Here is a 245,160-nt window from a genome sequence, read left to right as displayed (position 1 = left end):
CCCTGTGGGCCGGTCTGTTTTTTTGGCCGCGAGGGCCGTTGTTGTCATGGCACTGGGTTGAAATATGGATGCTGTCCCTAGGCTGCCTGCACTCACAGCAGCCCCACTTTATTTATTATTTTACCGCAGTCCCACTCTTTTTATTTATTATTTTACCGCAGCCCCACTCTTTTTATTTATTATTTTACCGCAGTCCCACTCTTTTTTATTTAATATTTTCTCGCAGAGTGCAGCCTGCAGGTTAATGATGACGTGATTATCTTTTGACTCCCTGGCCCCACCCCCAACACAGCACCTTGCAAGTTGCTCAAAATAAAAAAAGTCAGATAAAAATGGATAACAGGAAGCGCAAAGGCGGCGCTGAAAGCTTTGGAAACTGACGCGGCCAAATGTTCTAAGCTGAGCACATTTTTCCTCAAAAAAAAAAATGAACGAGGCCGGTAAGTAAGCTAACGTTAAGGTAGTTAGGAGCAGTGCAAGATGCTAGCGACCGTGCAAAACAACATTGTCTGCAAACCACCGTTCATGTATCAAACTTTTTCTTGTAGCTCTTCAGCAGCTTCTAGTCCAGTTTGCTGCTAACAGTGAAGAGCAAGGCCCAGTAACGTTACCAAGCTCCAGTCATGAGCCCAACACACCAGAATGGGCAGGTAGGATTGTCATTCAGAAGAACTAATAGTAATGAAGAGCCCTGCTCAATGAAAAATGCCCTGAGATAATTAATGATACCTGATGATTCAGCAATACATTAATCAAACTGACTTGACTTGATTTGAAAGCTTTGTAAAAAGGGGATATTTGTGGTGAGAAATAAATGTAAAAAATTTCATCTAGTGTCAGAAACAGAGCCAGGACCCAGTTGTGAAGAGACTAATGCTCTCACTGTGAGAAAATGTAGGCTACTGTTTTTGCACTGAATTGGAAATGATGATATTTTTCAAAAATACAATGAATTACAAGGCTGTAGAGAACAGTGCGCCTATTGCAGACTTATATTCTGAGGTTTTAATTACATTATTTTAATATAGTCAGTCGTGAACTAAAGTGGGCCGGTCTAAGGCATGAAACTCCAGGGCTGAAAATGAGTCCCAATCCGGCCCTGCCTTCAGCTCAGCTAGATACGCTATGCTAGCAAGATCCAAAGTCAATAACATTGTGTACAGTTGGCATTATGTACAAAAAAAAGTACAATATGTTTAACATCAGGACAAGCTAGCTATCCAGCCATGTCATTGTCCCCAAACTTTTCCGAACAGTTTTATCCGCGATGTGTAACGTTACTGTCGGCCGCAGCCTGAAGTAGCGACAGTGAACAGTGAACGGGATGTGAGATAACGTTTAGAACAGTAAACAGTCCGTTTCACCGAAACTCCTTTAGTAGGTGTCCTACATCACTTTTTTATGGACACCCTGCAGCCAATCAGAATCGAGTATTCACCCAGACCATGATATTAACAACATTATCATAAAGACTAAGCAAAGTGTGTGCTAATAATATCAACTAGGCCAATGGGACCGGTGTAATGCAAAGATGCAGGTGAAATTTGCAGATAGAATATTTGGGTGTGTATGTTCTTCTAAATCTTTATTGTTACTCCACCGGGTGTTTCAAATGTCAAATCGTTCCTCATTTCCCAACCTAGAAACTTTATTCAGCTAAAGAAAAAAGGCTAATACTTTTTATCATTCCTACCTTTCATACTCTCAGAAACATTCCACATTTTCTGGGAAAATCTTAAAATTTATATGAATGGACGGAATGCTCAGAATTAAAACATTCCCACACCTTTTCATGCATTTACTCATTCATACTTTCAGCTAGAAACTTTATTCAAACCTTACAATGTTCCGCATCATTCATACATTATGGTTATTATTCAACTTTTAAAGCTAGCAATCCAGTTTAGCGTCAGCTTTTCAACAAACAGTAAAATATTCCACATCTTGCATACATTATGGGCATTATTCAACTTTTGAAGCCTTTAAAGCCAGCATTAACTCATTGACATTTCTTCAGAAATCGCCTTCTCTCTAGTTACAGTTGTAGATTGATTGTTAAGGCAGAATGAATCTATTTAAGCATATTTTGGGAAAATATGCGTATTTTCTCTCCTGCTATGAGTTAGATGCTGACCTCTCTCTGTCTGTAGGATAAGTATGAAGCTTGGATGTGCTGGTTGATGAAACAGTCTTCTGTCTGTCAAATTCTGTCATGTCACAACACTGCTCTATTTTGTTTGTTTGCCATAAGAAATGTTTATGTATATTAATGCCATGGCCCAATAACAAGGCAATCAGTATTTCTACAAGGACAGGGCACATTGATCAACACTCTAACTGCAAAAGGTTATATTTCAACTGCTGTCCAGTTGAAATATAACAGGTGCAGATGTTAAACTGAAGCGATCATACAGTATAGGCTAATGTTATCAACAGGATTTTTTTTCTATAGAGTCAAAACTGCTTTGTTGCAGCTAAAATATTAAATCGTAGTAATTATATAAATGTTGGATAGGGTAATGCACATCTCATGAGAGAGCAACTTCCAGTGAATAGCTGAAGACTGAGCCAATTATTATAGAATATCTCAGTATGTGATGTTTTTTTAACTGCATCTTAAATTATTTCAAACATAAGTTGAGTGAGAGGCTTCACTGCAGGATAGTTACACTCTCACAGTTTAATGTGGAATACTTCAGCACTTCAACATACACTTATTTGTTTTCTTTCTGTAAGTGAGATGTCACGTACAGAGATGGATTCAAGATGTGTGTAGCTTGTCTTAGACTACATAAGGACTGGAAGCAGCTTCTAACTCAATCACAACCTCTGTGAGCCAATCATCTCGCTGCTTTTAAAGTTTTCTCTCCTGCTGTCAGCTGTCATTTCAGTGTTAGATCCCCACCCCGTTCACCTCCGGTCTCCATCACAACCATTATTCTCAGTTAGTTCCACTGAGGACAGAATTCATCCTCCAAATCTCATCCATCCAGATCTTTACCTATTCACCACCACCACCACCACCACCAGTGTATAGACGCCATCAGGGGAGTATTCCTGTAAGCTCAGCATCACGACACCCTCAAAATATGATGTCATAATGGGGTCTGATCGTCAAAGACTTTTATTGTTTCTTTTTCAGTGAGACCGGTTTGATATTATAGCACCAAACCTGTGTAAAGCATCTTAGTTCTGGTGGTAATCTCCTTTTTTTTTCTTTCTTCCAAATAGTCATCTAATACATAGTCTAGATCAACGGAAGTACATTTCCAGGATACTTGCCTGACTTCCCGCGCATGGCTCACGCCCTGGATGTCCCTCACCTTCCACACTCTGTGTTGCTGTTCTCTAACTTCGTTCTCTTCTGAAAACAACAACAAACTTTGAGCTAGCTGGCTACACGCTGAAAATAGAAAGTTTTGAAGAAAATTTGGATCGTTCAACAATGCAGGGCATGAACCATCAGAACTTTTAAATCAAGATTGGGTATGTTGTATCAGATATAGTTTTAAAGGAAATTCTCATTTTCTTGCTTCGTCCTCTAAGCACAACAGCAAACAATGCCACACACAGATGCAACGCTGTCTTGTTTAACAATTTATTTCAGCATATAAATGTGTGTAGTATGTATGACTGAATCATATGCAGTTTGACCAAATCAAGCAAGTGCAGAAGTGAAAGTAGCACAGGATCATGGTCAGAAAATGATCGGGTTTGCTACATCCTACTCAATGAAGGATATGGTGATCATACAGTATTACAGGAGTCTGGTTATGGACAAAGCACGCTGTACAGAATACACTGGTATTAATAAAAGCTAAGTTTCTCCATTTTCTTGCCCATTTAAAACCCTTTTCACAACTTGGGATGTTAAACGATACATGTAACAGTGAATAATCCGGTGTTATTGTGAAAAGAGCATACATCCATAAATCCATCTTTAAATTTGCTTATTCATTAAAAGGAATACCAACCAGTATTCCTGCAATGTAGTTTATGATCTGATCTCCATAAATTCTAAAAATTCTTTAATATACATAATAGACATGGACATTCAGCAGGACCAAAGCCAAAAGAGACTGCTAAAAGCCTCCACAGGGAGGCCCTTCTTAGAGTCATAACTCAGAATAATAATGGGAATAAACATCCATGAATCTGCTTAGAAATCATAGAAAAAAGGCGCTTCAGAACTTGTAGTTGAAGTTCCTTCAGTATCAAAGTAATCCAGTGATAGTTGTATGTACATCCATTGCAAAAAGTAACCTCTAATAGCTAATTTGCCATTCTTTTAATGCTGCCAATTGGCCAAAATACTGTATGAACAAATATTGGCAAGAAAACTAGGGCTCAAAAGAGAATAGCAGTACCTGTACATTTCATTGTGTATAGGCTCTTGCTCTCCTGATGGCTTTCTTTCTCTCTGTCATCGATATGCCATGTGTTTGTGTTATCATGCTTCCATCTATCAGGTCAGTTTTGACTTTGATTTCACACAAAAGTCAAATTTCACTCTGAGCAGCTCTTCACGCATACAAAATTGGGAAGTGGGGATTTAAATTACAAAAGGACCAGCGAGTTCACTGAAAAACTGCAGGTAAATGTTGCTGTAAATATCACCGAGGTGGGGGTTAAAAATACCCACATACACTCTCCAGAGTTACCTGGATGTGATTAAAATCACCATATGGCAATTGTTTTTTAGTCCAATAAGGAATCACTAAACCATTACTGGAGATGCAGATCCTCTGGTAATCCTCAGTGCTTACAATGTTTAATATTCACTATCTAATTAGACATTATGGTAGGTCTATGAACACTGTGTTGGCTGTGAGGCCTGTAATGAGGTAAAGGCACCTGCAAAAACTGTTTAGTGATATGATCTCCCAAGTTAAGTTAAATTGTTCCTTTTGCAGCAAATAGAAATATTCACAGTCGATTACAGCAGTCCGCAAAAATTATGCTCTTAAATGGAAAAATACAAGTTTCTTTGATTCCCTGACGTTTGTACTCAGTATATAATACAAACATTACAAACGATAAGTATAATCTGAAGCATTAGAATACAGCGACAATACAACCATCTTTTCAAATCCACAGCCTGATCATCACAACCCGGGAATCACCACGCTGCTCCTAGCAAAACGTAATGCTACGTATGTCACATGCTGACCCTTTGGAGTGGTTTACAGACAGCAGCCCTTCAGGAAAACATGCTCTCTCTTTGTTGGCTCAGTTGCTACACTCTTCACTCTTCCCAAAACGGTCATCACAGGAGGCTCTGCAGGCTAGTCCACCTCTTTAGATGTCTGCGGGGCGACGACCTGCTTTTCCTCGAAGCAGAGCTTGAAGAAGGTGAGCACTGAATGCAGCATGTAGTGTTGGCTTTTGGTGGCGGCCATATTGTGTCCTTCATCTGGGAAAATCTAGGCAGCAGGAAAGAGAACGAGTGTCATTAATTATTCAGATATGTTTGCATTCTAAATGTCACATCAGTAACACCACACAGCAGTATCACAAGTACTTTTTAAAACCTTCATTTTGGGAAATATGTGTATTCACTTTCTTGCCGCGAGTTAGAAGAATGTTATCACTCTTGCGTCTCTATGCTATATATGTAGCTGGAGCCAGCAGCCGATTAGCTTAGCTTAGCACAATGACTGGAAACAGTCGGCCTGGCTCTGTCCAATGGTAACAAAATCTGTCTACTAGCACACCTAAAGCTCACCAATTAACATGTTATGAAGAAAAACATACAACAGTATGAAAACAAATATATTTTTGTTCCCGCCGTTTCGTTCCCAACTATTTCTTGGCCACAAGCTGTTGGCAGGCAACCAGCGGAGACTCCAGGAAGTTACTGGTCCCGGTTTATGTTACATTTGTACAGAGCCAGGCTAGCTGGTTCCTGTTTCCGGTTTTTATGCTAAGCTAAGCTAACTGGCCGCTGGCTCCAGCTACATATTTACTGTACAGACATGAGAGTGCTATTGATCTTCACATCTAACTCAGACTCAAGAGGTCAGGATTAGTGCGAGGTATCTTTCAAAATGTTTTTTATTTATTTTATTTTTTTTAATTGCGACAATGCAATACTTAATCTTTGTTAAAAAACATGATTTTATTGCCTACTTTGAGAAACTACACAAATCGTTTAAAACCCAAATATATCTAATGTTAAGTGTTGTCTCTACAAGAACTTAAATTTCCAAGTCCTGATTAAAATCACGAACTATCTGATCCAACACTGAGATAGCAAAATCACAAATCCGACATTCTCTGTGTGTTTTCATATCACACATTTCAGCTGAAAAAGTATTGTTGGAAGATGGAAGTAATATTGTTACCCAGCCCTAGACAGGAAGCTTTCACCTTTTAGTTCCTCTTTAAACCATAAGACTAGCAGGTGGCTTGTTTGACCCATAAACATAACATCAAGCTCTCTTCTTGTTATGAAATGAAAAGCACTCAGAGAAGAAATGGCAGCAGTTACCTGTAGAGTGTAGTTAACATTCAATGCAGACAGCAGTTTGACCAGCTCAGCAGAATGCTGGAAATGAACAGTGGCTGAAAAAGAACAGATAACTCAAATGAAAATTCATCCCAGCCTGACACAACAGCTACTCAGTCCATTACACTTCCACAGCTGGGAGTTTCATGTAAAATTAATTGTGCCCAGCAGATAATATTTTGCAACAATGTAACGGAATGGAATGTTAGATTTTGTATGTAGTGGGACCACATAGTTGAGACCAGGTAGAGTTAACAACAAGTCAAGTATGGGATTGCCATTTCAACCAACTAAAAGACCGAAATCACCGTGACGTTGCGCTAACTCAACAATAACTTCCGGGTAGACAAATGGCCATTGATTTGAATTGCAGAGATATGGGAAATTGGCAAACTTGTTTACTTCTGTTGTCATTTTCAGCTGTAACTGTAACTGTAACATTTAAAGATAAATAGTTAAACATAGAGGTCCCATCTCTCTGTGGTCTCTGCTGTGTATTTTCTGTCCTGTGTTGCTCTGCTAACATCTTTGATAAACCAAATCTAGTGTTAGGAACAGCAACATGTCACTGCCTGTCGGACTGGCTGCTAGTTTGGGTGGTGTAATTTTCTTTAGTCTGTGGCACAACATGTAAATTCAAATTACATCAAAGTGTTGACATATGAAAGCATCAAACATGCATTTTAGATGAATGAGATGAGAGTATATCTAGTTGTTCCTCGTCCCCGTTTGCTCTGCGCCGTTAAATGTACGGGATGCAGGAGGTCTCTATCAAGAAGTTATTGTACTGTAAACTAACATTGTGATTGCATGTTACATGTTTCTGCATGTAAAATCCCTCCCTACACATTGTTACGAGTGATGCAAATGGAAAAATTGCAAAAATAGTGTACACAACAACATAGCACATTGTATTTATAGTATTTTTTTTTTTTTATTCGCTGTAAAGAGGCAGGCCAATTTTTTATACAGTGGCTAGAAAAAAATATTTTTAAATGCTGTAGGACACACATTAAATGTCATAAAATAACTCCAGACCAAGAGTTTTTTTTATGGTTATCAGTAAACCCTACTATCCATCCACACATCTGCTTCATTTTCTGTACCTGCCCATACTCACCATCTGCGGTGCCGTGGATAATGTGAAAGTTCAGAGGACTCGGTGATGTGATGTTACTGAGCAGACTGGAAATCTGCCAGAGACAGTGAACAGTAAAATGAGCCTCCACAGACAGCCACAACAGTTGTAACATCATCTAAACAACTTATTCAAAGCTAAGCAACAATACATAACGTTAACTTCAGGAATGTGTGCTCTTATAGTAGGTTAAAGTAAAAAAAAAAAAAATAACAATGACCATTACAGTAAACCATTACAGGCCAAGTAGTCCATTCTGATAGATATGTCCAACCTGACAGAATGAACTACCATAACTTTAACTACATTTATAGGAGGTAGTAGTCCATTCTGATAATCCCTACAAGAGGAAAATACCATTGCAGGCAGACATCTATGAACCACATCTGTTTCTGCTGCCGTGTTACTCAGCTTGTATTTTGATAATTCGTTTAACAAATGAAGAAAAGTACAAATTAAATACTGCACTATAAATTCCCATTTCCTATTTTATTTAAGATAACAATCCAGTAGTATTCAGGATAATGTAACAATTCTAAAAGTTTACGTTCTTATTTAAAATGTCAAATCATCTGTTTTCTTCCAGTTTGGTGTAGCAGATGGCTCCGAATACTATGAGCCTCAGACGCTGTTGCCATCAAGAAGAAGTGAGGTGCACATTCAAAATGTATTGTCATTGCAATGGACCTTTTTCACTGCAGATATATGGACGTGTAATAGCAGACAGGTGTAATAAATCACATCAACAATGTCTCCGGTCCATTAATGCCAGTGAACCAGCATGTGCACAACCCGGGCCCTGAAGCTGGCACAACTACATGGAATGCAGCCATGATTAATGTTATTAGTTACACCTGTCGTTTTGTTCTCTTGTGTGAAATGAAAATGTGAGGACTAACTCAAAAACCACATCAGTTTCCAAATTCATCTGATGGCCCAGAATCTGGAAGCTGAACTGAGTTTATTAATCCCTTTAGTTAAGCTGCTGTATTACATCAATTCCAATATGCTATGACTGACATAAGCTTGGACTGATGCAGTATATTATACTTTTTCCGCATTTAAATGTCTAAAAACAACTAGACCCATGTTATATATTTTGTTAAGTTGTGTACTTACATTATCCAAAATGTTTCCAACAATGTTCAAAGCCAAACTCATTTTTTTTTTTTTTTTTTTAAGATCAATTTTTGGGCATTTTTAGGCTTTTATTGACTGGACAGTTTAAGAAATGAAAGGGGAGAGAGAGAGGGGAATGACATGCAGCAAAGGGACGCAGGTCGGAGTCGAACCCAGGCCGCTGCGTCGAGGAGTAAACCTCTATATATGGGCGCCCGCTCTACCAACTGAGCTCTCCGGGCGCCCACAAAAGTCATTTTAATCAAGGACACGGTCTGTGTCATTTGGTCAATCTGGTCAAATCCCCTTTGCGCATGTGTCAGCGTTGTGGTCTGCCAGAAGCTGTCAGAATTTTTTTTGCCACAGTTTTTACGATACACTTTTGGAAATCTAGGTGTTTTTTTAACTACATATTAACTCTTAACAATATATTTTTACTGGATGAAGGATATTAGTCATCAGACGTTTGCACCTTAAGTTATAAGATAAAAACAAGCTCAGCTAGCACCAGCTCAACATCAGCGCCTCCACCTATGTACCAAACACCTTCAGAGAAACACAAATTTTTAAAGTGAAACTGTTTTCTCTAGTGTTTTTACCGGTTTTAATCAGGTCTGTTTGTTTTGGAGAGGATGAGCTCTCTGCGGATAATTTGGCTCATGATAAAAGCCTCCTGAATGATGAACACTGAAGGAATCCTAACCGGGAGAATTGACTACAGTGACAGCATTGCCCCGTCTTTTCTTATCGTTTTGATTGCGAGACCCCAGTTTCTATTGCTTATCTTATAATATTGCAGGCTGGTCTCATGAACCATTCGTAAATATAAATACGAAAAGTGATGTACTGTAATTCATGTGTATTCCATCTGTTCATTGCTGTTTGCACCACAGTGACTGCTGCTGTTATAGTCCACGTAGGGAGGATGGGTGGCTCCTAAAACACAGGGCTTTTAAGCGAGGGAGCAGAGTGCCCAGGGAAAACAGAAGATTTTGGGCTCCTGCACACTGCCTGTGTGGCGTGAGCGTGTCAGCTGCGTGGCGTGTCCGTTTTTATTTCCGCTCCCATGATAACAGGTTAGAGCTTGCACACTGCCTGCGTGACACGCACGTCTCAGACGCAGCTCGAGCCGTGCCGAAAACACGTGCACGCTAGAAATAGGACCGACGCCTATTTTTCACGACTGGAAACGAAACGCCATGCTCACGCCACGCAGGCAGTGTGCAGCAGCCCTTACACCCAGAAAACACGTGTTTGTGTCCCGGGAGAACTACTTAAGGGGACCAGTGTTTAAACTCAAACCACAATCTTTTTTCTAATCTTAACTAGTCGTTTTGGTGTCCAAACTTAACTGGCATGGCCGCATGACGGTCACCTTTGTCGGCTGAACTCAACTGCAAGAGGTACCCAGCTCCCAGTCACCTTTTGTAGGCTAAATTCAACTCCAAAGACCGCTAAACGTATCTGTCATGTGACCGGTCGCCACATGACCAGCCGGCGGTTGCCGCAATTTCATAGGATATCATATAAATTGGTGTGCATAAGTTTTCTTACAATATCATACGGAGCTGTTCATGGGAATGCGTTAAATATTGTTAATGTATAATTGTTTCATGTTATCATACAGCAGTGAGCGACCATGTGCAACCGTTATTATGTATTCTGATCACTGTGTTGCAAAATAAAGCCTGCAATTTTGGGGAAATGATTGGACTTTCAATCCTAACAACAACAAAAGACAGCATCTTTCTTTAGCTGCAGATACGTGTTCACAACTTGCCACTCTATGCGGTCCAGACCATAATAACCTGTTATTGTCTTCTCTGCAGTTGAGACATATTTGGCACTTTCAGAGAAATGATAAAAGAAATGTGACTGACTGTGAGGACAACGATCACCACTCTGTCCAATTCTGGATTCCACTTCCCCCAGCCTCTCTGCACAATGCCCCTCAATGAATGAAAATAACAGGTGTGGTTGGAAACTTCCTCTAAAGACCTCCCGATTCGTGCTGGTTGCACAAATAAATTGGCTCCTGTGTCTCATTAACATGTTGAATGCCATGATAAAATTGTTTATTAAACGGTCTAGTTTGCCTTCAGGAGTGGGAAAACATTGTTAATGATACTCTGTCAGCCAAGGAGTTCTAAGCACTTCCAATTTAAACAGAGAGAATATTGAGCATGTATTCTAGCAGTTTCCTCTACCTAATCAACTATTGTTGTTATGGCATGTTCCTACTTGGTATTTGTGATCTTCTTTTGCTGCGGAGCCAAAGTATTTCTCAGCTTGGGCCGACCCTTTATAAAAAGGAAACAGAGATATTGTGAGTCTTGGCAGTTTTAATTCACTCCCTATTCATTTACGATACCACTTTCAATGCCTTTCAAATATACTTCTTCACTTAACATTGGACGTTGTGACAAATAGAATATGCCATTGATGATTTGAACCACTCTATTTATTAGCCTTCTTAGGTTTTTTTGACTCTCTGGATCGGTGGATCAGTTGGTTGGTGTTGTTTTGTGAATCAGATCGCATCACCATGACTATTCCAGACGTATAGCTTACATCTGATGCATAGGCGCCGATAATGGTGAGCACCCACGTGTGCCAGACTGCCAGTAGGCTACATTCATTTCAAATTAAACATCGCAGTTGGTGCTAAGTGGAGCGTCTGTCATACTGTGATTGGTTATGTCGGTGGCATTGATTCTTAATTTCCCACGAAGCTGATCGCGGGTACGTGTCAGTTAAACTTTTCATCTCCAATCCTATCTGTATTTGTGAGAAGTGGCGCTGTCCTGACTTGAAAGATAACCTACTTTACGGCTTTATTATTGAGTTAATAAGCGTGTGTGTTCGTGTCGGCCGCTGTCCATTTCCTAAGGTTCTGAAATGCAAACAATTATATTTAGTTTTTTAAAGGGCGTGTGCCCGTGAATACCCATGGAGGAAAACATAAATCGGCGCCTATGATCTGATGCATGCCAGAGTCAGGGGTTTATGTATTAATGAAGGCAAAACATCTGGATCTCCTCATCTTCATGTTAGCGAATGGGACATGGGCCAACCCAAAAACATCTAAGTACATGCCAAATACATTTTTCACAAAGATGGTTTTTGTCATTTAAGGTAGCTCTTATCACACTGATGTTTGTTCATTTTTCTGACACATTTGGTTTTAATTAGTAATTTGATGCTATAAAAACAGGGTAAAAGGTCATGATTGACAGCTGTGATCAACACCCGATTGGTTGGGCGGGTTTATGGGCGGGACTTTTTATATCGTGCCTCCACCAACCAATCACTACTGCTCAGACTGTGGCTCCAAAATTACAAGATGGTGGCACCCATATCCGGGATATTTTTACTTCACTTTTGTACAGTGAGAGGAAGAGGAGATGCATCGTCCATCTGTGTTTACAGTCTTTGGTCAACATTGATTACCAAATATGGAACACTTGGGTTCCGGAACGCATTTGGCATAAGCCACAACTTCAGATCAATCAATCAATTTTATTTGTCACATTAAATCGCACGGGTTACAATTCCAGTGAAATGCTATCCCATCAGCTCCTTCAACTTGTGCATGCTTCAACATGCAGCAAAATCATTGTAATACTGTATGTATGTATGATATTCCATCACTGTATGATACCATAGAGTCCCCAGTTTGTTATGGGAGCGACAGCGATGCCACACTGGAACATGGAGCTGTGGGAAAGGAGCAGGAGAGAGGCAAGAAATCCTCCATATGCCTGGAACACAGAGAGCATGGCTGCTTTAAAAGAGTGCTGGGTAAGAAACAGTTTTCATTTCATGTGGGTTATTTATTTATTATATACAGAGGCTATGTTACCTTTCCATACACTCCAACTCTGTTGCCATCAATATAGGGTAGCCTGACCAGGTGCCTGGAAATGTAAAAGTAAGTTAACCGTCTGAGGTCTAATTCAGTTTTTCCATAACAATAATAATAATAATAATAATAATAATAATAATAATAATAATAATAATAATAATAATGTATTAATCCCGCAAGGGAAATTACAATGTTTTCACTCTGTTGTTATTATTATAGACATTACACACAGGCATGAATTACACACACATGCTCAGTACCTATACATGCACTAATGGAGAGATGTCAGAGTGAGGGGGCTGCCCATGGAGAGGCGCCCCGAGCAGTTGGGGGTTCGGTGTCTTGCTCAAGAGCACCTTGGCAGTGCCCAGGAGGTGAACTGGCACCTCTCCAGCTACCAGTCCACCACCATACTTTGGTCCGCATGGGGACTTGAACCAGCAATCCTCCGGTTCCCAACCCAACTCCCTACTGCCACCCACATGCTTGTATAACCTCAAACCAGTAATGCACATTTAACTTATAGACATCAATCTTTTCAGGAGAACCTGGGCTATCAGGATGTGTACGCTGAAGGGATGTCACATGAATGTATGTCGGTCTTTTTGCTTTTGAAAATTGTTGTCTCAAGTCTTGGCAATCAGAGGAACCAAAAACAAACTCTGTAACTAACACAAATATAAAACTGTTTTGAGTTTTTCCCATAAAAGTTTTTATCCAAAAAGTTAGGTGTGCCATCTCCAATGCCTTTCCTGTCTGCTATGAGACATCAGGAGGCCAAGTCATTTACACATCCAGGGCTTCCTGAATGACCAGAAACAGACACACACACACACACACACACACACACACACACACACACACACACACACACATACAAGGCCCTCCTGCTTGTATCAGAGCAGAAGAAAATAGTCAGAAAGACGGCCTCTGATTGGCCAATACACTCAGCCCACTGAATACAGGAAGTGAAGATGGCAGGTGCTAACATTAAATCGATATCATACAAACTAATGACCGTTCAGTTGAGGATTTAACGTTCTAGAATTATTGTAAGTCTCCAACAATTCACTGAAGTTCTAGATCGGATTACAGAGGTTCTGGAAGACCTAGGATCACACAGAAGCCGTGGTTAGAAAGGCCCTGATGTTAGCCTTCATGCTAAACAAACAGAACGACGCTAGCTTGAAGCGATGCGGAGGTGTCGGACACTACGCGACGTGATTTACGGATTCATCATTATGGATTTATTGAACAAATGACACTGTTATTCCAGGCTGGATGAAGAAGCCATGGAAGACCTCGTTGAAAAGGCGTGTTTCTTCTAATCAAATAAACCAAGTCTCTAATATTATTGTTACCATATAGGCTATTTATCTGGAGACATTGAATGTGACATACTGTAACACGTGTTTGTTTCATCTAACTAAATAGCAAAAAATGAAGTGAGCCCTTCCTGATTAGAGTAACGTTAAAGTTACACATTTTAGCTTTAGCAGTCTGAGTTAGCCAAATTGAAGTGGGTATGTTCCAAATGTATAGTATTAGAATCCCTCTTTGTGTTCTATGGACAGTGGTTCCTAGTCTGTTTGGGCAGAGGGATACATGAAGGTGACTGTCAGGACAAACTCTAAAGCCTGACACTATCATTTGTCATGGTGGAGTTAAACTAGAAAGGGATAACTGCAGTCAGTATGGACAAGAAGAATACCACGACCTACAGAGGAGCCAGGGGAAGCTGTCTCCTCTTAGTAAGACATGAGATCCCCTGAAAACAGGATTTGTGAGTTTTTTGGAGGCCTCTAAAATATTGAGAATATGCTATTTTTGCCATGCATTTCTATTTTTTTTCCTGTACCTTCATTATCATGAAGCAGTCCAAAAGTTTCTTCCTCACACTGAGCCAGCTCACAAGTCTCCACAAAGAAATTAGTGCAGAGATTTAACCCTTGTGTTGTCTTCCCGACGACCATGCAACTTTTGTATTTTCTGGGTCAAAATTTTAAATTAAAACTTGTTTTTCTTTTGTCGCTATTCCCAATGTTTTTGTCACTTTTTCGGTTGTTTTGGTTGATTTTTGCTGTGCTTCTTTCATAATTATTTTTTCAAATGGTATCAAATTGAATAAAACACCCAAATTCAATGAAAGTAGTGAACTGATCATATATTTTGCATATGAAGAGGGTTTTATGGAACCATCCACGTTATTTATTTTGACAATTTGGTTGAAAGGAACCCACATTTCTGGTATAAAAACTTTTTGAAAATGGGTCAAATTTGACCCGAGGACAAGAGGAGGGTTAAATACATGCAGTGTGAAAACAAACAATTGAGTTCATAAATGATTAAACTCTTTAAAATGGATCAGTTTTGCACTAAACACTACTTCCCTTCCAAATAACTTATAAGACTTCGTACAAATTGGAGTTTGAGCCATATTTCAGTCTGCTAAATACAGTACATCAGGACAGTGTTAGCCCTCTTTTCAAATATTTGATCACTTGCACAATTTTGACATATGATACGATCATGATCGTAATATCTTTCTTGCTCTACAGTTTTTATTTGCCACTTTTTTATTCCTTTTTTAGTTTTATATGCCTCTTATTATTCATTCTTTTCTTGCCCAATGTATCTTTATTTATGTGCTTGCGCTGCTGCAACAAACTATTACTATAACTATTTATCCGCTGGGGATAAAAAAAAGGCTTAAAATATACACTATCAACACATTAAACAGACTATCAGCAAATAAGCAATCATTTCAGCTTCATTTGGAGATTCCCATGCTATACTGTATACAGTTTGTTAACCCCGTCTAGTAGAATCAATTAGACAATTAAAACTACATTTTAAAAAAACGTACTCCAAAGCGTCGACCTGATCCTGAACATCAACAGTCCCCAGTCTCTGGTGAACGTCGTGCAGGATCCTCTGACCCTGGAAGCCGCTGCCCCGGCCGTCCAGACGAGCCACGATGACGCTGTCTGAGCTGACCAGCACAGAGTCCCAGCTCAGAGAGAAGAGGTCAGACACAGCCTGGCCACCAGGGGCGCTGTCACTGTGAAAGGACAGTATGTGTTATTGGAGAGAGTCATAAAGGAACACGCCGACTTATTGAGACTTTAGCTTATTCACCGTATCCCCCAGAGTTAGACAAGTCCATACATACCCTTCTCATCTCTGTGCGTGTCGTAACTCTGTCTGACGCACCCACCGCTAGCCTAGCCTAGCTTAGCCCAGATCCTGGAGGTAACCGGGTCCATCTAGCCTACTGCTCCCAATAAGTGACAAAATAACGCCAATATTTTCCTATTTACATGTTGTGATTTGTATAGTCACAGCGTGTATAAATAACAAGGTCACATGAGACACAGCCATCTTCTAACAGTATACATACTGGGAACTATATTCTCAGAAAGGTGAAGCACTGCTACTTCTGCTCCTTGGGCGGAGTGATTATTGCTCCAACTCTGAGCGAACTCCAGGCAATCTCTCTGCTCCTCACCACGGGGCTTCTCAGGTGCTGCGAGCATATCACTCTGCCCAAATAGCAGAAGTAGCAGTGCTTCACCTTCTGAGAATATAGTTCCCAGTATGTGTATGGTTAGAAGATGGCTGTGTCTCATGTAACCTTGTTATTTGTACACACTGTGGCTATACAAATCACAACATGTAAATAGGAAAATGTTGGTGTTATTTTGTCACTTATTGGGAGCAGTAGGCTAGATGGAGCAGGTTACCTCCAGGATATGTGCTAAGCTAGGCTAGCGGTGGGGGCGTCAGACAGAGTTACAACACGCACGGAGATGAGAAGGGTATGTATGGACTTATCTAACTCTGGGGGATACGGTGAATAAGCTAAAATCCCAATAAGTCACCGTGTTCCTTTAAGTTCCCTTAAGTAGCCCCAGGATTCCATGAATATTCTTCAACACCCCAGAATAAACCCAGAATAAATATCCTAAGGTTCATATGAAAAACACAAATGAGGTTTAGTGGTTCCCAACCCCTTAGAACAAAGCTATGGCTACTTGCAGCCCCTCGCCATTGGTTGCATGTATTCACCAGTAGGCTCAGGCTGGTGAAAAGATTTTTAAACTGGATTAATATCAAGCCAAGCACTGGACCGGTACACAGAATTGTACCACTAGGTGTCGCACTTGACTCCAGAAAGGAAAATAAAGGGTGATTTATACTTCTGCGTTAAATCAATGGCATGGGTACGTATGTAGGTACGTGGAGACACAGACCCTATGCCGACCCTACGCCGTAGCCTGAAGTGCACCTCCTCGAAAAATTTAACTATACGTCGCCGCGCAAGTCACTCGAGGGTTAACTTTTCCTGCTACAGATTTCCCACCGTGGTCAGAAAGCACAGGGGAGACACTTTGTTTCTCTCACTATGATTCTAGAGTTGGTACTCACTCTGAAGCCGTCACTCTCTCACTCGCTCTACACACACTCCCCAGCATACACACATGCTGGCCCTGCTATTCTCTTAAAGAGATTCGCGCACACACCAGCGCACAAGTATAAACTTCAGGCAACTTACGTAGGCTACAGGGAAAGCTCTGCGTTGAGCCTCCACAGAACCATAAATCAGCCTTGAGAGAGTCAATGAATGAGAGTGTAGCGACTCCAATCCACTTGGTGGCGGTGATACACCTGAATGCCATAACTTTTTTCCTGCAGCGTTTACAGTTTGCCTCATCTTTTAAAAAAAACCTCTTTCTTCGGCTGGAAATCAACCCAACTATATCTACCAGCTGTAAGCCAGCTCAACCATTGGCTGATTGTTTTCCTTGTGTCTTTTGACTATTTAAGGAGTCCTTAAGAAGTAGTTTGCAGGAACAGAAGTACAGATTAGAGGGAAGACTGAAGAAATACGGATGTTTATTGTAATCACATAGACCTTCAAATTGATCTTGCAACCCCTTGTGGGGTCCCAACCCTAAGTTTGGAATCTCTGATTTAAGTCACAAATTTGCAGCTTGATTTCCAAGCATTTACTTCTCAGCTTCTTCATTTTATACATTATTGAATGACATTATTCTGGCTTGTTTACAAATTGTTTAAAAATACAATTACATACAGAATGAGTAAAAGTGGGTGCTCCTTTGTTTCATCCAAAGATATTGGGACGAGTAACTCCAGACGAAGTGCTGCAAAACAGAATTTTCGAATTTTAATATTTTGTCATTCATACTCATATACATATAGGCCTACATACAGTATTTAATACATTTCCTGTTACTCATGTTTATTAGGTCGCTTTCTCATCTGTAGTTTGGTAAACTCTGCGATTTGGCGGTGAAGTTGCAACACTGTTGCATTTTTCTTTTGGTTCGGTTTGCATTCACACTGCGCTTTATCAAAGGCACCAAACATTCTAAACAAATGTCACGCGGTGGAGATGGTCGCTGGTCTATTGGACAGAAAATCCAAGTGAAACTGGCCGACAGTTTTGCTCTTAGAAATAATGGAGCGACACCAAATGTATAACGTCTTGGGTTTTCTATGAGCAGCTGACAGACGGCGAGTGAAATAGAAGGCTGCCCTGATGAGAGAGAGATTATGTGTTGTCACACAGGTGACGAGCAGTGTACGGTTATATTAAGTTATGGATTTGAAAGTTATAAATTGTATAACGTAAATTGTGTGCAAGGTTGAAATTACAGGCTAGTAAATGCACAGTTTTTTGGTTCACTTCCTATATTTGGCTCGTATTGCATTCTCACCTAAAGTGAACCGAATTCTCGTCCACTTGGAAGTAATCCGAGACCCCCATTTTCAGGCGGACCAGAATTTGGTTGTTTGGTGCGCACCAGAGTTTGAATAAGCTTTCAAACCGCCCCAAACAAACCAGACTATCCGACAAAACGCTTCAGAGTACGTTTAAAATGGACCAAACTGCTCAGGTGTGAAAGCAACCTAATTCACAGCTTAACATTCAGTCCACAGTGCATTGTTATGATGAAGATGAATCACAATGGGAATTTTTGTTATGCACTGCATGTACAGGTATCATTCTGACAACTTCAAAGCTCAACACACTGCATGGTCAGGTCAACAGAATAGCTACACGCAATTCTCTTTTTTGCTTTCCTGGCGAGTAATCTCCCCCTGGCATTCGTCACGGTGCCAATAGGTGTAAGAGGGTGAAATGCGGAGGTATGTCCCTCTTTGGCTAATGTATTTTAAAGATGGAGGCGCAACATGGCGGCCGTCATTCAAGCGACTCGCTCGTATACTCTGAATGATTCTGAATGGCAGATTCTACGCTTACGGGAATACTTTGATTAGTTGGTGGAAGTAATTACACATGAATGAGCACATTTTTGTGAAAAAACAAAGGGGCTTTTGCTAAGAATCAACTCAAAAAATTACACAATGTAGGTTTAAGCTTTAACATACATTTTTTGAGAGTTTGTGTCTCGGGAAGAAAACAAGACTTTCATCCAGGAAACGCATGTTTGTGTCTTCAGGAGTACTTAACCTGACTCACCTTTTGTCTGCTTAATTTACTGTAAAGATCGCTAAACTGTACTGTCATGTCACCGGTCGTCACGTAACCGGCTGGTAGTCACCTATTTCGAAAAATATCATACGGTTCATGAGAATGCGCTGCCTGAATGACTAAGAATCAACAGCTTCTATGAAAATCATTAAACACCCAAAATAACCTAGTTCATGTGGAAAATAATCCTTGTTTGCATTTAACTTTTGATCACAGGGCTCCCATCTGACTGTTTCTACTCCAAAGGCCTTTAATATGTTTCACATCGTCTCTAATAGTGAACACAGACTAGAGAAAGGAAGCAATATGGTGAGCTGTCCTTTCTAACTGAAACAATATATGGCTGCATTTCTGATTCCATGGCTGTTTCCTGATCAGCTCAAAAAGCTCTGCACCTGTTGGCTCAGTTGTGTTTAACCTGAATTTACATACTGTATCTCGCATACATATGTGAGTGAGCCTGACTGCCCAGTTGATGGACATGTATATGCTGGAAACTATCACTACTGTCACCAGCAGTGCATCACCATGTTATTAACTAAACAGCTTACAGCTGCAGTAACCATTTCGTTCAATTAATGTTAACAAGAAACAGTTTTCCTGATCTGAGTAGAGGAGGAAACCTGATTTCCCCAGCTGGATTTCTCCTGGAGAACATTGATTTCTTGGCCCTGTATACACATTACTGGGTTTCTAATAGGTTTCTTGACATGTTAGCATGTGGCTATGGATGTCAGTGAAGGTTATAGTTATCTAAGAAAGGGTTAAAATCAAGGGCAACTGGACTTAAGTTGCCCTCGATTTTAACCCTTTCTTGGATACCTTGGTGAAAACAAAGACATCAGACAGGGAAAGTATCACCGTGACAACAGATGGCTGTTGGCTCAATCCAAAGTGAACTGTATTCCCCATGCTTGACTTTTTCATGTTGTTCAGCCATGAAGACATGAGTAGGCGAATTGAGGGGGGAGGAGGTGGGATGCTATCCTCCTTGTTAGCAAAATGGCCAAAATGCATGCCTCCCATCCCTTGTTAACCTGCCACCCCCCCCTCTCTATCCCCTAGAAGCAGAGAGCGTGCAGGGGCAGATGGGTTGTTTATTTGAGTATGTTAGTCTTGCCTGCCTGACTCATTGATTCTTTGTGTGACTGAGATTTGTGCAAGTTAGAATCTATGGGCCCAGCCATGGCTCTGTAATATCAGTAGCCTAACCCTCTACTGCACGGTGTTGCCACCTGGCAACAATTCATTTATCTCAATTTTACTGAAAGACAGTTAATATAAAATCCCTTTTTTACTCTTAAGTTGTTAGTTAATGTGACAAAGGCAGAGGCAATTTGACTTCCACAAAGGGTGAAATTGGGTGAAAAAGGGTGTTTATGATGACTAAAGGAATGATATTGATTGGAAATCATTAATTAAAATACTATTAAATGGAATTAAATAAAATGGGATATTATGGGACTTTCCATCATTGTGCTTTGTTGCCATATGTTTCCAAATACCCCACAACCCCTATTAAAATATTTTTTTATTTTGTTTTCAAATTTTTTTTAGGCAATTTTAAGCAATAAAGATGTAGGTGGAAAGATAAGTCCACTGCGCTGTCCATGGTGGTGAAGGGCTAACTGTATAATAGGTCCATGGCGCTGTCCATGGTGGTGAAGGGCTAACTGTATAATAGGTCCATGGCGCTGTCCATGGTGCTGAAGGGCTAACTGTATAATAGGTCCATGGCGCTGTCCATGGTGGTGAAGGGCTAACTGTATAATAGGTCCATGGCGCTGTCCATGGTGCTGAAGGGCTAACTGTATAATAGGTCCATGGCGCTGTCCATGGTGCTGAAGTAGCAGACTGATTTGTTATTGTATTGTTTCTCTCAGTCCGGCCCTTCTGTCATTTTTGTGTATGCATTATGACATTCTCTTTACTACAGTATATAGCTAGTATTAGTATTTAAGTAATAGAATCACATTAAAAGATTTGTATCATGTTTCAGTAATAATTCATGCAATAGAGTGCACTGTGTAACGATAACAAAGTGCTAACTGTGTAATAAGTGCTGAAGGGCTAACTGCGTAAGAGAGCTGACACACCAGCCCGATAATCAGCCGTCGGACCGTCTGGCGAGGTCGGTGACTCGAGTCTGTTCCATGTGTCCCGTGCCGTCGGCCGTCCGAGGAGCCGTCGGCCTTCATTTGGGCCGACCCGACATGTTCAGTCTAGAGACAGGGCAGTCGGGACTCACCCAGGAATGGCAAGTGGATGAGCCTCTCAAAATCTGACGAAAATCTTTTAAACTGACCTTTGTTATCTGAAATGAAGACAGATTCAGCAACTGCACGGCCTATTTCTCGCTTAAAATGTTTTCAGAAACATGTTCCGGTGAACTATTTTAGTACAATATGAGATCGTATTCTGAACAAGCCGCCATGACAGTCTGGCTGTGAATTTCCGGAGAAAAAAGAACCACGTGATGCGTTCGTCCAATCAGCTGCCGGTTTTAATTTTCTGGGAAATAATCATACTGTTAATGGAAACAATACAGAGCAGCGCCGCCTGCTGCTATGGAGACGTATTACGTTTCGCGCACGCGCAGATGGTAAGCTCAAATGGTGATGGTGTTGAAGGGCTTAGTATGTAATTATAAGTCAATGGCACTATCCATGGTGCTGAAGTAGCAGACTGATTTGTAATTGTGACTGTTTCTCTCAGTCCGGCCCTTCTGTCATTTTTGCGCATGCATTATGAGATTCTCTTAACTAAACTTAGCACAAAAAGTAAGGAAATTTGTGTTTGTTAGATTATTTCTCTGTGGTAACAATGCTTTTTGCAATAAATCTTATACCATTGGAAAGCCTGTTTATTTCTTTTTCAAATGGTGTCCCATTTGTAAGGAACATGCATTTGTGGGATGAGCAGCAGCACTGAGTATGTGGGTTGCACCCATGAAAATTTTTCCAAATCTTCTCTGCCAATGCCAAACAGCTTATTCTGCCATTGACTCGTTTGGTGTTTGCAGGTGTTGCATGTTCCTTACAAATGGGGCACACAGGCTTTCCAACGGTATAATATTCATTGCCAAAAAGCATTGTTACCACAGAGAAATAATCTACCAAACACAAATTTCCTTACTTTTTGTGCTAAGTCTATATAGCTAGTATTAAAAAATACTGAAATACTGACTGAGAGTCTAGTCACAATTGATGAGACAAACATGGTCTCCCTCTATAGGTAAAAACATTTTTTGTGTTTTGTTCCGTGTTTTGGGAATCGTAAACGCACTGTTTTGTAGGCTACTATAGCTACATGTCCTTGCTGCATTCATTAAGATAACACAATACACAATGACCTGTTTGAAAAGTTTCAGTCTGGTTTTCGCCCTGGCCATAGCACAGAAACAGCATTGGTCAGGGTTACCAACGACCTCCTGATGGCAGCAGATACTGGTTCCCCATCTCTACTCATCCTCCTGGACCTAACAGCTGCATTTGATACAGTAGACCACAACATCCTCCTCCACCGCTTGCAAAACACCATTGGACTCTCAGAAAATGTTCACAACTGGTTCATTTCATACCTGACTGGCAGAACCGAGCAAGTCGCCCTGGGCAAAGCCAAATCACACATCCACAATGTCACCTGCAGTGTCCCTCAGGGCTCTGTGCTGGGCCCCACCCTTTTCTCCATCTACATGCTCCCCCTTGGCAAAGTAATTAGCAGACATGGTATATCATGCCACTGTTATGCTGATGACACACAGCTTTACCTCAGGACAACCCCCACTTTCTCTGCTCCCCTGCCAACATCCACACTGACTACCTGCCTGGAGGAGATAGAGGCGTGGATGAAGCTCAACTATCTTCAGCTAAATAGTTCCAAAACAGAAGCCATCTTAGTTGGCACACCACATCAGCTCCACCTTTCCACCATCAACAGTATCACTTTCTCTGGCCAAAACATCTCCCTTTCCACATCTGTCACCAACTTGGGTGTTAAAATGGACCCTCAATTCACCTTTGACACCCACATCAAACACCTCTGTAAGACATCATTCTACCACCTTAAGAACATTGCCAAACTGCGTCCAACACTCACCCTGGCAGATGCAGAGAAGCTTGTCCATGCCTTTGTCTCCTCCAGGCTGGACTACTGTAATGCACTCCTCATTGGGATCTCTGGCAAAAGCATCCAGAGGTTACAATACATCCAGAACAGTGCTGCCAGGATCCTGATGAGGGTGCGCAAGCACGATCACATCACCCCCATCCTGAAATCTCTTCACTGGCTCCCTATCCCACTCAGAATAGAATATAAGGTCTCCCTCCTCACCCACCAGTGCCTTCATGGACATGCCCCCCTTTACCTACAGGAACTCCTCACCCGCCAGACCTCCTCACGCACCCTCCGATCTGCATCCACAAACACCCTCCAAGCCCCCAGAACCAAGCTCTGCAGCATGGGTGATAGGGCCTTTTCATCTGCTGCTCCGAGGCTGTGGAACACCCTCCCTGAAATCCTAAGGGCCCCACAATCTACAGATGTTTTTAAACGAATCCTCAAAACATATCTTTTCAAGAAAGCTTTTTACTAAATGGATTTTATAGGTTTTCCTCTTAACTATTTTTAATAACCTTGATATTTATATATATATTTTTGTTTTTATTAAATTGCATTATTTATGCTCTGTAGCACTTTGAGATTGCTGAAATGTAAAGTGCAATACAAATAAAATGTATTATTATTATTATTTGTAATTGTGATGGTTTCTCTCATTCTGGCCCTTCTGTCAGTTGTGTGTTGCATTCATAACATTAACCTTACTACACAGCTAGCATTAAAAAATACAGAACCAAAAGAGTCTAGTTGCAGGTGAATGAGACCAACACGCTCCGTCCCCCCTGTTAAAAATGAACAAATTGCCTACTTGTTGCCATCATGTTTTATAGTGTACATGTGTGTATGCATACCCCCAACTGTAGTGTGTATAGACGCAAGTCTGCAGCTGTAAACGTGTGTGCTGAAGTTTGTCTACCAACATGCTTGTGGGGCTATGAAGCTGTACTTTGAGCTAAATGCTAATGTCATCATGATGAGTAATGACAATACTAACATGCTGATGTTTAGCAGGTCCAAGGTTTATGTTTACCATCTTACTTTAGTATCCCAATATTTTCTAATTAGCAATAAACAGATAAAAGTAAAGTAGAGCTAAACAGATAAAAGTAAAGTACAGCATGGGGCTGATGGGAATTAGTTCTGCTGGTATTTGGTAAAATAGAGTGGGCAGTAAGGGAAAACAAATCTGCACATGTATTTACAGTAAGCAGGTTACTGTACTGTTTCTCTGAGTGACCCAGTTCCTTGTGTGCATTTTAATCATAAGTTGGTCCTTCAACTACTTGAGAATGACTCTTTAACCGTGCAAGGAGAGGAGAAGTGGAAGTCGGGGGTGAAGGTAACAGGGTTTGTTGCAAACATGGTTATTGTGGTGATAATGATGATAATATAGGGCAAGTTAGAGACCAACAAATCATTATCGTAAACGTTAAAGTCTGGCACATAGTTAAAGATGATAGTAATTTCATACCAAAGTTGTTGATTTGTACAGTTCTTCTTTCCCACTTGGGTATTGTCCTGTTCATCAGTGCATGTCTTAATACTGTGTTCATTGCCACAGGCTTGTGCTCTGTTAGATGAGGACAAGAACAAGAATTACTTTAGTTAGATGAAAAGTCATACCAACAAATCAACAAATCCTGAATAACTCATCGTACAAGTACGTTATCAAACACACAATTAAAGCCACACGAGTAAAAAAAAAAAAAACGTTGTACAACATGTAACTAAAGATGTGATACAATAGGAGTGGAATAATCAACATCCGTCAATCGTTGAGCCTGTAGGAGTGGAGGAAGATGATCGTTTATCTACTGCAGAATCCCCAGACGTTGCTCTGAGTGCCGCTGATGCACACTCAACATTTCATGCACTTAAAGCCTTCACCTCAATGGCATCCTCACATCCTGTTTTTTGCAGTCATAAGTAAGCAAGGTTCAATGTTACCCTTTTTTTTGTTTGTTTTTTTTTTTACTTGCCCAGCCGGTCAATTAAAAAAGAATTCTACATGCCCAAAGCCAAATTTTACTTGCCCCTATACATATACTTTTTTTGTTTGTTTTTCTAGCTGTAATTTGTTTGACCGCATACATTTATCACCAATTTCCACTATGTCAAAGAGTTTGAGTTGTATTTGTTTTGTTTCTAAACCTACAATAATTGCAAATTAGACATGTTTTATGCAAACACTTTAACAGCACTTAAAAAAAAGAAGAAGCATTGTTAACGTAGGATTGTTTACCTGGAAATCATTGTGGAACTGTAAGCAGGTTCCAACCTAGTACAACGTGATTTATGATACAATGATGTTAGAAAAAAATGATTAAATCTCTTTTCTTTTCCCCGAATATTTACTTGCCCAACGTGACGTTTTAGTTACCCCACCGGACCATCGGGCAACCTTTATTGTTATTGTTTAGTGACTTAATCTCCAAATAATTAATCGTTTAACTTTTCAGACATCTGCTTCTCCCTGATGCAGATGAGAGAAGAAGTCTAAATAGTAAATTGGTTCAGTCAGTGTCGGTGCCAGAGTACTTACTGTTCATATCACTTAGACTGTGAAGAGTAGTTTGGGGTATTCCAGGACCTGGGGGGGGGGGGGGTAGTTTAGGTCAGGAAATGCATTTTTACATTGTATTAAAGTGTTACATTAACACATTAAACCAAGCTTAAGACACTAAAAAGAAGAAAAAAGAAAATAAATATCAACCATCATATTATAAATTGATGTGGTGATAGGCTGACAAGTAACTAAGTTTTTATGTAATGATCCAGTTCTGTTGGTCCTGAGAGCTCTTTCCTATGTGAGGTGCATACAGTAAACTCTTGTACTGAAAGTGGCCCTACTTTGTTCAAATAACTATTTTAGTGTGTAGTAGCCCTTGTTTTTAATGTTTCAGCTTGTGCTGTTAATACATACATATGATACTGTTTGACTCGGCATGGGAGATTAAGGTTGGAAACTCTCAAACTGAGCATAATTAAGATACAACGTTCATTTAATAATAGTGTAACCTTTCTGACAGCATTGACAAGCCACATGATTGTGTGAAAGTGCAAAATGTGAACCAAGTATAAGGGCTGTGAGTTAGCTGTTAGATTTGCGCTCAGTTGTGCTGTTGTGGTTATGAGGTGCTACCTCTGCAGTTGAGAAGAACATGTTGATAGTTTGGACTGAGGATGGTATCGTAGTAGGTGCACTTTGATTTGAAGAGGGAGCAGGTGAGACAATCTTTACGAAATGGATCCACAGTGGATACTCTGTTTGAGGAAAAAGCGTGTGAGCGTAAAATTAATTGATTCGAGACGATTCACAACTTCTGAGAAACAATCGGTGTGTTCTAGTCTGCAGGCAAAAGACAAATCAAATAGGAATGTGGCAAAATAAAATGTAGTAATTAATACATCTTAACACTGTAGTTTAACTAGTTTATTGTGTTTCTGTCCCCGTTTTTATTCATATTTCTAATATACTCTTTAAGAAAAAAAGGTTCATCTCTGTAGGGACTTCTTCCATAATGTCGTCAGACACTTAGAACAATAATCTGAGTCTGTCAGCGGCAAAAACAGCACTCTTAGTGGACGGAAATTGACGGTGAACAATTGCCCAATAGGGTTACATAGCAGCCTGGTTTTGCAGCGTTCTCGGTCAATACTGGACCAATTTCAATGCATGGGAAAATAGGGTCCAGGTTAAAAAAAATACCAAAATGACCCTTTAATGAATGAATTTCTCTCCCTCCATATGAAGTCAAATAAATAAGGTACCTGTACAACTGCCGTTGCATTGAGCCTTCCTCTGTACTTAGAAAATAACTGAAAAACATACAATCAACCTGTTATCCAAGAGTTCATATTGTACCATATATCACATTGCATGGTGTTCAGACTGTATGGTACAGCATATCAACAAGGCATGCTTACAGTGAGTTTGTGCTCTCATCATAGGCCAGGATTGTAGAGACTTCCCAGCTTCCTGAGGTCAGGTGGCGGAGGTTGACCTCTTGACCGTCAGACTGTGAGAGAAGCACCAGAAAGAATACAAGCCAACCGAGCAGACAAAGCATGTTAACATGACCTCACATACCCTACATGCTCTCACAGGGATGCACTTGTGTTGAGGTTTATATTTTTTTACCTAGCCCTGACTTTTGATCAAAAACTTTTGTTCCACTTATTATCTCTACAGAAACTGAACTAATCTGGCAACAAACCCAATGCCTCTAGATATACCGTACAACACTCGCTTTAATTTATTCTTTATTCTACTGAAGGTATTCTTAATTCTCTGGTGTTTCAGGAAATGTAGGTGGAATGTAATTTAAAATGATGATACTTCAAAATGGGATCATAGGAGCAGTATGAATAATTGGAAAGCCCCTAGGACAGATAAGAGGAAATCCACGAAGGCAAGAAGTTTCGTTTAAACAGTGAAATCACCTTACTAAATGTATTCATTTCATTAAAAGTTTGTAATAGTTTTACTTGGTTAGAGATCATGGTGATATGGTTGAATGCCCCGCGACCACCGTGTTTTAAGGGCATAGTGATGAAGAATGCTGTGCAATCCTCTGAAAATACTGGCTCCTCATTCTAAGAAAAGAGACAAACGGCAAACGTAGACACTGACATTAATAGTTACAAGTGGTTAGTAGTCATGTAGAACACCAGGCCAGAAGGACATTTAATACAGTTATGTGCATTGAATGTATTGGCAATGTTACAAAAAAATTCAATGTTTTTATTTTTTTTTATTGTAGTGTTGTAATTGATGTTTTCTTTAAAAAGCAAGATGAAGTAGTAAAAGGCACATTGTCACTATTTCATTTATGCAATGATGAAAGACATTTGGTAAAATAAATGGGAAATAAATGGGAAAAAAAAGCGCAAAAAAACGGCGTTCGGTTTTTCAGCCAAGTTTTTTATTTCGATGCGTCCCTGATTGGTAGGGTAAATAAAACATGGATCATTGGCTGTTCTCTTGCAAAACATATAGCAGGAGATTGGTTATGAGATGACAATGTTGTTGAACTGAATTAGTGCAGTGGGAATAAATCTGATGCTAAATTTAACCTATGGACCGTTAGAGTGCAAGTGATTCCATCCTCTTTCAATATGTTTTTGCCTGCCCTTAACTAGTAATTTGCCGGTCTTTGTTCATTATTTGACATTTACTATTAGGGCTGGGTACCGAATTCTATACTTTTTAGGCACCGACCGAATTGCTGATCCGATCAAAAATTCCTTGTCATTCAATACCCAATTTCAATACCTAAGGAGTTGATCTCATCAGCGTCAGTGAGCCAATCAGCATGCAGCGTGCTTCTACCAAGATCTAACAATGTTTGTGATTGGCTGTCTAACGTTACACGTCGTAGAGACACGCAGGAAACACTCTACGTTACACGGAGACGGGGCTGACGTAGTAGGAGCTGAAAAATTAATTAAAATATTTGTGCCGTTTTTTTTTTTGTTTCATAAAATTGATATAGAAAATAGTATTGTTTAGGAACCGGTATCAAAGTCACGGTATTGGTATCGGTACGGGTGTCGAATATTTTTGAACGATACCCAGCCCTATTTACTATTATATATTTCATAGTGTTCCTTAAACAATAGGCTTATAAATATCCTCATCAAAGATCATGAAGGCCATCTGGACTGACACACTCACCTGACGATCAAGCCACTTCTCTGATGTCATCACGTGTTTCTGAGTTGGAAAGATCAAGTCAGGGCACAACACTTCCATACATTCATTGTAGAAAGACTAAAGAATAATAATAATAATCATACATTTGATTTATAGTGCTTTTCAAAATACTCTAAAACCATTACATTAAGCACAATAATTAACCCTAACATTAGGTCTGTGAGGTAGGAAGGAGCCTGGTTATGGAGGGCTTTGTGGGTGAGGAGGAGGACTTTAAACTGGATGCGTTGGGCGACAGGGAGCCAGTGGAGATTCTGGAGGACGGGGTGATGTGGTCACAGGAGTGGGTATGGGTGAGGAGGCGGGCAGCCGAGTTTGGAATGTATTGAAATGTATTTAGGGCTTTTGGCAGAAGAACCATAGAGGATGCTGTTGCAGTAGTCAATTCTGGATGTGATGAATACATTTTTAATAATAACTTACCTTGGTGCAGTCACCTGTTGTGACGTCACACAGTGAAAGTATGGACATGTTTTGAGCTCGATTCACCCAGCGCACACTCAGCCTGTGCTGTGTCACCCATTTCACCATGGTGATGTAGTACTCACTAGGGAGAACAATTAGTAACAGTAAGTAGTAAGCAAATAGTTAGAATCATTAGGGATGTAACGATACACTCAACTCGCGATTCGCCGCTGTTCGCGATTTTAAGTTCACGATACGAAGTTTTTGTTAACAGAATGAACAGCAGACAAATGATTGAAACAGTGCTTTTTTTTCAAAAGTGCAACTGAAAGGGTTTTCTCTTTTTTAAAAACAAATTCCACATCAAAATAACTAAGTAAATAGGAAAAATAATAAGAAGTAGCAGTGACGTCTAAAGTCATAAAAACAAAATCAAAGGTCTATTATGCCATAGCCGTTCACGTTTCATTTTCAATCTCAACCGATTGTAATCTTTACACATTTATATCGATTTTTAACCAACTCGTTACATCCCCAAAGTGCCGTCCACACCAAGAACGGTAACCATAACAATACATATATAGCTTTAAAAACCGTTCTAACTCAAGTGAATGGTGGAGTCCACACCACAACTATAAGGACAACGACAGTGGCGAAAGGTATCTTTGGTATCACTTTCAGAGCGATTTGATAGAACGATAGAAACCCTGACAGCCAATCAAAATCCATCCGAATTTACAACATGTCACGGCGGAGAGAGACACTGCGGAGAGATTTGTTTCACACAGTGGCTCAGTGGCATGACATGACTTTTCCACTTGGCTACGATCCTTTAGTTCTGTGTATTTCTCATGTCACAGAAACCACTGAGAGTGAATCTTTGTGTTTTGGATGTTATTATCATACTGTCGCTGATGTGTAGGTGTTTTTGTTCCCGTGCTCTGCACAGAGCTGACAGCCCCCCACCTGCTCTTATCTTAGCTGCTGTTGCCTGGAAAAGGCAGCGGTATCTGCAGCCTATGTTCATGAAATGTACCCGAATTCACGAATATGTAGGATATTAATACTAGAGATAGACTGATTATTGTCCATGGCTGTTTTTTGGTAGTTTACATTTTATCTTTATCAGCTTTCTATTTGCCTGATAACCAATGAAGTTAATGAGTTAAAAAGTGCGCTACGTTGGCTCCACTACAGCTCTGTGTCTGTCCCTCTGCTCCGGTATCATGCACTCACCACTGAGTCTGACTTGATGTCCCGCCCACAACACTATCTGACTATCTATTACTGTGTAGTATGTTAAAAGTTTCTAATTTAAGAAATAGTTGCTCAAAGCATTTAAACAACGTTTTGTGTTGGAGTTTGTAACATTCCAAAATCTTAATTTTGACTTAAAAGATTTTCATTTTCACTATAAATGCATATTGGTTCCAAATATCGGTTATCGGTTCCATTAACTACTAATAAGCGGTATTGATATCGGCCTTGAAAAACCAGTATCAGTTGATCCCTAATTAATACAGACATTCCTGTCATCTTATGTTGCAACCTCAGCAGTATTAGTGTATTGTTATCAGCTGGAGCGTTGAGCGCGTGCGTGACTGTTTACAGAACGTTATCGTTCAGCTGTGTGAATGCTCACATCGTTATAGTTATGGTTATAGTTATCGTTCTTGGTGTGGACGAGCCTTTAGAATCATTATCATTTAAAATGTGTTTAAATCATACCTCTTTTCAAAACTGTCAGGTGGTCTCAGTTCAGTTGTTAGGGAGCTGCCATCCAGAGAGACGACATAGAGTCTGACGGTGGGATTGAGCTGGCCCATCTACAGTAAAACCAGTACAAATATCCATGATGCACTGCATGCACTGCGATAAACTGAGCAACACGCTGCTTGTTTTCTATTTTTATATGCTGCCATACTGAACAGTAGGACGGTAACGAGATAAAGAGAATACAATGGGAATATGAAGCGAGTAGAGAACAAACTGTGTTGCTGTATACTGCGCAGGCCCTGGGGCAAGTCAGTCGTTTCCCTTCGCTGAGCCCCTCAAACATAGAGCTCATTAGTCTACATGATAAATAAAATCTCCAATCACGATGATGACAGTGTTTGTTCGGCACTTCTTTATTTGTTATTATTCCCATATACTCCATATTTCACTGTTAGGTCTTTTGGAAGTATAATCATCTATTATATTCTGCTGGTGCCATGTGCTGCATATTCCATGGCAGGTAAGCCATCTTAAACCTGCTAATGCTAAATTGGAGGAAGTAAATAATGTTCCTGCTTTCTAATACATATTGCATTGGCAATATCGGCAGGTCAGTTATTTGGTTGGTCAATCGGTGGTCAGCTGACATCAAACGTTTGATAGATTACTATGGCAATTGGTACAGATCAAAGAAATAAAGTGGATTTTATTTCTATGCTACAAATATTCATGTCCCCCTCAGAATGAATTAGAATAAGAAAACGAGATATATATATATATATATATATATATATATATATATATATATATGTACAAGGAATTTGCCTTAGTGGATGGTGCACACATAAACATATTAAAAGGAAATAAACAATGAATGGAACGGTAGTACAATTCCAACAGTTTTAAAAATATGAATAGAAGGAATTGCAATAACTTTGGTCTCCTGAACCTGTCATCTACTGTAGGTCAAAATGATTCTGACAATATTCTGGTTTATGACCAAATCCCAGCAGTAATAATGAAATTTCCATCAGCCTCAGCTGTATGTTTAGCACTAAGTAGCAGATCTAACAGCAAAAACTAAGCTGTTGAACATGATAAACATTCTTTTTTAAACAGTAGCCTGTTAGCATTGTCATTGTGATCCTGTTACCATGTGGGCATTAGCATTTAGCCCAAAGCACCGCTGTGTCCAAGTACATCCGCACAGAGCTGCTAGCATGACTTTAGACTCTTATCTTGTTATTTTCAAATACTGAAATATGTATTGGTATTGGCCTCAACAATCCATCATGAGCCAGGCTGTAAGTGTATTACTGTTATCCTGGATACTACTGTGATTCTAACAGTAATGCGCTATTTCTTGAGGTTCAGACACATGATACCCATGAAGAATACTCCCTAGGGTATTACGTTGACTGTGTGTATTGACTCACTGTGACACACCCACTCAAATGTATTCCCCAGTGACTGAAGCAGAAGTATGACTGCCATACAGCATATGTGTTCTCTTAGAGTAAAGGAATGAAAAAGCAATTAAATATGTGGTTCATGTAGTCCTACAGCAATATAACGCTGACCCCACTCAAGGATGTAAGCAACAGACTCACTGTGTGTGTGTGTGTGTGTGTGTGTGTGTGTGTGTGTGTGTGTACAATTTTTACAAATTGTGTGGGCAAGGCTAAGATCAAGTGCAGTGCTTCCTTAATTAGATGCCTTCCTATCCTCCCCCCCCCCCACACCCACCCCCCCATCTATGGATCTGAACCGACAAATGAGGGTGGCCTTAACCTTATGGCCCTCATTCCACCAGTTTTCTACAACCCATCTCCCAATCTAAGAGGCATATGATACGCTAAACATCCACATCGAAGGATGGGAGGTGTTTTAAAGTGCTGTACTAAAGCATATCACAATCCTATCCGTCCCAGTGCCACAGATCTCTCCAGCCATCTCTCTTCAAAGGAAGCAAGCCACTGTAACATGAATTAAACAACAAAAGGATTCACTACCCGTAATGGATAAAGCACAGAGCCTGCAGTTTTATTGTTAACAATGCTGATTTGATGCAATGGAGTTGTAGGTTATGGTAGACTCGGGGCTAGATTTATCAAGCCGTTTGTGCCTGTTTCCAGGTGTTCTTTGTTCGCAAAGACTGACTTAATTTGGTAATTAATTTTTAAATTGGCTATTTACAGATTGCATCTCAGATTGCCTGCCACATGAGCGAGAAGAGACAAGTTGCGCTTTCAAAATGCGTTCATGGGAGGGTCATGGGGAAAGTGCGAGTTCAACCCAAAAAGGTATTTACAAAAACTGCCAGTAATAGCGCGCCTCTATTCTGGGGGGGGGGGGATTCTCTATGGGATTATTTTTGTGTCTTTAATTCCAAGCAAAACTTCTCAAGTATCAAACAAAAACACTAACTCAAGCAAAAAAAAGTCTCACCTCAAAGGTAAAACTTAAAACTTGCAAACAAAACATTTGTGTAGTCGTAAACTATTGGTCTTTTATTTGTTTGATATTGTGTCCTTTTGTTTCCAGTTCCCTCTGCTTCTTTCTCAATGATCAGTCTTTTGATCTCTCCATCACGTTTGCAGTTCTGCTCCCAGCTTTCTCGTTTGCGCTTCCAGAGTCTTTGTTTGCGATTCTGACACAAAGCTCTCGCGTGGGCGGGTCTTACAGGGGTGCGTCCCCATTGGCTAATGAGTGTTAAGGGAAAGTTTGAGTGACAGCTCAGCCTCAGGTAAACTAACGTTAGAGACTCTGAGTCTGGTCTGGAGGACACACAAGCCACTCCACAGCGGATTACTGCAAGATTAATAAAGTGTAAGTATTGATCATATAATATATATTGTCTGTGATCTACGTTGCAAGCATGGTTACTGGACGTTTGTTGTTTCGTTGTGTTAAGTTACTAGCTAGCTAGTAAAGCTGTTTAAGTTAGCATTTAACGTTAGCTAACTGCTAACGTTATCTAAAAGTTGTAGCCAGCGGCTACGTTACTGAGCTAATTTGCCATGGGAATCATGTATTCTTCGTGAGGCCTTACTCAATGGAGCAGTATTAATTATTGTCTTCTCTCTGTAGAGACCTGCAGGACCCGAGCAGAGCTACGATGCTCTCCCAGGTAACGTTAGGTTAGTAACGTACAGTGATGCCGGGTAACGCGCTACTTGTAACAAGATAACGGACGTATTTTTTGTATATTTTAGCGCTGTAAATGTCAACAATATTTAGATTTAATGCATATTGTTAGTTTAACTAACACACCAGGCCCTTGACAAATACTTTGCTTAGTGATCCTTATGGTTTGATGTGATGTGCATGTGTCCTGGTGGCTGGCTAAATTCAACATGAAGCCATATCTTACTTTACACATGTAGTCAACGTGGAGGTAGGGATCTAGAAAGTGTGATCAATAATATTCCAGAAATAAGTGTTCCAGTAGTGTTCAGGAAAGCTAGAAAAATGTTTCTAGAGTGCAGGCTTTATTACAATTATTTATTATTGAGCTAATTTCAAAGACCTTTTTTTAATCAACCAATAAGGTACTTCAAGCTTTACAATAAGAAGTTAAGGACTACAGCCACATCCCAGCCCTTCAGAGAACTGTCCTGCAGAAAAGGCTGTTGTCCAGACTGGAGCAGTGGGCCATCAGTGAGCTCAGGAGACCAGATGATACCAGGCGTCTAGGAGTTGTGTGTGATATTCCTGCACCACCCTCAGAAGTGTTGTTGCAGACACAATTCAGCAGAGAGCAACTGAATATGTATACATAACCCAATTACTCAGTATGTTTGTGTATTGTTGGTGATGAAAAACTGATCCTGACCTGTGATGTACTGCAAATAATGAGTTCCAGCTTCTTCTACCACCGGGGCCCCAGCAAAATACGTTCAAATATCCATTATGTATGTGAAGTTTTATATTGGACTAAAAATAAAGCATTATAATAGTCTCAACCTTATTTCCTGTATTATATACTGAAACAAACAGACAAGGGTAAATGTAAAAAAGTGTTTTAATATATTATGTGCATTTTAAAATATAATTACAGTAAGACAATGTAAACGCAAATTAAATTACAGGACAGTGTACTGTAGTAGGATATATTGACATACAATGGACTTAGAAACTACAAGTACACCAATGAAAACTTAAGAAAAAGCTTATTGTAAGTGTTTATTGAATATCTGAGCAAAATATGATCAATACATACTCGATTGGTCTATACCCTGGCTGTTTGAAGCCTTAGCACACATAGTGTTTTCTCCACAGAGAGACTGAAGGCTCCTCTCCCTCTGCTGCTACCACGTCCTCCTGGTTGGACTGCCTGCTGCCTGATGTCAGCTGTGATAGAAAATTATAACAAAGTTCCTTACACAAATCAAATGGTAACAAAGTTCTTACTGATAACTGAGGCTTCCAAGGTTGGGTGATTTACAATTAAAATAACTTGCTTTTAAGTAGCCATTAGCAAATGTTTAGGCTTCAAAAACACTATGAACATTTTCCTTATACTGACCTGCTTGCAAATGCAACAGAAGACATGTAATTAGAGTTAGGATAGCCAGTCTTTGTCATAACTAGGAAAGTACAGATGAGCACAAAACTATACAGATGAACCAGTTAAGCAGTGCTAACACTGCTTAGCTGTATGTAATGTACTTAATGTACTGTATGTGTCGACCTCTAGATATAATACATTATATTCATAGCTTCTACATTGTACAACTTAACCAATATTAGTATTGTGTATTATCAGGCCAATAGCAACCACAATAATTTGTAGTTAGCTGGATAATCATTTTTCCTAATAGACCATAATATAACTACGTTACTAACCTAACGTTACCTGGGAGAGCATCGTAGCTCTGCTCGGGTCCTGCAGGTCTCTACAGAGAGAAGACAATAATTAATACTGCTCCATTGAGTAAGGCCTCACGAAGAATACATGATTCCCATGGCAAATTAGCTCAGTAACGTAGCCGCTGGCTACAAGTTTTACATAACGTTAAATGCTAACTTAAACAGCTTTACTAGCTAGCTGGTAACTTAACACAACGAAACAACAAACGTCCAGTAACCATGCTTGCAACGTAGATCACAGACAATATATATTATATGATCAATACTTACACTTTATTAATCTTGCAGTAATCCGCTGTGGAGTGGCTTGTGTGTCCTCCAGACCAGACTCAGAGTCTCTAACGTTAGTTTACCTGAGGCTGAGCTGTCACTCAAACTTTCCCTTAACACTCATTAGCCAATGGGGACGCACCCCTGTAAGACCCGCCCACGCGAGAGCTTTGTGTCAGAATCGCAAACAAAGACTCTGGAAGCGCAAACGAGAAAGCTGGGAGCAGAACTGCAAACGTGATGGAGAGAGCAAAAGACTGATCATTGAGAAAGAAGCAGAGGGAACTGGAAACAAAAGGACACAATATCAAACAAATAAAAGACCAATAGTTTACAACTACACAAATGTTTTGTTTGCAAGTTTTAAGTTTTACCTTTGAGGTGAGACTTTTTTTTGCTTGAGTTAGTGTTTTTGTTTGATACTTGAGAAGTTTTGCTTGGAATTAAAGACACAAAAATAATCCCATAGAGAATCCCCCCCCCCCATAGAGAATCCCCCCCCTGCTTGCACTTTCTTTTTCCCGTAGGAAGATCCATGATAGATACATGCGGGCCCATTCTTTGCTCTTTTAGAGGCGCGCTAATTACGCTAGAGGGCAGAGTATGCGCTGATTGCCGGATGGGTGTCAGGTTTGATAAATACTACGCAAAATGAGGAAGCATAGCATGCGCTATTACCAAACTCGTATAAACAGACGCAGCGTAAACTGCGCTAGTGTTAGTAAATCTACCTCTCAGGTTGTAAGGGCTGTTGTACTGTATGAAGTAGCCTAAGCTAAAGGATGTTCTACTAATGCTCTACTGATACAGTTAACTGGAATAATCTGCGTCAAAAATGTTATAACACACTTTAACTGAAAGTTAATTACAATTCTGGAAATAAACTGTAGTAGCATCGAGCAGCAGCAAAGTGTTGCCTGTGGCGACTTGCCATGTTAGGTCTATGGAAAGCTGCTGTGGCCGCTCCGAGATCAGCGCGCTGTGGCTGTTGGATTCTGCCGCGAAGTGCATCCAAACTAAAAGTTGGCTTTAGCTTTTGGGGAAAGAGAATACCCACAGCTAATCAGTAAACAGAGTCCTGTGACATGGTGATCTATGTTAGAAAGAGTTTCTTCCCGCCTAAAATGAAAGGACAAGTGTGAGCCGCACTTCGCCACTGCTAGGTGTGTTTTTGGCGTAATGTCGCATTTCCACTGCATGGTAATCTACTTGACTTGCTCTTTTTTTTGGTTTTCCATTAGCAAAAGTTTTGGATAGCACTGGGTACTTTTTTTAATACCGGTTGAGGTTCTAAGCGAGCTGAGCCATTGCTAGAAGGTGAAGTTAACAAGCAGACCACTGATTGGTCAGCAAGAATCATCTCTAGGACATCCTGCACAATCCCTCCACTTTTATAATAGCTGTCGATAGCTACCGCAATTTTACACGTACACTACACCGTACACAATGCATACTACAGCGTATTGACAAAGTGCAGATGTTCCTCTGTTTGGTTGCCGATAAAATGATGATGAAAATGTTGTCATGAAGTGGAAATGAGGCATTAGTTTTACCTTTGAATAAGGGTACTCCTTCCCTCGGGGGTACAGAGAGCCTGTGAATCGGGGTAGGAGCATGTTGGGAACCAATGAATCGTTGATGGTGAGGTAGGCCAGTCTGGAGCTCTCAGGTGCCCACCAGTGGGCCACCTGTGTGTGCAACACCTCCTCTAAAAAACCAAGAGAAGACAAATAAGTCGGGCTCAGGACTCCTGTATATTAATTGTAAAACCGAATTCCCTTTCCTGTTTATGCTTTTTCTTTTAATCTAAGGCTATTCAATTTGTGTTGACTTATTGGGACTTTGTCTTATTCACCGTATCCCCCAGAGTTAGATAAGTCCATACATACCCTTCTCATCTCCGTGCGTGTTGTAACTCTGCACCCACCGCTAGCCTAGCTTAGCCCAGATCCTGGAGGTAACCGGTTCCAACTAGCCTACTGCTCCCAATAAGTGACAAAATAACGCCAATATTTTCCTATTACATGTTGTGATTTGTATAGTCACAGCATGTACAAATAACAAGGTCACATGAGACACAGCCATCTTCTAACCATATACAAACTGGGAACTATATTCTCAGAAGGTGAAGCACTGCTACTTCTGCTACTTTGGCGGAGTTATTTGCTCGCAGCACCTGAGAAGCCCCGTGGTGAGGAGCAGAGAGTAGTAGTGCTTCACCTTTCTGAGAATATAGTTCCCAGTATGTGTATGGTTAGAAGATGGCTGTGTCTCATGTGACCTTGTTATTTGTACATGCTGTGACTATACAAATCACAACATGTAAATAGGAAAATGTTGGCGTTATTTTGCAACACAGTCTCACGGCAGTTCGTGTAAATGTCATGTTATTCTTAATCAATTGATACGCGTTCACGGAGACGTTTTTCTCGTTTTTTTACGTGTAAATGTCACGTTATTTTCTCGGGAAAGGATGCCGGGAGACGGCCGAAAAGGATGCTCCATAAGCTGGGAGGCGGCCCACTGGGAGGCGGCCCGCTGGGGACGCGCCACAATAACGGGGTGGCGGAGGTTGGGTTTAGGAAAAACCTTACGGGGAAAGGGCGCCTTACACGCCGGGAGACGGCCACGGGGGACAGGGGACGCGCCACAGTAACACGCGGGACAAAACGCCACATGCGGGGACGCCATCCCCGGGAAACAAAGCGCCACTATCCCCAGGTAACAAAGCGCCACACGCGGGACGCAATCCCCGCTCGCCCAGGTGAAAGTCTTGTGTTGTTTGACCCATCCACCACCCCGACCAACCTCCCTATGCGGATTTTCGGCTTTTCATTCTACTCCCTACCATTTTCGTGCTGTGGCCACGAAATATGCTTCCCATTGAAATACATTACTTCACATTTTCGTGCTGGCCACCACGTAAACACCGACAAAAACGTCTCCGTAAACACGTATCAATAGATTACAATAACGTCACATTTACACAAACTGCCATGAGACCGGGCTGTATTTTGTCACTTATTGGGAGCAGTAGGCTAGTTGGAGCCGGTTACCTCCAAAATAAGTGCTAAGCTAGGCTAGCGGTGGGGGCGTCAGACAGAGTTACAACACACACGGAGATGAGAAGGGTATGTATGGACTTATCTAACTCTGGGGATATGGTGAATAAGCTAAAATCCCAATAAGTCGGCGTGTTCCTTTAACGTAACACACGTCAGTCTTTACATAAGGTACTTTGTAATGCTAAATTAAACAAGCTAAAACTGCATCCTATTTTTCCTATTTGTTGAAATTATATGAGTTTATTTTTTTACAGTAACACAAATTCCAAATAAACAAGACTCACATATAAGATGTCAGATTTATTATCCTTGTGTTTTTACCAGTACACTGTGACTAGACAATCCCATACAAGCATTGCAAAATTATTCTAAATCATTCTAATAAATGCGGTTTGATTAGGTTTGTGCACTAAAACTAGAAGATTGGGGACAGATTGTGGTGAATAAATTGCTCATAGGAAACCGGATGTGACCAGTGACTATGAAATATTTTTCTGAGCCCACTAGATGGCGCTCTTGGTTTAAAGAAAAAGCTCAAGGAATGGCAACTCAGTGTGCTTTCAACCCTTTGTTGAACAGAGAGCGCCATCTAGTGGGCTCAGAAAATAAAGGAAATGGTTCACAAAGCCTCATGAAGCTTTATTTGGCCATCACTAAGAAACACCTATTTGACTCCATCCATCCATCCAACCCAACCCAACCCTATAAGGGTTTTACAGCAGCAATGACAATATCACATTAGGTATGTCTGCCTTTGTTCCTGACAGACAAAAGTCATAATTAATAGGCTACCGGAGAACCCTGTCAAGTAAATATAAATGTAGGTTAAACTAGACATTTGTCATGTGTCACATAAAATGGTATACATATTCAGAGACATTCTTTTCCTGTGCCACAGTTCTCACAAGGTCCAGTCTTACACAGTGAAAATAATAAGAATCCTTACACACACACACACACACACACACACACACACACACACACACACACACACACACACACACACAAACACTTCAGATAGAGGAATGCCAGATTCTCAATTCTTCTATCTCTCTGAACAAAATCCATTGTGCCAGGTTTTATGAGTCAGTACACTCTCTCTTACCCTCATAAAGCCAGTCTGTGATGCCGTTGAAAATGATCCCCTCCTGTCCAGAGGACGTGAGCCTCCACGAGCTGCTCTGAACATCCGTTTGGTAGTAAATGTTGTTTTCAAATATATATATCTGTCGGATGGAGAGCAACACATTTGTTGTAATTAACAAAAAACACCCAAATGGCGATAAGTACTGTATTATAATGTATGAAAACAAATCCATGTACACCCAGCATAGTGAAGTACAAAACGCTCACACCTTTTCGTACATAATTGTAATTGTAAATGTAAATGCTATGCAGATGTAACCTGCTGGAGCGATACAGATAGAGAACTTCCTGTTCCTGTGTCACATGGGTTTCGCCACGCCTCTTTAGGAGAGCAGATTGTTTGGTAACACTTTACTTGAAGATTTCTACATAAGAGTGACATGACACTGTCATGACACAGTCATGACACATGAACCCTAACCCTAACTACCCTAACCATAACTTGTCATGACAAAATCCGAATGACACTTACTAAAAGAAGTGTTATGTCAATAATGTTTATGACACGTTCATGACAGGCTCATGTCACTCTTATGTAGATATCGTCAAGTAAAGTGTAACCAAGTGTTTTGATTCCAATGGGAGAAGTGAATGTGAGCACACATTGTGACCGATTATTTTGCGTCATTGTCACCAAAGTAAACATTGGACCCATTCATTACAAGCCACATATCTCCTGAACATTCTGACACTAAGATGGCATTTTTCAGACCGCCAAATCAGGAGAAAAACAACTTTGTTCGAGACCTGTTTCTGGAACAAACTTTGTAGATCTGGCAACACAGATAAGCTATGTCAACTAACGTTCAAGGACGCCGTAACACAACTCATTTTCGTAATGTTAACTATGGCAATGTAAAATAATAATAAAGTATGTAAATATAACTTTTTATCGATCCACACAACGTTTACCACACTTTAAAACGAGCCAACCCACATTTAGGAGACAGGAAGTGTGTACAGTTTCATACCATTGGCGCAGTGGCTAACGCACTATCATTAGTTATAAAGAATCTTTGATTTAATCCAGAGCACATTAAAAGATGTTACACAAATATGCATTCCTGCCACCTTTTATGCATTCATCTTAAAGTTACAGCACCATGACTGAGACGATACACCATCTCTGCTTGAACCTGGTCAACTGATCTCAACATGCTTATTGATAAAAATGCATTCAGTCAGTGTCTCATCTTATCTGATACCACAGATAAATATGCACAGTGAGCTCGTGCGTATTGAATGCTACGTTGTCAGTAGCGGTGTGGCACACGGCTGCAGGGTTTCCTTGAAAAAAGGTTCCACTGAGGACAGGCAGAAATACTGAGGAAACAAGATAAATATGCTATCAAATGGTTAATTACTTTCCTTGTCTGCGCTGGGGAAAATAATGGACTTATTATTCCGTGCATAATACTCTGCACTCTGCACGGTGGAGGCATTACTCACACAGAGAGCTTTGGTCGCCCAACAAGATGTCTTCCAGCAACAGCTCGATTAGTATAACTGTTGCTGGCTTCTCTTCAGAATAATTGTTTAGTTTAAAGGGAGTTTATGTTTCCTCTCAAGTCAAAAACAGCGTTTGATAAGGCTTTACGTCATTCTACGAATGCAATAAATTATATATCACACATTATTACAAACCACATCACATTAAACATTGATTTTCACCTGTCTGTTAATTGTCTGGTCTAAAAAAAAAAATAGGTAAATCAATTGAAAAATCAACATTGCAATTTACCACAACCCAAGTTGACATTTTAAATGTATCCTCATACAACGGTTTGTACGGTATCTTACAAAAAAGCAATAGACACACATTTCAATGCAAAGAAAAGCTATCAGTTCACATTTTGTAATCTTAGCATTTTTCCTGGATAGTTTGTGCATTTTCTCACATTGAATCTGTAGCCATATTATTTATGCATGCTTTCTGTTATCCAGAGGTAGGATTTTGTGAGTGACTTGTATGAATATTAGGCTACAGAGGAAACCTCTAATACGTGTTGAGGCGCAGAAAATGAGGGGCCAGAATGTGCTCGCGTCTGATGTGGAGGAGACGCACATTTGTAATTTGGATTTCCTCGGTGGAAATAAAATAGAACTCAGTAGGCGTTAAGTTGTCTTCAGGTTATTATGTTGTTGACTCTCTTGGGTAATCAGGGAAAAAATGTTTCAATAAAAATATGTAAATGATATAAACTATCTTTTGCTCCAGCATTAAATTACCCATGGCTGTCATTGAGTGAACAATGGAGGATTCACCCTGGTGCTTCATTGTTTTTACACTGAGTTGCCATTATGTTTGGCCCTGTAAACTACTCACCAGCTGCTGACCGTGAACTCCCCACGAGGCAAACTGGAGGACTGAATCTGACACCTCTGGAGGATTCAGCTCCCGCACCTCTCTGATGCAAGGACAATTAAAAAAACGATTACACACAAAGCATTAAACACCAGACCAGCACACACTTACATCTGTTTTAAAATCCCGGAACAGATACAATCACTGCAAATTTACAGTTTGCAATAGGTCAAATTATGTTATGAAGTGAATAATGTGTATCATCTGCAGTGACTTTAACCATGATCATGATGGGAACTCTTCAAATGTCCCAGTTCTCTTATAGCTATAGTGTGCAACTATTTTATATTAGTGAATGTCCTTTTTATTCAAGCCATTGCCAAATGAGTTGATACAAAGCCAAATAAGCAGCTCCACAAAACTCTCTCTGTATTTCTCAGTATGGCTATGTTTAAAAGACGGTGTTGTCCGGCGACTTTTGCGCGTAGCAGCTCGAGTGATGCGTTTTATGTCACCTCTGAGAAAGGAAACCGCAGTGTTCAGCTTTGGAGACAAAGAGGACATACAAATGACAAAATATTTACCTCTTCTGAAGAGTCCATGTTTGTTTAATCCCCCTGTGTCCTCCCTGATTGGACGGGATAAACGCTACTAGCAACTGCATGTCTACCTTTCACAATAAAAGCCCAGTTTAAATTCACTCAGAGCAGTTCTCTAAGAGGGAACTCAATACAATGGCTTACACTACGTGAAAGGCATTTTTTGCTGGTACTAGATATCAAACAATGCATCATATTAGGTTGCTGTGAGCTGAAAATTCACCACTTCTAAGCAGAAGGCAGAAGCTACTGTCATCTCGGAGTGTGACCGGGCAACACTGAAAACATTGACGCCGGCAAAATACCTCCGTTAATTAAATCCATACTTTAAAGTTACTTTTTCACTCTCAAGCCACTGAAGCCACTAAGCCTGTTTGTCTCTCACAATTTGGGTTCAACTAAAAGTGTTTTGTCCTACTGTAGGTAGTATGTCACTGATCTTATTGCCGTACATATGACCATAAAATAAAAAGGAAGTAATTTGGTAATTAGGTTTAATTCTATGTTAACTCACCTTGTATACAGGTTGTAGATCAGGTACGAAGCCAAGAAAGAGTGCTGGTAGACCTAAAACCCAATTACAAGAACAACTATGTCAGTGTTATTATGAACAGACCTTTGTTCTCTCCCCATTAATGATGATTAGGACCTCAACAGCCAAGAAAAACAGGAAACACCTAAGTTAATCATGACTAATAAAGTAGATTACACAAAAGATGAATCATCACAACCGATGTTCTAAAAAATACAGTGCAAAACACTGAGAGCATTTTGTGATTGTGTTTTGTGATGTTTTTGGCGCAGCAGCTTTATTCTTTTACTTCAGTTATTTCCTGCTTTTCCCAGTTTGTCTTTCTATACTTGTGCAGAATGAGTTTCTCTGTATTTAATTGGTCAATTATAGTAATATCACAGCATGGTTTTACCGTTTCAGAGGGAGTGAGAGTGAAGTGGGAACAACTGTGCTCAGTTGTTCAAACGACATAAAAGCTTAACAGTGAGCGTGCTTTACTTCACACAGCGCAACTGACAAGAACAAAAGCTGTGGTCGGATTGCATTATGATGAATCCTTGTGCATTGAATCTGGCACTAAAACCTGACATTTGCCATAAAATAATCAATCTTTATCATAGCTTTAGTGCCCATACTTGCCCAAAGATCTGAAGAAATTAGAAAGACATTATTAATAAAAACTTTATAAACGTTTGTTCAGTTTTCACTACCTTAAATTACATGCTAATGGTGTGGTCTCAGGTGTGCATGCATTGGGATAACATAGGTTAATAAAGGCTACTAAGAACAGTCATCATATGGCATGTGAGTGGTATAGTGAGTGGAAGTACATGTATATAGCTATGTCGTTTTTATGAAAGAAACATGAAATTGCCTGGCATTTTGCCTGTACATCCAAAGGTCAACACACATATCTGCAGATCAAATGAGAGAGGCAAATGTCAGTGTTCCAGAGATATAAGAACCATGATATGACATGTCTTTGCTTTCATTCTGTCAAAAATGTGATGGGACAAAAAAGGAAACTTTACTGAATTGTGTCACTCATTGTTAGGGCTGGTTATCATTCAAAAATCTTCGTTACCGGTACTGATACCAATACGTGACTTGGATACTTAACGATAAGCTCCTACTACGTGAGCCCTGTCTCTGTGTAACGTAGAGTTGTTCCTGTATGCCTCTACAATGTGTAACGTTAGGCAGCCAATCACAAACATAATTAGAACTTGGTAGAAACAAGCTGCATGCTTATTGGCTCACTGACGCTGATGAGATTTACTCCTTGGGTATTGAAATTGGGTATTGAATGATGAGGCATTTTTTGATACTTTAGAGGAAATTAGGTCAGTTCCTAAAAAGGAATAAATTCGTTACCCAGCCCTACTCGTTGTTTACTTTATTTTTCTTATTTACTTTTGAGATCCACATTTTTTTATGATTTATATTTAGTATAAGTGCAATTTCTTTTCCAATTGGGTGCTAAGGATTAAGTTCAGTGTTACAGACATTTCATCTGCCCACCATTGTGGACCTGTTGTGAAACATATTTGTCCTTCTTTGGTAGATGTTAGCTTTTCCAGCAGCTTCTAGAACTTTGCGCTACGCTAGGCAAATAAATTCCTAATTTAGCCTACAGCAGAGATAAAATAGATATTGTGAGACAGTGAGCAATCGTAAAAAGTTCAAATTTGCACATTGTATGTGTGTGACATGGGTAGAAAAAGGAAACTGTGGTTTAATGAACAGTACATATTGGAGCTAATTGAGCAACACTATCCCGGTGAGCATTATCTTACAAGTCCCGTTCTCACAGTGATGTCACTTGCTTCACACACACACACACACACACATCTTGGTTTTATTGGTTGCTACCGTGATAGTTAACAAGATAGAACATGTACGGTAAGGAAGACCATTTTGGAGCTGTTGTGACACATATTTGTCCTTATTTGGCATAGGCTAATGTTAGATTTTTCCTCCCCCTTACAGTCTCTGTGCCAAGCTATGCTAGTAACATCCTGGGCCAATCTTTCTAACTTACTGAATGCATAGAGAGTGTACAAATAGTGTAAAAAGCTTGGACCTCCTTCAGTATGACAGTAATGGCAGTTTGGATGTACATAAATACATACATACATAAAATTACATTTATTAAATAAAAAAAAATGTGCCAGAAGCAAATTCATCGAATGACACATAGTTGAAGAAACAAAGCCCAAAGTGTGACCTCCCCCCCTATATTTATTTAAAAGTTTAACTGATAATTTACAACCATTAAGTAAACCTTGCAGAAAATAAAAGTGGAGCTGGAAAGAACCGGATAAGCACTTTGTTTGAATTTGTTTAATGTGTATAATTTAATATATAATCCTAGGTGATTTATTTACATCTACCTGCAAATAAGTGCATTTAAGTATGACTTGTTATTAATATAAATTTTATTCTCCAGTGCCACCTATTTACACAACCACTTTGAGCTTCCACTAAGTTGCTCTGCATGTGCGATGAAATGACCACTCTAAGCTTTTGTTTTAGGATTCATTGAGATAATGGTTCAATACCTGGGTGTCTCTGCGTGTTAATCATGTGGAGCATTAGCATAACAATTTAATAGTAAGCTCTCCCCAGAGCGATATGATAAATACTGTAGAGCCACTCCATTTCCCTCAGCCGAAGATCAATCGTGCACAGAATGGAGTCAACTTGGCTGATCTACTTGCCACCCAGCCTTCACTCCTAATTTGGACTTCCCTCTTCACTGCACAAAAGGGAGTTCTCCCAGAAGGAAAAATGAAATTGTATTGTAACTTGACTGCTCTTTTTCTCCTCCTTCAAAAAAGATGTCAACATCATTCAGCAGACACTCTCATAGGTGACAGCACTGGGATGACTCCTTGATAAGGCTGTCAGCGAGGGGGGGCACATGAGAGTGGCGTACGTTTGGAGATGTGGAGAGAGTAACAGACAGCAGTGGTGTGTTTGATTGTGTTGTGTGTGGCTGTGTTCTGTGCACACTGGGGTTACACGCCACTTGCAAATTCCTAGTATTTGTTTTGCACATCTTGGAATAGCACATAAGTGTTTGCCACGTTTAAATTTAAATGCCACAACCTGACACTTAATTGGGGCTTTTCTCACATCTGAGTCTTCCTCATGCTGTTGACATTGCCTGTCTGGTACTGCTTGACTGTTAAAACAAACACTGAGAATCTGTAATTGAAACGGAAGCTTAACAGTGTTGGAAGGTTGAGGTGGTGGACATGGGTAAAACATTTGAATATGTGAGTGGAAAGAAAAATGTGCATGAACCATAGACTGTAAAAAAAATAATGCATCAGTGACATCATCCATTGGTTGGAGTTTGCATTTTGGCTGTTGCCATCTTGGTTTTTTTAGAGCCAGAAGTGACCATATTTGTACAAAAGGGCGGAGCTAGGGAGGATGACGCGGCTAACCCAGTGTTGTTTATGGTTCCAATGGCGCTGAGCTAAGCTAAACAGCGACCTCTGGGTACTGGCAGTGTTCGTCAGCATACAGTACATACTGCAGTGCACACAACTGACGGTATACTTTCACTTAAGTTACCCACTAACACTAGCACTAGCTAGCTAGTTTGGTTGGCATAAAGCCGCACAAGACATTTTTAGGCGACCAAAATTCCAATTAACTTTGAAGTGAAAACACACAGGGAGACAGTCAGAGTTTAAGATGAAAATGTGGACAACAACCCAAAACAAGTTCATGTATATTTTAATGTACAGAGAGCCATGGTTAGCATTGCTAGTGAAGTCACTAATCAACACAACTCAGGTAGGTTTTTTACGGAGTGATTTACAGACTAACAAAGGATACACATGCAACACCGACAAACACAATTCCGTTTTTAAACTGTGATCCGTTTGTAAGTAGTTCTCAGGTGTATCGAGACATTTTTATTCATTTGAAAGTAAGAATTCTGGCTAAATCATCAGTTGGTGTTTACTCTCAACTCTCCTGAATGTCCTACAGCTGCTGATGGGGTTAAATAGTGGTATTTGCTTATTTCCACACTACAACTTCATAAACATGCATTTCCTAATGAATAAAAACGGATCCTCTGATACTCTTTATAATCTGCACACAAGGTTGCTGACCATAAAAAAAAGCAGAATAATTTCTATGGAAACCTTTGAGGCTGCAGTATAGTACAGCAAAGAGCTAGCATTATTATGATGAATTTATAAGACAAATGACAGTGGTGCAGTGGCAGGCCATTACTCTCCATAGATTTCGGCTGTCACTTTGATGATGAGCACACCTGCTCCATCCATCTCAGGAGGAGATTGCGCATCTAAAACTCTGCTGTTTCAATCCTATAGAGCATGCAGAGGTCATTATCAAGCCTGCTTAGTTCACCGACACTGAGATGTTCACCCTCGGATTATAGAGTGAAACGGCGGGGAAGACACGTAGTGTGATTTGCAACAAGCAATTTCACTGGTATTAAACAATGCGTTTCTGGTGCGATAAATAAAATGTGTTACATTTCCTGTTCTAACTACTTCCGTGGAACATAAAAGTCTCAGTTTCTTCAGAATAAAAAAAGCCACAGCTGTCTGTCTATTTTCTAACAGAAACTAAGGGGAAGTGTAAAGAAAATGGTTTGTGGAGTCCATTTAAACCCTGTGACCAACACTGCACTCTATCTTAATCACAAAATGTTCCTCTTTTTCTTTAATTTACAGTATTATACACTTTTACTAACAGTATGCAGTCAGCATAGAACTGTAGTCCTCCATATAGGCAGATGGAAGTGAGGGAACTCCATCAGGGTGAATTAATGGATTTATACACTGAGTATTTTTACATTTACGCTAATATTCCACTATTTTTCCGAATATGAAAATATAGGGAATTATTCCGTTTGGATATTCCAAATAAGGCCTTTTTCCGAATTTAGCATTTTTAGATTAAGACGTGGGGTATGCCGGTATTATTCAGGTTTTAGAAGCATTCTTAGGACATGTATACAGAGCATTTAGAATATGCATCTTGCCTGTTTACGGCTTACGGTTAGCTCTGTGCGTTGCTATGGTTGTTTAACTATAAACCAGCCAGCCAATAGTTTGCAGGGCTGGGGTAGAGATGCATGCCCACAGGAAAAGACCACATCTCTGGTCGGAAGCAGAAACACAGCTATTTTTACTCATTATGAAAGACTTGGATATCAACAGGATTTTGGAAATGCACAAACATTGCAATCACAACCTTTTCAAGAAGCTGGTTGAAGGAATGAAAGAGGGAGACTGTGTTCGCACGGTCCAACAAGTCCACCACTGGTGGAAAACTTTGAAAACTTGTTTTGCACAACTGCATGTGAACGGGAATATTAGTAGAATATTCACTTTTATTAGCCGTGTAAACAGCTTAGTCAGAATATTGTCTTTTTCAGAATAAGGGCAAACACTGCAATAATAATGTAAACATAATCAATGAGCTGAGGATGCAAACATTAAAGGTGCAGTAGGTAAGACTTATAAAACTAACTTTGTGTCATACAGTATTTGCTGAAACTGACCCTATGTTCGAGTAGAACTACATGAATCAGGTAATAAAAAAAATATAAAAAAATCTGGCTACTCTGGTACCAGCTACAGCCTGTAGTGTGATATGCAAAAATCCACCGCTCCCTGTTCAGATGCACCAATCAGGGCCGGGGGGGAGTGTCTAACTGCGTGCCAATCACTGCTCATTCATTGTCCCTTGTGGGGGGAGGAGCTTAGGAGACCATTTGGAGCTCAAGCAGAAAGGGGGGGAGAGACTGAGAAGTTGTCGATGTTCAAATTGTTTGGCTAAGTCCTGGATCTTCACAATCCTAACTACAGCACCTTTAATCGTAAAGTAGAAAAAGCCATTTTAACATTAATTTCAAACTGATAATTCCCTTTGTAAACTCCATAATGCTTTAATCTGCATTCATTGGACGAGGAATAAAGATGATTATTACATAATGTACTTTTATGTATCATTATTATCATAAATTACCGATTTATAATCACTGCACTGCTTTAATGTATGTATATGATATGTACAGTATGTAAGCTAATGTTTCTGTGGCTCATCTCTGCATGCCTCAGAAGGGAGTCAGAGAGCTGTGATTACAGTCAAATAAGTGAATGATTAATTAGGTCTGCAGTATATGTCATCACCACAAATGCACCCTGGGACTGTGCAGAATATATCAGTTAAAGCTGATTCAGAACTCTACTGATCCAAGAAGTACTGCAATTACCAAGGTGCCGCTGGCTGAGTTTACAGGAATGTTGTTAACCTGATTATTCAAGTGACCCAGATGTCGGCTTTTACTTAGAATGATGTAGCAACAAGGGAAGCTAATCCAGGGGCATAAAATTAGACAGTGCAGGCAGTGGGGTTGCACTGAGGCCCGTGGGGTTGGGGGGGAGGGGCATAGACAGAGTGGACTCTCCAACAGCATATTGGGCACAGAGTGAGAGTGACTTGCAAGTGATTCAGATTGCCATCTCAGAAATATGCCGGTTTCTATATGCCCTCGAGAAGGCATACCCACCTCTGTCATGGTTTTAATTTTGTTTTTAATAATTCAGTAGCAATCTATAAAAATATGCTTATTCTATATAAACTACATAAACTACAAAAAAAAAAAATAGTTGATGTTGTCCAATGTCAAGTCTCTGTTTGATCATGTGATGCAAAGCATGGAAGTAACAAAAGTGACAAAGCATAAAAGCGTCAAGTTCCTTATAAGATTGGATTGGTCAAACATAGGCCTTTCACCCAAGAGCCCGGGTTTCGTGTCCCATTTAAAAATAAAAGTAAACCATGAGTAGTTTTTTTTAGTTCACATGCATAACCAGAAGTGAAGTAACGTCTAATTTTTGCCTAAACATAACCATGGCATAACATGGCTGTTTCACAACGTTAATGGCCTGTTTTAAACCGCGTCTGTGATGTTATATTCTCTAGTTTAGATATGAGGAAGGAAAACACTCCTGTGGGCTGTTTAAAGCCCCTGAAACACTAACCTGACGGCCGACCGTTGACAGAAAAGGCAGTTGAACTGATCAGTCGGCTCCCCGAGTTCCAAAAAGTGCCTCAGAACACATCGAAGCGACGCTGACTTGAGCGTGTAATACGTCTCCATAACGCTTATCTGTATTGTCGCCCAAAAAATGAAAACCGGCAGCTGATTGGACGAACACGTTACGTGGGTCTGGTTTTTTTCGGAAATTCAAAGCCAGACTGTCATGGCTGCTTGTTCAGAATACGGTCTCATATTTTACTAAAATAGTTCACCGAAATGTGTTTCTGAAAACATTTTAAGCGAGAAATAGGCCATGCAGTTGCTGAATCTGTCTTCATTTCAGATTGACAAAGGTCAGTTTAAAAGATTTTCGTCAGATTTTGAGAGACTTAGTCATGCTCATCCCGCTCGTCATTTCCGGGTTAGTGCGCCACCAATCAGATTGGTCATGGAAGAATCAACGACCTATATAGTCGTATGGTTTGGAGCACTTGTTAATCACTTCCAGCGAGGCTCAAAACACCCTACACAAGCTGAGGCGAAACCTTGCTGCACTATATTTAGGTGCAATGACTGACAATTATTAAGTCATGTTCATGCAAAGTAGCTCCTAATTAGCACCTATCACAACCATTTAAGAATTCCCCAGTGCTTCAATTACACTCAGATTGAGGGTCCATTTATATGATTTTAAACAAGTCTTTCAGCTGTTTCTCTGTAATCACAACTCACTTTGAGAGATCTGATACAGAGCCCCTTTCCCTTGCAGATGGTAGCTAACAAATGCCCTCTACATGCTGCAATGTTAATTAGTTTTTCAGGATTGTGTGCACATTGTGTGTTTCTATCTTTAGATCCACACCTTAGAGGCCACAGTCTCTTATCTGTCCTGCATGCTTGGATCACACATCTCAACTACAATGAGCTTAAAGGACTGTTAAAGGACACAAAGAGTTACTGATAGACATGATGTCAGATTTTAGAATGGTGATTATTTCATAAATATGTTGGTGATGATGATGCATTTTATGCACTCAAAGACACTTTACAAAGTATAAGGAAATACACATACTACGAAAATTCTCACACTAAAATGCACATATTATTAAACAATAAAAAGCAGCTCTAAAAAGGTGAGTTTTGACATGTTATTTGAACATTGACAGATTGGTGCAGTCGCAGATGTGTTTGGGGAGAGAGTTCAGTGGGAGGGGGGCAGCTATAGCGAAGGCTCTGTCGCCCCGCTCCGGCGCTTGGTCATGATTGGTGGCAACAGGAGGTTGGCATCAGAGGAGCGGAGGCTGCAGGAAGGAGTGTGGTGGTGCAGGGTTTTTCTTATTGCAATATTTTCTGTGTGGTCTTGTTTGAGAATGTGTCGTGGCTTCATTACATCAATTAGAAGCTGTGTTATGCACATTTATGGAGTCAATCAACTCAAGTATATACAACGATTCATTTTAAATTACAATCAGAGCTTTATTTTTTTCTACTTTTTTACATTTTTCTTTTCTCTTTAGAATTTTCATATAACGTTTGTATGACAGACTATTTTCATTACTAACAGCTGGCACACTATTCAAGCAGCAACAATGGAGTTAAGCTTGATTTATGGTTGTGCGGAGGCTCCACGCAGAGCTTTCGGCGTAGCCAACGTAAGTGACCTGATGTTTATACTTGTGTGTTGGTGTTTGGGTCGAGCATGTGTGTGTGTGGGAAGTGTGTGATAGAGTGAGGGAGAAGTGAGAGAGTGACGGTGATTAGCTTCGGAGCGAGTAGTGACACTAGAGTCGTTCTTTTTGACCACGGTGGGAAATCTGTAGCAGGAAAAGTTAACCCTCTCCTTGATTTCATGTTGTTTATGGAGAAGGAGAACCAGGAAATGAGTCGGGGGAAATGCAACGCTAACAAGCCCCAGCCGAGCGACGTATGTTCGCCATGTAGTTATATTTTTCAAGAGGTGCACGTCAGGCTACAGTGCTACCGGCGTAGATTTGTGTCTCCACGTACCTATGTACGTAGCAACGGAATAGATTTACGCAGAAGTATAAATCAAGCTTTAATAATAGAACAAAGCAAAGATACTTAAAGGTCTAGTAATATATTTACTGTAATAAATCCAAAAATGACCCCAATGCGTCATCAGATATTAGAAAGGAAACATGCTAAGTTGAAATACTATCTTTTCTGACATCATTGCTAATGCCAGTATTTTCTCCTTTTGAAATTTTCGTTTCGTGACCGAATGTCTGTTTGTGTTTTGGCCTGGATGTTGTTATCAACTGCCCAGTTTGACAGCCAGGCCGGGTTGCTACAGCTGTAACGTTAGTACAGTGATGAAAGCAGCAAACACACAAACAGGATCAACAGAGATAGATTCAACATGACATTAAAAAAAACAGCATGCTTCTAGCAGTTGCCAGTGACCAGAGACGTAACAAACCCTGGGTAAATATTGGAGATGTATTTTAAAGATGGAGACAGCTTAGAGCCCAAAAGGACACAGAGTTGGCTAATTTCCTCCTGAACAGGTAAGCATTAGCTTCAGGCTAATTTATCCAACCCAGTCTCACAGCTACAAGGGACGGGCATTTTATGTCATTTCAACATTTGTGTACTCACATTGAATTATATTATAGTACCCGAGTTGGTTACTCGCAAAAACAATTGAGACACAGCCAGTAAAGTGATCCCGACTGGTCCTAGCTAACGCCGCTATGCTAACCCTGCTAATTGCTAATGTAATAACATTACTGGAGGACCAGGCAAGCGGGCCACAGCTGTTTACAACGTGTAGCCTGTTCAGCGGCCGTAGCCAACAATGGTGAGTTATTTTAAGCCAAGAAAGGAGGGCTGTAAGTCAGTAAGGACCGTGAGTTTGCAGTGTGTTTAGCGATTGTTGCCGTAATTCTAAGCCAATAAAGTGTGTTTTTCAGTCGGGTGGAAAAGGAAGGCAAGGTAGTGGTATTTTTAGCAGTTCTCACCGTAATTCCGTAATTCCGAGGAAGTGTGTCTGTCCGTCGGGTGGAGAGGACAGCGAGGTAGTTGTGTTTTTAGCGGTTTGCTACCGTAATTCTGAGCCGAAAAAGTGAGTCTGTCAGTTGGGTACAGAGCTCCGCATAAGCACAGGCTTTTATGACTGTCAATATAGCCAGCCTCTAACGTTTGCTACTCCGCTGTGCTGTGAAGTAATGTCTGGCTATGTGAGACAAGCATCTAGCAACATTGTTGAGTAACATTTACACACTTTGTTATACTACTGCTCTAAAGCTACTGCTTTATTATAATCAGTAGCTATTAGAGCTCCCACGATTAGTCGCCTTATCGATTAGTCGATCGGCAGAAAAATAATCGGCAACCATTTTGATAATCAGTTATTTGTTAAAGTAATTTTATATGCAAAAATGACAGAAAATAATGTTTCCCGCCTGTCAAATATGGAGATTTCCTGCTTTTCTCTGTTTTATATCATAAGAACATCATTTAAAGACATCACTTTGGACTTTGAGAAACTGGGATGGACATTATTTACTATTTCCTGGCATTTTATAGACCAAACTTTTAATTCATTCTAGAAAATAATCGTCAGATTAATCGATAATAAAGTAATTGTTAGTTGCAGCCCTAGGAGCTAGACTAGTAGCAATATTAATAGTTTGTATTGTACATTTCAAATTTTTAAATTGGAATTGGCTCCCATTAAAAAATTGCATTTTTTTTGCACTTTAAAATGCATGATCTGCATGAGAAACATACAAAGAAGGAAACTATTCCACCACTGTACCGGGATGTGCTCACAATGGAAAAAGCTGAAATCGTGAAAATGTAAAGTGCTGTGGATCAGTATTCGAGCACCAGCCTGTATAGAGCTGATCGTTCTGATAATCCTTCCCTTCTGATAGCGCATTCCCTCAGCACACACAAACAACCCTCCAACCAGTCGTCAGCACTCTGTAAACACTATGTTAAATGGTGAAGCAAAGGCCTCAGAGCTCAGTGTTTGTTTTGTGGTCTTGCCTCTTCAGAATAAGACATGCTGTGGGTTTAGAGAGCTGATCCTTATAGAGGCCACCATTAAGGTCTGAGTTATTTATCCTTTTTGTTTTGCCAACCAACAAATCCCAAAAAAGGGAAAAGCATTAATGTCTATTTTATGTGAACCTTTCCCCTCAGCATCACAGAGGGGCATATCAAACTTGCTATGGCTGCTATGAATATGGGGCAATCCTGTTGCATGCTTATATCAATCATGAAACATTAAGACTACAGACTGATCTCATGAAGTGGCGTGTGTATGACACGGCAATTCGTATGCCATTAATGGCGTGTTATCAAGACGCATACTTGCTTTTTAGTATTTTTATCAACGTTTGGCCTCCATTGACTTACATTACCTTGCGATTGCGTGTCAATTTACGCCGTAGTGAGTAGTATCAAAGGGCGAAAATCCGCGAATCCCGGGATCATGTCCCGCGTGTCACGTTTCCTTCATGTCCCGCGTGTCACGTTTCCTTCGTGTCCCGCGTGTCACGTTTCCTAAAGTCAACTGTCGCTTTCTTCTTTTACTAAACCTAACCCCGTTCTTCTTTTCCTAAACCCAACCAGTTCTTATTTTCCTAAACCCAACCCTGTTGGGTTTAGGAAAATGGTGGGCGGGCTCAAACACCTCCCACATCGTCACGTGACAGCAAGCTACCATGACGTATGTCCTCATTGTCAATAGGGCGTAGACATACACGCGGATAGCTCAAAAATGCGTACAGATAAAGCCAAGTGGCGTGTATGTTTACGCGAAGTCATGATGTCATGTTGAACATTAATATACTCTTGTAACACAAATTATCGTAGCCACTGACAGTCTTTGAACCAGGCGGCCTTGCAGGAGCAAGTGAAGCTATTCCAGGTAAACTTAGCTGGCTCAGAGGGAGGTTTTGAAAACAAATTAAATATCAGCTTTTGTTATCTTTGCCTTGATCCGCTCAATGTGTGCACACATCAAAAGTTACAACCTGCAAAGATTGCTCTTTATGTAGGCCGATACGTCTATACGTGACTACATCAGACTGCATATAAGGAGAAAGGCTTATAATTTATGACACTCACATCACTAGGCTATGAACGCATGTATACTTTTTTTTAAAGATTATTTTTTGGGCTTTTTCCGCCTTTATTTGATAGGACAGCTAGGTGAGAAAAGGGAGAGAGAGGGGGAAGACATGCAGGAAATTGTCACAGATCGGATTCGAACCCTGGCCTCAAAGGCATAAACCTCTCAGTATATGTGCGCCTGCTCTACCACTGAGCCAACCCATCAACCAAAGCATATATACTTTATGTTGTAAGGAAATATGAAAGACAGAAATGAAAGTCAGACAAATTTTGCGAGAATCCAGCTGCTGTGCAAGGTAAAAGAGAAACCTGATTCAGTTAATTTCTGTGTTCCATTTTGAGTCCTAAATCTTTCACCAATATCATTATAAACTGCATAATTGATGTGCTTGACTCCGAAACAAAATACTGAGGGGTTTATTGTTTTGACTGGTTTAGACTTTTTCCTGTTTCGACCAGGGACACTGGAAGTCAGTCAGAGTTGGGGGTGCTGAGAGAAAGTAAAATGACTACATATTAAATGCTGTGCGACATTCATGGCTTTTGCATTAATTTGAATTGGCCAGGATCATTTGTATTTAATAGTTACCATCGTACACTAATTTTAAAATATTTTACACTGCAACAGACAGAAAATGTGAACACCAATATACTGTCGAAGTAGCAACTGCAAGCCATTCACACTCCCGACTTGTCAAATACTGACGCTTGGTCAGTGGCCCTCAGCGTCAGATATCCTTACCATAGTATGAAGGGCGACAACGGTAGGGACTAGTATTAAAGGCCAAAACTCGGAGTAAGGAGGAAGGTGGTGGATTGGTCAAATAACACAGGACTTTCTCCCACGAGACCGGGGTTCTTGTCTCCTTCTTGTCCCGCGTGTCTTAAACGTTCGTCTTTTAACCCCAGCCACGATCTTTTCATAACCCTTACTAAGTGGTTTTACCCTGCACGTTATATAACATATTGCCAATGGATTCTGACCCAGAGCGTTAAAAAGTGATGCCAAAGGCCTGACCAATGTGTTGCAAGCCAGAGCAATTACACAGTCAGCAACACGGAAACTAATGCACAACAACTGCAAGGAGAGGAAGAGGGAGTGAGGCAGTGCATGGATGTGACCCATACCAGGTTATTATAGTTGATAATGCAGAACAGTGAGGATACAGCCATTTCATGCAGGACATGAGCGTTGATCTACCGATGCACATTCACCCCGCGGAGGTTCATATGAGACAGCTGTTAACAGAGACTCCAGTCTACAGTGTAGTTGATACACTTCACTGATGACCTGAAACTTATACAGAGTTCCAATCATACTATATGTTGTACTTGTACCCCATTGAACCAAACAGACAGAATCTGATTTTCGCTTAAGAACCAAAACGATTACATACTGTAATTGCATAATGCACACCAAAAGACGTAATACATGGAAACTGTGAAACTCGGCTTGGCTTAGATAGGAAGAGAGAGCAGATGGAGTGTCAGACTACAACAACCTGGTTTGATGCAAGTGACAGATACAGCATCTGCCGGCACATACCCAAATATTTTATCAATATATATATATATATATATATATATTTAATTTCCACTGCAGTTAAACAAAAGGCCTACAGAAAAAGCAGGGGGAGCTGCAGGACCCTCTGAATCCCACTTCCCATGCCTATGGTTTCAGCCTTTTCTACCTGTGCAAAAGTAGACATTTTTTGATTGTTTTGTTTGATTGCAAGTTTGGCTTGGAGTTTGTGTTATGATTGCATTCATAGAGCTCTCGTTTACTGAGATTTGTAAAAGAGCTCAAAAACACCAGAGCAGACATACTTTAAGTTGTGATACAATGTACTGTATAAAACCCCTTGTAATTGGTTTGAAGTGACACATGAATCATGCTAATGTACAGTGTTTCTGGTGATGGAATGAAGCCTTGTGAACAATTTTCTCTATTTTCTGAGTCCACTATGTGGCGCTCTTGGTTTGAAGACAAAGCCTCAAGGAATGGAAATTCAGTGTGCTTTCAACCCTTTGTTGAACAGAGAGCGCCATCTAGTGAGCTCAGAAAATAAAGGAAATGTTTCCCATCACTAGATATACTTTAGAATAGATTTCTGTTGTCATTCTTTTCAACAACGAAATACAGTTTAGCACCTCTCTATATGACAGTTAAATCACGGACAAACAGAATTATAAAATTTAAATAGTAAAATAGAAAATAACAACAAAAATAGAAAATTTAGATAAATATATCAAGATAAATAAACACGATGAGGTGGCACTACATACATACTGTTATTAAGTTGTGATGTAATATACTGTATAAAACCCCTTGTAATTGGTGTGAAATGACACATGGTTGATGGTGTATTGGTCAACATCTTGCCAAATTACAACCATTGGGGGAAAAAAAAGTTTTGGGGCAAAAAGCTCTCTGATCTAATTAGTTTTTTGTGCCAAGAGGGGTTTATCAGTTTGATCGCTGTGTGTCAGGCATGTTATACAGTTAAGAGTAATTGCTAATGCATTCGACCAATGTTCATCCGAATCAATCTGGTGTTAGCCTGTTTCTGTCATAATCTGGAGGTGACAAGCGATGCTTCTCTCAGCATTAGGCACAATATGAATTACAATGTCATTGTGTGTAATTGGTTCGGACATTCAATCAGACTGTATCACTGTATAAACAAATAAAGCACGTTAATATAAAAATACATTCACAGTTACGACTCCATATTAAGGTCGCTGATATCCACACCCTAGAACAGAGAACTGTATGTCATTCTGTGCCTAATGAAAATATAAAAAGGACGTAAACAAATGTTGACAAAATTGTCATAATGTTGGTTGTTTTGTTGGATTGCATTGCACAGGTGTTATGGGGTTCATCCCCAGTGCCATCTGTCATTGTGCTGTCATTGTGAAACATCCCATTCCCTCCAATGACGGAGAGATTCTCAGGGATCTACATTTTTGTGAGGTTTGTTTTGCGTTGAAGGTCCAAAAAAAGTGGAGCATTTTCTCTTTTTCTGGTGATCTCACTAATAGTTTTGGCAATCAAGCATGATTTTGGAGACTGTCTCTGCCCTAACCGATTGGATTAGACAGAGAATGAATTTGACTGGTCCGACGCGGGTCATGGGTCAGGTTCCTCAGGACCTAGTGGACCTAATTTGGACAGATGGTACTGTGGCTGTGGCACGGACACCTGTAGTTATGAGCAGTGAGCTTTCCTGTTCCCTCTACACTGATGTCACTTAATACAGTGATATATACATATATATAGATACTTTGACTGTCTCAAAGCTTTGTCAACATCATGCAAACATTGGTGACAGTTGTAGAGGATTACTCCATTTCTTAAAATGGAAGTGTATCTGTTCTGTGAGACGGGCGAGGGGCAGACGTCAGAAACACTTTTGGTTTAGATTACCAAATCTGTTCCTGTTTCATTCTTATAAATGAAACATGTCTTCTCATATTTCTAAAGCTTTTAGCTTCGTGCTGGATCAATACTGTCTTTAAATCCCTGACTCTGAATAGATAAATAAGTTATCTGCAAACTGGTCACATATCCATTTTAGTTTACGAATTGTAAACCTCCAGTATTAACAGCCCCAAGCCAAACACCAGTGTCTGAATATATGCAACCAGAATAGTAAGATGTTCTCACCTGCTTGACATCATATCCCAGAAGAACAAAGTTCAGATCTGGAGAAACTGCAAACTTTGAGGCCTTGAAAGTTGCCTGTGGGAAGAAAAGGAGATGGATGTTTTTACAACAAAACAATTTATTTTGTATTTCTCAAACTAAGAATACTTTAGAGATGCACTTGCTAATTAACCATTGTCTTAATGCAACCCAAAAAACATTTTCACAAACTGGGATCTGTTTAAAAAGTTACAGTAAAACTTGAGCCAAACTTGGCAGGGTCAGAATACATGCCAAGGGCAAAGCGGGTCGCCATAGTAACAATGAGACATCCGAAAGCAGGAAAAATTAAAAATGTTCATACAATAATAAATGTGACATGATTTTCATGCAGTGGCCTATTGTTTAAATTGATTTTTCTTAAATCTAGTGTAATTTAGTTGTTACTGGCTTGTTGATTTTGACTTTATACAGCTTTATGAATCCCAGAGGAACAAGAAATAAAAATCAATTCTCAGTGCACTGGAAACATTTCCCAGGTTTTAAAAAAGACAGTAGCTAGCACTTACAAATGTGGTGTTTTTCAGCAGGAGTTCTGTCTCGTTGATGTGTATGTTGACTTTCATAACGTCTCCATCCCAGCTTCGAAAGATGATTTCCTCATCTAAGAGATAAACAGGCAAGCTCAAAGTACTGCATCTAAATGAATAACATTTTTGAATGTTTCTAAAGGATTTGAGTAATTAAATCAGCTAACTTGAACCAAGAGACAGTTGATTAGAGGTAGAGAGCATTCTAAATGTGAGATTCCATTAATATGTGATTATTGTTTCTGTTAGAAAACACTGTGAAATGTAAAAGCTTTAGAGACTAGATTTCAGATCCCACTAAATGAGTAAAAAGCCATGTTTTTGGATGTCAAAGCATGTTGGATTTTATGAACAGGCTTGTCTTTTTCCCTCTTAGCAATGTCTAAACCAAAGAACCATAATCCAGGTCACTGTAAAACAGAGATTTATTGACAGTAGAAGTCATATTAAGGCTGTCTCTACAGATGACAAGCAGTCCACTGCAGTCACCTCGGTTTATTTTAAGCTATGCATTTGTTTTGCCTTCAGCTAACGCCGTGATCGTGACGTCGGCACTAACAGGGCCTGTGGCGCATGTGTTACCGTGGCAACCTCAGCCATGTGGATTTGCTGTCATGTGATGTTTACAGTTTGCATTATTAACAGGGCCATTTGATTTAATTGGCATATCATTGCAAAGCCCCTACCATTGTGAGCATCTGGACCTCCATGTGAGACAGACTATGATGTGTTTTAACTTTACAGCTGATGTTTGATGTCAATTTAATACATCACATGTATATGTATAGATTTAAGAGTACGCTATAGGCTGATTGTGGTTTTGAATGTTCAGCAGTGAGCCGTGTTCAAATTCAAATATTGTTAACTCCGAGTGCAGCAGCAGGATTGCTCCCACTGTAGCACTGGTCTCATCTAACCCCATCACCATTACATTTTATCCAGAGCGACTTACAATTGCTATATATGTCAGAGGCCACACGCCTCTGGAGCCACTAGGGGTTAAGTGTCTTGCTCAGGGACACATTGGTTGATGTATCGCAGTGGGAATTGAACCCCCACACCAAAGGCATGTGTTATATCCACTGCTCCATCACCACCCACCAGACACAAAGCTGATGTAGGACGTTTCTTAAACACTCTGGATTGTGTTCAACGACACCATCGTGTGTTCAAATGTTAACACACTAACACACTGCTAAACATCAATATGCTAACATTGGTATTGTGAGCATGTTAGCATGCTGAAACTAGTGTTTAGCTTACAGCCCTGTTTTGCCTCAAATCTGCCTCATGGAGCTGCTATGAAACAAGACAAAAAGTCTGGGTCAGTCACAATTGTGGTCATGGCAAACTTTGGTTAAGACAAAAACAAAGGAGACCAAGCAATTCAGATTAGTGAAATATCAGTTTAAAAAAAAAAAAAACTATATTAATTGTCAGTTTTTGACAGAATGCAAACTCTGCTGCTCAACCAACTTCTATAACGCTACTTTCTGAGACACTACACAAAGCATAACACTACTTTCTGCGCTGACGCTCTGTTTGCATGTAAATCTTAAAATAATCACCAACATTTAACATCATTCTTAGGGATATGGGGCACCACTGGTCCCTCTGTAGGAAAACAATGGCTCAAGTGAAAACAACACGCAAGAAAATGATTACAATGATAGACGCCAGCGGTGCCCCTGAGAAGAGTGTTTGACAAAAGAGACAAAAACAACAACAATACAGACTCATTTAGGAGGATATGTCTTAAACAACTCGGCTCAATGAGATTACACTTCAACTTTCAACAGTGAAAATAATGACAGCAGTGCCTGCAATAACTCCAGTCTAATCCCAAAACCAACACTACAAAGTCCAGGGAGGCCTGAATTCCATTAATTCATTTGACAAGTCTAAATCATTTCAAGGTCCCCATCTCATGTAAATGTCAATGAATAAGCTCTGAGGAATCAATCTAAGACAAGACGGCTATAGACTAGCAAACACTCAAAACACGTTGGAGTATAATGACAGGAAAATAAATAAGAAAGACAGATGGATCACTAGTGTTCAACAGGCGATAAAAATCATCAAAAGGGCTCTTGTCATTAAGAAACTTCCACAGTGAAACAAACCACAGTCTGCCTATTTTATATGCAGTACATGTCTCAAATCAATGGTTATATAAAACATTTTACAGCAAAAGTAATTGGAAAATGAGGCTAGTGTCCTCCTGAGTTGACACCCGTTCCATCTATAAAGCCTCCGAGAATAAAAGTGACATGCAATCTCAGCTGTGATTAAAAGTATCCCAGCCACCAATGACTTGCCACTGTTTTGTAAGGCCAAGAATGAAAGGAAATCCCCCGTTATGCCACTGTTGATGCTGTTACCTAAATGATTGATCACACATCTCTAGCCCTGGAATTTTTTTTTTTTAACTTTTAAAACTATATTGTGGTGTGAAGAAAATGGCCAAGTTTTACCGTGTAGTATCAGTGTAAGCAACCGACATGGTTCTCAATTGACATTGACATTGTTTATTCAGGGTATATCAGGAATGTAAAGGTTAAGGCATTGAATCAGGGGACATTTTACCCTTCATTAGTCATTATTTTACACATGCGGTTCAAGATTTACCGTAGGAAACACTACTCAGCCTGTGAAAACAGTATACTGTGCAGTGTTTCCTATACATTTAGCAGCGGTGCACCGCCTCTACTAAATTGTATCAGAATTGTATGAAATGTCATGAAGTCGAGCAGAGCCGTCTGCTCCACTTAACTCAAGCTAACAGTCAAACGCTCTCTCCTCTTTGAGGGTGAGCAACTGGAACAGTGATAGGATGTCATCACTCGCAAAGTCATGACAAGTAAATAAACAACAGCGCAAGTACAGCAGTTGCTCCTCAGGCAGAGTAGTCTCGCATTGCCAGACCTTCCTCCATAGTGCTGCGGAGGAGGGTCTGGCTAGTGCACACAAAATTCCGGGATGGTGCTCTGGTTTATTGAGATTTCTTTAAACCAATCACAATCATCTTTGGCGGTGCTAAGCGCCAGATGGAGCAATGGTACCTCTGCAAAATAGCCTCAGGAAGGAACTCTTTTTGGTGAAATGTGTACATTCCAAGGTTGTTTTAGTCGTGCAACAGAAAACTCAGATTGGACAGATAGTCTAGCTAGCTGTCTGGATTCACCCTGCAGAGATCTGAGGAGCAGTTAACCATAGTCCTCAGAAATCCACCGGAGTTTAAAATGCCAACACAAAGAAAGAGGAAGGTAACGGACATCCGGCCGAAATGAGGTACATCCGGTGGAATTTCCAGTGGCACCTGAACAATACAGGAAATGAAACATCGTCGATATAGACCACAGGCAGAGTGACAAACAGGACGAAAGCCTCAATGGCTACTTTACCATGAAAACCAAGCTCACGCGGGTCCCTTGATATATGATGGCTACAGTAGCTTGGAAAATAGCATTATGGGCACTAAATTTGATGAATATACTCTTTATCAGACCAAAAATGAGACAAGAAGCTAACGTTAGCACACCCTGCGGTCCGTGTGCCTTACCCCCGCTGCATGAGATGTTATAACATTGGGGTTATCTCAGTTAAGGTTTGGTGACAACACATCTTTAACATACCGGGGCCATGGATTTTGAAAGACATGGGCATTTCCCAAGCAGGGAGACACCATAAAATGCTACTGAGTTGCATTGTGGGAATTGTATGATCCAGTGTTTTTGGAGCCTTATACTGAAGTGGCAAAGCCCTTTAGAGGCCGTAAGCAGAGGAGGAAGTCAGTTGATGTTACTGGTTAACAGAACATGTGACTTTGTCATTTTTGTGCCAAGTGGCGGACTGAATGAATGAGTTGTGAGATCTTTCCCATGGACTAAAAGTAGCACGTACCTACCTCACAATCACCTTTTGTGTCTAAACTTAACTGTCACATGACCTGTTGCCGGTCACAAATTGTAGTGCATACGTACGATACCATTTGAATCCACTCATGAGAATGTGTTGTGTACAGTCTGCTGCTGAGACTACAAATGACATTGCAGGCCAGAAAACCAAAACAATAATCCAAAATAGACTAAAATGCTCTATGGAGCTGAAGGGAACTGCAAAGTTGGCTGTTTTCTCTGTGGGTCCATCACCATGTGTGACACCTTTCACAGTCCTGTGATTGAAACATAAACAATACTAATTAGTGCAGCTTCAAGTGAAATAAAAATTTTGAAAAATAAGTGAGCGCTTGTAATTAATTACGTTCTAAAGTGGATGCACCTCTTTCACCATGCATGTTCCTGTGATTATTGTAGCTGATAGTGGCAGTCATTCACTCTTATCGCTATCTGCCATAGGCAGGCTGTGGAAAAATACCAGTTGGTTGGAGGCATGTGTTCAAAAACTGACTACTGTAAGGTTTGGAGGCCAAGAATCGCAGCACCTGGCCAAGTACTGCTGAGTCATCATATTGAACAATGGCCCTGTCAACACACTGCAGATAAAATCTGATTATTTTGTGCTTTGGGCCAATGCAAGTTTGACTTGTTGCACTTTTGGGATCCCAACAGACCTAGAAATGAGTGAGCAGGTGCTCAAAGGGCAGCCAGACTCGAGCCCTTGGCCAAGTGCTGATGGTGTGCTGAACATGTGAGGTTACTGAAAACAGACCCTGATTGTCAGACTGTCACTGGCAGTTTTTAGGACTGAAACAACTAAAAGTATTGCTGTTAATAAATATAAAGTTAATATATAGCTTTGCACCTGCATTTTTGTTGGACATTACATTTTCACCCTTTGTCTCTGCTTTCATTTGTTTTTATTTGTCTTGATTTATTTAGTGTATGTTTGAAGAAAATATATTATGTTGTAATTGTAACAAGGCCTCCAAACCATACGCCCATAGCATAGCGGTAGTATAGGAATATTTGCATAGGAGACACAAAACAATAACACAGTGGATTGACACATTCCTAAATGACTCACTTGTACTACAGCTATTGTTTATAAGACATTTGCAGTCTTATAGTTTCAGCTGGTTTGTCATCAAGCTATTACACAGGTGAATTATAATTGTCATCATAGCAGCTTTTTACATGTGTATTCTTCCTGTCATTTATAATAGCTGCACGGAGTGCTCCATTTGTCCATCACTGAAATGGTGCTAAGTGCAATCAGAGAAGCTTAATGCATGAGCATAAAGAAGAAGTGTACAAATAATACAAGGAAATATTACACTTTAGTATGGTGTACTTAGGTTTAAGTAATTTGCAAGGCTTTAGTACATTGAGTTTTCCTGCATTAATCAATATTTTTTAGGGCTGTCAAAATTCAGTGATAATAACAAGTCAACATAAATTGCTTTTAACGGCACTCATTTTTTTTGACGTGCCATTAATGCACGTGCTTTCTGTGATTTGGGCCTCGGGCCGCTCCGAAGTTTGGGAAGCAGCAGCAACGTTGTGTATGGCTAACAGAAACAAACCTGGTAGACGCACTGTTTTTTCATATATAGATGTGCCTAAAAGGTAGGTAGCTGTGATCGTTGATTGGATAATTATCTGCTGCCTATCTAATACCTTATTATTAATTTACAAGATGAAAATTTAATTGATTTACACTATTATCTACTAAAATCTACAACTATTCTCAAACCAATTACAATGACGACGGAATCACAGCAACCTTTCACCAAGGCAGTGACTGTATTCTCTGTTGTTCTGAAGGAGTCATTGAGAGTTTTCATTGCCATTCCTTCCTTTTTCAAGAACGACTTCACAACAAAGAAGATGTTTTGCTGTCGCCAACCTTCATGGGAGAAGTATCATACAAAAACATGAAGAAAACTTATCTAAGGTTACATGAGGAACTGTGTTCATGTGAGACAGGCAGCATTTGAGAGGAGTAGGTATTGCAAGATCAGGCTTTCAGAAGTGGAAAACTGAGTGTGACTGAGCCGACAGCAGTCTAACAGCCGGATTTCAGCCAAACTCATCCTCGCAAAAATGTGGGAGAAACCTTATCTCAACCTTTCCTGCTTTATAGTCCAAACTTAACCAACATGTCAACTAAATTCTGAGACATCTGTAATGGAAGTTTTTCTTGTTAGCAGCAGGAGTGCGTATTAAAAACACCAGATGAAACAAATAAGGACGATTTGAGGATTAAACCAAAGTTTGGTCTTTGAGTATTTATTTACATTTACAAATGCAGGAAGCACACGGTTCACAAAAGACACGCAGCTCTGGTGTGAAAGGTCTCTTCAACGAATAACAAAAAGCACAGTATATATGCATCTCCAGTGAGATAAAAAAGAGCATGCCCCTCTTTCTAAACATGACTCACACATTTCTTACAATCAAACATAGTCAGACATTCAGGAGCCACCTCACTTCTTCCCCTCTGTACCACTTTTTACCCCAAGGTTAGACATCCCGTTTATCTCAACTATGTGAGAAGTCTCGACTATCCAGGCAGAAATAACAGATAGTTTAGGGTGACCTTGTAGTCCCTATCTGTTCAGCGTACATATTACGTTCCCAGACTTGGTGGCTCTTACTTTCAATATGTGAGAATAAGAGAAGAAAAAAACCTTCATCATTGTGAGACAAATTAAAACAGAAATAAGACAAAAATATAAAGAATCATGCTTAAACATAATTTTTTCCACTACACATCCTAGCCTGGATGTCAGCTGAACTTAGCCCCGCCCACAACATTTGAGGTCGGGAAGTTCGGTCTGGACTTGATCCGTTGTGGAGCAACTATGCTCCAACCAGACCTGTTCGGACCAATCAAATTGTCAGAGCGGGCTTTATACGATGATGGACCGATGATCAACAGTAACCGAATCAACCACGTCACCAAAGAGCGCTTGGGTTGAATTCTGAAAATTGAGATGTGTAGATTCCGCCATTGCGTCTGTTATAGAAGATATCGACAGCGCATTCATTTTAAAATCCTCAACCGGCCCGTCTCAGCTCGACTCAAACCAGCTGATGGTATCGCTGCGACTCAGCTGTTCAAGTCCGCCCGAAAGCACAGTAACGTTATATGGTCGTGCGAGATAGAGAGTGACTGAAGAGAGAGAGTGCCCAGCGGCGTTAGAACAAAGCCGTGAATCAGAGAAATAAAACATGTTTTCGCAGATTCATCACTAGAAAGGCAACTGTAGCAAGCATCTCACTATCACTAACATTATCCACATTCATATTTACACGAAACAAATGATATATCCAGCTACAAAAAAAGTCTAAAAGTTGGAAGTTAGGACGTGCAAAGAGAGGTTGCTATGGAGACAATGCACCGTCTTGTCTCGTCTCATTGGTGTTGAGTGGTTGAGTTCTGTTGACAGTTGAGTTGAGTTCCGTTGCTCTGATTGGTTGTAGGTCTATCCAATTGAGTGCAGAGGCATTTTCTTTCCTGGTTGGGTTGAAACATGCCCCATAATCACAGCCCAATGGAGCAGTATCAGACTCATATTCTGACTAGAATCTGAGTATGACCACGTCATGCTCGAGACATCCCGTATTGGAACGATTTTAAACTTTTTTATGCCCATGAGTTCATAGTTTTTGTAAGTGCAGCGGATGGGCAGATATTATAGAAATAAATAGAAAAAAGAAGTAGTGTGATAGAATGTAAGCTGCGATATTGCTGAATAAACCACATGTGACAACCTTTCCTATACTACCTTAAGAACTATTTACAGTGTTTGTTCCATACTTACCACTGATCCACTTTGCATCAGGATCATGTATTTGGAAGTTTCTTTGAAAGAGGTCATCCAGTGTCAAATGTGAACCAAAGGGTTTACCACCATCATCTACAGAATAAAAGAAAACAATATACCGTCAACAATTTATCAACTGTCAATACAATTACAATCAAGTCTTAAAATTCAGCTACAAATCGTTTGAGAAAAATCAGAGGGTAAATCAAAAGCACAGATATATGTTATCACATGATCTGCTCATACATACAACACACACAGCAGGACAAAGGAATATGACGTAGGAACAGGTGGATAAGGGAATATTACATAATAGCTCTTTTGCATCGGGACAAAGCTGCATTAACATGTTTCCATTCATTTTCCACAAACTGTGTGCCTGTGATGATCTAATGTATCTGCAGGGAGCCTCACCTTTTGACAGCAGAACAATGGACAGACCAATGAGAGACAGCACCGCCACAATAACCAGCAGGGAGATGCCAATGCCCTTCCAGTTTTTATCTCCCCCAATAGGCCCTATGTCCTACACAAGAAGAGAAAACAAAGCATGTCAATAACAATCAATCATGTTAATAAAAACTAAATATCAACACCCAGGAAAGAAAAGAAAAAAAAAAGAAAAAAAAAAAAAAGAAATATATATATATATTAAGTAAGCAAATGCTGTTGCGGTTTTGAGCAGCTTCCCCCAGTACAGCTAGCTGCTGAAGACTGAGGAATTAAGCCTTTCATGCAGGGGTTGACTGAGCCTGTTCATAAATCCGAGGGGACACGGAGGGCAAAACTTCCCCCTTTGGGCATTAATAAAGTAGGCTATATATAAGACTGAAAGCACCCGCTGTGCTCTGTAAACACGTGGAGTTTAAGTTGCTAAAGCAATGTTTGTCCCTGGGATCCCTAAACTCCTCTGAACAAAGGAAAAAGTTCTATATGCACATTTAAAGAATGTAAAGTCTAAGTGTAATCATATTTAAGTCTGTCCATAGTAGGGATGTTAATAATCAACTGTTTAACCATTGACCGACAATAAGAATTTTGACCGATTAATACTATAAGTTGCTAACAGTTTAAAACAATATGATTAAAACCTTTTTTTGCATGATAAAGGATATATAGGCTCTACAATGTATTTACTAACTGCTAGGTAACTTGCTAGTGCTAATTATGCAGCTCTTTTTTTTTTTTTACCTGTCCGTGGCTCTCTGCTGGACGGCGCTCACAGCTGAGAGCTACGTGACACATGAAACTATATCAATGAGGACTGGCGGGATAAATCAGCTGTCCTACACACAGAGTATAACAGGCAGACACACAGCTGCCAACCTCGCAGGTGACTGCGGTGGAGACGGGCTCGGACATACACACCACGGGCCGCTGGGGACTTGTGTCGGTCACGCAAACGGTTCCACGAAAGTGGCTATATGTTTCCACCACAATGCACGGAACATTGTGGCTGTGCGATCGGTACACGTCCGCCATTGTCTGCGTAATGTGGAAAGTATATGTCCGAGTCTCCCGGACTGGTGAACTGGGTCTCGGTTAACGGTTAATGATCAGTTAACGAGGGTCGGCTATCAGTCAGGAAATAAACTCTAAATTAGCATCCCTAATCCATATAGGACCATTAAGACCACAGCTAATATTGGTACAAATCAGAGCTGCTATTGTTTGATGGTATCACACAGTGTAAAAACTGAGCAGCAACTGAAGAATCTACCAAACAAGTTGAACTTCTTTACAATTCCCACTGTCTTCTCATAATACCTGAATTCTGTCAAGTGCTGCAGGGACAGTGTTAGGAAGAAACTGAAAAGGACCCCCAAGGTATTCTATCCTATTTAGAAACCCTGCGAACTTGGTTGTTGACTTGAGGATAGCTTGGGGTATCAATACCCAAATGCACTGCTCACTGGTCTCCAATAAAAAGCACAAATTCAGGATAAAAAGCTGAAAACATCATGTTTCTTACAGAGCTGAGCAGATGGTGGATGATGAATTGCTGGAGAGTTGTGACTGAAACTGAGTCAGCCCAAACCAGAGTACTGGATTTCAAATCATCCAATTCAGATTTCTTTTTTTTTTTTTTTTCATTATAGTGACTTTACTTAATCAGAGTATCTAGAGAGGTATTTCGTATATCTAAAAATGGACAAACATAGTTTGCCTATTGCATATTTGATGGAGGTGATACAATATGGAAAATCCCATAAAGTATTGTTACAGCCTAAGTAATGAAAGGTTTCTCTTTTAATATGTTATATGGCTTTGCATGAACAAATATTCCTTTTGTTTTCCAAAAGGTAATTCAGTGACAGGTGATGTTAACTTGGAAAGTAAAACCTGAAGCCTTCTCAAATCTGGTACTTGAAAACCAAAAAAAAAAAAAACAGAACTCTACTTGTTCTTGCTTTGCTTAGTGTTTTCCTTGTAAATGAGTAGACCTGCTTCTTGGAACAAACCCAGAGGCTTGTGGAGTCGTCACTGTTCCTACTGCAGAACTTGACGAAAGCTTCTCAGTGTAAACAGGGCAGAACAATTCTCTGAAGACCAGGCCCATTTTTGGACATATCTCAAACTTTTTATCTTCTATCTGACATAAATTATGCAGAGCAGTGTTCTAAATAAATCTTGCTCGTTTACAGAGCCCCAAGCTACTGAAAACCTGTCTGTGTATTTATGGATCTATTTGCTTTTCATTATTTTCATTGGGAGGATGATTCACAGATAAATATCCTGGAGCCTTGCCAACTCTACTCCCGGTAGTATTTTCAAATGACCGTGCTTCCCTCCCTCATGTCCCTCTGAGACTAGATTTCTCTGTATTGTGGGTCTGGAAAAAAGCCTCTGATGACGCAAAAATTGTCATTTAGCGTCATCTGAGGCATTTTTGCCCACAGTCTGTGGACTACTGCCAGCTAGTTCCGCATGTTTTCAACCCACCCATAGGGGGTTGGACTGTCGTCTTTCCCCGAAGCGAGTCGAGTGTCAGCCATCTTGGAGCTAAGCTACAGCTCTCTCTTTTCAGCAGCAAACTTTTACAACAATTATGTGCATTCAAACTACCGCACATGTGTACCACCGGGATACATTGGTACAGATCAGAGAATATGCAGGAAACTTTATTACAGACAGAATACTCGACACACTACGCGAGCTTCGCCTGCTACGGAGACCAGCACCTCAGCCTGTGTCTATGCCGCTAGCCGGGTAAGGGGACATCCAAAGCGGTGAAACGCGGAACGAGGGCAGGAGTATGAAGTAGGTGGAAAGCTAACGCTAGCCGGCCACCTGACTCATCCATCCTGCTTGCAAGTGTCCGCTCATTAGACAACAAACTGGACTACATCCAACTTCAACGAAACTCCCAACGCGTGTTCAGAGACTGCTGTGTTTTTGTTTTTGTGGAAACATGGCTGAACAACAGTGTACCGGACTCCGCTATCCAGCTACCAGGCCTGCTAGCACCAACTTCACACACCACATTTCTACTACATAAATGAACCAGTTTAATACATATTCATCTTTCCAGCGGTGAAATATCCCTTTAACATTGTGCATCGCTCACAAGAGAAAAATAATTTTCCTCCATTTTAGATTTAACATAATTTTGTTTGTGTTGTCTTTGTTTTCTGTTTTGTTTGGCCTCATTAACTAGAGCAATCCTCATTACACATCAGGAACACTATTTGCCATTGTGATTTCTTCATCAGATCATTATTCATAGACCTCCAGTGATACACTTAGCTGACAGGTCGTTATGTTCCTGATAGTGTACATTTTCATGTGCTGGAATTCACTGAGTCTTGTCAGCCCCTGCTGTGAAAATGTGCCATAAAGAGTTGTTCAAATGCTGCTATATTTCCATTTTGAAAACCATTTAAATGGCCACTGAAGAGATCCATTAAATATCTCCATCTACAATTTAGAGGAGCCAATTCTGAATATCCAGCTCCCAACCAAAGACAAACCAAATTCACTTTAGTTCACTTGAATTGAATTAGATCCCAGTAAGCAATCAATAGTAATCAATAAGCAACAATGGCTAACATATGTGCACCATAGACCTCAACAGTCCCGCCCCTCCTCCGAGAGAGCTTAGTTTTCGGAAGTAAGTTTCCCATTCATTTCTCCAATCGACGTCTGGAAAAATCCGTACATAAAGAGTTTTAGACCATGCCTTAGGCTAACCAGCTACGACGTGACTCATAAGCATACAACATATCATTTTGAGTGTAAAACCGAACAGAAAATCCAAAAAAAGTCAAAGGTACAAGACAGGTACATATTTTCATTTCCGAGCGAAAGAACTACTCATCCCATAAACCACCGCGCACCACTCAATAATATAGTCAAAGACACAATCGCGAAAGAGCCTCTTGAACAACTTCCAATCTGACGACAGCCTCGCACACTTTTTCCTCCAAAACATAGTGATTTTTATATAGTGAATGTACAGTTAATAGCAGGTCTTTCAGTAGTAATCGTGTAAATAATAAAATGATTGATTTGACTCATACAGTATGAAGGCTACAGTAGCCTAGCTAAAGTAAACGGATAATGTAAACTAATGTTACCAACCTCCCTGCAAAACTCACCACAACTTTGTAGGTCTTGTCCCTCATGCTGGCCCTTACAAAACCCATAAGCTGACCCTCGGATACACTACATTCAATAACATGACCCGATTTAAAGTGGTTTTCACCCCTTTGGACACTCTTGTTCTCATCCTTGAAAAAAGCCATCATGGTAGCCAAGGAGATCATGATTGCACTGATAAGTCTACCGTGCAGAAACACAACACAGGTTTTTTTTTCTTCTTTTTATTAAAGATTGTACAGTAGACAGTAACGTTACAGTAGCCTACACAGTACAGCAGCAAAGACGCACAGACTTTCGCGGGGTTTAGGGTTTAACCAAACAGTTACATGAGTTCCACCAATCAGAGGCATCACTGTGGGGTTGTGGGATTGTTCAGGATTGTGAGTAATGAAGTACTTATCCAAGACATCGCGAATAAAAGACATTTATCTCAAAACAAGGTTGGTGCCCCATGAACCTTTGGCGTCTATATGAGCATATACAATCACTCAGTCCTGTCATAGCTAGTTTTAAGTCTACCATCGACGGTTATGATTTTATGGCTTATGCTCCAATTGTCAATGGAGAAATTGTATTGTATTCTTACTTTCGGAATCGGCTCTCGGCTGGACTTTTGAGGTCTATTTTGACCACAAACTGCCATGGCATTCATTTATTTGAACTTTTACTGACCTGACCAATCGGTAGTAAATATAATCCAACTGTCCCACCCGTGTTGTTTTCAGTTGCGACAGAGGCTACTGTAGCAGTTAGGAGGATTTGAAAACTGAAATAATACAGTTTTGACCACAATGAAACTAAATTGTACCACCTTCTTCTGGTGAGTTTTATTTACAATATCCAATTGTCCATACTACTACCCAAACCCAGATCCTTCGCGGGCCTCTCAGTCCACTTCTCTAGGTTGACTGTTCTGTACACCTGTGCTGCTCCCATTCATGCTTGTCGCCATTTTCATGACCATTATTATTTTTTTATGGTTGTAGCCAGGTATCTAGGTATGTATCCAGATTCGTAATCCCACCTACAAGGCTCTGATTGGTTGATGGATTGTTCTACTAATACCATCACTACTTACTATTAAGCCAGTTTGCACTTGTCTTTGAAACAAATGGTGCATCAGACAAAAATATTTTTTAAAGATGCCAATTCAAGGTCTTACTGTTTGTCAGCACCATGCTAGAAGGCTTGTTGGTTGCAAAGCAACACTATCTAAAAGATACCAAATTATACTGTATCTCAGCTGCTCACCTGTCAGGAGAGGCAAAACTTTCCCTCTGACGTCCAAGAAACTGAAGTGCACATGCTATTTCTGATTCTTTCTATTTACTATCTTTGTGACAGCAAAATGTGATTTTACTTCTAGTGAAATGCACTCAACTACTATGACTTTGAGTTCATGAAAAGCGCTATATAAATTCAATTTATTATTTTATTTGTTTTCGGCAGTGGCAGGACCTTCATCAGCTCCCGTGGCTGATGATAGTGGTGGTGGTGTCGGTGTCAGCGGCAGTGGCATGCACAGTGAGGAGGAGACTCAGGAGGAGAGAGACAGAGATGAGGGAGTGAGGGTAGAACCTGCGGTAAGCACAACTCCCCTTAAAACACTTTGCCCCTTGATAAAACTGAGCCAAAAACAAGTGGTGGACAAACTGTTGATGATAACACTGAGGAGTATACCATTTTATTGTATTAATAAATGGCTTTTTGAAGTATTTAATGTGTCAACTCTCACTGATTCTTGCTTACTCATTACATGGCGTTAGTAGTTTTAAGGAGTAGGAGTTGCTATACATATTCAGGGGAGCGCAAGGACGGGTGGTATTTCTAATCTTATGTGGTGGGCCGGTCTGGGCTAAAATGCCAAGGCCGATTTTTGAGTTTTCTTAGTTTGAAGATACACAGTTGCAGAAGTTAAACTGCACAGAAAACGAGCCATAAAGTGCACTATGTTATAGAGCTGCTAATCTCTATAGCTGAAGTCTCCATCCCCACTGTGTCTATCCTGACAGTCAAATGATTTGTCTAATCACAGGATTAGTTGGCAGATCAATACTATTCAGCAGGAACATGCATAGAGTATGCTTTGGATAACACAGGTCACAGGAACACGTGAAGAGCCAAACCAACTGGCAGACAAACACTAAAACAGAATAAACTTGAAAAAGAAAGCACGTTCGTGTAACTTCACTCTGTGACATAAAAGCAGCATACATCAGATACATGAAACAGCAGCTGATATTTATCACGCTGTGGTTTCCTGTAAGTCCTTCACGCTGAGAGCATGAAAGCTGCTGGTGTCCAAGGCTCCAGCTCTGTTTCTACCAGAGATAGTGTTCTCTGTGGTTGAGAATCAATCAGAAGCACAATTCACATTCAACGTGCAATTCACAAAGAGATTTCTCTCCATATAAAGATTGAAAATAAGTTGAAATGATCTTTTCTTTTCTCATGTTATTCATATTCATTACATTATCTGGTCATATTTTAGTCAAACAGCAATTGCTCTTAAAAGTAATCCACCATATATTTGAGCGGGGACTGCCCATTGATCTGACGTTTCATAATTTTGAAGCCCCAATAAGTCCAAAAATGTCTTGTGAACCGAAAGCCCATTTGTCCAACAACCCATTGTCCCTAAGGCGTATTGCTCCGAAGGGCCGCTTCTCAGAAGTTATTCTACACACTAATTATTATGCACATATTTCCTGAGAAACGGTTCTTTGTTTTTGGGATAACAGACAAATGGCCTTCTGGTCCAATGGGACATTTTTATTGTCCCTATAAGGACTTCAAAATGATGAGCCTTCGGAACAATGGCTTCACACCATTTGAGCAACCCTGTGTGAAAAAAATTACTTTCCAATTAAACTGCATTTTCAATTACGTTTTCAAGGGAAACTTATTTTCCTCCGTACCAGTGACAGGCGTGCATTGTGAAACGGTTGCAGTTTTAAACATGTTAACTTTCTCAATTGAACTACCTGGCTAGGTTGAAGCTACACAACTATGTGGTTGGGTTATGGAAAATATGGTTTGGGTTCAAATAAGTATGTTTGTTACGTAACTTAATAATTCACGTGGAATGCAGTTTAACTGTATTGGAATGTTATTTTTAGGGGACAGGACTGATTTGAGATTTTTTTTTTAAACACAATGCAACCAAACTGAAATTCTATGCAACGGTAAGTTTACTTATCAAGGCAACTTGGTTTTAGAAAAGCAAAGGTAAAATGTGTTGTTTTAAATGTCAAATTGTGACAGTCCTTGTATAAAACATTGTTTGGTTTAACAAAAATCACCTTAAGATTTGGGAACATCCTGGATACAAAACGCTACATATACATTTCCTAATATTCAGTTCTATTAACAGAGTGCTACAGAAGGTGGAAAGTGCCTTAAACGATTGATGGCTTAAAAGCCACGACATGAGGTAAATACCCCTGTGACTCCTTTTCGGTGAGCTTCAAAATATGTTGTATTTGGCCTGTAAGTCAGCCTGAGGTGGTCTCTACATTCTTCACTATTGCTTATGGCAGGGCCGAGCCAACCAATCAGAGGGTGTAAGGTCTGCAATTAACAAGTGTATACTGAGGAGGATAATTTTCCAATTTATCTCAATGTATGGGTTTCAAAAGTCTGAGTTCACTGGATTCAAATGAGTCCAGTGAAAGCTTGTATCATGTGGACGCGCCGACAGTTTTGTTGTTATTTCTTAGAATTCCTCATGGGGGAGACATAAACTACACACTATAGCTTTAAGCAACAATTACGACTGATATTTACCTTTTATAGTGTCAGCGCCCTCTAGTGGACGTTATCATTTACACGGGAGCAAAGCAGGAACTAAGGTAGCAATGTATAAGAGCGCCAAATTCTGCATAAGGTGCAGGTTGGGGTTGTGTATGGGTCAGACAAACACAGACACACTTTTTCTCAGGAGACCCGGTGATTGAGTCCCAATTGAAAATAAAAGTAAATGGCGATTTTATTTTTTGACTTTACAGAACAAACAGAAATTAGTCACGTTCGGGGTTACATGTGTAACTGGAAGTGACGTAACATAACAAATGTCCATGACTTTAACCTACACCATGATCTTTCCCTATACTTGAAGTAGTTTGGTTGCCTGAACCTAACCATGTAGTACTGCAGTTGCCTTTGACTTCAGGATTCTTCCTTGTGTCAGGGTATGTTGCAGAAATACAGAATACAGAAAGCACTGCCAAGTGTTATTTTGTATAAGTATATAAGCTTGTCACTCTGGACATAGAGTATATACAATACAATGTATTTCCCCCTATTTACTACTCATTCAATGATGTTGTAAATTAAAATGAGTGTCATATATCCTGCCAAAATCTGACCTGGGACTAACTCAGCTTAATTTCCAGTCTTACGTGGTCCTGGAAGCTTGTTTTAGAGTGGTTTTGGCCTCATGGATATTATACCTATCTATCCAGACTGACTTTAGCACTCATCTGTTGACAATGACAAGCTAAAGAAATGGAGTGCATCCTGTGCCTCAATTCAATATTTTACTGAGCACTTTGGCGGACGGGAACAACATTTACATGATGAATTGGCAGAGCGAAATATTCATATAAATATCCCAGAGGCTGAATTTGAGAGATAATATATCACCTTGCTTTGAGTGTGGAGCTGGGACCACTTGACATTTCTGTCATATAAAAGCAGGGAGGAATGCTGTGCTTCAGCGGTTATCCAGGACACTGAATATTAAGAGAAAGTATGAGTGGGAGATGTCCTTTGGGTGTATTAAAAGGCTTGCGAGGTTTTTCTATGAACATTGTAATCTTTGCAAACAAGATTTTGTGGCGACAGTAGCTTGGTCGCTATAAGGACATTGCTTGGGGAACGGAGGGTGGCAAGGGGATGCCAGTTCACCTCCTGGTCACTGCCGAGGTGCACTTGAGCAATGCACAGAAATAGAGCTGGGCGATATGGAGAAAATCAAATATCACGATAGTTTTGACCAGATACATTGATGTTGATATTGCGACGATATTGTAAGGTTGACTATTGGAGCTTTCACAAAATAATAACACAATATGAGTTTTGATAAATAATCACTAGTAATGTGGATACAATGACTAAGTGGGTAAAGGCAAATAATAAAACAGCTAAAACAGTCAGTTCAGAAAATCACCACTTTACTGTAATGCAGCCTTTAAAACCAGGAAAAGACAACACTTGTGTCATATCACTATATTATTGTTATGATGATAAATACCACATATATCGATGTTGATATAATATCGATATATTGCCCAGCCCTTCACAGAACCCTCAACTGCTCGGGGTGCCTGAATATCTCTCTCGGGAAAAAAAATAATGCATGTCTATGGGTCCTGTGTGTGCTTGTGTGTATTTCAGGCCTATGTGTGTGTGTGTGCGTGTGTGTGTGTGTAACTGAATCTGAATTTCCCCAAGAGGGATAGAAAAATGATATCTTCTACTTCTAAACCTAGGGAGATAAAGCAGTTTGGTGCAGATGGTGCAACAATGGATTCATTACTCATCTCAGACAGAAACAGGGTCATCTTCTGCATACAGGTACAGATAAAGTTACCAAGATAAAGTTCTAAGTCTGAAGCTGTCGTATTATTAATTGCACACATCCAAATACACTGTATGATGTGCTGTATAGCATAATATATATTAGAATCAGAATCAGTAAAGGTTCTGTTGCCACAATAAGTACACTTAGGTGAAATTTGCCTTGGTGATCGGTGCACACATACATAAACAAACAAACCTATTAAACGTTAATATAAAATAAACAATAAATACAGAAAACCCAAACAAATATGTACATACAAAGTAACTGCTGCATAAGAAAAAAGGCTAAAAAAATATGCCAATGTTCCTTCATTACCATGAACACACACAATGTAGTTTATTTAGACTCAATCCCACACACACTGTCCTGCTGCTGGAAATACTCACTAGTGCGGCATGTTTATTAATCCACCAAATCATTTTTTTCTGTTGTTTTTGCACATCTTTGCACATACCCACACATCTCCCTCATAACTCTCGCATATACTCAACACACTTAGAGAACGCACTTTCACACTTACAAAAGAACATAGGTATATGAATACATCCTCCCCTATTAATAATTCCCATAACCCAATTAACTCTAGATCAACTACTGTATAACAAATCCAAATCATAACTTCTTTGCTGTTTTGTCAATCATTTTGTTTGTTTTGTCCTGTTGTGTGTTCATTTTGTTGAACATATGTCTGTCTAATCTACTCTGCCATCTTGTTGTGTTCTGTCAAACAGGACTAAAAAAGTTACTTTACCCCTGCTAAAAACTGCAGTGCCCGGCTTTCAAGAAATGTTCTTAGTGTCTGTGTCTAAGTGATGAACTGAAAGATGTCGTGGACAAAGTCTACATGTGATCAGCTTTGTCAGTTATTATCTTTCTGAAACTTTAATGGACCCAATCACAATGTTGGTTTCCTAAACTTTGGAAAACTCCTGCGTCCCATACATAATATTATAATATTTAACGGTGCTGAGCAAACAGGGACGAGAAACAATTGGATAAACTCTCATCTCCATCTAAAATGTATGTTTATGGCTTTCATATGTCAACACTTTGACTAACGTTAGCTTGGAGAGCTAATTTAGCTGTTGGGCCACAGACTGAATAAAATGACACCATCCAAACTAGCAGTCAGTCCGACCGGCAGTGACATGTTGCTAACACTAGATTTGGCTTATCAAAGATGCTAGCAGAGCAAAACAGTACAGTAAATAAGCACAGCTGTGACGACAGAAAACCCTAAAAGACTTGGGATTTTTAACAAAACTTTCAGGACTGAAGCCCCAGAACCCAGGGATTTCTGTGACGTCACGGTGACTTGGTCTATACATTACCTTCCAGAGAGCAAGTTATGAACTGCAGCTGACCACCTTTGCATTCTGAAAAATAAGGACTTCATGGCGCATGTTGCATTGTTGCCCAAAACATTTGGTCACTTGAATTATCTTAAAGTGCCCATATAATGAAAAAATCACTTTTTCTGGGATTTGGGGTGTTCTTTTGTGTCTCTGGTGCTTCCACACACATACAAACTTTAAAAAAAATCCATCCATGCTGTTTAGAGTGAGATATGGTTTCTGAATGTGTCCTGCCTTCAGTCTCTGGGCGAGCTGTTCTAAATCGGCACGGCTTGTGACGTCACAAGCCGAAACGAGCAGGCTAACCGCAACCATTAGCTCGTAGCGTTAGCGTTAGCTAATGCTAACGCTAGCATGCTAACGCTAGCATGCTACCTCGTTCTCAATAGCAAAGCACTGCTACAACACACACAAGTTCACCATAATCTTCAAAAGAACTACTTACATGTGCACCCTCATTTAGAAGTCTCCCAGCTAATCCTGCCTTGTAACTGACCGAAGTTGTAGAAACAGCCTTTCTTTTACTGTCTATGGAGCTAGCTAGCTGACATGATCTACATCTGAGCTACTGGGCATGTGCAGTGCAATCAAAGATAGTACAGAAGAAGAAGAAGAAAAGAGGTCTCACTCTGTAGCTAAAACAGAGACCAGCTGAAAAGAGGATCTGCAGCAGTGAGAGAGAGCACTGCAGTACAACAAAAATATGGTGTTTTTTGAAAATTAAACCATGTAAACCTATTCTGGTACAACCTTAAAATACAATTATGAACCTGAAAATGAGCATAATATGGCTGCTTTAATCTTCAACTGCAAGGAAGAGAAGCAATGGTGTAGAGGGTGGAGCAACCGGAGGCCTTTCATGAGGACTGTGGAAGGCACCTCCAATTCAGTACACTGAGAAAAAGGCAAGCATGTAAACCGGGTCGTGCGACGTGATGTGACAGAAGTAATGGGAACTTTCATCAAGCAGTTGATGGACAATTTTTCGAGTATCTAAATCCACAGTATTGTATCTGATAGAAGATGTCATTTTCACATTAGTAAGTTAGGCCCAACAGAGCTATTGGAACACTTTGTGGAAAAAAGACTAATGATCTGTGTTGTACTAAGAGACTGGAGATTTACTGTAATTGGCCCGAACAGTGGCCTGTTTCATTCACACTAGAGTGTTTGAGTGATTGCTGAGTGTCTGTCACCAATTTGTGATAAAGAAATCCTTTGGTTTAATAGACCAAAGTTGTTGTATTTAAACTGTTTGAATTCAAAAGATGCTTGCTTTATTTCAGTAAAGTTGATTATATCAAGTATCTGAGTAAATCACGTGGTATATTTAATAGACGTAATTTCAGCCCCAGGCACTGTCCATAGGAACTTACAATCTAAAAAGGCTGGCTCAGAATGAGGTGGAGTGATTTTGGTTTGCATGCCTCTCTTCACACAGATTCATCAGTCAGTCATGTTAGAAAAGAAACAAAACCTGTATTTATATAGTTATCTACAGCAGATTTAAAAAACGGAGTGTCTATTTGCACCCCCGGTACGAATAGCCTCGGCCACACAGCTGAGCTATTCACACCCTGTGACGTAACAACAAAAACACGTTGCTCGCGTGCACCGAAATCATGGCGGACGTTCATCTTCCATGACTGCAGAAACTGGCATATTAGGAAAGTTTTGTCTCTAAAGTTTATAACAATTGAATTTCTAGCGGAAAATGGATACTACAGTTGCGCTTTCTGTCTTCAGTGAAAGCATACAACCGTCAGTTTGTTAGTTAGTACCTATTTTTTATATACAATATGGTTACCTAGCAACCAAGACTTCATGTAAGAACTGCTAAGTGAGTGGTTAGAACACTGAGCTTGGGTCTGGGAGTCTGGAGTTTGATTCCCCTGTGAGGCGATCTTATTTTTTTCATTTTGGATTGGATCATTTGCATGCAATTGCGCAAGGTATATTAATACTGTAAAAAAAGAAGCTTCAACTTCAGATGTGACATTTTCACCTCTCTTGAATTATCCAAAACAAGTAACGGTGTGATCCAAGTTTTTATTACTGAGTCTAGATAACAAGTGAAAAGTCCCAGGGGTGTTCTTCAGTAGGGTAGAGTATATCTGAGCCATTTCAACCCAGAGTGGAGCCCCGGAAGCAGGAGATACAGGAGGAATGCACCACATTAGCACTGAATGCTCCGAGCATGGTTGAAGTGATGCTCGCTCTCCATGTTCTGAGAGCGTTATCGAGCTGGCACAGCCTGTTTCATAAAGTAGTGGGTGGTGTGTGTGTGTGTGTGTGTGTGTGTGTGTGTGTGTGTGTGTGTGTGTCTGTGTGTGTCTGTGTGTGTCTGTGTGTGTGTGTGCGCGTGTGTGTGCCAGTTTTTTTCGCTCTTCATTTCATTGTCCTTCTTTCCTGGTATGGTGATGGTTGTTTTATGTATTCCAGTCAATCTCAATACATGCAAATTTACAATTAAGATGCTGCAGAGATGTGACTCAGACTCATAAAAGTCATAAATCTGTTGAATTTAGAATCAACTTGACAAAAAAGACTTACAACTCTTTACAACTTTGGGCCCTATTTTAACGATCTAAGTGCACGACGTGAAGCGCATGGCGCAGTTGCGTTTAGGGCGTGTCCAAATTCCCTTTAAAAGCCAGGCGTGTTTGTACCTTGGCGCATTGCTATTATGATAGCGGATTTCCTAAGCAGGAAGGAGAGAAGAAACTGATCTGCTCGTGCGTGTGTGAAGTGAAAGCGTGCGAGCAGATCATATCTTAATACTAGTGCTGTCAAACGATTAAAATATTTAATTAATTAATGTCATAGTTAACTCGCAATTAATCGCAATTAATCACACATTTTTCTCTATTCTAAATTGATTTCTTTTTGCACCATTATTTTTAAACGATACTTAACCATACTTTTAAAATGGTGCCTGAACCGAAAGATATATATATATATATATATATATACACTTGTTGTTTTCACATATACGAAAACAACCACTGGATGGGAAAAGGGTATTTTAAAATAACTTTGAATGCACCGCAAGGCTGGCGAGGCTGAGTCTGTATTTTTCAGACAATGGCAGCTACAGTCTGGTGTTAGAATCCTCTCCAGTGAAATACAGTCACACTTTACTCTGTTTAGCTGTCAGCATTTTAACCGTGTTTACTCCAGCTGCTAGCTAACAGTAGGCTAACGTTAGCTGCTGCTAAGTATAGTGTTGACTAGCGTCCCGTGCAGCGATGTCTCAGTTCCCTCTAACGTCCATTTTTGGAGCATCAGTGGCACCTAAATAAGGCACCGAAATCCGCGTTGCTATTCGGTCCGGTAGATAACGGTCGTTGAGCACCAGTGCCGTATTAGCATCGGGTCTCGGATCCCCCCCCCCAAAATAAAAACTCTTCGGATCTATACGATTCATGTGAATTACATTTTCCCATTCAAAAACGGCGATTTTCGCCGAAAGCGACTAGTTTGCAGGTATGTACTACTCTTTGGCCAGCTCGCAAGCCCAAACAAGTGTTGTTGTTTTGTTTCCGGTCTAGCGCTAGTCTCGCGATAAAAAAATTGACGCCGTTAACGCCGTTAATAACGCATTTAACTGACAGCACTACTTAATACTATTTCACATTGTAATACTTGTAATACAAATACATGTTTGTGTGCTGCTGTGCGTCCCTGTGTGTGTAACAAGCATAGTGTGTGCGCTATAAACAAATGAAAATAAAATAACAATGCTGTGTTATTGACTTAAGACCAGGTTTTTATTGGTCAATGGCGCGATCACTTTCCGCTGCCTCAAGATAGCAATACGCCAAGAATGCACCTGAACACACCTCCCTGTAAGACCAGCCATGGGCGCACAGATGGGCGCAGGTGAATTTGCTATTTAAACGACGTGGGCACTGGACGGGAAACTGACAACTGTTTCGGTCTGAAATTAGCAAAGCCACTTGCGTCGGACTTTGCGCTGCGCCGGGTGCAAGATAGGGCACAAAGGCTTTAACACCAATGACATGGGACTTCTCTTCGACTTAAGACTTTTGACTAGGATTGACTTGATATCCTCCCCAAGCCCAGAATTTAAAATTACTGGACTTGGGACTTGACCTGCCTTAACTAAAGACCTCACTTGACTGACTAACCCAAGAAAAAATGACTTGCTTGAGACTTGGACCATATGTCCATGTCTGAAAGGCACCCATTTTGCTTTAAACTGTTATACAATTTACCAAGAGTGGTAAATACACATTTTTAATCTGTGACTTTATTTAAACATTTAAAATGGCATTGGATTTGGTAAAAAATAAAACTAGAACTTGAAACACAAAGACTTAATGGCCAAAATTAAGACTTACTTGTGACCAATGGTGGAATTTAACTAAATACCTTAAGAACAGTATTTTCATACATTCTGGGAAAGGAAAAAAAAACGCTCTGGGTTGTTTGCATTTCTTTAAACCAACCACAATCGTCTTGGGCGGCGCTAAGCTCCGGACGCAGCAACAGTGGCTCTGCAAAATAGTCTCGGGAAGGAACGGGAAGGAGCTCTGGTGGAACATTTGCACCCCGCAAAAGAAAACATCACATACAATATTAAATGGAGCTAACTGTTGACACAATACAGTAACATGAGCTATTTAAATTAGCTGGATACATGGTTAAACCTCATTTGCTCTTACCAGTGTATCTCCATGTATACTTCATCCACAGCAATCCCACCAATCTGTCCCAAAACGTCCCAGTTAGAGAGGAAATGCCGTTAACATATTCTTTGTAAATCTTTACAATCATTCTCCAAAAGAACCAAGCAGGCCTGCCTTATTGCAAAATCCAAATTTCCTTAAAAACCTGCCATATTCAGTGTGTAGCTTGTTAGCTCGAAAGTTGTTGTTTCCCGAAGAGAACTGAGACAGTGGCAACACACAGAGAGTGAGGGACATCTGGCATGTCAGGAAATTATCCTGGAAATGTACTTCCGTTGATCCAGACTACTAGTTACTTTACCAATATTTTTCATACAAAATATATAGTGAAAATTTAATTCACATGTTACCTGGTCAATTTTTCTGTATTGAGTCCTTTAACCTTAAGTAGTACCACATTTGTCGATACATACAGGTACATACTATTACGTTATTTTAGTTCAGTAACATTTTTATTGCAGGATTTTTACTTGTAATGGAGTATTTTTACAGTGTGGTGTTGTTACTTTTACTTAAGTAAGTATGGATAATTCTTCCACCACTGCTTGTGACTTGCCAAACAATGATTGTGTCCTACCTTTGCCATGCAGTAGTACTAATAATAGCTGCCATGGGCCGTGTCCAATAGTCCTCACTTACCACTGTGCTTCACCGTGAACCATCCAGAACATTAAGGAAAGAAAACTCTCAGCCAGATTTAATGAATTAATCTGACGGGTTATTACAATGTGAGTTTTTATGCAGAGACAGGTTCTCCAGACTCATTTGCAGAGGTGAGTGGAGCCAAATTGAGGTCAGAGAAAAGGTAGTGATGTTATCAGCCAATTCGCCTCCTTTCAATGAGCTTTTAATTAAAAGAAAGAAAAGTCAGTTAAAGGTAGTCTTCCCATCTTGGATACTTGCTGAAACAGGAAAGGACTGCCATTTCACTGAAAGGCAATTAATTGATTTATCTGCAGTATTACAATTAGTACAATTTGCCTTGTGAAAATAAGGTTAGACAGACATTTTATCAGTAGGGATTTTGACAGGCGGTTGGATGAATATAGTTTCCTTTTCCTGGTTCTGTATAGGCCAGGTGCAGTGTGGTACATTAGTGTAAGAATTTTTCAGCCTGCCGTATAACGAGTCTTATTATCCAGCAAAGTCCAAAAGAAGTGGGTTGTTTTATTTATTACTTGTTCCAAATCTTTGAAAGTTCCCTGTGAGTTATGGTTACATTTGTATTTCTTACCAAGATTGATGAAATCCGTGAAAGTTTGTGAATTTGAGTGAAAATCTGTTGTGTGTCACATAACAATCACGGCAAACATTCAACCTTTGGCTGATCATCTTAACCCTTAATTGTCGTATATCATGAGATATACACTGTCCACATACTGTACAACTGAATAATAAGCAGTGACTATACACCAGCTACTCTCATGTCCCCCCACCTTTTCCGACAACCATGCTGTGGTGTATGTTTACTATGAGAACATACTCTAGCTTTGGAATAATGTGTCAGGTTAATATCCTTGCTTCAGATGTTGGAGAGAATCATTTTTACCTCAGAGACGTTCAGGTCTCTCTGACTTTGAAAATGTCACCTAGGGCAGACACACAATTTATCAGCTTACCAACAACAGAATAGTCATTTCAACCTTCAGCAATGACCACAGTACAGCATACAACATTTTAGTCTTTGAAATAATGTTCATATATTGTTTAACCCTCTTCTTTGGTGGTGGTTGAGTCAGTTCATTTAAAGATAATAGAAAGAAATGTTGGGACTAAACCAAGTATCTAGTGGGATCCCACAATGCAAACTAAATCAAATCAAATGTATGGGTACCTGGCTGTAGCAAAGGATTATTTTCACTGTAATCTGCTACTATTTAACTTGATTAATCATTTCACATCACGGTTGGGTTTAGGAAAAGAAGAACGGACAGTTAAAAGGAAAGCGAAGATTGGGTTTAGGAAACGTGACACGCGGAACACGATCCCTGGTCTCCTGGATGAAAGTCCTTTCATACTACTCGCTACCGTAGTCGCTCTTAGTGCTATGTCATCTTCAAACCCCATGTAGCTGCTGCTCTCCCGGGTGCGTTCTACAAACACGCTGAAGGGCGCTTTTTTCGTCACTTCAGACGCTGTCCAAATGTCGTTTGTAAAAGTCATTGCTGGAAATGATTTTTCCAGGAGAAACATTAATAAGGTTCCCATGTCCTCCCTAAATAACACTGAACTAACTAACAAACAGAGACTGTCCTCCCAGGAAAAATGCCACTACAAGTCATTTGTTCATTTAGCAACTTCGACGCAAATTCATGTTTATAGTGGCGGCGTCCTCTAGTGGCCAAAGTAATGGTGGTGGATGGCTCAAACAAACACAGGACTTTAACCAAGGAGACCGGGGTTTGAGACCCGTTTGAAAATAAAAGTAAATGGCTGGGTTTTTGTTACTTTACAGAACAAACGGAACTATGTCACATGCTGCATCACATGTTTAACCAGTGAAGTAATGTTACATTTGTATGGATTTTAACCCAAACATGATCTTTTTCTAAACTTAACTAAGTAGTTTTTGTGCCTAAACCTAACCAAACTGCGAACATTTCTCAACATTAACGTGTTTAAAACCGCAACCACTACATTCTCTGGTTGAGTTATGAGGGTGGAAAACGCTCCTGTGGGATGTATTTCCTGCCACCTGTAGTTTATCTGTGGGTCGTAATAGAGGGTAGGAATATACAACCTTTATTGTTGTATGGTTTGGAGAACTTGTTGAGCAAACGCCTTCTTTTTGTTGTATGATGGCAATGAAACTCTGTCAGAACCAATCTAGCATTCCACAAACACAATGAGGTTGTAACAATATTGTCCGCTGGTGTGTTAGCTGGCATATATCCTGTCTCTCCTCACCACCTTCTGTCATGAGAGGCATAATATTATACAAGGTAGGATACTGTATCTGACAGGGAGGAAAAGGATGCACCGCCACCTCGCCATGCGGCACATCTCATTACCGTGGCCACCCTGTCAACATCGGGATTATAATTAATCTTCTTTGAGGCAGTGGGCTGTCTGGCTGACAGGCTAAATGATTGGGGCGGTAGGGAGGGTGGATAACAATGTCATGCAATGTGGCGTTAAAGTGGGATTCAATGGAGTTTAATAGCACGCTGAGGAAATAGTGACTGTTGACTCTTAAAGGAGATAAAGAGCAGAGCAACAACAAGGGACGCAGTGGTTTGAGTCCAAAGGGCATTCCATGAGTTTGAAAGTATTAACCATTCTGCAATGGCACATAGTACATCAACATCTTGGTTATATATAAGGGATGGTGTGTGTGTGTGTGTGTGTGTGTGTGTGTGTGTGTGTTTGTGTGTGAGAGAGAGAGAGAGAGAGGGAGAAAGAGAGAGAGATAGGGTGGTAGATATTAAGCAGTAAGGTTGTAGCTGTGAACGTAGCAGTGCAGTGTCTGTACAGTTTAGGCTATTTGTCAGTGAATAAATGCTAAAACTTAAGTTCCAACTGCTGCCTTCAGTGAAGGGGGTTAACCCCAATGTTAGCAGAAAGCTAAAGCGGTCCAGGCTCACTAAAGACAGGTGGGCTGACCTTGAAGGTGGACCAGATATTCTCATTTTAGTGACAAGCTGCTCTTCCCAGGTTTCCTAAGGACCATCTTAAGCTGTTGTGAAAACAAGATAAAACTAATTTTATATTGCTTATGGTTGTTAGACCAGGCATTTGTAGCAATTACTCCTCCCTCATTATAAATGCAGGAAACTCAGGAGACAATTTAACTCATTTTGGCAAAAAAGTATCGGTATTGATAACGAATATTAGTATCAATATCGATAAAACGATTCCCACCCCTCACCATGGTTAAGCAATTTAATTTAATGTAAAGCAAGTTTAAATCTGCCTCCAGTGTCTCACCACTGTTGAGGTGTTGAGAGGTTTTCAATCTTTAAAAAAAAGTGTTGTCATGGCAACCCACTCATTTGATTTAAATATTAAATAAAACCAGCTTCAGTCTCCCCAGACAAAAAGATTCAGGGATTGGTCTACACCCTGGCAGTAGCCAGAGGTTGATCAATTCACCAAATCGATTGTAACTCTTTTTGAGCTCATCAGTTTATTGTATTGCAAAACAGCCTGAAGAAAAACAATTTATTCCACCAGTAATGGCATGCATGCATGCGTATAATGTGATTTATTCTGCATAACTCATATCCACTGATGCTTTCAGGCTGTTTGACAGACCTTCAAAACAGGCTGTTGAATGAAATGTTTGAACTACAGTGCAGTCTCCTTTAAAGAGCCACATGCATGAAAGTCTGTCTAGACTAAAACTTTGTCTAGGCAACAAACAGAAATATTCGGTCCTTACCTCGTAAATAAACACTGTGTATGGCGTTCAAACATTGTTCCACTTTATGGATTTCAGACATTGTACACAAGCCTAATGTGCACGCCCACAGTAAGTCAGTTAATGGGGTTGTTATTATGTCTAATTCATTCCTACAGTGAATGAACATTTTTCTTCAGCTTGTAAGTCCATTTTGAGTGGGCTGTCTCCATTTGTGGAACAGTATGTAGAACAAAAATGATCTAGGATCAAACATTGACTTATTATCCAAGTGCATCTCAATTTGAACTGAAACGACTACTCTAAGCATGAAAGCACAGTGGGGAGGACTTACACAGAGCAGAACAGCTATCAGTGAGGAGAAAAGAAACAGGAAGGTGCAGCAGGTTCGGTGGGCCACTGTGGGGACCAATGGGTGGATGATAAGAATCCCACTACGACTCAAGACCAGAACAGATACTGCCAACCTAGTCTTGCATTGCTAGACTTTCCTCCAAAGCGCTACGGAGGGGGGTCTGGCTAGTCCACACAGCATTCCGGGATAGGAGAAAACGTGCTCTGGTTTATTGGCATTTCTTTAAACCGATCACAATCGTCTTGGGCGGCGCTAAGCGCCGGATGGAGCAACGGTGCCTCTGCGAATTAGCCTCGGAAAGGAACTTGTTTTGGTGGAACATGTGAACGTTCAAAAGTTGTTTTAGTCGTGCAACAGAAAACTCAGATTGGACAGATAGATTCAAGATTTACTTTATTGTCATTTTCATGTGTACTTCCATACATACAAAAAATGAAATATTGTTCCCCATGCTTGTGTCAGTATAAAACAAGGAAATAAATAGAATTAAAACAAATAAAATACAGCATATAGACATATAGGAGGAGCTTGGGCACAGAGTATTAAAGTGCAGTAGAGAGTAGCAGCTTGTGCAGAATAGTAGCACAGTATATAAAGTGCAAGTGCAATGCAGCCATGTGTTTAGTCCAAACAGAGTGCAGTTCAGGCAGGTAGCTGCAGAGTAGGGAAGCATTGCAGTGGGAGGGGGCACAGTCCATTTAAAATCCTAACAACCTGTGGAAAGTAGCTGTTCAGCACCCTGCTGGATCTGGAGCGCAGGCTCCTGTATCTTTTCCCAAATGGAAGGAGGGAGAAAAGGCCGTGGGAAGGGTCTTTTATGATGTTGATGGCCCTGTGAGCACACCGCTGGTTGTATATCTCCGGCAGGGAGGGGAGAGAGGCACTGATGATCTTGCTGGCTGTCTTTACAATCCTGTTCAGTTGGTGTTTCTCCAGGGCCTTACAGCTGCCAAACCAGGAGGTGAGGCCATATGTTATGACAGATTCAACAGTGCCTCCGTAGAAGGTGGTAAAGTGGATGGTGGGTAGACCTGCCTTTTTCAGTCACCAGAGGGAGTGGAGCCGCTGGTGGGCTTTCTTGACAATGGCTGTGGTGTTGGTGGAGAAGGTTGGAACTTGATGCTGTTGACTATCTCCACAGCGGCGCCACCAATGGTCAGTGGCGTGTGATGGTGTGTTAACGCCCTCCTGAAGTCAATGACCATCTCCCTTGTTTTGTCGACATTTAGGTGGCGGTTGTGTAAGCCGCACCATGATGTTAACTCCTCTACCTCCCTCCTGTATGCAGACACATCATCATTGCTGATCAAAACCACCACTGTCATGTCATCAGTAATATGATTGGTGTTAAAACGGGCACAGCAGTCATGGATGAGCAGGCTGAACAGCAGGAGGCTCAAGACACAGTCTTGAGGTGACCCTGTGCTCACCAAGATGGTTTTCGAAGTGCGTCTGTCCACCCTGACTCTCTGCTCTCTCTGCGACAGGAAGTTAAGAGTCCACCCCCAGACACCTCAGCTTTTCCACTAACTGTTGTGGAATGATAGTGTTAAATGCTGAGCTGAAGTCAATGAAGAGGAGCCTGGCCTAGGTGTTTTTTCCCTCCAGGTGTGACAAGGTGAGATGGAGTGCAGTGGAGATGGCGTCTTCGCCAAGCAGTTAGCTCTATATGCAAACTGCAGTGGGTCTAAATCTACAGGGAGATGGTCCTTGATGTGCTGCAGGACAAGCCGCTCAAAACATTGCATGGCTATAGGTGTAAGAGCCACGGGGCGGAAGTCATTTAAGCAGATCGGGTTTGGCCTTTTAGGCACAGGAATGATGGTGGCGCTTGTAAGGCAGGTGGGCACCACACCTTGAATGAGCGAGATGTTGAAGATATCTGCAAAGATATCTTTGAGTTGCTCAGCACACCACATGTCCAGGCATGTTGTCAGGCCCAGCAGCCTTCCGTGGTTTGACACTGGCAAAGACTTTTTTTATCTGGGTGGCTGTCACCTGGAGTACCTGCTCATTGGCTGATGATGAGGGTACCTGTGCCTTGTTGCTGCTATTCACCACCGTGCATAAAAGTCATTAAGTCTGTCAGGAAGTGTGGGGTTCTTATGACTGCCCTGTGGGGGGGAGGGGTTATAGTCCGTGATTGTGTTAAAACCTTGCCACAGACGCCGTGAGTCTTTATTATCCATGAAGTGGCTGTTAAGCTTCTGCCCATACAGCCTCTTTGCTTCCCTGATGCCCCGGGACAGATTTTGTCTTGCCTGTCTGTATGCTGTCATGTCCCCAGATTTGAAGGTAGCGTTCCGGGCCTTCAACAGGGAGCGGACCTCTCCAGTCAGCCAGGGTTTTTCATCTGCGTGCTTCCTGATGGTTGTAATAACAGTCACATCATCTATACATTTGTTTATGTAGCCGATTACAGACTCAGTGTATTCTTGTAGATCAGTTGTGCCATCTTTCATTGCTGCCTCCCTAAAAATCTCCCACTGTGTGTTCTCAAAGCAGTCTTGCGCTCAATGGTGTTTTTTTCCCCCAACAGCTTCTTCCAGGCAGCGCTGCGACCGCTGCCTCCAGGGCACCTAACCCTAACCATAACCATAACCATTGCCTAATTGACTTCAAGGCAGTGCTGCGACTGTTGACTTCAAGGCACCTAACCCTAAACCTGACTTCTCCTACAGTTGGTTTGTTTTGTTTCACTCTAGGTCTGTATGCAGGAGTGAGCATGAGAGCCAGGTGATCAGAGTTGCCAATGTGGGGGAGGGGTACTGCTTTGTAACAGTTCTTAATGTTTGTGTACAGTTTATCTAGTGTGTTGTTGCCCCTTCGGTAACACAGATTTGAGACTTGCCTGATTAAAGTCGCCGGCGGAAGTGAAGAAGAAATCAGGGTAAGCCATCTGTAGCTGGCTGATGTTGTGGTACAGTTCACTCATAGCCTCCTTTACGTTGGATGCTTGGTGGAACATAAACTGCTACAATGATGACTGCCGCCAGCGTGCACGGCAGGTAAAAGGGTCGACATTTCACCACCATGTACTCAATGTTCGGTGAGCAGTGAGTGGAGACCACTTTAGTGTCCTGACACCACAGGTTGTTCATGAACACCGCCAGTCCTCCCCCCTTCAATTTACCTGAGGCAGCAGTCCTGTCCGCCCGGTGGAGAGTTAGCCCATCCAGCTGAATTAGGAGTGTTATCATTCACCCAAGTCTCGGTAACTACTGAGACACAGCAGTCTCTCACGCTACCCTGGGAAGCTCTCCAGAGTCTGATATAGTCCATTTTGAAATTGAGGGAGCGTACATTAGCCAGTATGATTGTGGGGACCTCCGGCCTGTGTGGATTGGCAGTCAGCCTAGCATATATTCCCCCTATCTTACCCCGCTTCCGCGTCCTCTCACAACTCTTCCGTAGTCTTTTCCTAGCCTTTAACAAGGCCATAGGTGTTTGGTCTGCGCTACGTTGTAGTCCTAGCTCGCTTAGCACACACAGCCAGTGGTTCTTCTCAGAGTGAAAGTCTTTTTTGCGAATGTCCAGGAGAAATTGACAGTCATAGGCATATGTCCTCTTAGCTTCCCTCAAAGACACAGACATAGACGCAGACATACACACAGGTACCGCACTGCTGCTGGGAGAGGCCGCCGCAGGCATCGGCTGCGCCGCCATCCAACCGTTGTATTAACTGCCGCACGGTGGCGGTTTTATGTCACCACGATCATGTGACCATTCTAATGTAATGTTTAATGTAAGGGGGCAGTTTTAAACATGCAGTAAACGTTAAACGGAACTAGTTATCTAGCTGTCTGGATTTACCCTGCAGCTGTCTGGATTTACCCTCAGATACCCTCGGCCCCTGGTTTGCCTCTAGAGGAACTCATGGTAACCTTATCTCTGTTTAACAAAAGGTGATTCACAGACTGACTTGGTCTTTTTCTTTAGGTTGGATTCAATGCATGGCAGTGATGTTATCTAGAAGCCTTTGATGCAGCAGTTACAATATGCAGCTTTGTATTCTGGGAGAACAAAAATTTGCCCAGCAGGTGCTCAAAAGATGCCAATCTATAAGGATGACAAAACACACATTGCTTTGAAGAAGTGAAAAATCTGATCCTGAAGTTTTGGCACGTTCCCACAAATGCTGTCCTGCATCTAAATTATTTCAACTACTAAGACGAAGAAGCTTAAAAAGCTGTAAAATAATCCTCTTAAAAGAAAAGCATACTGCATTCATAAAATCCAGATGGCTCAAGGTATAGCTTTGTATAACACTGCCAGTAATCGTCATCTTATTCAGGGTCCCTAACATGTAAAATCAAATATTCCATCTGCATTTTTTCTGTGTTCAGCAGGCATGTGGACAAATATGTAGGTAATTTCAATACTCTGTGTAGTATAAATAAAGAGCCTTGAAAGAGAATTCAGCGAAAATCTTCAGTCAGTAAAAAAAAAAAGTTTGTTTTCAAACTGTGAACCCCTGCATATTTGTAATATGTTACACAGGGTGAGGTGCATATTCAGTTCAAATTAAGCACAATGCCCTTGTTAATTTATCCAATGAATGGAAGTTATGTCTCTGTAAATATGTGTAGTGTCAGTCAGACATCATTAAGCTCAAACACAAACATTTCTCTCCAGAAAATGACTCAACCTATTAATTTGTCACTCCAACAACATCTTTCTGCCTCTTTGTCTCTCTGTCAAGCTAAATGGTGAAAAACAATCCTCTACCAGTGCTTTCTCCTTTTTAATCAGTGCTTACTCAGGCAGCTCAATCAACAATCACAACACATCCTCATACCTAAACGACATTATAGGTTGATTTCCAAAGACTCCCAAGACGACCCATACGACCGTTGTATTAACTGCCGCACGGTGGCGGTTTTATGTCACCACAATCATGTGACCATTATATTTAAACATGGTCATGGTCAAACAATGTTGTCAATGCTTTTGTTAGATGTAGAGCCCCTGGTGATACTTTGAGCAAAGTTTCATGTTGTGTCGAGCCTTCTTAGTGTTTTCAAAATAACTATTTTGAGGCTAGCATAAAAGTGCCCCTAGCACTCCCATTGAAAAGGCCATTTGACCGAAAAACGAAAATATGGTAAATCTTAAAAGTGGCAATTCCGTCCTAAATATGCTTTTAAACGAAAGTTTGACTCGGGTACATTCAGGTGTACAAACCTTTTGAAAATGTACATAAAAAAGTGGATGAAAACAAACCTATAGATAAGTACGCAGCCATCTTTATGCTCAAGGTTTGGTTAAGTTTAGGCAACTAAAACTACTTGGTGAGGATTTTCTCATTCACTATTCGTACTTACACGTACGAAAGTAATGCACTATTTAATTTGTGTAATGTTGTAATCATGAGCGAGGACTTTCAGGGCTGCCTCTAAGGAGGTGAGGTAGTATAAAGAGCAACAAAGTCTACGAACACACTTTCACCCAGGAGACCGCTGTTTCGTGTTGTGTCCCACGTCACGGCACGTGAAAGCAAAGTAAATGTTGACTTATTTTACCTTACTTTTGTTACGTAACTTTCATAACGAACATAGTTATTTTAACCTTAGTCTGGATCAACAACAGTTCATTTCCAGGATAATCATCGAAACATCTGCCGCCGCCCGTCCCGGCGGATGACCGATTGGCGAGGAGACTCTGTGCTCTAGCATGCCACTCTCTAGCTTTATTTAATTCATTTATTTATAAGGACAACACTTCACTTTCCCAATGCAAGCAGTCACCTCTACAGTCATGTGTCAGTCAAAAATGTCCCTTACAGTACTGCCAGCATCATAAACTCCCCAATTAATATTCCAAGAATTTCCATTACAGAAGTATTTTACCACTGGAGAGAGGGCCTTTTCATAAAACTGGGCTATCTTTGCAGTAGAATGGAGCAAACATTTTTTTTTAAATTGGTGCTACATGACCAGGGAAAACAGAAAAGAAGCTGTGATATTCCCTTTTGCTCCAAAGGTAGAAAACCTACAACTACACGAATGCACTGTGCCGCACCAGAACAATAAACGCTCACGCTGGTGGCTGACTTAATGCGAGCTCGTCGATCTTCGTTCGTATTGACACAGAATGCCGGCTGGCTGTTAACAAAAGATCTGGTATTATAGTAAGGTTAAGTTAAAATGTGTTTCTGAAAACATTTTAGGCAAGAAAACAGTAACAGAATCCTGGTTCATATTTGATCAGTATTACAATTTAATCTGAGTTCATCTGAGTTTGAGAAAGAGAGAGGGGCGGCTGTCTCTCGCTTAGCATCTATACTCTCTGTGTTCTTATGTGGAACTACAGTCTAGTTCACGCAACAGGCCCTAGGGCCAGCAGCAAACCTCCAAGTGGAGGTTGGAGGTTTTTCTGCTGGCCTGTGAGTAGGGAGATCTGGGCCCTGGTACAATAGAGGGACGTTTAACATAGTTTATTTACACATACTACCAACATTATGATGATACAATGTTGGTTACATTTTGGCAACGTATCTCTTTAACACCATTGCTCATAGAGCAACTGGGAGCAGCTCCATTTCCTTTTAGGCCATTAAAGTCTTCATGCATGTGCTGCAATCTCTTGTGTTGACGTTGGCTCTATAGGGCAACATTTTCATGGTTTCTACTGCGATTTGCCTTGATGAATTCCTCATCATATACTATTTCATTCCTAGCCTGGTCCTACCAGACTCTGGTACATTTCATTTGTACAGAGAGTCTGGCCTCTCTCCATTGACAAGTGTTAACTTCCTTGAAGGCGGGTACTCTGTTGAAGTTTAAAACTATTGCATCTGCCCAGAGCCACTCTGGATCTGCCATAACCAATCGCTAACGTTTGGTCGTGACGTATGCCATGTGCATGTGCAACAAGAGGGGAGACCGTCAAGGCTATTAACATTAGCACCGATAGCGATAGCTTTAGCCAACTCCTTCACCACTAACGGAGCGAGCTGGAAAATCAAACTTTTCCTGAACCCCGTGGGGAGGAGGGCCACAACATCATGGCCACCAACACAACTCAGCAAAGATTGTTCTTGCTCGGGCTTTAACTTCTGGATATTCGGCAGCGTTGCTGCCACAACAGACCGAATGGCTTCGCTCGCATCTTTCTAGTGCACGTCCTCAACGTCATCGTTCTCAACCACACCCTCTGTTCGCTGATTGGACCTACAAATATTTGGCCGGAGAAAACCCAAGAATATACCACAAACCCAGACGGAGTACTGAAGGGAAATGAAAATTGAGCAGAAGTAAGTCGGAGGGCGGAGCCAGGCTATTTCATTCCTTCATTGCTGTATAAGTCTACAAAGTACAAATGTATACTAATATAGGCTAATGCAAAGGGAAAATGCACCAACACCATGTGAGCTTAGTCACCAGCAGGTTAACCAAAAATATTTAAAGCTACATTGATCAGTGCTTTAATATTAAAGAGTTCACTCATTGTGACAAAGCAACAGAGAATCATCACCTGACTCACTCAGCTTTATGGAGTGTTTTAGAGCTTTTTTTTTTAATTCAGTCTCACTATTCTCATCAACCCTGTTTCCAGCAGCAACAGGCACCTGGTTCAGTTTAATTTAGTTCATTTGTTTCTCAGAACATACACATTCACATAAAAAACAAATTACATTGAAGAAATACAAAAGTACATGTGTGGATGTGGTAATAAACCTGTAGCAGCTTATATAAAAAACACAACCAAAGTACATACGCAAATGTAGACGTACAAAATCAAAAATACATGTTAAGTGTTAGTGTGCAAAAAATTCATGAAGATGTAATAAAAATAAATAAGATAAGATAGAAAGCTCTGATAAACTCACTGTAAGGTACCGATCCAACACCAAACAGTAGAAAGACAAAGTTACCATCTAGTTAACAGCTGATTGTCAAAATGACTGACTAATTAGCAATGAATAAATGCATGTAGAAATTAAAGAGCTAGAATTTTTTTATCTGGAGTTGCCGGAGACCAAAACAGAAATGCTATGGAGAATGTTGGAATTAGGGTGCATGCAAACATCCCTCCACCTCCCAAAATTTGTTTTCAAGTCAAAAGATAAAAGGTTGACTCATTAAAAATTGATGCATCCATCACCATGTGTGAAAAGTCATTGTGAGGACTGAGTCAAGTCACTGACCACTGTTGATTGATGCTCCATGCGGGATGTCCTGAGGAGATTCCCCACCGAGACATGACCCCCTCAGACACAGCCACAGGAAGTTGTGAGGGCGGTGTTTTACTGTTGTATTACACGTTTTACAGTGACATTTACGTAAAAATTACAACAGCCCATTCCATAACTTGGAATGTCTTGCAATGGCATTCAACAGGATAGTAAAATCCTTCTTTACTTCTTCAGTTGTCTCAAAGAACTGAAGCTGCACAAAGCTGATGGAACTCAATGCCAAGAAATATCGCTATGTATGCGCACAATCCAAGAAATACCCTTTTAAAATGCAAAGCTTCTCTCTGGACGGGACTTAAATTATGGAGGGACAAGCAAAAATCACTGACCATGCAATATTAAATTCATTTGATCTCCCCGGGAGAAATAAAACCCACCCAAATGGGGCTTTAGAGTGGAATAAAACGGCAAGAAATCACAGCCAAAATGGAAAACTTATATTACCATGGACTTGTATTTTAATTAGCCAGTTGATGATTAAGTATGATCATCTTTTAATTGTCACTGCTGTGTGTGACTTGTAACTCTTGGTTTTTTAGGTTTTTAGGTTTTTATTCAAGTCTGTCAAGAGCCTCTAATTCAGATTTAACGACTACAGAATTTATGCTAGCTGTTGAAAGTTTGGAGCTGAATGATATAGTTCTGCAACTCAATATTCCATCAGCTGTACATGGAATTTTAAATCATTAGAATCCTCAAAGTGGCAAAGGTAAGGAGAAATTCTCTCTGGGCTGTAACTTGTGAAAGAATACAATCAGGGCCGGATTTAGTCATTTTGGGGCCCAAGGCAAACACAGACATGGGGCCCTCTACATCTCTTGTTTCCCCCCTTTTGTCAATCCTTATTTTTCTAAGAAAGTCCTACTTGTAACTTCTCTTCAGCAGTCTTCACACAGCAATGATGTCTAGACTTCGGGGGTCCGTTTCAGGTAGAAGGTTTAACAAACTCTGAGTCTAACCCTGATGTCTGAGTTGATTTACCCTGAGATGGGAAGAGTTTTCGGTTCCAGAACAGCTGATATGAGTTGGTTCAATCAACTCAGAGTAGGTTCACGCGCGTGCACCACCACAATAAAAAGGCAGCATGAATGGAGCCATGATTCTACGATTCACCATGGTAACAACCACAAACAGACTGGTCGGCGGAAATACTCATGCGCACAAACAGCGAGTTTGAACATGTATTTCGTTAAAAAAGTAAGACGGCGGCTGCTGCTGCAAAAGAGAGAGAATTGGTGTGGGAGAAAATTGCTGCTCGAGTCAATGCGTAAGCATTAAAAGTGTATTCATTTCATATTTAATCACAGTTAACTTATAATATTAGCCTACTAGTGAAAACTGGAATTGTATTACACCTATAATTTCATTTGCCTACTATATCCCATTCTGAGGCTGCAGCACCATGATCATTAACAGAACTATAATTTATAATCATTTATTTCTTTTTTATGTCTCTCACTGGTTTATGTCCAGGGAACAATACAAAAAACTTTTAAAAAACGTTTCAGAGCGGGTCACACTTTTCTGACTTTCTCACTTTTTCTGGCTTTACTATTAGCCTACAGTATGATCTGCATCACCAATAAAGAAAACTGCCGTTTGCAAAAAACGTAATGCGACACAAAGAATCTGCTGGGATGTTAAAGCATGTCCACGATGGTGGATGTTAGTGATATGAGGACGGATAAGGTATCATTATCTACATATCTGATGGACTGTGAAAAAAAATACCTCTCAAATCGGTTATGTGGAAATGAAAATACATTTAGTCGGAACTCAATATCATCTCCCGACGTAAACTCTCTGTGAAGTAATTCAATTCAGCTTTTTCATCAACTGGATCGTCGACAAAAGGACATGACATGTTTGAGAAAAAAAACGTTTTATAATCTGCCCAACAATAAGTTTTATTTATTAAGTTTTTATTCATGCAGATAACAAACTGCATTAAAATGCACCTGATACAGACTGAATGAATGAATGAGGAAATGAGAGAGAAGAAACCTCGAGTTTCTCTCAGTCTCCTCCCTCTGACACAGTGTCAGAGGGAGGAGACTGAGTGTGTGTGTGTGTGTGTGTGTGTGTGTGTGTGTGTGTGTGTGTGTGTGTGTGTGTGTGTGTGTGTGTGTCTGTGTGAGAGTGTCTGTGTGTGAGTGAGTGTGTGAGTGAGTGCGTGTCTGTGTGTGAGTGAGTGTGTCTGTGAGTGAGTGTGAGTGAGTGAGTGAGTGTCTGTGTGTGAGTGAGTGTATCTGTGTGAGAGTGTCTGTGTGTGAGTGTGTGTGTGAGTGAGTGTGTCTGTGTGAGTGTGTCTGTGTGAGAGTGTCTGTGTGAGTGAGTGAGTGAGTGAGTGAGTGGGTGAGTGTTTATGTGTGAGTGAGTGTCTGTGTGTGAGTGAGTGAGTGAGTGAGCGAGTGTATCTGTGTGTGAGTGTCTGTGTGTGAGTGAGTGTGTGAGTGTCTGTGTGTGTGTGAGTGAGTGAGTGTCTGTATTGTCATGTCTAAAGCGCTATAATCTGACCTTGCGAGCTTTGGCCTCAGCAAATCTTGCTATCACTGATTCCATATCCATAACGTTAGCAGCAATATCACTTGAGCAGCCTGGGCTGGCACTGTCGGCAGCAACAGGTAGCTCCTCCTCGCCAGCAGCAGTGCTAACGGTCGTGATGGTGGTTGTAGCATGGGTTGTAGTGTTGTTGTCATTGTCAGCGGCGGGCATCACAAAAAACTTTGTTAACTTTGGCAATTTTTTTAAAAACGTTTTGCTTTCCTCCTTTTTTCAGCACCACTTGGGTAGTTTGGCTTCATTGTTACTCTACTCTGTACACTGTCTGTTACTCTACACACGCACCCTGTCTGTCTGTCACTTTTTTTTCTCCGTATTTTGGCGCATTACAGCCTTGTCACTTTCACAGATGCGCAGTAAGTGAGATAATGGAATAGTCCAATCATGTAGTGAGGTGGGGGGGCCCCCTCCGGTCTGCAAAACTAATGATTTGATGCCATTTTTCGCAAATGGAGTTTTAGAAATATATAATTTGCGAAAAGTAAAAAAAAAAAAAAAAACCTTAAGCATAAGTTAATGGGGCATTTTGGGGGCCCCTAGGTAGCTTGGGGCCCAAGGCAATTGCTGACCTTTGCTTAATGGTAAAGTCCGCCTCTGAATACAATTAGATCTGCTGTAATTGACTCTGCAGACCAGCTCTCAATCTGCGAGGCGTTTTTATACCCACACAGTGCAGCTCGTAGAATAGTAAATCATGAAGAGGTTGACCTCACTTCCAAAAATACTAGGATCTTGTGACATGTTATGTTATTTATGAGTAGACATTGCAGATACTGTTTATTTTTGAGCATGAAAAATCCATTCAGTTTACCTCAACCAAAAGCAACTTGTGATATGCAGCATGTCTGAGCAGTAAGAGGCATTAATCTCTTTACTCAAAAGAATCCCTTTCATGGTGGCTTACGATAGTAAGGATGATAATGTCTGAATGAAATGCTTTTTGTTAACTGAAGCAGTATTTCAATTCAATTGTCAAGCAGATTTTTAGGTGCACGTTTAAAATGTCGCAAAAAAACGAAATGTGACTCAGGCAGTTTCCCTCAACTGGTTTGGAGTAAATAAACTAGGCTACAGTTTAGTTTGGTCAGAAGTTAGCGCTATAGGCTAAGCACGGCTGTAGAATAAAGAGCGACAAAGTCTGCGCAGGGAGAAGGTCAACCATGCCTCTTACTGAGTATACTGTAAGAAGTAGAGATTGCTCACCGGAAACAACAAGTCACCTTGAATTTCAGCATTCACACGCGTTTTCTGCAGGAAATGCATTTTCTAGTTACATATGTTACTCGTACCACAACAGCAAAGGAGAAGAAATACATTCATTTCATAAGTTGCCTACTTATTCCAGAAAATGGCTGATCGTGTAGCTTATTTCTGTGAATATTGGCTTGATGTCTTACTCTGTATTATGTTATCAACTGCAAATTTTGTCACAGAATTCATCATCATCCCTGTGTTTTCTGAAACTAGTGTCACATGTTTTATTTAAAAAAAAGTCCATTAGAACTGATAGGCTGCTGAGCAACACTACAATGCTCAGTGGACACACATTTGCTTTGTTTTGCATCTGCGTTTTAAACTGACTGAATTAGTTTGGGACGGCAATTTCTACGATATACTGTTTACTTGCAAAACATAATGTGTTAGATGATGTGAACAAGGAAAACAATCATTCGACTACATACAGCAGTGTGTTCACATGCCATTTGCAGAGCTGCATACTGGGAAATAAACTGTTTTCGCTGATGTCACAGGAAGCTGTTAAAACCCTCAGGAGGTTTAGTGATAAGGCTATAAAATCAGTAAATATTGGGCATAGTTGTGTTTGCTGGGTGCGTTTGCTGCCTTAATAGCATGAACAAGCTTGTTATGTTCCTAAGTGTTATACTTTGCTGTGTTATCCTGGTAGAACAGCATGGGAGCAATGAACGAGGTGCTTGGAACTGCATTACATTTCATGGCTTTATTTATCTCTTGGGATAGCGCTTAGGTCTATCTCAGGCTTGGTGATACAGTTAAGTGTGTGGGTGCTAGTGTTTGGAGCACAGATTAGTTATGAAACCTCCTTGTTAATTTTTTGAGACATTATTATACCCCATAATTACCAGGAGAGTGTCTGAACAAAACTTAAAAGGAGGCAAGGCAGGGGGCACACAGGTAAAGGCTGGTGATTAGGGCCAGATATTGCCTTAAAATGTTGTTATGGCTAACGTGCCGTTTAATGTTAACACATCCAGTAGACATGGAGCAACATTAGCATTCATGTAGAGTCATATAATATGTCCAGCTGTTCAATATTCACTCTCCTTTTAATTGTTCTTTCATGTCAGCTGTAGTGTTGGCAATGTTTCATGCTGTCAGCAGACAAAGACACGTTACGGCAACTACAGTGTTATGAGTGTTAGCTCCTAGCAAGTACGCCGGAAATGGCTGGCCCGGAGTGCATTTCCATCGATCAACTGATCAACGCATTCTCATCATCACGTTCGTATGATCTCATATGAAAACATATGCACAAATGAACAATTTGAATGTTATTTACGAAATTGGTCAATGTTAGGCCAACGTGACAGTTAAGTATAGCCGAAAAAAGGTGACTGTGAAACAGCTACCGGTCACTGTGAGGTGACGGTTGTGACAGCGGCCATGACAGTTTAGTTTAGCTGACAAAAGGTGACTGTGAAAGGCGTATGTGATGTTGTGTTTGGACAAAAGTCCGACACCAAGGGCCAGGTTGATGGCTCGGATCTTCCACACAACTTTTCCCCCATCACACACTTTCTGCTGTATCTTCATGAAGTATCATAAAGTCCCAAAAAGTCTGAGGAAAATCCACAGGAGTCAGGCAGAGTCAGATGTAAAAATAGCTTAATGTGCTTAAAAGCAACAGCTTAACAGCTTAAACCTGAGCCACTTGTCTCCCTGTTTATATGTTCTTGGTGGGGCGCCCTCCTCAGGGGAAACTCTCCACCTATTTTTAATATTCTTCCAATCAATGATTTTGTATGACCTGTTGCTAAGGTGATCCTCATTGGATGCCGGTTACTTCTTAGTACTTCCCATTTTACCTTTTTTGACAAACCAATTTCTGCTGACACCCTTTGTACTTTTTCTGCAACATCTGCAGTTTTTTCTTACTCTGATCTGTTCCTGTGAGGATGCTCGCATGACAGCAATTTGACCCTCACTCGAATACACACATGTAGAACACCGTCGGCCCCCTCTCATGGCCTCCTGCAGGCCTCCTCACGCATTCACATAGACACACACGCAAAACGACTTCAGTCTCTTCAGCTGACCTCTGGTGGTCCACATGTACACACACACACACACACACACACACACACACACACACACACACACACACACCTGCGGCCACGGCTTCAGTGCTCCTCTGGTACTCGGCTTGTCGCCTCTGTATGAATGACCTTGATATTCTGATGTCAGTGCTGAGCAGTTCAGAAGGAAATCTAAACAGAGAGAGACTTCTTCCACAAAAAACTTTCTCATAAACTTTGAGAGTTTATATAATATAGTACCATAATGTTATTTTACCAGATTTACTCATGACAGTGAAGTCTTGTCTTCCCCCCCCCTGCTGGAAAGTCCTGTGTTTTGGGAATCATTCATAACCCTGACCTCCTCCGCAGATTTTAATGATCTTATACTAGGTGCTCCGGTTATATTTACTACGGAGTGTAGAGGATGCTGCCTTACAGCAAATGTCAAAGTGGTGCATCCAGTAATAAATATGTGGAATACATTCAAATTACAGTGCTTTCCTTATTGTAGCTATATGTACGAATGGTTCATTAGCCTAAACTGAGCAGCACTCTACCAGGCCCCAAAGAGTCATCAAGCCTCCATACTTCACAGTGAATTTATAATCTGTTTGTTGAAGCAGCAAAATACGAGGTTTATATACGAGCTTTATATACGTTTAGAGTGGTGGTGCCCTCTAGTGGCCTTAGTAATTATGACAAACAAAAACAGAAACATTGGACATTTATTATTGAATTTGGCATGAATGATGCCTCTCCATCTCAGAAAAGAAAAAAGCACCCTTCACCCCTCTTCATCTAAACTACAGTAATGACTTGGCAATTCTATGCTGCCCTCTGTTGGACATTACTCAAATGCAGAACTGAATGTCAAAATGAAAAACTATTCACTCACTTATTCAAAACAGCTAGCAGATAACTCGGTAGCTGTTGAGTGTAAATGAACAGCTGGTATTGTACTATTACCACCATGAAAAGCTTTGACTCGGGACCTTCAGGATTTAGAGCTGTGAAGCAGCTTGTCCTTTTAGTGTTGACGAACTGACCGAAGAGCCAATTAATTAACCCGAGTCATGTCACTGAACCAGGAGAATCGAGTGCCATATGTCAATGAACCGACTCACTCCTGTTTTTTTGCCTCATTCGTCCACTCAACGTTTTGCTCAAGCTGAGTGCGATCGGTGTATGCTCCGTTGTGAATAGCTGGTCTTCTTCTGCTACTGTGTGTGTAGTAATCTAGCTCATTAGCGCCTCCACTGGAGTGGTGGTAGAATCAATCAGGAAATGGACTACCTCGAGCAGCACGATTGGACCGAAAGAGTTGTTTAAGAGTTGTAGATGAACGGTGGCGTTGAGAGCTACTCGGTATGACTGTTCTCCATGACTGTTGACTCAATTACTGAATGCTGTACTACTAACGTTGAGAGCCAATCCCATGAGCCATTGTCATGTATTAGTGCATTGAATACTCTGCGAATAAAAGGATGTGATATAATTGTGCTAATTAATGTAGCCTATGTTTGTGTTTACAAATCACCACTTTGCAGTATTTTGTGCATGACAACTGTTTAATAATGCAGTGCACAGTATGTAAATGTCACGAGGTGACCAGTCCTGCACTACAACGAGTTGAGAAGTTAACAAACTCTTGCCGAATGAGAATGAAAGGCACGGTAGGTAGGCTACGGTTTACCAATTCACAACTCCCATTAGGCTAGGCTACAGGCTACTGAACGAGACCGTAACCGTGCCTAATGCATGAGTCTATGTAATCAAACGGGTGTCTAGGTTCTCGGAAAGTTGGAGTTATCAACCGATCCCAGAAGCCTTTATGTCTCGTGCATCTTAGAATTGTGTTCATGGAAATTCATAGGCTACATTACCAAGGGGAAAGTATTATATCACATACAAATACACGTAATGCTATCTTGGTAGTTATGTTAAGTTAAATGTTAGAAGTGAATGTTGCTACATGGTAGGTAGGCTGTCACGAGGAGACTGAGCAACAGGCTACCGAATGTAACCCCCACCCCCAAACAGTTACAGTACTACAATATTGCTGTCAGAGGAGCACCTGTGAGATGCATGAACAGATGGGCTCAACTACATCGTTAGGACCCACAATCCACAGGGACGTCTGTGGCATCATCAGTTTCTGATTCAGCTCGGATCATGAATATTCATGATTTGTCTTTTCTCCCAGACAATGCGATGAAAGCCGAGGCCAAAGTTCCATTGACCATATGTGGTTGGATATGGATCAAATTATCACTCTCGCCCTCATTTATCACAGGATATTTTTGGACACATGACTCCGAGGGTGTGACGCATGGTAATTTGCAAGGTGACCATCCCTTGTGAAAATATGATGCAGATTCAAATGTTTTGTGTGAATATAATTTTTTTTTTTTCCCCACACAATATTTCATTCTCAGATGCTTTCACTGTCTGGGGGACTATTTCTACCAGCTAACCTGGAACTTATTAGCCAGGAGAATAGGACAAAGAGGGGATGGACTAATCTATTAACTTGTCTCTCATTATCTCTTGACCCATCCTCCCAAACAGAGGACAACATGGTGCCTCCACTGCTTTGGTAGTCTGCACCTTCCTTATTTTGTTTGCTGTTGCACATTTTAATCTGCTCCACTAATTGCTTTTCACCTGCATTGGCTGACAGCCCTATAGAGCCTAATCACAGGGCCAGAGTTTTATGTCACTGCTGCCCAAACATAACCGACTGGACAGATCATGCTAATCTGCTCACATGCGAAGAGCAGTGTAAGCCTTAGTACTTTGATAGGACCACTATCCATGTCAAAGGCATGTGACAGAAAATCAATTTTCTCCTGGGATTGGCTATCTTTACTCCATCTTTTAAAATGTACATTGCGAGTGGTTAAGTTAATCTTATCCTATCCCCCTTAATTCTTTATTTTGCTTTTGTAAGTCAAAGCTTTCACAATTTCCTCAGTTCCAAAAAAGAATAATATCCTCGGTACCATCACATTTCTGCATGAAAATACCCTATGCCAAGCAACACAGTTATTTCCTTTACAATGTCAAAGCTTCACAGAAAACGGTGTAAACTATATTTGTTGGCTGCCTTTAGTGTGAGAGTTAGACTGAGCCGATGTGTCACTTTGTCTTGTGTAATCAGTGGCAGCTTATACACAAATACAATAGGCAGTACACAGAGAGCGAAATCTAGCTTTTCAGTGTCGACTGCAGACTTTTTCATACTCACACCACTGTTTTCAAACTTCCTTCAAGAGTATTTTACATGAGAACAAATGTTTTGCCACAGCCACTTTGATAATTGTTGTATAGAATAAATGCAAAGTACACTGTAAGACATTTCATGGTAGTTTAACTTGGAAATGCAAGTTCACCTGCTGCCTTGAAAATCAAAGTTCACTCAACTTGAAGACTGCCTTTGTTTCAACTTAGAAATTAAAGTTAATGAGGTTGATGTAACTACAGTGTTCTAGTTTTGTTAAAGTTGTTCTTTTAGTTGATTTAACTTTTTATTACTTTGTTTAACTTCATAATTTAAGTTAAAACAAATCATTTATTTTCTTTAATAATGCAAGAAACCTTCCTTGCCTAGTATAACAGACATACTTTTCTGCTTTATTACAACTCACAATTTCAAGTTAAAACAACATAACCACATTTACATCGGAGATAGCGTGGGTGCTTGGGTGCGGCCACCCCTGGCCCTGTGCGAAATAGGGGCCCCTCTAAAGCCGCTGATCTTGCGTCATTTGACATAAAAGGGCCGCTAGCGAAGTGACACGCCGCAGATTATAGTGTTGACGAACTGACCGAAGAGCCGGTTAATTAACCCGACTCGTGTCACTGAACCGGGAGACTCGAGTGCCATATGTCAATGAACCGACTCACTGCTGTTTTTTTCTTTTACTTCATTCGTGCCGTTGTGTGTAGCTGGTATTCTTCTGCTACTGTGTGTGTAGTAATCTAGCTCATTAGCGCCTCCGCTGGAGTGGTGGTGGTAGAATCAATCAGGAAATGAGCTACCTGGACCGTGCACCAGGCTACTGAACGAGACCGAATGTAACCGTGCAACCGGCCGGCCCGCTCAAGTCATGTAATCAAGCGGTGTCTGGGTTCTCAGCAAGTTTGAGTTATTAACCAAGCCTGGTTTCTGGTGCATCTTAGATGATTGTGTTCATGGCAATTCACACATTATTGATGGGGAAGTACATCCAAATACACGTCATGTTATCTTGGTAGTTATGTTAAGTTAAATGTTAGAGAAGTGAATGTTGCTACATGGAAGGTAGGCTGTCACAACGAGACCGTAAAGAACGTAACCGTGCCTAATGCATGAGTCTATGTAATCAAACGGGTGTCTAGGTTCTCGGCAAGTTTGAGTTATTAACCGATCCCAGAAGCCTTTATTTCTCGTGCATCTTAGATGATTGTGTACATACAAATTCATAGACTACATTATCGATGGATATCACATACAAATGCACGTCATGTTATCTTAGTAGTTATGTTAAGTTAAATGTTTGTTACATGGTAGGTAGGCTGTCACCAGGAGACCGCGCACCAGGCTACTGAATGAGACGTAACTGTGCCTAATGCATGAGTCTATGTAATCAAATGGGTGTCTAGGTTCTCGGCAAGTTTGAGTTATCAACCGATAGCAGAAGCCTTTATGTCTCGTGCATTTTAGAATTGTGTTCATGGAAATTCATAGGCTACATTACCAAGGGGAAAGTATTATATCACATACAAATACACGTAATGCTATCTTCTGTTAAGTTAATGTCAGAAGTGAATGTTGCTACATGGTATAGTTAGACTGTCACGAGGAGACCGCCCACCAGGCTACCGAATGTAACCGTGGCCAGTGCGTGAGTCTAGTGGTCAGCAGAGTGTGTAAATAGTATCGAGACCGAATGTAACCGCAACCGCTCGAGTCTTCTGCGGTGTCTTGGTTCCTGGCAGGGGAACGAGATCACCACCTACCACCGCCGAGGTCACGTGAACCGGTGACCGAATCTATTAACTCGGTAGGCCAAGCAACGACCATCCGGTTGAACCGACTCACGTAAAAGAGTCGGTTGTCCCATCACTAGCAGATTAATGGCTGAAGGAAGCTTATTACTGCTCAAAGTCTAATGCTGCAATACTCCAGCTCTTCTTATCAAACGTAACAGTCACTTAACTCATGGTTACAAATGTAAATCAGCACAACAATGACAATTACCAGGCAACAAAACATTACATTCTAAGCAGACACATTTAATAAACGGAATTCATAAAGTTACATTTGTATTTTGAACAAACTGCAAACTTTTCAGCAAATTTTAACACAACTCTATTTAACGCCTTGCATCATGGGAATTGACCAGCCAATGAACCAATTGCACCTGACTGCAGTATGCAGATCGGGGTTGGGCTAAATGTGGGTGGAGCTAAACGTTTGACTTTTGAAAAGTACTTTCCATTTCAATTTGAGAAGAGTGAAATGCCAAATTCACAATTCACAAGCCGTTGACAGGTACTCCCTCCGCCGGTGGCACTAGTGCTTTCTTGTTTGCCACAACACGTGTTATATTTTAGTTGAAATTTGAATAGGCTACATCACTTGTCTGCAGTGTATAATTCATTTATTGTGTCCATGCTTTAACTTTGCCGTGAAAGAAGACAGCTTATTTTAAACTCGAAAGTCAACTCATTTTTGTTGCAACATTACATTACATGTCATTTAGCTGACGCTTTTATCCAAAGCGACTTACAATTAAGTGCTTTCAACTGTGAAGGTTCAAACTCCAGACAACAAGTAGTAAGTGCAAATACAGTAGCTTTAAATAGGCAAAGCTACAAAGAGACATATGAAAGTGCAGGTTAAAGAATTTTTTATTTTTTTTTTTATCCGAGGTGTAGTCGGAAGAGATGTGTTTTTAGCCTTCGGCGGAAGATGTGTAGGCTTTCGGCCATCCTGATATCGATGGGGAGCTCGTTCCACCATTTGGGAGCCAGGACAGTGAACAGTCGGGATTTCGTTGAGTGATTAGTTCTCCCTCGCTGTGAGGGGGCAGCAAGCAGTTTGGCTGATGCAGAACGAAATGGCTGGGTTGGGGTATATGGTTTGACCATGTCCTGGATGTAAGCGGGTGCTGATCCGTTCGTGGCCCTGTACGTAAGTACTAGTGTCTTGAAGCGGATGCGGGCCGCAATTGGTAACCAGTGAAGAGAGCGGAGGAGCGGTGTAGTGTGAGAGAACTTGGGGAGGTTGAAGACAAGTCGAGCTGCTGCATTCTGAATGAGCTGCAGGGGTCGGATGGCACATGCAGGCAGGCCAATCAGGAGGGAGTTGCAGTAGTCTAGACGTGAGATGACTAGAGCCTGAACCAGAACCTGAGCCGCCTTCTGCGTTAGAAGGGGACGTATCCTTCTGATGTTATGCAGCATGTATCTACACGATCGGGTGGTTGCAGCAATGTTAGCAGTGAAGGAGAGTTGGTCGTCAAGTGTTACACCCAGGTTTCTAGCAGTCTTGGTGGGGACTACTATAGAGTGGAAGGAAAAGGAGCTCAGTCTTGTCGAGGTTGAGTTTCAGATGGTGTGTAGACATCCAAGAAGAGATGTCAGTCAGACAGGCCGAGATACGTGCTGCTACCTGAGTTTCAGACTCAGGAAAGGAGATAATTAGTTGGGTGTCATCTGCGTAGCTGTGATAAGAAAAGCCGTGCGACTGAATGACAGACCCGAGAGAGTTGGTGTACAGAGAGAAGAGGAGGGGACCCAGGACTGATCCCTGAGGAACGCAACACACACACACATACTTGTTTTTCAACTGATAACTTACATACCCAAGTTCAATCAACACATACATATCTGAAAAAAAAAAAAAATAGACCCAATGAATAAATGCAAGTTTAACTTTCAAAAACTCATAAAGTTGAGTTCAAAATCCACAACTTGTATAAGCTTGTTCAGTTAAAAATAAGAAATAAGTGGACATAACTAAATGGGTCTGTAATGTTTTACAGTGTAGTAGTGTGAGCCGGGGGGATGAGGATGTTTTTTTTTAAATATATGATATTATTCTAATCTCCAAGTATAATCTTTATTACAGTTGCCTTTATGTTTCACTTTACATTGGTTATTCACTGTTAGAAGAAGGGCGGCAAGCCATGAAGGAAGTGGTAACATCACTGAGAGGAAAAAAACAACGCTGTGAAAACAATAAGAAGGCAGTATGAAATCATCCATGTTTTTAGTGTTTGAAGACACCATCTGTGTCCTCACCAAGAGGCTGTGAAATGCACAGGATGTGGCTGAAGAACTTTCACCATTTGAAGATTTTCAATAGATATGCAAACATATGTGCTGAATATTAAAGCTTTAGTGCATAACTTTTTTTATAATAATGAATGTCCGTTACATGCAAGTCATTGCCAAATGAGTTGATACAAAGCTAATTAAGTTAACTGTTAACAGTCAGTCAAGGCATTAACAAATGGTAAATAGACTTTAATTGTTAACAGTTTGTCCAGGCTTTTTATTATATTAACTTATAGTAAAATAGACATCTTAATTAACTGTTATTAACAGTTAGTCAAGGCTTCTTACTGCATTAACTAATGGTAAAATAGACACCTTAGTTAACTGTAATTAGCAGCTAGTTAAGGCATTAACTAATGGTAAATAATGCATCAATTAATACCTTAGTTAACATGAACAAACATGAGCATTGTTGATAACTGTTTATTAGACACCTTATTTAACTGTAATTAACGATTAATTCATGCTTATTAATGCATTAGGTAATGCTAATTAATGTACCCTTATTGTAAAGCATTACTGCAATTTGTATCGCCTGGTGACTTTCGCGCACAGAAACTCGAGTGAAGATAATTACCTCTTATGAAGAGTCGATCATGTTTTTTTGTATCCTCCGTGTCCTCCTTGGCTACTAACAACTGTGTAAAGGAGGGGTGGAGGGGTCAGCGATCACGGAAGGCTTGTATCATTTAGATGTACCGACAGAATTGTTTCCTCATGGGGGAGACAGAAACTATGCACTATAGCTTTAAGAGAGCAGGAAAGCAATCTTCGAAATTCTGAGGTTTTTCTTGGAAAATTAGCCCCTTCCCCCAGTGCAGTAATTTGTATTTTTTTCTACAATGGCCCTCATACGTTGTCGTACATTTGTAGCGGTGTCATCGGCTCAAAATATAATATCATCCTGCCGATATGGCAGTCAGATCAGAAAACACATATAGGTCAGCAGTGGTGTACATTTGTTACTTTGTTGGGGGGGACTTTTTGGATTATTTTTTTCTTTTAATTCCAGGCTCTTAAAATTAGGAGATTAGTCATAAACCAATTATGCAGCATAAACCAAACACATTTTCCTTCATCACAACAAGGCTTGCCAAGAGTCAGAATATGTCCAAGAACCACAGCCTTCTATACATGTCTAACTACATCTGTATACCTGCAATGTCCTCCACAGTTTCTAACAATTTATGGCAGTTGCCCTCAGTATTTTTAGTACTTTTAGTTGAAAGTCATTTGGGCTCTGGGCTTGAGCATGTATTGGAATTCTGCTTCTGCACTGACTGACTTACTTTGATGTGCTCTCACAATTTCATGGCTTGCACAGATCCATATTTTCCCTCAAACTTTTTAATTGTGTTTTACTCCCTATTCCTCCTCCTGTAGCACAGCTCAAACTAAACTAAACTAAAAGTGCAGTAACATGCTGACATTTTAAAAGCTTAGGCCAACTAATTGTTATGGCCCAATGGTCCAATAACCCAGGTTTGCATTTCAAGCGAGCCAAGGATATACAGTACAGATGTAACCATTTCCAGATTCATGATTCATATTTATTATTTTTAAAAGATGTATTTGTCTTTAAATAGTATGCTACCTTTTACAATCACAAGACATAAATGTCTATGTGTCATAATACCAAGTCCTCCGGCCATCTTGTTTTAAATCTTTTAATGCAGTAGCTCTTGGCTGAATATACTTGTCTTTTCTGTAGTGAGCCATATAGCCTAAAGATTTATTTAAATTAGTATTCAGGGTGTGTACATGTAGAGGCAGAAAAATAGGCAGGCAGAGACCTTGAGTAGGTAGAAGTGAGTTGCGAGGCCTTACTACTTCTGCTCATTAGAAAAATGAAGGAAAAGGGTGGAACAATACACTGCCAGCACTCATGCCTCATACAGCAAATGCACACATACTTCTGTGGGTTGACTAATAGATCCCCACATCAAAGTGGGGACACTCTCTGCAGTGTTCAATGCCCAGGGCTTGAGTAGACCAGTCCGGCAAATTTCTCCCTCTCAGCTCCTGTCCATCCAAAGCTCTCAACCCCTTCTGGTCTATTTGCACTCAGCACTGTCCATCCCATGAGACAATGTGTGTGTGTCTGCATGCATTTTTCATAAGGCACAGACATAAGAAGCATGCAGATGAAGATCAGACTTCTGGCTGCAATATTCACATCTATTTATTGTATTTACCAATCTTTCTGTGTGGACATGGGTCCATTTTTAGGTAGATTTGCATACATATTTAGAGGACCAAAATCACATAGTTCCCATATAGTTAACACTACACCATTTGGCAATTTCTTTCTACATCTACCTAATAATTTTCTGTTTTGAAAATGCCCAGCAGACACTTGTCTTCATCCAGGATATCAGTGCCCACACCAAGAAATCCTCAAGTTTGATGAAAACAAGTGGTGTCTGTTCTTTCTTTCCTCCAGCTCACATTGGCCAGATCCGTTGGTGGATATCAAATGTGTCTGAAGTGCAGAGCTGACAAGTCCAAATGTCTGAGTCGCCGACTGAATCCACATTATGTCACACTTCGATCTATGCAGTGGTGCTTTCGGTCTAACAGACCTTTATGAGAACATACATGAACCAACATCACAGGCTGGCTGAAATAACCAATCACATTCCTATCACTGGTAGTATGCAACACACCTGTGAACACCCTGGTAATTGTATTTTTTTAACGCATTCTTATGAATGGCTTCGTATGATATCGTACCACTTAGGCTACGTTCAGACTGCAGGCATTAATGCTCAATTCAGATTTTTTATTTTTTTTTGACTTACTGTTCACATAATTTTTTTAAATGTGGCCCGCATCAGACTCAAGTATGAACTGGGCACGGCCTGAAAGTGACCTGCATGCGCAAAAGAGTAATAGAACGTCACAGTTTCGACCTGTAACAGATTTGGACCACATATGAAAGTGGCCTGGATCAGAACTGGAAAAGATTGGATGCCATGTGACGTGGGCTGTTCACACTGTAGCCTTATACACAACAATTTGTATGTTATCAAACAGAATTACAGGACCGTTTACCAATTGCGTGACAAAGTTTAGCCAGCCCGTCACATGACAGTTTAGCAAATTTAGCGGTCTTTACAGTTAAGTTTAGAGAAAAGGTGACTGTGAGCCGGGTATCGTCACCTTAAGGTGATGGTCGTGACAGCAGCCATTGCAGTTGAGTTTAGTTGACAAAAGGTGACTGTTTCAGGCACCAAAACAACTAGAATTATTAGAATTAGAAAAAAAGATTGTTGTTTTGGTTAAAACACCCATGCCAGGTCACAAACTCCACTAAACTTAACTGCAATGGCTGCTTTAAATGACCGGGACCTCAACGGGCTTTCTACCCTGCTCACAGTTACCTTTTTATGCTAAATTTAACTGTAAAGATCGCTAAACCTAAATGTCATGTGACTGACAGTCATATGTCTGGCCAGTAGTCGCTGTAATTCTTTAGGATATCATAAGAATTGTTGTGCATAAGTTTTCATAATACAAAGCGGATCACGAGAATGCGTTGTGTTAGGGCATGTGGCCGTGAAAAAACGTTGTTATGGAAGGATCTGTGATAGCTATGTGGAAGCAATTCCAATCTTTTCCATATTTCCAGGACAGACCCTTAATGGAGAGTTTAAAATTGCATACGTTAGAAAGCAGACCAATTCACAACAACAACAAAAACTTGATTTACTTTGGATTCAGTCTTAATTGTCCTGGGCATTCATCTGCTCAGTATTTCAGTTTGTGCTGTCAAGCACCGTGGCAATAAATGAAGTTGACGAGTTGAGATGATCCTGGGTTCAGTTTAGTTTACTATTTTATTTTGAAGGGTCACTTCCCATGTATCATGTCTTGTTTGACTTCCTGCTTTGTGTCTTTTCCCACCTTTGTGATTGTCTGCCCCGCCCTGATGTGTTCCACCTGTTCATCAGCCCTCATGTCACATGTCTCTGGTTACCACCCTCATTCGTCCTGTGTGTTTAGTCTGGTGCTTTCTTTGTATGGAGTCAGTTTGTCGTCGTACCTTGTGTTTAAATGTTCTGCGTGTTTCTAGTGTTCAGTTTCCTAGTCTTCTTGGTTTTTCGACATCAAGTTCTTATAGCAACCATGTTAGCAAACATTGCCTAAACTTACATATCTAGCAGAAACTGATCTTTTTGGTAATCTACTGGAATCATCGGTCAAATGCAATATTTGATTTAATCCTGGTTTGTCTACCAACTCCAGAGCAAAATATTTGAGTTTTTTTGGCTTGCTACACGTTTCACTTGTTTACTTTGGCTCTCTGCTACTTCATACTGGGCCAAGTAGAATACAGACAATTGGCTTATTTGGGCTTGTGTGCTACTGTCCACAGATTACAGAGACTGGGTGAGTGGGTAAATGAGAACCTTTGGGACTTAATCATACCGATCAGCAAACCAAAACAATAAGCTGAGAGCAGCTTAAAGCTGAAGAGAGCTGCAGAGTGCAGTGTTGATTCCCAGTGGGACTGGCAGTATTTCCACTCTACAGGACGTTATTTGATTGAATAATATCATATTGCTCAATGGGGATTTAACAGTAACAGCTAAGTTGACGTAAGCTAGAAGCTAACTTTCTAACACTGTCCACTGATCAACACTCAAACCTTACCTGTCTAATTAGAACAGGAAGATGACGGATGTAAGTGTTAGTCATAGCAAACAACGGTGGAAACTACTTCACATTGGTGAGAAGAAAGATGAAACCAAAAGAGGAAAAACTCATGACAAAGCATGGTGGCTACTGATGACCGAACTCATCACTGACGATGAGGTCGGGCTGTTATTTCGCTGTGCCGTATGTTTCACAAAAAACTAACTAGAAACAACATGGTGTCACAACCCATTTGGGAACTTGACAGCAGCTTAACATTAGAAGAACATGCTGAAGGAGACCTGGGGCCAGATGTATAAATGATGAACTGGCACTTATAAAAGAAGAATGTGTGCATGTCATGCATACTGCACACCAGGCGTTCACAGTTTTAGTCGTGAATTTACACAGTGAGTTTAAGGCATCTGGCCCCTGCTCCGTTGCCATATGACACCTGTATTTAAAAAAAAAAGAAATATGTTATCCTGAGCTAGTCCAAAGCAGTAAAACCACTCTGCAGGCTAACATGAATTTAAAATCAGACATGCAGCAATTTTGCAACAGACCCCTGCTGTTAGAATACGTAACCAGGCAGGAGACAGCCATACTGTAACTGTGTAACACATTCCTGTAACACTCACATGTCTGCTGTGACTACAGTGCACGTGAGTAACACCATTTCTGTGAAGAAAAAAAGAAGCTCAGACAAACTGAATGTTTGTTTTTTGTCACAAAAGCTGTGTTACCTTAAATTTCTTATAAACCAAAATGTCGTATGCAGTTTGATTTCTGTCTGACTGTCGCTGTGGCTTTCAGGTGAATAAGACAGAGGAGGAAGTGACCGCCAGGCAGAAACCTTGACTGCATAAAACATACATTACCATAGATATGAGACAAAGCCCTGGTGATGCCTTTGATATTTCACGGGATATTTTGTTTGCCATTTGATTTTGATAAGGTTGGAGACAGTGTACCAGATGGAGCTGCAGCCCCAGCAAATATGTGTTTTTTTCAGCTAGGGATTCAATTACGGGCAGCAGATGACTGGCCTCATATGCAGGCTGGATAAATATGTAGAGGATCATCCAGATGAGGTCGGAATAATAGACTGGTGGAAAAAAAAGGGCAAATAATCACCCAAAACACAGATGAAAACAGCTGGCCGCTGTGGCGCTCCTTTGAGGTGCTGTGTGCTGCACTGATTTTAATCACTAGCCCAAGATCAAAGATGATAGCCAGCCTCAGTGGTCCACCTGAGGAAGCTTTTGATTACAGTTTGTCAGGTTGAGTCCTTTGCTCCAAGTTTAAGTAGGGAGAAGAAGTGCTGACCAATGTAATGAGGCTGTGCTGAGATAATGACATCAGCAGGATTTGCTTGGGCATTTTATGTTGACCTTTTACTAAATTTTTTAACAACCTTGTTAACAACAATAAATGTCTGATCTCCCTGGTTAACAACAAAAATGCTGTGGTGAGATGACGTATAGTTTTTCTGAAGCAAATTCACCTGCTTTAAAAATTCCCTTGATAGGTGGCCCGGGTAGCTCACCTGATTGAGCATGCACCCCATATACAAAGGCTTAGTTCTTACTGCAGCGGCCACAGGTTTGATTTAAACCTGCAGCCCTTTCTGCATATTGTTCTCCTCTCATTCCTCTCTCTCTCTCTCTCCCCTTTCTGGTCTGAAAGGGTAATTCCGGGTTTTTTTTTTAACCTGGACCCCATTTCCCCATGCATTTGTGTCTAATAGACTAATGGGTCCAATCTCATAAGAGGTAAAACTGCATATGATTTAAAGGTCCCATGGCATGAAAATTTCACTGTATGAGGTTTTTTAACATTAATATGAGTTTCCCTAGCCTGCCTATGGTCCCCCAGTGGCTAGAAATGGGGAGTGGTGTAAACATTGACATATATAAAATGGACCAACAGATCCCGTTGCTCTGGATGGAGACCAGTGAAGGATATTAGAAGCACTTTTCCGGTGATGGCTGAGTGTTACTGCGCAGCCTCCAACTGAGCTCGAACACGTAGATGTGACGTGAGCAACCTGTCTGAAAGTTGTAAGTCTTCTGGTAGCTGTGCCAAGAGAAATCTCAATCATTCCCAATCTTGCAGAGACGGAGAGCGTAGGTATATGTAAGGAGATAACATAGACACAGGCTAATTATTGTTAACTAAAATGCTAGTTAACATTAGTAATTAAACTTAAACAGCTGATGTGAGTCAAAACTGCCTGTGAGCTTCTCCTGTACTATACGGTAATTTCTCTACTGTGCGACAGTAAGTCGCGTGGTTATGACACAATCGTTAGCCTATTTTTACAAAAACATCTGCTACGGAGCCATAACGTGAGGTACAAGGTAATGGAGCCTTTTATACATTGTCGTGTTTCTTTAGAAATAAACAATGGACAAATAGAGTCTATACACTGAGGCCTATATAAAAGAGACTTCAGATACAGTATTAGGGGACCACTAAGGTCTATATAAAAGAGACTTCAGATACAGTATTAGGGGACCACTAAGGTCTATATAAAAGAGACTTCAGATACAGTATTAGGGGACCACTAAGGCCTATATAAAAGAGACTTCAGATACAGTATTAGGGGACCACTGAGGCCTATATAAAAGAGACTTCAGATACAGTATTAGGGGACCACTGAGGCCTATATAAAAGAGACTTCAGATACAGTATTAAGGGACCACTGAGGCCTATATAAAAGCATCCAAAAAGCAGCATGTCATAAAATCTTTAAGACGTTTTTGGACAATTTGGAAATTGTTTGCTGCATGTACGGCCCATACCTTTACACGCCAAGATGTGTTCCACGTTCTTTTTATTCTGACAGACTGTGCAATACATTATGTGAATGAATTAAAGTATACAAAATTACCATTTGCTGAGGCCCATCCCCCTTGCTGTTGCTTTAAACTGTAAGTAATCTTTGAAACAGTTGATCCTGTCATCCAAACACAAGTGACTGAGAATCCACAGACAAACAGGAATGAAGCAAGGAAAAGGTGCAGGTAGACAGACAGGTAAAGATTGGATTCAGGATACAGGGTAAAAGGTAACAGAGGCTTGAAAGCAAGCAGACGGTGCTCACCCAAAAAACGTTGATCCTATTTGTTGATTGTGCAAGCAGTTTATAAAGACACATATTTACATTTACATTTTTGTTAGGCGGCGGCCTCTAGTGGCCGTGGTAAACATCACAGGAGCAAACGAGGAAGCAAGGCGATGTAGTTATAAGCACCCCAAACTCGTTGTAAGGAGGTACGTTGTGTTGGTGGACTGCTCAAGCCAACAGGGTTCCACCCAGGAGACCCGTGTTTGTGTCCCGTAAAAGTCAAGAGTAACATTTCTTTACTTAACCAACTTCCGTTTGTAATGTAGAACGTCTGTGAGGTAGTTTTATTGCCTGTTACGGTTTTACAACGTTAAATAGATCGGCCATGTGTAACAATCACGTGTAATGGTCACGTGATCACCGCGGCCACATGTTTCAAACTGTTTCACAATGTTATTAGCCTATATATTGTTTTTGGAGTCACTGGCAATCACCCTTTTCCGTCGTTTATGAGGACGTGTTGAAGCAAGGCATGAGAAACATTGCAACTATGACAAACTGGCAAGGAGTGAGTGGAAAACGGCTGGTTATATATCTGCAGAGCTGATGAGGAAAGTGGGAACATTTGCTAAAATAAATGGGACATAATTTACAAATGAACATCATGCTGTATTGAAGAAGACTTGAAACTATGGATTGAGACCATAAACTTGTTAGGGAAATGGCATTGGCTTCACTTTTAGGGCCTGGTAGTTGCCGCCTGGCTTCCACACAGGGTTAATAAAACATAGTGGTTGTGCCATCGTGAACAGGGCTTTTGTGTTTTCAAATGTAACCTGTAACCCCACAAACTATGTAGTTAGCTAATGAATTGCACCTTCCATGGGAATAATGTGAGATTAGGTTACTCCGGTAGAAAGCTAGTTAGCAAGCATGCTAACATTTGCTGCTAGAATAGAAACACATTGTTGAAATCCATTCCTTACACGTTTGCTCTTGTTTTTGGTTTTGGAAGGGCTAAAAAGTCAGTATCACAAAGCAGATTTTATCAATAGCACAAGTATCTTGCCTCCACATGGGAGATGTACTGTATTTCAACACTGTTTAGTCACTTTTAAAAAAAAAAAAAGTGCAACTTCATTGGCAATAAGCTAAGGTAAATATTTTACGAAAAACCTTAAGTATGTCTCTCACTTGAAACAATACATCAGTGCAGGAAGAGTGTAAAACACATATTCAGTGTCATCAGCCTAGCTTGGTGATAGGCATCACGCTATAGACATGGATGGCCAAACATGTCTGAGAAGTGCAGTAAATAGATAAATAAATGGAGCATAGATAAGCCTCCAAGTGTCAGAGATGTGCTCAAAAACACACCAGTCCGTGAAAGGCTAGACAGATGCTAAGCTGCAAGACATCCCATGGTATTCCTCTGAAAAAAGTAGTCCACTTTATTCTAGTAGTTAACTTTTCATAAAAGATGTCCAAAGGGTGGAGGACCCTTAGAAAGTAGGGCATTGTCTGTTTTTTGTTCAGCAAAAAGAAAATATGTGGATCCAATGATACGCATGTCTCTGTCTTATAAATTGCTTTCAAATGTTTTATTACAGAAACCCATGACCAAAATAGTCGTGCATTCTGGCATTGTTTTACTTATGGATGGAAATATAATAAAAAATAAATTAAATAAATAATTTAAAAAAATAAATTAAATAAATTATCCTCCTTTTTGCCAGGGACCCCCTGGAAACCGTTCATGGACCTCTGAGGGTCCCTGACCCCCACTTTGGGAACTGCTCTAGTATATACAGTATACAAACATTTATAATAGACCATATATATTCTCATTACACTTTAAAGACTAAGAACCTAATATCTAATTAAGGTTGCTTATGGTAAATCTAAAATCCCTCATTATGACTATTTATCAGGATTTCCTAATTGCAGAGGCTGAGAATATTAGCATAAATTAATAAGCACTAGACCCAATGTTCTCCGTCGGGGTCCTGTTCCTGCCCATTAAGGCTTTGACTTTACATAAAGAGGGAGGAAGAGACAATAATAGAGGGGTGTTCCTACAATTCCTGGATGTCTTTTTTCAGCCATAAACGCCATTGGTCTATTCTTATTGAACACAGTCTCTAATCCTGCCACAACTAAAGAAGAAACACAAAAAACAAAAGCCTAGTTGGGTCATCCTTTCCTTGCCTGTATACGGTGTCTTCCCTTTAGTTTTCCAATCAGATTGTTCAGTAATATATGCACAGAGCCGGGCTGGAGAACTCCCAGCTCCTCTGGGGGGAGGTGGGAGCGGGGGCTTGGATGAATTTATAGATAGGCTATCTCCTGAATGCAGCCCTTGATATCTCTGCCAATGAATTTAAGCTCTCCAGTAAGAGATATGAGAGAACGGGGAGAGTGAGGGGCAATCAAGACCTAAGTGCACAAACTCATTCTTCCAACTGGCAAGCTGCTGATATCCTTTTCCAAGCATGACATGCTTTATGTGCGAGCTGATCGCTGTTAAAGTCTTGAAGCGTCCATCCCTCCTCTTCAAAGCGTAGGGCTGGGTATCGCCGGTGATTTCCCAATTCGATTCCGATTTACAAGGTCCCGAATTGATTACATTTCAGATTCAATATCAACTAGGTTAGGGAATTTTCAGTTTGAATACCAATTAAGCTTTGATGTAAAAGACATTCTCAGAGAACGTATGCTGTAAATTGTACAAGCAAGAAGCAACCCTAAAATGTTTTTTCATGTTTTCATTAAGAATTGACCCCCAAAAAGCCATCCATGGTGCAAAGGCATAAATTAAAAGATCAATTTCTGGATTTTATTAATCCATATCCGATCATTTGAACAAAGATCAATTTTAATTGGTGAATCGATCATTTTAACCCAGCCCTACCAACGTGTACACAACTGATGATTGTTAGGAGCAACATCATGACAAACAAATACATCATAACATATTTGGCTGTAATCAAGCACATTATGTCCACATTATGAGAATGAAATCAGCTCCATGTACCCAATGACGTAGGCTAGAGGCCATGTGGAGTTGCGCTTTTTTTTATGATGTGTGCCTATTTTGCAGAGCTTTTATACACACTCCTGCCACAAATCCCACACACAGGAACCACAAAGTTCACACTTCTCCTCAGTCAATGCACTAATATGCACTTCTACATTGTACCAAGCAGCTTCTACTCAGTGTGACAGTGCTCCCCACTGGTTGTAACAAGACAGTACAACAATTTCCCCTGCAGCACTTAATCACACAATGCACAGTCTCTGTCTCTGTTGCTGCAGTAAGACTGACAGTGTGATTCATAAGGCACAGCTGCATACATTTGATGAAAGTTTACCTATTTTAGCAGTGAGTATGTAAATCAATATGCATTGTTTAGTTAGACAGTTTCAGACGGGCTTTGGAAGATGAGCTGAACATGTGTCCACTGATCTGAGAGGCTATCTCAAAGAAATTAGATAAACAGACAAACAGAGAATACAAATCTGTCCTAATTTGGCAAGATCAGATAAAAGTGTACTAATATCACTATAATTTATGATACGATATTTTCCACAATCTCACAGCATTTAAAAAATCTTCCTCATGCCATAACGTCATGCATGAAATGAATCATCCCATGGGGTATAAAGGATCAGAAAAGAGACGGGGAGAAAGGCAGGGAGGGAGAAAGAGAAAGAAGTTTTCATTACAAACATTACCAACTAGTCTTTGGTTTATAAATAACACATATATTAAAGCAGAGGTGGCATAATATAGAAAAACTATAAGTAATGCAGTCTTGCCTCATTTAAGGTTGTGTGAGTGCAGCAGTGAGGTAATCTGATAACTCATTATGCTTGCAATAAAGCACAGTAAAGCACATAGAATAGAAGGAATGGGACAGTCAACATCGACAAGATTGTTTTTTTTTTTTAACAGCTACAATTGGGCAAACTCTGCATGCTGATAAAGATTATGTGAAATGGTTGAAAGCTCTACAACAGTAGCAGCAAAAAACTTGAGGTTAGATTGTTTTGTCACCTGCTGTTTCCAAGAGCAAAACAGAACTTGTAACCTATAATAATAGAATCGAATAAATACAGACTGAGTGACCACAATCTGACCATTGAGATTGGTGGACATAGACAAACCTGGCAACCCAGGGAAACAAACACAGGACTTTGACACAAGGAGACCAGTGTTTGTGTCCCGTTTACGTACTTACTTTTGATGGCCAAATGAAGCTTCATGAAGCTTGGTGAACAATTTAAACAAATGGGTTAAAGCACACTGAATTGCCAGTCCTTGAGCCTTTTTCTTTAAACCAAGAGCGTCATCTAGTGGGCTCAGAAAATAAAGAAAATGGTTCATAAAACTCCATGAAGCTTCATTTGGCCATAACTAGTAATTATGTCATGTACTCCAATATGGAAGTGAAGTAACACGTACAACAAACGTAAAATTGTGACCGGTATGTTTAGGTAGGAGGACATGTTTATCCCCTGCCACCGGTAGGGGTGCTAATTTAGGAAACGATCCTGTGTGTTGTATTATATATGTTTTTGCCTTGCTTTATTGCTTTTGCCTTGCTTTGTCCGTCAAAGCATTTATAAACTCTGTTTTTAAAGCTATATAAATATAGTTGTAATTATTATAATATTATTATTAGAGGGTGGGAACAAACGACCTATGGAGTTGGTTGGAGTTTTGGTTGGTGGACTTGTAGTGTAAACCTTGTATAACCTGGTTTAAGCAGCTTAATTATGGCCACGTCAACAAAGCCAATTTGAATTTGACAACATAGAGACAGTATTTCTTTGTGCATTAATAAAAAAATGCATTTGCATTTAATATGTATGTTGACAGAGACCAGCGTGTTTATACTCTGAGTTTGCCATTGAAACTACAAATCACTTCACTGCCTATATGTGAAAACATTGGATTGCAGTAAATCTGGTTTCCCTTGTCACTGTTAATGATTTAAAACCTACTAATACATTGAGTGCAATACAAACATAACCGGTGGCTAACAGGCCGTCCCTACCATCCGTCTGTCCGGCAGCAGAGCTCCCATCACACAAGGTCTGGATCAATTAAGCAGCCTTGAGTTTATACACCCTAAGGCACAGCTTTTATGTGACAATCGACAAATGACATCATATATCCTTCAGATATAAAATGGCCCCTCCATCATTAAACCATGGGTGATTTATAAAGGTCCAAGAAACTGCTCAGTCTAATTGCTTTCTCGCAGTGCCCTTGTTTGAAGCAACAGCACACTTCTTTGTCTGATGTATTAAGGAAGTTCAGTGAAACCAACAAACGGGGGACGCATATACATTTACAGTGTGCTGTATGAAACTTTAGCATCTCACAATGCTGTAGCACCAAGAAAAAAATGTCATTTTTTTGTGAACGAGTTTAGTAAAAGTCAGCTAATTGAGATGCCGCAGGGAAGCAAACAGTCTTAACTTGTAACTCAGGGGTGCATTCACCTGGGAAAGGATACTAATGTGGAGATGAGTGTGAGGTTTCTACTGCTTGTCAGAGGCACCCCAGGCCAAGTGATATAAGAACTATTTAAAAATTAAACCAGAAGCTTTTGACAGCGCTCCTGTGTTTATGACTCAATTTAGTAGTAGTTGTTGGATGCCTAACAAGCAGACTTGTACAGCATAGGACACCTGTTTCTTTCTTCAAGCTAAATCAAATGTAGTCAAAGTGTTTGGATCTGCTTGTGTTCATTTTTGTGATTTTTTTTAAATTATTATTATTAGCTAAATCTAACGTAAAAACTTTAGGAATACTTTTGTGTTTTTTTAAGTGGGTTTTACAAGTGTGCCGAGGATAAGGTGGCCTTATAAATTATATTGACAAATAGACTTGGATAGCTTTAGGCAAAGATAAAAAAAATGACTACATCACTAAGGTTAGGGTTCCTTCGTCATCATGGTTAAGTCGAACGTAATACTTTCCATATTGCAAGGGTCTGCTGGGATCTGCATGACATTTTGTTATCTGAGGGTGTAGGCCTACTCGTAAGCTCTGTGCGAACTGCGCCACAACAAGTTGGTCAATAGGGACGTCCATATAGCTCTGCTCGCCCCCTATATCAGTATACCTGTCCCATTCCTGCTTCTGTCACACTCCAATTTACACCATCCATCCATCCATCCATCCATCCAGCCGCTCTGTTTATGGCTTATTCTTTCTCTGTCACAGAGGGCTGGCAGTCTATCATACGGACTCACTTCATTCACAGCAACGCCACACTTGCTTCATTGTTCCCCAGGGTGTTGAAATGCATTCTGATCTTCATAGTGCAGTTTGATTGGCTTTGAGGAATGCTATTAACATGTAGAGGGAGGTTTGTGGCTGAGTGCACATTTCATCCTTCACTGACGACAGCAGGTATGGTCAGTTCATTTCAACTGTGGATCTCTAAGGCCCTGAGTTTCACAGCTAGAAAATATCAAATAGACAATGGACATGTATACATGTTAAAACCAATCTAATATCTACACCACCTACACATCATTCTCGTTTTGTGACATATAGCATTCGGACCACATACAGTATGTCTACAGCATCATGTCATGTACTACTTTCTTTAGTTTTGCTCTGTGGTAGCCTCAGTGCCCCTTATTTTCTGATTGGCGTTCAATCACTTGTTTTGTCACACCTGAGTACTGGCCAGTCATTTGGTCAAGTCCAACTGTGAAACATAAAAAAGCCTAAAATGCACAGAACAGAGCAGCCAGAATCGTTCTTAATGTTTTTTTCCGTGCTTTTCCGTGCTGGAGGCTGAATTAAAATCTACTCATCTTACTGTTCTACTTCTGTTCTTTATAGAGCGTCTTCTGCTTGGAATACGTTTCCCACTGCAGGCTGTTCTCATTAACTATTTGAACATATAGCTACGGAAAGTAGAGCACTGCAATTCATATGTATTTCACATGCTGTATTTATTACGGTATGCACCACAGTAACTGCTGCTGTATAAAACACAGGGCTTTCAAGCAGGGGAGCGGAGTCGCGTCCCAGGGAAAACACCAAGACCATCACCCAGGAAAGGCATGTTTAAGTCCCGGGAGTACTACTTAAGGGAACTGGTGCCATCGGTATGATGGCAACTTTTGTCGCTAAACTCCACTGTCGTCTAACAACATCAAACAGACCATTTTCTTTCAAAAAGTCACTAAAACAAAAATGCTAGCCTATGTTATTTTGGAATCTTTTTGATTGTTTTTACCATTATTACAATTCTTTTTCATTGTAGGCCTGTTTATTGTTTTATATGTAGAGCCTTTATTTTGGCTTATTTTCTTATTTTTTGACACTGCTTGATTTTAAATTGGTTTTTATTGTTATTGTTTTGTGTGTGGACCCCAGGGAGACTAGTGACCACTTTGTAGAAGCTAATTGGGATCCAAAAAAACTAAGTGCTGCATTCTTCTTAAAAAAGAGAGAGGGATAGAGATGGTGAAAGAGGGGCAAACTGCATGCATATACAGTACACTTCCTTTCATGGACACTCATTTACTCAAAAAGGGAAACACAGCCCCCTGTGGATACAGTCCCTGAGCATGTTCTTTTCTTCAAAGCCAATTCAAGCTCATGCATGTCTGCATCCTATGGAGGCTGTCTTTAGGAGGATTAGCATAATGAGGCAGCACTGCGGCACATTAAACAGCTGCTTCTCCTGCCCTTTCTTCACCTGCACCTCAGATCGTGTCTTTCACTCACAGGCTGGATGACCGGCACCATCATCACGCTCTGCAGGACATCCAATGTCAGCAGAAGATAACATGCATAAGGTGTGGAGTTTTATTCTGACACTGGGTGTGCACAACACGCTTGTAAACCAAAGTGTAATCAGATATAGATACAGAGAAGTTGCACAGATTAGGAGTGTCTGAATGGAGGTGCAATGAAGGACAAAATGGTAGATAGTAAATGGAGAACATGGATGGTATGTGGAGCGGTGCAGAGCCGCCAACGGAGGCTTAACTTAATCAATATTGTTTATGAGAGGGTGTGTGTGTGTGTGTGTGTGTGTGTGTGTGTGCGCGTGCGTGTGTGTGTGTGTGTGTGTGTGTGTGTGTGTGTGTGTGTGTGTGTGTGTGTGGTAGGAAGATAAGGAAAGTGTGCAGCGCTTGAGCACAACATAAGACACTGAAAATCTGCAGTGCACCTGAAGGTGAACAACATGACAAAAGTAAGTTTGAAATCCATGTGGGATTTCAGGCTGTTCTCATGAACCATTCGTACACATAGTCAATAGCTAAAATGTAATGCACTGTAATTTATATCTATTCCACATATTTATTGCTGTATACACCAAAGTGACTGCTGCTGTATAAGACTGTTGTGGTCCACGTATGGAGAAGGCCGGGATGGTTGGGTCATAAAACGTTCAAGCAGCGGAGTGATATTTGTTTCCCGGGGGAAACTAAAAGACTTTCACCCAGGAAATGTGTGTTCAAGTCCCGGGAGTGCTACTTAAAGGAACTGGTGTTTTAATCCAATTCACAATCTTTTTTTCTAATCTTAACTAGTCGTTCTGGTGCCTAAACATTGCCCTGTGATGGTAGGGCTGGGCAATATATTGATATTACATCGATATCGTGATATGAGACTAGATACCATCCTAGATTTTGGATATTGTAATATCAGGTTCAGGTTCAGGTTACTTTATTGGTACCCGTAGGTAAACTAGGTTTACAGTCTAAGAGGCAGGACAGCCTTAACACTTTGTAGACCACCACATTACATGCAACACACAGAACATTAAAATCATATAAAACAGACCGTAGAACATGGATAAAAATTAGTACATGACCACATTGACTTGTGCAGTTATATGCAGAAATTCTACAGCTAGTACATGACCAAGGTGCTTGTGTGTTGTGTGCAAGTAATTCTACAGTTTGTTTAACAGAGTGATTGCCGCTGGGACAAAACTGTTTTTAAATCTTGTGGTTTTACAACCAGGGACTATTAGCCTCCGTCCAGAGGGGAATTCCCTATTCAAAAGGCTGTAGGCTATCTTCTAAGATGGCCATAGCTATCCGCTGTAGCAGCTGGGACTCACCAGTCAGCTTAATTGACCATCTTACAATTTGATTTAGGCGATTCTTGTGCTTAACTGAAACACACCCAAACCATGACACTAATATGGCATAAGTGTTGTCTTTTCTTCGTTTTAAAGGCTGCATTACTGTAAAGTGATGCAATTTTCTGAATTTACCAGCCTGTTCTAGCTGTTAGTTCTAGCTAGTATTTGCCTTTACCCACTTAATCAGTATATCCAAATTACTGATGATTACTAATCTAAAATCTAATTGTAAAAAAATATTTTGTGAAAGCACCAATAGTCAACACAACAATACCGTCGAAATATCGACATTGATGTATTTGGTCAAGAATATCTTGATATTTGATTTTCTCCACATCATATCATATCATATAGCCCTACATAACAGTCACCTTTTGTCGGCTAAACTTAACTGCAACGGACGATTAAACAACCGGGGTCTCACTGTGCTCTGTAGCCGGCTCACAGTCACCTTTTCTCTGCTTAATGTAACTGTAAAGAACGTTTAACTTAACTGTCATGTGACCGGTCGTCATGTGACCAGCCGGTGGTTGCCTAATCTTGTAGGATATCGTACAAACTGTTGTGCACCGATTTCCGTACGATATCATACAAACCCGATCGTGAGAATGTGTTGGGGACTTGCATGCCTCTCCTATCCACCTACAGATACAGTACATTCATGAATCTAAAAGGCACGACCTGTGATCCAAATGTAATATAGAAAGAGCACCTACAAAACCTTCAACAAGACTACACAACTTACAGTAAAAAACAACAACAACAAATGCATCAATTTGCATCCAAACATACACAGTGATAGTGAATCATTGTGATTTTATAAACCATGGAGAGGTTAGGATGTATGTTGGCCATATAATTTCTACACAGATTGTGTTGTATACAGAATATTTAACCTTCCAGATGTTATAATATATTAAATTTGTTTCAGTTTGGTCCTGTTCCTGTTCTCAGGTTTTGTTTTTTCAGTTAAAGGATCCTTTTAGTTGCAACAGCATTTTGTATGTGCACTTCCCAAGAGTGGCACCAAAAATACTTTTTAAAACGCCACCAGGAGAGAAGGCTGAGGCTAATCTTTTTCATAGTTTCTCTTCCAGTTTTCCTTTTCTTCGTATGCTTTCAGGGCTTGTTTGTTTCTTTAGCACATTTCACAGGCATCTGCTCCAACAGCCCCTCCCACTTCCAAGTTGCTATGGAAGCCATCCACACATTTCCCCCCGCCAGCTGAACACAACAGCCGTGTTCTAGAAAACCTTTCATGGGCTAACAATTGCTTTTAACAAGTGGAGAGGAGGCACCTCTGTTCCAATGGCCGATTTATTCAAATTACTCTGGAACAACTGGAATGATAACAAAGCAGCTGTATCTTATTATGTGTAATCATAATTGACAGGTATCCAAAAACTGGTTTTGTGCACGTGGGTTTATGTGTGCAACATGCACAAATTTCTGTCTCTTCTGGTTTGTTGCAGTAAGATAGTGCTCAGCCAGCTGGAAAGGAAGTGTAACAGGAGGACATATTATCTGAAGACAGAGCTACAGGGCAGCTGTGTGAGGCTTTTGTGCCTGACTGTTTGTGAACCACAACAAAGTAATAATGCAACAAAAAAAACTCTTCTCACAACACATGATAGTATTTAAATCAAAGCCTCTTAAAGTTGAACCGTAATTACAATTTTCCTTACATTTTGTGTACAGACTTATAATATATAATGATAGTGCAGCTAGTGTGCGTATATTTCCATTTTTCAAAAGAGGATAATATGTGTGGAAACAGTGTCTAAGATGCAAGCATGTGGATGACTTTGATTGACTGACATGTAGGTGTTGTTAGATGATGTGCTGTCAGTTTCCTAAGTTCTCTATGGAGCACATCATAGCCCTGAAGCCATCCAACCTACAAGACATTTTTTTCCCTTTTTCAACAAGCCCCCATTGTGTAGGTTAAGTACTGTTAGTGTTGTAAAGGTCCTATATTGTAAAATTCCATGAACAGTCCATGTCTTTTTGTGATTTAAAAGCAGGTCGAGGTGCTATATAAATACAGTGAAAGTATCAAAACGCTCAATACTGAGAGAATATTTGCCAAGGAGCACTGAAGCTGTTCTGGCCGGTGGCCCAACACCTTAAGGCAGTTACAGACCAACCAGACGGCCGACCGTTGGCAGAAAAGGCAGTTGGACTGATCAGTCTCCCCGAGTTGGTCAAAAAAGTGCCTCAGAACACACCGAAGTGACGAGACATAATACATCTCCATAACAGCAGGCGGCGCTAATCTGTCTTGTCGCCCAAAAAAATTAAAACCGGCATCTGATTGGATGAACGCGTCACGTAATACGATCTCATATTTTACTAAAATAGTTCATCGAAACGTGTTTCTGAAAACATTTTAAGAGAGAAATAGGCCGTGCAGTTGCTGAATCTGTCTTCATTTCAGATCGACAAAGGTCAGTTTAAAAGATTTTCGGTAGATTTTGAGAGGCTTAGTCACGGTCGCTTGCCATTTCCGGGTGAGTCCCGACTGCCCTGTCTCAGACTGAGCATGTCAGGTCGGCCAAAATGAAGGTCGACAGCCCCTTGGACGGACAACGGCACGGAACACACCGAACAGACTCGAGTCACCGACCTCGCCAGACTGTCCAACGGCCGATTATCGGCCCAGTGTGTAGCTGCCTTTACTAAAACTTTTGATGTTTTATTTTTTTTTCTTTAATGTTGTTCCCATCACATCTATACAGAGTAAAAATGTGTCCACATTCAAAAGCAAACTCTAAACCTTTTTATTCTCTCAGGCATTTGTTTAATTACTGTGTGTGTGTGTGTGTGTGTGTGTGTGTGTGTTGATTGTCTTGTTTTGTTGATGTTTGATTGTATTCTTATTTCTATTCATGCTCTGTTTTATTGTGCATTATGTTTTTAATGCAAAGCACTTTGGGTTTACTTGTAATGAAAGGCATTGACATCCATTTGAGTTAACTTTACACTAGCTCTCTTAGTCAGAGGCAATCATGTGTTAGTAGGATGATAAACAGAAAGGTTTGGTACATATAGTAGGACAGTAGGAGTGACAGAAGGTGTTGTAGTATAACTGTCTTTGGCTCGACACCTCGCCTGGTGTGAGTCGTCTCATTGCTGTTATATTGGATGGAGCTTCACACCCTCTAATCTAGGCCTGCTCTGTATCGATGTGTTAAAATCGGTAGGTGCAATGGAAAAAAAGGGTCTCAAAGCTGCAGTTCTTCTGATTTGATGCTAAAATTACACAGTTGAAAAGTAATTTTCATTTGCTGCCAATCCAGAGGTTTAGGCACCATCTGGCGCTCCTAATGAGTTCATGATGACTCATTACCTGCTTTGGTTACACTCTGGTTCTGAGACGGTGGAGCTCATATAACAGCATTTACAGTCAAGTCTGCAAGTCCTGTATATGCCAAAACTGACTTAGAGGATACAAATACAAAACACTGACTAGGCAATATACAGTGAAATTCACATGACATCTAGAGTATACATTACACAACATAATACAGTGAATACAAAGGTATTTTTCTTTTTCTTTCATGATTTTTTTTTGTTCTGGCTTTAACTTTCTAATCTCAAGTTCTGACTTTTCAATAGTTTACAGATACAAATATTCGCTCATGCCAATTCATAGGAGACAGGGTTGAACATAATGTAAAATTGTGTGATGACATGATACAACATAACATGACAGTGTGATATACTGTATGATGACATGACACACAGCTCTGCGCCATTGGACTGTATAAGGAATGTGCAATACCTTATCTGTTATGTATTATCTGGAATGTGCATTATCTACTGCTGGGACTTTTTCACTTCTTGCTCTTCTTCAACTGCAAAGCATCACATTTTTTGTGTTTGCTGTGATTGTTGTGTTTTTTTAATACTCGGGGAGTACCAACGTAATTTCATTTTAATACTGTCAGACAGTGGTGCAATGAAAATTAAGCTTCTTATGTCTTAAATACTGGATTGGGACTTGTTTTTGATTGATTTTAAGGAGGATAAAGGACAACCAAACTGGATTAGGAAATATTTACGTCTAACCCACCCTTTTTTGAATGGGAAACATGTTTACTATATTTAACTTTGGATGGGAGGCTCTGTCTTCTGTTAAAGTTGCTAAGCTAATGGGACCTATGATTTCACTTTAAATCTAAACACCCTACAGAGCAGAAGTCAAGTTAAATTTTAGTTGTTGTTATTTCATAATACTTTTCATACAGAGCAGGTCTACCCCATACTAGGGCTGGGCGATACGTAGAAAATCAAATATCACAATATTTTTGACCCAATACCTCGATATCGATATTGCGGCGATATTGTAGGGTTGACATGTGGTGCCTTCACAAAATATTTTTACAATTTGATTTTTGATATATAATCATCAGCAACGTGGATTTAATGACTACGTGGGTAAAGGCAAATATTATAGCAGCTAGAACAGTCTGGTAAGTTCACAAAATGACATCACTTTACTGTAATGCAGCTTGAAAAACCAGGAAAGACAACACTTGTGTCATATTACGATATTACAGTATCCAAAATCTAAGACAATATCTAGTCTCATATCACGATATCGATATAATATTGATATATTGCCCAGCCCTGCCACATGCTCTTTAAGTTGAGTCCATAAAGAAACATTTTAAACATGAACGTACTGAATGTGATTCCTTGATCAAGACCTAAAGGGGGTGTATTGCGGGTATGTCAGCTCATTACACAGGCCGCAATCATTCTGCTGCTTGCACCACTCCTCCTGACCCAGATTCACACACTTTAATAGGTGATATTTCTGGCAGCTAAGAATTGTAAAACTAAAAATACAGTTTGTCCATTCAGAGAGAGAGAGAAGTGCCTGTACATCAGGATGAGATGTATGCCTCTGGAGATCTTGAGCTCAGCCCGCCCAGATTCTGATCCCATCCCGTGGGTGAGATCTGGAGTCGGCCCACTCTCTGCCTCCCAGAGCCCCTGCAGCTCGGCACCATCCCCGCACAAGCTAGCGCTCTAAGTTTGGGTGAAATCTACTGCTTGCAGACACAGCTTTGTTCTATTTTGATGCAGTCGCGGCATGCTCTCCATTTCTCCATTTGAAAATTTCCTGTTAATGTGTCACTACTGTAGTTTTTTGTTTCTCCTTCTCACCTCCCTTTAGACTTTAAAAGCTCTGTGCTTCTTTTGTCACATTTTAAATAAAAACAGGGATCTTTGTCCTCCTGCTTTGTTAGTTCATATCAACTATTTTTGGAATAGTAGAAGACATATGAAGAAAGTATGTAAGTATGTTTAGCCGATGAAAGGTGACTGTCATGCAGTGACAACAGTTAAGAATAGAATAAAGATTGTGGTTTGGATCAGCCTGTTCTCATGAACCATACGTTAGAAAAGCTTCGATAAGCACTGTAATTCGTATGATTTCCATGGGTTTTTTTTGCTGTGCGACCCCATTGACTGCTGCTGTACGAGAACGTGGCTGGCCTCGTAGGGAGGTGGTCGGGGTGATGGATGGCCGTTAACACACAGGACTTTCAAGCCAGGGAGCGGAGTTTGATTCCCGGGGAAAACAAAAGACTTTCATCCAGGAAATGCGTGTTCCTTGGGAGTGTTTTAATACAAACCACAATCTTTTTCCTGAACTTAGTTGTTTCGGTGCCTTAACTTAATTTTTGTTCTGTAGCTCTGTAGCGGCTTAAACAGCTAGCAACTGCTGCTCTGTAGCACAGAGCTCTGTAGCCGTTGTCACCTGACCAGCCGGCGGTCTCCTAATTTTCATATGATATCATACGTTTTAGTGGACATAACTTTTCGTACGATATCATACGAACCCATTCATGAGAATGCGTTGTTTGGATTAAAACACCGATCCCCTTAAGTAGTACTCCCAGGACATGAAAACCCGTTTCCTGGGTGAAAGTCTTGAGTTTTCCCCTTAACTTCTTCAGGGACATATACTCCGCTCCCCCACTTGAAAGCCCTGTGTTTTATGACCTAAACACCCACCCCGGCCACACATGGCCAGTCATTGTGGTGCATACAGTAAGAAATACATGGAATACATTAGGGCTGCACAATATATCGTTTTTGTATCATCATCACGATATCAACTGGCGTGATAACCATATCGTGAAAGGCTGCTACACATCGCAATAGACACTCATTTGCTGTCTTAGTTGAAAGAAAATATCAGTAGAAAACTACATTTTAAAATGTAACTTCCTTTTATTTGTTTTAAATACAACAAGCACTTTGTTGTATTTTAGCAGAATACTGAAAGCAGCAGAACTGCAGAACTGAATACAATTCAATTTCTGTTTATCGCCAGTATTATCGTTATTGCGATATTCAACAACAATATCGCGTTTCGCATATTTCCCTCATACCGTGTAGCCCTATAATACATACAAATTACAGTGCATTACTTTTTGTAGCTATATTAATGAATAGTTCATGAGAACAGCCTGCATGTAAACACTATCTTCCAGTATATAGAAGATATAAATCCATTGCTTAGCAAAGCCTTGAATCTCAGACCTGCAAGTATGTTATTCAGGATATTCTCACTCACATAAGATCACTCAGGAATTATACAGCACCTCTTTAGATATGCAAATGTATTGTTGTATTGCGCTCACAACTTTTTTAAAGACTTGACATTTCAGAAGTTATGAGGAAAAAAATTATCATAATTGCATTTTGAATCTGCAGAGCACAAAATTTAATGACAGCTCAGAATAATTAATTTGTTTTGGGGAAACTGTTGGTGTGACCTAGTTTTGTAAGTTGGCTGGTTTCTCAAGGATGTTGTTTGTGCAAACAATGCACCTAAAAAAAAAATCATTCTAAGGGGCTTTCAATTAATGCCTGAGCTTCACAGAGTCCATCGGTTTACACCAATTTGAAAGGCAAGTGAGAAAGGTCAGTTACTTGCTCACAAATAAAAACCAACAAGATCTTGCCCTTTTCACTCCTCCGAACGTAAGGGTCGTTAATAGCAAGGAAATAGTCTTGTACTGCTACCTAATTTCAAGAAAAGGTTGCTCGCCTTGAACATTTTAAAATAAAAGGTAGAGACATTTTTGTGGAGACTTTATAAGAAGCTAAAGGTCCTGCAATCAAAATAAAAGAACAAGGTAATCATATTCTGAGGTTTGACCTAAAGCCCTTGAGAGTGGCCCCATTTCTATCAAATCAAAATTATGAAACAACAGTACAAATAGATGCATGATTAAAAATGGCTCTTGAAACCAGCTAAAGGCTTGGCTATATTTGCTGTTTCAAGTTCAGTTTTACATTTAACCCACCAGGAAGAGATGGGAGTCTTGGGAAACAATACTAATATTCTTTGTAGCAGGTCTGCCAGATGATTTCTCAAAAGCATCAGTAAGGCTGTGAAAACTGAAAATGTACATAAAAGCAGGTGGACGGAGGCTCACCTAGTAATGGTTTATAAGACTGAACATTAAAAAAATAAGACTTAACACACTGAACTCACATTGAAATTAGAAAACTTTGAAGACTGGGTGCTGGATCCTTAATGCGGATAATAATATCTAAAGGTACTTTGGACAGCAATCCAATAAAAAAACACCCTTCTTCAGTGTGTTTCACATGCAATTACAAACAATTCTCCACAGGTCGGGACTGAACATTTCCATGTCAGCACTTTGCACCTGGTATCTTGTTTGTATTCTCTAATTCAACTTCTCCTTTAACTATGTGGATAGACTAATGGGTTTCCTAAATGACTTCCTCTATATACAATATAACAATTTGAATTGCATTCAGAAAAATATTCCAGCAAAATCCAGACACATTCTTGTTCTAAAATTGCAAAAGGGAGAACAAATCCTAAGAAGGATTTAAAACTCAAGAAGAATCTAATGTACATCAAGTTCATAACAATATGGGAAGACTTCATATTTTATATGTACACCTAGTGTGTTGTATAACGGCTAAGTGAATGTTCAAAAGAACCCAACAGTGTTATGTAAGAACATTTATTATGCAATGAAATCAAGTGGCATTGTGAGACATGCAAATCAGCAGTTAGCTGGTACACCAACTGTTAAGGAAAAACTCATGACTTACACAGAAGCATTTAATGAATTCCCAATTGAGGAGACAATTAGGCAGGCAGTACAGTTTAACCACAATGTGTTATTCTGCAGTGCCGTCCCAACTCTCTGAGGTTCCTGTCTTCCACATAGTGTATTTAAACTCATGCTGGAGGCATAGATGAACCTTTAAGGTAAGCAATGATATTACTGATGCTGGAAACACAGATGCTAAAGCCTAGTTCAGCCTATCTCTCTCTCTGGAAAGTATGCTAAAGTATGGCTGGCCCACCGACATCCAATAGGAGACAGTCCTGAGACAAAACTTTCCCTTATCATGTAGCTGCCTAGATTCCCTGAATCTGTAGAGAGACAAACATAATTATACATGAGCAGGTTTGGATTAGAGACTGGCCGAATATTCTCTCCCCCTGACCTGTGACCTATAGATGACCTAATGTCATCTATAGGTCCACACCAATTGCTACCAACACTCACCTCCTGGTGGGGATCTAGTGCTAGTACAACAGAAACTTGAAACAGCAAATACACCTCTGTCATACCTATTGTGGAATATCAGTGGATCTCATAGTTTGACATAAAAAAGATGTTTTTCATTTTGTGTCTTGAATTGTTTAAAACTGTTTTAAGTAGCAATGGCCCACTGAGCCCACTAGATGGCACTCTCTGTTCAACAAAGGGTTGAAAGCACACTGAATTTCCATTCGTTGAGCCTTCTTACCAAGAACGCCATCTAGAAAATAAAGAAAATGCTAATTTGGCCATCACTAAGTACAAAGAAACAGAAAAGGAATGGCCCACAAAGGTCTCTTTTCCATGCACTATATGTTGTGGTATTAGGCTACCTTTGGCACTGATTATAAACTGTACTGGAGGGATGAACACCGTTCTTTCAAAAGATCAACCCTCAGTTGGTGATTCAATGGTGGTGGAGATCACTGTTTGACACGTTGCCGCGGGGTTGTGTGTCGGTGGGAGTGTCACTTAAATGGTTAATTTGTGTGACATCCTGTTGTGTTATTTAACCCCCCCAATGTAGCATAAGCAGACTTTATATTTCACAATTATTGTTTTCCATCAGATCAATCATAGATCTCAACATTTCAAATGTCCCACACTTGAAGACAGCTTCATTTCAATCAGCTCAGTGCTTGTGTCATTTTTTTTACCCTCATGTTTTTTTTGCATATTTTGCTAGTGTAGAACAAACAAGATTTGTTTGTCTTCAAATGTTCACGATCCATTTTCACACTTAGATGACATAATCATTTATATAATGCATAATTAAGACTGGGGCTACTATCACTCGGGGGTCAAATGTGAGAAAATGCTGGCAAAGAGGGTATTTTGCCTAATTTGTGGGTGATGATTCTGAATATCATATTTTCTTAGCTGATTTTTTTGTTTTAAACCTGCTAATTAGCATATGCGGCCTAAAACTGGCCTCCATAGGCAACATAGAACGGGTGAATAGGGTAAAGAATTTAACTCCTTGATATTCTTATGAAACTTCACTAGTTGATTATTTATGTTGAGACAATATTTTTTTACATTACAAGTTTTCTGAAAAATATATGTTTATGGATGTAATTTAACAATATCTCATTAATTAATTAGCTTTAACTAATTTGCATACATTTCAATTTCAGACATCTGAACATTGGATAGTTAACATTGGATGTAATCAGGTTCAGGTTTGCCTTCAGAACTTTTTCTGGATTCTCTCATGTCTATCTTAGTCTAAGTCACAAGACCAGACACCCAAGGATCTCATATATAAACGCTAACAACACTTTTGGTGAACTGTGGTTACAAAGAACTTTCCTGAATACATACTGGTTTGTAATCTATACATAACTTACTTAACTTTAAATAACAGTTCTATTCAATCTTCCGAACTAAATGAACTATTTACAAATATACAAGTGAAATGCTAAACCTTTCAGAACAAGTCACTCTCAGTATTCATGGCAATTTATCCTTTATACAACTGAGTTAATACTCACTCATCTTCCTCACTTTCATCAACATCACTCCCATCATTTTTGACCTTCTCCTGGTTTTCACAGTCTACACAAGTGCAGGCTGGTGTGCATGGCAGTCCATTTTGAGTACAGGAACACACATTTTTTTCACACTTGCTCTTTAGGCAGCCACACTTTACAAAAGCCAGAAGCTCTTGAGGTGCTGGGTCATTTAAACAATAAACTGGCACACACAAATCTCCCTCCAATTGCCACCCATGATCTACAGGAGAAGGCAGCTTGAGCTTTGCTTTAGTGCAGGACTTCCATGCATGGGTCAAATAGTTTGTCCGGGATACATGAGGAAGAAAGGCAGCTGGTGAAGGTGGAAGCTTTTCCCCTTCTTTTCCTTTTCGAAACAGCTCCCACGGGAGGTCTTTCAAAGTAGCGGTGTTCTTTGCTGATGTTCCATATGCTATGCACACAAACTTCTCCAAACAATTCACTACTTCTGCTGATACTGGATCTAAAGATGACCCCAAAGCCTGCAGACTCTCAAGAATGGGGTCTCCCTCATCGAGTAGCAGAAATAGCTGTGTCCTTTTCTATTTGCTAATTCTGGCAAACTTTCCACCCCAATCTGCACCAGTAAATGCATGGAAGGCAGGGAATGCTTTTGCATGATTGGATCCAAAGGTCTTTAGCACTTTCACCAATGTTGATGATATGAGCTGTTTTTCCCCTCCCGGCATGCAAAAGCAACTGACATGGTTGAAGAAAACTGTAGATGAAGACAAGCAGCACATAAACGTCCACCGAGTGCACATGAATTGTGCAAACAGGGTGTGATGAGTCAGCATAAAGACAGTGTAATGGAATCAATGTATCTGCCTCTTGCATGTTCTTGCATTTCCACGGGGATTGCATCTGCCATATTTGACTTTACCTCTGTGCCAGCTGCACAAACAAGCAATTGACCACTTGACGCAAAGTATTGTAGCAACTTCCCTTGAAGGTACAGAGTAAGTTTATTCTTTGCTTCTTTATGAGAGAGGGGCTGCTTCATGGTTATGTTTTGCACATCCATGGCATCTGAGATGTGTAAGAGAACTGGTTCAGAGCCTTTGGTGGGTTTAGCTCGTGTCTGATCTTTCAATGACTTATCAAGGTAACGGTCAAACAAGACCCTCAGTTCATGTGAACCTTTTCCTCTATTGCAGATAACTGATAGGAACTGATCTGCCAACTTTGCCCATTGAAATGTATGCAAAATAGTGCATAATTGAGATATTGTTAAATGACATCCATAAACATATTTTTCAGAAAACGTGTAATGCAAAAAAATATTGTCTCAACATAAATAATCAACTACTGATGTTTCATAAGAATATCAAGGAGTTACATGTTTTACCCTATTCACCCATTCTATGTTGCCTATGGAGGCCAATTTTAGGCATTAGCAGGTTAAAACAAAATAAAATCAGCTAAGTTAATATGATATTCAGAATCAGCACCCAAAAATTATGCAAAATACCCTCTTTGCCAGCATTTTCTCCCATTTGACCCCCGAGTGATAGTAGCCCCAGTCTTAATTATGCATTATATAAATGATGATGTCATCTAAGTGTGAAATGGATCGTGAAAATTTGAAGACAAAACAAATCTTGTTCCTTAGACTCCATACTAGCAAAATATGCAAAAAAACCAATTTTCATATGAAAATCCAGCGGGAGCCTATTTTCCAAACATAGCGTACTGTACTATCATAGTGTTTTTAAACTTTCTTATGGCAGCGATAGAGGCAGTGAAGTTTCCTGTTTCCTGTACGGGACTCTCACACCGCCTCAAAACGCACCGAAAAGTCTGATCACGATTACATGATTGACACCGCAGCGGGATGTCGGGTGGCGTTTCTCCAAAAGTTGAATCTCTCTCAACTTTATTACAATATTGAAAATCGAAAACCTACCCAACGAACGAATACCCGAATAGCCGAATATGCGGATCCAATCCTAGTTCTTTTTTCCAAAACAGCCTCTAATGAATCAGGAACCCAATTATAGAATCTTTTCTAACAAACTTGTTAAAGGCGACCTATTATATGTGGTTTTCAGGCTTATACTTGTATTTTGTGTTTATACTAGAACTGTCTACAGTGTCTTTTTAAGCCCCCCTCCCAAAAAAGCCCAGTCTTCTCTGATTGGTCAGCGTTTCCGGATCTCCGGAGTCTCCGCATCTGTGCTCTCCTGTCGCTGCTTCTGAACAGTCCATTGCAGTCGGAGACTGACTGCAACGGGATATATAGCGAGATTTTGTACCGTGAAAAATCACCGACAAAGGCTTCTAAACTTTCTCTCTCTGACTAACCATGTAGCTATATTTAGCAGGGTATGTAACGTAAACACTGCAGTAGTGTGCCCGGAGCGGATGACCATATAAAGAAACCCGGCTCAGTATGACGTTGAAACCAGCGTGTTCAGAACAGTGTGAAATCTGAGGTTTTTTCTGAGATTTTCTTTTAAATACGTTTACCTCATTATTTGAAGCTTTGGCCCTGTGTAATATCATCCGACATTGTAACATTATAGATATGACAGAAAATATAGAAAAGCATAATAGATAGGTCTCCTTTTTCCGGTTCCTATGATTGGTAGTAATGCTGTTACCCCAACAAGCGATGTACAGGTGACCGAGCAACAGAGCATTGTTTTGGACACATACTAGGACCATATATCCCAAGATGCCATAGCCAAGTGTGAAAGGTTAAAGAATTCCATTTCAATTCAAAATCCCCAGACCAGAGGCTCATTGCCCCCCTCCTTTTTTTTCCTGTTGTCCATGTATTTCAGGGTCTGCCCTCCATCCAGATTGGCATTAAAGTGTTGTCAGTGTAGGTTAAACACATTTGAACACCATTTCACACCTGCAGCAGGCCTGCGGGGCAGAGTTCAGTTACATTTTAAAATGTCATATGTCAGGGGGTATGATATTGCAAAGATAGAAATATTCTGCCTTTAAAGTAAAAAGGTACAGAGAGGCTATCTATCTCAGAAAAGAATCTGCAGTTGCTTGGTTGGTTGGTTGGTTGGATATGATTTTCCTTCTGCTGTATTCCTGTGTCTAAAAATACTTCATACTAGTAAACACTGAATATTTGCCTGTATGCACCAATTGTATGAACCCACTTTACATAATTTCTGTAATGACTTGTGCGTTACTTAATTGGTATCTATGAACGTTAGTTTGACTGCTCACATTTTCACCTACTCTGTCTCCCAGAATAGAAACAGTTTTCCACTCCATTTCAACATGATCTCATCCATCGTCATTCCCAAACAGTGTCTCTGTTGTATGATGAACAGCACACCCTGTGATTGACAGGAAGAGGTGCTGCCCGTTGTTGACTGATTGCCTGATTGCTGAGTTTGGCTCACAGGATTTCCAGAGGGGGCAACTGCAAAGCACTCAATTAGGTTTGCACGCCTCACTGGCTGCTTTAAAAGAGCAGAAGAAGATATTGATGGATGTGGGAGATTGGGAGCTTTATGGTTTTTTATTATTTATTTCAATCAACCAGGGAACCATCACCTTATCGTGGTGGAGAGGTTTGTGTGTCCCTATGAACCTGAGGGCTGTGTTGTCTGGAACTTTGTGTTCCTGGTAGGGTCTCCCAAGGCAAAGTGGTCTCAGGTGAGGGGCCAGACAAAGAATGGTTCAAAAACCATAGGGTTTTTGAACCATTCTTTGATGAGTGACTATGAGTGACCGAGGAAGAGATAGAGTGACCCTGCCCAGAGGAAGCCCGGGGCCCCCATCTGGAGCCAGGCCCAGATGTAGGGCTCGTCAGCGAGCGTCTGGTGGCCGGGTTTGCCACGGAGCCCGGCCGGGCACAGCCCGAAAAAGCTACGTGGCATCTATCTCTCCATCCCATGGGCCCACCACCTGTGGGAGGAACCGCTGGGGTTGGGTGCGCTGTCACACGGGTGGCAGTGAAGGTCAGGGGCCTCGACGGACCAGACCCGGGCAGCAGACGCTGGCTCTGGGGACGTGGAATGTCACCTCTCTGTGGGGGAAGGAGCCGGAACTGGTGCAGGAGGTGGAGCGCTACTGGTTAGATCTGGTGGGACTTACCTCTACGCACAGTCTCGGTTCTGGAACCATACTCCTGGATAGGGGTTGGACTCTTTTCTTCTCCGGAGTTGCCCAGGGTGTGAGGTGCAAGCCCCCGGCTGAGCGCCGCTACATTGGAGTTTACCCCAGTGAACGAGAGGGTCGCCTCCCTACGCCTGCGGGTTGTGGGGGGGAAAACTCTGACTGTTGTTTGTGCATATGCATCAAACAAGAGCTCGGAGTATTCGGCCTTCTTGGAGACCTTGAGTGGAGTCCTGCATGGGACTCCAGTGGGGGACTCCATAGTTCTGCTGGGGGACTTCAACGCGCACGTGGGCAATGATGGAGAGGCGTGATTGGGAGGAACGGCCTCCCTGATCTAAACCAGAGTGGCTGTTTGTTGTTGGACTTCTGTGCTAGTCATGGATTGTCTATAACAAACACTATGTTCGAACATAGGGATGCTCATGAGTGTACTTGGTACCAGAGCACCCTAGGCCAAAGGTCAATGATCGATTTTATAATCGTTTCATCTGATCTGAGGCCGTATGTTTTGGACACTCGTGTGAAGAGAGGGGCGGAGCTGTCAACCGATCACCATCTGGTGGTGAGTTGGGTCAGGGGGTGGGGGAAGACTCCGGACAGACCTGGTAAGCCCAAACGGGTAGTGTGGGTAAATTGGGAACGTTTGGAGGAGGCCCCTGTCCGACAGACTTCCAACTCACACCTCTGGCGGAACTTTTTGTGCATCCCTGTGGAGGCTGGGGGCATTGAACCCGAGTGGACAATGTTCAAAGTTTCCATTGCTGAAGCTGCGGCGAGGAGCTGTGGTTTTAGGGTCTTAGGTGCCTCAAGGGGCGGTAACCCACGAACACCGTGGTGGACACCGGTGGTCAGGGAAGCCGTCCGACTGAAGAAGGAGTCTTTCCGGGATATGTTATCCCAGAGGACTCCGGAGGCAGTTGCAGGGTACCGAAGGGCCCGAAGGGCCCGAAGGGCTGCAGCCTCTGCCGTGAAAGAGGCAAAGCAGCGGGTGTGGGAGAAGTTCGGAGAATACATGGAGAAGGACTTTCGGTCGGCACCAAGGTGCTTCTGGAAAACCGTTCGCCACCTCAGGAGGGGGAAGCAGGGAACCATCCAAGCTGTGTACAGTAAGGATGGGACGCTGTTGACCTCAACTGAGGAGGTAATAGGGCGGTGGAAGGAGCACTTTGAGGAACTCCTGAATCCGACTATGTTAGAGGCAGAGCTGGAGGATGATGGAGGATTGTCGTCAATTTCCCAGGTGGAAGTCACTGATGTAGTCAAACAACTCCACAGTGGCAAAGCCCCTGGGATTGATGAGATCCATCCAGAAATGCTCAAGGCTCTGGGTGTGGAGGGGCTGTCTTGGTTGACACGCCTCTTCAACATTGCGTGGAAGTCTGGGACAGTGCCAAAGGAGTGGCAGACAGGGGTGGTGGTTCCCCTTTTCAAAAAGGTGGACCAGAGGGTGTGTGCTAATTACAGGGGTATCACACTTCTCAGCCTCCCTGGTAAAGTCTACTCCAAGGTGCTGGAAAGGAGGGTTCGGCCGATAGTCGAACCTCAGATTGAAGAGGAACAATGTGGATTCCGTCCTGGTCGTGGAACAATGGACCAGATCTTCACTCTCGCAAGGATCCTGGAGGGAGCCTGGGAGTATGCCAACCGGTCTACGTGTGTTTCGTGGATTTGGAGAAGGCGTATGAACGGGTCCCCTGGGAGATAGTGTGGGAGGTGCTGCGGGAGTATGGGGTGAGGGGGTCTCTTCTCAGGGCCATCCAATCTCTATACGACCAAAGTGAGAGCTGTGTCCGGGTTCTCGGCAGTAAGTCGGACTTGTTTCAGGTGAGGGATGGCCTCCACCAGGGCTTCGCTTTGTTCGGTATTACATTCAATTTATCGCACCGTTGTGATGAAAAGAGAGCTGAGCCAGAAGGCAAAGTTCTCGATGTACCGGTCAGTTTTCGTTCCTACCCTCACCTATGGTCATGAAGGCTGGGTCATGACCGAAAGAACAAGATCCAGGGTACAAGCGGCCGAAATGGGTTTCCTCAGGAGAGTGGCTGGCGTCTCCCTTAGAGATAGGGTGAGAAGCTCAGTCATCCGTGAGGAGCTCGGAGTAGGGCCGCTGCTCCTTCGCGTCGGAAGGAGCCAGTTGAGGTGGTTCGGACATCTGGTAAGGATGCCCCCTGGGCACCTCCCTAGGGAGGTGTTCCAGGCACGTCCAGCTGGGAGGAGGCCTCGGGGAAGACCCAGGACTAGGTGGAGGGATTATATCTCCAACCTGGCCTGGGAACGCCTCGGGATCCCCCAGTCGGAGCTGGTTAATGTGGCTCGGGAAAGGGAAGTTTGGGGTCCCCTGCTGGAGCTGCTCCCCCCGCGTCCCGACACTGGATAAGTGGACGAAGATGGATTGGTGGAATCAACTTTAAATAAAAAATATCTGTCAAAATGATCACCAAAATCAAAATGAAACATACGATAGACAACTAATATAAATATACATTATGGGTACAAATCCAGTGGCTGATTTATATGTTGCACTCTCATACGCCGCCTCCATTACTGTGGTAGCAGAGTGGAAGTGAACACATTTACACTGACTGAGTGAGGTAGAGATGTTTGAGTTAATCATGGACACAGTTTACGTGTCATGAAGATTGTTTGAGTGTATGTGAACGTCTCAAATTAGTTATGATGCAGGTTTTGCAGAAAAACATTACCGTACCACATCTATCCAACCTCCACAGCGTGGATGTCAAAGTGCTGTGTGGGGTACCTAACTAACTCCTGTTACAACTGAATACACCACAGGGAAAATGACTCAATAGCACAACTCAAAGACAGGAACTTGATCAGAAAGAAACCATCTTTACTTGCAAAAAAAATGTTTGGTATACAGGTATCAGTCAGAGGTAAAGGCAGACAAATCCGGCAAGGAGAAGGCTAAGACAAGGCCAAGAAAACAAGTGCAGATATATTAAAAAAAAACAAAAAAAAAACAGAAACACCAAACACTAAGAAACATAGCTGGAATGCCATAGGGTACAAAGACGAACTGCCACTGAAATGGCAATTGTCTGTCTTTCTTCTTTGTATTCCAATTACACTTGCCCCATGAAATGTAAGAAGCTTATATACAACAAAGCAATGATACAGCTGGCAGTGGTTAGGTAAGAGTTGAACCAATTTCAAGGATTTTTTCTCATGACTTCATCATGTGGAGGACAGCCAACGCGGTACAAAAAGCTGACAGCTGGATTCATCCTGCTGTCTGTAAGCAGTGCGTCTCCCCAGTCTTTCAATAGCAATTCAAATCCTGTTGTGGACTTTCTGACATCTGACTAGAACCATGCATATATTTAAAATGAAGAAACAACGCCACTTGTCAAACACTATCAAGCAGTCGAAAACTTATAGTCCTTTGCTGTCTCTCAAGGTTCAGCAGTGAAAGTGCTTCAATTTTAGTCTTACTTTGTTCCCAGTTATATACTGTAGAAAAAAGCCAGAAAGTTCCAAGTCTGCTTAGATTTTAGTTCCACCCTCAAATAGTCTCATAATGTCACTAATGGTCAACATGTTCCAGGAGCTATTTTACAAGTCGTTGTGTTATTTTTCTAATTAGCGATGTCATATGTTTTCCACAATGCCTTTTCAGAATCCCTTAAAGAATGTCCTCTTGATTTAGTCACGCTTGCAAGATGCATCAGTGGGTTTTTGCATGCCGGTAAAGCAACATTAATAAAGCTGCAAGTGTTTTCACAGTTGATTGAGTGTCTGAGCGCCCCTGGAGAACTTGGTACTTTTTTTTCTTTCCATATGTTGCTTATGGTGAAAGGTTCTTGTTCAGTCACATTCTCCTGAAACACTCTGCAGGGAGTGAAGCGACAAGAGCCCAACTGTTTGCACATCTGTAAGTGGGAGCTCCCTATGGTGCCTGGGTCTCTCTCTGGTGAGCCCTAATGTGCCAAGGGGATTTCCCCTTACTTACACACTGGGCTGTCCCTGAAGACAGCATTGTTACCCTGTGTTGGTCTGTATGCCTCATCATCCAAGCAATCTTTTTGCTCACTGGATGGGACTGATCTCGCCATTTGTATCTAAAAATGTCAATTCAAGAATACATAGGGATACAGAATTGTGCCATGTGCATGTTTTGGCAAGCTATCTTGAACAAACACCTACCTTGAGATGCTCACAGCGCCTGTTTGTCTGCTCTTACTCTACCAAGAGCACAGGCAGAGCCAAACATCTCTGTCAAGCTGCTGCTCCTTAAGTTGCTGACTTTATAGATTTCAGGTTTGGGTTGAACAGAGGGGCTTTGGTGGGTCCGTCTTAATTGGCCAAATGAGTCCATGCCAACTTTAATGCAATGCTTTGGATGGAAGATGGCTTAAGCCGCCGGTGCTCGCATAACTAGGGTTACAATGCACAAGCTCTGCTTTTCTTTTTTTTTCTTGAGTGGGCGCTCAGACCAAAATCAGCCCTGTGGTAAAACAACCCAGGGTGGGAGGATTGTTGCTTCACGTACATAGCGGTGAGACATGGTCTACAATCCTTTTTGAGCAAAGGTGCCGTGACTTTAAAGGCTGATCAGACGCCAAAACATTGCACAGTGATATAATGTGAGACAAGATTTTGAAACTCTGAAAATGTATCACTGAATTAAACAGTTCACAAAATTCCCGTTCATGTTACAGGGTAATCTACCAGGAATTAACTTGCACGTATTTGATTGGCCACCACGGTGCCTTGCCAAATGATCTTGTGTTGCAGTCCAAAGTCAGGTTAAACTTTTTTCCACCCCCACTTTGCCACCAGACAGGTTTTATTAAAATGAAGGAGAAGGCTGTGTTTTTTTCATGTAGGGTCTGTACACTTCCTTAGTCTAAGGCCACATTTAAAGTTGTTAGAATCAGAATCAGAGAAGGATTTATTGCCAGGTGAATAGCACTTACGAGGAATTTCCCTTGGTTGTTGGTATATATATATACACATACATACATACATACATACATCTCTGTTGGCTAGATCATTAATCTGATAACCATCTCTCTTGGTTTTTCCAGGCTACATGCATATCAATGTCGGCATCGCTCCAGTCCAGTAATGCACCTGCAGCTGTTTGGTAACAAAGAAGAATATGTAAGTATAGTAAGTAAGTAAACTGTATTTATAGAGCGCTATTCACGGATAAAAATCCCAAAGCGCTTAACATAAAACATACATATTAAATCACGATACCCAATTAAAATCACAAAGTAATACATGAAGAATAAAGTGCAGACAGGTCAACCAAAAGCCTGTTACAAAAGGTAGGTTTTTAACGGATTTTTAAGAGTCCACAGAAACAGCAGACAATAAGGGTGGAGGCAGATCATTCCACAGTCTCGGTGATGCTTACTCAAAAGATCGATCACCACGGATGGGTCTTAAGCCAGGGTATTCTATAAACGAAGGGCGCCATCTATTCGGCTCAGAAAATAAAGAAAATGGTTCATGAAGCGGATGCATGGATGGATATTGACTGGCACTCACTCACGCCTCTCCCTCACCCACACAAAGCATTCAGTGATGGAACTGATCAGGGGATCAGAAAAAGGCTGCAAGAGCTCAGTGCACCTTCTGTATAATCCTTTGTGTTGCCCCTGGAGCCCCTTTTGCTGTCGCTTTAATCAGACAGGGAGAACAATAGCTGATTTCAGTGTAATTCCAGCTGCCATTATCACGGGAACAGACCCTGTAGAGGCTACTACTTCCACAGATTTAAGATTATGTAAGTAACCCAACCACCTCGGGAAGTGGTTTGAAAAATCAAATTTCAGTCCGTCCTGAATGCTTTTTTTGCGATCTGATAGCTAGCCTATCCTCCTAAGACACATGAAGTGACTAAGTGTAAAAGGCTTTAAGTGTTTGATAGTGGATTTTCCTTCACTGCCTACCCTAGGCAGTGTTGAGAAACAGGTGACAAAACAACAAAAGCACCAAGCCAAACCTTCCTGCCAATTCTGCTGCGAGCACAAGGCAAACACCCACTGTTGCAAAACATGACATGTGCCTTTTATCTGCACGATTCCCCACAAGCAGATGCAGTTCAGCCCCAAACTGCTTTTATATCCTGGTGACATATTGCTATTGATAACAACATTCCTGCTGGGGAATCTAAGCAAAGTAAGATAATGGCTACCATTTAGTAACAACTGTGTGACAATCACGTGCTTAGCAGTACACAGGGGGACGAATGAGTCTCTTTCTTCGCTGTAAGTCTTGGCTTGAGCATCGGATAGTCCACTGGGAGAATATCACTTTCTAAAGCAAAGACCCACTGAATTGATATGTCTCTTCCTACACCAGTCTGTTTTCTTGGCTCATGACAAATGCACTTGTTGGTGATATGCGTCTTGGTCTGAGGAAATCCTTTTAATTTGAGCTTCTCTGTGAAGATGAACAATCTCACGACTGGGGGAAAAGAAAAAAAAATGAACCAGTGTACGTGTCCGATACATATTTAAAATGTCACTTCACCGTGAGCACTGTAAAAAATCTGGTTACCATTTATTTTACAGGTGTCTTCATTTTTTTAAGTAAATGACAGTTTGGAAAATATATGTTTTCACATTCCTGCCGTGAGTTAGAAGAGGAAATCAATACCACTGTTTATCAGCTTAACAGTGTGGTTCTAGATGTGAAAATCCAATTAATTTTCTCCATACGGATTATGATTACCTAACCTGACTCCGCCAGATGGATTGCTTCACATTTGCTCGGCATATCCGTCTGGGAACTTTCCGTTGGAGAACTTTTGGGAAGGGGCGAAAATACTGGTTAGCTGATTGGATAAACCATCTGTCTATCACCACCTATGTTGGTGATAGATGGGCCAAATCAACCAATCAGATCAATGAAATATCAAACATCTGCTGAAACCAGTCAGGAGAAGAGCAAAAACATCTTTTCCTCCGAGAAAAGCCTCCAGTGCCTCCATTTGCTCTTCTTTCAATGAAGGAATACTTTCTAATTCGGATAAAACCTGCGCGATAGCTACGCTCATCTCATCCATGGAAGTCACCATGTTGTTTAGACTGAACAGTCGCTTCTCGTTGCGTCACACCTAAACCCGCCTCAAAACCAACGCTGATTGGTCGGTCGTTTGGCGAACGGCTCCAAATTTTCTCTGTCTCAAGATGCCAGACTGATCTGCGAGTGGAAAACTGGAGCTCGCGAGATCAGCACGGTCTCACGAGGCTAATGATTACCAGCCATAATGTCTAAATCATCCAACATAGTTTAGTTTAGTTTATTTGTTTCACAGAACATAAAAACAAATTACATTGAAGAAATACAAAAATAAATGTAAGGGTGCGGTAGAAACCTGTTAACGGCTTATATAAAAACCACAACCAAAGGACATACACTAATGTAGATTTTAAGTGTTAGTGTGCAAAAAGATCAGAAAATGTAATAAAGTAGATGGACTGACCACGAGCTATGAGGTTGTGAAATGATGATTTAGGAAAAAAAAGAAAAAAGTTTTATTCGCAATGTCATGGAGAAATACTACACTACCCACAATCCTAAGCTTAACAGCAACGTCTCTGATTGGTGAAACTCGCTGTCGCTGTAGCGAGCTGCTACCACGTAGCAAGTCTTTTTTCGGGTTTTGAAAAATGTTTTTTTCTCTAGCTGAATCAAATGTTGTATGGTCGTGATTCATTTTGTAGCTGTTTTGCTTGGTTCCATGCTTAAAACTCAGCACGTACAGCAGTACATCATATCATATTTTACCTTTTTACAAAACAAACTGAATAATTTCCAAAATTAAGGGCTATTTTTTTCATAGGCATTCACATCATGAGAAAAAATCCTGTCAGAAAGGGGAATTATCTTACTATATTGAAAACAGTTTACTGTTTTAGTAAAACATTGCATAATGCAGGGTAATTGTGGAACAAAATGCTTCAGACAGATGGCAACCAAAAAGTAAGAAACTCGTGAATAGGGCTAACACTGTGTTCATTCTATTTAGATTGCTCAGAATGTGTCATTAGAAAAACTGTTAGTCTCAGATGACAAATTGTACCGCTCACATCCTCAGTTTAATGGAAAGACTGGAGGAGGCATGAAAATGAAAAAAGTGGACAGCCCCCAGCAATGCATGCACATTTATTTCTCTCTCAAAGCCCACAGGGGCAATATCACAATTGTCCTCATTTTCCATTTTCTGGAGCTGGTTTTAATGGCTACAGAATGAGCGATGTAATGAGACACACGCAGAGTGTAACATATAGCCAAGGTGATTGAAATGAATTTATGTTCCTCCGATAGAAGTTATCATTTCACACTATCAGTGGTGCTCTAGAAATAGCAATGTCAGTTGGTCGGTCGATTGGTCCATTAGTCTGTCATTCCAACACATCTCGAGTGACTTCTCAGCAGGGGTTAGATGCGTTGCCATTATATTCAGAACAGAGGAGGCTGATGCCATTGATTCACTGACTTCCCATCTACTGCCACAATACGTTGTCAACTCCCAACTCGTGACATGTGGCAGGACCACTTGCCGTCACTAAACTTAAATGCTCTGGCCACCCTTTTGGTTTGTTTTTTTAAGATGCAGGGTAGGGTCTAACCTCACGCACCAGACGGTTTGTTAAAACAGAACCATCCGAGAAGCCGTCATTGAAAACGATTGAAAAAAATCCCTGGCAGCTGATTGGATAAACCATCTGTCTATCACGTCTGCCGTTATTGTTTTGAACGAATAGTCGCGGCCGTCACACACACTCAAACCCCGCCCAGCAGCTCTTCGCCGGACGCTGATTGGTCTGGTCCGCTGCCGTCACGCACAAATGCTTTACCTGACGCCTGACAAGATAGATTTTACTGTGATGTGTGATCCCACAATTCTCGCGTGATCTCGGGATCTCGGGAGAATCCAGCTGCCGTACTAAACCAGGGTTAGGTTTAGGCAACACCGATACTTGGTTTGGTTTAGGAAAAGATCATGGTTTGGGTTAAAATAAGTATGTTTGTTACCTAACTTACGTATGTGATGTTAAGGACGTTATGTACTGTATTTCTATTACTATCTATTTTCAGTCTTTATGCTAAGATAAAATAACCGACTGCCGGAGTGGTATCAACCTAACTCTCAGCAAGAGACTGAACAAGAATATTTAACCAAAATGTTTGAAGGAGATTATTATCATGCACTACTATCATTTAACTCAAACTGACTACACTGTTGTTTAGTCCTATCCTTACCGTTTTCATCACATCTGCTACTTGCAGAGCACGCAGTCCAGATTATACAGTTTTTATTTCCCCCTTCATACTTTTGTGTATTCTGTATGCTCGTAACAGTTCAAGAACGTGAAACTCAGTTTAGTTTTCAGATCTTTGCACTGGGTTCCTGTATGTCAATCACTTGCGGTTAAGATGTTACTGTTGGATTACAAAACTCTAAATAGTTGAGGGTTACAGTGCATTTCAGATGTTCTGCTCCATCATAAACCAGCTATACCTCTCAGATTGTCTGTGCAGGTCTGCTTCCTGCCCCCAGAGTTAAAACTAAATATAGAAGCAGCATTCAGTTTCGATGCACCACATATTTGGAAGAAAACTTGAGGTATGCTCCACCTCACATTTCTTTCAAATCAAGACTTAACTTTTGTGTTTGGAGTATTCAGTCATAACTTAGGCTATGCTTTGGCTGTACTGTTTCATTCCATTTTGGCTTATATTCTTTTCTATTTCACTTAAATTTGTGTGTCTCTATGCGTCATTTCTATTGCCTTGTGTTTCTTTTATATCTTGTCTTATGGCATTATGTCTTCTGTAATGCACTTTGGGTTGCCTTGTTAAAAGGTGCTTGCCATGTGTAACATCTGTAACAAAGTAACACTAATGCTTTTGTAAAGTTTTTTTTTCGTACTTACATTGTTATCTAGTACAACGGATGCAGGTACAGAAAATCATAATCATCACCTTTATTTTATCTATCTTTATTACACAGTCTTTTTGAATACTTGATTCTGATTGGTCCATCATGGCATTCTACAATCTGTTTTTTTTTCTGTATAACAGACCGTTGCTAAGGATAACTGACCGTTGCCAATGACAAAATTCTGATAACAGACTCTGGTGGACCATTATCATTATCTGTGCTCATACGGAGCTCATACCGCTGATCAGCGGATCACAAAGGGAGAGAGAGGAAACAGGGATTGCAACAGCGCTAATGGCAACAGTGCAAACAGAGTATTAGTTAGTCCATGGTTAGCTCACTCACTGGGGGCGACCTTATCGGTGTGATGGGGGACCTAGCTTCCGCCTGGAAAGTCTGGCTCAACATTGGTAAAAGTTAACCGTCGTTTGTCTTTATTTATTTCTGAATCAGAACAGGGACCCATATCCCAGGAAAACACCATGGATGTTAAAGTGCTCATATTATGCTTTTTGGCTTTTTCCCCATTCCTTTATTGTGTTTTTTATATATATATATATCTTTTTGTGTACATTATAGGTTTACAAAGTGAAAAAGCCCAAAATCCCCCCAAAGGGACTTACCATCTCCAACAGAAAACACTGTTCACAAACTGCTCCAAACAGCTCTATTGTAGTCCAGTCTTTACTTCAGAGACAAACGTGGTCACTTTGGAACACACGTTATAATGCTCACCTAGCTGCTAGCAGGGCACGCCCTCATACTCTGCTTCTGACTGGCTAGTAGTCCTTATCTAGCAACTGCGCATGTGCGACTCCCAACAAAGATGGAACAGAAGTGAGATGTCTCACTCTGTAGCTAAAACAGAGAGCTCAACACACAGGGTGAAAAGAGGAGCTGCAGCAATGAGCAGTACAACAAAAATATGGTGTTTTCTGAAAATTAAACCATGTAAACCTATTCTGATATAACCTCTCAATACAATTATGAACCTGAAAATGAGCATAATATGAGCACTTTAACAAGTTTCCTGTAATTACTTTGAGATAACAAAAAAAAGATAACAGTGTTATGTTTTCTAAATAGACTCAAATTCACAAATTTCAAACTGAGCTATATGATGTATAACAACGTGAAACGTATTTCTTGGTTGACTCGGTCTTTAATTAAGGTACAAAATTCCGGTGTGTTTCTACAGTGACTTTATCAGTCCACAGTAGATTCCACTATTTGTCCCATTTTTGTGGGTGTAACAATGTTGTTCGGGAATAAAGATATTATCTTATCTTACATTATATGATATGTTGCTGGTATGCTATCACAGTGGTTCCCAAAGTGGGTTCTGGGAATCTTTTATGGATTTAAAATGACTTCAACTTTTTTGTCATTTCCCTCAGTCTTTATGACTGCAACGGAACGGCAAATCAGTGGAGCAAACGCTCTATTACTGGGGAAATATCGCCATTCATTCTGTGATCTCTACTCCATCATAGTATAAGAAAATGCTGTTTACGCCAAATTCATATGTGTATATTATTTAAATTAAAAATAGACAATGTTTGCCCCTTTTAAGGTTACAGGAGTGAAAATCGTCAACATTTGTTGTGTTATGTTTTTAAAATGATGAAGTAGTGGAAAAATTGTATACACAATAGGATGTAGGCTCTATGGGATGTTTTTTTTTTCCTTGGCCACTATCATGTTTTTCTCAAATGACACATTTTAAGCATTCTATCATCTCAAATAGCTTAAAAAGTAGTGCATAGTGCCCACTAGATTTGGGCTAAGCCCTGACTGTTTACAACATCTGGCTCCGCCCCTGATGCTGACACAGCTTAGACTGATGGTTAAGTCTGACAAAGAGCTGAGACAACTGCTGAGTCTGAGACGAACATTAAACCCCTATGGTGAACAGTGTTGTGCCACCCACAGCCTGAATGTTGCAGTTATGAAACAATGTCACTCATCCAAAAGTTTTCTACCCTCCCCGGACGCATCTATAGCTACCTTTACCAACCCTGCTGCCAGTATGTTTTTGCTTCCAGCAGTTTCACATAAATAAAGACGAAATAAATGCATGTAATATCAAGGTTAGGTATAAAATGTTAACATGTGCCCTTCCATATCTGTCGGTAGTATTCAAAATCCCATAAATCATTAAATCGAGGGATGCACTCAAGAGAGAGCGTCCTCCAACAGGAACACCGTTTGTCCTGCCTGCCTGCCTGCTAAATCATTCATCTCACACCGAGCTGCGCTAAAGGAACAAAACAACGCATCAGGTGTTCACACAGGCAGTTTTTGTATGTCACTAAATGACACAACATCCTCCACGTGCTTTAGTTGTGTTACTCGCAACTTATCCGAGCAGCCGCTAACTTTATTCGCCCACTGACTAAGAGATCAGGCTCTCATTAACAGAAGAAAGTTTCGCCTCAATCAGACAAACAGCTCCACTCGTGAAACGTGTATTATGTGGTAGGAAATTAGGCACAATCCCGTCGACAGGATACATGATGCAGTGGACAGCACAAGCAGCACCGGTCTTACCTTGTCCTCACTTGAGTAGCGCCGGGTGTGCTGCGCTGCTCCTGCGCTTTGGTTCATGTTTCAGCACCGTGGACAGCTCCGCTCGGGGAAGAAACAGCCAGTCAGTCCGCGGGGGTCGATAAACTGCCGCTCAGAGTAATCACAGAGACCGAACTGGCCGACTGGAACTAGTTTACTGGTCCGTGTAAAGCTGTTTACTGGTTCGCCGTCTTCTCCGTGACACGCATGGCTTCTCAGCCAATGATGCCTTGCGCGTAAAGACTTGCCCCGCTGATGCGCCAGCTGTGAGTGTTCATTCATCCGACAGTAAGGCTACAGCCAGATTAGCCCTCACCAACCCTAATAGAACATAACGGGCTGTGAACAATGTGGCTGCCGGACGCTGAAAATAAATATAAAAAGGTTTATAATCCATCCAAAAAAATGTTTTTTGTGTTTGTTTTTGATGAATCCTAAATCATTACTGGATAAGGGTTTCTTTCTACTGACCTAAAAGCTATTATATGACAACAGCTTGCTGCATGTAAAGGCTTCATGTTTATAGAGCTACTCAGTGCCTGAATTGGACCAAAAAAGTTGCCAGTATTCAGCAGTTGCATGACATAATCCTTGCATGTGTCTTGGATAGGAATGTAATGACACAGTCAACTCTCGATTCGGCACGATTCATGATTTTAAGTTCACGATACGATTTATTTTAAAGAATGAACTGCAGACAAATGACTGAAAAAGATTCCGTTATTTTTATAAAGTGTGCAAAACAGCTGTGCTCTTATCAACAGTGCAACTGAAAAAATGGACAAAAATGGAATAAAAAATGAATAGTTAGATTTTTTTTGAACAAAATCCCACATAAAATTAACTAAATAGATTGAAAAACATCTCCTTGAATAAATAAACTAAGAAGTAGTGACGTCTGAAGTCAGACAAATGAAATCAAAAGCAGTTGACACACCGGATTAAAAATTGCATTGCGATTAATCTATACACATTTACATCATTTAAACGATTCATGATGCATTGATACATCCCTAGTCTTGGATATATTTATATTTATGTGTATATCTTGTAGAGGTGACCCCGAATAGTCGACTATTCGACGATTCAATCTAAGGAGCCTGATTCGACTGCCAATCTCACAATCTAATCATCGTAGTGTCTAAAAATATGGTTATGAAACAGAGGATCATTCCATCAGGCTATATGGGGGTGCTGAATGTCTGATTGTACATAGAATTACTTGGTTTTTCCCACGAAATCATATATAGCATATGTTGGTATAATACCTAATAATAATACTGTTAGTACCAATTAGAAGTAAGGGTACTCATGTGGACAAAAATCCAGTACTGGTGAGTACTGGCCAGGGGCGGACTGGGACAAAAATTCTGCCCAGGTATCTTTGTCCCTTATCGGTCCAATTTCAGATGGGGACATTCTTTTCTTTATAATTGCAAAAACCAGGCTTACGTGAGATTATGGCACCAGCAGCATGAGGCGCACTTACAGGCTTTCATAATGAAATAATACACACACTGGAGCAATTCATAAAACCTTCAAATAAACTATCTTAGATTAGAATGGAATTGCTTGCATATTTAAAACATGATTACGTACTTAAACACCCAAAATACCAAAGTAGGAAGAGATAGCAGACCAGACGCAAGCTTTTATTTTGAAAAGTAGAAGCCCGACGGCAGCAGGCTCCAGACGGCAGCCATACAGTCTTATATAATTTTGTCAAACCGGTGTGAAACGCCAGTGTTGCCGAATTTTTTTAATCTTTTTTCCAGCGGCCCAAATCGGCCCAAGAGTTCATAGGACCTCCTGGCATTCGCCAGAACTGCCAGATTGCAAGTCCATCTATGGTACTGGCCCATTTCAGGCACTGCAAGCGTCTGTACATGGACACATGTCCTACACGTCTGCTGTTAGTTAGCCTTAACACTCCTTTTGTTTTACTTTGTTTTTATCAAACCCACCTTATTTTATTCAAAATTAGTATGGTCGTTATTGTAAGAAATGTGCTATTTTAATTAAGTGATTTTATTAGGCAGAATGCTTGATCAGTGTGTAAAGCATGTACACACATCACTTAAAGAAAATCATTTTGTTTTACTTTACAGACTAAATTTCCAAGAAATCCTAACAGAGACACATCATTAATAATACACAGAGACGTCCAAATGCATTTTCATGACACGGTTTGTGGTAAATGATTAAATCGAAGCATCAATGTGGATGTAGTCTCTCATAGCCAGACCTTCCTCCACAGTGCTGCCCAGGAGGGTCTGGTGAGCCCACACAGCATTCTGGGATAGGAGAAAAACGTGCTCTGGTTTATTGGCATTTTTTTAAACCAATCACAATCATCTTGGGCGATGCTAACCGCTGGACGGAGCAACGGTGCCTCTGCAAAATAGCCTCGGGAAGGAACTTGTTTTGGTGGAACATGTGTACGTTCCAAGGTAGTTTTAGTTGTGCAACAGAAAACTCAGATTGGACAGATAGTCTAGCTAGCTGTCTGGATTTACCCTGCAGAGATATGAGGAGCAGTTAACCATAGTCCTCATAAAGAAAAGAGGAAGGTGACGGACATCTGGCCGGAATGCGGCACCTGAACAATCCAGGAAGTGGAATGTCGTGGATATAGACTAATGTGGATGTTACTTGCCTGTAATACCTTGTTCTGTTACGTAAGGATGGTACAGTGGCTGTCAGCTGTCAACTATCCAACACCATGCAGCCAGAGTACCTCCACACTGCCTGGTGAATCTCTCCATCAATAAGTAAAGGCCTCCTCTTCTGTTAGCTTATCACAGAGCACTTTGAAGGCCACTGGCTTGCCTTCACTTGAAAGCATGTATCCAATTTTTCCGAGAGTGGGGGAAGCAACCTTTTGATGCATGAAAGGTGATCGGAAATGTGTCACTGTCCAGCAGTGGAACACCAAAATGTCACCAGGAAGTATTGTAGTGGGAAAAATTTATTTTAACATGATAAGTTTAATATTCTGCAAGATTCTCATATATTCTTAGTTGTGTTATAGACTTAGAGACTCAAAGGAAGAAGCAACTGGCATCATAAAACCTTGAGCCTAGGTGAAGCTATTATTTGTGAAAGCTATTTTCTGTTTTCAGAACTCCGTCTCTCCTTTTTTAGATAAGGGTGAAGAACGGCCATAACATTTTGAACTGTGTCTCCTGCTTTAAAAGGTGTTTAGGCTAAGTAGGGAGCAGGAACAGAGAGGAAAGGTTGTAAAGTCATTGTGACTGTTTATGGTGTTTTTCCATCTGCGTAGCTGCTAAACTTATCCTGGAGGGGGGTGGTTTAAGGGAGTTTTTACTATATAGATGTATGGTTTTCTAGCTGGGTCAGAAGACCCTTTCAGATGTGCCATGAGTACTTGTGAAACTGTTTTCTCTGCATTTGCAAATGTAAATAAATACTCAAAGACCAAACTTTGGTTTAATCCTCAAATCGTCCTTATTTGTTTCATCTGGTGTTTTTGATACGCACTCCTGCTGCTAACAAGAAAAACTTCCACTACAGTATGAGTCTGTACAGCGGCAGACGTTTAACAACATAGAACAAGGCTGATTGTGTGAGCTGCAAGGACTTCAGATGAAAATTAGCTGGCATGGCTAAATCTGGCACATTTACATGTTGGACTCTGTGCTCATGTCGATTCATGTGCGTTCTCCCTTTTTAAATAAAAGAAATCGAAACATTTTGAATGCTGTGCTGTTACAGAGAGAATTACAATCGGGTGTATAAAATGGTTAAGCAGTTTAAACGCTTCATGATGCACACTGAATGGGGAATGAAGAATAAAGCTGCAAGCTAACAAACAAAGCTGCCAGTGCAGGTTTTAAACTTGGCTTTGCAAATGTTTTGTGAGGAAGAAAATGCATTCAACACCTTTGTTAGACCTCAAGGAAACACACAATGTGTTTTGGCGACTGAATGTAAATATAACTTTTGTTTGATTTTCGCACATTTCCCCCTATAATAGAGTTGGACATGAAACATGACCCATGGCTACAAAAAGTTACTTTTTGGCCACCAAGTATCCCCAGTAGGTCTCTCTTGAGATTGAGATCGGAGAACGTAGCGTCCCTTTTAGCTCAATGATGCCAAAACAGCCCTGTTGTTTCTGTGAAAATCAAGACGTTGCAGTCCATAATCCGTTTATGAGTGGTACCTCCACAGCCAAAGTTTATCCATTTTGTTTACATTGGAAAATGCTGCGTAGTGATTGCCGATAAGGAGTTCTAAGTTGCTTTAAAGGTCCAACATGTGGGAATTTCTCCCATCGTTGAGATCATATATCGCAATCAACTCTCTCGTGCCACGCAATTCAAAGTACGTATTACAGCTACGGTAGCCTTCACGCTTCAAAAAGCCGGTCTCTTGCTCTTTTCAATATCCTTTTTCTTTTTCTGGGCGAAGAAGAAGAACACTCCTGTTCCTGAAATTTGGATTTTGAATACGTGTGGTCTTCCATGTTTCCTTCTTCAAACTTGCCGGGGCCGGGAAGCTACGATACCCATTAGCAGCATTAGCAGCACCTGTGAGTTTATCATGTGACAGCGAAAACGCTAAAGGCAGAGCAGTATGTCCTGTACGTCCCTTACCGGCTAATGTATTTCAAGATGGAGCATGAATATGGAGCGTCTACCCCAGTTCAGGTGAATGCAAATGTAAAATTTCAAGCCAATAGGAATACTTGGAATTGATGGTGGTGGTAAATATTCATGAAAAAGGACAAGTTTGTGAACGGGCGACACAGATTTTGAGAATGAACAACTAAAACCGTTACACACTGGACCTTTAATGTTGAGTTTGAATACACCATTGCTGATTACATGTATAATTTTCTACCTCGTCAAAACAAATAGTGCTAATGTGTTTTGAGTGTCGTGAGCTCTTCTCTCTGTGGCTCACTCATCACTCAATCTGTCCCACACTGGGTGTTGGATACTTACTTAGATACTCCCTTACCTCCCCTTTTCTTGTCTAAATAGTGGCTGCAGACACAGCCTATAAATCTGCCCGAAGGCCTTTCTCACAGCAGACAGTTAAGACTTTTATAAGGCAAGTCTTTATCATAGTTTAGCACAAATTTCAACAGAATTTCCAGGAAATCGGCAATAGAAATTGTGAGTGAATGTGCATTTCCATCCACATTATGCAAATAAAAGGAGTAGAATGTGTTGAGATGAACAACAGTCTAACCTCACTCTAAAGCAGAGAACGTGATGGAAACATGGCATTTGTGTTTGTTTCATCTATTAATTTGAGGGAGGTTACAGTGTCCTCATCTTTAGTTGCTCCTGTGGAGCAGAAGATTCTGTGGGCGTTCATGTACATCATGATTTATTCACTAACTCTGTTTCCATTGCACTTTGTCCTGTTATGCTTGTATTGATACACCACCCTTTTCACCTCAGCCAAACTTTTTTAATTGTCCTGGATTCAGGTTTTATGTGATAGTACACACTAAAACACTTGGATGGAAACACACCTATAGCAGGGAAATTACAGGCGTAACTAATATAACATTAAAGTGCTCATTTTATGCTTTTTGGCTTTTCCCTTTCCTTTATTGTGTTATATATCTTTTTGTGCATGTTATAGGGTTACAAAGTGAAAAAGCCCAAAGTCCACCCCAAAGGGACTTACCATCTCCAACAGAAAACACTGTTCACAAACTGCTCCAAACAGCTCTATTGTAGTCCAGCCTTTACTTCAGAGACAAACGTGGTCACTTTGGAACACACGTTATAATGATCACCTAGCTGCTAGCATGGCACGCCCTCATACTCTGCTTCTGACTGGCTAGTAGTCCTTACCTAGGTACTGTCAGGGCACTCCCTCATACTCTGCTTCTGACTGGCTAGTAGTCCTTACCTAGCTACTGTCAGGGCACGCCCTCATACTCTGCTTCTGACTGGCTAGTAGTCCTTACCTAGCTACTGTCAGGGCACGCCCTCATACTCTGCTTCTGACTGGCTAGTAGTCCTTACCTAGCTACTGTCAGGGCACGCCCTCATACTCTGCTTCTGACTGGCTAGTAGTCCTTACCTAGGTACTGAGCATGTGCGACTCCCAACAAAGATGGAACAGAAGTGAGAGGTCTCACTCTGTAGCTAAAACAGAGAGCTCAACACACAGGGTGAAAAGAGGAGCTGCAGCAATGTGCAGTACAACAAAAATAGTTTTTTTTTTAATTAAACCATGTAAACCTATTCTGATATAACCTCTAAATACAATTATGAACCTGAAAATGAGCATAACATCAGCACTTTAACGAAGGCTTGTTCTATTGTTCTATTTAAGTGTCACAGTAAGTCATGACGGTGAGCAATTGTGCACAAAACCAGGGCAGAATCTCTCTTCTCTTATCTGATAGCTTCTGCCTGCCTATTCGAAACAACCTCCATGCCTTGTCTGTAGGGCTGTGAATCTTCACTGGTCTCACGATTCAATTTGATTACGATTATCCTGTCAACGATTCGATATCCCGATGCATCCCAATGCATCAGCTCCTCAATATTATTATATATTGCTCCACATGGTTTTCATCAACAAATTCATGCAGATTAATGTGAACTCCAATTTCTATTGTATCTGCTCTTAAAAAATACACTTCCTGGATGTAGTGGAGTCTGAACACAGCAGACAACAGACAATAGGCAAAACAATAAATAAAAAAGCAGCCAGTGGAAAATGATCAAGTAACATCATTAGGCAATAATTGATTATGGTCTGTCACTCCAACGATGCAGAATCATCCAGGTCTGCATCACGATGCATCAATGCAATGATTAATTTCAGCGCCCCTACTTGTCTGTGAGCCACACTTCTGAGTTGGTGCTGAGCCATTACAGTTGCCCTGATTCAGTCGGTTTGGCCCTGATCTGTTTTTTATTTCCTCTGTTTTCTTTGGTTTTGCACAGGTGTACCCAAGTGAAGTACAAAACTAAATCAACCTGTACAAAATGTGTCAAATAAAATGGGAAGCAAAGAGCAGCTCTCATAGATGCAGATGTTCCACGACAAAAATCCAAACTTGCGGGTGACTTGGACGTGATAATCACCAAACTCACCAGTCAGTCAGCAGACAGTTTCCGGTAGACACAATTTATTAATATCCCATATGCACTGCTCTGCACTGTGCAAGTAATGCCTTTAGTGTGTCTTTTGCAGTGTACCAACAAAGCATCTTCATTTAAGATGTGTGCAAACGTTCGTAGTTAGTTCGTAACATTTGTATGTTCATTTGTCACTCTTTTCGTCAGAGTTGTAACCACATTTTTACTTTCAAGGTTCAAGCAGTGGTGGAAGAAGTATTCAGATCCTTTACTTAAGTACCTTTACTAGTACCACACTGTAAAAATACTCTGTTACAAGTAAAAGTCCTGCTTTGAAAATGCTACTTAAGTAAAAGTATGATCAGAAAAATGTACTTTTTTAATCAGCTAATCATTTCAGCTGGACTTGTACGCAGTTATATTGTTTGATAGTTTCATTTATAATGAAACATCATATTTTATAAAATACATGTGTTTTGTCCTATTTTTGAAGTAACTAGTAACTAAAGCTGTCAGATGAATGTAGTGGAGTAAAAAGTACAATGTTTCTCTCTGAGATGTAGCGGAGTAGAAGTAGAAAATGGAATGAAAAGAAAAGACTCAAGTAAAGTACAAGTACCTCAAATGTGTACTAAAGTACAGTACTTGAGTAAATGTACTTAGTTACATTCCACCACTGGATTCAAGTTATATCCAATCCAGTCTCATGGCAGTTTTATAAAGAATGTTAAGCTCGATTGAATCTATTCATTTGTGCACATGGACGCTCCGAACAATTTTCAAACTCATGGATTTCAATTTGAAGTATATTTCGTGCCTGCGCCATGTTTCTTTCTCGTTTTTCTATCCAACCTTATATTACAGTCGACGGACTATGAACAACACTGGACAACAGGATGAAGAATATTGATTAAGTGTTGTGTTTTTTTAGTTTGGACTGGGTATTGACTTGATTTTAAGGAAAATGAGAAGCTGCCTTCCCCATCATACATCCAATCTGTTAGAAGGGATCTTCTGCTATAGCAGATATGCTTACAGAAAAAAGCTCTCCATCCATACAGTAAGCTGATTCTGTGCATTCAGTCCTGCCACACTGCCCACATGGGTGCCAAGTGTACTAATCCCTGTGACTTTTATAATCCGTGGTCCGCGGATAATGCGCCTGATTACGTAACAAAGATTTGTTTTTCTTCAAAACCTGTTCTTATTTTAGTCCCTTCTAGCCTCTATTTTTGCTTCGTTTGATTGAGGTATATTAATACACTCGGCTTATATTTCATCCTTTTAATACACCAGATGAAGTCTAAATTTGTGTTTAACACATTAATGCAGGTTGACTAAATGATGCTGATGATGTTCCACTAGAGTGACAGTACACCACAACTCTACTCAGAAATTCCTTTTAAATCGGCTTCATCTATTCCTCTATGTGCTATACTGCTCTCATTCATACGCAGCATGTGTATTTCTTTACGGTAGGATGATGGATCCCTCTTTGATCCACATGACTGAATCATTCCCTGCTGATGCAGCCAGGAGCTTGTGCGCGAGGGCCGTGGTCAGAGAGCAGTCCGAACCTGACCTCCTAATGTCTTAACGTGTCCATCAGTCTGCCGGCCAGAGTGATGTGGCGTCTCTCTACTTTCCTTCATTCCTCTATGCAGGAAATAGAAGAGCGGTCTTCACGTCTCCTTCCATCATCACTCATCTTTTCATCTATTCCCCCGAGAGAGTCTGCATGTTTATTTGTATGTTCTAAAACTTCACAGCTTATTTTTCATTCTCGTTTCAGTCCCTAGTTGAGGGGGGAAAAAAAAGCTATTTACACACACACACACGCCTGATATGTTACACTTGAGCCAGCCAGCTCGACAGCTGCTCACAGTCATTAAATAAATCTCTACCTCCACTCCCCACAATGCCAGACAGCGTTATTTGTGTCCGACGCTTTCATTAGCAGGGACCACAACAACTGATGTGTTCTCTTCTTAGCCCCCACGCAGAGCAGGGATATTAGTGTGAGACAGACGCAACTGTTCCTCCAAACAGATCAGATGAACCAAGTGCTCGTCTTCTCTCTTTGATGGATTCCCAGAATTATCAGTGCTCTCGGAGCTCGGCTGGGGGAAGTTAATCATTGGACTTTTATTCATTTCTGTAATAGGATAAGTGTTATTTCCCCAAACAGAAAGTAGGACGTCCAGACCATCTTTATAGAAAATCAAGTTACTTTCAGCTTCCATTGTTTCGTAAATTAGGTCTGTACAGTAACAATAACCACAATCATGAATCCTCTCATTATGAATTTGTATCCCCCTGACCTAATTTGTCTATTAGACAGTTTTCTGAAATAATGTAAGTTATTTATCCCTCTCCTGAAACATAATTGTCGAGTGATTACAGGTCAGACAGTCAAGTAAACAGGCTCATCGTCCTAATGAAACATTGGGATTGGCAGATGTTATATCGCAATGATATATGTTGTCAGTGAACATTCTACAGAAGCGTTCAGTATCGACATTTTGCGACTTGCCAGACACAATGATAACAATGTTTCCGAATTGGGTTAATTAAAAACGCAATCCAAACAGAATCGTGTTCCTTTTAAAACACATTTGCTGTTGCACATTAGTAGCATATAAACAGGTTGGCTGGAAATAAAATCGGCCACCATCGCTGCTCTCAACCTCTATAAACAAAAGACATGAGCCCAAATAAATAAATTCTACAAATAGGGCCGTTCCTGCATCCTCTGTGCACAGAACCAGCACTTAAACAGTATTGTACATCATCCACTTGTGAGCATTTACTTTTGCGTAACAAGACGGCTGGGACCTTTCGCTCTCTGTTCACAGTGAATTAGGTGGCTTGGCCTTCCTGCCTCCATTCTGATTATCTTTCCGGCTTCTTTTGAAGTGAGGGTTGATCTAATCAGAACCTAGCCCATGCAGCACCACGCTCTAATTCTCTGTTTTATACCTTTCTCACATTACCATTCTGTTTCAACATGCGACTCTTCAAGCCTGTTTTAAGCCCACTCTCTGGGGGTGCTTTCCCCTCACCTTTTTATACGTTGCCCCATTAATTATGAATGAGACAGAGGTCTGTGAAGAGAGCCGGAGGAACAGTGATGGTATAGTGCCAGGGCTCGGGGGTACACTGGGGAGTGTACATCTTCTTAAGAGGAAATAGAGAGGAGGTCCTGCAGTGGTGCATATCCAAGTGTTCTCCTCCTTACAAAGCAGAGACGAGTCACACACAGCTATGTGATAAACCCATACACATTCCTCAGAAAGCTATGCAGCTATGTTTTTTTATGGAGCTTGAAGTGCCAATGCTCAATTTTAAATGCATTGAAATAATGAATAGTTTTTTTTTTTCGTTTTACATTATAATGAACAACGCATGGCAATTTGTGTGAATATGCAATTGACAAAAACCTTACATGATTACACCAATCCTTTTCACAAAATATAACTCCTGCATAGTGTGCACACTGTCTAACTTGCAAAGACAAATGAAATAGCTGACAATGTTTCAGTACTAGAACCTCATCAGGCAAATGGTGTCACATACTGAGAAGTCATCTATTGTAGCAGGTGACTGTGGGTCTGCACCAATCACCTGCTTTACATGAAATAAGAAATAAATACATAACATTCATTCACCTTTACATTATTAAAGATAGAGCTTAAATACAACACTCTATGTAGTAACAATAATGTACCATCCCAAAGAAATCGTTATTAGATGGATGTAGATGTCTGCATAATGAATGCTAAAACCAGTGATGAAATGTAAGTAAGTGCATTTACTCCAGTACTGTACTTAAGTACAACTGTTGAGATACTTGTACTTTACTTGAGTCTTTCCTTTTCGTGCCACTTTCTACTTCTACTCCGCTACATTTCAGAGAGAAATATTGTACTTTTTACTCCACTACATTAATCTGACAGCTTTAGTTACTTTACAAATTAAGATTTACACATGCTACACATGTAGTTTATAATATACGATGTTTAATTATAAATTAAACTACCCTAAAATATGCAGGCCTACAAGTCCAGCTAAAATGATCAGACGATTAAACACTTAGTTGATTGACAGAACTATTTGGATCGTTTCCAGTTTTTATTAAATGTGAGGATTGTTCTGCATTAAGTACTTCTACTTTTAATACTTTAAGAACATGTCCCTGATGATGCTTACTTACTTTTACTTAAGTAACATTTTCAATGCAGGAATTTGACTTGTAACAGAGGATGTTTACAGTGTGGTATTAGTACATTTACTCAAGTAAAGGATCTGAGCACTTCTTCCACTGCTGACTAAAACCCAAAAGCTAAAGTGCATTTATAGATAGAAATGTTCCCAAATCTTGCTGGTATGTAACACATTAAGTATTGAAGTATGACAAATTTGCCCTTTGAATTTTTGGAACGTCTCTTGTTTTTATAATTTTATTTTGTTTCTATTCATCTATTGATCTATAAAGTACATGTCTAATGAATTTGTTCTTTTGGCATTCATTATACAGAAATCTACATTCATCTAATGTAGATTTCTTTAGGATGGTATATTATTGTTACTACATAGAGTGTTGTATTTAAGTGCTATAATTAGCAATGTAAAGGTGAATGAATGTTGTGTATTTATGTCTTATTTCATGTGGAGTTCTTAACATACACCTCTGGAGCAACTCAGACACATCGTCAGTGATGAATCCTGGGTTCATGTGTGTTTTTCGGGTCTCACAACATCATACACCCTCGCCCAGGCGACCCAGCCAGGGTTGATCAGGCCCTGGCTTGTGTCTGAGTAGCTTTTATGATCCACGGATCGCCCTGCTTGATCCACACCCATTTTTGGCAGCATCTGTGATGTTCTTGACGGCTTTCCTGATGTGCAGTCCCTTCACTCCAAGCATCTTGAGGGCCCTGATGAGTAACTGGCCAACGAATCCTCTGCATCGGACCTCGATGGGATTGCACCGGGTCCTCCACCCCCTGCTTCGGTATTCGCCTGCCAGCTCCTCGTACTTGGCCCTCTTCCTCTTGAAAGCCTCCTCCATCCGGTCTTCCCAGGGAACAGTCAACTCCAGCAGGACCACTTGCCTTGTTATTTTGAAACCAGGACAATGTCTGGCCTGAGCGTGGTCAATGCGATGTTTTCTGGGAATGTGAGCTGTCTCACTAGGTCGACCTTCAGCTGCCAGTCCCCTGCTGTTGCGAGCAGCCCCCCCTGATTGATTCAGGCGCTGGTGTGGCTTCTCCCCAGCTTTAACAAAGGCGATGTTCTGTCTTGCTGGTTGCTGGTGTCTACTGCAAGCGATCCCAGTGCTGATGAACTCTGCAATGACCCTCAGCACTTGGTCTTGGCGCCAACGGTAGCGCCCATCTCCCAGTGCTCTTGGGCAACAGCTCAAGATGTGCTCCAATGAACCTCCTCTCTGTCAGAGGAGCAGGTGATTGGTGCAGGCCCACAGTCACCTGCTACAGTAGATGGCTTCCCAGTATGTAACACCATTTGCCTGATGAGGCTTTGCAAGTTAGACAGTGTGTGGGAGTTTCTTGGTAACTTTTGGCCTACTTGTACCGCTCTGATGCACCTTTCTCCCCTTTCTGGTCTATATCCTCTACTGAATTATTTTTTATCACCAGTGGAGACAAAATGTATCCCCCACTCAAAGGGATCAATCCTACTTCACCGATACAAAACCATGCATTATATACCTAAAATAGAAGTATTTTAAACTAAGTAAAGCGCTGTAATGTGAACAGTCTTTAGTGCCACAGAACGATAAAATCCGAGCGACTGTTGCTGGTTGTATTTAGCCGCTACAGAGCACCAGGACGCCGGCTACCAGCGGCAGTTGTTTAGCCGCCAATAGGTGACTGCGAGCTGCCTACAGGCACCGCCAGATGAGGATCTTTTCAGGGGCCATTATAGTTGAGGTAGCCAGAAAAAGTGAGCGTCATGCGGCAATGACAGTTAAGTTTTAGGCACCAAAACGACTAGTTAAGTTTGGGAAAAGATTGTGGTTAAAACACTCCCGAGGGAACAAACAAGCGTTTCCTGGGTGAAAGTAGGCTATTTTGGTTTTGCTGCAAACTGAACTCCACTCTCCACCTTGAAAGTGCTGTGTTTTATGTTGACACCACGTTGTGCTATCTCATTTTGAGATTATTTTCCATTGGATTCTGAAGTTCATAAATAGCCTGTGTTTTGGCATGGCTGGCCAAGTGGAAGTGGGGTTTAATTCTTGCATGTTTTGTTGTGCATGATCAAGTATATATTTATATTTATATCTGATTTCGTCTTATGGTTCTAGTAGAGATCCTCCTAGAGATTTTTCATTTGAGCACCAAATCGGCAATTGGAAAAACGAGTTGTTATTTGTTTTTTCATATTGGTTTTGGAAATGAGTATTGAGAAAAGAAGTCATTTTTTGCTTTTATTTTGAAAAACAAATGAATGAATGAAACACGGATTCCCAAGGATTATTTTTGCCTATCCTTTACAATCCATAAAATAAACCAGAATATCCAACCCGTTCTCACCCCGAACTCCTAAAAAAACGGATGTTTGGACAGTGGCTGTCAGTGGCTGTCAGCGTCTGAAGCGACGCAAAAAGCGCCCTTCAGCGTGTTTGTAGAACGCACCGGGGAGAGCAGCAGCTACATGGGGTTTGAAGATGACGTAGCACTAAGAGCGACTACGGTAGCAGTTAGTATGAAAGGACTTTCACCCAGGAGACCAGGGATCGTGTCCCACGTGTCACATTTCCTAAACCCAACCTTCGCTTTCCTTTCAACCGTCCGTTCTTCTTTTCCTAAACCCAACCGTCGCTTTCTTCTTTCAACTGTCCTGTTCTTCTTTTCCTAAATCCAACCGTCCCATTCTTCTTTTCCTAAACCCAACCGTCGCTTTCTTCTTTCAACTGTCCCGTTCTTCTTTTCCTAAACCCAACCGTCCGTTCTTCTTTTCCTAAACCCAACTGTCCCGTTCTTCTTTTCCTAAACCCAACTGTCCCGTTCTTCTTTTCCTAAACCCAACTGTCCCGTTATTCTTTTCCTAAACCCAACCGTCCCGTTCTTCTTTTCCTAAACCCAACTGTCCCGTTCTTCTTTTCCTAAACCCAACCATCCCGTTCTTCTTTTCCTAAACCCAACCATCCCGTTCTTCCCGCGTGTCATGGAAACGTAAGCCCACCCACAACCTTTTCCTTAACCTAACTGCATCAAAAGTGACGGCAGTAGTCCCGACCAAGCGCGTTTAGATAAAGCGTGTTTAGATATGACTCTAAAGGAGACTTTTAGCGTCAATAACAATGGCAAAGGCACCTTACCAAGCGTCCGTATTTTACGAGATGGGAGTGAGAATCTGTTGGAATATCAGCAATACGAATAATAAATGCAATGACTCATTTTATGAGGACAGTATGTGACAGATTCAACCTTGAACTGAGACTCACACTGAGATCGAAAATGAAATTGGATCACTTCCTGCGTGTGGGACTGGCGCCATGACTCACTTCACTGTACAGTATGGCTCCATGGCTGACAGAAAACCATTCATGCACAGGGTCTATTTAAGACTTTTTGTAATTATGGAGAGAATAGAGGGAGAGAAACTAAATCCACAAAGGGAATAACCCTCGCAGTAAGACATCTGTGATGAATTGAGAACTGAGCATGCTACACATGTACCACAGAGAAATGTTATAATATTTTAATGATGTTTGACCTAGTCTTTGAGGAAGTGCTGTATTATAAGTACAGCTTTGGATAACCATTATATGAACATAAAAGAATACCACACTGGGAGTTAATGGTAATACATTTAATTTAGTCGTTTTCATTTCATATTAATAATACTTATTACCCCACAATGCCTCTTCTTGAGATCCCATTCTTATGACTGTGAATTGACTTTCATGATAACTGTCGAGTTGTCTTTACTTTAAGCTTCAGAAATATATTATTTTAATGGAGCTAGCCTTCAAGAGAAGGCAAAACCCATTTGGCCTATTAGCAAATTACATGAATCACCTCCTAAAAGTGACGGATGTGAGCCATCCACAAATTCAGCCGTCAATAATGTTCACTTTCTGATGTGATATTCTGAAAAAAACAAAAAAAAACTGAATCTGTCATAATCTGTCTGCTTCAGAGTCAGAGTAATTCAGTGATGGGTAATACCACAGCCAGCATGACAAAACGGTAGGTTTCCACAAAAAGAAAAAAAGCCCATCACATCGGTACTATTTTTATCTCACTCATGCACAGCTTATGTATTATTGTTATGATATGATGCTTGGGATAATCTTCATGAGCCCTGTGTGTTTGTTTGTTTGTGTGTCTGTGTGTGCAAATGTGTGACCAAAACCACAGTGCAGGTTTTCTTTTTTTTTCAGGATAATTGTTGAGCTATTTTTTTTTCTAACATTGCCCATTTTAATGAGGTATAGTCTTTTGATCTTATTTGCTCTATTGGGGTTTTTTCAAACAAGAACTTCCCACACATTCATTGTCTTTTTTTGTTTGTTTAAGTTGCTGTAAGGTGAGCTGTGTGTAATAGACCCTTGTTTACACCTTCGTTTTAACACACCTTGTAAACTTTGCTTTCACCTTAAAGGCTAAAGCTGGTAACGTTCCTAAATATAACTATTTGTGATATTTGCTCAAACTGTCACTATATCCTGACAGTGTTACATTGGACAGATAATCCATGAGCCTCCTCATTGGCATGTGGGCACTAATGCAGAGGAAAACAAAGGCACAATTAGACTTACAGTAATTATTCATTGGGCACAACTTTTTTTTTATTATTATCATTAATAACTAAAAGAGGCAAAGCATGAAGAATTCAGATGCTGTGCCTGACTTTAAACCTTAATATCTTCATAATTAAACAATAATTTTGCCACAAAGACACCTATTAGAAGAAGTAAGATTAATTAGCAAATTTTCAAGGCGAGCATAACAGAATGCTCCAGTAAGTTTGCGTTTGAAACAAGAACGTCCCCTGAATTAAGAAAAGGTTGTGACGTCTCAGGGTACTGTTTGGCTCAACTTGCAGAGCAGTTAGCCAGCGTTAGTTGATGAACACTGCTTGGTGTGTATCTCTTTACTCTCGCAATTCAGAAACTTGCAAGCACTCATTTGCTATACTTCCCTAGACAAACACGCGCTAAATGTGTCATCTGTCATGTCTTGTATGATTTCCTGCCTTGTGCGAGAGCCTTTGTGATTGTCTGCCCCGCCCTGATGTGTTCCACCTGTTCATCAGCCCTCATATCACCTGTCTCTGGTTACAACCCTCATAGCCCTGTGTATTTAGTCTGTGTGCTCCCTTTATCTGGTGGCAGTTTGGCATCTTACTTGGTGTCAAGAAGTTCTGCCTGTTTTCTAGTGCTCTGTTTCCTAGAGTTTTTAGTATTTTTTGCCCCTGTCATTTTGTTTTTTTGGATTTACTGCAGGCTTACTTGCACCATAAGATTATTTTTCGTCATTGAAACCCTGTTACCTCCGTGTCTCTTCTTCATTTTTTTTTTTCGATTTACTGCCGGCTTACTTGCACCGTAAGATTATTTTTCGTCATTGAAACCCTGTTACCTCCGTGTCTCTTCTTCTGCATTTGGGTCCTAACCTGCAACTCTTAAAACTGTGACAAAATGGATAGCAATCCACATTGGCTCGAGTCCTCCTTTCCCTGAATCTCTACGACAGAGTTGACGAGTGCAAAGTTAGCCCAACCGACAGAGCCACATTTATAGGAAACACGCCAGGTTGAAATGGGGGGCTCAACAAAAATCCTGGGGCGCAGCACCCCCTTGAAACCGAAGCCATCTGTTTTAATCAATGTATTTCATGTTTTCATCATCCCTTTACTTTCATGTCAGTGCAAATTCACTATATCAAAAGAGAAATGAATTGTAGCCATTGATTTTAGTGCAGACAGGATATTGAAAAGTCATATTGTTAAATAATAAATGAATAATAAAGTATGCAGCACTAACAGCAGGAGGTCACTGACTGATCTCCTGACCAGGGGTGATTTTAAATCTGCATTCAATGTTTAACCAGGGTGAGTGAATACTGGAAGATTGAAACAAAGAATCATGTTCACAGTTAAATAAATGGCGCAACAGGAGGCACAGTGTATTAAGTGTTGAATCAACATCCTCGCTGCTTTTTGCAGATGATTTGGTCTTGATGGCATCATCGGTCCGTTACCTAAAGCGCTCACTGGATTGTTTCGAAGCCGAGTGTGCAGCGGCTGGGATGAGGATCAGCATCTCTAAATCTTTGGCAAGATGGCGGCGCGCATAGTCCCAGCGATGTGCTTAGGTGAGAATGTGCTGGTGTATGTGTATATGTCTATATACTGTATATATATATATATATATATATATATATAAATATAACTTTTAACTCTATGCTGCTATTTGGAGAGGATGTCTCCAACAAAATGTCGTTGTACCGTATACAATGACAATAAAGATCTATCTATCTATCTATCTATCTATCTATCTATCTAATCTGAGGCAATGGTTCTCACCATGAAACCGATGGAGTGCCTACTCTGGGGAGGGAAGGAGTTCAAGTACCTCAGGGTCTTCTTTATGAGTGAGGGGACAGTGGAGCGGGAGATTGGCCAGAGAATCGGAGCAGCAGGGGCGGGATTGCATTTGCTTTACCGCGCCGATGTGATGAAAAAAGAGATGAACTGGAAGGCAAATTTCTCGATCTACCGGTCAATCTTCATTCCTACCCTCACCTATGGTCAAGAAGGCTAGGTCATGACAGAAAGAAGAAGATTCAGGGTACAAGCGGCCAAAATGTTTTTTTTTCTCAAGAGAGTGGCTGGCGTGTTCCTTAGAGATAGGGTGAAAAGCTCAGTCATCCGTGAAGAGCTCGGAGTAGAGCCACTGCAAAATGAGCCAGGTGGTTCGAGCATCTGGTAAGGATGCCCCCTGGGTGCCTCCCTAGTGAGTTGTTTCAGGCACGTCCAACTGGAAGGAGGCCTTGGGGAAGACCCAGGACTAGGTGGAGGGATTATATCTCCACCCTGGCCTGGGAGTGCCTCGGGATCCGCCAGTCAGAGATGGCTAATGTGGCTCGGGAAAGGAAAGTTTGGGGTCCCCTGCTGGAGCTGCTGCCCCCGTAAATCGGCCGAGATAAGCAGATGACGATGAGTGAGTGAGAGTGAGCAAATCGAAGAATAATATGCATAATCAGACCAGCATCCCAACACTGCTGTGTTAGCACAATGCAGACAGATTTCAAAATAATCAATCGTCCATGCAGTTTAAAACACCAGGTTTAAATAAAAGCAACACTAATGGAAGTGGAGTCTTATTTTATGTTTATCCAATACCCTTACAATATATTGTTCTATTTAGCTGGGTGAAGAGCACATATATCATGTGGCCAACAGCTCAATGTTCCCTCAGTACATAGACCCTCCTCTGCTAATTGCTTAGCACTCTGACTGCAAGTGGATCATGTATAAAGATGCCTGCTGTCTGTGACACACTTCATTACTCAAAATGTATTCTAGAGTGCAATATGCTGAGTAGGAGCAGTTCAATTCAATTCAATTCAATTTTATTTATAGTATCAAATCATAACAAGAGATATCTCGAGACACTTTACAGATAGAGTAGGTCTAGACCAAACTCTGTACTTTACGAAGCCCCAACTATTACAGTGGTTGCCTCAAGAGCAAGCATTAGCAGTAGCTATTGCGACAGTGGCAAGGAAAAACTCCCTTTTTTTGTTAGGAAGAAACCTCGGACAGACCCAGACTCTTGGTAGGCGGTGTCTGACGGCACCAGTTGGGGGAGTGGTGAATGGTGGCAATAATAGTCATAATAAAGATAGTGAAGCAGTGATCACAATGGTAGTCATAGTAGTTCATGTCATAGTAGGGCACAGCAGGGCGTTACGGGGTGTAGTGTGGCACAGCAGCCTGGGTGGACGCGGTTGGACGAGGCAGGACGCAGTCGGCCACTGCGGGGAAACGCAGAGCGTAGCAGGGTGTAGTAAGTCCATAGCGTCAGCTGCACCCAGGACCCCGGTGTAGGTGCCACCCAATTCCAAGGCGATGTTCTGGGTGAAGAAGAAGCAAAGGGACTCCGGGGAGAAAACTCCCCAGAGCTAGGTTAGTAACAGGCATTTCTGGGACTAAGATGCACACAAAAGGAGACAAGTGAAAAGAGAGAAGAGGGAGCGGCTCATTGTGTCCTTGGAAGGAGCTTCCCACAGCAGTCTAGAGTTATAATAGCATAACTAAGAGAGGCAGGCTAAAGAGAGGGGCCCTGGACCGGGCTCGTACTCTCCCCTGCCGGAACGGGCTTGTACTTCCTGCCTCCCTCTACTCTACTCAACTATGCTGCAACTCCTCACTCCCTAACTATAAGCTTTATCAAAGATGATGGTTTTCAGTTTATTCTTAAATGTGGCGACGGTGTCAGCCCCCCGAACCCAAGTTGGGAGCTGGTTCCACAGGAGAGGAGCCTGGTAGCTGAAGGCTCTGGCTCCGATTCTACTTTTAGAGACTCTAGGAACCACAAGTAGCTCTGAGTTCTGGGAGCGCAGTGCTCTAGTGGGACAATAAGGTACTAAAAGCTCTTCTATGTATGATGGTGCTTGACCATTTAGTGCTTTGTAGGTCAGGAGAAGGATTTTAAATTCAATCCTGGATTTTACAGGAAGCCAATGCAGAGAAGCTAATACAGGAGAAATGTGATCTCTTTTGTTAGTTCTTGTCAGAACACATGCTGCAGCATTCTGGATCAGCTGGAGGGTCTTGAGGGACTTATTTGAGCAGCCTGATAGTAAAGAATTACAGTAGTCCAGCCGGGAAGTTACGAATGCATGGACTAGTTTTTCAGCATCGTTTTGAGACAGGATGTTCCTGATTTTGGCAATGTTACGAAGATGGAAAAAGGCTGTTCTTGAGGTTTGTTTTAAGTGGGCGTTAAAGGATAGATCCTGGTCAAAAATGACTCCTAGATTTCTGACAGTAGTGCTGGAGGCCAGGGCAATACCATCTAGGGTAGCTATATATTTAGATAATGAAGTTCGGTGGTGCTTGGGTCCCAGCACAATAACTTCCGTTTTGTTTGTGTTCAACATCAGAAAATTGTGGGTCATCCAGGATTTTATATCTTTAATGCACGCTTGAAGTTTAGCTAACTGACCGCTTTCGTCTGGCTTGATTGACAGATATAATTGGGTGTCGTCTGCGTAACAGTGAAAGTTAATTGAGTGTTTCCTAATAATATTGCCTAGAGGAAGCATAGATAAAGAGAATAGAATTGGTCCAAGCACTGAGCCTTGAGGAACGCCATGGCTAACTTTAGCGTATTTGGATGGTTTATCGTTAATATTAACAAATTGGGATCGCTCAGAAAAATAGGACTTAAACCAGCTTAGTGCGATTCCTTTAATGCCAACTAAATGTTCCAGTCTCTGTAAGAGGATGGTATGGTCAATAGTGTCGAATGCAGCACTAAGATCTAATAAGACAAGTACGGAGACAAGTCCTTTGTCAGCAGCAGTTAGAAGGTCGTTAGTGATTTTCACCAGTGCCGTCTCTGTGCTATGATGCATTCTAAATCCTGACTGAAAGTCTTCAAATAGACTATTTCTATGCAGAAAGTCACACAATTGATTAGCGACTACCTTCTCAAGGATTTTGGAGAGAAACGGGAGGTTAGATATAGGTCTATAGTTGGCTAAGACCTCAGGGTCGAGGGTGGGTTTTTTCAGAATAGGTTTTATCACAGCTACCTTAAAAGACTGCGGTACGTGACCCGTTAATAAGGACATATTGATCGTATCTAGTAATGTGGTGTTGACCACGGGTAGTGCTTCTTTAAGTAGCTTCGTTGGAATGGGGTCTAAGAGACAGGTAGTTGGCTTAGCTGAAGAGACCCTTAACATTAATTGTTGGAGGTCTAAAGGATAAAAGCCGTCTAAATAAGTATCAGGTCTTATCGTTCTCTCTAGCCCTCCTGCGCCCAATGGTGAGTCGTTGGAAGCTGTGGGCAGAAGGTGATGAATTTTTTCTCTAATTGTTATAATTTTATCATTAAAAAAGGTCATGAAGTCATCACTGCTCAGAGCTATAGGAATAGATGGCTCAATAGAGCTGTGACTATCTGTCAGCCTGGCTACAGTGCTGAAAAGAAACCTTGGGTTGTTCTTATTTTCTTCTATTAGTGTTGAGTAATAGTCTGATCTGGCATTTCTGAGGGCCCTCCTATAATTTTTTAGACTATCTTGCCAATCCACACGAGATTCTTCCAGTTTGGTGGAACGCCATTTACTTTCAAGTTTTCGTGAGATTTGTTTTAATTTGCGAGTTTGGGAGTTATACCAAGGTGCTAGTTTCCTTTCCTTCATCATCTTCTTTTTGAGAGGAGCAACCGAGTCTAAAGTAGTCCGTAGGCAGGCCGTAGCAGCGTCTACAAAGTTATCAAGTTGGGAGGGACTAGAGTTAACATAACAGTCCTCTGTTATATTAAGGCATGACATTGAGTTAAGTGCTGTTGGAATAGCTTCCTTAAATTTAGCTATAGCACTGTCAGATAAGCATCTAGTGTAGAAACTTTTATTTAATTTCGTATAGTCTGGTAGTAGGAATTCGAAAGTTATTAAAAAATGGTCTGATAATAAAGGATTCTGCGGAAATACTATTAAATCGTCAATTTTGATGCCATATTCTAGCACAAGGTCGAGGGTGTGGTTAAAACAGTGCGTGGCCTTATGCACCCTCTGACTGAAACCAATAGAATCTAGCAGTGAATTGAAAGCAGTACTAAGGCTATTGCTCTCAATGTCCACATGGATATTAAAATCACCTACAATAAGTACTTTGTCTGATTGAAGGACTACGCATGATAAAAACTCTGAGAATTCAGATAAAAACTCAGAATATGGACCTGGTGCTCGGTAAACAACAACGAATATAATTGGCTGTACTGTTTTCCATGTTGGGTGTTGAAGATTAAGAACAAGGCTTTCAAACGAGTTATAATTTAGTTTAGGTTTAGGATTAATTAACAGGCTCGAGTCAAATATGGCTGCAACTCCCCCTCCTCGGCCTGAGCCTCGTGGAATTTGGGTATTATTATGACTGGGAGGAGTGGCTTCGTTTAAACTAACATATTCGTCATGGCCCAGCCAGGTTTCGGTGAGGCAGAATAAATCAATGTGGTTATCTGATATCAATTCGTTTACCAATAATGCTTTCGATGACAGAGATCTAATATTTAATAGTCCACATTTGATTTTCCTATTCTGTTCTATCGTTGCAGTGGTTGTTTTAATTCCAATTAGGTTGTTTAGTATAGCACCTCTTTTGTTAGCGTTTGGTTTAAACGGTCTCAGTCGGGGGACAGACACGGTGGTTATGGGATTATGAATGGGTGATTGCTCTGAAGGGAGCACAGAGGGGCGTGTAGCGCTGTATCTCTGATTATTGACTTTGGGAGAGTGTGTCTGGTCAGTGTGCTTGTGGGAGTGTTTACGGGATGTAAACAGTCAATCAGAGGTCTGGGTATGCAGGGCGTGGTGCAAATTTCCACGTAGCATCTGGCTTCCGCGTGTATTGGGATGAATCCCATCCCTGCTGAACAGGGAGCCACGTTCCCAAAACAGATTGAAGTTGTCAATAAAACCTATCCTGTGAATACTGCATGTGAGCTGGAGCCAGGTGTTAAGGGAGAGTAGTCTGCTAAAGAGGCCTGATCCGCGACCTAGAGATGGAAGTGGGCCCGAAATAAAAACCGACTTCCCAGTGCTTTTTAAAGCCTCAATGAGAGTGGTAAAGTCTCGCCTTGTGCGCTCACACTCCTGAATCCGAGTGGACATGTCGTTATGTCCACAATGGACCACGATGCGTTTGATAGAGGTCGGAAATGAGGGTATCAGGTCCATAACTTTAGCCAGGATGTCTGCAACTTTGGCTCCGGGAAAACAGTGTGTGACAGCATTATGAAACCGTAGGTCTCTAGTGATGGAGTCCCCAATAATTACTGTGGTTAGGGGGAAGAGCGGACGAGGAGTGGGGGGGTGTGGGTAGCCGGTGACGGGAGCAAAACAGTCAGTGTCGGTTTCAGATGGGCAGGGAAAAGAAGAGGAAGAATGCTTACCGTTCGGTTGTGGAGATTGTTTTTGAGGAACGTTGTCATTTGGCCGATCCAGGCAGTGTAGGCCACCGGACCGTCTGACTACCGCATCCCTCAGAAGCTTTCGCCGCGCGGTAGCAATCGTCTTCCGTGACGACGGCTGGTCAGTCTGCTTTGAAGCGGGGCGAGCCCGGTGAGCCGCACTGGCCACCACCGGCTCCGACTCCGACAAAGCATTGAAGCGGTTGGAGAGGCTGAGGGCAGGAGGCGATGGAGCCCTACCCGAGGCTCTCTTTCGGCCGCAAACCACCTCAGTCCAGGGTGGCTTGATAACCGGTGTCGAGCAGGACGATGGGCGTGGGCAGGCAGCTGGGTCCCATGGCGCGGTATCCTGGAAGGCCGCCGAGAGAGATGCGATCCGGAGCGACTGATTATGAGCCACGTCCAAGCAGGCGGTTAACAAAGCATCTTTGGTTTTTAAGTCCTCGGAAAGCCGACGAACATCTTCCCTGAGGTCAGCAATTTCTTTGTTTGTATTATTGAACAACGAGGAAATCCTGAGGGGGAGTGGGGACTCGCCAGGTGTAGAGGTTGCCATGAAGCTAGCGTTAGTTTAGCCGGTAGGCCTAGTCTTGATAAATTAGCGTGAGGCTAATACTTACTTACACGTAAAAATGTATCTTTGGTTTTAAAAACACTTTATTAGTATAATAAAAACTAGGCGATAGAGCCGACTGTTAGGTAGGAGGTTGGAGGTTGAAGGCAGCTGCCGGCTGCCTCGTCCCCGCCGACTGCTGTCGCTTGTGGATGACGTTCGCTTGTGGATGACGTGCAGCAGCTCAACAATGTCTTGCAGTCTAAGTTTAAACTGTTCACTGTGCACAAACATATACATTCAGTGAGAGGTAACTGACACAGGCAGGCTGTTCTCATGAACCATTTTTACATAGCTACATAAGGTAATGCACTGTAATTTGTATATATTCCACATATTTATTACTGTATGAACCACAGTGACTTAACTTGAAAGTTAAATGTCGTCGCCGCAGGACAGTCACATTTTGTCATCTAAACTTAACTCTAACAACCGCTGAAAGGACCAGAACCTCGCAGTGTTCTGTACACGGCTCACATTTTCTCGGCTAAATTTAACTGTAAAGACCGCTAAACTGTCCTGTGACGTCACGTCACATCTGGCAGTTGCCTATTTACAGTGGTGCTCGTAAGTTTATGAACCCATGCTAACGTTGACTAAAAACTGGAATACAAAAATCATCTTTTGGAAATTGATCTTAATACCTTAATTAAAAAAAATTGGAAAAGTCCAACCTTTAAGGACACCAATTTTCTTTAAGAATGAATAATGTATGATAAATAAATACATGTTCTCAGGCAGATTTTTATTTTTAAAGGCCAGTTATTTCATGGATCCAGGATACTATGCATCCTGATAAAGTTCCCTTGGCCTTTGGAATTAAAATAGCCCCACATCATCACATACCCTTCACCATACCTAGAGATTGGCATGGGGTACTTTCCATAAAATCATCTCTCAATGCAAATCAAACCAGCTATTAGGCTAACTGAAATAAAACCATGCCAATCTCTAGGTATGCTGAAGGGTATGTGATGATGTGGGGATATTTTAATTCCAAAGGCCAAGGGAACTTTATCAGGATACATATTATCCTGGATACTATGCATCCTTATAAAGAGATGATAGAGAGATGATTTTATGGAAAGTACCCCATGCCAATTTTTAATTCCAAAGGCCAAAAGATCATTTTTTATTCCACTTTTTCAACTTTAGCATGGGTTCATAAATATATGAGCACCACTGTAATAGGCTATCGCACCAATTGTTGTGCATATCTTTTCGTATAATATCATACAAACCCGTTCATGAGAATGTGTTGATGTTACCATCTATTAATGATGGTTATTATAAAGTGTTACCAGTTTTTTATGTTGAACAGGTGTCTTTTTGCATATTGTGATGTATCTGCTGAGATTAATTTTGGAGAGTTCATATGGAAAAAAGGATACATTCATGTTAACAAAAACAATATTTAGCTTTGAACTGTGCAGATTGACATGTAAATTGAACTACTTCAATGCTTCACACACTTGGCAAGTTATAATATAAAGCATATTCACTTCCCTTTTCCATTGTCAACACATTCAAAATTAATCAGGCTCAGCTTTTAGAGCACGTTGAAGGATAGCTGCACCTCTCTGACATATCAAATGATTTCTAAAGCTTCAAATTCCCAACGTTCTCAATCTTCCCGGCAGCCACTGTTGTTCTGATTTCTTGTTGTTATTTCTGTTTACCACATTTACTTCCACATCCCACAGGCATGGCATGTAAATAAATTAGCAAAATGCACCTGCAGTGAGTAAATGTATTCAGTGTAAGTATCAAGTGTGTTGCTATTTTTGGGCAAGTTCATCTTCAGTGTTAGAATGTCTCTTCCTTTGAAGACAAACTCAGCACTGTAAAAATAGGACGTGTGTAAGATGTGCCACACCTCAGGTTCAAAGGAGTTACTTCCCAGGAGATCCCAGAAATAATATTTTGTATGTCAGTTTGAATAGTTTACTGTATGGACAATGCCACTAAAGGTCCAGTTTAACCAATTTATTCAAATTCTAACCCGGGACATAAAGCATTTGCTATATTGGAAAAGGCACAGCTCATACAGAACCTTAAAAAAAAAGGAGACTGTTGCCAAGGGAGTTAAATGTGCTAATTTGAAGGGAAATCTGCAACTAACAGCACTTATTCCTCAGAGAAGCACCCCTGCACAAACAATATGGAGAGCAAACCTAGGATCTCCATTAGTGGCCTTGGTAGAAACAAAATAATAATAACTTCACACACAAAACCCAAGGACACTTTACAGAATTCCTGGGGAAACAAAAGTAATTTCCCCAAGTTCAAAAGTAGATTCAGACTTAATATAAAGCCCTGATCAACGGTCGTCATTTTATCCCAGTCCTGGATGGCCATCACCCAGAGCCCGGACATTCCAGCTACTCAGAGACTCCTAAAATAATTTCATGAAGAATGTAGAAAATATGATGGTTGGCAGTCTTCTTAGCATCTTATCAGGTGGGGAAAAATTAGGTAGGCAGTTGCAAAGTGACAAAAAAAACATGTTTATTTTACACCTAAATAGTCATTACAAACCAAGCCCCCAGAAATGGTGCTGGGCTATGAAGCCATTTTTGGCTAGCGGCTATCTGTGGTAATGCAACATCCAGCACCAACGTGACACACACTGGCCCAAAAAGTATTTTCATACACAATCATTGGAAAGGAAGCAGCTGTAAAACATTTTCTCAGCATCACAAATCCAACGAAATGACACTTTTTTATTTTCAGAGTTTGATCCATTTGGTCCAGTAACACTTGGACAGTCCAGCAAAGCCGTGTGATTAAATAACTTTGTCCCATTCATGTGTGCAGGGAGCCAACAGGAGGTCGGCCGGCTTGGCTAGAGGAAGTCTCGAATGCTCTCAACAGAAGTGTGAGAAAGCCTGCTGAGGCTTTGTCACTGTATGTTCCCAGTGAGCAACTTTCATACAGTAACACTTCAAAGTGCCGGCGTGTGTTCCAATATCATGTCAGTAGGGGATTGAACTCCAGACAGAACCTACATTTCGGCCGTTATGAGATTGACCACTGTAAGTATTTCAGCCAACAAGGTCTTGGAAGGATTTTTTTTAAATATCTGATATCCATCTGGATATACATTTTAAAATCATCATAACCATACTTGTTTCAGTTTAGCCTGTACGGTTAAAAGTAAAAAGAAATGTAAGATTCACATGCTCCATTAAGTTCTGTGTTATCATTTAATAGAATGCAGAAATAATAGTACTGTACTTTATTGCAGAGGACTTGAGGCAGACATTCGTGATTTGTGTGTATTTGTGAAGTGGTAGTATTAGTTTTTGTGCCTAAACCTAACCAAACTGCAACTGTTTCACAACGTTAATGGCATGTTTAAAACCGTGACCTTTACGTTCTCTGGTTCAGGTATGAGGACTGAAAACACTCCTGTGGGTTGTACTGTATTTCCTGCCACCGGCAGGGATCGTCAATTTCTGAAACGCTCCTATGGGTAGTGTAAGAGGGTAGGAATAAACAACCAATATAACATCATATGGTTTGGAGGACTTGTTTGTTCTGAAAGATTGTACAAATCCACCAAAGAGCCTGTTGGAAGCTGAATTAATAGAGGTCCACAGATTATGGATAAACAAATATACAGGGATATCATAGTATTCAATCAAATAGGGATGGAGAGAGAAATATAAACTGATATGGCACAACAGTGTATATTTTGAATAGATTTAAATAATCCCCATACAGGGATTGTGTGCTTTGTCTGTGCTGCCGATAATTGAAAGTCTGTCTGTGCAGTTACCTTCAGAAAGAATTCACAATTTCCAACAGCTATCACATTTCTCTGTTTATCTGCAGACAGTTCAAGAAGAGTGCAGATAAGACTTTGCATTATTGATGCACTCTGCTAGATTGTCATCAATGGCCACGGCCATCATCTGTACCGAGGAGCCCATTTACTGTAATGTACTGGATTGATGCACGCAGACTTTGATTTCAAAAGACACATGCTGGGCTGCAGTGTCCACTGGTAAGCATCCAAAAAGCTTCTGTCTCGAAAATAAAACAGCTGGAGCAGAAACAGCGATGACACACTGTAATGCACAAAGACATTTAGGTTGGCAGTGATGCAGTCACAGCATCAGCACATTTTTGGTACATTTACATTAGTAATTGTAGGGTAAGCAATTTTAGCAAAAGTAAAAATGTCTCATGTATGACCTTTGCTCAATATTTAGTTTAGTACATTTGCATTACTGCAACTTAGGTCGGAGTCCATTCCTGCGTCTGCAGACTCCAAAATATCCTCATTATAGGTCAAATATCATTGTACACAGCATCCAGCAAGTAGCATAATGACATGTCAAAGACTGCAATGAAACAAGCTGAAAGAAAATCACTGTACAAAAATAGCCTGAATGATCCGCACAGTGATTTCATTAACACATTTGTCTGCATGTTTAATGGATTATCTATTGTCCACATTTCTTTATTAGCATGAGCCAAAGACCAACTAAAACAAAACATTCCAGGAGTTCAACAGTAACTGTGCAAACTAGAGCAAGGCTGCTATTTACACTTTCAGCGTTGGACAAAATTTGGGTCAGTTGCAAATCCGTTCTAAGCTAAGGATGATCTGGCTTGTTGAGGGTGGTGTTGTCTTAAAATCCAGTGCATCTAGCTGCCGCAGCCATTCCTCTTGGTGTGCTAAAATGTGAATGTATCTTAGTGAACTGAGGCGGTGGCTTGAAACAGTGATACCGCACATATGCAGCACATATAATACACTTTCAGATTCTGCGTCACAACTAAGAGCAGCTTAGAATGAATGAGGAAGCTTTGCTTAATGGTGTCACTGTAGAATCATTTGATTGACACAGAGAAGGAAACTATCCAGACTCTCTAGTCTTAGGAACCCACTTGTATTTGTGTTCTTGCTTATACCGTTTCACAGCATACAATGAAGGATTGAAGTACATTTTTACATGCATATAACTGCATTCTTCCCCCGAAACACGAACCCAACGGTTGTTTACCTCTATATTAAGATACATAAAGTTTGATAAGGGTGCGTGGGAGGGGCGCTGGATGGGTCAAACATACAGTACAGTACTTTCACCCAGGAGGCCGGTGTCCGTGTCCTGTTTGAAATCTGTTTGAAAATAAAACGGCAAATTATTTTAACTTTACCACAAATGGAACTACATCATGTTCTGCGTCACATGCGTAACTAACGTCATTTTTTTTTGTTGATCTGACACTTGTGATTCTACCTTGTTTATTATAAAACTGCAATGCTAATTCACTGGAGGGCCCCTTAAATAGAAATGTAAAGTTTGCATTTCAGTCCATGCTGTATAAAACGGGTGAATGGTGTGATCCCCACAACAACCAATGTTTCCGACCATGTCCGGGTGCCTGCAAAATTATGGACCCAATGTGCTCAGTGCATTTAGAAAAATACTAATTTCTTACTGCATCGTATGTAATGCATTCAATATGCATTACAATCTTACTACTTACTATATTATTTATATTACAATGTAAATAATACAGCATGAAGTGAGAATAGTCAAGGGTGTTTGTATCTCACTACATCTTAACACTTTGAAGTAGCTCCCAGAGCCACTCATGTCCCAGTACATCATATTTATGCACCTTGCTTTATTTTCAATTTAGTGGTTGTTATTGTAATGGGTGCCATATGAGGTTGGCTTTGGGGCTTACAATATACTGTTTATCATATCAGTTTATTCTTATGCTTTCATACCTGACAAATAAACATTGTAGTAACTTTAAAAGAGAGGCATCAAATATACAGTAAGATTTGAGCTTCTCTATTTTCTGTCTCTGGTACTTTATGACTGCATCAGTGCAACATGTATTGTACCGTATTTACAATGACATACATTGTTTTAGGAAATATGCTCTTGATTGGTTTAAAAATCAAAAAGGTCATTTGAATGCTTCAAAGCATGATCATTTCATCATCAAGTGTAGTTGCAACATGTTCTCATTCCCAACTCGTCAATACTGGTGCTTGGTCAGCGGCTTTCAGCGTTAGATACTGACACAAAAGGCACACGTTAATGTCTGTTTGGAACGCACCGGGCATAGCAGCAGCTTGATGACTGTATGATGACGTACTATAAAGAGCGACAACGGTAGCGAGAAATATGAAGGGCCAAAACGTAAGGACGCAGGATGGGGCGGTGGATGGGTCAAACAACACAGGACTTCTACCCAGGAGACTGTGGTTCGTGTCCCCTTCTTGCCCCGCTTGTCACTTAAATGTACATTTTGTAACCCCACCCACGATCTTTCCTAAACCTAAGTGGTTTTATCCTGCACGTTGAGAAATGTCGCCAAATCGATCTCAACCCAGAGCGTCAGAAAGTGACGCAAAGGGGTCCCGACCAATCGCTTTGAAAATGTACGCCAAAGGGGTCCCCAGAGCATCAAATGTCGCCACACATGGGATTACATTGGAATAAGTTGAAAGCCCCCTGTGTCTGACTGAAACGCTAAAGAAGATTTTTTTTTTAATACTTTTTTATTGTGACATTGTTCATATTACAATCATACAACTAACATGTCAGAATTGACACAATATATATATATATATATTCTTTTTTTTTTCTCCTCCCCTTTCCTTTTTCCCCCAGAAAAAAAAAAAAAAAAAATGTCATATACGTCTACACATACATACCTACTTACATATATATACATACATACACTCCCAGACGTACCTCATATATACACCCATATATTCATATAAGCATATGCATGCATACATACATCCCTATATACATGCTTACCTACAGAATTCCATATGGTTGCATCATATGTCACAGAGATTACATCCATGCCTCATCTAATTACACAGGTCCAAATCCATGCTTAGTTTTTGTTTTTCAATGCATTTGGTTAGCATATGCAAACCATCTCTTCTTGAATAACTTCATTTCACCTCTCATCTTGTGCGTTATCATTTCATTTTCATACAAGTTTTCTACAACCTCAATCCATTTATTTAACCTGGGTGGATCAGTTTTTTTCCAACCTTATTATTAAGGTTATTTCCTAGTTATTTGTTTAATGGCAGTAATTCTCAATACCCAGAAGATGTAGTAATTTTCTTTGTTTAAACCTTTCGGCTGTATACCAAGCACGACATGTAATTGTTCGAAATTAGTATTTTGACCACAAATTTGCTTCATTAATTCCAGCACCTTAACCCAATATGACTGGATTTTTGAGCATGTATAGAGGACATGAACCAGGTCGACGTTACATTCACCACACTCTCTCCAACAGTATTGTATTTGGTTTGTTTATTTACTCATTTTCAGGGGTGTTATAAAAAATCTAACCAATAGTTTCCACGCCTATTCCTGCCAATAGGGGGACTTTACATAACAAAAAACATTTTTACATGCCTGACTCCACTCCTCTTCAGTCACTGTTATTCCAATATCTTATCTTTATCCCAAGAATTTAAAGTATTATTAATTTGGTTATCATTGTTATTATTTAAAATGTTATAAATTTGTCCCGTTACATTTTTAAAACTCAACTTTTCATAGACTTTCAAGATATGCTCCACGATAGGACTAAGGTCTTGAAAAGACTGTATGTTTGTTGTTATATAGCTCCTTACTTGGAGGTATCTAAAAAAATGGGTACTTGGGAGGTTATAATTCTTAGATACATTTTCGAATGTATCAACTACGTGGTCTTTGAACATTTTATGGAATCTTGTAAGTCCTTTAGTTTCCCATATCCTGAAAGTCTCATCCATATGATTTGGAGTGAAGTCTGGGTCCTGACTAATTTCCCTCAAGCAAACCGTATCAGTTGATTTTATTTTCATAATTCAAACTTCAAACTTTTCCAGCTCTTCCATGTATGGTAAATAGAGTGATTCAAATGTTTGACCCTTTCTGCAGTTTGCCCTGAGAAAATTAGAGAGAAAGAAGATTTTTGCGTCAATAACTAACGCCAAAGACAACAAACCAGGCGTCACTTTATGACATGCTGGGAATGAGACTGTGTTGGGTGGACAGGTAGAAACTAATTATATAATAAAATAATTGTATTGAAGCCAGAGGAATTTTTATTACAGTTATTACCAAAAATATGTTACTTTTATAAGCATTTAATCATTCTCATTCTTTAGACTACTGTCCAAAATCAGACAGAAAGGAGCAGTTCTAAATTTTAGAAAGCGTTGTTAGCATAGACCCAGAAAGCAGGTTTTAAGAGACTCAGACCATGTCCTATATTTCAGGAAACTCATTTGTCTTATTTGAATGCACAGACACACAAACACACACTTGCAGTTGTTACTGTGTGTATTGTTCTGTTTGTGCAGTTTTCAGGTCACTATCACATTTTATCAGGTCAGATCTAAAAGCTTCACAAAAACTCGGTGTGTGTGTGTGTGTGTGTGTGTGTGTGTGTGTGTGTGTGTGTGTCTCAGAGGAACAGGGAAAGAGAGTCAAAGGATAAGTTCAGACACACTGTAAACATGTTAATGCATCTTTCAGTAAAATAAAGCCATATAAAAAGGTGTTAAAGTACTCTTCAGCAGTCTGTTTTCTGTATATTGCTAAGACGGAGTGTGTTACATGCTCACCAGTATCTCAGTTATGGTATTTAAATGAAACATACAGTATCCCATTGATTCATTTCCTTGTTAAAATATATTTTGGATTATTGACCACATTCTACTGCCTGTGCAGGAACGTCTTTGACTTTTCAACATTCATGCAAATTCCTTATTTCTCATTAATCAAGTATGACCTGTGTACACACAAGATAAGGTAATAGAAAATGAAAACAACCAATTTTTGAAGAAGTATATATTGTCCTACAACCCGTTCTCATTCGAACTTGTAAAATAAGGATGTTTTCAGCGTGTTTGTGTAACACACCGGGGAGAGCAGCAGTTAGATTTGATTTAGCGAGTAGTATGTAAGGTCGAATTTCCGCATAAGGAGGTGGTTGGGTCAAACACAGGACTTTCACCCAGGAGAGCGGGGTTCGCGTCCCGCTTGTCATGCTTGTTATAGTCGCTTTTTTCTTTCCTACCACGTGTCACAGAACCGTACGCCCACCCACGACCCTTTCCTAAACCCAACCGTCCCGTAGTTCCCGCGTGTCACGGAACCGTAAGCCCACCCACGACCTTTTCCTTAACATAACTGTGTCAAAAGGGACGGCAATAGTCCTGACCAAGCACGTTTACTTAAAGCGCTAAAGGGACGGTGCTAGAGGGACGGCAATAGTCCCGACCAAGCACGTTTACTTAAAGCGCTAAAGGGACGGCAATAGTCCCGACCAAGCGCGTTTACTTAAAGCGCTAAAGGGACAGCACTAAAGGGACGGCAATAGTCCTGACCAAGTGCTTTTACTTAAAGCGCTAAAGGGACGGCAATAGTCCCGACCAAGCGTGTTTACTTAAAGCGCTAAAGGAGACTTTTAGCGTCAATAAGAACGACAAAGTCACCTGACCAAGCATCCATATTTTACGAGATGGGAGTGAGAACGTGTTGTGTCCTAAAGCAGCTGAGAAGTGTCAGGGTGAGTCAAGCTTGAATCCAGTCTTGGACTGGACTCAAAGAAAGTACAAAAGTAGCAGTAGCTTGCTAGCTCAGAGTTTGTTGATGTGTCAAAAGGGAAAAGAGTTTGAGAATGGCAATACACAGAGAGAGAGAAAGCAAGGGACATCCAGTGTCAGGCACTTATCCTGGAAATGTACTTCCGTTGATCCAGACTACCATATAAACAAGTGCTTATTGTTTGTCTATTTACATTGCATTTACATTTGCTTTTATCAGAAGCCATTTACAAATGCTGTTCTGCTGATTCTATAATAACTAGATGCAAAGGGAAATTTAAGAAAATTAAAAACAAAGCAGGATAGTTTGCATAGATGTCTTTCTTCAGTGTCATCATTGCTATCTGTTGACAGGGCTGGATCGGTGTAACAGGGAGCACAGCAAGGTGCTGAGACGCGGGCTGAAAGTGCTTTGCAGTCAGATGCATCACCTTCCCGTAGAGAGGTCGGGGGCCTTGTCTGGAGTTCACTTTCATCATCCTTATCTCTGCTGCTGTGTGCAGGGGTCCCATGTTCAGCTTGACAGCACATTAAGCCTTCAGGAGACGACTGGTGATCTTCTGTATTTTTCTCATTTTCAACCAATACCGTGAAAAGACCCAAACCAACAATGAATCCATCCTGCTAACAAGTATTGTCCGTGTATGTCTTTTCCCTCTGTGCCATTGTTGTCCAAAAACTATTAAAACACATCAATGAGCCACTCCGTTGCTCTGGACATAGTCTGGGTCAACGGAAGTCCATTTCCAGGATAATTGCCTCCGACATCCGATGTCAAAAGTTACTGTCACGCGTTAAATAGAAAGTAGGGCTGTGAATCGATTACAATTTTTAATTGTGAATATTTGCATGTAACTCGCGATTAATGGCAAATTAATCACACATTTACTTTAAAAGGGGTTATTTTCAAGTTTGTAATGCTCAAGTGGTATTTGAGACTTGACAAACTCCAGTGGTGACTCAGTTCACATCGACAGTACACGCAAATAACTTTAGTCTTGTGGAGAGAACCATCTGGAACGGCTTTGAAACTCAACTTGCCATTCAAAAGACCATTTTCTTTATCCATTTCTGCTCGAGGAGCTTTGTTTCTGCTACCCATCCACTCCCATTCATGGATGTATTATAAGACCTGCAAGACCCACTCCCGTTCCACCGTTTGGTCTCTGCAGCCTCCCAAGTCTTATGTTTTCCCCAGGACATAAACTCCGCTCCCCGTCTTGAAACCCCTGTGTTTTAGGACCCACTCATCCACCCCAACCGCAGTACAGTAGCGACAGCAATACCTACGTGGAATACATACGAATTACGATGCATTACTCTTTGTAGCAAAATGTATGAATGTTTCATGAGAACAGCCTGGCTCTCTGGTATGGATTAAAATACCCATGCCTTCATCTTCCTAGTCATCTGTACTCCATGATGTCATATCAATGCAGTTTAATATTGATATGACCACAAGTAAACAACACCCATCACCATTCACAACTCCCTTTTGTCCCTGCAACCCCCAGCATACACTTAGCCTCTTTGTAAGTCTCTGTTGGACACGGTAAAAGCAAATAATAAGATATGCAGTAGAGTACATTCCTTAAAAAGTAATGTTCTGAGATCCATTACAGCAATACAATTCCACCAACAAATTGTTGATGTTGAGGACTGAGGTAATATTACTATGAAATATTCCGAAGTTTGGCATGTGTGTGTAGGTGTGTTTGTCTAAACACATGCATTAAACAACTGCAATTCAAGGAGCAGTTCATGGGGCAATTACACACATCAAAGATTTTTCATCTTGTCGGCCTGGCACGCACCACACAAACACACATACATGCACAGTAAAATCATAAATATTGTATGTTCCATCCCTTATGGGAATATCAGAAAGATTTTGACATGCGCCCGCCCACCATCTGTGAATTTTACCTCGAGAAACAACTTGAATGATTATAAACTGCACCGTTCTTGGCGAGAGAATATAACAAACTGGAGGATCAAGGCAAGGCAACTTTATTTATATAGCATATTTCAGCAGCAAGGCAATTCAAAGTGCTTTACATAGCAATTAAAAACAATTTAAAACATTATTTAAAGTGAATAGAAAATAAAAACAAGCTAAAATAGAAAAAAATAAATCTTGAATGTTGACAACTCCAGCCCAAGCAAAAAAACCTTCCCCAGATTTTCATTGTGGATCATCGCTGAAAACTGTAAAAAAAATAAAAAAAAATAAAAAATAAAATAAACAAATCTGCAGATTCCATTTGGTTCTGCTCATTAGTGACGTCTCGAGATTGTTCTGTTTTAGGAGTGGCTTGATGACAGTTTTCGGGGCCTGTGGCCTGGCTATGAAAAAACCTAAAGTACATTAGACACGCAGGACACACTTCACTGCAATCTGCACCGCACCAGCTGTTTTACAAAAATAAAAAGCCCAGTGACATGAATCAACGTCTTTACTTTAAGCGCTAGACTCTGACTCTGACGGCCAACCACTGCAAGCTCTGCCTACAACTTTGGTGCAGTTCAACAATGTACTATTTCCTTGACTCAAAAAGCACTGTCAGTGCACAAAGTTGCAGGGAGCTATTATAATTTATATGGGACTTTTGAAAGGTTTTGGATGAACCATTGGTTGCTGCAATGAAAAAAAAAATGTCTTTCTTCTTACAATTTTTGTGAAATCTTCTTTTTAGGATGTTGACAATTTGGTCTTCATTACATATTATTTTATTTATTCCATATTTAGTAATTGCCAAATAAAGTTTCATGATACTTTGTGAAGCTTTATCTTTTTTTTCTGAGCCCACTAGATAGCGCTCTTGGTTTAAAGACAAAGGCTCAAGGAATGGCAATTCAGTGTGCTTTCAACCCTTTGTTGAACAGAGAGCGCCATCTAGTGGGCTCAGAAAATAAAGGAAATGGTTCACAAAGCCGTATGAGGCTTAATTTGGCAATCACTAAATATAGAAGAAATAAAATAATATGTAATGAAGATCAAATTGTCAACATCCGAAAAAGTAGATTTTACAAAAATTTTAAGAAGAAAGAAAAAATGTTTCATTGCAGCAACCAATGGTTCTTCCAAAACCTTTCAAAGGTCCTTCAGGGAATATCCTCCTTTCTCTGAGGTATAGAAACATTAATTTTTCTGACAGCCAGTTGCCTTACCATTAGGCAAAAGTAGGTGAAGGCCCTGAGATAGAGACTTAGTGAAACCAGAATATTCCTATTTGTTGATTAATTCAATTTAAGTAACCTATTTAATAGAACACCCTCACCCTTGTTAATGTTGAAATTATCTCTTGAGATATAAACTAGGGGAAAGAACAATTTGAGGACTTAATTTTGCTTCAGGCCCTGATATTACCAAAGACAGTGCATTGTTAAATGGAGTTGCGGTATTGATACTAGGTAGTAGTCTCGCATTGCCAGACTTATCTGGCTACACCACAGATACATTCCAGGATAGGAGAAAAAAACGCTCTGGGTTGTTTGCATTTCATTAAAGGTCCCATGCCATGAAAATTTCACTTTTTGAGTTTTTTTAACATTAATATGAGTTCCCCTAGCCTGCCTATGGACCCCAGTGGCTAGAAATGGTGATAGGTGTAAACCGAGCCCTGGGTATCCTGCTCTGCCTTTGAGAAAATGAAAGCTCAGATGGGCCCATCTGGAATCTCCTCCTTATGAGGTCATAAGGAGGAAGGTTACCTCCCCTTTTTCTGCATTGCCCGCCGGTCACAGCTACACAGAGAATTTGGCCCGCCTATGAGAAAGAGAGAGACATCATGGCTTGCAAACAAGCAAAGTGGCAGTTGGTCAAGGCCACACCCCCACCATCCACCTTGCCCCCCCTCTCTCCTCCTCAATAGCATTTAAAGCTACAGACACAGAAATGGCACATCCTAAGTAAAGCTCATTGTGGGACTGGCTCTACTGGCTGTAATTCTGCACCAAGGCTGAATTTCGGGAAAGAGACTTACAGTATTGTGTACAGTATATGCACTTACAGTACAGTATTAGGGGACCACTGAGGCCTATATAAAAGAGACTTCAGATACAGTATTAGGGGACCACTGAGGCCTATATAAAAGCATCCAAAAAGCAGCATGTCATGGGACCTTTAAACCAATCGCAATCGTCTTGGGCGGCGCTAAACTGTGACGGCAGCGACGGTGGCTCTGCAAAATAGTCTCGGGAAGGAACTTGTTTTGGTGAAACATTTGCACCCCACAAAAGAAAACGCCACATACAATATTAAATGAAGTTAACTGTTGACAAAATACAGTAACGTGATCTATTTAAATTAGCTGGATACATGGTTAAACTTCATTTGCTCTTACCAGTGTATCTCCGTGTGTACTTCGTCCACAGCAATCCTCTCATATCGCTCCCAAAACGTCCCAGTTAGAGAGTAAATGCCGTAAACACATTATTTGTTAATCTTTACAATCATTCCCTGAAAGAACCAAGCAGGCCTGCCTTGTTGCAAGATCCAAATTTTCTTCAAAAGACATTTTCAGCGTGTAGCTTGCTAGCCTGAAGTTTGTTGTTGTTTCCCGAAGTGAAGGGATTTTGAGAACGGCGACACACACAGAGCGGAAGGTGAGGTGATGTCAGGCAATTAAACTGGAAATGTACTTCCATTGATCCAGAGTAAGTCTTAACACTAGAACGGCCATGACGGTCATTTTGACCGTTTTGAAATTTATATGTGTAATAACTTTGCTGAATAAAAGAATACAATCCTGCTGCTGCCTGACTTTTCCTAAAAGAGTATGTATTTTAATTTAAAATTGTTTTTATATACATTACACAAAAGGCAAAGAAAATAGAGTCACTTTTACCTATTTCGGCCATACACGGTCATATTGACCGCTCGGATTTTCGCGGTATTGTTTTTAATTTTTCGCGCGGTTGAAGATGCATCTTGGTTGCTTAGTAACTACCATAGTCTCTGTCAGAGCAACGTAACTAGCGGTCTCAAGTAAACAAGTGTAGACATCACCGATGGGCCGAAGGCAAAGCCAGAGTCGGTAACGCAGGCTACTACGGCGTGGATGGACTCTGTTCTGAATCAGAAGGCAAACACCGGGCGCTAGCTCTGTGAAAGGCGCGGAACACGTAGATGGCCGGTGGTTGTTTACATGTTCATATAACTTTATACATCCTCGAACTGGCTGGAATCATTGCACACATCCTCTCCAAGGAGTGCACCAACAGTAAAATTGTCTGGAGGAAGTTCATGCAGCAACTGGCAGAGAGAGTTTATGGAGGAAAAAAGGGCCGCGGCTCATGGTCCGAGCAGCGCTGCGCACCACAGCAGACACCAAAACGGAGGCAGTGCCAGGTTAGGTTATAGCTAAATGTTCAAATGAGATACTTATAATTGTTATTTGGCTGTTATGAGTTAAGTTGAATGAATTTCCACACCATATTTTTCGGGATATGAATGTATGAAATAATTACGGTTTACTATGCCATGATATGAATTATTGTAACACGTATTGCTACTCAAATGTATAATTAAACTCGTAAAAATGTACATTTTATTACGTTTTTCTAAAGATATCCTAACACAATACATAATACAATATTGCAATTAGGTATTTATCATGAGAGATTATAGAGTTTGGAATCTGGCGGTCAAAATGACCGCTCACGGCAGTTCTAGTAGTTATGAAATTCCGGCACTTCTAGTGTTAATGCTTGCAAACAAAAAAAAAAACATCCTATTATGAATAAAAATAACTTTAAAAAGCATGTCCTTCAGGTGCTTAGTGTCTCTGTCTGCTTCTGTTTACCCTCCCTCTCTAATCTTTTGTTTCTCTTCTATCCTTTCACTCTGCAAACCCACCAGGCATCGTCTGTAAAAAAACATCTTTAACACAGAAAAGGGGAACAGATGGAGTGGAAGCCTTAAACCATCTACAGGGAGCACCAGCTACTGTACAAGTAAGATTAAGATGACCAGAGTGGAGGATTCAAAGTGTCACCAGATAGTATGAGCTGATTTTACATAACAACAACAACAAATGTTTCACTTTGTTTAAACATTGAACAGGGTTCTTCTCTGCTGGGACCATCAGTCAGCGTGAATCATTTATATAGCTGTGGCAATGTTACAGTTGAATGAGTTAAAGGGAGCAGTCCCAACGTAATTGGATGAATCAATAATATCCATTCACACAGCTTCCAAGCCTAAGCTTCCCCTGGTATTCGGTGGAAAAGTCAATGAATGGCCATAAATGATCACACTCTACTATGTGGGAGAAGGAGTGAAAAGGGGGTTGGCTGTTTCTGGCCTTAGTGATGATGGATGGATTATCTGGAAAAGTGTGCTTGTTGTGTTCTGTCTTAATTTAAAATCAGTTTTCAGTTCATTTAAAATGAATTGGTTGGGTCAAGGAAAATATGAGAGGCACAATAACCAGCATGAGATGCTTTTTTTTCATTAATTAAAACATTGTCATTGACAATTACAAAGTAAATGTCCAAAAGCAAAGACAGAGAAAAGTATCATATTTTATGTATCAATCTTTTCTGTTGTATGTTCAGACATTTTGTATTTGCAATTGTGAAATGGATTAAAACCTAGGGTAATAGTTACTAATGACTTAGCCTCTTTCTGACCAAGTAGTTATAGGAACATAGTTATAGGAACAGTCCACTTCTAAACAGTTCTTCTAACTACTCTCCCCCAAAACCGGTTTTGCCATTTGCATTCGTGCTGGCTAAGTGGCCATAAGAACTGGTAGGAGGGGTAAGGGAGTGACGCAAACACGGCAACGGTCTTCATAGGGTCGTCACTTGACTTTAGCGCCACATACACCAACAAACCAGCATGGAGGAGGCCATCGGAATGTTCCTGTTGTGCCTTGCTGGGATCCTAGTTGCAGCTGGAGAGCCTGGTATTCCCTGGGACTCAAGACTATAAACGGAAAGAACCCAAACCTCATCAAGACCACCATGCAACTGTTGTAGCTATACTGTGATCTTGAAATTCCGCTATTAAAACGGTATAACTGGATCAACTATACAGCTAGGTTTCTTCCAATTACTCGTCATGCTAAAATAACCAGCAGGGCGGTTAGATATTGTTTGGAATAAGTGTGAATGAATTGGGGAGTAAATCCTATCAACACAAGCTATGCAGGCAGTCCAACAAGGGACAAGGGACATTCAACAAGTGGACAGGGAGTGCAGATAATCGCCCCAACATTACAACCATCCAAGAACAATTATCGTGTTCCTCAAACCACAGAAACAACACGCTGGAATGGCATTTTCCTTTTTTGTCACTCCACATGGTAATACTAAGACTCATATACTCCGTTACAACCACTGGTAGGCTACATATTGACACTGGTAATGGTGAAGAGAATATGATGAAAAACACATGATCAGACAATACTGTACTGTATGGTTGGGGTTGTATTTTTCAAAGATAGGATGGAAGAGGAATAGTTGTTTTGGATCCACGTCATCTAATGGATGTAATCCATAATTAATATATAAAAATAAGAGTATGTTTAGTCAATACGGCCCAGCAGCAGTAAGATAATGCTCACGTCTATTGTTCACGTCTAACTGATGAAAAACAGAGCAGACAAACTCAGTCTGAACTAAAAAAAACAAATTACTACTTTACGTTTTGAGACCTGTAAAGATTTGACGTTCTTTTTTTCTGTTGTGTTAATCCTAAAAGAAAGAAATCAAAATGGCCATATGGGGTTTTTTGGTAAGAAGGTTGACTGATTTCCTACAATGAAGGTTACTACAGTATAATGAAGGATGGAATACGAATATGTTATGTGGAAAAAGGTAACACCTCCATTTACTTTATTTACCAATGAAGTGAAGCAGCAATGCCTCTTACCACATCCCGTTATCATGCATTCAGTGTCACTACGTACCCTTAACATAGTGTCTTTTATCATGAAAATCAACAGGGTTACTTTTGGCAGCACCCCCTTAAAAAGCTGTTTTTGTGAACTGCTCTCCAAATTTCAATATTGGGTTGCTTGTTCTAATTTACTAGTGTGAGGGAAACGTGCTCGTTTCCTCTCATTCTCCCTCTCTGAAACACTCAGAGATGTATAGAAAGTAAACAGAGAGAGGGCTGTAAAGAGTTCCCTGTGGGGAAAGACTGGAGGAGCATTTTATGTAGAGAATTAGGAACACCACGCATCATTATGAATTCTATTGATGCTGCAGACTGTGAGGTTTATTCACGCAGCGAAACACTGGGACACGTTTACAGCAGAGAAGCTGGGTAAATAAAATATTAGAAATGCTGTTTGTTATTATTATTTACAACTGTCTTTTATTCTCTCATCTCAAGCAGGCTTTAAGCACACATCCGTGAAGAACATCAAAGGATGTCTCCCTGAAAAGCCTATTTATATAAATGTCTGAGTAACCCTCCATTGTACAGTACACTAGTCGGAGAGGCTGGTCATGACTAGTTTGCCATTTTCAAAGCCACTCTTCAAAGAGGGAAGATGCTCTAATATTTTGATTGTGGTAATGTTTGATTTATTCATGTGTCTTAGGGATTCTGTTTCAGGCTTTTTAAATTGTTACACCACTACTTGTGCTGCATTCCACTGATCTTCTCCATTAGCCTATATCACAACAGCGATTCTGGCCCAGAGATTTTTTAATTATTGAGAATGTGACAAAAGCATAAAGTTAGAATGTCTGATAGCAGTTGTCTGGGCTTGTCATACATGGACGTATGAGATGAAGGGTCTATTGTATAGACAGCAAAACAAATGTTATGTAGACTGGAAGATAAGGAAATGTAGGATTGGACTGCTTTATAGCAGAACGTACTGGGAGATAGTAATTATGTTTAGAACCCTTTAACAAGGCAGTTCAAAGTGCTTTACATTAGACACAGTCAACGGAAGTACATTTCCAGGATAATTGCCTGACATCCTGTCCCTCCATCCATGCCCTTCCGCTTCCGCTCTCTGTGTGTTGCCGTTCTCAAAATCCCTTCGCTACGGGAAACAACAAACTTCAAGCTAGCAAGCTACACGCTGAAAATAGAAAGTTTTGAAGAAAATTTGGATGGTGCAACAAGGCAGGCCTGCTTGGTTCTTTGGGGTAATGATTGTAAAGATTTACAAAGAATATGTTTACGGCATTTCCTCTCTAACTGGGACGTTTTGGGACCGAATGGTGGGACGATGTACACACGGCGATACACTGGTTAGACCAAATTATGTTTAACCATGTATCCAGCTAATTTAAATAGCTTACATTACTGTATTGTGTAAACAGTTAACTTCATTTAATATTGTATGTGGCGTTTTCTTTTGCGCGGTGCAAATGTTCCACCAAAACAAGTTCCTTCCCGAGACTATTTTGCAGAGCCACCGTCACTGCGTTCGGAGCTTAGCGCCTCCCAAGATGATTGTGATTGGTTTAAAGAAATGCAAACAACCCAGAGTGTTTGTTTTTTTCTCCTATCCTGGAATGTATCTGTGGTGTAGCCAGACCTTACTCCACAGAGCTGGCAATGCAAGACCACATTAGACAAAAAAAGTCATAAAGAAGCAGACCTTTCCCAGGATAAGAGGTCTGAATGGTTCATTACCTGTCAGCAGATCAGAAATATAAACACTAAGTGCTTTATAACAGTAGTAGCAATCAATTCTCTAACACACATGAAGATCCAAAACCTGCAATGCCTTGTAAAAACCGCTAAATGAGCAATGCTGCTCAGAAGTGGTGACTTTATTCATTGCAGAAATATGCACTATAGACAATTTCTTCTACAATGCAATCCAGTGAGGATTTATGATAGAACATGTGCACGCATGAGGTGCCAGGGTTTCTGCACATTTTAAAGTCATGGAAATCCTATTTGATCACATGCATTATTCTAAAATTACTCAAAAGGATTTATCACAAGACCACCACCTTGCAAAGATTACCACGTATCCTAAATCTGGCAACTATAGACTCGGAATGTTTACATGTTGCAGTGGCTTGAAAAAAGGTTTTGAAAGTTGTGCCAAGCTTCAGGTCTTTTTTTGTTGTATAGCCAAGCTGGCAGTAATTATTTTTTTTTTCATGTGGATTAAGGAATGGGTTAAAGTGCTTAGAATGTTAGGGCCCAGTTTGCTTGAGGAGTGAATCCCATAAAAATAATTGTACAGAAAAATAATTTGCTATAGTATATGGCCACTTTGACAGATAAAAATAGCTGCAATTCTTCAGTCTGGGCATTTGGTTAATTATCTAAAGTGTTCCTGTAGGTTCTTCTATTGATTTATATTTTTGGACAATAAAGACACATTCTATGTCATGTTGGGTACATCGTAGGTGTACAGATCTAATTATTGGCAAATTATCAAAGATGTTTTATCAATATTAATAAAGGTATGAATATGGTTATTAATAACTTTATCAAATCGACAAACAATCAAAACGGGGCACCACCCTGAAACTTCAGGGGCCAATAACTGCACTGTGAAACAGTCTCAATAGTGGTGTTCCCTTTAAAATACAGATCTTAACTTGGTTAATCTATCTGATTCTTTAAAGGAACAAAAGGAAGGGTGAATCCGAGCACTACCTGTGTTCAACCAGCAATTATTACAATAAGTACACAAATAATCACAGAAAACTGCTAATTAAAGTATAGTAGACTTTATTAACTTCAAAATGATCAATGGCCAATCAACAATCCTTTGATCAATTAAACCCAATATATCCTTTTTTAAAGTACAACAAAAAAAAGCAACCAGCATGTCTCTGTGAGACACTGTGTGTGTGTGTGTGTGTGTGTGTGTGTGTGTGAGAGAGAGAGAGAGAGAGAGAGAGAGAGAGAGAGAGAGAGAGAGTGTGAGGGGGAGGGGTGACGAAACCCGGGGGTTGCTAGGCTACGTCCCAGATTAGCCGTTAGCTCATTGAAGCTAGGCTAGGTGTTAGCTGCACAAAAGCTATTTAGCCCAAGAGGGCAGCAGTGGGCTGCGTTGCAGACTCCACGTGGCTAGGCTAGCCAGTTAGCTCTCAAACTAACGTGTTGCAGACAAAAAGGACACACAATAAGTGCAGTTGTTGAGCGGTGTGCACTCTGTAGCTACATGACTAGCTGTTGGCCAGCTGTTCACCTTATCGCGTGTGTGTAGCTATGTGTTCATATGTCTGTGTGAGAGAGAGGTTAGTGAAAGAGGAAAGAAAGAGATATATACTTAGATCTTGGTTATCGATAATGACCAGCCCTCTCAGTCACTCATGTCTGGACTAACGTGAAATTAGGGCAGACTCTGAGAATTTCGTCTGACTGAGAACTGTTCATTATAACCACACAGTACCTAAACTCCATGGAAGGAGCTAGCAATGTAGCATTTAGTTTACCCAAGCTACATTAATCAACACATCATCAACAAGTATCATGATCAAATGATACATTCACAGCCAAACAGATTAATAAATCAAAACGCGCACCAGTAGCGCTTATTAATCAGATCACATTAATGTCACAACACAATTGCAGCATTAGCAGTTATTACATTAATAAAACACACCCTGTTCTAATCTGCCCAGAACACTATGAAGCCTCTTACTTTGGGTGTGCAGTTTGTTGTTTCTGTCCATAGATTTCCACAAAAAAACAGAACGAGTCCGTGTGCTAGTCAGCGGCACGGAGAAACTTGCTGGTCCCCGGGACAGCGGGGAACCAGCCAGAGTCGACTTTGAAGAAACCGTGTCCAATTTCCTCCTAGAAAACGTGTTGTTCTCTCTGCAGCGTTGAAACACGACGTGTGTTTCCAGGATCCAGTAGTGTTCTTCAGAACACCTAGAAATAAGTCCACTTTGTCCAGAAGTGGAAGTTTTTAGCACAAGCGCTTGCGTGCTCCCTGCAGCAACGGGGTTGCAGTGGAAGACGATAAAAAAGGTGTGTCCAAAGGTTTTATTGACCCTTTGCAAACACGTCACACGACCACGTGACGGCGCCATGACGGACGGCGAAGCACAGGCTAAACAGTAGTGGACGAGCGGGAAGTTTCATAGTTTCAATCAGTTTGAAATACATAACACTAAATAAACTGTATTTGTGGCTTTATATGGCTTCTTCTATTGAACAACAAGTTGTCGTGCCGTTATCGGTCGAGGTAGGGCATCTGGTAGGTGCTCACAAAGAGCAGTATTTGGAGAAGTTGGAGATAGCAGGATTGGATACCGACCCTTAATTCGTTCTCCCTCCGTTTTCACGGACCTCATTAAATCACAGAATCTGCCCGACTTCAGTCCACACGATCTGTACCACTATGTGGTAAACGGGATATCCCCATATACTGGTGCTGATCTCAAAGCTTTTAAAAGTGTGGATGCTAACCAGTTCTTTGTAGCTGGCTGGGTTAGAGGTACGTGATGCTACGCTAACGGCGGGGGGAGGTATCTCATAATGGCAAAGGGTTTATTTTGTATTAACATCTATTCTTTACTTAAAAGGAGAATTCCGGGCAATTTTTACGTTAATCTTGATCGCTATAGCTACGCGAGTACTTTCGATAGAAAAAACCCCGACCGGAATCAGTGCAGGTAACACGGAGACGCTACAGCTACGTACTACTGAGCTAAAACGGCAGTGGTCGGGGCAGGTTTTAGAGTGCCTTTGTGCCTCTTAACAGACACAAAATGCAATTAATATGTCTGTGCCACATGAACAGGGCCCTTACGTGTCAACAAGATGCGTTTTCAACTCAGGCATTGTTTAAATTCACCTACCCTGGTCCCTGTCTCGATCATGCTGGTAGCTAGCTTGCCCTGCTAGCTGATAGCCGTTAGTTGCCGTCCGGTGAGTGTATTCAGACAGGCTTCTGTGATAATCATCCCAATAATAATCCGCGGAGCGGCGGTGGTGTGGCTATGTCATCCAGAGGACAGGTCATGTCACGTCTTGAAGTTTATTCCCCCCTAAAAAAAAACAGTAGTGTGGTAGTAGGACGGCAGCTAACGGCTATCAGCTAGCAGGGCAAGCTAGCTACCAGCAGGATCGAGACAGGGACCAGGGTAGGTGAATTTAAACAATGTCTGAGTTGAAAACGCATCTTGTTGACACGTAAGGGCCCTGTTCATGTGGCACAGACATATTAATTGCATTTTGTGTCTGTTAAGAGGCACAAAGGCCCCGACCACTGCTGTTTTAGCTCAGTGGACACTTGTAGTACGTAGCTGCAGCTTCTCCGTGTTACCTGCACTGATTCGGGTCGGGGTTTTTTCTATCGAAAGTACTCGCGTAGCATAGCGATCAAGACTAACGTAAAAATTGACCGGAATTCTCCTTTAAGTAAAGATTTATATAACACATAGCCCATGTTTTTAGAGGACATGGTCGGTCGTGGCTACCCATTCCGTTGTTCACTGGGTGTGCCAATGCAACTTCCTAGCTAATGGATGCCTGAAAATATCCCAGCTCTTGGAAGTGCAGTCATTAATTATCTATCACACGTTAATCCATGCAGTAAATCACGGAGTGTCTATGATCAGTAGTAACCACACATAATTGTAACATCTAGCCATCTTCTTATCTGTGATTATATTCGCTGCGTAGCCTATGTTTAGATTTGACCGGTGGATATTTCGACGCGATGGGCAGCAGCTAGCGAGCCGTCCAAAGCTAGCTGCAGCTAGCTCGTCAGCTAGCCGGGGTAGGAGATCCGCAGACCCGCATTTAACTCGTTTTTGAAGCTAGTTTCCGTGCCATGTCATCTTTAATTTAACCGATATTTTTTTGTATGTGTGTTAAGTTAAATGATCAATGGAATGGCTTTCTTTTTTGGATATGTAGCTAGGTCAGTGAATAACCGATGTTAGCTAGTTATGTGGGTCATCATCGGGTTGGACCTGTTAGCTGGTTAGCACGGCAGCTAGCTGGTTGAGGATCATTTTATTTATCACTCATTTCCATTTGAAACAGAAAGGCAATACATACACATGCTTGTGTTGGTGAGGATTACTCTGCACATTGTGAATGTGAGAACACAAACACGAATGAAAACGTACGAGTTTAGATTGCCGTCCATCTACAGCATAGCCCTTCCGCCGTCCGTCATGGCGTTCATAATTCGCGCGAGTGGAGCGTGACGTCACGTGCAAAGGGTTAATAGGCTAAGGCCCCATGCTGTGTTCAGGGGCCGTTAAGCGAATGGGGATTCAGAGATCTCTGAGAGGTGTGAACTGCAAGCTTGTAGTTTTTACCACTTTGGCCACTCCTTTGTGGTCATTCGGCCATTTTGTGATCTTTTCCCTTGGGGTGACCTGTGGGAGTTTGGTGACAAGGCTGTGGTTTTTCCACCTAGGCCAAGATTTCTTTGTTTGAAAGACCACATGGTCTCTGAGTCTTTTGTCTCTGAGTAACGGTTGGCCACATGTGTTCTTTTGTACAAGATCAGTTTATGCACATTTGTTTGGATCCAACAGTCATTTTATTCTGCTCATGCCCTGCTGAGACTGTAACTTGAAGGCAATTTACAGTATGCACATGTCAACAGAATAGTCACATTTATTTTGTCCCTTCAAAGGGCTTAAGCGTGAAATACCCTTAAAGTGCCACTTTAAGTCCTTACTTCTTCTATAAATAAGGGTATTTTTCTTTTCTTCAACTGATGTGGGCATGCTGTAAACGTGACTATTTCCAGTAAAAGTGAACAATCATTGTTGTCCTTTTGAAAATGTAAGTCATTGTTTGTTCCTCTATCTGGGACAAAAGATTACAGATGTGTAATTGTCACGGGGGATAAGGGAGCACATCAATTTGGCCAGCATGTCTACAGCAACAGGCTGTAAAGCTTGTGAGAAAACATAGCTACTCTAGTGACTGTGTTTAATGAAACGTCATCTGAACTGGGACATTGCAAATAGTTAACTGTATTCATTGTTCACTGATTGTGAAAATCTATGCATTTGGGTAGCTCTAATTGTATTCCCTGTGACGAATTATTGCAACATATTATTATTGTTGCCTTCGGAGTTTTAAAGTAAATTGTGAATCTTGAAGAAATGACTGACAATATGCAATGTTTCCACAAAATATAAAAACAAACATTTGAGTTGTTTTCTGGGGGAAAACAGTGTGGCACAAGTCTTTAAATTAAAGCATCATAAAATAAACATGAATTTCAAAGACGGTTCAAGCAGCAGGTGTAACATTATTTGGGAGAGATGTTTGCAATGAGGCTGCAGTAAACTGTAAGGTTTTGAAAAGCAAAACAAAGCTACCATATATGCTGTGATTAACATGAAAGAAATGAAATCTGGCCCTAATGCCGGTGCGGACGTAAAGCTTAAGAACCGCAGGAAAGATGAACGCAGATGTATTCTCTATAACGATAACTAAATAAAAACACAGCTAAATAGTGGAAGCACATTATATCTGCCTGTGGTACCAAGCTATTTTCTGAAATGGAGGGAAAAAATGCAGTCAACAGCTTCAAAGAAAATGGAGAGATCAAAAAGGATGAACATCCAAAAATCCCTGGCATTGGCAGACAGTAGAGGATCATTAGTGCATTTAAAGAGAAAGGCAGCCTTTCTTAGCACTGTGGAGTTCACAAAGACTGAATTCGTCAAGAAATGCTAAAGTGATTTAATAAATTAAAACATACAACAAATCAGTTTTAAGAAACTTTCTGGGTAGAATAGAAAATGAAAATGAAAGAAAACATATAAATGTTCAGAATGTCCTCTCTTATTGATTTGTTGTAATGGCCATATTAGCTGTCAGTCAGTCTCATTATGGGAAGATAACCACATGTGATTTAATTGGAGAGGTTCAATGTAGGATCCAGCTGTGATTTTCAAATGTCTTGCTAAAACAGTTCAATGTCAACATTCAGAGGTTATTGACTTTATAATAAATACAGTTAGTGAGATTAACTGGCCTTGCAGTTTCTTTAATATATGATCTGGAATGTAGAATATTTATTCTTTAACTGAAGACTTCAGGTGAAGATATCCATAGAAATGTGTAGGTTTTTTTATGCTCTCCTGGAATCTATTTTCTATAATATAGTTATACAGTATACTCTATACCTTTCTATCTCTAAGATAATAATGAATATATGAATCAAGAATTGTAAAAATAAAAAAAGCAGAAAATTCAACCAACGTAGGCAGGCATTGTGTAGTTGACACATTTTAACATTTGATGAATGCAGACTTTGTTTGTCAACCTTTTGAAGAAACAAAATCAAAAAAAATTTCTTTCCTTTACTTCTCTTTATTTCTTTATTTTCTTCTTTGTTTCTTTCTTTATTGCTTGTCATCCACGTCTGCATGATTTATTTCGACAACACTTCTGTCATATTACGATATCCAAAATCTAAGACGATATCTAGTCTCATATCACGATATCGATATAATATCGATATATTGCCCAGCCCTACTTAAAAAGGTATCCTAGAGTGTTGAGGGAAAGGAAAATAAGTGAAATTGCTGTTTTACTTCTTGAGAGACACTGAACAAATACAAAGGATCTAATACGAAGTTGGTACAGTAACTGAATAGTCCCAGACGGTGGCAGCAATGCAACATTGCGGATGCCGGCTGCTGTAAAACTCCAAAGGAGAAGAAGAAGATGTTTTTCTTTTTGTTTTTTTAAATTTATTTCTTCTTCTTCTTTTTGTTTCCGGCAGACTAGACACATCTATGGTGTATTGCTGCCCTCCGCTGTTCTCTAATCGCTATTCACAACTTAATTAAAAGTAATTATCTATATTTTTTTATATTCTCCAATACGTCGCAAGTACTCCATCAGTTTCTTCAATTTGTTCCAACTGTCCAAATTCAATAAAGTGCGTAAAGTAAAAACAGTTTCTCCAGTTGCACCCAGTTCTCTGAACAGTTTCTTCCTCTGAGGAGAGTACTTCCTGCACTGCACTAATACATGCTTCACTGTTTCCTTGTCTCCACATTCACACTTTCCATCAGGATGTTTACTAATCAGAGCCAGCCCACTCCTCAGCCCACAATGCCCAAGCCTCAATCTGGATAAAACTACTGCATCTCTTCTCTTACATCTATAAGCACATCTTTCTTTCTATACCATTCTTTGTACTGAATAATAAGTTCTCCCCTTCCTTTCACAATCCCATGAATTTTGCCACATTTCTTTTACTGACCTATTAATTATTTCTGCATAATCTGGTGACCCATACTGCACATTAATTTAAACTCTTTCCTCCTGCATTGCTTTCTTTGCCACCTCATCTGCCTCCTCATTACCCTCCACACCCATGTGCGCTGGAACCCACATAAACCCCACCTCATACCCTGCTTTATGAATTCTATACAACACCTGCATAATTTCCACAAGCAAATCAGGCCTGGACTTAGATTTGGTACCTTTAATTGTAATTAGGGATGCAGCTGAATCACTACATATGACAGAATGTTCCTGTTTGTTATCTTCAACCCACCTTACTGCCCATAGAATTGCCACCAACTCTGCAGTAAATGCTGATAAATGATCTGGAATCCTACAACCTTTTTTATAACCTATTTCAGGTATACTAATACCAAAAGCTACTTTACCGCTCTCAGGATCCTTCGACCCGTCAGTATAAATTTGTAGGTAGCTTCCCCACATTTGACACTGACGGGTTTTTATCTCCTCCACTACTCCCTCTGACATCTTTCTTTTGCTTGTTTTCAAAAAATATAAATCAACAATGGGATCTGGAATCAACCACAAAGGTACATCTGAACGACATATTGGTGGACACACATTCAAATTCATAATACCAATTTCATCTGCCATAGATTTAAGTGTTTCTGTAAAGTTTGTTTTGACCAATCTTGCTGTTCCCATAAACTCCCAATGCTGACTCAACAGGTTTTTTGTTGGTAATTTTCCAGTCTGTCCTTTTAGTTTCATTAAATACTTCAACCAGAGTTTACGTCTTCTTATATCTAACGGCATCTCCCCTGTTTCTATTAATAGCACCGGTATTGGAGTTGTACGAAACGCCCCACTACACACTCTAAGGGCTTTTGCTTGGACTATATCAAGTTGACTAATCACTGAAGGGGCTGCTGACCCATATACCATACAGCCATAATCAATAGTTGATCTTATCATTGCTCTGTATATCATCATCATAGAATCACTATCAGCCCCCCAATCAGACCCAGCCACACACCTTAGAACATTAATTATTTTCCCACATTTTGACGAAACCATCTCAATATGTTTTTTCCATGTCAGTCTTTCATCTAACCACATCCCCAAGAATTTAAAATGTTTAACTCTTTCAATAGTCGTATTATATATTTGTATCAGCCGTGTTGGCATTTTCTTCTTATGTCCAAATACCATGTATTTTGTTTTTCTATTGATATTTTAAAGCCCCAATCATTAGCCCATTCAGATATCCTCTCCAAAGCAGTTTGAATTTGGCTAAAAATATAGGAAAGGTTCTTCCCTCGCTTCCAGAGGGCCCCATCATCTGCAAACAATGAAAAACGAAATTCTTTCCCCACTCTGCTAAACATACCATTAACTAGTATATTAAAAAGAACCGGACTTATAACGCTACCTTGAGGGGTTCCATTCTCTACCCCAAGCTCCTCTGATAATACACTTCTCAGCCTTACCTGAATTGTCCTATTACTTCTAAATCCAATTAAACATTCTTCCTCTGATTCCCACATCATAAAGTGCAATGAGCAATCCCTCCTTCCAAAGCATATCATAAGCTTTTTCAATGTCCAGAAACACTGCAACAACGGCTTCTTTATTTGCGATGGCTTTTTTAATGTCAATATCTAAATCTAAAACAGCATCCATTGTTGACCGCCCCTCCCTAAATCCACTCTGATATTCCACAAAATATCCACTTTTCTCCAGTTTATCCACAAGTCTATCTGTTATCATGCGCTCCATAATCTTACATAAAACAGAGGTCAATGCAATTGGTCTATAAGAACTTGGGTTATCTGGTTTTTTCCCTGGTTTCACATTTGGAATAATTACAGCATGTTTCCACTCTTTAGGAAGACATCCACTCTCCCATACATTATTAATTAGGGCAAGAACTTCTTCTCCTAACAAATCTCCAGAATTTTTAAATAATTGATATCCCAACCCATCCCTGCCAGGCGAGGTATCTTTACCCTGAGCAATAACTTTATTTAGTTCATCTATTGAGAAAAATACATTAATATCATCAGAATTATCACAATCAATTAGCAATTTAGCCATATTAATTCTTGATATTTGACATCTCCTTCTCCTGTTTACATCATCTACATTTTTGGAGCTGTGTACTTTTTGGAATTGCTTGACCAACATACTAGCTTTCCCTTTATTATTTACAGCTTCATCTCCATCACAGTGGAGGACAGGAATTTCTGTCTGCCAAAAGATACCTGTAATTTTTTTAAGGGCGTATCCGGTCCTAACTTATTACAGAAAGCCTTCCAACTTTGCTTCTTTGCTTCCTTAATTACACGTCTAGCCTTAGCTCTAAGCCTCTTATATTCAACAGCACAATTCTCTAATAGGTGTTTAAGTAAGTCGTCGTAAGTTTTTATATGCCCTATTCCTATCTCGGACCGCCAAATTACATTCTTCAGTCCACCATGGTACCATTGCTCCTCTTACTGGAACTTTTTTCTTAGGGATACTCTTTACTGCTGCAAACCACAACACTTCGCTAAGAGACCTATTCCACTCATCTACTCCTTTTTCACTATCTATTATTGATAATCCCATATTCACTCGATCCTCAAACTTGATCCAATTAGCTCTTTTATAATTAAGCCGCAGGGAGCACTGAACTGGCTCCTCAATCAGACACCTACCGAATTTACTAATTATTGGCATATGGTCACTTCCCACTGTATAAAGATCCATTGTCTCCCATCTACTGATCGATGCTAACTCTGCTGATACAATTGTAATATCTATGGAAGATGTCATTGACCGACTTGTACTAAACCATGTAGGACTACCATCATTTAACACAATTAAATTATTTTTATCTATAAAATCTTCTACAATTTGACCATTTCTGTCTCTCTTCTCACCTCCATTCCGTTCATTATGAGCATTAAAATCCCCAACCCAAATCCCCGGTATACTAATCTTATCTACAATTTCCTGAAAGTGACTCTCTTCTAGCTTAATGCATAATAATGCTGTGTCGAGTTCATAGCCGCTGTCATTTCTGACTGACCACCAGATGTCACTGTGTTGTTTTTGATGCTTTGATGCTTCGGATCATTTTGCAATATAATCAGGAAGAAGCTTCAGAGGCTTCACAAGGCTTCATTCGCCCATCACTAGTTTAAACTCTTGCCCATTCGCAATAAGACTCCTAGCATTCCATTGCATTATGTAAAACATAATACAAAGGATACTAATCACCATCATATTCATCATGTCTGCTGTCCATTTCCTCTTCCTCATTGTCGTCCAACTCTATCTGTTGACTCCCATTTGGTCTTTTGATCGTGCCACATCTGACTTTTTGTTTGCCACCATTTTAACTCTCCACATTGCTTCAACCATGAATGCCAGTAGTCCTTTTTTGCTAATCACAACAGAGTCGTCATTAAAAGCATGTCCCTTTACTAGATCTTTTGCCTTGGCCTCACCTTGATCTTGACTTACCCCACCATTACACTCCACTCTTCTCACTGCCTCACCATAAGATATTTTCCTCTCTTTTTTTATTCTCTCCACATTTTCTGCTTTGACATAGTTTTGACAACCCCTGAAGGAAGCTGGATGTTCACCCCCACAGTTACAACATTTCACAGGTTCATTACATTCTTTTCCGTCATGCTCCTTGCTACATCGTCTACATCTTCTCTTTCCATTACACACAGCTGCCACATGCCCATATCTCTGGCACTGAAAACATCTCAAAGGGGATCTATCATACTCTTTTACTGGGTAGCTCATGAATCCCAACATGACCCTCTTCGGTAGCACACCGTCTTTAAAGGAGAGAAGGATAGGAATGGTTCCTCTACCATTCTCATTTCTACCCATACGTTTTACAGCTACAACATTACCGCCTTTTAAACTAGTCCATATCTCTTGCTCAGATACGTCCAATGGCACATTATACATCACTCCTTTTACCTCGGTGTTTGTTTTTGGTTTGAACACCTCTACTCCCTTACCAAGCACAGTTTTAACCTTACATATAATTGAAATCATTCCATTCTACAAAATAGAGGCATGCAATATGTCACCAATCCCTTTTTTAAGTTAATTTGTCAATTTAAGGGGACTGACTGTAGAAAATCCAGCCCCTCCTTTTACTTTAATCAGAACTTTAAATCCCTCATCACTATTTGGATTAGGCCTTATTGCTTTAATCTGTGGGTTTTCCATATCACTATCCTGAGAGTTATTTCCTCGCTGTCTTTTGTGACTTGTCTTACTCATTGTGCTCCATTCCTCCCCACCGCCATCCCAATCCGCTCCTTTGGGCATGGGCTGACTCTGAGTTTAAGGTATCCCCAACTGTGTGAGAATTTACCGTTTTAACAAGGTTCACTGGAAATTTTTTATTTACCTTTACAGAAGACTCACCACACGACTTCCTTTCCACTTCGAATCTATTTACTGAGTTTACTGAAACCTGCTCAGGAATATCATTCCCGGACCTAGCTATACAGGCCGTCGGGCAATACCCCTTCAAACAGTTCCACACAAAACCCACACTATCCAATCCAAAATCACACCTAGTCAATTAAACTCACGGCTCTCCGGTTACCCGGCGCGAAAGGAAGAAGTGAATTACACCGAACGACCGTCTGTCTGTCTAACCTAAGTTGATGATCAACAAACTTGTCTACCCGCGTGTCTGCCTGCACCCTCCTGCACTTTTTTTTTTTTTAATCTTTATTATACAACAGTCATACAAACATTCAAGGCACAATGTGTTTGTACATTTGTCAAAAATGTGTTTACAGCTTTGAGGAAGAGACAGCATATACAACAAAACAAATAAAGAAAATAAGATACTAGGGGTCTTTAGTTCAGTAGGGAATAAAATGAATAAAAGAGTCTCTTGGCGTTTTCCTTTGTCGTGTATTGTAAAGATGTAGCAAAAAGCTTAAGTTTATTCTTCCAACCGTTGATATGGGGTTTGACCTTTAAATACTTGCACCTATGAATAAAATGTTTACAATGTTCAATCAAGTTATTAATCAAGAATTCTAGATTCTTATCCTTCAAAAATAGGTAGAGGTATACTCCTCGACGCAGCGGCCGCGGGTTCGACTCCGACCTGTGGCCCTTTGCTGCATGTCATTCCCTCTCTCTCCCCTTTCATGTCTTCAGCTGTCCTTTCTATTAAAGGCCTAAAATGCCCAAAAAATTATCTTTATAAAAAAAAAAAAAAAAATGCCAGCTTTAATTGACATTTCATTTAATGGGTGCAGCAGTATACCTTTAGATTGAAGCCATCATTGAAAAGATAGCCACAAGTCATTAATCGGTTCACACTGAAAGAAAATATGTTCAACCGTCTCAATATCGCTCTCACAGAAAATTCAGGAGTTACTTTCCCAATTAAATTTCACATGTAGGAAGTGATTTGATGGATAAGTATCATTTCATATTTTAAATGTCACTTCTTTGGCTTTTGGTGGGAGAGGATACGATAAGGATCGTTTCCTAATCTTTCATGCCTCTTCACCCCTATAGTCTCGGAGAATATATTTTCTTTTCAGTTGAAAGGGGTAATATTTTGTACATAATACATTCTTTACAAACTTGTTAGTGAACTGTTTGCTGTTCAAACTGACACCATCAACACAAAGAGGCCTCATCTCTGATATAGCATTCGCATGAACCAAATGTTGTTGGGTCATTGTTTTAAAGGGAATTGGAATGGCTTTTATCACTTTAGTGTATTCTCTAAACGAATAGTGAAGACTAAATTTGTCACAGAGTTCTGTATGGTTTAAAAATTCACCAGATCCATCCATTAATTGAGACACAATCCAAATTCCTTTTTCCATCCAAGTGCCTAAAAACAATGACTTCCTAATGGATAAGATGTACCTGTTATTCCTTTCTGAGGAGTAAAATTGTGTTTATAAATCAAATTCCAATAGAGGAGAGAAGATGTGCAACAACTCTGTTGTTTGTGTTTCATCCAGTGGAGGGCAGGAATCCCGCTGTCGTGCTGCTAATCTGCTGTAATTTTACAGAAGAAGAAGTTTCCGATGCAACAGCTAGGCATCAACATGCCTGCTGCTGTGATTATGGAGGAAAATTTTGATAAATTATTAGAGCAGTGTGAATCTCAAGAGCTCGAGGTAAGCACTGAATCGCGACATATATATGCTTGATTGAAGGCTTGTTAGTAGTTCCTCCGACAGTTAGCTCAGGGGCAGTTTTGGCTAACGCTATGGCTAAGAAGCTAGCCTGTTTTCACTAACGCTAATTTTACTTCCAGGCACTGTTAAATTGACGTAACGTTACGAGTTAACTCATAAATTAACCAGTTCCGTGCTAACAATGCCAACTAAATGGGTCCTCATTTAAACAGTAGCCTGATTTACCCTTACTCTGCTTTAACGTGGGCTATTAGCAGACAGTGGGTGAGCTAGCTAGTTAGTTAGCTAGCTAACCTAAGATAGCCAGACACCTCGGTAAACATAGCTTTAGCTGACATTACTAACTTACAACACTGTTTTATTTAGGTTTTCATAACGTAAAAGCTGTGGCTTGGTTCACTGGGTGGCGTTAGGTGACCTTTTAACTGACCAATACCTTTTAATAAAAAGTAGCGTTGTAAGGGAACAATGCTATAACGTTAGCAGAAACTAAGGAAAATAATAACAACCGACTGGCCGGAAATTGTTGGCTGTTGCACTAACGTAGCTAATGTGTATTAGCGAATAATCATTACAATAACAACATGGGTTGGTTAGGGAAATAATAGCTTGGTTTTCTTCTAATATTTAGCTTCAGTCATTAACACACCTGCATTTGTTTTGAACAGGCTCCAGGGGGCATTGCAACACCTCAAGTGTACGCTCAGTTGCTGGCTCTCTATTTACTTCATAATGATATGTAAGTCAACAATGTCTCTGTCTTCTGTAGCTGTTAACAGGATTGTATCTCTTATTGTACAAGGTTTTTATTAGGAATGGGGCATGGGCTCATTTTCTTTCAGATTTTAACTTCTTAGATAACACTTTTTGCCTATACTGTTCTTAAATCCAAAGCAAAGAAATACAAAGCACCCTTAATTTCAAAGTAGCAGTTTCAAAAAAAAGTTGGGATGCCCTTTTCCTCTTTAGCCTTCTGTGCTATGACTTTTTGTAGCATATATCATAGTGCATGGATGGCTGTACAAATGCTAAATGTGGTTTTGGAATGGATATGTGTGTGTGGCAAACTACAGTAGGTACCACCCTGTGTTGTATTGCTGCCTGCACCTGCAACTTACTTCTGTGTATTGTCTCACCTGTTGATGTTGTTCTAACAGGAATAATGGCAGGTATCTCTGGAAACGGATTCCTCAAGCAATAAAATCGGTAAGCAAGATACAACATATGTAGACATTGCTAAGGACTTACTGCTGAAACCCATTTCAGTATGACACGTCACAAATTGCCCTGCTTGTACTGCTTCGTATGATCATTACCATATCTACCAATTTCCAACTTGTAAATACCGTTCACATCAACATCAAATAGTAATTACAACTTGTAACCTTACTTTCTTTTACTTACTTTTTTTTACTCTGATTCTCATTTATTCTAACTTGACAGTAAATATAAAGACAAGTCTGAAGAGTAAACAAAGGTGGCTGTCCGACATCAGCTAAAGTCTTATTAATCAAAGTTTAACGCACCATATTAAATACTTAAATATCTAGTTAATGCACAGCGGGTTTTTTTTTGTCTCTGGCCCACCGTAGATAAATAATAACTTGTTCTTAGGGACTGTTCGTTTTTTATTTAAGGGGTTACCGGAGGAGTTTTGGGGTCTTTAGTCAAAATAGACCTGACCCTCCCTTCGCCAGCAATACATTTTTCTATGACCCTCCAAAATTATTGGGAAAAGAGGCATGACCCTCCCCAACAATTTATTGATGCCTTCTGTACTGGTTTGTGCTTGGCAAAGATGTGCAGATAGCCACTGCTCTTTTACAATCATGACATACATGACTTAACCTCTGCTTTCTCATCTTACACATCACACTCCACCAAGATGGTGGCCATTTCAGTAGATTTACTCACTATGAGTCAAAAATGAACTGCAGTTTTATTTGACAGTCAGTGTGTTCAATGAGTTTACAACACCTCAGCAGTTCTTCAGAGCTCATTAAAAACTGTAAAAACTGATGAATGGGAAACGGTTCTTGAGTGACAGATGTGTGCCTGTGTTTGGAAAATTAAATCTGGTCAGGATAAACAATATGTATGTACTAATTATCTTGTGTGTTTTAAAGTCTGGATATTTTCGGCCTATAAAATCATTTTATTTCATCATATACTAGTCGTGGCATCATGATACCGGCGCGGATCCCGCCATGGCAGCTGCCTTTAGGTGCTCTGGGTAGGTCTGTTAGTTGTGTGAAACCGGTGTATGCAAACGCGGGGTGCTGTCCACCCAACGCAGATAATGGGTACATAGGGGCATGATCATACTATGGGCATGATACATGCTGGGAATTGAAACGAGACATGGATGCGGGAGATTTAGGACACCCGGTTTGTGGATTATTCCTTGAAGTTGTGCGGCCCGCGGAGAAGGGGTGTCAGGATAAGGGGCTGCCTGCTGGGCTGTCGCTGCTCAGACCAGGGGAGAGGTCTCGGCTCACACAGTTCAGTTCTTATCGGCAAGCAGTTTTTCGATTTCTCCGTGACGGCTTCACTCAGGAGGACTGCAAAGTCTCAAAAAGACAAACGTGTTTTGCTTGGCAAGTGTGCACCTGTGCTGTGCGTCAGCGCACAGACAGCAGAGCTTCCTTCAGTCACAAACTCATATGTTCTCCTTATCTTTTCATAAAAGGCTAAGGCTGGAAGGATCAGCACAAATTATACGTTTATGTTTCCTCACCCGACAGGGTCTGGAGTCTAGCGATCTACTAGCGATGGGGGGCTGAGACTGAGGGCTACATGGAAAAATATGCACCAAAAAAGCCTGTTTTCACAAATACAAAAGTTGGATGACCCCCAAAAATGTTGGGTGACCATCCCCTCAACAAAGAATAAAAAGCCATGACCCTCCCCTGTTTTCCTTCGGTGGTCCATTCCATAAATACCGAACTGTCCCTTAGTAACACATGGTAATGCCGCCATGGGTTGTCAGATTGCATAAATGCTGGCAATGTATAACCATGGACAAAGTAACCATCACTTCTGTCACTCCTGGTTCTGCCTGCTGAAACTAATGGACTAATGTTATTAATCAGATCACAACCCCTTGTTAAATGCTAAGCTGAAGGCTAAGGCTGTCAGATTGTATAAAAGAAAAAGCCTCATCTTGCCTATGCACGCTATTATTTGGTATTTTAATAGCCGTTTTAAAATGGACAGCACAGTTAAAAAAAATGTAACCGCTGTTATTCAATATCCTATGTATTTGGGTGTGACTGCTATTTACAGTAGCGTGACAACCACTGCCTTGTCAAGTGTAGCATACTAAAAGTTTTTGAAATGCGTTTCCACTTGTTGTGTGCAGGCTAATCCTGAATTAACATCGATTTGGGCTGTTGGCCAACGCATTTGGCAGCGAGACTTTCCAGGGATCTACACAACAATCGCAGCTTACCAATGGTCAGAGAATATCCTTCCGGTCATGGAGGCTCTTCGAGGTAACAACAAAAATGATGTCTTATCTGACCTCTCACTTTCATTCCTTTTTGTGTGTCATTTAGCTATTTAAAACATTTGTAAATGACAATTATATGTTTTACACATTTGGCTCTGGTTAAACTGTATCAAAAAGTTCTGTAGGTAAATTGAAGTGAATCAAATATTTACATATCCTCTGCATGACTTAGAATTACAATCGGCTGAAAACCGTTTCAGCTATGATGCAACCCAGGGGAAGAAATATGTTGGAAAATGAAGGGTGTTTGACTGTTTATGACAACTTTTCATATCCAGCATTATGACATATCGGTATCATGAAGGCTAGTTGAGGTGGCTACAACACAATACTCTGAATAAGATAACAGTTTACATGCCCACATACTGACACTGATAATCTGCCATAATGTCACAGAATATCTCAACATTTCTGTTGTGTCTTGATTCACACATCACCTCTTACATCAAAAGCCCAATTTTGAAAGTATTGCCCCTTAATGTTGAACATTGTTTGGGCATCTGTATCATGTGATGGTTCCCTTATGCAAGAGTTTAAGAATAGCTTCTCCCTCATGTTTACCGTACTTCTTGTTTATCTGCCATGGTTGCTTACGTACACTGTCATAAGACACTTGGGTAACCATTGAATTGTGTGGGTGGATGTGGTGACTGGGAAATTAGGAGTGTTTGAATCTAAATGCACACATTTTACTCTTTAGGATTATTTTTTTTGTTAAAGCAGTTTTAAACAAGGCAACCCATCTTCCTATATTATCTCTATCATAAAGTTGTTATTAGCAAGTAGATTGGTATTTACTGTGTGCACTTTCTATTGACTGTGTTTGTGCAAAAAGAACATGTTGCATTACATCTAAATAACCAAATTATCACAAGCCAACTGGCAAGTCCCAACAGCTTATTAGCCATAAAATTAGAAAAATAACACCAAATGGGCATTTGAAATTACTAAAGCTCAAATGATGTCTTAACATTTTTCAATTTGTCTGAAAGACAGTTTAAAAACCCCAACGTACATTTATAAAGAAACTAAGCGAGAGCAAAAAAACCAAGTAAATATTTACATTTGAAAATAATTTACCAGCAAATGGCTGCTATTCTTTTTTTTCTAGAAAACTACACGCACTTAAACTTTATGTAATGGATGCTTTAATAAAGACCTTATTAATCATCAAAACTGTCAACTTAGTATCGATTAATACCATTTATCGATTTCAAGTTTAAAGTATATGAATGAAAAAAAAAAATGAAGTTACTGGGTTTCCTGTAGCAAACAACAAGAAACAACAACAAGACAGGAGTCACAGGTTGTTGACATTGACTTGTTTACCAGTTCGATTGAGCTCTCTCTCTCTCAGTTGGGGCTCCTCATATCCAGTCACATGGACCCTGGTTGTCTCTGATCAGTCCACCACGTCTGTCACTGTTAGAGGGGAACAAGTGACACAAGAAGCACTGAGTAGGAGGGGGCCATTTCTGTGAAAAGATCCCAAGGCAACAAGCAGGCAGGAATGTGCTCTCCGGTTGGTGGAAAGGATCAGATGTCACCAGCTGTGAGGGGCTGGTATAAAAGCACAGAGCTGTCAGCTCTCAGCCAGAATAGATGTCAGCATTTCACAAGTAACAGCACACTCTAAGGCTAAGTTCGCAGAGACTGACCTTTTATTTTGGTAACTTTTTTGAAGGCAGCATAGAGTGAAATTTTTAGTTTTTCTCTTGTGAAAAAATCAGGTCTAACTTGTCTAACAGTAGGCAGAGACATTTCCATTATGGATGTTCAGAGGACAGGATCCGTGGTTCGGCCCCCAAGCCCCATGGATAGCTTTGAGAAACAGCTGAGCTGCCCCATCTGCCTGGACATGTTCACCAAACCCGTGGTCATCCTGCCCTGCCAGCACAACTTGTGCCGTAGTTGTGCCAGTGACCTCTACGACTCCCGCAACCCTTACCGCTTCTCTGGGGGCGTCTTTCGCTGTCCTACCTGCCGTTTCGAGGTTGTGCTCGACCGCCACGGTGTGCACGGGCTCCAGCGTAACCTCTTGGTAGAAAATATTATCGACCTCTATAAGCAGCAGCAAGAAGGCAGCAATAGCGGAAGCACGGAAACCACCCTAAAGCCTAAAGAATCCAAAGAGCCAATGTGCCAAGAACACGAGGATGAGAAAATCAACATCTATTGCATGACCTGCCAGACACCTACCTGCTCCATGTGCAAAGTGTTTGGCCAGCATAAGGACTGTGAGGTAGCACCTTTAGCAAGTGTTTACCAGGCCCAGAAGGGCGAACTGAGTAATGCTATCGATACCCTAGTGGCCAGCAATGGCCGCCTGCAGGCCCTGCTCAACCAGATGGAAGATGCCTCCCGTGCTGTGCAGGACAATGCTCAGCATGCTAAGCAAGGGCTGGCTGAACGCTTTGACCTGCTATATGCTGTCCTGGAAGAGCGCAAGACCATTCTACTAGAGCAGATTGGTAAAGAGCAGGATGAAAAGGTGGCAGCTCTGCGGGCACTGGCTCAACGTTACGGTGAGCGACTGCAGGCCAGTTCAGAGCTCACAGATACGGCGGTGAGGGCATTGGAGCAGGGCGGCGCTGCCGAGTTTCTGTTGGCCTCCAAGAGCCTCATCACGCAGACCAAAGATGCAGCTAAATGCTCACTGGGTGAAGAGAGGCCAGAGCCAGGCTTCGAGAAGATGGACCACTTCACTTTGTCGACAGAGCAGGTCGAGGCAGTCCTGGCAAAAATGGACTTTGGTGTGGGTGAAGATGATGACTTTGAGGATGCAGAAGAGGAAGAGGAGGAAGAGGAATAATGAAAGTAGTAACAGACTTCTAGGAAATACTGTAATATGTGATTTTAAAGGTTTTTTGACACAAGTGTTTATGGCAGGGACGGCATTTGATGTTGAAAGAAATACAAGGCTGCGGTGGATATGGGCTGAAATGGCTTGCCCTTACTTTTAAGTGCAATATTTAATTTCAATGTCGTATTCATACTTTTTCTTTACTTTTTATACTTTTGTACTTGTAAGCCAGTTAAATTGAGAAATTGGTCTAGATAAATGTAAATATAGAATGTCTGAAGATTAATTACACATCATTTTCCTCATATGTAGCTCATGGAAATAGTTATGTGTTCTTCTCACTTGTCTAAGTTTGTGTTGAATTGGTGATCAGCTGATCTGCCTGTAATCACCAAATCTGTATTTGATGGAATGTGGAATAAAGCTGCATGAAGTTAAGCACCTCTTTGCTTTATTGCTAATTTAAAACATGGAGTTTAACATACAAAGGAAGAAAACATAAGAAGACCCAAAATATTTGAGGTCTTATAGATTTTCCTTGAACTGCTTCCAACTAAAATTCTGTTGTTGCTCTTACTTGGCAATAGGCTGTATTTAAAAATAAAAGCCCTTGCCATGTCCTGTCTGCTTTGCCTTTGCTGGTGAAAAGTGGGGGCTATTTTTAAGAGGTGAGAAATGATAGCGGCCCTGGAATAGACTCGGGAAAGGACAGGCCAGGTCCTGTTTCTCTTCCATAAAACTCCCATCCTCCCACTCATGGATGTCTTGCTCAGCAGCTTCAGCCCAACTCTGGAGTGTCAGAAGGGCACATTAAAGGCTGGTCCAGTTGCCACACGAGTCCGCTCCTCACGGTCAAAAGGCCATGGTAAAAATACTTGTCTGCATCAGGACTGGGTTACAAAAAGCCCCTGGAGATGACCTGCTTGGCTGTGTTTGGAGCATTTGCTCAGAGTCCTCATATATTTTCTAATATGCAGCCTGTTGGATGCAAAAAAAAAAAATTATTCCAACAAAGAAGCAGTTTTATGAAGATTAATTTGTGGTTCACTTTTAACAGATGGAGGTTTTATGCTCACTTAAGCCGAGAAAAAGAACTCGGTCTGTTTCCTTTTGTAATCATTCACCAATGTTGAACCGACACAATGACAAAACAATAGTATTTCATCCACATTTCTCTGGAACCATCAATCAAATCTTCTTTACTCATCATAGTGTACAAAGAAGGACTGCAAATATTACTCTACAACCATAACTTTGATTAAACCATACAAAAACAAAGTACCTTCAAACACAAGTGAGGCACAAACACTGCCTTGCCATAAGTTTTCCAAGTTAATTTCTGCACTCCTTCCGTCTCTTTTTGGACAAGTAAAATACCAGAGAGAACGGGAAGCCCTTTGGACAGCAGAATGGGAAAGTGCTCTTGAAAAATCTCCAGCCTTCCACTCACAGCTGTCTTTTCTCATCCCACTTGTTATTGTTACTGCTGCTAGCTGCTGTAACCGACTCGGGGGTTGACTGTTGGTATACATACACCGTTGCTAGGCTATAAAACACGAAAGGCCACAACCTTGAGGCATTTACGTGATCGCTGCAGGAGCAGCAGCAAATACAGGGCGGTGTATGTTGTTCCATGCGGTTTGTGAGGCCCTGCCACTTTAAAGTTATCTCCACAGACTACAGCACCATGTCAGCTCAGGCAAGATAAATGTGCCAGCTTTGACGTTTTGGAAGCCTAAGTGCCTGTTGATAGACTTCAGTGGTTTGTAGTGTAAGAACTGCACAGCATATAAAGTCCATGATTCATCTTAAGCATGCTTCATTTAACATGATCTGTTTTCATGTATTCTTCATTATGGAAAATCCGAATTTAGTATTTGTGATGAGTTCATCATTATCAAATCGAAGGCCACCTTAAAAGATATTTGATTTAAAACCAACCCAGATGCTAGAAGCAATTCAAGGCAGACAACCCAGAGATTTAGCTCAGAATGGCTTAATTTTATATAAATCCCAAACAAACTTGTGTCAGTTGTTAAGTTGTTTGTGACCGTGTGCTTATTTGGGGTGAGCAGGAGATGGACTGGTGAGAGGGAGCCACTTCATGAACTCAAACACACAGAATTACTATGAGCAAGCCCTAAGATGAAAAATATACAAGAACAGGAAATACCTGTGTGGTGGAATTTCCAGCTTACAAACTCATGCTATGTAAGTTGAGACATAGCAGGTCTCATTCAGGTCAGTGTCCAACATACCCTCATAACCTTTGCAGGTTCAACTTCAACTTTGTGCCTCCATAGATGACGTGAGGCGCAACAGCTGTATGATAAGACCGTGCTGCTCACCCTGCCAAGGCCATAGTGAAACTAAACACAACACCCCCAGCTTGAGTTTAAATACACCTTCAGGAAGACAGGAACTTCGGAGAGTTGGGACGGCACTGCACAATAACACGTCGTGGTTAAACTGCACTGCCTGCTTAATTCTCTCCTCAATTGGGAATTCATTAAATGCTTCTGCTGCTCCTGAGTGTTTGCTGGATGTAAAAAATGCAGCCCTTGAGCATTCACTTAACATTTTACCAAAACATACTCACCTCTGACTGCTAATGATCATAGCAGAGTACTACCTTTTTTTTTTTAAACAGCCCCTGACTTCAAAACCTTACCTGTCACTCTTGATCACTTGTTATTCACAGTTTAGAACCTCTAGTTCTGTTGTAATTGGCACGTTTTCTCACAGAACCATGACTCTTAAAGCGTAACTCTCGCCAAAATGCAACCTAGGGTCTTTTTGTGAATGTACCCGAGTCAAACTTTAGTTTAAAAGCATATTTAGGACGGAATCGCCACTTTTAAGATTTACCGTATTTTCGTTTTTTGGTCAAATGGCCTTTTGAATGGGAGTAATAGGGGCACTTTTATGCTAGCCTCAAAATAGCTATTTTTAAAACACTAAGAAGGCTCGACACAACATGAAACTTTGCTCCAAGTATCACCAGGGGCTCTACATCTTAACGACAACATTGTTTGTGTACCCAGAGTTTACTAAAAAAGGTTTTCAACAACTCACCGTAGGTCTTGTTTCCGGCAGCAGCCATTTTATCAGCCAAAAACAATTGATTTCCCAATGCAACATAACAGGGAGGAGAGTAAAGATGGAAAGCTCCTAAAGCTTAGTTCCATATAAATACACAGATTATTTCTTGTTTTGTCGTTATTGAAAAACAATATTGACCTCGTAGTTGAAAAAGGAGCCTCATATGGAGTCCGTTCATTCGCATTCGGATATCGACTCCTTTTGACTGCCGAGGTGGTAGCGGCTCGAAACAACAAGAGCTGCGGTGAGTTGTTCAAAACCTTTTTTAGTAAACTCTGGGTACGCAAACAATGTTGTCAATGCTTTCGTTAAGGTGTAGAGCCCCTGGTGATACTTTGAGCAAAGTTTCATGTTGTGTCGAGCCTTCTTAGTGTTTTAAAAATAGCTATTTTGAGGCTAGCATAAAAGTGCCCCTAGCACTCCCATTCAAAAGGCCATTTGACCGAAAATACGGTAAATCTTAAAAGTGGCGATTCCGTCCTAAATATGCTTTTAAACGAAAGTTTGACTCGGGTACATTCACAAAAAGACCCTAGGTTGCATTTTGGTGAGAGTTACGCTTTAAATGCCATGTTAAAATGCACTTTAAATACAACCAGAGCGCAGTTTTTGATATTAATGTCTCTGCGTTCATGCTTCCTTCCCAGAGAGCACACGGCAAAGGGCGTACAGTCTCGTGGCCCAGGCATACACTTCCATCGCAGCCGATGATTTTGCCGCCTTTGTGGGATACTCTGTGGAAGAGGCAGTAAAAGGTAAGGTGCAATTTACACAAGCTCTTCACAGGAAATGCTATATCATCACTGTTATTGCGTATAAAGAATTCAAAAGTAACTTTTAGTCATAAAAAAAACTGCTGTAGTATTGCAGTATTTCTACAGTGGCGTAATGCAGCTAATTCCCATTACATAACCATTTAAACCTTTGCTGATGAGGGTGTTTTCTTTTCCACCTCCGTCTTTGTCCCTAGGTGTGGTGAGCCAGGGCTGGCAGGCAGACCCGGGTACCAGGATGGTGATGCCCAAAAAGCCCGGTAGGTGGCAGTATTACTCTTCTGATCTGTACCCATCATCAGCCCACAGCTCTGCTGCCAAAAAAGGGATTAAAGAGCCATTTTAATCTCAATAAAAAACGGATGACATTTTCCTTTTCCTAGAGTCTCTTCAAATGTTTTCTCAATAGCTTGATAGAGGTAAATTGGAGTAGTATTTTTTAAATTATTATTATTATTTTTTTTTTTTTTAACCTTTATTTTACCAGGGAAAAAAAATCACATTGAGATTAAAATCTCTTTAACATGTGAGCCCTGGCCAAGAAGGCAGCACGTAAAAAAAAAACACTTTAACATACAACAAATAACGAAAAAGAACAGACAGGGATGGACAGCAATAATAAATAATAAATAAAAAAACAGAAAATCACATTTTAAAAACAAGCGCAAACATGTTGGTATATTTGATGTAGGTGGGACTTGAATTCAGTATGTGAAATAAAAACCTGCAATTTTAGCTGATTTTGCAACTCATTCCATGAAGTTGGAGCACTGTAACTGAAAGCAGTTTTACCAAACTCTGTTTTAGTTTGTGGAACATCATACAGTATGTATCTACTCGATCTTAGATTGTGTTCAGATCTACTAGATGTTAAAAGTGTAGTTAAATGTGAAGGAGTGTGTCCATTTATTGATTTGTACATAAAGGTCAACCAATGTTTGAGCCTTCTTGTGTTGAGTGAGGGCCAACCTACCATTTCATACAATACACAGTGATGGGTAGAGTACTTTGCATGTCTGTTTAATACAATTGTCTGGTTACTTTATCTTACTGGATTGTGCACTTGTCTATGGCAAAGACAGGGGGTAGGACTTGACAAACCTAGCCTTCTTCCTATAACTTTTGTCTCCCTTGTCTATTGTCCATATTTCCTAATGTTCCCTTATCCATTCCCTTTCTTGTCTCCTCCTGGGCTCTGTCACTTTGTCAAGATTTTTTTTATCACATCATCACATTCCCTCAAGCACAGAGTGTCACGGATTGATCTATCTTTTAAGAGAAACTTGGTGATTTATGCAACCAGTCAGGGAGGAGGTTGTGGTATGTCCTGCTCTCTGTAATCATCGGCCTGCTGAAGCATCTGCTGCGCACATGTCCAGCTCAACACTCTTAACTCACTCGCCATTAATCCTCACATGGCTGCCTCCCCCCCTCCACAGCGCCACTGGGGCTTAATAGTGCTTGGTAATTGTGGAAATCATTCTGTTTGGGATTCATGTAAAAGTGTTGTAATGGTCTTCAGACTGAATGTCTCACAGGCACATGGAGAGACTCTGTAGGTTAGTGTTGTTAAACCGGTCCGTGGCAGCAGTGAGCTCCGATGTCGACAGTGTGGTTAACGTGAAACCTGTGACCTGCTGAGTCTGTCTGAGTGGAACACGTGGGCTGTAGCCACCAAGTTAAAGCTGGAGGAGATGTAAGAAGATCGATAGGACTTGGCACAACACGGAATTCCCCTCTGACTCAACATCTCTCTCTCTCTCTCTCAACAGATCCTCCCCCTGTCTCATTGGTTCCAAATGAGCAGCAGTTGGCCAGACTCACTGACTACGTGGCTTTCCTCGAGAACTGATAACCCCACACAACCGCCACCGACCTTTTTTGTTGTTGTTGTTCGCTTGGTACAGAGGGAGATTACAAGTCTGGATAGACTCTTCCTCCAGTCTCGCTCCCTGATAGAGATGTACCAAAAACACACCCATCATCTTGCGTGAATGCTGCAAGCTCTTCTCCAAGACCTGCCTATTTATGTTCATCGGCTAATATAGCTTCCCCCATTTGAAAATCAGATATCTTTCAAACACATTGATGTAATTATATTCTTTTTTTTTTTTTTGCTCTCTGCAGCCCACCTGATGGGTTGGGAAGATTTGGGTCTGATTTCAAAGGAGAAATATGTTTGTCATCACTGTCAGTACGTTTTTATTGCTAACCTAACAGACCCTTCTCACACAATAGAACAACATTCTGTTTTAGCACTTAATGGTCACCTTGAAACATCTTTTGTCAGGTAACAGAAGTCTTGACATGTATTGCTCAGCGTGTGGATTTTAGTCCTCAGACTTCATATTTTGAAGTTTATGTTTTGACTGGTGAATAAATATTTTGCTATTTCCAATTAAGTATTCTTGTATTTCTTTTATGCAAGAATTTTGTTTCAGGTTAGTCTTTATGGAGCATGCTGGGCTCAATCAAGGATGTTGAATATTTAATTATGTTTGGCGTCCGGGGCTTATTGCTGTCACATTTATTTAACATGAAAATAAGTTTGCCGTTTTCTGTGGCCTGGCAACAACAATTCATATACAAGGGGAATAATATAATGTTTGAGGAACACGTATCAATGCTGTGGAACAAAAGACCACCATGTGTACACTTCAAATAGTATGGATTGCTTTGGAAAACAGTAGTAGCAGCAGTAACCACAAACTTTCATTTCTGTTGCATGACCAAACCTACCAGGTTACATTACGTGACATGCATTTACTGGCATGGCGGGGTGTGTGGATTTTATAAATCTGGCTGCCATCTGTTCAGCAATGCTATGAAATACATGTCTGGTGGTGATTTCTTTTCTTTTTCTTAGTTCCCACTACATCCTATTTTGAAGAAGAATTTGAAACTTACACTACTTCATATTTATTTGATCTACACTAGCTTGCAGTGCCGGACATGTGATGTGATTTAGTGTGAAATTATGTACATAAAGCCATTCTTTGCATGTTTGTGGTAGCGAGGAACTCATTTATTTCATGACATGGTTTGCTTTGTTTTAAAATTGGCTCGACTGCAAACAGAAATTGCCATTTTGTTTACATTTCCTGCATAGGTTCTTCCTTGCTCGCCTTGTCAAGGCTATTTTAGTAACAATCAAAAATATATCTTATTGTTTTTTCCTTAAATGTTCAGTGAATAAATGGCCTTTTGCACTTTCAGTATTGAATGTGTGTTGAATGCATCTTACCTGTGTGTGTGTGTGTGTGTGTGTGTGTGTGTGTGTGTTACAGTATGTGTTTGTGTATATGCTGTAGAAACGTGTTGACTCAATCCCATGTCTTGGCATGTGTTGAATCTGCATTGGCCTCATGTCAGCACAGCGTGCCAGAGTGAGTCAGTCAGCACAAGTGTGAGCGTGAGAAGGTAACTGACACTGAGCACTCCTCTGGGTCTGTCACAACAGTACTAAATTTGTACACAGACGGACTATCACAAATCTATTGGACTGATGAAATGCTGGGCTGAAGTTGCACAGCCTGCAGTACGTCAGTGCAAAAATACATGTTACATGTATTGATATGGATAACCAATAACCAGTCAACAGTAAATTAACAAGTTAATGTTATAACTACGCCAACTGGCTTCTGCTTATTTCACTGACATGATTTGTTTGGGGAAATGCACAACTTAAGCAAAGTTTCTAATTACATAATGCTGACCTACATTATAGAACTACTGTATGAAGATTTTGCATTGGCTGGTGTTTCACCATTTACAGTGAGCTCAATGTGCATGGCTGGTTAGAGTGTGGTGCTAATAAAGCCAAGGTTGTGGGTTTGATCCCTGTACATGCCAAAGTTATCTTTTGGCCAGGTATGTTCTATTAATTACAAATCCCCAGTTTTCATTCGAAATAACAAATACAAATACCATGTTTAAAAAATAGCCTATATAAGTATTAATCTTAACTAGAAAATGCATTTCCTGCAGAAAATGCGTGGGAATGCTGAATAGCTGAATTGCTAAAGCTAAACTGGATGAATAGCTTAAATCAGTAAGAAGTTGAAGTAGTGAGAATAGTTGAAAAAGTATGAATGGTTTCAATTAACATAAATTTCATTAAAAAGTTGAATAACACCACTAATATATAAAATAATTTATTTTCTAACTGAAATTATGATTAAGTCTGGAAGACTTACAAATGCTATGAGAAACAGAGATGAAAATGCAGAAATATGAAATAAATTGTTTGAAAAATCTCAAATGGATTGCACTGCACTGCTGAAAAACTTGGAAGTTGAAATGTAAAATTGTCAGTTGGAAATTCTAGAAAAGCTGGAAGCTAAACTGTAATACTGTCAAAAGTGGAAGTTCAAATAAATTGACTAAAAAGGCTAAAAGTATAAATAGGGGAGTGAGGGAGGGAGGGAGAGAGAGAGAGAAAGGGAGAGCGAGAGAGAGAGAGAGAGAGAGAGGGAGAGAGAGACAGAAGGAGGGAGAGAGAGAGACAGAAGGAGGGAGGGAGAGAGAGAAACAGCAGGAGGGAGGGAGAGAGAGAGAGAGAGAGACAGAAGGAGGGAGGGAGAGAGAGAGACAGAAGGAGGGAGGGATAGACAGACAAGAGGGAGGAGACAGAGACAGGGAGAAACAGAAACAGACAGACAGACAGAGACAGGCAGACAGAGACAGACAGACAGTGACAGGGAGAAACAGAAACAGACAGACAGAGACAGGCAGACAAACACAGATAGACAGAGACAGAAACAAACAGAGACAGACAGGAAGAAACAGAAACAGACAGAGACAGACAGACAGACAGACAGACAGAGACAGGGAGAAACAGAAACAGACAGACAGACAGAGACAGAGAGAAACAAACAGACAGACAGAGAGACAGAGAGAAACAAACAGAGACAGACAGAGACAGGGAGAAACAGAAACAGACAGAGACAGACAGACAGACAGAGACAGAGAGAAACAAACAGACAGAGACAGAGACAGACAGGGAGAAACAGAAACAGACAGAGACAGACAGACAGAGACAGAGAGAAACAAACAGACAGACAGAGAGACAGAGACAGAGAGAAACAGACAGAGAGACAGAGACAGACAGAAGTGGAACGCAAAAGATATAGACTAATGTTCATATTACTGCCTGTAGTATTCAAGTTGACTGTCTGTGAAAGGTTTGTCATGGCTACTAATGACCTGTGACAATTTTGATAAACATCCTTTAATCAGGTTAACGACCGTGTCACCTGCTGAAACTGTCATCTTTGCCACATATACAGCTATTCAAAGACACAGAGCAAGCTCTAAAATAAAGGCTCAGACTGCTAAAACGATAAGGGGTATCAGTCAAATGACATAATTGTGACCACCACAATGCCTTTGTGAACGCATCAATATAAAATTTATGTGGATAAACTTAAAAATGTGGGCATATCAGCGATTTAAAAAAGTGGTTCGCATGAGTTTCGCTGGGAAATGTGGAGAATGTTTAACATGGCAGCAATGGAGGAAGATTTGGAACTGTTGTTATTTGGAAGCTCATCGAGCCAAATGTATAACTCAAATCGCATAAATGAGCACATTGGCTGAAACTAGACAAAAATACATACGTTTTGATGTATAAATTGTGTATGACAAGTAGTGTGGGTGTGAGAGCAATTTATAGAGAAGGGACAAAGATAATTTTTTAAGGCTCCACACTCTACTTGATGACATCACTCTGGCAGACGCAACACACACTCACTAGAAACGCAGAAAAATCCTGAAATGATCACTAAACTTAAACAGCTTTTTCACAAAAACTGTAAAAGATATCAAACTGAAAAGATATTTTCTAATACCTAAAGCTTTTGTGAACAGTTTAAAGTTTGAATCACGTCTGTAGGTGAAAGAATGTAGAGGAGATACATTTTGAAGCAGAAGAGGATTTGAAGGATTTGAAGCATGCTCTCATTGACTTCAATGTTAAAAAGTGTTAAAAAGCATAATATAAATAGTAGAAAGAAAGTTGAAGAAGTCCCATCATTAGCTGAAAGAGCTGAACATTTTAAAAGTTGAATGGTTTTAATAGCTGAAAGTATGCAGAAGTTACGGAGAGCCAGAAAACGTACGGAAGAGGGAATAAGAAGTTTATAAAGAACAGAATACAATAGTTGGAATGCTGTTGAACAGCTTTCCCACTAATAAATAATAGATGTTGATAACTAATCAAAAAAACATGTTGTTACATGTTGTACATGGCTACAAATGTACATTAGGCTATATGTGTATTTCTACAGTTTAACTTCTATTTATTTATTCTTTTCTGTATCTCTGTGCCCGTATGTTCATAACAGTGTTGGGCAGTAACACCACATTACTTAGTAGCATGTTACAGTAATGAGATCACTTTATTCAGTAAAAAGTGTGAGTGTGAATACAATTTGAAATTCAGCAATTACTTCCCAGTTACCGTATCCTGTTTTAGCACGATTTTGATGGCAGGCCGATCAGTTTGGTCTGTCTGTGTTCATATCACAGACTGTGCACTATGTGTAGCTTGGTGTAGGGGAGGTGGCTATAACCTCTTCTAAAATAGGAGTCATGTGCCTGCCAGTAACTCCAAAGTAGCCTTATTAAAATGTTGAGTTGGGTTGGCTCAGTGGGTAGAGCAGGCGCACATATACTGAGAGGCTTATGCCTCGAGGCAGAGGTCCAGGATTCGAGTCCGACCTGTGACGATTTCCTGCATGTCTTCCCCCTCTCTCTCCCCTTTCTCACCTAGCTGTCCTGTCGATTAAAGGCGGAAAAGCCCAAAAAATAATCTTAAAAAATGTTGAGTGTTATTAGCTGACTTGCTAATGCTAAAGCCACTAATAAGCTGACACTCAGGAATCAGTTTTGTTCAAAGTTGGAGAGTGTGTGACTGTGAACTCAGTAACTGTCAAAGACATACAGAAATCAGTGCATGCACAAATGTAAAAATAACCTACAGAAATTAAGTTATAGCCTACTATATTCATGAAGAGGTATTTTTTCATCCTCCATTACTGAACCTCAATTGCTTATGATGGGTCGCCAGGACCTGGCACAGTAGCTCCACCCCCATCGATTTTCAACATCGACTTCAAATGCACAAGGGGCTGTATTCAAGACATTAATATAGCAGTAAACAAATATCTGCCATGTAAATGTGGCGGCGTGGAAGCTCTCAATGTGATTCTTAGGTTGCTCGACAACGCCACCTTGGGAATTGCACCCAAAGAATTATTTTACACTGATCAAAAACACAGGTTCATTCCACTCGACAGGCAAGACACGTGGTTCCCAATTTACAAAAATACTTTATTTAATAAAATATGTATATGTTATCATAAAAAAATAGCATTCATCCCAAATAAGAAAATAGAGGCTAATCAGGGGCTGAGGTCTACTGGTGGGAAGAGCAGGTGAAGGGGAAGGAGAATTAATAAAACTAAATTAAAGAAAAACAAAAGGTTCACCCAAACACATGTGGCAGTCACACACAGTGATATCACCAAATCCAAGGGAGCACGGCACACAAGAAGGAAGGACACCACCCCCCACATCACCAGCACCATCACCAGCCTGCAGCCACTGAGAAGGACAAACAAAAAGAGGTTACAACAGAAATAATTAACCCCAAAATGTACAACAAAACATACAACATAAAACAGGAAATAGTTCACAAACCAGCTTAAAACAATTTACTTAATCAAAGCAATAATAAAGTAAAGTAAAAAGAGTAAAAAAAAAAGAAAAGTAAAAAGTAAAACAAAAAAAAATAATACAAACTAAAGGATTAACTCCAGTCATTCGGCTAAAATTGAAGAAATAAACAGGTTAAAAGTCTGATGTCGGCAATCCGCCATGCAAGCCAACTATAGCCCAAAAGCCAGCAACAACAGCGCCACCAGGCAGTAGAGACACAATGTGTAGTTCGCGGCAGAAACCAAGCTGTATATTTAACAGCAGAGAGTAGGCTGGGTAGTTAGCAGCATCGACACAACCACAGACAAAGCTGTGTAGGCAGAGCAGCAGACAAGCTGTACATTTAGCAGCAGACAAAGCAGCAGCGGCCCCAATCAGCTGGTGGTGGAGTCACGTGAATCACCAGTGATAGAGTTCGGCCAGCTGATGAGCGTTCCCTGTCAACAAACATAAAATTAGCATAGCTAAACTACATTAATCAAGGCTTTTGGAGGACTAGATTTAAGGTAGCATACCTGTTTTCAAAGTCAAACCTGCACAGGGAGAGTGAGGGAGAGAAAGACCCACACGGCAGCGGACATCTACCTGTGACTACACTAGCATAAGCTACAGGATAGCATCCGATGTAACACAGAGAGAGAGAGAGAGAGAACCCGGGAATAAACGGAGCACGGGGGACGGAGCACTCAGTCGCTACTCTGCAGTGAAAACACGCAGGCTTTAAGCATAAGGACACAATGATAAATAAACCGAAACAAAGCAGTAGCCGCAGCAATGGCGCGGAGCATTACCTGCACAGGCAAACACCTGACCCGGAAATGATGCATCAGTGGGAGCGCAAGAAGAAGTAGGCCTACTTATGTACTGCTGCCCTAGTGGTCAACAGGTGCAATTAACTGCAGCAATACAACCCTATTTCTAGGCTGCTACATAAAGATATAGTGGAGTAATGGCGTTCTGAGCCGACAATGAAGTCACACTTCCTCTGTGTGTTGTAATCTGAGCTTCTCAGTTCTTTGTTTTAAAAGCCGGTCTGGCCGCACGTGCATGTTAGCGTGTGAGTCTCTCCTATTCGGTCGGTATTTGACAACTTCATGAGAACTGCTTGTTAAAAACTGCTGGCCCTTTCCTTTGTGTTCATGTCTCGCTGGCTGGCTGGTCGCCGGGGACTCACTGCCACTATGCACTGCATGTCTGGGCTTCTCCTGGAGATTAGTGCTCATACAAACGTTACCCACTGATAATGCCGGAGTCCTGGACAAGATGGTCAACGTTACCGCTGATGAGCCACGGAAGCCCGGTCGTCCCAATGAGTGTGGCCAAACAAGCTAACTATTGATCTGTTTGCACTGTAGCCTCATTTCTTCCAACCAAGTATGAGCTCTGTATGAGCACTGATCTCCCTAAGAAGCCCGACCCGGGGTGTGTGCAGCGCAGAGCAGCAGCGATTTGCTAGGTAGTATGAGCCAGCTCCATGTTTGCTTGTCACGTCAGAGGTGAAAGCTGTGTGCAGCCATTCCTGGCCCAGAGTCTAGATGTTAGTCACTCTCTGGTGAGAGCCATGTGGAGGCCATCCCTGCCCAGACTGAATCTTTTTCAGTATTTTGAGTACAGCACCCTGAAATGCTGTGAATGAAAGGTTTTATTCAAACTTTTGGGTAACATTTTACTTGAAGGTATCTACATAAGAGTGATATGACACTGTCATTCCTTTCAGACCAGTTATACTGAGTAACCTGATGCGTGTGGATAACCGAAGCAGTTGTACAGGTACATATACATACAATTTGTCAAGGCAAGGTTATGAACCAGCTGGGAAAATACTTTGAAGCTAGAACACAAGGTCATACTGTATATCCGGAATAAGCTCTCAGCATTTTTACAGCTGTGGGTCCATCAGCAAGTTCGATAGTCACATGTTGGTTTAATGAAGAAGGCCAGTGAGGTTTTAGATGATCTTCTCTGTTCGTCCAATGCATGCATGACCCAATGACGGAGCCAGATGTCCCATGTATGGCAGCTATATGGACCTTTTTTCAAGCCAAATTGGAAAAAAACATGATAATTGCCAAGAAAAAAAAAATCCTATTTGGTATCTCATTGTTCTCCAACTGTCTTCCTCATTATAAAACCAGCACATGACTAATTTTCACTTGTACCATCAAAAGAAAATGGCAAAAAATTGCCTGATGTTAATATTTTAAGTGAGGCTACATAACAAGTAGGGTAGGAATTTGGCTCAAGCTTTGTTTTACTATGCTGGAGTCGAGTTCACAGAATTAGCGTTGATATTTCCTCAGTAGTAGAACGTTTGCACAATTGATTTGCCAGTCCAATCAGAGGGGAGATTAGTTATTTTAAAACCCTCAAAGAGAACACCTTCAGGTCTGGAGCCCCACAGAGGCAAACAGCAGTGACTACTTGCTTTAGTAAAGGTTAAAGGTTGTGACCTCATGCAACATTAACTGAGCTGTAACAAAGCCCGTCTACGGAAAGCCGTTCCACTCCCTATTAAGCCCCATTGTACCTACTTTGGTTGCAGTTCCACCAGAGTTCCACTGGGGGTGATCACGGTCCAGTGCTAAATGAATGGGACCCTATGGAGCTAGACGGCTAAATTTGTCTCTTTCGCCTGATTGTCGTTGAGAAATCTCAGATTTGATTGTAGTTTTTGCAAGTTGATGCATGGATAACATGGATTATAGGTCAAAAGTTGAATGAACGAGTACTTATGCCCTTTCGATTTGTTACAGGTTGAGTCGTTGTTGCCCATAACACGCTAGCATTCTGCTAATGAATGCTGATTGGTCAGTGAAGGACTGATTACGATCGGAGATCCCGCTTGACGGCATCCGAAGCAGAACCAGAATGTCAGAGTGAATATTTCGGCGTGGTCTTTAAAACATTAGCAAACCTCTTTCTAGCACGTGTATTGACAGGGAGAGTCTAATCTGTCAGCTGTGTTGTCGATGCCTCGAGAGAACAAAGGAAGCGACTCAGAGCTTGCCGTAAAGCAGAATCTCTGGCCGTATGTGTATGACGTCATTGACATTTTAAAAGGCTTTTTAGAACAAAAAAGCCACTTTAAAAAAAACTAACACCCAGCAGTGTGTATTTTCTTAGCCTCCCCTTTCAAATGCAACATTCAAATTACTAGACAAAAAAATTATATCCTGAGAAAAGTGGATTTTGAGGGGTATAGCTCCATAGAGTCCCATTCATTCTGCACTGGCCTGTGAGCGCCCCCTATATGGAACTCTGGTGGAACTGCAACCAGTTCAGAAGCCGGAAGTAACGAGAGAGTGAAACTTCTTCCCATATTAGAAATTCTTTGGCTGTAAGACTTCTGTTGGACAAAAGGCCGAACTTTTCATTTCCACTGGTCACTGCTGATTTTACCAAGACTAGAATGCGCTGTTTAAAACAAGTGTTATGTAATGAACTGCAGTCCTCGTTACATAAATAGTTGTCAGCACTTCAAATCAGTCTTGCCTTTACTAAGTTTCTCACAGCTCAGTACAAATGGCCTGCACATTTTAGTCTTTGTCATTCACATGTTTCCCGTCCAACCTGCTTCCTTTGAAGTGGCTGAGATCACTGTTTTGTATTAGGCTATTTTTACAATCATCTTATTTTAGTTCGCAGTGAGCCTGCAGACAGAATAGCACATTTGAGAAACACTTAACATAAACACAACACAGAAAGATGATTGGAAACATTTGGACATCATCAATATGTTGTTTTTGTTCTTTCTTTTTTAAATGTTGGTATGTTTGAGTGAAGAAAAGAAACTTAACTGAGTCAATGCATCTTTTGCACAGATGCTCACAGCCGGGGGCTTTGGTGAGGTCATTTTTTTTCCAGGGATCAAAGGTTACTTCTGTCTTGCATCATATAACATGCCACCAACATGATGTTATAGGGTGGTATACAAACATAGTTCTGCTGAAGCAGGGGTTTTCATAGTTTGACAATTTAGCCCCCATCCCAGATAAAATTGAGACAGCTGCACCCCCAAACATTGTACTTTCTATTTGCAGGAAGTAAAGTGTTGCCATGGAGTCAGTCACTTAGCCCTGGGCTATATCTTGAGTCCATTTTATTTTAGCCCATATATTCTTTTACAATTTGGCAAACTGTCAGTTCATGTTTGCAATGCAATCCATGAATGTACAGGCACCTATCACTGGATTACTTTGATACTGAAAAAAACTTCAATACATGATGATTCTCAGGCAACATAAAGGAGCAGTTTGTAGGATTTAGTGGCATCTAGTGATGAGGTTGCAGATTGCAACCAACTAAACCCTCCTCCCCTCACACAAATTTGCATTTCCCAGGATGGCAAATACCTGTCCCGCCCACCTCTACCTTACTCTGCCTCTGAATGAGTACTAGTCAATCAGAGACAGGTTCATGCCTTCGCCATCCTAGGAAATGCACATTTGTTTCCCTCACACCTCCCTTTCCAAGCGTCTATACTATAGAGACTCTACGGTGGCCATCAGGTAACGTGAACACGTGAAAGGCCCTCTCTAGAGCCAGTGTTTGGTTTGTCCGTTCTGGTCTACTGTAGAAAAACATGGCGGGCTCCGTGGAAGAGGACCCTTTGTAGATATGAAGGGCTCATTCTAAGCAAACACAATCTCAATGATTCTTAGTTTCCGGGGAATATTATATTCAATTTTTGCCAATAGATTCCCCTAATTCTGCTCCTTTAAGAAGGAGGTATTTTGTGAAATGATTTCTAGGCAGATTGATTGTATCATGTGTGTATAGTGATGCGCAAATGAAGCTTCATGAAGCTTTGTGAACCATTTTCTGTATTTTCTGAGCCCACTAGATGGTGCTCTCTGTTCAACAAAGGGTTGAAAGCACAATGAAATGCCATTCCTTGAGCCTCGTTCTTTAAACCAAGAGCGCCATCCAGTGGTCTCAGGAAATTAAGAAAATGGTTCACAAAGCATCATTTGGCCAGCAGTATGTCGGTGTGTTCAGATTTGACTAAGTTATGAGTCCAAGAATTACGCATTTTGACATAGATTGTGCCAATCGGGCTAACCATTATTGCCTCCATGAGCTGTTACAGCAGCTGCTGACCTTGTTGATAAGCAAGCCATATCTGCAGCCAAACTATAAACCTCTTTGTCTTTTAATATGTATAGTTTATTATTGCTATGCTCTTATGGGTTTGTTCATTTAGTGCTTAATAAATCATGCTCATGAATCTTTAGTGACACAGTTTCATGGTATATTGAATGCGGCACTACAGTATTGATATTACGGAAGAGTTAAATCAGGATTGTGAGAAACAGACTTTATTCTCAGAATTCTGACTTTAAACTCAGAACTAAAATACATTTTTCACATGTGGCCTTAATCGTCTTTCGTAGAATATGTACACATTATATAAGATATCCATAATCCATTATGATGGAACTTCATAGATAATGCAGATTTTTGTGTGCAGTTTGTGTGGAAATGTTCTTGTATAGTTTGATGACAAGTTGGATGTCTATATCAGGTGCAGACGATGTGTTTAGCAGTCTGATGATAGCTGGGAACAGGGAATGCCTTGGATGAAGGAAGATCTCACATAAGAGAAGAGATGAACAAGTAGGGGGCAGTCTTCACTTAGCTTACAGCTGGTGTGATCTCAGAGACAGTGCACGGTCGTCTGACATGACACACGCTGCCCGCTTCGGATGATCCGATACTAAATTGCATCATAGACAAGTTTATAAAACCTTCATCAAAAGTAGCAATATTTGAATAAGAGGAGAAAAAGCAGATTTCCTTTTTTTCACATTTTCCTTTTGCTCCAACTTGGAGGGGGTGTTGTTTAAATTCTTATTAACAGCAGTAAAAGCTCCCTCACATCCACAGAGAAAATCTTTCCATGTGGGATGATGAGTCATGAGCATGAGACCAAGACAAGAGTCCAAGAGGATGTGGGAGACTGAACAGAGGACGGTGATGAGAAAAAGAGGGAGAAGAGAAGAGAAGAGAAGGAGGAGGAGGAGGAGGAGGAGGAAAAGAGTGATGGTGCGAGTGGCGGGTAGGCGCCAAAGTGAGAGAAGTGGTGGGAGGAAGAGGGAGGAGAAGGAGAATGAGGGAAACATTTCAAAGGCATTGCTGCATGAGTGCCAAGTGGACAAATATCTGCTCCAAAGAGACAAACATAGAGACTGGAAATTAAATAAATAGCTGGAGTAGTGGATTTTCCAGCATTATGTTGTTGAGGTTATGGGATTTAGACAGATTACGGCATGGCTACATTCAAATAATCTATGTTTTCAAATGATGTAAACAAAGTGGAAATGTATGAATCTGTGGCAGCATTTTAACATGTCATAACGTCTTTGTTATTACAAGCCACATCCAGATTCTGCAGCTTTGTGGATTCATAAATCACTTATGTCAACCCTGGTCTAGCATGACAAATAGCATGTTTTCTATAGAAGAGAAAATAAAAACTCTTGAGGACTCTCTAAATCAATGCAGTACCACCAAGTCCTGCATCCTTGAAGAAGCTCATGAGAGCCAGCAGAACGTGAAAATTCATTCTCACAAATGGAGAATTAGATGCAGTTTTGTCCGATGCAGCTGTTTTCCAAGCCATGTGACCTCAGTGAGAGTTCCCAGATAATGGCCACAGGCTCTCACATCTCTCTTCCAGGAGATTTCCTAATCCACTATTAAAAATCAAGATATCCTGCAGGACTTGACTTGGCTTAAATGGTCCTGCTGCCAGCTAAAAGTGAATGGGTCTTTTATGAGACCACCATGTATCTTTCATTCATTTCCTGCTCCTGGGGTCGTCACCTTAAGACTCTGTGGAATTGCAGAGGAAATTAAATGAGGAAAATTAATACAGATCAGTAGCAGAGTACAGCGAGGACACACAAAAGCATGTTTTCATTTTATTCAGCCCGTATTTGAAAGTTAAATATAAATTTCCTCTTGACGCCAAAAACATTTTTTTCAAATAAAGGCTGCTTTAGTGTTACATAATACTTGGCTGAGAGAATGACACAAGGGGACAGAGCAGAGATGGCTCTTGCAGCTTCTAAGCCTCAGCCAGCTAGAATATGCACATTGCTCTTCTTCAGCAATTGTCTTTCAGACAGACATTTTTCTGACCAGGTTTGCTTTCAGAAACGATAGGGCATTTTATCTCTCATACATATCATTTGATCTTATACACGACTGTAATACTATATAATTGTCTTATTGTCAACAAATCCCGTGAAAATACTAAATCCAACTATGAACGTATCCCACTAACAAGAATTGTCTGTGTATAGCAAACCAGATACATCGTATTCCTCTGAGCTCTGTCCATAGAGCTCCACTGTTGTACAAACACTATTAAAACCCCATACATGAGTCACACTGTTGCACACTGAGTGACATGTTTCTTCACTATCATGAACACACACACTGTAGTTTTATTTCCCACATACACCGTCATGCTGCCCCAAATACTCACTTCTACAAAATGTGTAAAAAATAAATAAGTAAGAAAAATTGCAGTGCCTAGCTCAGCCTTTCTAGCCATGCTAGTGGCTGCTATATGTAATGCTGTGGAGTAAGGTCTGGCTACAAATTACTCTGTCGCCCTTCTCTTTGTTGGAAAAACATAACTGTGGAGGTTGTGTTAGTTCTTAAAACCTGAGGTTGAATAGCTTTTTCTGCTTTACTTCACTATTCACCATGAGGTTTCTTTAACTCTAAAAATGAAAGATTTTTCATGAAGTTCAGTTTACTCGTCATGGTTACTTCAATCAAGAGAGACTTCATTCTGAATGAACACATTTTTTTTTTTTTTTTTGACGTGCATAAAAGGATGAGAAATGTGAATAGTCTTTGGCGCTAAGGGCCTTTTCACACCGACAGCCTTTAGTTTGTTTTAATTGAACTCGAGTGCATTTGAGCCCTTGTTTCGGTTCGTTTGTGTCGGTCGGAATGCAACAATCGCACTCAGGTGCGCACCAAATTGATCGGTCCGAGACCTCCAAAAAGAGGTGGTCTCAGTCCGCACCATCTAGCGAACTCTGGTGCGGTCCTGCTGGTGAGAAAGCAAACCTGAAACAAACAGGTCCAACGTTCTAGTCGTAATGAGTTATGGGAGTTAAGATTACTTCCTGAATAGTGAAGGATTTTATCTAAAATGTGACTGATTTGACTGGTCTGGCCCTAAAAAGGCCAGACTTAATCTGACTCCAATTCTTTGGTCACTATTTTGTGTTCGTTTACTGGTAGATCAGAGAAATAAAACTCAGGAATCAAAGAAATCAAGACCAGGATTTGTCCAGTTAAAGTTAATAACAAGTTTAGTGAATGATATTGCAGAATACAAGTACATGTACATGGATCTGATACACAAAGGCAGAGTCTCTATCACCTAACGGACCGAGAGAGTTTCTCCTAGCATCAGGTGCTGCTAAGTTAGGATACTGTCTATTTATCCATTTCTGTCCCATCCCTGGTGGTGCCCTCATCAGTTTGGATCCAGTCCAGATCTTCTGGCTCCAGCCGGCTCCTGACTAATTTGTAACACTGTATAAAAACATGACCTTGACTTCCAATTCTCAGCTCAGAAGAAGCAAGCCGCTATTGTTGGATTTTGAACACCTGTGTTTTAATCTCCAGCAAACTTTAAGGAGTTTTCATGAGAGCCAGGTCATTTCCCTACAGTGTCACAAATCCCGCGCTTGCATAGTGCTGACCATTGTTTGCCTCGTTCCCTCCCCTGATCAGAGAGGATCTTTCTCACACTCCCTTTATAATGTCTAATCACTGTAAAACTAGATGGCCTCTCATAACCCAGGGAAACAGAGGCACTGAGGTCAGCACCTTGAACTCTAAAACCTTTTCTTAACACTTTCACAAAATATATTTTAACAATAGTACATTTCCTGAGTGGCGTGCAAAATGAACCGTGGACAAACATGGACACAAGAGGAGGTGAAATACCTCATAGACATATGGTCAGATGAATATATTGCAATGCAACTTTCAACAATCCACAAAAACACAGACATTTATGCAATATTTAGCAAGCGGCTCAGGGAGAAAGGTTATCAGAGGTCAAAACCTTTACAACGAAATAGCTCGAAATAGCCGGAAAAAACACCTGAGGGAGCTGTCTGCTCAATTTCATGGGCATTTTGGTCCGGCTAGAAACAATGCGTGTGTGAAACCGAACCGGACGAAAGTTTGTTTGCAACATTGTAACAATTTATTGCCTGGTGCGGACCAAATAACCGAACTATAGGTCTGAAAACGACCTTAGAATATAGTAGGAACCCCCCCCCCTATGGAGTCCTCGAATACACTTCTGCATCACTGCAGCTGCAGCATGGTAAGGAAGTTAAACCACTGGAGGTCAGCAATGACGAGATTTGTAGAGGGTGTTAAAGGTACTCCAGGCTTTAGCATTGCAATCCTATAACCAGTGTTGGGAAGGATACTTTCAAAAACGTATTCCGTTACAGAATACAGAATACATGCCCAAAAATGTAATTTGTAACGTATTCTGTTACGTTACTCAATCTGAGTAACATATTCTGAATACTTGGATTACTTCCACATTGAATTGCATTTCATAAGTGTTTATAAGTGCATTTCATAAGTGGCCATCAAATCCTGCTTAATAAATAGGCCTATTCTGTTGTGTTCTTCTGTTCCAACTGGCTGAATGTGTACCTGAACAAGCAGATAGATTTTTGTAATTGTAGTCCCGAACTGCATACTACAAAAATCTAACCACAGTCTAAGATACCACAAGCTAATTTTATCCAACGTTAGCTAGCATGTCAAACGGGGCTAGTCAGTCTTTCAACGGCTCTGGGGCTATAGTAAATCAGCACGTAGGAGAATGTAAAGTCGCATGTCAACTAAGCAGGTAGCTACCTGATACTACTATAAAATAGCAAGGTGACCAGTAAAACTACAGCAGACGACTACCCTTGGCTAATTACTTTAAGATGCTTCTTCAGGTTGGAGGTGGAGTAATTTGGACGCTGAAAGGAGGTTGGTTGCTGGCAAGCAGAGGTTGAACTGCACAGTTATATTTCGTTCTCCCTTCTCTTTCTTTAATGTGAAATGCTGTTTGAATTTCCAAGATAGAAACACATTCCCTGGCTCTGTTGTGCCGGTTCCGGCTCCATCTCTACCTCTAGCTCCTGCTGCTCCTCTTCCGACTCTATTGTGACTGATCACGCAAAAAAAGCTAATTTTTTCATTTTCATATTGGGGCTTCTGGGAAATGCATGGAGTTGCCCTAATTTATTTAGAGAGTGAATAAACTTGTGAAACAGAGAAGTATCGTCATGTAATCCATTGATTTCAACAATGTAACTGTATTCTAAATACCAACTATTTAATTTGTAACTGTAACGGAATACAGTTACTCATAATTTGTAATCTGAATACATAACGCCGGTACATGTATTCCGTTACTGACCCAACACTGCCTATAACATTGTTAGACTCACTGTGGACACTTTGTAAATAAGGATAAAAATTGATGCAGCAGGACTGACACATTTATCAAATTTTTGCAGATCTTACCCTGGAGACATAAAGGCTTTCTACAACTTTTTTTCACATATGCAGTAATACTCTCCAACAGCTGTAAACAAAGTTACCTGTGGAAATGCTGTGGTGTTGCCCTTTAAGTTACCCTTTAAATATCTGCCACCTTTTTTGTCTACTCAAAGAGTAGTCAGGCAAAGAAAAACCTTGCTGGCGATAAAAACAGGATCCACTAAGCATGAACTAAATAAACACTAAGCACATAAAAGGTAGGTCAGCGTACTTTTTTCATTTGCTTTAGGAAATAAAAAATAAAAAAGACAAATCCAGACTGATGCTATTAGGAAACAAGTCAACAAAAGCACACAACTTCAACTGACAGAGGGAACTGCTCAAAACAAAGCTGTTTATTCTGTTCTTTATGTGCCATCATCCCTCTTAGTTAGCATGATTGTTTCCATTTGTGAATAATAAAACAGAGGGTTAGTAAGGCAACTTATCACTGCAGTCTACTTTGTAAAGTCAATGTAACACAAGCATAATAGCTGCAATGTCACTTTATATGAAATCATGGTGTAGATGGCCTCTTAGCTCTACTACTAAACGTAGACTGCAATGACATGACTTATCAGCATTCCTTCCTGTTTCCTGTATCTTAAAAAAAAAAAAGAGATCTCGGATTAATCTTTTAATGTACTTCTCTGAGAACACTTTTCACACCGTTAACTCAGGATGGAAAGAATGTTTTCCTGTCAGACTAAAACTAAGGTGTGGGTTGAATTTACGTTTTATTGCTGTCGGATTAAACTGCCACAGCATGAAGTGGGAAAAGGAAAAACAGAGACATGAAGGTGTCTCTGGATAGTTTTTTTTTTTCAAATAGTTTTTTAATTACTGACTGAGTAGATTATTATTCATAAAATACTCTAAATATCTCTAATCTCTAAGTGTGTTGAGCAGGTACTGTTGTAAAGATCATATTTGTTTTGTTATTTTGGCACTTCCGTTCTTCACTTCCTTTCCTCTTCTTTTATGCTTCCACCATGTCACCCCCTAATTACCTGATTAAGTTCACCTGGTCACTGCACTTCCTCTCAGTTACTCTCTCACCTTCACATGAGGCAGCAGGCTGGTAAGAGGAGTTATGCTTGCTCTTTAATTGTCAATGTTAGTTTTACCTGACAAATTTATTTGAATCCTTATTTCTTGACGATGGACTTGCGAGAATAAATGACGTTTTGTTAAGTTCTAATTTGTATTTGTGTTCTTTCAGATTCACCAGCCCATGTGGTTTCGTTGTACTGCTTATCATTTGCACCAACGACCGATGGAAAAAAGAGGTAGGTGACAGTACAAATTTTGAATTTAAACAATTTCTTCACAATGTCTGAGTTGAAAATGCATGTTGTTACGGAAGGGCCCCAGGGCCGGCGATTGCTATAGGCGAACTAGGTCGACAAATTGGTGGGGGGTGCCCTTAAGCATATATCTTTCTCTTAACATTGATTACCGAAATAAAAAATAATAAAACCCTCATTAAAACAAATGAACATGGCGCCCCCCCATATGTTAAAATGAAAATATTAAGTGTATGGGGGGGCGATGACGATGCCGACGTTATGGTTGAGTTGCGTTGCAAGGCAATGGGCGCACTCGATCAAGCTAACGTTTTTTAGAATATCAATTCTCAAAATGAAAAGGTCCAATCTGGTGCACGGGGATGAAAACGAAGAAAGGAGGAGGAGGAGGAGAAGAAGAAGAAAGCCCAGTATAGAGGTATGTATTTTCATCTCAGACATTAGTTCTAAAGTTTAATCAAAATTGTGTTTTGTGTGACTGTTAATGGTTGACGTTTCATTGCTGGTAGAAGCTAGCTAGTAAGCTTGCTTGGTAAATGGAGCTAGCTAGCCTGATCAAAACTTATTTAAGAATGTTTGACAGATGACCAATATTTGGAAGCATGTTCTCACATGTCGCCATTTCTCCAAGCAGTATCACTAGTGATAAACATACAGAATAAGTTGAACAGACTGACAGAAGTTGACACATAGCTTTAAGTTCATTTAACTATGTCACACATAGGATTCTTTGGATAAACACTTTGGTTGTGGGCTATCGTTTACATAGCTGTCTTTCACAAGCAACAAAATCGTTTTAAAAAAAGGAAAATAAAAACCTAGTGTTAGCCAAACTGCTTTAAGGAGTAGCTAGTGTTTTCTTATCTCTTCTCATTTAACATGTGTCTAGCCTTCCAGCTAGGTAAACGTTCAAAGTAATCAGAGAAAACATAGTGATGGTGCTACGAGGTGGAAAGCTGTGGCATGCTTGGGAGATGTCAGGGTATTGAAAGATTTTGCTGACAAATTCTATTCTATCTTAATGTAGAATCTGCTGCGTATGCATTCCACATAATACATTGCCTGGATTGTATTTACGGTCATGTAAATAGTAGATACATATGAATACACGTGGTAAATGTAATGGTGTTGGTGATGAGTGGTATTATGTTAAGCTAATATTATTTTATATTTTAAAATGTCCAAATGCACTCCAGAAATGTTTGCAGAGACCCTCACCTCCTGAAGAAAGCCTAGCTGATCCCCCCCCCCAGGTTCAGGAAATTTTAATTGCATTTTGTGTCTGTTAAGAGGCACAAATGCACTCTTTAGAACATGCCCCCACAACTGGCATTTTAGCTAACTGGGAGCTTTTTTTCTTATCGACAGTACTCAGACATCTAGCGATCAAGATTCAGGTAAAAATCGGCCAGATTTCTCCTTTTTAAGGTCCTGTGTCTATGCACCCATCCATCAACCCCACCTACGCCAATTTTTGCGGCCTTATACTAGGTACTCCGGTCATAATTACGATGGACTATAGGGGACGCTTCCTTACAGCAAACAACAATGTGGGGCTTACATTAATAAATACATGGAATACATTCAAATTAAAGTGCATAACGTTTCGTAGCTATATGTACGAATTGTTCATGGTTCAGCCTGCTGTTATTGATTAAAAAAAAAAAAAACCCTGATTTGAACAATTTTTCTAATTTAATTCTCCATAACAATTCTTATAATTTAAATGATTATCCTGTTTATATATTTATTTAAAATATGACATATTGTGGGAGATGCATTGTTTGAGGATAATTTCCAGTAACATTTGTTTGTAAAATTTGATCTAGTGTTCAGAAACTATAACCAATGGCCCAAACTAACAAAAATGAGATCCAAGTTGTAATTAAAGCTGCAAGCAGCGATGGACGGGCCCTTGCGTCTCTGCGCGCGTTGGGGTTACTGGCGGACGCCGCTCCTTGCGACTCAGACACTGCAAATCGTCAACAATGAAAAGGGAACTCCCTGCCGAGTTCAACGATACCTGAAACAAGACTCTACGTCATACGGTTCATTAGCTGTGAAAAGGGGGCGTGGCTAAAGCATATGGGGCGGGTCAAACCATCACAAATTAAAAATGAAGACTGCTGAGTTCAATGATACCTCACATAAGACTCTATCATAAACGGGTCACCATTTATGAAAGGGGCGTGGCTTAAGCATAGGGGGCAGGCCAAACCATTACCAATGAAGAAGGAAGTCTTTGCTGAGTTCAATGATGCCTCATACAAAGGTCTACATCAAACGGATCATTAGTTATAAAAGGGGGAGTGGCTAAAGATTAGGGGGCGGGTCAAACCATTACCAATACAAAAGGAAGTCTGAGTTCATTAATACCTCACATAAGACTCTACCATAAACGGGTCACCAATTATGAAAGGGGGCGTGGCTAAGCACAGAGGGGCAGGCCAAACAATCACTAATGAAGAAGCAACTCTCTGCTGAGTTCAATGACACCTCACAATACTCTACCTTAAACGGTTCAAATGTATGAAAGGGGGCGTGGCCTGAGTAAGTGGGCATGGTTAAAGTATAGGGGGCAGCTCAGTATCACATGTAGACCACACAAGTTTCATGTAAATAGGATGATTGTCATATAAGGTGCATTTCCTGTTGCCAGCGGGGGGGCACTATGACCAATGTCAATTTTGCCCTGTAGGTGTCCTCAGGCGTGGACTCTTGTCAATCGTGACAAATTTCGGGCAGATACGACAACGTACACTCAATTTACAATTTATTTGTTCATTGCTAAACACTCAAAATGGCCGCCACGCCCACACCGTCTGAAAAGTTTTTCTTTTAATAACTTCATCTTTAAGGTGTTGAGAAGATACAGACCAAGTTTGAAGTCCATCGGATGAAATCTCTAGGAGGAGTTCGTTAAAGTATAGCACCTTGACTTTTAGGCCTATTTCCTGTTGCCACTAGGGGGCGCTATGACTTTAAGTAAATTTCGGCCTTTATTTGTCCTCAGGGTTGGACTGTTGTGAATCCTGAAAAGTTTCGAGCCAGTCGGACAATGTACACTCGAGTTACACCCACTTCCTGTTTTGGCGGCGAAACGCACAAAATGGCCGCCCCGCCACGGCCACACCCTATGACGAAAAGTTTTTCTTTTAACAACTTTTCATCTTTAATGTCTTAAGATGGCACAGACCAAATTTGAAGTTGATCGGATGAAATCTCTAGGAGGAGTTCGTTAAAGCACGACATGTGGAAATGGCCAAAATCGCAATAATTTCAAACTTTGAAATCAAAATGGAGGACTTCCTGTTGGGTTTAGGGTATGGCTCTAATGACATTTTTTGTACATCTTGACATGATACATATGTGTACCAAGTTTCGTGCGTCTACGTTAAACACACTGCAGGGGCTAAATTTTTTTAACTTTCTAGGGGGCGCTAGCGAGCCATTTTTGCGCGGTTATTCCCAAAACCCTTAAAATACGTAAATTTTCACCAGACTTGATGCGCCCGCCAAATTTGAGTTTTTTAATATGTTAAGCCCCTCAAAAAGCCAATTAATTTGGTGTAATAATAATTCCTTCAGTTTCAATAGGGCCTTCTCCGCTGTCGAATTTAAGACTTTAAATTTAAATTCCTACATCAGAATGCTCAGATATTACCAGAGTGACAGTCTCGGTTTCGTTTTTGGTGCAGCCTGAAACTAAAGGTGCTCTAAGCGATGTTTTTTAGGCTAACATTTTTTGTCACATACAGCAAACATCTCCTCACTATCCGCGAGCTGCCTGTCCCCTGAACACACTGTAAAAAAAAAACTGTACCAACCTGCACCACCAAACATAAGTGTTCCAGCCAATAACTGAAAAGAAGGAGGTGGGGGTTGGGGGGGTTAGTGTGCAGAAGCACAGAAGGGAGGGGGAAGGGACGGGATGAGGAGGGAGGGGCGAGCTAGTCTCATTTTGTTTGAAAATACTTTGAACGTCAACAAGAAGTGCCGTCACCCAACATCGCTTAGAGCACCTTTTACTACATTTTTAGAGGAAGTAGTCAATTCTAAAGATATTTCCTACTGGACAGAATGAGCTACCATACTTTTAACTACATTTATAGATGAACTAGTAAATTCTTATAGATATTTGCTACCTGCCAGAATGAGCTACCATACTTTGTATTAAATTGGTAACACTTTATAATAATGGTACCTGATTGGTATCTGAATCATCCTGATTCCGGATTTATTAATGATGTTCATGTAGTTAAAGGAACACGCCAACTTATTGGGAATTTAGCTTATTCACCGTAACCCCCAGAGTTAGACAAGTCCATACATACCCTTCTCATCTCCGTGCGTGTTGTAACGCTGTCTGACAGTTCCAGCGGCATCATGCCAGCACAGAACATGCAGGTGAATGGTTCCAGTAATCCTACTGCTCCGACATGTTCCTATTTACATGTTGTGATTTGTATAGTCACAGCGTGTACAAAAAACAACGTAACATGGGACATAGCCATCTTCTAACCGTAAACAAACCGGGAACTATATTCTCAAGCAGGTTTGCTGCAAAGCAAATCACTCTGCCCAAGTACTATATTCTTCCGCCTGAGAATATAGTTCCCAGTATGTATACGGTTAGAAGATGGCTGTGTCTCA

At 40.6% G+C, this 245,160-nt stretch overlaps 3 protein-coding genes and 2 long non-coding RNA genes across 6 annotated transcripts; 4 read left to right on the top strand and 1 right to left on the bottom strand.

Moving 5' to 3' along the window:
- Positions 1-4,662: 4,662 nt before the first annotated feature.
- LOC116053533 (inactive dipeptidyl peptidase 10-like) lies at positions 4,663-154,219 on the bottom strand. Of its 2 annotated transcripts, XM_031304613.2 has the most exons (26): positions 153,872-154,216; positions 68,411-68,522; positions 67,994-68,089; positions 60,244-60,338; positions 59,696-59,770; positions 43,878-43,930; positions 42,786-42,867; positions 40,419-40,539; positions 37,802-37,956; positions 31,119-31,216; positions 29,409-29,532; positions 28,947-28,985; positions 27,758-27,865; positions 27,197-27,288; positions 27,041-27,088; positions 26,412-26,533; positions 25,812-25,859; positions 24,741-24,839; positions 17,726-17,795; positions 15,497-15,691; positions 12,628-12,682; positions 12,427-12,526; positions 11,007-11,065; positions 7,629-7,701; positions 6,491-6,564; positions 4,663-5,423 (listed from the first exon to the last, which is right to left on the bottom strand). In XM_031304613.2, exons 1-26 carry the CDS (start codon positions 153,926-153,928, stop codon positions 5,286-5,288), a joined length of 2,388 nt encoding a protein of 795 aa, XP_031160473.1. In that variant the 5' UTR covers positions 153,929-154,216; the 3' UTR covers positions 4,663-5,285. The 2 variants fall into 2 exon arrangements, 1 of the variants encoding a protein (XP_031160473.1); XR_004898013.1 differs by lacking the exon at positions 4,663-5,423 and having other exon boundaries at positions 12,427-12,546; positions 153,872-154,219.
- On the top strand, positions 24,221-43,327 carry LOC116053537. The gene is made up of 3 exons (XR_004105873.2): positions 24,221-24,233; positions 35,167-35,175; positions 43,173-43,327. It is a non-coding gene; the product is annotated as an uncharacterized LOC116053537 (long non-coding RNA).
- LOC116053536 lies at positions 33,668-34,849 on the top strand. The gene is made up of 3 exons (XR_004105872.2): positions 33,668-33,935; positions 34,197-34,246; positions 34,658-34,849. It is a non-coding gene; the product is annotated as an uncharacterized LOC116053536 (long non-coding RNA).
- A 56,255-nt stretch (positions 154,220-210,474) lies between the features above and the next one.
- Positions 210,475-223,286, top strand: cops8 (COP9 signalosome subunit 8). The gene is made up of 7 exons (XM_031304614.2): positions 210,475-210,678; positions 211,368-211,438; positions 211,857-211,905; positions 214,061-214,193; positions 220,763-220,870; positions 221,086-221,148; positions 222,661-223,286. The coding sequence occupies exons 1-7, from the start codon at positions 210,586-210,588 to the stop codon at positions 222,738-222,740; spliced, it is 597 nt and encodes a 198-aa protein (XP_031160474.1). The 5' UTR covers positions 210,475-210,585; the 3' UTR covers positions 222,741-223,286.
- trim63b (tripartite motif containing 63b) lies at positions 215,574-217,454 on the top strand. The gene has a single exon (XM_036004325.1). It carries the CDS (start codon positions 215,979-215,981, stop codon positions 217,020-217,022), a length of 1,044 nt encoding a protein of 347 aa, XP_035860218.1. The 5' UTR covers positions 215,574-215,978; the 3' UTR covers positions 217,023-217,454.
- Positions 223,287-245,160: the final 21,874 nt, after the last annotated feature.

The sequence above is a fragment of the Sander lucioperca genome, chromosome 8 (assembly GCF_008315115.2).
Source record: "Sander lucioperca isolate FBNREF2018 chromosome 8, SLUC_FBN_1.2, whole genome shotgun sequence".
NCBI lineage: Eukaryota > Metazoa > Chordata > Actinopteri > Perciformes > Percidae > Sander > Sander lucioperca.
The sequence above is the reverse complement of the archived record's forward strand: the minus strand, read 5'-3'. Positions and strand labels throughout refer to the sequence as shown.

Bases quoted from the DNA above. Each gene is read 5' to 3' on its own strand.
- trim63b (XM_036004325.1), top strand. From the start codon at position 215,979: ATGGATGTTCAGAGGACAGGATCCGTGGTTCGGCCCCCAAGCCCCATG.
- LOC116053533 (XM_031304613.2), bottom strand. From the start codon at position 153,928: ATGAACCAAAGCGCAGGAGCAGCGCAGCACACCCGGCGCTACTCAAGT. The intron at 40,540-42,785 runs GTGAGTAGTTTA...TCCATCCGACAG, and splicing joins GAGTTCACGGTCAGCAGCTG to ATATATATATTTGAAAACAA. The intron at 27,089-27,196 runs GTAAGCATGCCT...TATGTTTTTCAG, and splicing joins GATGAGAGCACAAACTCACT to TTATTTTCTAAGTACAGAGG.
- cops8 (XM_031304614.2), top strand. From the start codon at position 210,586: ATGCAACAGCTAGGCATCAACATGCCTGCTGCTGTGATTATGGAGGAA. The intron at 210,679-211,367 runs GTAAGCACTGAA...TGTTTTGAACAG, and splicing joins GTGAATCTCAAGAGCTCGAG to GCTCCAGGGGGCATTGCAAC. The intron at 220,871-221,085 runs GTAAGGTGCAAT...CTTTGTCCCTAG, and splicing joins TGTGGAAGAGGCAGTAAAAG to GTGTGGTGAGCCAGGGCTGG.